General features: G+C 41.8%; 3 protein-coding genes across 5 annotated transcripts; 1 reads left to right on the top strand and 2 right to left on the bottom strand.

The window, feature by feature from the left end:
- Nucleotides 1-38,079: 38,079 nt before the first annotated feature.
- On the bottom strand, nt 38,080-57,256 carry ZCRB1 (zinc finger CCHC-type and RNA binding motif containing 1). Of its 2 annotated transcripts, none has more exons than XM_060244936.1 (8): nt 57,049-57,256; nt 52,771-52,861; nt 52,413-52,441; nt 50,501-50,612; nt 50,310-50,417; nt 44,019-44,131; nt 43,834-43,909; nt 38,080-38,484 (listed from the first exon to the last, which is right to left on the bottom strand). In XM_060244936.1, the coding sequence occupies exons 2-8, from the start codon at nt 52,852-52,854 to the stop codon at nt 38,356-38,358; spliced, it is 651 nt and encodes a 216-aa protein (XP_060100919.1). In that variant the 5' UTR covers nt 52,855-52,861; nt 57,049-57,256; the 3' UTR covers nt 38,080-38,355. The 2 variants fall into 2 exon arrangements, with proteins under 2 accessions (XP_060100919.1, XP_060100918.1); XM_060244935.1 differs by having other exon boundaries at nt 57,112-57,249.
- A 265-nt stretch (nt 57,257-57,521) lies between these two features.
- On the top strand, nt 57,522-126,500 carry PPHLN1 (periphilin 1). 2 transcript variants are annotated; one of them, XM_060244934.1, is made up of 11 exons: nt 57,522-57,720; nt 71,206-71,250; nt 74,658-74,743; nt 80,432-80,467; nt 83,901-84,074; nt 87,112-87,173; nt 95,511-95,758; nt 101,738-101,817; nt 103,752-103,871; nt 104,549-104,689; nt 125,522-126,500. In XM_060244934.1, coding segments are annotated over exons 2-11 (1,140 nt in total). In that variant the 5' UTR covers nt 57,522-57,720; nt 71,206-71,249; the 3' UTR covers nt 125,714-126,500. The 2 variants fall into 2 exon arrangements, with proteins under 2 accessions (XP_060100917.1, XP_060100916.1); XM_060244933.1 differs by lacking the exon at nt 80,432-80,467.
- Nucleotides 126,501-128,109: 1,609 nt separating this feature from the next.
- Nucleotides 128,110-217,087, bottom strand: PRICKLE1 (prickle planar cell polarity protein 1). The gene is made up of 8 exons (XM_060244932.1): nt 216,839-217,087; nt 137,884-138,069; nt 136,308-136,421; nt 135,031-135,168; nt 134,449-134,652; nt 134,072-134,258; nt 130,555-131,415; nt 128,110-129,942 (listed from the first exon to the last, which is right to left on the bottom strand). Exons 2-8 carry the CDS (start codon nt 138,001-138,003, stop codon nt 129,095-129,097), a joined length of 2,472 nt encoding a protein of 823 aa, XP_060100915.1. The 5' UTR covers nt 138,004-138,069; nt 216,839-217,087; the 3' UTR covers nt 128,110-129,094.
- Nucleotides 217,088-288,358: the final 71,271 nt, after the last annotated feature.

Here is a 288,358-nt window from a genome sequence, read left to right on the forward strand (position 1 = left end):
AAAGTTTGGGAAACCCTGTGTTATTGTTCCACCAATTTTCACCTCACCATCTACATCCAATCTGGCTTTCCTTATGATATGTTCTGCAGACGTGAGACAGTTAGCAACCAGAGGCAGTTTTTTTTTCCAGACAGGCACATCTATACTGGCTTCTAGTTTGTTTCTGGGCACCATTCAAGGTGCTGGTCTTGACCTCCAAAGCCCTATATGATTTAGGACCAACACACCTGAAGGACAGGCTACTCCTGTCCCTTATGAACCTGCCCAACCACGATGGTCATCTTTGGAGGCCCCACTTTGGGTGCCTCTGCCTTCTGAAATTAGGCTAGTGACAACCTGGAAGAGGGCCTTCTCAGTCATGGCACCAATGCTCTGGAACTTTCTCCTCGGGGAGATTTATCTGTCCCATTCTGCCAGTGGATAGACATTTTTGTTTTGTTTTGTTTGGCATTTCTTCACTGTTCTTGCCTTCCTAACCAATACTTTAATTGCTGCTTTTTATGTTTTTATGTTAACTGTGTTTTTAATTGTTTTTACAATGTGTGTGTTTTTGAGCAGTTGATTTTAATGGTTTTAAAATGTGTTCATGCCCATCCCTGGGCAGGATACACATCTTGTAAATGCATGCATACATGCATACATATATATTACATACATGGCTTTTTTGTAGAAAAAGCCCAGCAGGAAATCATTTGCATATTAGGCCACACACCTTGATATCGCCATTGTTTTGCACAGGTTATTTTGTAGAAAAAGCCCAGCAGGAACTCATTTGCAGATTAGGCTACATCCCCTGAAATCAAGCCAGTCAGAACTGCATTCTTGTGTATTCCCGCTCAAAAAAAGTCCTGCATACAATAAGAGGCGGCACTTTCCGCTTGAGGTTTATCTGGCACCTGTGTTGCTTTCCTTTAGCTGCCAGGCCAAAGAATTTGTGTTCATTCAGGCTTTTAATCAAGGGACATTATTTTAAACACTATTTTAACCTGAAAACTATTATTTTAATCTGTCAGTTGTCTGTTTTTATAATCTATGGATTTTTTGCTGAGCTGAGTTTTCACACTGGATTTTATTAATATATATTAATGTTTTGTTTTTATTATTCTTCTTCAGGGGCAACTGCATCCCCTGTGTCTCACCTCTGAAAGTGGGGCACAGAGGCTAGGGCTTGTGAGGCAGATCTTAACTGGCAGGCTGGACAATATTATGACCAGAAACAAATGGGCAGCTAGTGCCTATCTTTCAGCACTGGAGAGATGCAATATTTTTATTTTGTTTTCATTATTTTTATTTTATTATTTTTATTTTGCAAGCCACCTCAGGCAAGTTCCTGGAGAGGCTGCATAATTTTTTTTCTAAATGAACAAATGAAGAATATATTACAAATGTAATAAGTTTCTATTACTTTCTCCTCCTAGGCTTGCCAGCCCCAGGTCCCAGTAGGGGAACCCTCACTTTTGCAGGCTGCTCTCTGCTGCCAGCCAGCTGGCTGGCAGGGGGAAGACTTGCCCCAACAGCTACCATGTGCTTTTAAATCTTGGCAGGCTTAGAAGAAGCTTTCAAAGAACTGTTTGTGTTTGGGGAGGTGTGTATGCCTTTAAATCTCAGCAAGACAAAGCTGCAGAGGGGCAGGGTGAGCTGGCAGAGCCATGTGGCTCTTCCCAGTGAGTGCGTGAGAGAGGAAGGCAGCACATTCCCTTTTTTGTTTGGCATTCATTTTTGAAGTTGTTTGTATGGATAATAGGTAATCAGAACCTGATTATTTGTATGGATAATAAAAAGTTAACCAGAACCTAGACTGCTCTGTTCAGTACTTTCATTTTCCTATGTTAGTCTGAAGAAGCTTGTTGAAATACAGCAGACTGCTACATCCAGGAACTCCCATGAGTAAATTGCCCCAGTGAGATCACAAAATCGTGGGCTTGCAAACTGTTCATTTTGGCTGCTTTGTGAGTGTGTGTTTGTTTACTTTCATTTAGTGGAAGTGCAGCTGCTTCAAGAACCCTGTGAAGGCAGAAAAGAGGACGAAGAAATGAAGACTGTATTCAAGGGAACTGCACTGCTGAATTTTTTAAAACAATTTGAGAATGGGAAAGTCTTCAAGCTCCACCTCCAAAGTCCCCAGGTATTTCCTGAGTTGGACCTGGCAACCCTATCTCCTCCACTAGGAACTAATACAGGTAATGCAATCCTTGGAAATTCTTACTTCTTAAAAAAGTGGGGGAACCCATAACAATATCAAGAACAATCAGTGAGAAGCAGAGTCTTGTTGCCATTTAAAGGTCAAATGTTAGCCATTTAATGTTTATAATCACAGACATAAATCAGATTTCAGCCTGTGTGGGTCATTTTAAAAATGTCTGTTGATGTCAAGGTGGGAAAAGGATATTAACATCACTGTTTTTTAATTAATGTGATTAACTGGCTCAGTTTTTCACAGGAAAGATGAAAGGCATAGTCTCCGTAGACAACAAGGAATGAGAATATATTACCGCATTTGTCTTGTCACGCTTATTTCATGGCCTATTATTTCAAAAATGTCTCCAAATTTCTTCTTCTCAGATGCAACCTACAGGGTGAAGAAAGCTGTGAACAAATTAATTTTACAGAGAAGAGATCTGAGGGGAAAAGGGCTTTATCAAGATGCAACAGCCAATACTAGTAATGCACAATTCTTTATTTCCAGATTCTAGTTTGACTGGTGGTTATAATCTCTCTGAGTGATTGCAGTTTTATTGAGCACATCACTAATACTTTCTTCCTCTATAATTAAACAGATAAAGCAAGAATAAAGAAAGCAATAGCAGACAGTTGTATGCAGTTAATGTATTTCAAGGGCAGATAGATTAAAAGTGGAATAGACTATCTAAACCCCCTTGACAAATTCATGGATTATCTCCCTTTTATGAAATACAACTCCTTTGTTTTGTCCAGTCTTGTAGTTAAATATGAGCCAATGAAATCTTTAACATTTCTGACCTGCATCTTCTGCAGAGAAGACATCTGGAATCATACCAAGATGGTATCACCATCTTATTTATTTATTTAGCTTATTTATAGCCTATGTTTCTCATTTAGACTTGAGGTGGATTACAGAGTACACACACACACACACACAGATCATACAGTACAAGGTATATAAAAATAATGTCAATGAACAATGCAATAAGTCTAGGAATACAAAGTTAAATGACAGTGTGAAAATGACAGTGGGCTGGCATAGTTTGGACAATGCAGAATATGGAAGGACAGAGATATAGGCAAAGCTGTTCTATGTATACTACAACTTGATTCCATTACAAGAATCCTCCCCACCCCCCCAACATTTCTGTCTTGTACATTTGATGAAATGCTAGTACTATGGGAGCCTTCCTGAATGCCAGGCTGTTAACAAGGTAGAAGCTACTAGAGAATGTATGTGGGCTGGTCTTAACAATTTGCATGGAGGAACCTTTAAAAGGTTTAGTTCAGATGAGTGAAATTTCATGTCATACAATAAAAACTCCTTGAACAGCTGATCAGTGGCCCTCATGCCTTTGTTCACCCAGTTCCTAGTTTATGGTTCATGGCAGGTTGCTTTTAGACTTGACAGATCTTCATCTGAATCAGCAAAGAAATTGTTGCATCCTTATCTTATTGTTGTGGAACAGTGGAATAGACCATCTAATAGACTCTTTATACCTCTTATTTGATAATATCCTTTACTCCAATATTGTACTCAACAACTGTGAGAGATAACCTCGGGGGGGGGGGGATTCTCAAGGGATTAAAGCTGATAGCCACACCACAACCCCCCTGCAGGAAATGGCAGGTTTGGATGATGAACTCCAAAGGAATCATACTCCTGCTGACCTCCCTCATCACTCAAACTCTATCCTCCCCAAGAACCACCTACAAACCTCCAGAGATTTCCCAAACTGGAATTGGTGACCTTAGAGAAGGAGAACTATGAGAAGGTGGCTGCCAGCTTTTTAAATATGCAGGATGAGCTCTTGTCTCCCTCCTGTTGCAAGTTCTCAGTGCTTGGTAGGGTTGCCAGATCCCCCCCCCATCCCGGGAGGGATGGGGGGGCATTCCAGGGGTGAGCAGGGATGTTGTGTGACATTCCTGATGTGATGATCCAGAAGTGATGTCATTGCATTGGGGATGTCACATGAGGGACACTCTGGTATTTTGGCAAACTCTATGGTTAAATTGGGCTTAACCTATAGTGTACCCAAAAATCCGAGTGTCTCCCATGCAACATTTCCAACACAATGACATAATTCTGGGTTTTGTCATTGTGCCTGTTTAGAGGAGGGGTTTCTCCCACTGGCCAGCTGGTCCATGGCAGGGGGAAGCCCAAAAAACTGGTGGATCCCCTGCTCAGACATGGCAGCCCTGATGCTTGGCCCAGGGCCGGATCTGGGGGGGGGGGGCAGAGGGGGTGGCTTGCCCCCAGCGCTACTTGGGAGGGGGTGCCAAATTGGGTGCTCTCCAGGGGATAGGGGGGAGCAAGCCAGAAGCCCCGCAGATCGGCTGTTTTAGCCACCTTTCTCTCTTGGGGAGCGGCAGCAAAAACAGCCCTGCACTCCTTGATCCACCTCCCTCCCCTGGCCAGCAAGGGTCTTTAAATGGGCTGGGAGGGAGATCAGTTCTTTTCACCGCTTCTCTGCAAGGTAGAGAGGCAGTGAAAAGCAGCCCTGTGCCTGTGATATGCCTTCGCTTCCACGCTGCCACTGCTTCTCCTCCTCCCTGCAGATGCCTCCTCCTCCTCTCTCTTCCCACCCCTCTCCTCTATGTCCCTTCCACTTTGGTTGTCCACCTTGCTGCTCTCTCCCAGCTGCCACTGCCCTCTTCTTCTCGTTCCTCTCCTCCATGCCCGATGGTTCCTTCTCCTTTGGCTGCCTTGCTGCCACTTTCTCCCCACTGCTGGGGAGTGCAAGCCTGCCTCACAGAAGCTGTGGAGTTGTGCTGGGGCACGGCCGAGCACTGGGCTGACAAAATCTCTGCAAAGCTTCCTGGGCTGGGAGCTTGCTTCCCCGCCCCCTCCAGCTTGTAGGCTGTCTCTGTCAGTAGCAGAGGGCAGATTTTTTAAAAAGTTCCCTTTGCTCCTTGGGCTGCCTCTTTCTATCAATTGCAAATGAGAGAGGGGGGAAAAACCCAACTTTCCTTTGTTCCCTGGGCTGAAAGAGACAGCGGAAAGCCCAAGTTGTTTGGGAGTGCATTTAGAAGCCCAGCAAAGTTTCCCTCCAAGTTTTGTGTGCACTGCTTCTCTGGGATGGCTGCGCCAGAGCCTCCAGTCAGTTCAGCAAGAGTCTTGTTTGTTTCTGTGAGTAAGACTGGTTTGCAGGTTGTCTCTCTCTCTCTCAGTAGCAGAGGATTTTTTTAAAAAGTTCCCTCTGCTCCACCGGCTGTCCCCCGCCTTGGGTTCCATTAAGACCAACAGAGTTTTATTTCAGGCAGCTGAAAACTCCTTTGTAATAACATCAGTTGGCTTTGAGCTGCTGTTTGTGGCTGCTTTTCCCTGACATTACAATGCAGAATTAAGGTTTCTGGGCTGGTTGCTGTGGGAAGGGATTTCTCAGCTTTTGGCTGTTCTTTCTGGCATCTCATTGATGAAATACAAATAATATCCCAGCATTTTTCTTGTAGTCTTTATTGATCTGAACTCTTGTATTCTCATCCCTCCCCACCTGGCTAGCCCATTCTCGTCAGATCTCAGGAGCTAAGCAGATTAGGACCTGGATATAGTACATGGATGGGAGACCACTGAGGAAGGCCAGGGTTGCTACGCAGAGGCAGGCAAATCTCTGAATGTCTCTTGCCTTGAAAACCCTGCAGGGCTGCCATAAACTGGCTGTGACTTTATAGGAATAAAATAAAATAACATTTAAAAAAAAAAATTCTCATCACTCTAGAAAAAGTCCATAAGATATTGTCATGTGTTTACACTGTCTCAGCCTTTTCCTAAAGTGAGTGCTTTCAGCAGAAGTCCATTCTGCTCAGCTGTAGTTGTCCTTGTAGTTAACAAAGTGGTGGTTCTGTCTGGTCAGTCAATTCAGCCAGAAAGAGTCCTGTTTGTTTCTGTGAGTAAGACTTGTTTGCTGGACAGAGAGGTAGAAGTTGGTAGAACAGTTAATTGGAAGCAGAAATGGTTGGTGGCCTATTAAGGAATATGACAAGGCTTGCTTCCTTCCTGAGTGGTGGGAAACTTTTCTTAGGGGTAGGGAAGCCAGACTCTTCCCAATTTACATTCTTCCCAATGTAATTTACACTCCCCAATTTACACTCTTCCCAATTTACACTCCCCAAATTACACTTCCCAATTTACACTCTTCCCAATGTAAATTTGAACCAATTTACAATCTGTACACTGTTGTCTCTGAATTCTGGTTAAGACAGCTATACCAACAGTTCTGGATTTGTCTTCATAGTCTTCTTCAGCCTCCAGTAGAGCCTTTCTGGACTTCCTCAAGCCTTTCATGTCTCCAGTTGATCCCTTATTTAGGGATGTATGAGGATTCTGATCCAACTGGAAGTCAAACTAGAAATCCATCTTTTGACAGGGATACTTTTCAGATGGACTCAGGAGTGGCCACATTCTGGGCTAGAGGTGGGGAGATGATGATTTCAGATACCACAGGTCATGGAGGCATTGGAACATATCCAGAGAGAATAAAGCTGGGATTCATGGTGTGTGTTTGAACTGGACTGTAGAATCTGTTCTAGAAACTAAAATCCACTCCAGACTTGGACTAGAACAGGATGAATAACTTCTAACTCTGTCCAGATGCTTCCCCTGCTCACCACAATCTCTTTGTTTCTTTTAATTTTCATTACCCATGTCCCTAATTCCTTCCCTTTCCCCTTGTCTCCCAGCCTTATTCATTGTGCTGCATGGGGCTATCTCACGGGTCTCTCCGGTAATCCTGACTTTATTTTCCTGCTATTCCCTGTGCGGGGGTCTCCTTTACATCCCTGTACAGCTTTAGCCATTCCAGACAGTTCAGCAGAAGCAATATAGACTCCATCAAGGCCGGCCCCACCTGGCAGCCAACTATAATCAACGCTTCGCATAAACACAGACATGAAACTGCTTTATATAAATGAAGGGAAAATATAATTTTTACTTTTGCCCCCCCTCAAAAAATATGTAGATCCGGCCCTGCTTGAGCCCAGCCAGGCATAACCCAAAGGGTAAGAGGAAAGTGGCTCTTGGCGTAGCCTGTGGATTTGGGAAACCACTTTGGTGGATACCAGCCCAGCCCCTGACACATCCTGACACCCCCTTTTTTATTTGGCTAACACCAGGGTTATACCAGAGCAGTGCCAGGATGGCACTGGTAAAACTAGCGGCCAGATAGCCAGTATATTTTGTTGACAGAATGTCTCTGAATAAGCTGTGCCAGTATATCTTCAAGATCAGAATGTTCCAGTGTAGGGTAGGCCCATTTGCAGACTGGGTTTAGGACAGTTCTATAAATCCTGCTTTCCATGACACACCTCAGCACTGTCCTCTTGTGAATGTTGTACCTGTGGAGTTGCAGCAGTGGCAGTTTACCCCAGGGTAATCATCCAGATTTTAACGACATCTGATTTTATGTTGCATCTTGAAAAGAAGAAGAAGAAGAAGAAAAGAGGAGGAGGAGGAGATTGGATTTATACCCCACCCTTCACTAATCTCAGAGATGCTAACAATCTCCTTCCCTTCCTCTCCCCACAACAGACACCCTGTGAGGTAAGTGGGGCTGAGACAGCCCTTTGAGAACTGCTCTTGAGAGAGCAACTCTTTCAAGAACTGAGACCAACCCAAGGTCACGCAGCAGCTGCACATGAAGAAGTGGGGAATCAAACCCTGTTCTCTAGATCAGAGCCCACAACTCTGAACCACTACACCAAACTGGCTGTCACATAAGTGAAATACACACATACGTGACTTAGCTGGGCTCCCTTAGCACTCCAGCTACTGTAATTGGAGTATATGCATTCAAATATAGCAAGGATATCCTCAGGAATAAATGTGGTCTAATGCAACTGCTTTTAAAATGCTTATATAACATTCTATTTTCCCCCAATTTCTGCATTATACCCAATATGAGCTGATTTTATTCCAAGCAAGTAAAATGAGTCAGCAGTAAATACACTGTAATTACACTGTAATTACACTGTGTGTGTAATTACAATTTTTTGAAAAAAACATTATTTTTATTGCCAAAATTTCACTTGCATGGAATAAACATGAGCTGATACACCAGTGTAATGCAGATAATACACACGCACACATAAAATCACAGTATTGTTATGTTTAATAGAGAGCTAAAAAACAAAAAAGACTCAAAATCATAGAGAAGCTTTGACTCCATGCTTGGTCCCCTATGCATTGAGACAAAGTTATGATCCATATGTGGTTGGTATTAGGCTATTGTAATTATTCATCTCCTGGCCAAACCAGAAAAACTAGGAAGGGAACATTTATAACAGCACAATAACCAACAACATCTGGACCCAGTTGCCCTGACCTAGATAGCCCAGGCAAACCCTATCTCATCAGATCTAGGAAGCTAAGCAAAGCTGATCCTGGCAAATACTTGATGGGAGACCTCCAAGGAATACCAGGGCCAGGACACAAAGGCAGGCAGCAAGCCACTTCTCTGAATATCCTTGCCTCCCAACCCCACAGCTGGTGCCAGAAGTCAGCCATGACTTCCAGGCATGTACACACACATGCATATACACACTCGCACACACACAACAACAAAAAATTAAAAGTTCATGGAACCCATAACTGCTGTGGAATTGAAAAGAGAACCCTCATGATAGGGCAAACATGACACCATGATATTTTTAGGAGAAATCATAAGTGCATAGACAGGGCCATCACACTGTGAACCTCCATGCCCCGCCCAATGTTCTCGGCTGCCATGGATGAATTTATGAAGACTTGTAAGCTCATGGTCTTGAAATACATCCGGATATTGCAGGAGGAAAATTGGTTAGGCAGTATCCGGGGTGGGGGACACTTTTTATATGTGAACCAGTGCTTGCACATATAAGCAGCTGCTAAGAAACTTAAGATAACATAAGAACATAAGAGAAACCATGTTGGATCAGGCCAGTGGCTCATCCAGTCCAACACTGTCACACAGTGGCCAAAAAAAGAGATGCCATCAGGACATCCACTAGTGGGGCCAGGACACCAGAAGCCCTCCCACTGTTGCCCCCCTCAAGCACGAAGAATACAGAGCATATCTGCCCCAGACAGAGAGTTCCATCTATACCCTGTGGCTAATAGCCACTAATAGACCTGTGCTTCATATGTTTATCCAATCCCCTCTTGAAACCATCTATGCATGTAGCTGCCACCACCTACTGTGGCAGTGAATTCCATGTGTTTATCACCCTTGAGTGAAGTACTTACTTTTATCCAGGGCTTTTTTGGTAGAAAAAGCCAGCAGAAACTCATTTGCATATTAGGCCACACCCCCTGACATGACCATTGTTATACATAGGGCCTTCTGCAGGAAAAGCCCAGCAGGGACTCATTTGCATATTAGGCCACATCCCCTGACACCAAGCCAGATGGAACTGTGTTCCTGTTCATTCCTGCTCAAAAAAGTCCTGCTTTTATCCATTTTAGCCCGACTGCTCAGCAATTTCATTGAGTGCCCATGAGTTCTTGTATTGTGAGAAAAGTAGAAAAGTACTGCTTTCTCTACCTTCTCTATCCCATGCATAATCTTGTAAACCTCTATCATGTCACCCCTCAGTCATCATTTCTCCAAGATAAAGAGCCCTAAGTGCTTTAACCTTTCTTAATAGGGAAAGTGTTCCAACCCTTTAATCATTCTAGTTGCCCTTTTCTACACTTTTTCCAGTGCTATAATATCTTTTTTGAAGTGCGGTGACCAGAATTGTACACAGTACTCCAAATGAGGCCGGACCATCGATTTATACAGGGGCATTATGATACCGGCTGATTTGTTTTCAATTCTCTTCCTAATAATTCCCAGCATAGCATTGGCCTTTTTTATTGCAGTGACTTGACTGCAATACTGACTCGACATTTTCAGTGAGTTATCAATCATGACCTCAAGATCTCTCTCTTGGTCAGTTTCCACCAGTTCACACCCCATCAATTTGTATTTATAGTTAGGATTTTTGGTCTCAATGTGCATTACTTTGTACTAGGCAACAACTTCATTTGCCACATTGACGTCCACTCACCCAGCCTTGACAGTTCTCTTTGGAGGGCTTCACAATCCTCCCTGGTTCTCACCACCCTGAACAATTTAGTGTGATCTGCAAACTTAGCCACTTCGCTGCTTACTCTCAACTCTAAATCGTTAAGGAACAAGTTTAACAGCACTGGACCCAGTACTGAGCTCTGCGGTACCCCAACGCTTACCACCCTCCAATGTGAAAATTGTCCATTTATACTCATTCTCTGTTTTCTATTTATTAGCCAGTTTTTGATCCACAAGAGGACCTGTCCTTTTACCCCATGACTATTGAGCTTATTTAAAAGCCTTTGATGGGGAACTTTATCAAACGCTTTCTGGAAGTCAAGGTAAACAACATCTATTGGGTCCTCCTTGTCCACATGTTTGTTCACCCCTCAAAGAATTCTAAGGTTAATGAGACAAAATCTTGCCTTAAAGAACCCGTGCTGAGTCTTTTTCAATAACTTTTGTTCATCAATGTGCGTACTAATTCTCTCTTTAACAACAGTTTCCACCAACTTTCCCGGGATTGACTGGCCTGTAATTTCCTGGATCTACTCTGGAACAATTTTTAAAGATGGGAGTGATATTAGCTACCTTCCAGTCCTCAGGAATGTAGGTAGATTTAAATAAAAGATTACATTTATTTTTGTCACAAGATCCACAATTTCACCTTTGAGTTCTTTCAGAACTCTTGGATGTATGTCATCCAGGCCTGATGATTTATCAGTTTTAAAATTGACTATCAGTCGTAGGACCTCATCTCTTGTCACCTCAATCTGACTCAGGTCTTTCAGCACCCCTCCTGAAACCAGCAGTTCTGTAGTGGCAAATACTTCTCATCTTCCACAGTGAAGACGGAGGCAAAAAAAAATGTATTCAGCTTCTCAGCCATTTCCCTATCATCCTTATGGAATCCTTTTACCCCTTGGCCATCTAAGGGCCCCACAGCCTCCCTGGCTGGCTTCCTGCTTCTAATGTATTTGAAGAAATTCTTATTGTTGGTCTTTATGTTTTTTTGCAATATGCTTCTCATAGTCCTTTTTTGCCTGCCTGATCACAGACTTGAATTTCATTTGCCACAGCCTGTGTTTCCTTTTATTAACCTCACTGAGACTAGCTTTCTGCCACTTAAAGGAATCCTTCTTACCTTTTACAGCTTCTATTACTTTGCTTGTTAACCATGCAGACCTTTTCCTATACCTATTTGTGCCTTTCCTAACCTGTGGTATATATTTTATCTGAGCTTCTAGGATTGAAGTTTTAAATACCGTAGTCTCCAAGCTTCCCTAAGGGTTTTGACCCTATTTACCTTTCCTTTCAGTTTCCTCTTCACATACCTCCTCATCTCAGAGAAGTTACCCTTTTTAAAGTTAAAAGTGGTTGTTTTGGTCTTTTTGGATAACTCTCTATTTATACAAATGGTGAAACCAACAACATTATGGTCACTGCTCCCAAGCGGTGCAGTCACTTTTACATCTCTCACCAGGTCTTAGGCATTACTTAGGACCAAGTCCAGAATCATCTCTCCCCTGGTAGGTTCTGTGACCATCTGCTTCATTGCAGTCAATGAATGTGTCTAGAAACTCAATCTCTTTCTCCCGACTTGAACACATATTGACCCTATCAATGTGTGGGTTGTTAAAATCACCTATCATGACACAGTTTTTACATAAAGCTGCTATCTTTGCTTCTTTCATGATTTTATAACTATCCTCTATCTTTTGATCTGGTGTGCAATAACAAACTCCCAGAGCTAAAATTCTTTTTGGGCCCACTATTTGAACACAAAGCATTTCTAGAAGCAAATTCTCTGACCTTCTCAGTCTTACTGGATTGTATACCCTCTCCGACATACAGAGCCACCCCACCTCCAATCCTTTCCTCCCTAACCTTCCAATATAATTTATATCGAGGAATCACTGTGTCCCACTGATTCTCCTCATCCCACCAAGTTTCTGAAATAACAATGTCTATCCCAGAGCTCTTTTTCTAGCAGAAACTCTTCTGCATATTAGGCCAAACACCCCTGATGTAGCCAATCTTCCAAGAGCTTAGAGGGCTCTTAGTACAGGGCCTACTGTAAGCTCCAGGAGTATTGGCTACATCAGGGGGCATGGCCTAATATGCAAAGGATCTTGTGCTAGAAAAAGAGCCCTGGGCCTTTTCCCTAACACTAAGCCTTCCAACTCCCCAATTTTACCTCAGACAGTTCTAGCATTTGTAGATAAGCATCTATAATTTCCCAGACATGTTAGGCCTGCAACCTTTCTTCTGTTGCCTTGAGACCTTGCCAGGCAGTCCATATTGTTTGTCACTGTCTCAGTGGACAACTCTGATCCATTGCCCTGCAGAAAAGTAAAGCTAATCCTTCATCTCTTTGAGATGAGCCATCCCAAACCAGAGACATTTCATCTCCTGTCAGCTTTTCCCCAAGATTCAGTTTAAAAACTGCTCCGCCACCTTTTTAATTTTAAGCACCAGCAGCCTGGTTCCTTCTCTCTCTCTCTCTCTTTACAATAATAAAGTTTATTTATCCTTTACATAAAATAATTACAAAGTGTCAACAATTTAGCATACATCAAATCAGACATATGAAAATAACAGTAAACAAGGACAAAACAAAAATTAAATACAGATCAAAAATAGATCAGCTTTTTGGACTTCCGGGTTTGGGTCATGGAGGATTGAGCTGCTTCTCAGCAGAGGAGCAGACCAGAACCTCTGTTCTGGGCAGAGAAGGTGATCCTAACACTGGCTGCCTACTTCTCCCAGAGAGGGAGAAGGCCAAGACATGCATATGAAATTCTGAGGGGATTTACTTTGGCTGATGAGGAATCCCAGAGGGGTTCCTTTTTAGCTTTGAAGAGTCCCCGGAGAAGGATTGCATTCCAACGTCTACAGAGGACTTCTGGGGTCATTAAATTGACTTAAATTCACCAGGATTCAAAGCTTCTTTGGAACTGATTAACGTCTATTTTTTAAGAGAACGGTGTTCAAAAGGATAGCGACTTTAAAGGTAAAAGATCTTTATCTGTCACTCCGGGACTAAAATAAGACTAATTTGAAATAAAGACAAAGGTCTGGATCCAACTACGTTATTTTAAAGTAAAGAAGATAAAGGAGGGGGTAAATCTGGAACTAATGAAATTCAAGAAAACAAGGTTAAAAGAGGAAAAACAACTTTTGTTTTGAATACCTGTGGTCGGGTCAGACAACCCCCTCCGAAACAGAAGCTGACTTGGTGAAGACGTCACAGGAAATGGTGTCATAGAAATAACGCAAGATATCTCAACCATCAAAAACGAGACTTCGTGGCAAGAAAGGAATGAAGTAGCCATTAAGAGAAGGGAAAACTGCAAGCCTCCTAGCCCTCTCTAGGACCATAAATTATAGAAAAGTACCGGCAGCCATTAAAAAAAGGTCAAAATTTCAAAAAAAATAATAAAAGAAAACAGGACTTTAAAAAATAGTGGAGCCGGCAGATATCATAATTAAAAGGTGAAATCTATTGGATTATATGCTTTGAACTAATTTTGGAGCATTCCAGGAGAAAAAGGAAAAAAAATTTTTTTAAGGGACAGAAAAGCTGCAGACGCCATTTTGAAGATAATAAAACTTTAAAAATTAATATCTTGACTTAGGAGCCTCTGGGAACGGCGATTTTGGGCTCATCTAAAAGGGCATGTTTTAATCTATAAGACTGTGCAATTGGAAATCAATTTGGTGAGGTTAACGTCAGAGCCTATTTTAGTAATGGGCAGGCAGTGATGTCTGTGCATAAATTAGGAGCAAAGCAGATTCGTATGAGGGCTAGGTCACTTGAAGAAGCAAAAATGGCTAAATGGCAGGAGGCAATAGAAGCTATGGAGGCAAGATTGGCAAAAGTAATAATGGCATCAATAACAGAGAGTAAGAAGGAATTTTAAAAAGTCATTGAATCCAGTGCAGAGGCAGTTAAAAAAGAAATTAAAAAGAAATTGAAGATCTCAGGAAAGACTTCCCAGCAGCATGAAAGAAAGTGCAGGAGGTAGAAGAAAAGGTGAAATACCAAAAGAATTGATACAGTGGATTCCACTATAAAAAAAAAATAAAGGAGAAAGCAGTGCTACAAGACTGTAAACAAATGGAAAAATTTCCAAAACAAGATAGAACAATAATTTGGTACATGCTTTCAGCTGCAGGGACATTATATGCGCAGATGTGGAAGCAAGATACCAGAAAAGTGGGACTGGACTTTAAAAGTTATGCATTGGAGTGAAATGGACAAGCTTATAAGAATCTTAAAAGAATGTGATATAGAGAAGTTTAAAAATGAGTGGGGAACATTTCAGAAATATGTTGAAAAACAATGGAAGGTTAAAGGATATCTGGCGATTTTTGACAATGGTTGAACTTTAGAGGAATAATAAATAGACTACAGTCAAAAAGCAAGACTATGTGAATATATTTTATTCAACTTTTTTATAAGGACTAAAGGATTATAATGAAGATGGATTATAATTATAACATATGGTTTTTTCTTTCCTTTTTCCTTCTTGTTTTAAGAATTTTTTATGAAGATTCTTTAATTGATAAAATTACCTTTTATTTTTATCAATTTAATTAAAATACACCGTCGGGGGTCATGAAAAGGGGGGAGGGAGGAGAAAAATGTAATGTATTTGTATTAATTTTTATAAGTATTATTACAATATATTGCAGTATAATAAAATTGGTTTAAACCGAAAAATAGATCAGCTTTTTGTATAATGATTAGGTACAATGTCATATTCAGTTAAATACTTTACCAGAGGAAACCAGACAGCTACTACACGATGTTCATATTGCTCAATTGAAAAATCAAAAGAATTGCATGCAATTTTATTCAGAACAAACAATTCCCACAGCCTATGAAACCATTGATCTAATAAAGATGGAGAAGAGTTTACCCAGTTTGCAGCTATCGTCATTCTAGCTGCTGCAATCAAAATATTAATTAATTCAACAGTACCTTTGTTAAGCACTTGGTCTTTCAAATTGTGTAAAAGATATATATCTGGTTTTAGAAGGAGAAAGTAGCCTGTGATAAATTTGATCTGAAATTGGGTTTGTTTCCAAAATTTTGAAATATCCTTACACATCCACCATCCATGTATAACCGAAGCAACCTCACCACAATTTTTAATGCAACTAGGTGCAATAGAAGGCACAAATTTATGTAACCTAGCTGCAGACCAATACTACCTCATAAGGATTTTTACAAATTGGAATTTAATATTAAAATATTAGATCTGTTACCATATGAGGACCAAATTCTGTTCCACTGAAAGCTATCAATATGTTTATTAATGTCTTTGACCCAACTAGCCTGATAGTTTAGAGGTGTAGTTTCAGATGTATTAAGCAGAATTTTATAAAATTTGGATAACATACCTTTAGAATCACCCTTCAAGTCCTTGAGCAAAGCCTCAAAAGCTGTTAAGGGGTGAGTACACATTACCTGAATTTGAGTGCAGAAAAACATGTGCTTAATTTGCAGGTATTGAAACCAGTGAATTTCCAAACCTATCTTCTTCTGTAAAAATTGCTTGTCTAAAAACTCATTTTTGTGCAGCAAGTCGATAAGACAGTTACAACCTGTTGCTCTCCAATGTTTGATAAAAATATGGTCTTGGCCTAATGGGAACCAATCCTGGTTTAAGAACGAAGTATATACTGATATATTCTATCTTTATATCTTTGCCAGATAGTGAAAAAGGAATTCAGGAACAGATTTTCATTCCACTTAGTCTGTGCTTTAAGTTTTGCATTTCATAACAAATTTTAAATTAAGTATGAGGATTTTATTTGTTCTCAATCTAAGTTATCCCTATGAAGTAATATTGCAATAGCTTGAGTAAGGATTGTAGCAACATTGTAGTTTTGTAAGTCCGGAAAATCCATACCACCTCTAGCCGACTGTCGGATCAATGTTTTATGAGATATTCTAGTCTTTTTGTTGGACCATAAAAATTTGTTAAGAGTCTTTTGCCATTTCCTAATAGAAGAATTAGGAATAAGAATAGGAAGAGCTTAAACAGGAACAAAAAATTTGGGAGAATGAAGTTCTTAATTAAGAAATACGGTACCTATCAGGCCATGAAAAATTCTGTTTATCCCATCTTTTCAGTTGAGTGCTTATTGAATCAAGTAATTTATCAAAATCATAATGAATCAAGTTAGAAAGATCCAGAAGAATCTGGATTCCTAGGAGTCTCCAAGAAGTGGTCGTCCATTTATTATATCCCACTTAAGGACTTTTAAAGTATTTTGGTGAATTCGAATTGGGTATAATTCAGATTTATCTCTATTGAAAGAGATACCAGATATAGAGAAAAAGGTGGAAGACAAATTTTGCAAAGCAGAGATAGATTGTATTGAGTCAGCTAGAAAAACTGTTAAGTCAACAGCATAAATAGCAGTTTTGTATTGGGGAAGCCCAGGAGTTCTCTTTGCTGTCTCTCCGCCTGGTGGGGAGACAGCAAAGGTGGGTGATCTTCCTCCCCCCCCCATTTAAACACCCCGCCGTGGTGTTTAAATTGTGGGGGGAGCACGGCAACTCTCTTTGCTGTCTCTCCGCTTGGTGGGGAGACAGCAAAGGTGGGGGATCTTCCTCCCCCCCATTTAAACACCCCGCCGTGATGTTTAAATGGGGGGGCACGGCAACTCTCTTTGCTGCCTCTCCGCCTGGCGGGGAGATGGCAAAGGTGGGTCATTCTCCTCCCCTGGCAGAGAGACAGCAAAGGTGGGCTATCTGCCTCCCTCCTCCATTTAGGAAAGGTCCCCTGTGCAAGCACCAGTCGTTTTCGACTCTGGGGTGACTCTGCTTTCATAAGTTTTCATGGCAGACCTTTTATGGGGTGGTTTGCCATTGCCTGCCCCGGTCATTACACTTCCCCCCCCCCAGCAAGCTGGGTACATATTTTACCGACCTTGGAAGGTTGGAAGGCTGAGTCAACAATTGCTGGCGCAATGATATCATTTGGAATGGGCTCTCACAGGGAAGCGGGTGTGTGCTTGCGACGTGTCGGCTACAATGGAGCGTTGAAACATAGAAAGTACACGCGGGAGTCGTCGGAAGCATTCTTATTCCGGATTTAATGTACTATCAAAAAAGTCCACGTCTCAGTCGTGGCAGTTCGGGACATGAACGAGCCAACGACCATTGCCAGATGCTGATGTTTGGACAACCGCATAAAATCTGACATGCATCTGGCTTTCATCCATGCCCATCTCATCAGTTTATGTGCGTCTGACCTCGGCCTAGTTTTACTATGTAGACTGGCATCAGTCCTCAGCCAGACAGCATAACAACGTTCCAAGCTTGTTCTGGGAAGAGTGGCAAAAAAGGACAGCATACCCTGTGCCATATCCTCCCCTTCCTAGTGCTTCAGATCATGGGTAATTAAAGGATCCCAACCCTCAGGGGCATTCTGGACTGCCCAATATGAGTTGCTGTCCTATTACCTTGTTAGGGGATGACTGTGACAGCTGTCAAAGCTACAGTCAATGACCTAAATCCACATTGACCTAAGCAGCAATTGGGCTTATTGGGCTTATCCTGCAGGTGGGAGATTCAAGGCCTGTTTACCTTCTAGCCACATTGTTAAAGTGGCTCTCCCTTCTGTTAGTAACTTTGCCCATACAGATAGACCACAAAGCCTGATTTGGGGCCTTAGGGATCAAGAAAAGCTGAGGCTAAGAGGCTTTTTCTTGGCAGTAGATAAACTGGTTACTTAGAGTTACCCCTGGTTACAATTGATTTATACCACTTTTATAAGGATGCCAGACCCCCTAGTGCAAGGGGGGTTCTCCAGTTCTGGGCACTACTCTCCCCACCCCCCATTACCTGCCAGCGGGCAAGAAGCAGAAAATATATGTGACATGTCTATGTGACCCAGAAGTGACATAGGCATGTTGGTGACTTGGGGGGGAGGGGTGCTCTGGTTTTGTCCAAAACCCAGAGCATCCCCCCCCCCCCGACACCCTCAACTTGCCTATGTCATTTCCGGGTAACATAGTCATGTTCCGTTTATTTTCAGCGTTCCTCCCTGTTTCCCATAAATTCACTCCCCATTCTCTGCTGGCAAGTCCAAGGAACCTGACAACCCTACACTTTCACATGTCTCTATACATGCAGCAGAATGAAGTAGGAGAACCCTGCAGTGGAAGAATTGTCTGTGTCATTCCAGACAGCAGGTGCTGTGCTGGTTTTCCGTTTTACAGGAAATCTTTAATATGAATGAACTTTGACAAATACGTGCTGCATCTTCAGATTATGGTGGTACATTTCATGCTACCATCTCACACTATTCTCCCTCATTGCTATCTATATCTATTGCACATGTAGCCCAGGCCTAACTGTTGTATTTAAAAGCATTGTTACAGAACTTCTGATACTAAACATTCATAATCTAGACTTAGTTAAGTATGCACTGATCTCTGAAGGTTTAAGGGCCAAACTATACATTATATTTTACCAAAATTTCCAACAGGGACTGGCAGCCCTATTGCATCTGCAATAGGATTGCCAGGTCTGTGTTGGGAAATACCTGAAGGCTTTGGGGGTGGATCTGTGAGAGGGTGGGGTTTGGGGACAGGATGGGCCTCAGCATGGTACAATGCCATAAAGTCCACCTTTCAAAGCAGTCATAGTTTTTAAGTCATTTAGTAAAGCCATCTATGAAAGTAGCAACTAATGTATGATTCAGTCGAGACATTTCAGGTAAATGTTGGCTTATTTTCCCAACAGCAGGTCTTTTCTTGTAGCAGGAATTCCTTTGCATATTAGGCTACACACTCCTGATGTAGCCAATCCTCCAAGAGCTTGCAGGACTCTTAGTACAGGGCCTACTGTAAGCTCCAGGAGGACTGACTACATCAGTGGTGTATGGCCTAATATGCAAAGCAGTTCCTGCTACAAAAAAAGCTCTGCCCAACAGCATCTTTATATATTTTCAGAAAGCTGACAGACTCTATTCATGCCCAGATCAACTTTGGTTGTGGTCTAATGAAGTAAAACTATGCACAATGTGATTTTGTATGGAGGACTAACTGTGCCATCCTAAACAGAGTCACACCTTTCTAAGTCCATGGACTTCAGTGGGTTTAGAAAGGTGTAACTCTGCTTAGAACTGCACTGGAAAAATTCTTAAAGTTCTATGGCCAGGAGGCAAAAATCCATTCAGTATGCAATGTTCGATTTGTGTCTTGCTATCTGGCAATAATAGATTAATAGAGAATCTTTCAGTCATATTTGTAAAGATAACAATATTATTCCTAGTATTCCCCCTCCTCATTACAAATGAAGTTATTGTCATCTTTTCCTTTGAGAACAGTAATTATATTAATGAGATTCTCAGTGTATGCTCAAGCCATCCTGTACTATATACCCATGAGGGAGAGGGGAATCCAGCAAGCCTCTTTGAAGTTCCTCCCTGTCTTTGCAATTGTGTCAGCTTTGTTTCTATAAAATGACACAAAATGCCATTTCTCAAAGTTAGCCTCTGTGAAATTGTTCTGGTCAGCTTTGCCTCTCACAAAGTAGAGATGGGAAGAAAGGGTTCCATTCTGGCAGGAACCTGTGATTGTTCAAAAGGACAAAGAGCCGGAACAGTGAAGGGGGGGAGGGGGAATAGTGCTGTATCAGTGGGGTGGGGGGTATAGTGCTGTATCTGATCTACAAAAACAAGCAGTGGAAACTATGCGGTAGTATTTAGCATCAGTAAAATTTATTTTTTATCTATTATTTAGTTGAAATGATCTGTTTACCAGTTAAGTAGATCAGCAGGGAGACTTTGCCTTTGCATCTAGCACAGCTATTCATCCCCTGATGTAGCTTGGAGCGATAATGATCAATTATTCAGCAAGGCATTTTAAGCTGCATCTGTCCTTGTCTGCTGGATTGCAAGCTATGGCAAAAAAAAAAAAAATATTTCCTCAGTTTTTATGTGCTGCTCCAAAACGGAACGTGGTGATATCCAGTTGGTCAACATGTGGTCTTATGAATTAAAGAAACAGAAACTCCTTTTGTTTCTGTTGTATTTGCACATATTTTTGCCTTCACATAGCATACAAATATAACTAAAGGAATAGTGCTGAGATTAATCCATTTACTTAGTGGGAACAGAGGAGCACTAATCAGTTCACCTTCTAAAGTTACAGGCTTTGACTTTGTAGGAGAAACTGTGCTTGGAATCTTCAAGTTGACTGAGCTGCACTGATTATTTTTAAACTGATCCTCTGTCATCATTTCCATGTTGTCCTAGTCTTAGTTTGATTTGCATTTACATTAATAACAATAAAAACAATGCATGATTAAAATGATCTCAACATTAAAATGGAAATGCATAAGCACAAATACACCTATCCTTGTTCCTGCCTTTAAAAAAATGAAAAAGAAAAGAAATTGGTTGAAATCAGTGAACTCAGAAACCACAATTCTGTTTAGGTTTGCTGTGTGGATCTGCACATTGCTGGTTATTGCACTATATATTAATTACGAACCACTTAGATTTACCTGTCCACACTGGAAAATCCAAGAGGTGAATGATTGTGAAAGCACAATATCCAGCTATGTATGGATCCTAACATAATGCCTCTTTACTAGCCTGACCCATTTGCAAGACACATACATCATATGTTAATGAACTTCCATGTATATGAAGTTCTGCTGTGACTTTCAGGACTGTGAAATAATCATAGAATTGTCAAGGGGTCTTGCCATGAATATTGTTGGACTGATTCCGCACTTAGCACTTGCCTCCCTTCTGGGAGGGGCTTCTCAAGGTGGCTCTTTTCCCCAGATTCTGCATTGGCATCTCTGGAGCACGGCTGCGTGTTTCCTGCTTGCTCCCTGCCCCATGCAAACTCGAGAGCGAAGAACAAGACCAGGACAAAGGCTAATGCGGAATTAATTCTGTACTTGCTGTAACTGTATTGGGAATATTTGGGAGAGTTATGCTTTGCTGTGCCTTGCTTGCTTTGCTTTTGTCTGTAATGTACAAAGTAATCATTCTGCCCTGGTGGAGATGCTTATGTTTGAAATTCAAGGACATGCTATCTTCTCCTCAGAGACTGTCTTGGCACCTGCTAAAATGCAATGAGGGGATGGGTAAGAAACTGTTACCTTTGTTTTGTGTGGGCTTTTTGCTCTGAATTTTGGCAGGCTCATAATGGCCTGGGAGAGGGTATATAGATCTGGCCCCAGTGGTCAAAGGCAGATGCACAAAAGAGTCATACTGCTGTGATGTGTCTATCAATAAAAGTAAACCTTTCCTGAAAACAGAGAGGCTAATTATTGAAGATCATCCATGGACTGACAAGAATCAATTCTCGGTTTCTTATAAATCTAAGCAAATAATTTCTTAGAAGGTGATGTAAGAGCTCAGCTGCTGTAAATTGACATAATACATATTTTGAGTCTTGCACCTTATTTTTCTGTACTCATTACTAGTCTCTTTCATCCACTTTTCTTTCTTGAATTTATAAGACTGCTAGGATTTTGGTTGATAAATGCAAAGAGAATTATTTCCATTGGTTTTTATTAAACATAGTAACAGACCCCAGTGCACTTTAAGCATTTACCATTTACATACATACATATATATAAAATTCTGATTAAATGCTTAAAGCCAGAGAACAAGAGACTGTGCTCCAGCTCCTGCTGGAGCAACAAAAAATGCAGACAGTTTATATATATATATATATAAACTGTGCATTTTTCCTTGCTCCAACAGGAGCTGGAGCACAGTCTCTTGTTCTCTAGCTTGTGACATTTTGGTTGGTCCTTGTAAAGCATATCACCCTAGTTGTTGTTATTTTCTAATGGGCTGGGTGAACAATAATACAATTATTGCTGCTGCTTCTGTTTGTGAACAGGAATCCTGCTGCAGATGAGTAGATGGAAAAAATAAGGGGTAGAAAAATGTAGCCATCAAGATCCCAGCATATAGTGCTTGAGCTTACCGCCTTGCACCCAAAAGGGACAGGGATTAATAAGAGTCAAATGGCTAGAAAGTAGACTTGTTTGGGGCAGGAATCTCTAAATGACCTCCAGGTGTGATGGGCTCCCATGGATTCTTGGGATATGGGGAATAACTATAGAATTCAGTTCAACCCCATGGATTCTCGGGATATGAAGAAGACCATCCAGTTCAGCCCCTGCACCATGCAGGAGGACTTTTAAAAATAATAATAATAAAAAATATTTAAAAAGAGTATTACAAAGTTTAGAATCTTATACAATTACAAAAACCAAGAAAATCATACATAAAACAACAATTCTGAGGAACAACTAGGGGAACATGTAAAATTCAATGATACAAAAAAAGAGGAGAGAATCCACTCTAAAACAGAAAATCATAGAGATAAAATTTCTCTATAAATCATATTCTTAGTAAAGGAGTGAACATTTAGTGGTTCATTATCTATTTTCTCTAGTATCGGGAACCACTTGGTAACAAACCATTGACAAGATTCATAAAGTCAGAGTAACCTAAACCAGAGGATATCTTGTTCATGATAATCTGATTCCATATTCTAGAAAACCACAGTTAAAAGCTTAGTCTCTCCAACTTTGAGCTGTTAGTGCTTTAGCATTAAAGAGTACCATGATCACCATTTACATTTATATTTATGTTAAATTATATCATAGTGATACAGCACCAAAAATGTAATGGAATGTTTTAATGTTTAAGTGTTTTAAATAATTTTAAATTGTAGTTTTATTGGTTAAATTGTAAAAATGTATGTTGTTAGCCGCCCTGAGTCTGCTTGCGGAGAGGGCGGGATAGAAATTTAAAGTAATAATAAATAAATAAATAGCTGCAGTAAGAAGCAGGGTTATTAGAGATCTCTTATGAAGAAGTAATTTAACAGAGTGCCAAGAGTTAAGTAAAATTAGAACAATGTCATTAGGGAGTACAACAGCAGTGAGATCATCAATGAAATGTAAAATCTTGTGCCAAAAAGCTTTAACAATAACACAGTCCCACCAACGATGGAAATAAGTTGCAATAGAACAACAACCTCTCCAACACAGGGGAAAATAACAAGCATCAATATGAGAAAGTTTTACCGGGATATTTTGAACTAAACCCTCTCATGTAGTACCGTCTGTAGAAAAAGGGGTACTACTCTGTCAATAGCCTTCTCATAATCTAATGCAAGAATGCCAGAGCCATAGAGTTGGTACTGGCAGTACCGTATAATATTTAACGCTTTTCAAATATTGTCGTTATCTCCCTCTTGGGGATAAAACCAGTTTGATTGATATGAATGTAATTACTATTGAAAAGGTTCAATTTACTTGTAAGAATGGAAGTAAAAATTTTACAATAATTATTAAGTAGAGAAATTGGGTGGTATGGTGTAGTATTTAGGAGATCCTTTTCCTTTTTAGGTATAATTTTTGCTTGCTTCCATGAAGCAGGTAGTTTACCAGTGTCCATGATTAAATTACAAATTTTGGTAAGGTAAGGAACTACGGTTTTGATAATTTTTTTATAGAACTCAAAAGGTAGACTGTTCCTTCCAGGTTTATTAGACTTAGATAATTGTATAGCATCAAGGACTTCTTGGGGGGAAATGGGAGAGTCCAGCAAACGTTTATGATCTAAAGTGATCCTTTTAAGTAAATTGTGATTCTGGAGGTAAGTGTGGATTTCTGAAGGAGTTGGGTTATCAGAAGTATAGAGTTTTTCATAGTACTGTTAAAAGACAGCCAATATTTGTTTAGTCATAGATTGTGTCTTGCCTAAATGGTCTCTAATGAGATTAATTCACCTGTCACAATCTCTTTTCTCAGTTTCCATGAGAGAAGGTTTAACGATTTAGGGTGGCTACACCAATATTTCTGTTTTATGAAAAGTGTTTACGTATCTTCAAAGTCTCTAGCAAATCAAGTTTCTTTCTTTAAGTAGCAGTTTTTGATAAATTCTATTAGACCCAATTTGTTTATGCCTAGTTTCAAGAAATCAAATAGAGTTTAAAATTTTTTGCCTAAACTGTTGGATTCTCTTTTTAGAGGCTGCACTTAAGGAGATACATTTTTCAATTATCATTGCCTTCATGGCATCCCAAACATCAGCAACACCGCAATTAGAATTGTTATCAAAATAAAACTGAATTTTGGATTCTATGTTTTGACATACGTCTTCATTAAGAAGAACAAGAAGATGTTGGATTCATACCGTGCCCTTCACTCTGAATCTCAGAGTGGCTTACAACCTCCTTTACCTTCCTCCCCCACAACAGACACCCTATTAGGTAGTTGGGGCTGAGAGAACTGTCATGGAAGCTGCCCTTTCAAGGACAGCTCTACAAGAGCTATGGCTGACCCAAGGCCATTTCAGCAGCTGCAAGTGGAGGAGTGGGGAATCAAACCCGGTTCTCCCAGATAAGAGTCCACACACTTAACCACTACACCAAACTGGCTCTCTAAATAAAAGAGATTTCTTCAGCGACCAACTTCTTGTAGAAAAATATTGCAAAGTAAATTGTAATATACATTCAATCCACACATGATCAGATAACATTCGAAGGCCTATATCAGAGTGTAAAATATTAGGAATGACAAAGTTGATACCAAAAAATAGTCTATCCTTGTAAAAATATTATGTCTAGAAGAGTAACATGTGTAATCTTTGGTACTGTCATTCTGGAATCTCCAAACGTTACATAAGTTATAATGTTGCAACAAGTGCTGCATTTGGGATGAGGTAGATACAGGTTTATTAGCTTTGAGGTAAGATCTGTCCTATTATGGGTCTATAATCAGACTGAAGTCCCTCGAATGATGACCAGGCCAGACAGGAACAAAACTAATTTGGGCAGTGTATCATCTATGAACTGGAGCTAAGAATCGTTTGGGGCATAAAGGGATGCAAATGTATAGAGGTTATCCTTCAAAGTTCCTTTCAAAAAAATATATTGCCCCTGGGGATCTATTTCTGAAGCTTGGCAATGAAAGTGAATTTTCTTAGAAAATAAGTTAGCCACCCCTCTAGACTTTGAGGAACCAGGAGCTGAGAAATGCGAAGAGAACCACTTAGAGTGAAAGATAGGGGAATCACAATTTTTCAGATGAGTTTCCTATAGGAAAAGAAGGTCAGGACACAATTTAATCAGCGTTGAGGAAAGTTTTTTGGTCTTGATTTTGTTATTTAAACCCCTGCAATTGAGTGAGATTAATTTAAAGGCAGGATGCATTATGATAGAGGAAACTAGTAATAAACAGAGTAATATCCCCAAAAAGCAAATATGTAAAGAACCAGATATAAATGTTAATTACAGGAGTGTTAAGGCTTAAGCCCAGGATAGTATATGAGTGAAAAGATAAGGAGATTAGCAAGAAGAACAAAGCATAGAAGTTAAAACTGGAAAATGCAACAAGAAAGAGTAGCAAAATCTGCCAATATAATAATGGTCTATAGTTAGTGGAGTGAATAACCTTTGAATAACAATCAAGATCAATTTTATTCCAATAAGAAGCATGTGGAAACCTCTGAAAGTGCAAAGGAAATCAATAACAAAAGTGCTAGTAGTGCCTAAACTGGGAAAACACCTAGAGCCTAATTAAAAAAAACAGATACAGGAACATGAATTTATAGATAAATATAGAGTAAATAAACATTAAATGCAATAGCAATTGAATAGAAACCAACAATTTCATTAAAAATTGAACACTGATTACAAATAGTCCTTAGTGGCCACTGTGGGACTTGGATTTGGCTCATAAAAAATAAGATAAGAGAAGCCATGTTGGATCAGGCCAATGGCCCATCCAGTCCAACACTCTGTATCACACAGTGGCAAAAAACAACAACAACCAGGTGCCATCAGGAAGTCCTCACATTGTTGCCCCTCCCAAGCACCGAGAATACACAGCATCACTTGCCCCAGACTAATGGCTAATAGCCACTGATGGACCTCTGCTCCATATGTTTACCCAATCCCCTCTTGAAGCTGTCTATGCTTGTAGCCACCTCCTATGGCAGTGAATTCCACATGTTAATCACCCTTTGGGTGAAGAAGTACTTCCTTTTATCAGTTCTAACCCAACTGCTCAGCAATTTCATTGAATGCCCACGAGTTCTTGTATTGTGAGAAAGGGAGAAAAGTGCTTCTTTCTCTACTTTCTCCATCCCATGCATAATCTTGTAAACCTCTATTGTGTCACCCCACAGTCAACGTTTCTCAAAGCTAAAGAGCCCCAAGCGTTTTAACCTTTCTTCATAGGGAAAGTGTTCCAACCCTTTAATCATTCTAGTTGCCCTTTTCTGGACTTTTTCCAATGCTATAATATCCTTTTTGAGGTGTGGTGACCAGAATTGTACACAGTATTCCAAATAAGACCGCACCATTGATTTATACAGGAGCATTATGATACTGGCTGATTTGTTTTCAATTCCCTTCCCAATAATTCCCAGCATGGCATTGGCCTTTTTTATTGCAATCACACACTCTCTTGACATTTTCAGTGAGTTATCTACAACGACCCCAAGATCTCTCTCTTGGTCAGTCTCTGCCAGTTCACACCCCATCAACTTGTATTTGTAGCTGGGATTTTTGGCCGCAATGTGCATTACTTTGCACCTAGCCACATTGAACCTCATCTGCCACATTGACGCCCACTCACCCAGCCTCAACAGATCTCTTTGGAGTGCCTCACAATCCTCTCTGGTTCTTACCACCCTAAACAATTTAGTGTCATCTGCAAACTTAGCCACATCACTGCTTACTCCCAACTCCAAATCATTAATGAACACGTTAAAGAGCATAGGACTCAGTATTGAGCCCTGCGGCACCCCACTGCTTACTGTCTTCCACTGCGAAGATTGCTCATTTATACTCACTACATACTACACGAGACAGAGTCTTGGCTCACATAGAATTCATCAGATAAAGCACCATGTCATCAGTGTATAGGCTGACCTTATGCTTTTGCCCACTTAGGTGCAGTCGTTATATGTTGGAATTGCTATGTATTTCTTCTGCTAGTGGCTCAATCACAATTGCAAATAGCAAAGGTGAAAGTGGGCAACCTTGTCTGGTACCTCTTGCTAAATTAAAAGAAGTGGAGTTAAGACCATTTGATTTTCCTTGTGCTGGAGGGTTTTTATAGATCGTATGCAGAGCACATAGAAATTGATCTCCAAACCCCATTTTCATTAGCAGAGCAAAAAGAAAAGGCATTCTCTTTTTCTATCATATTCTTGCAGCTTAGGTCTGCAGAGTTCGAAGACCACTGCATCAGATGACTATCAAGTACAATTTTTTATATTTCCACTCAAATTTGCATGTTCTTTAAACACTTGCTCTGGAGTAGTTCACTTAATAGACTGTGAGTAGGAATGCCAGATTAGCATTTCAGTGGCACAGACCACTACACTATTATGACATTTGTGTTCTTATGCAATTATGGAATAAATCTGAGGGGATGTTTTCAGATTTAAAAATGACATTTATTTATTTATTGTATTTATTTTGTTTATCCTTTTTCTCCCCAATAATATCAAAGACATTTTAAAACAGCAAGGATAGTTACATCTATAAATGGAGAGACAGGTGGAATAAGCTTGTTCCCAAATTTCTTCCTGATAGATTTGGAGTCAGTTTACGTGTTAGTTGGTCCCTGAGCAGCTTAACAGAAAACTTTCCCATGTGAGCTATCCACATGGTAAAAAATGGCATTTACTATCATGGCCATTAATGTACACATCCGTCTAAATTCATGGAGCATTTCAGCAGCAGCATTCCATGTAACACTGGTTCATAAACGCTTATTTTAGCCCCATTTATCTCCTTGACTGCCTTCTATTCTCTCATCACAACTTTACCTCACTTTGTATCCACAGCATCCCTTTCTCCACAATCCTCTCCACAATCTGTTTTCCTGACTTCATCATCTCTTCTTGACCTGTTTCAAATAGTATGAAAAATATTTCTGATTAAACAACCTTAACATGCATTTCTAGACGAACATATCTAAATTAACCATTTTTTTGTACAAATATTTATCTGTTTTGTCAAATCACCTGCCTGTCACATATCTTCATGGCTTGACCTTTGCAGCCACAATTGCTATTGACTGAGCAACAGTCATATTTCTTTTCATTTGCTCTTATTAAACTGGTTTGGTTTGCTCAAATGTTTTCAGCCTATATCATTTTTACATCAACTGTTTCCATATCTTACAGTGCTAATCATTATGTATCTTATCAAAACTTTATGAGATCCTTTGTTCATTCCCAGTTTAAATTCCTACACCCTTTACTGGGCCATCAAGTGGGTATTTTAGGGCACAAGCAAGGCAGCAATATGTAAATACTGTATTTTCAACCAATCAAATTTACTGTACCTCCAGAAACCATGATCATCTCCATACACAGAGCCTGGGGTGGATCACAGAAGCTTAAAGAGGGATACTATTAGACCAGGGGTGGCCAACAGTAGCTCTCCAGATGTTTTTTGCCTACAACTCCCATCAGCCCCAGCCATTGGCCATTGCCTTTCTTTAGGATAATAAGAAACCAAGAATAAATATAAATGGACTGTGCACACCTGGTGGTTTAGATTTTCCTCTTTCTGAGAACTATTATTATGCCACCAATTTAATCAATATTATTAAAATGTCGCTCTCTACAGTACCAGAAGTTTGGATGAGCATGGAACAAGAAGCCGCTTATCCACTCTCGATTCTGGAGATGATCTGGACAAAACCTTCACTCAGACTTCCTCTGATCAATTTCTGTTGGTGACCTTAAAAATCTGGGATCTCCTGAAAAGAAAACTTGTGCCAGATACCTCACCAGTTGCACCTTTCACCAATCAAGACTGGGTTTTTCCTGGTAGGGAATAACTTGTCTTTCAAAAATTGTTAGAATGGGTCTTACTTGACCTATAGATGTATTCCAACAAGATCGTTTTTCAGATAAAGCACAATTGGAAAGAAAAGCAGGTTTCTCCATCCCATAGTTTCAGTATCTTCAAACAAGAAGCTGCTTTGAATGCTTACATTTCAGTGGACACGTTTGACCATCATTAACAGACTTTGAGAAGATCCTCGTGGAATATGATGACACTTCCAAAGGCATCCTCTCCAAAATCTACAAGATCTTGTCCCTTTCTTTAACCCCTAAATTACTGAGTGACCAAATTATGTGGCAAAATGATCTGGGCACTATCTTGATAGAAACACACTGGGAAAACATCTGAAGATTCATGGCAAGCACCTTTAAAGTTTTCAATATAATGCAATTTAAAAAATTTCCTTCTTAGTGGTATTGGACCATCCAGTGCGTCTGAACCATATAAATGCTCAATTAAGCACACAATGCTAGAAACACTGTGGGAATCCTGGTAACTAAATGCACTGCTGGTAGTTTAACTATATGCACTTGCCAGAAGATCACATCCAGGTCTTCTGGCAAGACGTCACAGCAGTTATAAGCAAAGTTGTTACTAAAAAAAAAATATGCAGAACACTGCAAACGATGCTTTTGGACTTATGGATGAAATTTAACCTGGAATACTCCCAATCAGAACTGATCCCATCTTATTGTCCTCAGTGTGTCTTAGAATTGAATCTAATTGGAAAGAATACAAACCTCCCTCTATAGTCCTCTGGTATGAGAAAGTCTGGGAACAATTTATTATGTGCAAACTTTCTAACTTGATACATCACATGGAAACAGCTACATTATACACCAATTTTGAGTTAACTTGGTTCCCCCCTCTTCAATATATGGCAAATAATGATAGTCTGCTGACTAACCTGCTTTACACTAAGTGGATACTGTTTTAACAAATATATATAAGAAAATGTTTGTGGCTCCCTGATGTTGATAGTATAAGCTGAAATTTTTGCTTCCCTTTTTCTGCTTTATATTTATTTCTTAGTTATACGTAATTGTGTTAACACTCAGGCCAGTAGCAAGGGAAGGCAGGCTACGAGGAGTGTCTCCAACATCGGGGACAGAGGGTGGTGCTTGGTGAGAGAGTATCCCCTCGATACACACTCGAATGTGGAGTGTCACAGGGGTGATCCTCTCACCAATATTAACATCCATATGCGCCCCCTCACCCAGTTAGTTTGGGGGTTTGGGCTGCGATGTCATCAATATGCAGATGACACCCAGCTCTTTCTGCTGTCGGATGGCTGCCCAGACTCCTCCCCAGAAAGGCCTGGGCATTGGAGGCCATGGCTGAATGGCTATAGCAGAGCCAGTTGAATCTTGATCCAATGAAGATGGTGGTCCTGTATCTAAGTCGGGAGGGGGGAGGGGAGTTGTATCGGGAATCAGTTGTTCACCTTGGATAGTGCATCACTTGTGCCAGCTGTCACACAGCAGGCAACCAGGAAGGGCCTTCTACAGGCTTCCACCACTCTGATAAGGGTCTATCTGGGAACATCCACCCAACCCCTGTGTCTTCCTTATTAATTGATACCTTTTAACCATGACCAAAGAGACATGAGGACCCAGGCAATTTAACTATAACAGTTTATTTATAGTGCTCAAACAATAGGTGGGTAATAAAAGACTTTTAGTGCAATAGTGAATAAAGAAACTGTAAAGACTGGTACAAATAAATAAACAGCCCTAACACATTTAACTAGATGTTCCCTGTTACTAATATCAAAACTCACCACCCCCTTTAGGTGAGGAATCCCTTCCTCCAGCTACAGCTTTCTCTCCAGACTGCAGCCCTTCCAAAGAGAACAAACTTCCTTTCCAGCCAGGCCTTTTATGCTTTCCTCCCAGGTCCCACTCCCCTCTTGGCTAGTTTTCCCTCCAAAACTCCGCCACCCAATCAGAAGGCCAAAAGGAGTCCTGGGAGATTGTAAGCAGCTCTGAGACTTTGATTCAGAGAGAAGGGTGGGGTATTAATCTACGATCTTCTTCTTATTATTATTACTACATTGTAATATATAATAAAATAATTATATAACTCATGGCCCGGTTGCTAACAGGCCATGGACTGGTACCGGTCCATGGACCGGGGGTTGAGGACCCATGACTTAAGGGACCCGAGAATGGGTCCTGAGTTAGTACTCTAATCTGGGAACCCACAGCCAAGGGGGACATTACAATTTGGGGATAAGTTCCATTGAATACAGTGGGATTTGGTTTTTGTCAAATAGGGAGCTTAGAAAGATTCACCAGATTTCTTACAAACTGGCATGAGCCTGTTATGAAGGACCTAAATGTTTACCTCTAGCTGCAACTACTCCAGCAGCCATCTTTTAACAATCACTCCCGGTCCTTTCTCTTAGATTCCATTAGTAGGTAAATGGCCTCTTCCTCAAATATTTTTTATTAATATAATCCTTTTACCCACACTTCTAAGTAAGCATGCATTGGACTGCAATGAGAACATCCACAGGGTTGCTAACTCTGACTTGGGAAATTCTTGGGGATGGTCCCTAGAGAAAGCAGACCACAGGGAAAGACCTCAGCAGGGATGTGATGCCTTACTGCCAAACTAGACCTTACCTCTGACAGTCAGTGCTTGTGCAGCTCCACAGCAGTTTTGGCTCTGAAAAACAGCATGAGAAGGAAGGTTGAAGCCCCCTGCGTTGCAGTTCCAAGCCAAATGAGGCCCTGGCGGGGTTGGGAATGTTAGTTCCCCAACATCACATTTATGTTGGGGAAAACTGGCACAACATGTATCAGAGATAACATCTAGCTTGACCCTGAGAGTCTACCCTCTAATGCCATGTCCTACAGAAAACACAGAAACATACACACATGACCAGATAAAGACTAAGGAGACAAGAAATGCTGAGAATCAATTAAAGGGAGGGGGATTTATTCTACTCAAATCCTGAAAGCTTTGAGAAGATTTGAGGGGGGAGGGATTTCCAAATTGTTTCTTTACCCGCAATTCCTCTGAGGCCCCCAGTTTTAAACTACACAATTTAAAAATTATATCAGCAGCTAGGTTCATTACACTAGGGGAGGGACGGTGGCTCAGTGGTAGAGCATCTGCTTGGGAAGCAGAAGGTCCCAGGTTCAATCCCTGGCATCTCCAAAAAAGGGACCAGGCAAATAGGTGTGAAAAACCTCAGCTTGAGACCCTGGAGAGCCGCTGCTTGTCTGAGAAGACAATACTGACTTTGATGGACCAAGGGTCTGATTCAGTATAAGGCAGCTTCATATGTTCATATGTTCATTCATTTACAGTACTAGGTAGACCTCTGTGTGGAGGCCAAGTGCAATCTTGTCTCATCACACAATTATGTTTGAGATCTGGAGAGTTACTTAAGGCACACTTGAGAATTTGGGTGTACCCAGAAGGATCTTAACCACTTCCCTTTGAACAGATTGCCACATGGCATATCACAGTTTCCTCACAGTTTCCATAAAGTAAACAACATAATATAGAAAGGTGCTGATGACTGAGCAACTTCCATGGGAATACAGAATTAGCTACAGCATTCTTCTCTGGAATCATGCCTATATTCTTTGTGTCTTCATTTCATAATGTCCATTATTCTTGACATCCTCAGTGGTGCAGGTACAGGACCTGATTTCCTTTACATTTGGTTATAGCCAGACAGACTTTCAAGCTTACCCTTAAAAAGCTCTGGCAAAAAAGCTGATTTCTCTTAAATAAGCAGCTATGCTCTGTTGGAGAAAGATCAGCTTGGCAGAAGAGGATTACTGGATCCAAGAGTATTTTTATTTAACCGCACCAGCAGTTTTGTTCACTTTAACTGAACTCCTCATTTATTCAGCCACAGATGGATCATTCCCAGATGTTCAGCAACTTATGTGCTTACCTGCTGCCTCATGAATGATATCAAGCTTGATAAACTGTGTGGCTGCCTGCAATATACCACTGCTATGACATCTAAACATGGATATCATCTAATTTCCTTAAACTGCATACTGATAAGAATGGGCTTCTGGGCAGAGGGGCTTTTACATTGGACCACATGATAGACTATGATTATGAGTTTTTGTCATTTTCTCAGGTGTAGTCTAGCTATTATTTGTCAACTTCTGTTGAATGACAATACTGACAAGTGCAACAACCCTGCAGCATTAAGCATCTCAGTCCCCTTTGCCCCTGGAAACTGTAATTGAATCAAGACAGAAAATGAAACCTACATTTGTCTATAAATATTTCATGTTGATTAATAAATATGATATACAGTGTCTCAGGAATGAATTGATTGCCCTACTTTGCCAAAGCAATGGGAATGGCCTTAAATTTTACACGTGCTCTTTCCATGGATTTTAAGTTGCAACTTATTCAGCAAAAAAAAAGTTTTGGATATACTGGTCACCACAGTGACTCTTTAACAAAAAACAGAGTAAAGTGGACACTTTACTATGTTTTTTGCTAAAACTGTGGTGTCCAGTATATCTGAAACACAATTGTGTGCATTGTAACTCACAGGCCACATCCCTTAAATATTTGTTTTGGCTGTGTCCAGGTATTTGGTTTTTCTAGGAAGAAATTATTGTATCAATTTCATATTAGAATGTTCATAATTTTTGAGGCTGCTTATGTACTTTAAAACTATCTGGAGGCTAATTGATGGTCATCAAACATGGACTATACATTCCCTCACTACAGCTAAAAGACTTGTATTACAACACTGGAAATGTCCTCTTTAGTAAATCAATGAATTAAGGACCTTAGAACTCTATAAATATTTGAATGCATGACATATACACAATTGTGTATGGACACTTTTAGATTTTTTGAAACCTTTTATAGAAATTTAGGTGTAGATCTGCCACTGCTGTTACGTTTTTGTCTGGGCTGTGTGTACACTTTTTCTTTTGCTTTCTTTTAAAAAAAAGATTTAATTGTTGGATTTGGAAGTTCTTCTCCTTGTTCTTCTTTTAAAGAAAAAATGAATTTATAGGGAGTGGTTCACTACAGAACAGGATTCTTTCCCTACCCTTGCCTTTGATGGGCTCATAACCTTGACGATGCATTTGATCTGCACCTCTCTTGAGGAACCCTCATAATAATCAGACAGGAAGATTCTTATATTGATGTCTCAGGAATTGCTTCAGGCTCATATGACCTCTATAATCTCACTGGGGACTAAGACTTTCATATACGCTTTTATCTCACCCTGGGGGCCTGACTGATATCTCTTTGCTTGCTGGATCACCAACTTCATCTATTACCAGAAAACGGGCAGTTTCTATGCAAAAACATGACTGCCAGGAGTACATAACACAGTGGTTATTGACAACAGACCTGCGCTCACTTTGGTTGCTTTCTTAACCCTCACTCCACATTTATATGTGGCACTGTGCTTTGTATATTGTTGGTACAGCAGCCTTTTAACAAAGGTCATTTCTTCCCCCTGTATTGAAAATAGGGCAGACTAAGAGTAATTTGTCTATAGTGTGCTCTCAATATTGTAAAGCTTGGACCCAGCCCTCTTAGATGCAACAGCGTAAGACTTTGGGTCCTACATCTTTAAGAAATGCATCTCCACCTCAACGCAAACTCTGTGAAATAACTTTACACTGACTAGGATTCAAAGAATACATAAACATGGCAAGCTCTTCTCTGGATGTGCATTAATGCTTCTCTTTTGTACATTCCCTACCCATAAGTCCTTACACTGTTAAATGCTACTTCCACACACCAACTTTGAAGCAGTTTTTCAGACATACAGGGAAAAGCTATCAGATGATAAGGTTTTTATGTGCATGTGGCACTTGCTTCAGGATGTTGTCGATTCATGCCACCACTACACTAAGAATAGAAAGGTAATTATACACAGTGGCTGCTCCATAATTAACAAGTTTCTTTCCCCTTATAGTTCTCAAAAGTTAAAGCATGACGAACTTTTAGAAATTACTTTGCATCCCAGGTGCCAATTAAAACATTACTGGGATTTTATTCATTTATTTAAAACATTTATGTGCTGCCTTTCTAGCCAACTTAGGGTCTCCAAGGCAGTGAACATTAAAAAATTTTACACGAGATAGGATTAGTTTAGATAAACAGGGTATCGAACTCATTTGTTATGAGGGCTGGATTTGATATAAATGAGACCTTGCCGGGCTGGGCCATGTGTGCATAAAATGTAATGCCAGTTTGCAGACATATAAACTTTACAAAGGGCACAAACATAATTAAAGATTTTTTAAAAACTTAAAACATGCTTTAAAACATTAGCACGCTTGCAATATTTTGTTTTACAGTCTCTGATAAATGTCACCTCTTGCTATGAATTATTGCATCAAAAACTGCAGACAATGTCTGTGCTGTATTAATCTTGAATATGCTGTTCAGGTGTGCACATTTGTAAGTTGCAAACCTACGTTTGATTTATTGACATTCGTTACAGAGATCTCATGGTCAATGCTTTGAGCCTAAGACCCAGAAGAAAACATGAAGCAGCTGGGCATTGTGAGCTTTTCTACAGAAGTTGCTTCATGTGTTAGTCAAGAACATGTGACGGCACCATTGCACAGAATAAGTGCTATGTGATTGTCTACAAAACTATAGTCTTCCATTCCCCAGAAAAATAACAACTCCTATGTGGCAGCACAAGAACAGAGACAGCCAAATTTGCTGAGCAAACCTCGGCTGGACACTCTCAGCCTAATCCTGGCTTGTTGTTACTGGCTCTTCTAAATAGTTCACCTACTTTCCTATTGAGAAAGACTGGAGGGCATGGATACAGTGAAAAAGAGCAGGGGAACCCAGTTGCAGCCATAACAAGCCCTACCAAATTCTCTGTGTGTGTGTGTCTCCCTGTAGCAAGTCAAAAAGCTCATACCATCTATGAAATGTTGCTAGCCTTAAAAGTGTTCTTTATATCTTTCCAATGGTGGAAACTGGGCAAAAGAAGCTGGAGCTCTTTCCTTTCTTCCCCAGGGGACGAGGAGAGGGAGGAGCCTCAACCACTAAGGAAGAGAGGCTCAGCTCAGTAACTCTGCAGTGTGTTTGATTGAGCCTGGCAAGCTTAATCAACACAGCAGAACTATAGAGCCAAGCTCCTTCATTGGCTGAAGTTCCTCCTTCCTTTGGGCAAAGGGAGGGGAAAGAGGGAAAGTGCAGGGAGAGGCTGCTTTGCAGGCTGGCTGATCGGGGGAGAAACACAAAATGGCAACCAAAGAAAGCAAGCAAGGGAGAATGAAGCAGACAACAGCCAGTTGCTAGAGGGCCTGCTTGAAGCCCTCTGGGGGGTGGATCCGGCCCGTGGGTTGTATGTTTGATACCCCTGGTTTAGGATATAAGCTTTTCTGTTTTATTTTAAAAACACAATTGCGCTATTTATATTAGAATGAGGGCTAGCCATCCCAAGTCCTTAGGATGAAGTAAGCCTATATATTACAGCCTTCCTAAGAGGATATATTCCAAGCAGGCAGAATAACAAAAAGGGGGGTTAGAAATAAGACCACAATTTTCATTTATTAAAGGTCAGAACTTTTTCAGGCAAATATGTTTTCAGAGCAAATATGAGCAATTGATGGTATGTATCCAAAAAGCCAGTGGAGCATCTGCAGCTAAGCAGAGCTCAGTTTACAGAAATACCATTGTGAAAACAGTAGTTCTAGACATAGCTTGAACCTTTTGAGCTATTACCATTTCCCTCTTTTAAATTACAGTCTTTAATCACATTATTAAATCAAAAAAATTAGACCAATGCTGAAGTGCTAGCACTACCCTATGCAAAGGGAAAGAGCTCTTTGGATATAACATAATTTTTTTGTGTAATGACATTCTGTAATTAGAAAAAAAAAACACTTCTGCTAATGTAATGCCTTTATGCTATTGGAAATGGATCTCAGGATAAATGCAAATATGTTTTGTCTTTGCAAACTCAAAAGACATATTTTTCACATTTCCTGTCATTCTGATCTCTAAATATGATTGTGAATGATTTATTCTGCTTCCAATTTTTTAGAAAATGAATTTTTTTAAAGGAAGAAGAAAGAGCAGATGGAAAAAAGGAATTATAAAAATGGGAATATTCAGATCTCACCAGAAGTAAAAGCCACATGCTAGAAGATGTCTCCTAGGAAAGAAACTCAATACTACATATTTATCTAAATTAAGGATATACAAATCATTTTCAGCACCCCCCCCAAAAAAATACTATTAAGTCAGAGGACATTATGAAGTCTACACAAAAAAACACTGCTACAATTTTAACTGTTCTAAAGCCATGTCTGGTTAACACGCTTTTTAACCTAAGCACATGGACACATAAAGCTGCTTCACACTGCATAAGACCATTGATCCATCAAGGTTAGAATTACCTACACCAACTGGCAGTGGTTCTCCAGGGTTTCAGAAGAGAAAACTTTCACATCACTTACTACCTAATCCTTTTATTAAAATGGAGATGCCAGGGATTGACTTGAGACCTTCTGGATGTCAAGCAGATGATCTACCACTGAGCCATGGCCCCCTAGTATGACAAACTATCTTTTGTCTAGTACAAGTTTTTCAGAATTTTAACCCTTTATTTTCTCTCCTTATAGTGTGGAGTCGCTTCTTCCTGTAATACAGAAAGACTATCTTTAGCCATTTCAGTTAATGTTCTTTGTTTAACTTGAGATGCCCAGTATCTTATGTGTAGTAGATTTAATGACAGCTTTATATACTATAGTCAACAAAAACATGTTGTTGTTTTTTTAGGAATAACGGAAATTTTTTGAAACAAAGTTATAGTTTAAAGACATCATTCTTACTCTTTCCTTTTTAAGTTGGTTAAGATATTTAAAAGAATATGGTTCTTCAGCACACCTGAGCATCAAAGCACATATAGGGAACAATCCACCATGATATATCATGATCGGATAACCAACAAAATAGACATGTTTGTATTTCGGTTGCAGGAAGAAAAACCCGAGTGATCTTTAAGAGACTGCAAACATTTATTTATTAAAATATATCTGAGGATCAACTGGGAAATGTTAATACTGATTTTAAAGATGGTTACAGTGACCATGAAAACACTGTACTTTTAACAAAGACACATTCATAATTACAGAAATATTTGATGTTCTCAATATATTATACTTTTTATTTACAACAGCAGGCAAGTTATAGCAGCTACTTGCTTTGGCTGAAACACAGTCTTCCTACAGGATACAAATCTACATTTTACAAATTTGCAAAATATATATAAAAATTAATCACTAAGTTCTTCTTCATCGCTGAAATAAGCACTTTTTTTGATGCGGGGACGCCTTGAGTCAGATGTTGAAGGCTCTCCTACAGTCTGCATTGATCTTTGCTGTTCCTCTTCAACTTTGGCTTGCTACAATAGTTATATAAAACAAAAATACTGAAGACAGCCAGAACATTACAAAACATTCTGTAACACACATTTTATGGCATAACAATGTTGATAAACTAATCACTTAGAATCATAGAATAATAGAGTTGGAAGGGACCTCCAGGATCAGCATTGCTGTCAGATGGCTATCTAGCCTCTGTTGAAAAACCTCCAAGGAAGGAGAGCCCAACACTTTCTGGGGAAACCTGTTCCACTGAGGAACCACTCTGTCAGGAAATTTTTCCTAATGTAGAGCTGGAAACTCTTCTGATTCAATTTCAATTGATTGGTTCTGATCCTACTTTCTGGGGCCACAGAAAACAATTCCACACCATCCTCGATATGATAGCCCTTCAAATACTTGAAGATGGTGATAATATCATCTCTCATCTGCTGCCTCTCCAGCCTAAACATGCCTAGCTTCTTCAACCTTTCTTCAAAGGACTCCAGACCTTCACCATCTTCGTCACCCACCTCTGGACCTGTTCCAGCTTGTCTATATCCTTCTTAAAATGTGGTGCTGAAAACTGAACTCAATCCTCCAGGTGAGGTCTTACCAGAGCAGGGTAAGGAGATGCCATCACTTCATGTGACCTGGACACTATACTTCTGTTAATACAGTCCAAAATTGCACTTACCCTATTAGCTACTGCATCACACTGTTGACTCATGTTCAGCGTATGGTCCACTAAGACCCCTAGATCCTTTTCATACATACTACTGCCAAGACAAATCTCCTCCATCCTATAACCATGCATTGGATTTTTCTTACCTAAATGCAGAACTTTACATTTATCCCTGTAAAATTCATTTTATTGGTTTTAGTTCAGTTTTCCAGCCTGTCAAGATCATCCTGTGTCCTTTCTGTCTTCTACAGTATTTGCAACCCCTTGTACTATTTAGTGGCACAATTTTAATGTGAGTGTGTACATCTTATATGCAATATTGTGCCCCACTTTTTGTATCCATTGTCTTCTTGGAAAGATTATAGGGAGTAAGGAACTGAAGTACTAAAAGATTGGAACTCAGTGCTCATTCACTAGCCCTCGTTTATCTAAAATATAGGCCTCTTCATCTAAAATAGAAAGACAATGCGTCATGGCCACTATCACCATATACACACACACCACAACATCCCATGCAACACATCTATAAATAGTGGCATTAACAGTGTGCAGGTTTGAAGTAATGAATAAAAATTAAAGCACTGTCAACTCTAAACTGGCTCAAATCCATAATGCAAACACATAATTAAACTGGGCTGAAGGAAATTTCTCCTCTGACAATGAAAATTCAGTCTTTAGTACAAGATGAATCAATGTTGTCAAATAGTTTAAGAGGATGAATTGCCCCATTTGTCCAATTTTCTTTACACTGGCTCATACATATGCCAGGCATAGCTAATACAGGGGTGTCAAACTCATTTTTTATGAGGGCCGGGCCTGACATAAATGAGACCTTGTCGGGCCGGGCCATGGGTGTCGTACAATGGAATCCCAGGTAGCAGAGATATAAAGTTTATAAAAGATACAAACACAAATGCATATATTATAGAATCACGGAATCATAGAGTTAGAAGGGGCCTCCAGGGTCATCTAGTCCAACTCCATGCACAATGCAGGAAATTCACAAATACCTCCCCCCACACCCATGACGCCTGCTTTTTTATTTTAAACACAAACTTGCTTAAAACATTTAACATTCATGCAGTATTTCGTTGCTGATGCCCTCATGCTGACTACACTGGGGAATCTACATAACTAAACTGGAGCGTTTGTCTACAAAACCAGGGTCTTTCTCAGAAAAATAACTAGAATCCCTATGAGGCAGTGCATTAATAGAGAGACAACAATTTATAGTGGTCAGACTATTATTTGGGAGGCTTAGGTTCAAAAGACCCAGTGTATAAAAGGAAATGTGCTGGGTGAACTTGGTTTGGACAGACACTCTCAGCCTATCCCACCTCTATGACTTGCTTCACACAGAGAGAGAGAGAGAGAGACACTCAGTAGCAAGGCTAGGGGGAGGAGGAGGCACTCAGAACTGCAGCATAACAAGCCCAAAAAAGACACAGAGAGGAACAAAACACAGCCCATACCTTAAAAGAAATGTTTTTGGGTGCCAGTGGACTCAAAACTTAGGTGCCAGTGTAATGGACTGAAAACACACACAGAGATGCCTGGGAAGGGAAGAGGCAGGTGGGGGGGGGGGAGAGAGAGAAGTAGGAACCAGAGCCAGCTCATACCTGCAAGTAAGCGTCATCTTTAGTGCTGGTGGACTCAAAACTTGGCTTCCTCTCTCTCTCTTTCACACATACACACAAACACAAGCCCGAAAGCGAAAGGGGGCGGGGCACAAGAGGCAGAAGCAGAACCGGCTCATATCCACAAGTAAGCGTCTGCTTTAGTGCTGGTGGACTAAAAAATTAGCTTCCCCCACTCTCTCTTTCACACATATACACACACACAAACACAAGCCCGGGAGGGAAAGGGGGTGGAGAACAAGAGGAGGAAGTGGAGCCAGCTCATATTTGTAAGCATCTGCTTTAGTGCCAGTGGACTCAAAAAAACTTAACTCCTCTCTTTTTCTCTCAGACACACACGCACACACACACAGATGCTGCGGAGGGAAAGAGGTGGGGGGGAGGGGAGGAAGTAGCAGAGCCTGCTCATATCTGCAAGTAAATGTCTTATTTAATGCTGGTGGACTCAAAGCTTCACATAAGAGGTATGGGGCAGGGAAGAGGCAGGTGGGGCAGGAAGGGGGCGAGGAGAGGAAGCAGGGCGAAAAGTTGTTCTCACGGCTGCCCAGAGAGTGAGACAAAACCGTGTCTGGGCAGTTGCTTTCTGGGCCTTGGGCCCCTCCAGTCTTCACTGCCCAGCACAGCAGGATTAGGCTCTGTGCTCTAGTCCCTCCTTTGGGGGTGGGGGGAATGATCTCTCTGAGGGCCGGATTGAGGGCCTCCATGGGGGTCGTTTTGGCCCACGGGCCAGACGTTTGACACCCCTGATCTAACTAAAATCATTGAGTAATTCCTTGATAATAATGGCTTGGGTCCAAAGATTCTGCTGTGCAGGTAGATAACTCTTCCACTTTGTGAAAGGAAGGGATGTGGCTAAGTGGCAGAACATCTAGTTTGCTTGCGTAAGGTCCTGGGAGTTCAATCTTTGTCACCAGTTAGAAGGGTCTTGTAGTAGGTGAAAGACCTCTACTTGAGACTCTGGTGAGCCACTGCTAGTTAGAGTAGGCAATACTAAACTTGATAGACTAATAAATAGCCTGACTCAGAGAGCCAATGTGGTGTAGTAACTAGAGCACAGCACTAGGATCTGGGAGACCCAGTTTCGAATCCCCATTCTCTCATGAAAGCTTGCTGGGTGACCATGGGCCTGTCACATACTCTGCTTAACCTACCTCACAGACTTGTTGTGAAGAAAAAAATGGAAGAAATTATGTAAGCCACTCTGGATCCCTACTGAGGAGAAATGTCAGGTATAAATTAAGTAAAGCACATGAGCCCCAGAGAGCACTATGATCCAGCTTACAAAACCTTTTAGTGATCCCAAAGGTTGTTCAGCGGTCCACCACCAGGGCAAGAGCCTTTTCGGTGGCAGCCCCTACCCTTTGGAATGCTCTCCCTGAAAACATCAGGGCCCTGTGGGACTTGCCACAATTCTGCAGGGTCTGCAAGTCAGAACTGCTTAAACAGGCTTTTAACACCTAATGGAGGCGTCCAGTATTTCACCACCCCACAGCATTAATATCTTAATCCGACCCAAATAGAAACAGAATGTGCCATCATAGTAAATAGCACTAATTAAGAAGTAATAACAACGCCGTCTAGGGATTAAAATTGTATATGTTTGAGATGTTTTAATAATTTATTGTGATTTTACTGTAATAATGTAATGTTATGTTGTCTTAATTGATGTTAAGAACATAAGAGAAGCCATGTTGGATCAGGCCAATGGCCCATTCAGTCCAACACTTTGTGTCACGCAGTGGCCAAAAAACCCTAAGTGCCATCAGGAGGTCCACCAGTGGGGCCAGGACACCAGAAGCGCCTCCTACTGTGCCCCCCCTCCAAGCACCAAGAATACAGAGCATCACTGCCTCAGACAGAGCGTTCCAACGATAAGCTGTGGCTAATAGCCACTGATGGACCTCTGCTCTATATGTTTATCCAATTCCCTCTTGAAGCTGTCTATGCTTGTAGCCGCCACCACTTCCTGTGGCAGTGAATTCCATGTGTTAATCACCCTTTGGGAGAAGAAGTACTTCCTTTTATCAGTTCTAACCCGACTGCTCAGCAATTTCATTGAATGTCCATGAGTTCTCATATTGTGAGAAAGGGAGAAAAGGACTTCTCTCCCTGACTTCTCTATCCCATGCATAATCTTGTAAACCTCTATCATGTCACCCCTCAGTCGATGTTTCTCCAAGCTAAAGAGCCCCAAGCATTTTAACCTTTCTTCATAGGGAAAGTGTTCCAACCTTTTAATCATTCTAGTTGCCCTTTTCTGCCCTTTTTCCAATGCTACAATATCTTTTTTGAGGTGCAGTACTGTATACAGTATTCCAAATGATTTATACAGGGGCATTATGATATTGGCTGGTTTGTTTTCAATTCCCTTCCTAATAATTCCCAGCATGGTGTTGGCCTTTTTTATCGCCGTTGCACACTGTCTCGACATTTTCAGTGAGCTATCTACCACGACCCCCAGATCTCTCTCTTGGTCAGTCTCCTCCAGTTCGCACCCCATCAACTTGTATTTATAGTTAGGATTTTTGGCCCCAATGTGCATTACTTTGCACTTTGCCACGTTGACACCCATTCACCCAGCTTCAACAGATCCCTTTGGAGTGCCTCACAATCCTCTCTGGTTCTCACCACCCTGAACAATTTAGTGTCATCTGCAAACTTGGCCACTTGAGCCCTGAACTTAGCTGCTCTGAGCTCATCAGGGGATGGCGGGAGATAAATATAATAAAATAAATAAAATAAAATAAAATAAAATAAATACAAGTATAATACAACCTCATAAATATGAAAAGATACATCTTGGATTGGGTACCAAGAAGCCCTGCCAGGTGAACTGTTATGTGCCTTCCCAGGCATCTTCATATTACATACACAGTACTTTTGTTGGATTGGGGCAAGAGTCTGGATTAGGGAATGGCAGCAATGATCACCCCAAACAGGAAGAGACAAAACAATTCTCTGTTGTAAATTCTGGATCTCTGCAGCTGCCTTTGTTTTAAAAACAAAATAATGGCAGCCATCATGCCATTGAATATGCAAAATGCAAAGTAGAATATGCATTTTGGTACCTGGAAAGCTATCGCTTGGCTGAGGCTATCGAGGGCAGGGTCTTCTCCTTCATCTTCACTTTCTTCCAGGTCCTCGCTAAGCAGCATAGAAAGGAGAACAAACAAACCAAGCCATATGTATCTTAACCTGCAGATATTTAGAAGAATGAGTAAAAAAGCTGCTTATGTGTTATCAATGCACTTACATTTCTTCCTCTACCTCAGTAGTTTTCTTCCTCTTCTTCTTTTCTTTCTTTTTGGGTGGCTCACGTTCTCCTAATGTGTTTTTAGGACAAGCATAACTTAAGTGTCCTGTTTCCTTAAAAGGGGGGGGGGGGGAGAATGAAGTTTGCCTTTCATGAGAAGATACATCACAAAAAAGCAAAATAGCTAATAGTATCAACATTCCAATAAACATCTCACGTTAATGATGATAAAGCAGAACAAAATTTAGATCTTTTCTAACTGTGGGTAAGAATACTGATCCATAAAAAAATCTGCACAGTCAAAAGTTAATCCTTTATGAGGACCAAGTAAAATCACAAAACAGTCTGCAAGCTTTTGAGTTCTCCAAAACTGTTCAATTGGGCCATGTGCGACTTTTGCGCTTAGAATTTTTCTGCAGATCAACGTGACCCCAGCTTTGTTTTGTTCTCAGCTGTATAAAGGACTTGTGTGGCTCCTTTAATGCTGGAACGAAAAGATATTTGACTAAATTAATGATTTCCGGTGCATCATCTGTTAATGTACCCTGCTTCTTTCCCACAGTATCTCTTCGCTAAAAGAAAAAGAAAAACCCACCCAATACTGTCTTTCTTCCATCTCACTGGAGCAGCAGCTGCTTCAAAAAAGCCCAGGAGGCATCACTTTTGCGTCTGCAGGGATATTTGGAAACTGCTGTCTCTGTTGTACAGGGTTGCCACTAAAATTTCATTTTCCACTTCTTTGATCACCATTCAAAAACAGTGCAAAATTTTTAAATACCTAGGCTATATCAAATTAAATAAAGGTTTTACTAAGTGTTTTAAAAGTAGGCAAGTACTGAAATGCAAAAACATTTGTCAAGGTAGGAGCTTCAATATGAACTTCTTTATATGCTGATTGTTAACTGAACACATCTGTTTTGAAACTGCACTAAAGTTGCATAAAGATGGAACAATACATGTAACTTCTAACCATTAACAAATGATACCATTTTACTCTTGATTCAAAACTACACTAAACATTAGTAAAAATTAATTTAAATGATTACTCTTAAAATGGCTTAACTGAAGCCACAATATGAAATTTAGTTCACAAACTCCAATTTAAAAAAGTTAGAAATTAGTATATATATATTTTTTTAAATGATCAAATAATGATATAAAGCTATCACTTCCACAACTTTGCAACTCCCCCTAGTCTCTGATCAATTGCTTCTTCTTCAATTTTAACTTCTCAGTCTTTTTTTTTTTTAGCATTGTTATTGTTTAATTTTTGTTGTTTAATTTTTTCTCTTCTTTTTTCGGTTTTAACCTCCAAGTATTCTGGGTATTGTGTATGAGCATGCCTGACTGACTACAACATACTCCTATCGATTTCAATAGGTTTCATTTTTAAGTCCTCCAGTAATTCTGCTTTGTACCAGAGATACTTTTCCTTGGAATTCCTCCCCTTAAAGTTAAGAGTTTAACTTTTAAATTATTTCCTCTTTTAAAACGCTTAAGCCATAGTTTTAAAGTTTTAATTTATATTTTTAAAGCTGAGTTACCACCCTTGTGGCTAGTTAAAAAGCTGATTAACAACCTCCTAGAGTGCTGTCTCAAGCAGGCTGGGAAACTTGAAAGCTGTGTGGGTCAGTGATGATACTGTGGAACTGACACCTGACCCTCAGGCTGCTACTGTGATAGCTATTTTATAACAATCCTATAGATACAAAAGCCATTTTGTCTTGGCAAAATGGAGCTCTCCCATTGGTTGGGGTTGTGCTGCATCAACCTTTGGCCCATCAAACCATCAATCAAGAATACTTGTGTGCCACTGGTTGAGTCTACTCCTCTCTTCCACCTGAGTGGCTATTGCTAGCTAGCCAAATTGATTCTGTCAGTAAAAGACAACCAATCTTAGTTCTGGCAGTTTCTGGCTTCCTACTCTCCCACTGGCTGAGCCAACTGTTGCACTGCTTCAAAGAGGAGTGAAAGAGACCCTTCCCTCAATTGGCCGAGGGAGGGAGGAGAAGGGAAATAGTCAGAGAAAGCCTTTCCCTCGATTGGCTGAGGGAGGAGGAGAGAAAGAGCCAGAGGGGGGGGGGCGATATGGCATCCCATAGCAGCAGACTAGATACAGAGAGAGAGATAGGAAGGGAAAGCTAGAGACAGACAGATATTGGAGTCCTGTGCTTAAGACCAACAACTTTATCAGAGAGAGGCTGTTGGTATGAAAGGTATTGCTAAAGGCCTCTGAGGGAAAACTCATTGAGGCCCATCATAGGGTTGCCAGTTCCAGGTGGGAAACTCCTGGATATTCTTTGGTGGAATATGAGGAGGGCACAGGAGTTAGGGTTTCAGAGTGGGATCTGCCAGACCCAGGTTCTTGCTTTGTAAGCTAACTGGGTAATTTTGGACCAGTTATATACTTTAAGCCTAACCTACCTCACAGGGTTGTTGTGCAGATCAAAGAGGGGAGAGGAGAATGATGTAAGCTGCTTTAGTCCACCCTGCTGTGGAGAAAGACTGTCCCTTTCCTACAGTAGATGCTGCAGGGAGGAGAGAGGCAATGGAAAGCTGAAGTCAGAGGGGCAGATAAAGGGAAGGAGATAGGGTTACCAATTTCAAGTTAGGAAATTCCTGGAGATTTAAGCAATGGAGCCTGGAGAGGGTGGGGTGTGAGGTGGGATGGGACTTCAGACAGTTACAATGCCATACACTCCACCCTCCAAACCAGTCATTTCTTCCTGAGGAACCACTGTTACCAATCTCCAAGTGAGGGCTGGAGATCACTCAGAATTCCAGCTGCTCTCCAGATAGCAGAGATCAGCTCCCCTTGAGGTAGGGGATGAAGTGAATGCCTTCACTTGGGTGGGTAAGAAGACAGCAAGGGTTGCAGGCACTTGCCCAGAGCATCCTTCTAGAGGCCATTGTATTTTCCTCACAATGGGCCTTATTCCTAGTTTTATAATAATTCTATTTTAACCTTTTTTAATATATAAGAGCAACTTAGTTAAATTTAGGTCCCTCCATTTTTTGTCCTTTCCTAGTACCACCATTATGTTTTTTGTTATTTTACTGCTTTATTATTTTACACTAATACTTATCTTATATTTAATCCCAGTTTATAGCTATACTTAACTCCAGCTAAACATTACACTTTCCTTTTAAGGCTAGGATGGGGATCAAATGTAAATCACCCTTTGAAGAAGGAATACAACATGTAACAAAACAGCAGACTAGAGAATTTCTTTGGGATAGAAACAAAAAATCATTTCAATGTTCTGGATACTTTTGAAAAGGAGTTACAGCAAGATAGTGAGCAAATGTTGGAGGAGAGCATTTGACCTAGGGAAGCAGCTAAGGGAAGAAATGAGCAACCATTACTGTGCTCTCTATTAGATGGTCTAGCTGCTGAAACAGGTGACCAGGAGTTGAAGAAGTGCATAGGATCTAGAGAAACAGCCAATAGAAGGAGTGAATTACATCCGGCTTGCCTTGGCCAGGGCTTTTTCAGCCCTGGCTCTGACCTGATGGAATCAGCTCCCCATGGAGATATGGGCCCTATCGGATTTACCACCATTCCGTAGGACCAGCAAGATGGAGCTATTCCGCCAGGCTTTTGGTTAAGGCAAGCGGGCATCCTCATTTCACTGCTTATACCATCTATTGCCCTCCCCTACAATGACCTGTTAAATTACCATCTGGACTATTTATAATTTATAATACCTATGCTTTTAATCTGTAAAATGTGCCCAAACCGCCTATGCTATATTTTACGTTGTTGAGCTTTGACTATGCTATAGTTTACCTTGTTGAGCTTTGACTGTTTTATTATTTTATTGTAGGTTTTAAATGTTTTATTGTGTCTGTAATCTGCCCTGAGCCTGTCATAGGAAAGGGTGGAATACAAATTCACTAAATAAATAAATAATTTATATGTCATCCCTGTATCTTCCTTTAAGCTATTTATAATATATTTTAATAAATAAATAATTTATTAATTATTAATTTTAATAACTAAATAATTTATGTCAACCCTGTATCTTCCTTTAAGCTATTTATAATATATTTTAGAGACAATATCCTTTCTGTTCTTATTGGTGAAATGTAGGATATATTCAAATTATGTTAGTGACTGGTTAACTATAAATAGGAGTTTAATCAAAAAACATAAATGATTAACTTGATTTTTTTTTTTAGCCAAGATACTGTTATAAACAACTTTGGTTCTAAAGTGATTTATCAATTTTATCTATTAATTTAACTTATAATTTATTAATAGATAAAAGTAATAAATTGGTTAATTTATTATCTTTTAGTTTGTTGTTGCCATCATTAATAGTCTGCTATATTTAACTCTGGAGGATACCATGTTTGTCCAAGGAAGGAAGAGAACCTAGATATTTTAAATAAGAATTTTTTCCTTAGGGAATCCCAAATATTCAAAGATGCAATAAGAAAACCATTCCATTGTATCCTGAAAGATCTATTTTGTTCTTTCGGCCGTATTACCTCCTTGACTGTATGAGGAGAAGTGGATTCATTTTGAGGTATATGGAGAAGTATACTCATTTTGAATGGTCTTCTCTTAGCATTGTTACAATTTTAGCTAAACAAATTGCTCTATAGTAATCCTGAAGATATGGAAATTACATTTCTTCTATTTTGATTTTTCTATATGAAAACTGAGATTTTATTCTATGCCTCTTTTGTACCCATAAACAATTTAATAGTGTATCATGCCACTTCTTGATTTGTGTTCTAGCAATTGATATTGGGATAGTCCTAAAAGAAAAATAAATTTTGGTGATACAAATGACTTTGTTAAATTATAGCTGTCGATCCATGTTAAAGAGAATTTGTCCTATTTCTGCAATTGTGTATTACGTTTTTAAATAAAATTCTACTATGATTATATTTTGAGATATCTTTTAAATTTGCTGGGATTTGTATTAAAATTGAAACAGATTTTTAATATGGTCTTGTTGAAGTTGGGATAAATTTATTGGCATTAATTCTGATTTGTTTGGTTTATTTTTAGATCTAAAATTTCACCAAAACCTTGAAAGACTTTCTGTAAAGACTGAAGAGATCTAATTGGTGCAGAATGAAATAACATGTAATTGGCAAACAAGGTGAGTTCATATTCTCCCCCCCCCCCCTCCATTGTAATTCCATTTGTTTTCCTAATCATTGAGGGTAAGGGCTAAAGGTTCTATTACTAATGCAAACAAAAGCCGTGAAAGGGGGCATTTCCTGCCTTGTACCTCTTTCTAGTATAAAATTAAAAGAATAGAAACAATTTATTTTCAAGAAGGCTTGAAGTTTTCCATATATATTGCTTTTATGGCTGATAAAAACATTTCCAAAACTGATATTAAGTAAAGCTTTCAAAAAGGGGATTTTTAAAGAATTATACCCAGCACTACCTAATCCAAATAAGTATGTAAGATGTCCTGTATTCTATTTTAAGATTACTTAAAAATATTGGGAAGGTTACAGAGATGGCATTTTTACCGTATCTTGAAATAACTTATTTTCTCCCATCCTGAAAAGTAACACCCCCAAAAGTAACATACAGAATACTGGAAAACTCAAACACTTGCAACCTCTGCCTATTGTGAACAGTGACACTGTACCTTTGTTAAGTTACCTGCTCAACAGAAGGCACAATATAGCATTTGTAAGAGTAGAAAGTACCAAAAAGAGAGCAGATTGAAAAGCAAGTTAATTTTTATAACCACGGCGGGGGGGAAAGAATGCTTTGGAGACCAACTAGGCTTTCCAACCTTCCCACCCTGGCGGGGGACCCCAGGATTTCCACCCTCTTCCCCCACTCCCCCAAAAAATGGAAGCGGGGGGAGGGGGGGAAACGGCGCCGGGGAGCATGGCGAGGTCTGGTGAGAACTGGCTTTCCTGGGTGATCCAGGCCAGGGTGTAAACGGGTCACCTGGAGGTCACTTGCCTGCCCGGCAGAGGTGTCCTCACAGCCCTCTTCTCAGTAAGTGACTCAGAAGTAGAAGGATATGCAAAGCCCCCTCCCCTCCCACCGCAGCTGCTCCTCCGAGATGAGCCCAGGCTGAGCCCATCTTGGAGCAGCAGCCATGGCGAGCGGAGAAGAGGCGGCAGCGGCACAGCGGCCTTGCCTGCTCCGAGACGGGGCGGCTCGCCACGCTCCCCGGCGCCGTTTCCGCCCCCCCTAGCTCCACCCCAGTGTCTCCTGGCTCCACCCCCAAAGTCCCCAGATATTTCTGGGGTTGGACTTGGGAACCCTAAGACCAACACTAGAGTCAGCATACAATTACTTACCCCACATTCATAACATTTTGATTTGTCATAGTAGTTTCGCCTGCGGATGAATTCTGCAGCTCTCCCATTGTCAATAGCAATACTTGCTTTGATTACTCTCCCAAAGAGCTGAATAAAGATAAGAGAAAGGATACAGTTGTAAGTTTCCAAACGTCCTGAAAGCATCTTTTGAATAAACTATGGACACTTACTTGCTTATTGTTAAGTGACCGAGAACAGTTCTGTGCAGATTCTTTATCCAAGAATAAAATAAATGCAACTCCTTTGCTTTTCCGTGTGTCTTTGTCCTTCATAATTGTAACTCTAAAAGTAACAGCAACCAAATGATTACTATGGGGATAATGTTACATTGTCTTTACTAGAGAACTGTTTATGTTCTGAGGTAGACCACCAATTCCTACTAACAAAAGAGAAAAATACAGTTCATGTATTATGAAACATCTTCATTACCCCATGGAGCAATAGCGAAGCTTCCAAAAGAAGTGAAACTCAAAAAAGCCTCTAGAAGTCAGAAAGACTGATAAGAAGGGGAAAATACTGAATAACTACTACTGAATACAGCTTACAGATTAGTTACTACTGAAATTAAGAAGCTTAATTTTTGAAGCAAGTTGGGCATTTCCACGCAAAACAGCTGACTCAACACTGGAATAGAAAGAACTGCCATCACATATACTGCTGTCTATTCACAATGCAAACTGAATATTTCCGCACTCTCACTCATAACGTTACAATAATTAAAAGACCCACTCCTGTTCAGAAACGTTGCTCTGTAATAAAATGTGGATGCTGAACTCACCTTCTTCTTAATGCTGCTTGACAGATGCCCTAGTCTATTTAATATTTGTTTGGGAGGGGTTTTTTTTGCATCTTTTGCCAAACTAAAACCCGGGTCCACTCCCCCCCCTCCTGACCTGCTAGCTGTCCAAGGAAACCTCTAATTTTCAACAGGAAATATCCAATGCATTATTATGATTTGATGGCACAATGCAACAGTATGATTCTTCACTCTGAGATCAAGAAGAAGTGATGAGATTTAATCTATAGAGCATACCCAGTAATGCATTCTTCCAGACTTCATACATTGAAAAATACTTGTGATTTGCCTGGCATTTCCTATGGATTGTGAAGTTTCCCAGTAATCTGTGCTTAAGACAAACAGCTGCTTGATACTCAGCCACTAGACAGAGAATGAGTCGTGGCAAAGAGTTGGATAAATAACAGAAAAGCTAAATATTTGATATACAGAATTCTTAATTACTAAAAAAATATTTTACAAGTCTTTTGTTATTGAAAGTTGCACCCTGACTCTACTCTCAAAACCAGGCTGGAATCTCATGTTCTTCCTGAGTTAACCATGCTAGAAACAATTCAGCTATTCTATCATATGATACGTGGGAACAATGTCAGTTTCTGGAGAACCCATCAGTATTGATATCTCCATCTGTGAATTATGTATTGGAATACTGACTGGAACTTTAGGAGAAGTTAGAACACACCACTGCCTCTTTTATATACAAATACCTCTGAAGGACAGGATATGTCCTTATACAAAAATTCACTCAACTTCTCCTGACTGTCCATCTGAAACAATTTTCACCACCTCCTGCAGTATCTTACAATTTGAGAAAGAGGAAAATTGCTCTAGGTTTTTGGCAAAAGTATTATTAAATAACAGTATGCCCATATGATGGAGGTAAGGTAAGTCCTGGAAGCAACAATATGAAGTTCGGAGAGCCCGCATGAAACCCAAGCAACATATGCTTCATGACAGAGTGGGTATTTCAACTTCAGTCTCACAGATTAACACTCTTATTGCTAGTCCAGAGACACTGGTCAGAACTAACATAATTGATTGTTCTCAGATGCGATAAGAAACCAGTGAAGATACTTGAGTACTAATATAATTTTTGATCTGCTCTGAGAAGTATGATGTGATATTCTGCATCAGTTACAGTTTTTCAAGAGTATATCACAGTAGCAGTAGAAACAAGAATCAGTTACTGTGATCTGTTTCACACATACACAATAGCCATGAGACAGGATATAAACTATTACACAGCATATTACAGTATGTAAAAATAATGTCATGTTTACACTTACTTAACCACTTTGCCATATTTGGAAAAAATCTGCAAGAAAAGAGAAGCTTTTCAGGTATCTAGCTATCTAGGTTGAGCAAAAATATATTTTCCAGGTAGGGTTGCCAAGTCCAACTCAGGAAATATCTGGGGACTTTGGGGGTGGTCACAATTTGGTCTCCTACTTCCCAATTTTTGCAAAACGGGGGCAAAGATCTAAAAATGAGAACCCCCGCCAACATCTGGAAACTGGCAGCCCTATTTCCAGGAATTTACACATGCATTACTGTGCATATCATAGTGTACATTACATAACTGAAACTGGATAATGTTTAATAATAATAAGCATTTAATAATGTAATTTTAAAGCATACACTTACTCTGTACAAATCATTATTTGTCAATGAGAAGGGAAGATTGGACACATAAACAGTGCTTTTGCTTGGTGCTAATCCTCCACTCATTTTGCTTCTAGATAAGGAGGGGAAAGAGAGAGATGAGATGTCTTTTATTTTTTAAAAAACTTAACTTTTACCTAATGAAACAACTATATACTGTCAAGAGTCCAAATGAGCCAAGCATCCATCTTGTCATGACACCTTACCATTAAGAATATCCTATCCAACATATCAATTGTCATGCTAGAAGCTACACAGCAAAGGAAAAAGACAACAATCAAGCACTCTAGAATCTTCTGTATCTGCATTCTCTTTACAGATAAAATCTGGATATTCTCACAATGAAGGAAAAGGTGAAACCGCCACACATTAGCACGCCAATGAAACTTTGTATGATACTCACCTTCAAAACAGCATAAACTGCAGACTAGTGTAGTATAATGGTGTCGGACAAGGAACTCAGAGATCAGGATTTGAACCCCCACTCTGCTATGGAAGCTTTGCCGGGTCACCTTGGGCCAGGCGCACACACTCTCAGCCTAACTACCTTCTCCTTCCTAACCAATGTTTTAATTGATGTTAATTATGTTTTGTGCATATTTTAACTCTGTTTTTAATTGTTCTAATGATGTGTATTGGGGGGAACTGATTTTAATGGTTTTAAATATGATTTTTATCTTGTATAGTTCAAATTGTTAGCAGCCTTTGATGGCTCTTGTAGAGGACCCACATTTTGTGAATAGAAATCATAAATGAATGCGTCACAAAATTTTTATGAAGATAAAATGGAGAATGTAATCCAGTTTGGGTCCCCACTGGGAAGAAACACAGGGGACAAAGAACCTATATATATATCCAGCCTTGATTTAATATTTTCTCTGAATGTTGGATGTAGTGGCGGTTGTGTATTGGGATTCAAGTTCTGGAGTTGGATTGTGCATTTATAGTAATGAGAGGAATTATTACTCAGAAAAGATCTTTCTTCACTTTTCAAAAGATAAATGGGAGTACATAACAGAAGATCATCACTAGAATTAACACCACTGCTCTCATTTCGAGTATGTTATCTTTATAGCATTCATGCAAGTCAGACAACATTGTGCAGGCCGTGGGCATAAACCTCCAAGTATAAAAAGCTTCCTAATTATATTTCTCCCTGGTTCAATAAATAGCTAGAAGTCAGGTCCTGGCATCAAGAGCTCTGGGATCATAACAGGAAAATAAGTTACAGCCCAATCCTATGCATTTTTCCTCCAAAGTAGTCACACTGATTTCAATAGGGTTTACTCCCAGGGAAGGGTGCATAGAACAGTCATCTCTGTACCACCCAAAGTTTTTATAGACTGCGTGTTTGCTCCATAGCAATATTTTAAAGTTCTAAAAATAAGAAGAAGCAAGAACCTACTTCTGGTAAAACAAAGACATTATACAGGAATCCAGAATCACTGGGGAGCAAATATAGCACTTCTGAAATCTCGTCTGTTTATTTGAAAGTAGACTTCTATGAACAAAACATCATCAAAAGATAAAGCGCTTCCTGGGCTGCATTATGTGAAGCTGCAGGCGAAAAGTTCCATTGCTTCCTGAGAAAACTTAAGTCTCTGTGGCGTTAAAACAGACAATGCCAGGAGAAACCCAGATTGAAATCCTATCCTAAACCAGGGCTTTTTTTGGTAGAAAAAGCCCAGCAGGAACTCATTTCCATATTAGGTCACACTCCGTGACACCAAGCCAGCCGGAACTGCATTCCTGTTCAAAAAAATGGCCTAAACTATGAATTTCACAGGCACCAGTCACGCACACCCATCTCTCTCAACCTAACCACCTGACAGGTTGCCATGAAGATGAAATGGAGGAAAAGGGAAGAATCTGAGATTTACCAAATTGTGTGTGATGAATGCTACTGTACTGCAAGCTGTGGCTCAGGAAAACTTCGTCCACAATAAACCTGTCAGCATCCACATCAAATGCTAGGATGACCAGTCTTAAGCAAAATGACCTGAAAAACCCTCTTTTCTCCTTCCCTCATGTTTTAAAAACAGCTGACCTGATAAAAAGTTCTGGTGAGCTAGAAAGCTTGCACACTGTTCAGTGTGACTGGGCTGATACTAATAAAAGCTATTAAATGGAATTGTGTTCTTGAATGTTACTTTTAAGCCAATATGACTAACCAACAGCCTTCAGCCTTTTAAGGTACTAGAAGACTCTCTAGACCAAGGGTGTCGAACTCATTTCTTATGAGGGCCAAAACTGACATAAATGAGACTGTCAAGCTGGGCCAAAAGTTTAATAAAATGTAATCCCAGGTAGCATAGACAAACTTTATAAAGGACACAGACAAACACAATAAAAAGATATTTTAAAACTTAAAATACAAACATGCTTAAAACAATAACACTCTTGCTATATTTTATTTAATAGTCTGATAACTGACACCTCCCAAACCTCCCCCCCACCCCCGTTAAAAGATGCCTGCCTAAAATGGAAAGGTAGACTGATCAAAGCCACCAAGTAATACACCGTCTTTCAGTTCGCAAAAATATATATTACAAGAATTGTGTACAACATAATAATACAATAATGATAAAGGTCACTGGTGCTAGGACCTTTTAAAATAACAGAAACCCCAAAGGGGCAAAAAAAAACCCCATGCCCAAATGAATATATATAAGTCCAAACTTGGAAATAGTCCAACTGGAATTCACAAAGTGGGTGCTCCTGAAGAATGTAGCTTCAGCGTAGCTTTCTTAAAAAGACGTCTCTCTAGATTTTGATGTTTCAATTCTTTCTTCAGTTTAACGGCTCAATTATTTAGGAACCCCCTTCTACATGCTCTAATTACATCATCAAGCTTCTCATTTCAGTGTGAACATCGGGCTCTTTGTTGTACACAATTCTTGTAATATAGATTTTTGCAAACTAAAAGACGGTGTATTACTTGGTAGCTTTGATCAGTCTACTAATTACACCAAGTGCCCTTCAAACAGCAGACTAAAATGGAAAGGTGGCGAAATAGTAGGATTTGCAATGGAACTTTTAAAACAAAACATCAAGAAAATGCACAAGCACCACAGCAGAAACTAAAAATGTAGAATGCTCTGAGCTTAGGGAAATATGAAATGGCTGGGCATCGCAAGCTTCCCCTGCACATGTACCCAGGTCTACTCAGAGTGGCTGAAGTGCTCCAAGGTTTTGGGTTTTTTACAGGTTGGGTTGTCCTCTTCAGCACTTGTTCTGCATTACAGCCCCATATCAGGAGGGTGTGTGTGTTAAAACTACTATTCCTTTGCAAAACTGGAATTTTTTGAGTTTGAAGAACTTGATATTTTAACTGTGGTTGGTCCCAAACCACACAGCCCCACACACCTTTAAAAGATGCCTGCCTAAAATGAAGTGGTGGAATAGTGGGATTTGGCAATGCAATTAAAAAAAATAAAACATGAAGAAAAAGCTCAAAGATAAATATATTTATTATTCCCCCTTCCTTCTTTTTTCTGTACCTTTAGTCTTAAATAAATAAAATTATAATAAAAATTTTATTGGGGAGGAATAAAAAGCACAAAGATCACAGCAGAAACTTATAAACTAGAATTATAAAATGCTCTGAGCCTAGGAAGATATGAAATGGTTGTGCATTGTAAGCTCCTTTACCCCCCCCCCCCGCACCCCCCCCCCATGTAATGTTCTAGTCTGGCTTTGGGTTCCCAGGTTAAAGTGCTCACTCAGGCACCCATCCTCATGTACATTCGGCAGAGACAAACTGGCTAAAAACATCAGCCATTTGCAAGAAGACAGCAGAAGCTGCTGGTTTTTAGAGTTAACATATAAAACTGGAAACTGCAACAAATGCTCCACCCAACAAGACCAAACTAAGTCGTACAGATATTTGGAGGGAGCAGACTGTTCCATTACATACAAAAAGTTGCAAAGAAAATGCAGATTTTCCATTAAGGTCTCTGGGCACAGACAGACTACTCTAAGAATGGAAAATCCACTCTGCATTTTCTTTGCAACTTCTTTTATGTTTCAATGGAGCCCAGAGGAGAAGCCAGTGACCACGAAGGCAGCCCTGTCCTCCGCTTCCTGCAGTTGTCTTGAAAGGGTGAGGACATCAGGAGAGAAACTGAGGGGAAGAGAGCCGCGGGCCAGTTCTGGGCCTCAAGACTATGAATTTGACACCTCTGCTTTAGACAGCAGCCGACGCATACCCCGCGGAGCTTTCCTTTTCCTTTCCAGGTTAGACTGCAGGTAGGGAGATACCTTAAGTGATGCAAGGAAAACGTAACAAAGCAGAAATCGAGGCGCGGCGAGAGTTTCACTGACCACGTAAAGGGAAGGCTGCTGAAGCAAGTCCAGCCCACACCACCTTCCCCGCTTCCTTAAAGGCTTTTCCCCTTCTCTTCTAAGGAACTGATCAACACAAGGACCGGGCTGAATCTCCTGGAGAGCGACGCCTTCCTGATGACGCGTTCGCTGCGTCTCTTTGCAGGCCCAATTAGCACTGGAGTAGAAAAGAAGAGCCGACAGAGCGCCTGTATAGCTGCTACCCCGTAGAGTTAGAAAAGGGCAAATTAAATCAGTACGTGACTTGAATGGCACCATATGCGGGATAGTAGCCGTAAACACCCCAGGGAGTTCGTTTGCTTCTGAAGCCCCTACGGCGATCTGTTTTGTCCATTACCCAGCATGACCGGGAACCTGAAGAACTACTCCCCGCGGTTCTCCTTGGCGCAGAATGTCGCGTCGGATGCTTAGTGCGTGGGAAATTCAAGTTCAATTTTGGACCGGAAGTGTCGCGACATACTGCGACCATGTATGAGACTTTTAGTCCTTTTTCTTTAGGCATCAGCGGCGCGTTTCCGGTGACGTTTGAGTAAGCGACGAAAGTGCTGGAGCAGGAGGCCGGGCGGCTGTGGCTTTGACTCAGGGCGGGTGAGTGCGTTGGTTATTGTCCCGGGCGATGCGTGGCAGGGGGCGTCTCGTTCTGTGGGCCACGGTCCCTCCCCCTCCGGTACGCGCGAGAACGGCCATTCTTCCTGTCCCGTTAGCCTCCTCAACGTCCCCCCCCCCGACGCCCTGCAGTTTAGGGGGCGCGTGTGCTGCCCGTGGGCAGGTCGGCCGGCTGAGGCGGTGGGCCGGGCGAGCGGCTGTTTGAAGGGAGGGGGGAGGCGCCCTTCAGACGCCCCGGGTCAAGCTTGATGTTTCCTTTTCTGGGCTTACTGCGTGAGAACAGGGGAAGCCCCACGAACAGCGCGGCTGAACTTCCGCAAGTGGGAACGGGTCCTTAACGCGCAGGCAGCTTCAAGAACTATACGTGGCTTAGGAAGCTGCCTATTCAGATCTTCAGCCCCACCGCTTATTTTATGGATGTCCCTTTTGAAGACCCCGGTCAAAAAACTAGATACGAATCGGGTAAATATTGGGCACGGTGCTGTCCCAAGCTGCATTTGGTGGACTAAATACCTGTAATTTTTTTTTTTTCATTTTGGGCTATTGTTGCTGCTATTCCGTGTCCCTTGTCTTGTTTTTTTTTTGTTTTGCTTTAAGTTCAACGTAATATTTTTTAAATTTATGTTTTAAAATCAGTGTTACGGCTAAAAGTGTTGGAGTAGGACTCAGAACATTTGAGTTCAGATTCCCCACTTTGACATGAAATCTGTCACTCTTTCTTGATCTAACCTACTTCACAAGCAGTTGTCTGAATATGAAAGGGAGAGACAACTTTTGGTGCTTTGCCTTTATTGGAGCAAAAGCAGGATAAAAATGAGATTTTTTTTTTTTAACAGTGTAAAATTGAGAAGTAGGGCAGAGAGGGGGATTTTCTTCTCCTTAATTTGTGTTCCGTCTTCACTATTTTCATACCTCTTTGCCTATTGAAACCTATTGGGGCATGTGGACTAAATATCTGCATGCTGCACTGTTTTGATCAAGTGAGGCTTAATTAATGCTCAACAAATCTCATATAAACTTTCTTTGCTTGTAAGGCAGGGCAGTTTTACTTCATCTGGTAGCAGAAGACAGGAAGTGACCGCCAAGGAATGCTGAGAGATCATGACTTTTTTGAAAAATAACAAAAGGCTCTGATTTTTTTAAATTAGCAACAGAAATAGCAACTGGGGTCAGCCGCTCGGTTTGTGGTTTATATGCTGTTCTAAATTTTAGTAACCATCCCTTCAGCCTGGTTGCTTGGGATCTAGTAATGAGGGGAAATATGGGTACATTCTGCAAATCCAGTTTGATCCCCACTGATATTTAAACTTCAAGAAGTGGCATTCCTGATCCAGTTGAAAGATTTTCTGAGTGGGGATACAACTTCTTTGGAAGTACAGCCTCTACTTAATTGCTGGGTCCACTGCCTGAAGTATGGTATAGTGTCCTTCTGTTCAGGAACAATGTGCTGAAACAGTGTGAAGGTAGTGTAAACGAAGATGCTTAAGCCCACAGCATGTAGTTTTAAAGGGAGATGGGAATCTTCCAAAAGTGTGAGGCTAATATGCATGTAACTGCAAGAGGAATTACCCCTCTCAATTTCCAAGGATGAGAAGAAAAGCTGGCTTCACCTTTCATCTTAGCCTGACTAGCTCAGTCCGTAGAGCATGAGACCTTTCATTTTATTTATGTTACTTGTAGTCTGTCTTTCTTACAGGGACACAAGGCGGCTTACACATAGTGCGCCAATGAAATGGAATATTCAATAAGCAATGCATTATGATTGTTGAAGTCTAGAACTAACCAGAAAGAACTGAAACATAGCATAAGTATTAGCATGACACTATTAAGTTGTGCGAAATTTACATAATAGAATTCTACTTAGAGTAAATTATACACAGCACTATAAACCACAGTCTCTGATCATTTGTCCAAGTAAGTCTATAAACCATTTTATGCAGTGCAACCATATTACCTGTGCAAAAAGCCTAATTGAACAGTTCTTTTTTGCATAGTTTGTGGAAAGCCAGGAACGATTTTCTGATTCCCTTGAGCAGGCCATTTCATAAAGTGAAAAACACAACAGAGAAAATGTGTATGAGCAGTTGTTGATTTCACTCACTCATTTGTTTATTTTGTTGTTTTCTATTCTGCCCTATGTGGGTGACAGACTCAGGGCAGATTACAACAGATTTGAACAGGAGCAGTAAAACAGTAATGTTGGCACCCACAGACCATCATTTACAAGTTGGCATCTGCAGAAGCTCCTGTTGATGTGAGCAAGCTGTCATGCCAGATCATGGGGGAGAGGTGGTCCTGCAGATAAGAGGGATGAAAGCCATGAAGGGCTTTGTATGTAATAGTGAATATCCTGGTAAACAAACTGGTAACTAGTGGAGTGTCTGCAGAATGGGAGTGATATTCATGCTTGCTCCATCTGGCTCCCAATAGTAGCCAAGCTGTGGTATTCTGCACCTGCTGGCACTTCTGAGTTGATTTTGAGGGGAGTCCTATGTATAGTGCATTACAGTAGTCTAGTCTTGATGTTAATGTGGCATGAATCTAGGTGACCAGATCAGTTATATCAAGGTAAGGAGCCATCTTACAGCTAGGCTGAGTTGGTAGAAATCAGTTTTTGCAGAATAATTTTTTGTAGTAGTTTTTAATGTTATTAACTTGCTTCTCCAGTAATAAAGTTGGGTTCAGTATAATCTCAAGCTTTTAATTCAGTCAGCAAGCGCCAGTTGAATTCCATCAAAAGGAGTGTGTGTGAGGGGGGGATAATGTCCTTCACAAACCCCGTCTTTCAATAAATTTATCATTTTTTTTTAAGTCTTTCTGGCCAGCATTAGCTTTGTCTTTTCAGGGTTTAGTTTCAGTTTGTTCACTCTTAACCAGTTAAACATAGCAGCCAGGCAGCCACTTTAGAATGTCTACCAGAGGAGATGTGGATAGGGATATGCAGAGCTGGGTATCATCAGTACATTGATGTTGACCAACTCCCAAAACTGCAAGTGATTTAATGTAAGAACATTACATAGAAATTGAAAAACATGGGGGATGATAGAACTGTGCCCTGTGGAACACCACAAGATAAATTCCACACTGATGACAACTAGTTTCCAGCAGCAGCCCTTTGAGTCCGATCTGTGAGGAATGATTTGAACCAGTTTAACACATGTCCTGAATCCTGATACCTACTTCTGCCTCCAAGCATCTCAACAAAGGCTGCAGATAAATCTAGTAAGAACAAAAGAGAGGCATGGCCTTTGTCTACACTCAGATGAAGGTCATCAACTAAAGCTAGCGGAGCAGTCTCTGTCCCTTAGTCTGGCCAAAAGCTAGGCTGAAAAGGTTCTCAAACAGATAAGTTATCCAAGAAGACATGGGGTTGGTCTGCTACTGCTCTCTCAACCATTTTGCCCAGAAAAGATAGCTTGGAGCAGGGGTATTGAACTCATTTGTTATGAGGGACTGATCTGACATAAAGAGACTTTGTTGGGCTGGGCCATGTGTGAACATATTTAAGATTCGGTAGCAGAGATATAAACTTTATAAAAGACATGGACAAACACAATTAAAGATTTTTTAAAAACCCTTAAAACATTAGCACTCGTTGGTCTTGAAGGTGCTTTCTTTATATTTCTCCCATGAGATCCAGGGAACTGGGCAAAGGAAGCTCTGGCTCTTTCCTTCCTTCCCTAGGGGACCACAAACGGGAGGCGCTTCAGCCAAATAGAAGGAAGAGAGGCTTGGCTCAATAGCTCTGCTGTGCGATTGACAGAGCCTGGCAAAGCAAGCTCTGCCTCCCCCCCTTCCTCCCAAAGGGAGGAGCTTCAGCCAATGGAGAAAATAGAGGCTTTACTCTGTAGCTCCCGTGTGATTGAGCAAGCCTGGCAAAGCAAGCTGTGGTGCAGAAGGAAGCAAGAGAGAGGGAGAAGGAAGCAGATGACAGTGAGTTGCTCGGGGGCCTGATTGGAGCCCTCCGGGGACCTGATTTGGCCCTCGGGCTGCATTTTTGACACCCCTGGGGGATAATTGGCTACATCATTTTTCTGTAGAAATGTTAGTTTTTTTAAGTAGCAGATGGATAACTGTTTTTTTGTGTGGCTTGGGGAAGGTGCGCTGAGTTAGTGACTGATTTATAAAAGATGCTAAGAGTTTGTGGTCCTTACATGATTTTAGCAGCCAAGATTGGCAAGGGTCCAAGTGGCTTTCACAGATCCCAGGTTGTTGTCAACATTTATCACAGAAACTGGGTTAAAATGGTCCCTAAATAGACTAGGCCAGGATGTTTGAGAGCCTCAAAATGTGAATGTCAGATGTCTGAGAGCTGCAAGGAAGGGAGGAGAATAGATGGTGGGAGGGAGGAAGAGGTAGAAAAAAGCAAATTTAACTTTAAATGCCTTCTCCAAGCCATGGACTAGCTTGGCTTTGGAGAAGTGATTTATAGAGAAATGTCTTCTCCAAGCTGGCCAGTGTGGTGGTGGGGAGTTCGAGAGCCACATGTGGCTTCTGAGCCTCAGTTTGACTAGACCATGTTTTAGGCTTTTCTTCTGGTATTTCTTCTGGTGTATCTGTGTTAAAGCTAATGTCCAGATCAGAGCATATTCTTAAAAATTTTATCAGGAAAAAACTTTGCATAGGTATCACAGCTGATTGGTTGTGCCTGGACAATAAAGGCTCAGGTTTAGGCATCAGCATATCTTGAACAACTGGGATGGTAATGAATTAGCTGATTTCTATAACTGTCGAACCTTTATTTGTTTCCATCACTGGCACTTCATAGGTCTTACAATGAGCTCTGTAACATGATCTCTTAGATCTCTCTGTCTTGCTTTTCTAGCTGTCTCCGATCCCTTTTCTGATCACTTAGCTCTGTGGTAAACCAGGAGGCTGGTTTTTTTGTTCCAAGGGTGGGAGAAGTTGGCAAGAGCCAGCTTTGTTGATAGCTTCAAGAAGCGTCACATTCCATGCTTTCACTGCAGCCTCAACAGAACACTTGTTTGGAATTCTAACATCCCCTAGAGTGTTATAGAAACCAGTAGGATTCATTAGCCTTCGTGGATGAACCATTTTAATTGACCCCCCTCTTGTGGGAAGTTGGAGCCTATTCACCTTGCCCCAGTCTATCCCTGACTCAGGCAATAGCTTTGGAGGGTGAAGGGCAAAACAAGCTCCCCCACTGGCCTTCAATCCCAGTGCTGTCATAGATGGCTGCATGCTTTGAGACTGGAAGGAAGCAAACTCTCTCACACCTGCTTAAAGTTATCTTTGGGGGTGTATAGTCTGCGCTGCAACCTCTGCTCTCAATGGAAACATGAATGTAGCTGCAGTAAACACTGGCTAGCCTTCCACTGAGAAGAGTTCAAGGAGAGATGCTGCAACGGCTGTTCTCATGGACACCTGGTGTTGCAATCTATGTAAAAGATTAAAAGATGCACATGGCAGCATCTTTCATGTATTACTCACTGGTCTAAGGAGCAGGATATATATGCAATCAAACATATATCAAGTAAGGTTTCAATTGATGCACAGTTTTCAGTGGATTGTGTATGCAGCTTTGTATCCTGAGGTTTATTTGAATGTAATCTTGTTGAAAGTAATGTACTATTTATAGAGCACATCTAAATCGATTTCGAATCATATTGTGATCTGATTTTGAGATTGATATGCTTGTCCCGGCTGAAGATCTTCACTGTGGAAAGACTGGGATGTGCAATTCTGTCTGATTCTCTAGGGAGGACTCAGGGTTTAACAATAGGGTTTCTGCTTTGCATCCATAAAGCGCTGGGTTCAGTCTTCAGCATTTTCAGTTAAAAGGCTACGGTAGTGTGTAATGTGAAGAACTTGTACCTAAAACCCTGACAATCAGAGTAGACAGTACTCATATTGATAAGCCAGTGGTCTGGCAGGTAGCGTCATGTATCGTTAATCTCAGGTATAGCCTCCTCTGTGAACTGTTGCCCAAAATGAGTACTGGGGGCACTGCAGTTCCTGTCTAACTGACCAGTTGTATAAAAAGGCAGAGATGAGAGCTGCTCTGAGACAAAGTATTTGAGAGTTTCATCTCATTACCTCTCAATCCTGTTTAATATTTGTATGAAATTTTTGGAAGAGATCATCCAAAGATTTAAAGCACCATGAGCACACAATTCTGTATCTCCTTTTTGGCTGGGTCTAGAGGCTCTGGACGTAGTTAATAGGGATTGGACACAAATCAGGAAAATAGAGATTCATTTTGGTTTGTAGAGCTGCATGAACCTTCATTAGCCTCTTTGGTTACTGAGCCGATTCATTTTATGGGGCTTGTGACCCAATGAACTTACCGCTTGGATTTCTCTCGCGAGCGGCGCTCCTTGCAAAAGCCATTATCTTTAAATGGCTTTTGCAAGGCGCGCTGCACACGAGTGAAGTCTGAGTGGCAAGTTCACTCACTTACAGGTGAGCTCGCCGCTTGGACTTCACTTGCGTGGCACCTTGCAAAAGCCATTGAAAGGGAAGGGAAGGTCCATTTAAATGGTTTTTGCAAGGCATGCTACCACAGCCTTGGCTGGGGCTCTGCTGGCAGCCTGATTCAACAGAACCTGCAAAGGAACTGATCCTGTGGTGAGAACTCTCTCCATAGGCTGGGCTGGTCCCTGCTGGGCAGCCTGGTTGAAACCAGACTGCCCAACAGAGCCTGCAAAAGAGCCAGTCCTGTCAGGAGAACTGTCCCCAGAACATCAGACTGTCCAACCAGCCTGCAATGGAGCTGAGTCTGCAGGGAGAACTCTCTCCACAGGGTGGACTAGGGCTCTGCTGGGCAGCCTGGTTCAAATTGGACTGCCCAACAGAGCCTGCAAGCCGTTTCAGTGATTCCTTGGAAGCGGGGGCGGGGAAGCAAAAGGGATTGAAATGGCTGAAATGTGCTTCAGACTAACAGCTAATGTGCACACCAGCCACACTGTTAGGCAGAAATGGATGCCAGACATTTCAACAATCCCTCTCACTCCACCTCCCCCCCCCCCCCCCACTTTCCACCACGAGCTCCACGAACCTCTGAAGAACCACATGGAGGGTCATGCATAGGAATGAGCATGAACCTTGATTTGCAAATCATGACCTGGCAATTTTTGTCACAAATTTAGGGTTGTGGGGAGCTTTGCGACCATCCCTAACTCTTAATGATGCTCTGGAGATGGCAATAGTTTAGTGTGGATGAGGGAAGTAAACTGAAGCTTACTCCGCATAAAACAGATGTTTTTAATGGAGCTAGTTGGGCATTTTAGATTCAAATTGTTCTTGCTAGAATGGCACTTCTTTAAAGCGCAAGTTTGTAACTTGTGCTTTGGTTGTCTTTGATACACCAGCATGGCACTTACTTATCCGGGATTGAGATTAGATCTTTGCTCACAGATGGGCAGGCTCTCTATGGTGCTTAGTGCCTTTGATTATCTTTGGTTGATAGGCCAGCATGGCACTTTTTGTTAAGTATAGAGTTGAAAAATTTCTGGGAATTTTGAAATCACAGGGAAAAAATGCTCCCCTTCCCTTTTTGCCCCCAGGGAAAAACAGAAAAATTGAAATATGTGCAGTACTTACCTATCAAACCTAAACTTCTTTTACTGGGTGAGCAACATAAATGCATCATTTGTAACTTAGCATATAAAATTGTATTATTTGCCATATTTATGAAATTAATATGAAAGTATAAATATCTTTGTTTTCTATACAAAAATTGCGAGCATGCCTGGTACTTGAGAAAGAATTGCAAACTGCCACTCCCTATTCTGCCTATTGCATGTATCTGTAATTCTGCGGTCTGAAAGGGAGGAAAAAAGTTGAAGACAGAAAACAAATTCTGTCGGGAAAAAGTATACTATTCAGCAGAAACTCTTATAGATTCACAATAGGCCCACCACTGTTTAAACTAAATTTTGTTGCACTGAAAAGAACAAGAGTCCAGTAGCACCTTAAAGATTAACAACAATTTGTGGCAGGGCATGAACCTTTGTGAGTCACTGCTCACTTCTGAGCAGTATGCATAATGACTCATGAAAGCTCATACCCTGCCACAAACTTTGTTAAATCTTGAAGGTGCTACTCGCAGGGGTGTCAAACTCATTTGTTAGGAGGGCCGGATCTGACATAAATGGGACTTTGTGGGGCCAAACCATGCATGTCCTTAAATGTAATGCCAGATAGCAGAGATATAGACTATATAGAGGACACAGGCCAACACAAATAAATATATCAATTTTTAACTTACAATACAAACATGCTTAAAACTCTTGCAATATTTTGTTTAAAATGGAAAGGGGGTAGTGGGATTTTGCAATGCAATTTTAAAAATAAAACATCAAGAAAAAGCACAGATCACAGCAGAAACTTTAAAAAAATAAAATGCTCTCAGCCTAGGAAAAATTGAAATGGCAAGGCATTGCAAGCTTCACTTCCTTCCCCCCCCCCCCCAGGTTTACTTAGGTTAGCAATGGCTCTCCAGTGTCATATCCCCCTTTGGCTGTGGGTTCCCAAGTTAGAATACTTACTAGGCACTAGTTCTCCCTTTGAGTCGGAGGACATCTTGAGTGTTTCCCACCATTTACCCTGGGAGGCAGGACTAAAATTTCTTCTTCCTCTTTCTCTGGTGGGAACGCCCATCTCCTCAGTTTCTTTCCTGCCTCAAAAGGGAGAGGAGCTATCTGGTTTAGTTCTAAACCCTTTTTCCTCCTAAAGTGTATTTCTCTTCTATTCCTTCCTCTTCCAGCCTTACTCACTTTCTTTCTACTTCATTTAAATTTCTATAGTGCCTTTAGTTCTTAGTAGACTATCACCTCAAACTTCTTTCCCCTCTCCCCCCCCCTTTCAATCGGTGAGGGATCAGAGTTAGCGCGGCTCACCTTTTTTACCGCGTAGTTGCATAGGCGCAAATGGAAGGCTTCCGAGACAATTTTTTTGGAAGACGCACCAGTCCCTGATGCTTCCGATGGAGCTATGGGGGAGGAATCCGGTGCCGGCATGTCCTCTTGGCTTGTTTCGGCTCCCGGCAATGCTGCTTGTATAGGTGATGTGCTTCAGCACAGTCAAAAGTGTCCAGGCTCCTTGCTATCGGTGGCTGACATCCCAAGCAACACAATCCTGCAGAGGGCAACTGGCTTACTAAGGCAGCCAGGAAGCAGGGCCAGGATTATAAAAATCTAGAGGACAAATTTGATTCTGAGTCACAGACTAGGGATGGGGAGGACTTTATCCCTGATGAAGAAGTGGAGGACATTAGTGTCCCTGAACAGTCAGTCTATTTCTTTAAGCCAGATGACTATCAATTCTTGTTATCTAGAGTCATGGCGGCCCTAGCTCTTCAGGATTCCTCCTTTGAGGAGGATGCTTCGGCTTCTTCGGCTTCTAAAGCCACTGGAGATAGGAAGTACTTTCCTAGCTCACATACGTCAGCAAAGGTTTTTCCTTTCCCACAATTCTTTGAAAGGCAACTCAAGACTGAGTGTGCGAAACCTCAAATAGAAAATTCCCCAGTTTCATTAAAAAACTGTATGATCTGCCTGCTTTTGCAAATGAAATGCTACAAGACCTGGTGGTGGACGCACCTGTAGCAGCACTCTTCTTCGGGGCTTGTTTAAGTAGATGGCCATGGTTCTCTCAGGGATAACTGGGACAGAAAAATAGATCTGGCACTTGAGATCTTATGAAGCTGTTCCCATGGCAATCAAAGCTTGTGCTGCATCTTCCATTGTATCCAGAGCTGCTATAGCTTGGACTAGGAGGTTAACTCAACTAATACCTGAAAATGATAAAAGGTTACTCGATGGTACCAACAGATTACTCAAAGCTGCAGATTTCTCTGCTGATGCTTCTCTTAATGCTCTCACATTCTGTTCCGGAGGTCTTTCTTCAGGAGCCGTGGCCAGAAGAGGGGTTTGGCTCAGAGTGTGGCAAGCGGACAATCACTCTAAACATATAGTGGTCTCCTATCCCTTCCAAAGTGAAAAGCTTTTCGGCAATGCATTAGAGAAGATCCTAGTTGAAAAAAAAGACAAAAAGAAGGCCATGCCAAAAAATCTATGCTTCTCTGACAAGAGAGGTTTTGCTTCTCAACCCTTTCGGTCCTCCCATACACTGGCAAGACCCAGAAAGGACAACAGGAAATCTTCCTGGAACCAACCTTGTCAGTCTTTTCGGAAAGGTTTTCCCAACTCCAGATTCTCCAGACAGAACTCTGATCGCTCAGACAAGCAGGATTGAGAATCCAAATCCCGGTGGTGGGTCGGCTACTACACTTTCAACAAGCATGGACAGATTCCAGGACAGACTACTGGGCTTTAGAAATCATATCACACAGTTATGCAGTAGAATTCAAAAGACCCCCACGAGAACGCTTTGTGCCATCACCTCTTCGTCGAGACGTCTCCAAAAGATCTATCACAAACAAAGCTCTGAACAACGTTCTGGAAATTCAAGACATAGAGGTCAGGGAGTGTATTCAATATTCTTTACTGTTCCCAAAAGAATGGCGATTGGAGGGCGATCCTTGACCTAAAATTTTTGAATAAGTTCATACAACTTCGTCACTTTCGCATGGAGAATCTCAAAACAATCACGGAAGCCTTACAACTGGAGGACTTTCTAACTTGTCTGGACCTCACAGAAGTGTACCTACACATTCCAATCTTGCCTTCTCCCCGGCGCTTCCTTAGTTTCTGTGTGGGTCATGCCTGTTATCAATTCAGAGCTCTTCCCTTTGGTCTGGCTACAGCCCCACGTGTTTTTACGAAGATCCTGGTGAGTGTGGTGGCTCAACTCAGACAACAAGGAGTCGACATTCATCTGTTCTTAGACGATCTGTTGATACGGTCCCCATCCAGAGAGAAAGCCTGTTTGGATGTTCAGTCGACCATCCTCTGTCTCCAGAAGCACGACTTCCTCATCAATCTGGCCAAGAGTTCGGTAGTCCCAACACAGAGGCTAGAACATCTGGGCATGATAATAGACACCAAGAAAAACTCCCTCTTCCTCATCGAAGAAAAGATCCAGAAGACCAAATGTTAGTCATCCAGAGCAGAGTCACTCCCTTATTGACTTGGGCCAAACTGTTGGGGGTACTCATTTCAAACATCAAAGCTATTCAATGGGACAGACTGCACATCAGGCCTTTGCAAACCTTGCTTCACCCCTTCCAAGTACAAATAACGCAGAAGAGGAATACTTCAATCAAGGTTCTTCTAACAGTCAAAGAAAGCCTAAAATGGTGGACCAAGGAGGTCATTCTGTGCAAGGGAAAGATTTATTTTCTTCCCAAGGAGATGCAGTTGTTTACAGACACCAGCCTGTCAGGTTGGGGGGCCACCCTGGACAATGTACCGACTCAGGGCCAATGGTCACAATTAGAAGCACTGCTTCCTATCAACGTACTGGAGCTGAGAGCTATCCATCTAACTTTAAGTCATTTCAGTACTCAGGTGAGAGATCAACATGTTCTAGTGAGAATGGACAATGTAGTAGCCAAAACTTACCTGAATCATCAGTGGGGCTTCCGGTCTTCTGCTCTTGCCAAAGAAGCAAGGACGCTGTTCAATTGGGCGGAACATCACTTACTATCTATCAGAGCAAAGAACATCAAGGGCACGAGCAATGTGCAAGCAAATTGGCTCAGTCGGACAATTATTCAGCCAGGGGAATGGAAGCTGAAAACGTCTCTGTTCTCTCAGATAGTCAGTCATTTCGGTCAGCCAATCCTGGATCTATTTGCATCTCCAGTCAACTTCCAGATACCCAGATTTTGCACGAGATTCTTTCACTCAAGACTCTTAAGATTCTCTGGTGTGAACTTGTATCTCCTTTTTCCTGTATTTTGTATTACAAGATTGCCTTTATTGGAAATGTCAATTTTAATAGATATTTTAACAAAAAGATTTATAATATAAAATATCAAAATGTTGATGATGCATAGTTTAGAGACAACAATATGTGACAATTTATGTATTTTAAGAAAGTATTGAAGATGTAGACTTGTATTCTTTGAAAGTATTTTTATGCAGATTAAGACTGATTTGTAATCTTTATTTCGTATCCCTTCCTACTCCCTATTCCTAATTCCTGAAACTAATAAAACTTTTAAAATTTAAGAAACACATGGACAAAGTTACATAGAAAATGTGGAGTGGATTTCCTGTTCACCTCTGCTCTGTCCAGAAGCCAGAGTGAGAAATCCATTCCACATTTTCTTTGCAGCTTTGCTTACAGCTTTAGCCTCTGCAAAGAGAAGGCAGAAGGAGCTGGGAACATTGTTGCAGCCTTTGGAGCTTCACAGAGTGAGGATGGGAAGGGGGAGAAGACAACCCTGCGGGCCTGATTGAAGCCCTCCAGGGGCTGGTTTGGCCCGCAGGCCACATGTTTGACACTCTTGTGCTAGACGTCTCTTGCTCTTTTCTACTGCTACAGACAGACAGTTATCCATCTTGATTTGTAACACTGAAAACACTGAACATTTTAATAAGGACATTATTGCTAAACATATGAAAAGTTAATTGTCAAAATTATTTGCATTTAAATAAAAATGCTTGAAAATATAACTTATGTTAACAATATGAGAATTACTTGGCAGCTTGCTTCACCAGTTTTGAAACACGCTGGCTACCAGTTTGTTTTCAGGTAAAGATCAAAATGCTAGTTGTTAGCAGCCTGGGAGCCTGATATTTAAGTGACTGCTGCCTCCATGTGAGGCTTTCTGTCTCTCAAAATCAGCTGCAGAGTTCCTGCTCTGTGTACCTCTAACAGATTCAGCAGCACCAGAGACAGCACTTGGGGCAGGCAGAAACTGTACTGTTGTCCCCAGCTTTGGTTCACAATATTGTCTTCTAATCTCTTTCTGCTCCCACCTTGGTCGAAAAGTTATGATGGGGTTCTCTGTGGTTGTGGCTTTTACTGCTGTTTTAAAATTTTGTGTGGGGCAGGCCACTCTGAATATTAATTTTCAGATGGATATTGTTTTTGTAACTGCTTGATTGCGGGGTTGCTTTTTGTGTGTGTGTATGCCTGGAAGTCATGGCAACTTCTACTGGGGCGTGGAGGACATTCAGAGAAGTGGCTTCATAGCCTGCCTTTGCCCCCGACTCCTGGTATTCTCTGGAGGTCTCCCTTCAAATACTTGTCAGGGTCAGCCATACGTAGCTTGCGAGATTTGACGAGATTGGGCTTGCCTGAGATTGGGCTTGCCTGGTCAGAGTGTAACTGCTTGCTTTTAAAATTGTTTTTAATACAGCTGGGAACATCTTTTTAGGATCAAAAGGGGATGTCTGATTAGTTTCATTGTTTGATGAAGTCAATAGGAAAACTTTTCAAGAAATAAAATACCTTTATATATAGTGAAAATAAAATGAGTTATTTGCATTGAGTAAAGTGAAATCTGCTTCTTAATGTGTTTGATCTGATCTTCCACGTCTTTACTTCAGAGATTTCCTCTGCCCCTTATATATTTGTTTTTAAAATATGCAGGAACTCATTGACTGGGACTCAACTACAGTTGAAACAAGCACAAAAGTAAGTAGTGTTTGGACATTTCTTCCTTGGGTCTGAAGAATAGTGATGGCTAGAGATAATTGTAATAAACAAGACTCTTTATTTTACAGAATGGATAAAATAGATGTTCTTTAAAAAAAAAATCAGACATTTTTTGCTTTATATCAGGTTTGTATATGCTCATATAGTAACTATTTTTAATACTTCAAAATTTATACCAATAAGTATGTATGCCATTTTCAGGAACACCTAGCCTACCTAGCCTTGGATCCAATGGAGCTTTTCCATGGATGGAAGGCTTTCTATCTGCAGACTGCAATTTTCTCTCTTCCCTCTCTCACTGCAGCCTGAAATGCTGCTCCTGAGAATTGAGCTACAAATACACCATTACAAATAAAACAGTAAATACAAATGGTCATTACATTTTTATATCCCCATAAAAAAGAAACAACTTTGAAACAAAAATTTTACAATTGTGCAAGTAGTGATCTGATTTGATGGAGTGTTTCCACTAACAGAAGGATCTCTGTCTGCTGAGCGTGACTTTTTTGCCTCCCTCTTCCTGCTGAAGCTATGAATACCCTGCCCCCCCCCCATTCTGTTTCAGGGGATCATGTGGGCGAACCCCCTTTTGGTTATATTTGTTGTCTGTAAATTAAAAGTTGCCTGATACGCCACAAGAACATATTAGTCAGTCACAGTCTGGATCAACATGATGTAGGACTTAGAGAGCTGGATTCAGATTTGGCAGACTTAGTATGAATATGCACTCAGCCAGGGAATCTTTGTTGGGTGACCTTGGGCCTCTCGCACACTGTACATTAACCAATATCACAAGGTTGCTGTGAGAATAAAGTAGAAACGGACAGAATGATGGAAGCTGCTTTGAGCTCCCAAGAAGGGGGGAAAGTGGGGTATAAATCTCATGATAATAGTAATAAGAAGAAAGGCAGTAGAGTTCCAGTGAGCTGTCTCAAACCATTTTTTGAGCAAAATTTTCTTACCAGCTTAATCTGGCAACAGCCAGATAAGTATCCTGCTCAGTGGCAGTTGTTATGGAAGTCCTGCTAGTTACATGTTTTTATTTCACTTTGGGTATACAATTTCCTGGAAATTTAAATAACTAAGTTTCTCTGGAAGCGTCACAACTAACATTTCTGTCTCTTGGTTCCAAGTACGCAAGTTACTTTAAATATTTTCCATTTTAGCAGCCTAAAATCCCAAAACAAAATTCTGCCTCCAAAAGCATCTTATATCAAAAATTGAGATTCTTTTCGTATATTCTCTCTAAGTGAGTGTAAGAAAAAGCAAGGGTAAGAAAAGTGAGCTTGTACACTGTAGTGGCTAGAATACTGGACTATGTTGCTAGAGATCTGGGTTCAGATCTCATTGGATGACTTTGGACCAGACACTCTTTCAGCCTAACTTACCTCCCAGGATGGTGTTTAGAACAAAATATGCTACCCTGAAATCATTAGAGGAACAGCGAGCTACAAATGGAAGAGAAAGTGTGTTATTCACCAACTAGAGTCATATTTCCTGCTCCCTCTCTCTTTTTTTAAAGTAAGTTTTTATGTTTTGTGGTTGCCTCAACAGCTAGTATAGAACCGGCTGCACTTAGAAGTGAGTGCATATACAGTATGTCACAGAAGTGAGTACATCCCCTCACATTTGGTAAATATTTAAGTATATCTTTTCATGTGACAACACTGAAGAAATGACACTTGGCTACAATGTAAAGTAGTGAGTCTGCAGCTTGTATAACAGTGTAAATGTGCTGTCCCCTCAAAATTACGCAACACACAGCCATTAATGTCTAAACTGCTGGCAACAAAAGTGAGTACACCCCTAAGTTGCAATGTCCAAATGGGGCCCAAAGTGTCAATATTTTGTGTGGCCACCATTATTTTCCAGCACTGCCTTAACCCTCTTGGGCACAGAGTTCACCAGAGCTTCACAGGTTGCCACTGGAGTCCTCTTCTACTCCTCCATGATGACATCACGTAGCCGGTGGATGTTAGAGACCTTGCGCACCTCCACCTTCCGTTTCATGATGCCCCACAGATGCTCAATAGGGTTTAGGTCTGGAGATATGCTTGGCCAGTCCATCACCTTTACCCTCAGCTTCTTTAGCAAGGCAGTGGTCATTTTGGAGGTGTGTTTGGGGTCGTTATCATGTTGGAATACTGCCCTGCAGCCCAGTCTCCGAAGGGAGGGGATCATGCTCTGCTTCAGCATGTCAAAGTACATGCTGGCATTCATGGTTCCCTCAGTGAACTTTAGCTCCCCAGTGCCGGCAGCACTCATGCAGCCCCAGACCATGACATTGCTACAGAGGTTGAAGGGGTGGGTGTCAGCCTGTCAGTGCTCAGACCATATGCCGCAAGCTACATCAAATTGGTCTGCAGGGCTGTGGTCCCAGAAGGAAGCCTCTTCTAAAGATGATGCACAAGAACGCCCGCAAACGGTTTGCTGAAGACAAGCAGACTAAGGACATGGATTTCTGGAACCATGTCCTGTGGTCCAATGAGACCAAGATAAACTTATTTGGTTCAGATGGTGTCAAGCATGTGTGGCGGCAACCAGGTGAGGAGTACAAAGACAAGTTGTGTCTTGCCTACAGTCAAGCATGGTGATGGGAATGTCATGGTCTGAGGCTGCACGAGTGCTGCCGGCACTGGGGAGCTACAGTTCATTGAGGGAACCATGAATGCCAACATGTACTGTGACATACTGAAGCAGAACATGAATTGAAATGTTGTGTCCAAGTAACTAATGGCATATTTTCTGGTTAGTGCAATGAGGGAGGTTAGCTGACAGCAGACAGTAGTGGCTCTACAAGTCCTTGTCCTTCAAAAGAGGGTGAAGCTGTCCTTTCCCCCATGGTAGAGAATCCCTACCACCATCCTAGAAAACTGAAAATGATCTGTGTTCATGTTGTAATGCAGGGGTGGCCAAACTGTGGCTCAAGAGCCACATGTTGCTTTTTCACACATATTGTATGGCTCTCAAAGCCCCCACTGCCCTGTTGGCCGGCTTGGAGAAGGCATTTGTCTCTTTAAATCACTTCACGAAGCCAAGCCAGCAAGCGGCTTGGAGAATGCATTTAAAGTTGCTTTCTTTCTGCCTCTCCTCTTTCCCTCCATCTGTCTCCCTCCCTCCCAGCTCTCAAGCATTTGACAGTCATGTCTTGTGGCTTTCAAACATATGTAGTTTGTTCTATGTGGCTCTTACATTAAGTAAATTTGGCCACCCCTGTTGTAATGGATGCAGGAAGGGCTCACTCACTGTCCTAGATCCCAGTTTAAGAAGCACTGATATTTAGAATTGTGGTATTAGTACTTATAAGAATCTGTAGTGGTATTAGTACTTATGAGAATGCATTTTGACTGCTAAAATACACATATTGATAAAGACTTTATCTTTAGTGGCATACAGAAGAGATGAAATGTGGTCTGATGAGCGCTACGAGTATGAAAGACTTCCTCGAGAGCGGCTTCCTCCACGTCCTGATGTAAGCTATTGTTTTAAATGTATTTTTTTTTACATTTAGTATTACTTTGTATGTGTTTCCTAACTATTATGCTCTCTTAGATTTTATTTTGCTGATATGTATTTAAGGCATCAAACTTGCAGGCAGGTGGGAAGGACAAGCCCAAGATGAATTGTATAGAATGTGCCCATTAAAATCACGCTGGGAATCTTGATAGAGCTTCAGTGGGGATTCTATGTTTTATATTTTTGTTAATTTGTTGTATATGTGGCTGCCTTAGTAGTCTGAAATTGAAAATATTATGTTTTTTTTCTCCAGTAACTAATCTGAAATAACATGTCTACTGTGCTTCTCTTTACCTTCTGTAGAAACTATGAGAGATCAGATACATGATCCATTTAAATGTCACAAATTTTCATTGTGGAGAAATCCATCATTTTTTCACAGATATTTATGTTGGCCTTTGTTAGGTTTTTAGCTGTGTATCCATTATAACTTTCAACACTATGAGCTGTTTCTCTCAATTACTTATTTTATGCTTTGTTTTTGTTTTTCCTTATATATTCCCATTACATCCCATAGGAAAAGAAGTGTGAATTTGCAGTTTGTTTAGTGAGAGGAGCATAATTTTTACAGAATTCAGGCATAATGCACTTTTAATTTTCTTTGTAATCGTGTTTCTCATACTGTGATGGAGAGTTCATATTCCTGCTGCTTAAACAGTGCCTTAAAAATCAGCTTTGCAGCTCAAATGTGTGCCTTTATTCAGAAATAAACTCCCCACTGAGTTCTCTAATTTCAAGTAACTGTGCAAAAGACTGCAGCTTGTAGGATAATCTTTTTAAAAATCTTTTTTTTATTTTTGGAAAACAAAAGAATAATAAAAATACAGAAAAGGAAAAAATGATCACATATAATTGTATATATCAAAAGGTGATGATATTTTGTTATATATAGAAAATATTTCTCCCCATCACCACCTTCGTTACATTGAAAGGTTTTTGGGATCACTGTTTACAGAATGCTATAAGACTTTCTTCTGTTGGGATACATTTTATGTTCAATATTTTACGTTTCAAATTTCATAACTAATCTGTTTTTTATCTGAATTGTTTCATTCACTGTTGCTGCATACTCAGTATTGCATATTTTTGCCATTTCTTCATATTTACTGTTACTTTTGGCAAAGAGATAATATAACAAAAATACAGAAAGGTGGACTATTATGCATCTTAAAGCAGAAAATAAAAAAATGTTTCTCTTCAAAATCCACTTCTTACACACATTTATATTTAACATACTATATTTAGAACTGATTTTCATTCTGCTTCATTGCAATACAATTGTATACAGTGTTTTAGACTACTTCTCATTTTAAATTTGACTACTATTTGCATAGGACACACTCAGTTTCTCCGCAGATTTCGTAACTGATTTTTTTCTCAAGTTCTAAATTTTGCCATTGCTGCATATTTCTGTATAGATAATTCTAGCTGATGTCACCATGTATTTGTATATCTCTTCCAAATTTTTTGGCAGATAGTTGGGCAATATACCTAGTAACATTTACTTAGCTTCCATGGGGAATTTAAATTTTAATATATTCTGCGTTTCTCCATGTGTTTCCTTCCAATTTTTTTGTTTTTTACATGTACATCACATAAGGAAGAAAGTTCCATCTGTATCTTGACATTTTCAGCATTTTTCTTTGTAGTTTTTATTTGCTTTCCTGATATTCTTTAGAGTTATATACCATCTAAAAACATTTTGTACCAGTTTTCTCTTAACGCCTTACTGGCTATAAACTTAATATTTTTCCAATAGCTGTTCCTAATGATGCATGGATATCTGTTCTTTAAGTTTTTTCATCCACTTAATCATACATTTTTTCACTTGTTCTTCTGTTTCTAGCTGGAGTAGTAACTTTATATATCCATTGTAGTAAATGCTCTTTTTGTTTATAATCAGCTGTTTGAATTCTGTCACATATCTTAAGGCTCCATGTTCAGTGTTAATGATCTTCTTTAGTTTGAAGATGACTGATGATAGAACAACCACTAAATGTTTATTACTTCATATCTAATATCTTGCCATGACTTGATTCCCCCCTGAGAATTTATCATGATACCATACATTAGAAAATTATTTTTATTCCTCGTGTTCTTATCATAGAGGGCTTCTATTGTGGACATGAGCGGACACTCTGGAGATCTCAATAAATTCTGGCATGCAAACCATGTTTGCAACAATTCATCTCAAATTAAATGACTTTCATCTTGTGTTATGATAGTTTTAGTTGATTTCTTGATCCATAAATAGTTATGTAGGCCTTCATCTAGGTCTGCTGATTCAAGTTTTGCTATTCTTTCTATTGGGTCTTTAATCCAGTCAGCAATCCAAACCAGGCCTGCTGCTTGGTAGTATAATTTTATAGCTTGAGTTGCTAATCCTCCTCTGTTTTTCTCATCTTGTAATATTTTAAAACTTAACTCTTGGTTTCATGCCATTCCAAGTAAATTTATCTATCTATCTCTGCCATTCTTTCAATGTTCTTCTATATGTATGTGTCTATAGCTGCACGCCTCGCGATCTCACTGGATCGCTTCTATATGCGGCTTATGGCTACCCCAGCCCCTCTTCCACCTCAGTTCTTCCTTTTGAATTTTACCTCACGACATTGAAACTCAAGGGGTGGGTGTAATATGGATTTCTCACTACTAGTCTCTTTGGGGTTTTTGTTTTGCTTTCAGATGGATATAACTCAGTTTGTAGGTAGGGGACCACAGCAGCTTTGATAGTTTTCCCAATATACTGGCACCAGAAAACTTTAAAGTAAACCACAGAAATTTATTAACATACACACACCGTCTTCAACTGGGGAATGGGAAATATATACATGGGCTATATTGTATCTTAAGCAGTTACCAGTTTCTTTGTAGTTCAGGCTTTATAATATCTAGTTTACTTAGGTCTCTCAGGTTTCACAGATCATACAGATTTCACTCTCCAACACTATTCTAGGTTGGCCTCTTGGGTATAATGTGCCAAGTCGATTGGTGTCTCTTCTCCCAGCCCTTCAGACTTCTAGACCCACATCTTTCCCTCAACCACCTCTTTAGCTCTTAAGAGAAGTGTCTCTGTGTCTGTGACCTCTCAGGTCTTTTACTGTGACTCTCCTTTAGTCACACACAGCCCCTCGGCTGTCTTTATAGAGTGAACAGTGAGCTTTGCTTCTCTCGAAGACTCTCCTCAGCTCCTGTCTCAGCTCCTTCTCAGCCGTCTCCCTCAGACTCTGTCACTAACTGCCCTCAGCCGTTAGCTGTCAATCACCTCTGAGAGTTTCGAGCACTCTGGCCCCCACCCTCAGATCACTTGACACAGGCTCTATGCGTCCTTAGTTTTCTTGTTAACCCGTTCATTACCGTCACAGTGTCACAAGTAGGGGATCCAGGAATGCTTTTTACTGGTTGCCACCACTCTGGTAAGAGTCTGTCTGGGAGGTCCCAGGGTATCTACCCATCCACCCACCTCTGTCTTCCTTCGTAACAAAACACAACAGGTGTATTATAAGTGCTCAAGAAGAAACAAGTAGGTTGCAAAAGCTTTTAGTGCAGCAGTGAATATGAAAACAGTTAAAAGTGGTATAAAGCAAAAATAAAAGCCCTAATGTGACTAGCTATATGTTCCATTCATCTTATGCCAACAGACTCACTACTCGTAGGATGAGGTTACCCTTCTGCTGCAGTCTCAACCAGAGAGAACACTTGTGTCTCTAGCCTGGCCTTTTATTTCCCTTCTTCCAGGTCCCACCACTCTGGGCAAGTTTTCCCTCCAGAACTGCTTCCCACCCAGGTATAGGTAACTGCTTCCCACCCAGGTATAGGTAATATTGAACTGTCATTAATACTCATGACAGTATAGGTAATATTTGAAACAGAAAATTTAATTCATTTTAATTGCAGAGATTCTTCCAAGCCGCAGGATTTTTAATTTTTTCCAGCTGGATGGATCTGCTTGTATCAATTCTCAAATCCCTTGGTAGTTATTTTTGAAAAGATTACTTTTTTGCCCAGTCACATTTATTGCCAAATATTTAATGGGGTCTTGGCTACTGTACTCTGTATAATTTCTTCTTGTTGTTAAAAATTTCATTATTATTTTTGTCTTCTTTGTGTTGATTTTATAGCCTGACAAGGATCCAGATTCTTCATTATATTCCATTACATACTTTAACGATGGTTGGGGATTTGAGACTGTCAGTACAACATTATCTGTATAGCTTTTCATTTTGAATTCCATGTCATCCACTTTTACTCTTTTAATCCTGGCATCTCGTCTGATGTTTGTAGCTAGAATCTCAATTACTAGGATAAACAGTCGAAGTGATAAAGACATCCCTGGCATGTGCCTTTTTCTATTGAAATTGCTTCTGTTAGTTTGCCATTTATTAAAATCTTTGCTGGTTGATTTGTATAAATGCCATGCATCCAGTTCCTAAATTCAGGGCCGCAGCCCATATTCTGAAGTATATTAAGTAAGAAAGGCCATGTGAAATTGTCAAAAGCTTTCTCTTCATCCAGAAATTTTTAAAAGTTGCTTTCTGTCTCTTCTTATTCACAAATTTGATTGAATGTATTATGAATTGTATATTATCTTTCATATACCTCTTTGGTACAGAGTTCAGTCAGTGTGTGTTTGGTATACATTTTCTTAGTCTTTCTGCCATTACTGTAAAAAGATTTTATAATCTACATTGAGCAGACAAATAGATCTATATGACTCTGTAGCATTGTATCACTGCTATCTTTATGTATTAATGTTATATACGTCTCTTGGCATTATGAAAGTATTAGAGCTTGCGGAGTAATCTTAATGAAGCAAGGCATTAAGCTGTGTTCCACTCCAGACCATCTTTCTCAGCTTCAGTGTCTAGTGTAGATATTTATTTATATATCTATCAGATTTATATCCCACCCTCCCCTGACAGGTTCAGGGTGGCTAACAACAGTTTAAACACATTAGCAATTTACAAACATATTAAAATTAAATACATAAAAACATTTCCATACATATTAAAAATCCAAGATGGCAAGCTTCTGATTTCCATTATATTAGTTCAGTGAGATTGTCGGTGCTGAAGGTAAAAGATATGAAACATGTATTTGCATAAACAGAAATTATGTTCTGAAATTATCATTGTACTCTGTCCAGTTTTACATAGGCATTCTGTGGTGCCTTAACTTGAAATGACCTATGTAATTTAAGAGAATTTAACATTCAAACAAGAACAGCAGGTATTTGAATACTTAACATCAGAATGATCAGATGGCAGGCTAATGTAACTTATGGATTTGCTTCATGAGTTTTGCCAGCTGTGCATGTAAGGCATTCTGAAAGAAACATTGTGAAATCAGAAAGGTACCTACCTTGGGCATTACAAAGTTTTATGCTTCTCTGTTTGTATCTTAATGTTATTAGAAACAAATGTCAGAATTGGCACTTATAGGGGAATGATTATAGCTACCTGGGAAACAGCATATTTTATTCCTGGTTGGGATGACATTTATTTTTCCTATTCAAAACTGCTGATTCTCTTCTATTAAAAATTATAACCTGAAATATACATTGGTGAGGCAGATCTTTTCCTTTAACTTTAGCTCTTGTGATGATAGAATTTCAAGAACCCTTTCCAAATTATTTTATTTACAGGGTATGCCGTTTACATTTGGCAACATAAAGTACCAGGTATTAGCATTTGTTATCTAGCTTTTATTATTGTTTTCCACTTTTAGGTTGGCTTTGGGTAAACCATAATGGTTATGTTTCCTTTTTCAAATTTTCCATGCTGTGCATTAATTGTAATGGTGACCAAATGTTGGCATCACCCATGGACTTTTACACACTGTAGGCAACTGCTGAATTATTTGCATTCCTACTACTTGGCCTGGGATGAGTAGCACTGAATGAACTGCTTTAGTTCAGTGTCTTCCTTTTCCATCTAACAGAAGGAAACCATGCCTGTACAGAAAAATCTCTTGGTGAGACTATCCCCTCTGTGGTCCCAAAGAGCACCAAAGTTGCCACATCAGTTTTAGAGTGGGAAATATTTTGTAATTTGCACATGCACATACTGTCTTAAATGTTGAAAAATAAATTGAAAGGAATGTTAATCAAGATACGTAGTCAGGGTATGTGCTTACTTCAGAGTCATGTCTTGGCTGCTTTGTGATGTTTCTCAATTTTTTTCACAGGAGCCAGAAAGCTCTCTGCATTTTCCAGCTGCTGGATATTGGATGGGAATGAACAGGGTATATAGTCAGCCAGTCAGCTGGTCTTTCAGCACTTAATGAGCCATAGGATACAGAGAAAGGCAAAACAACTGTTTGATTAACAACTTGCTAAACCATTTGTTATTATAAATTGTTGGATAAGTTCACTCTATTTTGCTGTACCTTGAAGAATTTGTAGCTTGACCCACTAAAGTTTATACCTTAATAGTTTATACCTTATATTTGAATAGTTTATACCTTAATTACAAGATATTCACAATTATTATCTGGTTAAGCTTTCTGGTGACAGTAGGTCCCAATCCCAAAGTAAATTGCAAAAACTTACATGTTTTTATTGGGATAATTTATAGATGACCTATATGATGATTTATAGATGTCATGGTTGCTTCAAGGTGATTTACATCAAAACATACAATAACAGTTGCAAGGAATTATAATCTAGTTAGCCAAAAAACAATCAATAGAAAAGCTTTTAAAAACACTACAAGATTTGCTATTTATATGCAGCATAAAGTTGTAACAGGACTAATAGACCATATAATCCATCTCAGGGGTCTCCAGCTATAGACTGTCCTACCAGTAGCTCAGAAGCCCGCTGGCTGTTGAAGAGTAGCTTCTGCTAGAGGACACAGGAAAAAGGTCATGAAAAAGATCTGCCCTAGGTTATTTTTCAAAGCTTTTATTCCATAGGATTTTTCTTTTATTTCATAGCATTTTGCTTAGCTGGTAGTTTTATTTCTGGTGCTGTTTGTAGTCCATGGTCTGTTTCTAGGACAGAAAAGAACTTGGTAGCAAACTGAATAGGGGGAAAGCAACTTTGGGATGTTTTTCATTACTCAGAAATAGTTCTTGATAAAGAAAAGGTTGTTGACACTTTCTCCCTCTTGACACGTTCTCCCTCTCCACTTAAAAGCTGACTTAATTAGAACTACTCTAAATAAAAGATTTTGTTTAGAGTATTCGCCTAACTGAAGGAGGGAAATATGTTTCCTAATCTTGATTGGCAAGGCTTTACAAGAAAAAAGAACCACCACAGAAAAAACCCTTATATGAGCATCCTCAGACTGAGGAAGAAGAGAGGAGAAAACACTCAGCAGCTGCTGCTGACTTGACATCAATTGCATTTTGATTTAAACAGATAATAGAAGATGGAGTTGCAAACACAATGTTATGTTATTTGCTTTATGGGCAAAGATTGAAAACTACTGTGAGGAAATCCAAGGGCTTGAAAATAGGGGGGGCGGGTTGACATTTAGTAGCAGGTGCGCAAATTGCTTCGGGGGATACCTTCAGTATCAAGTGACTTGCCATGTAGTGGGGGCATGAAAAACTGCCCTCTAGGATTTATAAAACTAACACATAATCTTTTGGCTTCTTGCAAAATTGAATATTTTTTACAGACTTGGATAATATTATGTATCTATTTCAGTCAAGTTGAATTAGATCTGTTATAACTTTTAGGTCCATCTCTTCCTTTGATTCAGAATAGGCAATGTCAATTTTAAAATGAGAAATCATAAAAACATGCTTATAATACAAATATGACACACTCAAAATGTTACAGGGAACAAAATGATTATTTTAGAAATGATGATATATGAAGAATGTATTATACAAATAATATGTTTCATCTTTAGAATTAATCGAGAAATTTTTTGAAACAGCTGAAATGGATGTGCTTTCATACTTATTGAGAGAAGAGAACAAAAAAAATTTGATGGAACTATGGTCTCCATTCTATCTATGGGTGGAAAGCTACAAGAAAAATACTAGGAAATAAATAACAGAGTATATATTCATGATAGTTGATTTCAGGATTTATTAATCATAAGCTGAAGAACGATTACTGTATAGAAATAGTATTACGAGAAATTGTGCTGTGATATAACAATGTTTTTATGGGGGTTTTGTGTGTTTCCCCTCCCCTTCCCGCCCCATTTACCATTGTATGTAATACCAATAAATTGTTAAAACCGCAAATAATATGTTTCATCTTGTAAGATTATACACAATTTTTTCTTGAATTTTAGAAGGAATTGACATGTTCTATTTAAAAGTTACTCAAAAGGAAATATAATGAGTAAAGCCAGTCCTATGTCTAATGGTTTTATTCTGTGTTTTAAAAATTGCGCTGTATACCTTGTGTGACATCTAAGTATCCTGTGCTATGTATTTCTGGGCAGACATGTATGTCTGTATTTCTGCGCAGACATCTGCAAACTTGCTGAAATACCCAATGGTAAAGTGGTGAGGCAAAGAATATTTGTGATGTTTAAAGTACTGATTAAACTTAATTTAATTTGTAGTCTGTCAAAACTTAATTTATAGTTTGTCATTAGATATAATGTTCATTGGTTAGTGAATGTATCACTTTAGAGTAGCTACTCATAATCGTTCAAAATTACAAATATGTATGTTCCATTTAATAGCAACCAAAGAAATGGCAGGACACCAAAATCAGGAAAAAAAATCCTGAGTGCAAAGGCAGTAAAGTGCAACTGCAGTTTAATTACAAAAATCCATGATGCATTTTGCAGAATTAGTTCAGGGGAATGTGTTTAATAGTTAACTGGACATATACAGAATCTCTCCCATATTAGATGCAGAAAAGTGTGTGGCCATACATGGAGATGCATCTTCTCTAGACATGTGCATGTAACTCCTAAACAATTTCCTCATAAAGTCTGTTGACTTTAAATTTCTTGTTGAGTGTAGGCCATTTGGTTTAGCATTTCCCTTGTTTAACAGAGTCACAAGCTAAACTAAGCATGTATCATGGTTTCCTTTGTTTTTGGTCTAGTTACCATAAAATGCAATGTCTCATTTTTTATGGCTTTAAAATGCACTTTTAGTAAGAATTGTGTTTTGCTTATATTTTCAATTTTTAGGATGAGTATCCTCGAGTCGTCAGCTTTGGGCCCAAGAAACCACAATTTCTGGAGAGACCTGGGGAAGGAAGTTACAGTAGATATGAATATAGTCATGCTCATGTTGGCTACCGAGAGTATGAAGGTGGTCGTGGTTTTGCCCATGAAAGAAGAAGTGGCCCGCCACATAGAAGTGTAAATAGTTTAATTTTGTTTTCTTCATGGATGCACTGTTGAAAAATGTATGCTTCCAGTTAATAGCTTCGTTATTACAATTGCTGTGTTAAATTGTTAAGCTTGGAACACTAAGAAAAGAATTCAGATATTTTGATTCTTAGGCTATATTAGCCCTAAAACTGTCTAAAAAGTCAGTTGTGATGTTTTAACATCAGCTCTTGAAAACACATGTGATTGCATGTTATAATGATGCCTGAATAGTCTTTAGTCTTGTGAACTCCTCTATAGTAATTTTTGTGGTGAATTTGCATACTGTTAGAGAGTAACCCTAAGCAGGTTTACTCAGAAGTTTACTTCTTTTCAACAAGGAAAGTGTTCCTGGGATTGTACTGCTAGTATGCTGTTTTTGGCAACTGCCTGTTGATAAAGTAGTATTTTCTAGCTAATATGCAGCCTTATCTATCAGTTGATATACTATCTTATTTTCTGGTACAAATTCAACTAATACGTTGTTAGTCTGGATTTAGTGTTTGATCAGCATATTTTCTCTTCCTTGTCTCTTATTTTAAAAGTGCATATTTTGGGGATGTAGGCAAAGTAATTTGAACACGTGTGCAAGATACTGTCTTGCTGTATACCACTGATATGAGGAATGCTACAAAAGTTAGCAACATGAGTAATGAAATAATGAAGTCTTAGTACTAGCAATTCTTACAATGTAGAAAAACTACCAAATTGTTTTGTTCTCATTCAGCAATACACTATGTAACAAAACAGAACAAATTACTGTGTGCAAACTAACAATAAATTCAAATATTTATTCAAATAAATCCAAATAAATGTTCTATTAAATATGTGTATATTTAATAAAGTGCTGAAATCTCTTAGTGTTTCAATTACAAAAATATAAATATTATTATTATTAATAATAATAATAATAATAGAAGTAAAACTATCTCAAATATATATATAAATAAGAAGTTCCCTGTTAATCATATTGGTATCCAGAGGAGGACATGAAACAATGTCTTGCTGTATACTCCTTATATGAGGAATGCTAAAAAAACCTTTCAGTATGATTAATGAAATGATGATGTCTTAGTACAGACAATTCTTACAATTAGGGTTTGTAGAATCTTTCGGGATTAAGTGCCGTGTTCTACTGGAGAAAGTTTTCCTTCCAGATGTTTCGTCCTCAGCTGCGGAGAACATCCTCAGTGGCATTGCAGCCAGAGCAGGAGGATGAGGATGTTCTCCGCAGCTGAGGACGAAATGTCTGGAAGGAAAACTTTCTCCAGTAGAACACGGCACTTGATCCCGAAAGATTCTACAAACCCTAATGATGTTACCAGCCGTGAAAACCTAAAATCTTTGATAATTCTTACAATGTAGAAAAGCAATCAAATTGTTTTTTCATCCTCCTCCTTTGGAAGTTTTTAAACAGAGGGTAGATGGCCATTTGACAGCAATGCTGATTCTGTGAACTTAAAAGGTAAAGGTAGCCCCCCGTGCAATCACCAAGTCGTTACCGACCCATGGGGTGATGTTACATCATGATGTTTTCTTGGCAGACTTTTTACAGGGTGGTTTGCCATCACCTTCGCCAGTCATCTATACTTTTCATCCAGCAAGCTGTGAACTTGGGAGGGGGGAGGATTTGTGAATTTCCTGCATTGTGCAGGGGGTTGAACTAGATGACACTGGAGGTGTCTTCCAACTCTATGATTTTAGGATTCTAATGTTATGTAATCTATAGTATTCCAAACTGATTCACAGAGTCCTTCTTAAATTAATGAAGTCAATGTGGGGGGACGTCTGTTGATCTTCAAACTTTCAAAACATCAAGAAGACCAAGTCCAATGGACCTTCAATAGCATTCGTTTTGAGTCACCTCTTCAAAATTTAAAGGGCCCTGCAGCTGATCAGTGGGAGCATGTGGCCTGCCATTCAGCTGGAGGGCCATTAAATCTCACAGGAGTAGGGGGAGAGGGGTGGCCACTGATCCCAGGAAGTGGGTGCCAGGTGCTTGAACTCCATAGCATTGAGTTCGCTGCTTAGACTTCAAGCGTGGGCAGCCCCTCTTTTCAAAACATTTAAAACAGGGGTGTCAAACATGCAGCCCGAGGGCTGGATCAGGCCTCTGGAGGGCTCCTTTCAGGCTCACGAGCAACTCACTGTCATCTGCTGCCTTCTCTCTCTCTTGCTTCCTTCTGCATCACGGCTTGCTTTGCCAGCCTTGCTCAGTCACAGGAGCTACAGAGTAAAGCCTCTATTTTCTCCATTGGCTGATCAGTGCATGAAGCATGTTATGTACAAAATGCCGAGCCATTTCATGTTTTCCTCTGAGTCTTATGCTCAAAGCATTGACCATGAGATTTCTATAATGAATGTCAATAAATCAAAAGTAGGTTTGCAACTTAAATGCAAACACCTGAACAGCATACTCAAGTTTGCTGCAGCACAGACATTGTCTCCAGATTTTAATGCAATAGGTGTCAGTTACCAGAAACTGTTAAATAAACAAGATATTGCAGGAGTGCTAATCTTTTAAGCATATTTTAAGGTTTTTGTTTTTTTAAAAAATCTTTGTTTGTATGTGTCCTTTATCAAGTTTATCTCCACTACCTGGCATTACATTTTATGACATATGTGACCCAGCCCCACAACGTCTAATGTCAGATTGGGCCCTCATAACAAATGAGTTTGACACCCCTGATTTAAAGATTTTAATGGTTTTTTGCAAGCGGGAGGCATGTGGCATTTGCTTGCAAAAAAAACATTTAATGGTACCTTTCCTTTTTTAAAGTTGGTGGGGGGGGCACCTGCACCTGAACTCCAAGTGGCAGATTTACTGCCTGGAGTTCAGGTGTACGCAGTGTCAGCTTTCCAGACGTGATTATGTCACTTCCATGTGATGTTATCGCATCAGGAAGTCCCTCACCACCTCCCAGAATGCCCCTGAAATCCCCCTACCAGGGAGACAATTCGACCTGGCAACCCTAATTCTATACCATATTGACATATAACCTTTTGGTATCGTTTCATTAATTCATAGGATGATCCAGAGTATAGATGGCCAAGAGATGAACATCCTGCTAGTCGCCAGCCTGATTACAGGTACTATCTTTTTTAAAAATCAACTTCTGTTTCTGAATTGCGTTCTTATCTGTGCTGATAAATTGTGCATAGCTTTAAGTTTTGTTTTAGTTGATGATGCATGCATGTACTTTGAATTGGCTCCCTGAAGCAGTCCAGCCACAGTTGAAAGGTAGGTTGATCTAAAAGTCCTTATAGACTGTGCCTTGGGTTCCTTCCTTTCTTCTGTCCCATTAAAAAATCAGATAATGAGTTGGATCTGGTAATCACATCTTCCCTGGTTTTCTCTCTCGTCTCAAGTTATTTGCCAATAAGGTTGGTGAGATCTTCAGTTTCTCTCTTTCTGAATACTGATTTGTTTGAGCTGCCAAATACCAGGTTGAGTAAACCATGAAGTCATGAGGTTTTTATTTGCAAATTCTCTCTAGAATCTAGTGTTGAAAGATTTTTGCTTGGCTGGCTTCTTTTGTGTGCATTTTCTTTTGATATGAAGTATTTGTTTCCTTAGAGTTGTGTAATTACTGATGGAGTAAGAATTACTAGATTTACATATGTGTCCCCCTTTTTACAATGGAATAAATATGTGATGATTTACATAATTAAAGATAATCTTTAGTCAGATTTGTTTTTGAAAGACTTGCCAGAAATAGTGTGACCTATGTGTAGATCATAGTAGTGTTGTTAGTCGTGGCTATGTTGTCATAAGGCTAAAAACAATTCCACCACAACACAGCTTGGGACAATGCCCGTTCTACCTAAACCAGTGCAAGCAGATGATCCCCGCAATCACAGAGTATACATAGAGTACTCTTTCCTAGAGGTGTTATTGTTCTTTGGATCTGTACTTCAGATACCTTCTTGAGGAGGGTGTTTCTTTGTTTCAGTAGGTACATTTTGCTGACACTGTCAAAGGTTTTTGTGACATAGAATTGAACACTTGAATGTTAATGATTCATTCACACTTCAGATCTTTGTTTTTCTACTTTAAAATCTTCTGCATAAGAAACTGAGGAAACAGTAGGCAATTTGTTTTTGAAGAGCAATAGTGGCCTCCAGTGGCCGCAGAGGTTTGCTTTTATGGATTTGAATAATGAGCTTTCCTTGATACAGCACCAAGTTATGTGTGTGTGTGTTTTGTATTTGCAAAAACAACACTATTCTTGCATGGTAGGGTATAAGAACACAGATATAATTTTTTTACAAGCCAGCTGGCAAAATCCAGATTCTCAAATGGCTACTACAAGGAGCCTGTGAGAGTCTTATTCATGCAGAGAGTAATTGCTATATCAGTGTAAGATTTTTTTTTAAAAATTAAATAATGTATATATAGACTCTTAGCAGTTAGAAAAGATCAATATAAATTAGAACATTTTGGTTAGCAGCCTAAACTCTGAAATTAGCATCAAAAAGTTCCAAATCGAGAGTAAACAAAGAGGAAGGAGTGTTCTCCCCCTACTCCAGTAAAAGAATGCATTTCTGAAGATCATGAAAGTTTTGAGGAAAATGTTTTCTCCTTTTAAAAAATGAGGTTTTGGGTGCAATTTATAATGGAAGCAAAACTCTCTGATACTAGAGAGTTGGTGGGACTGCTGTAAGCATCTGGGTATGTTCCTCCAAGGTATAATCAGCCCATGGAAGGTGGAGTTTTATTCTCCTCCAGTTCTTAATTTTTAAGGTCTCCAAGGACTGAGCTATAGTATATTATTTGTAGAATAACTTAGCTCAAACTTGATTTGAAACATATAATGTAAAGTTAATATAACGAGCTAAGATTAACTAGTGAATCTTATAAATCTTATTATTTAATCTTTGAGAGAAGAACGAAGGAAGGTGAAGAAAACATGAAGATATAATGTTTAAGTGATATTAAGTTTGTATAGCGTAAAAGATTTTGTTGGAGTTGTTAATTTTTAAATTCTTCCTTTAATAAAGAAAGAAAATGCAAAAAAAAAAAAGTTCCACAGAATCATTACATGGCCATCTGTTAATTGTTTTTGTAAATAAAGTGTGAAGCTGTCACTAGTAATACGGTTGTGCAATTAAATATTTTATTATAGTTTAAAATATTTTTGTTAGCTGCTTTGAAAAGGTGTAATATAAAACCTCTAAGCAGATAAATCCAAGGACCAACCTGAATCTGCTGTTGTGCTGGATTCCCCTCAGTCTTGGTCTTCTTTTCTGTGCTGGATCAGCTGTTGGGTTTCAACTTGGACGTGCTTTAATTTCCTACACATATAGTACTATACCTTTTTATTAAACTCTTATTTCACTCCAGGAAGCCACTCTTGTGAATAGGTACACTGGATGTTGTCCATTGCAGATTCTCAGTAGATCAGCAAATCTTTATTAAGCTGAGGTGTGTCAAGTGGAGGGTTCCCATGCAGGAGAAGCACTGTATGTATCCATGCATAGGGGTGGTTTTAAGAAAAACAATAGTAGCCGAGTGACTGAAGGTAGATTGCTTTTCCATAGTATGTTAGTACTATTGTAGAAATAATGACAGGAAGTCTTTCCCGTTTGATTACATTGGAAAGCATTCCCAGTGATCTTGTGGGAAACTGACTAGACACATACATACTTGAGGCCCTGTGTTGGAGACACAATTATTGTTGCTGTGTTTGGCAGATTACTCAAAATAATCAATACATTGTTAGAATGATATATAAATTAAACTTCTGATTATTAAAAAAAAAAGAAGTAAAACACTTCTCCAAAATTCAAGTGAATTCACAATCCCCTAGAACGGAGATCATAATTCTTTTGTCTAGAGAGAGTTTGTGTTTTCTGGCTCTTTAGCTATAGAGTGAATCACCTTCATGGAATATGAAGTGTGAAATAAATTAAAAGAGCTAATTCATTTAACAACATTTAACAATTTAACAGCGACAATTGCATGAGAGTAAACTGCAGCTAGGATGTTGACTAGTTTGGATTGCAGGGATCATATTGCTATGTTCTTGGTCCGTCTTCATGGGCTCCCAATCTTGTTTCGGGTGCAATTAAAGATACTGGTATTGACCTTTAAGCCACTGTGTAGCTTGGAACCAGCATACCTGAAGAATTGTCTACCACGTTAAGAACCTACCTGACTTCTGCGGTTAATATTTTTCAAAAGGTGTACAGCCTGTAATGACAAAATTCCCCCCACAGATGGGCACAACAATTGTCTTTTCTGCCTTGAGGGAAACCATTGCACCGACTCCTGCACTCACTATGCAGAGTTTACTCGATGAGTGAAGAAGAACAGGGTCACTCATCTACGGACTTCCCTCATAGAATAGGCCCTTCAGCTTACCATGGCTCAATCTTCCTCAGTTCAAACACTGCCTCCTCCACCATTACTGTGGGGAGATTTGGCCGCTCAACATTTGGTTACTTCTTCCAAAAAAATGAAGCATGACAAGCTTCTGAAGAGGTCTTTGGACTCAGTTCCAACCAGTGTTCCCTATAAGCTGAGTTAGTGTGAGCTAACTTATAATTTTTTAGCCTCCAGCTCACAAATTTTTGTCTCAGCTCAGGAAAAATGGCCCCAGAGCAAACGAATTTATGTAGTAGCTCACGAATTATAATGCCAGTAGCTCACTGTAATGCCATTAGCTCACAGAGTAGAATTTTTGCTCACAAGACTCCACAGCTTAGAGGGAACAATGGTTCCAACCTCTTCAAAATCGAAGATTTCGAAATTGACAACAGCCTCTAAATTTGCCATGGTCTTGAAGCCTCCTGACATGCAACCAATGGTGGAACTGATAGTTCTGATGGGCTTTATGAATCACACTCCATCTGTGTGAACTTTTACAGCCCTGCTGTTGTCAGCACTGATTGAAACTGTCAGATCCTCCATCCACTCTGCTGCAATCACATAGGATGATAACCTTACCATCCTTTCAAGGAGTACCTCCACTAGCTCTGCTGACTAAGAATGACCATCTCTCTGAGCATTCCTTACTGCATCAGCAACCATGTGCTTCCCTGGAATTGAGACTCCAGAACCTTCCTCTAGACCAATCCCCATTTGTCTGTGCCAGTGATTGCTCCATGGTTTACTATAGAGAGCTAAAGCCATGGGGTAGCCACTTTTCTACATCAGATCCCTCTCGTTACCATCCTAGCTTTGACCACAAACAAGTATACTACATTAGATCTCAGTTACACTCTCCAGACCAGAACTGATACTGGAGGGAGTCCCGTTTTCGGTCTCATCACAACCATCATTCAAGATGGTCTAAATCTCTGAGTTGCCATTCTGTGAGACACAGATTGCCTATGGACATACCTTGTACTTGGGCTCACCATTCAGGAAGACACAGAAGCTATCAGTACACTTCCCTGAAGCATGACTACTCTACCCACTCATCAGCAGCCTTGGTCCCTAAGCCAGGCCTGACCCATCCTGATGCTGCTCGGGATGTCAAATTTGATTCTATGACAGACCCAACAGGCGAACACGTTGACTCCCTGAGCCTGTCAGTAAATGACTCTGAAAATCTTGGATCCCAAGGAGGGAGATGAAGATGCTGAGGGAGTCAAGACTGAACCTGACCTCCAGGGTATCTGAGGGTACCTGAGGTTTTGTGGAAGTCTTGCAGTGCACAGCAGAGGCACTGAGCATTCAGCTCATCTCAAAATCCCCACTGGTCTCGGACATTTTCCGTTATATTCTCCAATCTGACATCCCTGCCTCATTGGTTCCTCTACTGCTGCTAGTGCATTTGGCTGCCATCCAAGAAGCTTGGGTTAAGCCTGCCGTGACACGCACCCCCATCCCTAAGCGCTATGAGGCAGTGTATTGAGTACATTGCAGTGATGCTAAATTTCTGCAAAACCATTCCTTACCTAACTCAGTTGGTTCTTCTTCAAAGGCCACACTAACATGTCAGATGGCGCCCCCAGATCAGAAGGCGAGGAAGACTGAGACTGTGTCTATGCCTTGACATCTCTGGCCTTGAAGTTGCAGACCTACATTTTCTTATCTCTCTGCTTAGAATTTTAACATCTCCACTAAGCCCAGAAGCCTTACAGTCAAACCTCTCTCCTGAATTCCTGTCTGATGCTAAATCTCTCTTTAAAGAGTTGGCATGGGTTACCAAACAACAGATAACTGCAGCTTGCTATACTGTCTCCTGCTTCTCTTGGATCATGGCAACAGCAGTTGCACTCTAACGCCATTCCTGGCTATGCATGATGTCTCTCCAACTTGATGTCAAGCTGAAGATTGAAGACCTTGTATTTGATGGCAGTGACCTCTTTCATGCCACGACTGATGACACTCTCAAGTCGGTGGATGTGGGTAATAAACAAGCTTGGAATCTTGGAGTTTTTACTCCTCACTCTCAGCGCTCTGCCAGACAAAAGAGCAGGAAGCCAACCTACCAATGCTCAGCACAGGCTGAGACTTGAAGATGTCATCAGCCCACAACTAAACAGTCTTACCATTCTGAGTCAAAACAGGCTTCTTCTAAAAAGGCTCCACAACAGCCCAAACAGTCTTTTTGACTTCCCCCTGGGGAAGACTTCTTTTGGATTTACCGCATGGGTTGGGTGGGTTTGATGATCCTGTTACACAGGTCTGTTGCATGGGTTGCTGCACCATGGCTTTGCAGACAGATTCACAAGGGGAGGGGGTGTGCTTTTAAGATTGGTGGCCCAAATTGGGGTCTTGCAGTAGCTAGCTTTGGTTTGAGGCTTTTTGCAGAGTTGTGCTCTGCTAGGAGAGAAAAATGAAAATAAATTCTTTGGAAATGTAATTGTTAACATACACCACCTACACAAAACTGGAAAAACACTACAAAACTCCCTGTGAATTCAAATATTTATACCTGTCTTGAGTACATTTTGTGTCTCATAGCTTCCTATAGGCTTTGAAGAGTTCCCTTTCCTCCTTTAGATTTGTGGCCCTGGGGCTTGGGAGTATCTAGATTATTACCACCATTTTGGGTGCTGCTACCTTGACCTGAATAGGAAGACAGCCATCAGCAAAAACTTTTTTCATTCCCTAAATAGGCAGTTAGTTTAAAAATAAAAGACTCACTATCCTTAAACAAAGTGAAATCACAATCTGTTTTTAAAATAATGACAGAATTGGCTAACACTGAGTTCAGAAAAAAAAAATCCCCCACAAAAATTTGATTTGTAGCAAATTCACCGTAATGGAAGCATGGCCTGAAAAGAGGAAAAACGTTATTTTAAAAAATTGGCCCTGGGACTATATTGTTTTCTTTTAAAAAGTACCCTTATCCACCATACTAAACCTCAGACATATGATCATATGCATCATTGGCTAAGAAATTATTGCAGCAAAGACATATTAAGTAAACCATGTGGAGCACATGGTGTTAACACATTACTCAGAATACCTGGCTGCTTTGAAGACCTTTCTCCAGACATATTGTTTTGCATAACTCTTACTAGAGCTGTAAATTTAATTTTAGTAAGTTTTAACCATTTTATTGGGTAATCATTTTCCTTGTGTGATTATTGTGATATTTATATATGCTTATGCTGGCCGTTGACTGTTAATAAATCTAAATCGGAATCTGTTTTTTAGTTTTTCCCCTATTGTAAAAATGAGAAACAGATTTTGAAAAAACATGCTTTAACTAAATTAAAACCATGTTACTTCTAAATTCTTCCCAGAACCTAATTTTTGTCCCTCAGCAAGAGGAAAATATGTGAACTTACCTCTGTAAAAAGTCTTGCTTTCTTCAGGACCTGGATAATAAAAGGCTAGGCCATACCTTTTATATCTTTGGTCCCATTGTGCAACTAAAAGATAATCCCCTCTGAACTGCAGAGACTGGTCTGATCCAGCAGGGTTCTTCTTATGTTAATTATGTTGCCCAGCCCCCTCAGCTGCTGCCACTGCCACTGACTCCTTCTCCAGTGATCCTGGTAGTGGGTCAGTCTTTCTTAAATAGAAGTAGTTAAGCCTTCATAGATCTATGAAGCTAAGCTTTTGCGTAGCAAACGTAAACCGCTAAAACCCTGTAACTCCGGTGCAGATGGTGGGAAATCCGACCGGATGCTGCGGAGGGAACAGGATTCGGGTCTGGTAATTGTCTGAATGGAAAGTCTCATTGGAATCCTTCGTAACCCATTTCAGATTTTATTAAGGAAGAAAAGCAGGGCATAAATACAATAAATATTGTTGTGCTATATTAATCAAAGGTAGGATTATTCATTGATGAACTAGCTTAGGTCTACTTGTGTATTATGTTAGCTCCACACTTGCAAAAAGTTTTCAAGGCGGCTTTCATAATAAAAGGCCCCTTACAAAATGTACACTAGAGGTCCCTTTTTCTCTATTTACCTTTACTTCAGCATCTGTGTCTGGGTGTGTGGCTTTGTGTAGGTGAGGCACTTAAGGTATATCCTTAAAAAGAGAAATAAAGCAATAAAACAACCTGTGTTTTGGTTTACTTTAAATATTGTCCTTTATTGCATGGCAATATAATGGTCATAAAATTCTGGCAAGGAGGTGAAAACTTTTTGGTTCTCTATACTTATTTCCAGGCTGCTATGGACTTTCCTAGCCCAAATCAAGTTGGTGTTTGTTTCTACACTTGATAGGAGATTCTTCACAAAAGGTTAAAATCCTCATATCTTTTGTGCAGCTTTTTGTGTTTTGAATTATTGGCCAGGTAGTGCCTTCATTTTGGCTATTAGATCTGTGTGATTGGATGTTTGGATTCATTATCTTGATAAAAGTTTTAAGGTCAAATGAGAACTTGTTTCTTCCAAAGAAACCTAGATTCTAGAAGGGATAAACTGTAATTCCCTGCTTGTGGCTAACAAAACAGCTCCTAATAAAGATTTACTTCTGAGTACAGCCATTTAGCCAATAAGTTGCTATTATAAAATTACACTTTGATTATACAATGTAAAAATATACATGAGTAGGAGAGAAAAAAATTGCAGCCTAGAAAAATATAGTCTGTTTGTCCTTAAGTAGTGGCTTTAAAACTGCAGGGCTTTGTAGGTGAACTTGGAGCAAAGAACCTAAAGCCTTCAAGTGTGATCCACTAGATACGCAGTGCTAATATAGGAGACTGTCCTTTATCTATTATAAGTTTTTTTACCTGAACTGCAGCCCTTATTTTTAAAAACTTATAAACTGTCAGTTCGCTAAATATTAATTGGCAGAAGAATGAAAAATAGAACAGACCATAAAAGTGAGTTGGAACAGTGAACACATTTGCTTTGGTGCTATTTGTAGTTTCTTGAACTATGCTAATTTTCATTTTCTCTGAATAAATAGTTCAGTAGAAGATCCTCTGCTTTATGGTATTTAATTGGGTACTTCTTGATTCTCATGTCTAAGAAGGAAAAGATGTGTGATTTATTTTATTGCTGTAACAGGGATATCCGAGATGGCATACGACGAAAAAACATATATCCTCACTATGGAAGAGATCGATCTCCACATAAGAGGGATTCTCCTTACTTCAGGGAATCACCAGTCAGCCGAAGGGATTCTCCTCACAGCAGATCTGGCTCCAGTGTCAGTAGCAGAAGTTATTCTCCAGACAGAAGCAAAGCTTATGCATTCCACCAGTCCCAACATGGTAGAAGTGTATCATCTTTACATAAAAGAAATATTTCACAAGGTAATACTGGATTAATAAAAGAAAATCTGTGCTAGTCAGTTAAAATTGACTTCTTTTATCTACTAGGACCGTGAAGCGTACATTCTTGTGGGAATTTAGTTTCCTACTCTATGTTTTTGTATTATCTTATTGGCAAGAGGTCTTTCCCCAGATCGCTTTATTCTGTTCTGACCCATCAATCATGAAGAAGATGATATTGGATTTATATCCCACCCTATATTCTGAATCTCAGAATATAGATTGTGCTGTCTGTCTCAGAATGGTCCCAATCTTCTTTACCTCCCCCCCCACAACAGACACTCTGTGAGGTAGGTAGGGCTGAGAGAACTCTTACAGCAGCTGCCCATTCCAGGACAGCTCCTACGAGAGCTATGGCTGACCCAAGACCGTTTTAGCAGCTGCAAATGGAGGAGTGGGGAATCAAACCTGGTTCTCCCAGATAAGAGACCGCACACTTAACCACTACACCAAACTGAAGTTAAATCAAGATTCAGTAAGTAAAAGAATGATGATGTGCTGCAGCACATTAAATGACAATGTTCCTTTCTTTTTTATTAGAGACATCCCTGTTTAATTTCTCTTTTCTCCACAGAAATATAAATGAAAATGGTGAATGAGAATGGTATTCTCTTGTTTTCCTTGTTGATCATATAAGCATAGTTTGTGAGTTTTAATTGCTGTGAGCTGAAAGTACCTTACTTCTCCCTCTGAGGCAGAGGCCATCTCTTTGGGTGATTCCCATCTATCCTTCAATCCTTCCTGTTGGTGCCTTTGGAATGACCCTTCCTTCAGTTCTTTTCTTGCCTCTACAGGGAGAGCAGCTTCGATCAGGCCTTGCCTTTGACTTTTAAATTTTAGATTTTTCTTACATATTTCCCCGCTTAACTACCTTTATATACTTTCTTTAATTCTTTCACGATTCTTCCTTATATTCTAACTCATTTTGGTGAAGACTAACATAAAATTTTCTGCATTCTTCCTCAGAGGAGAATGTACTTCCATGTTCTGTGTTTCCTTTCTATATCTTACCACTTTTCTCCTTTGCATCTCTCCACCTCTCTCTCCAGAGGCCTACAGAGGATCGATACTTTTTTGCACTTTTGACGTGCCCCTGTATAATATTTTTTCTCTTACCAAATGGTGGAGGCAGAACACTCAGAGGTTTTTCTGACTGACGAGGAGTCAGAGGCATCAGCAGCTGTGATAGCTGCATACTTTTTAGGCGAAGCCAACATGCCTTCGCAGCTTGTTCGTGCTGTCCCATCTCAACAAAGCCCAGGAGTCAGCAACAGTGGCAGTCAAATGACAGGCCATGAGGTGCCATCTACTTTTCAAATGGGGCCAACATGCCTTTGTGCTGTCTGTCTCGACAGAGCCCAGCAGTCTGTGACAGCGGCAGCCAAATGACAGGGCTGTCAGTAGTTTCTTTATTCCTCTTGGAGGGATACGAACCTTCTGCAGAGACATGCAAGAGTGGATGGTTTCTTTCTGCCCTCAGATGGCACTTATTCACAGGGCTCTGGTCAACCTCAAACTTCTCAGCCCCTCCCGTCCTAGACCACTAAGGCACTCAGGTAGGCTGTTACCTATACAAAGAGATGCAGAAGCCCTGGAACAGACCCTAGGTTCTCTGACTCTGTGCCTGACAATTGGGATGAGGGGGTATCCCTTTCAAAGAGGAGGAGGAGGAAGAAACCCAGGTGCCATTCTTAACAAAGGCTGTAGTCGTCCTCGAGTTTCATTCTTACCTTCCACATGCATAGGAGCTTAAGACTTCTTATGGCCATGAGTACTAATGAGTTTTCCCTTTCATACTGTGGCTGAATATTTGAACAACCCTAGGTTTTTTTTGTTTTTTTCACTCAGTATTCCTGATTGATGCCTACCTACACATCCCCATTAATCCCGCTCACAGAATATTTCTCAGGTTTGCCGTGAATGACCAATGTTTCCACTTCCTTTTGGATTTTCCAAGGCCCCCAGGAACACGTTTTCATGGTCAACCAGTCAAAGAGTTCCCTTCATCTGTCTCAACTGGGAACCATCATTGACACATCCTGCAGTTCCTTTTTCCTCCCACTGGAAAAAGGCACAAGATCTGGGCTGCTGTAATCCTGGTTATCCAGGACAACTTCTCATCCATATTGTTTCTGGACAAACTCATGTGTCTGCTGATCTCCTGCTTAGACACAGTCCAGTGGGCTAGGCTTCACTCCAGACCACTGCAGCATTCCCTTTGTCCCTATCAGTTGTCCATCATGGGAAAGAAGATTTTTCATCTCTGGGTTCCTATATCCATCAGATCCAGTCTTCTCTGGCTGGTGGAGGTTAGCAAGGTATTCTACACCCAGGTCTTTAGGGAATTCTTCACAGCTGTGAGCCCTCAACGTTGGGGAGCTATCCTGAACAAGGTTCTGGTATAGGCTCAGTGGACTCTTGAAGAACAGAGTCTTCCCATCAACTTCTAGAACCCAGGATCATCCGACTGGATCTGAATTACTTCAGGTTAAATCTGGCTCATCAGCATGTCTTAGTCCAGATGGACAACATCTCTGCCAAGGCATATCTGAACTATCAATGGGCTCTTGGTCATCTCAGCTCCACAGTGTGGCATTGAGAATCCTGGTCTGGAAAGACAAACCTCATCTCCATCAGAGTGGAGCACATCTGAGTGGGGGTGGACAGCACGTGGTTGGATTGGCAGAACAAGCAGACCATCTGCGAAGGGAAATGGTCCTTCCATTGCAAGATCTTCAACTTCATTTGCCAATGCCTAGAACGTCCTCTCCTAAACCGGTTTGCATCAAGGCCAAATCATCAGCTTCCTCACTTCTTTCACAAGGTATTACTGCATGAAAGGGGAGGCGATGGATGCTCCCTGCTCAAGATTCCTCTTCACTTCCCTCTGCTTCTACTTATTCCCAAGACCATTTGCAGGATTTGGGAGCAGGAGGCTGAGGTCATACTGGTGGACCCTCATTGGGCTCATTTTCCTTGGCTCTTGGTGATTGCAGAGATTTGTCCTCCTCTGTCTATTCCACTGTCTCTGGACATGCTTAATCAGAGCCTGATCTGGCACCTTCAACCAGATTGGCTTTGTTTTCCCACTGGAGCAAAACATTCTTGGATCTAAGTTATTCTTCTGGGGTAACAGAAACTATCCTTTCCTCCAGGAATCAATCACATTTACAGCACTATCTGGACAGCTTTTGTGAGATGATACAAAAACCCAGATTTTGAACTGTTGCACCCTTCACTGTTTTTCTGTGTTAGTCTTTCTCAGGATGGTCTGATATTAGGTGTAAAGTCCTCCACTATTCCCAGACAAATTGCTGCCCTTACAACTGTGCTTCCTGTTTATGGAGCATACAAGCTGACCAATCCTCATGTCCTATGATTTGTGCAAAATGCTATGCTTTGGCTCCTTCTCCAGTATATTGCTGTCCTATTTGGAGGTTATGGTATTGTCTGCCCTTGCAAAGTCTCACTTTGAGCCTTTCAGGGAAGTTGGCCTGTAGTGGGTACACATGACGACTCTCTTTTTAATTATTATAACCTCAGCTCACAGAGTCTCAGAGATTAGTGCCTTATCTGTAAAATCAAACCTTTGCATCCTTTATACAGATAAACTAGTGCTCAGGGCTGACCCAACATTTTTGCCTAAAGTTTCTTTGAATTTTCACAGATCACAAGGGATCTGTCTTTCCACATTTTGCCCATAGTCCAAGCATCCCAAGGAATTTGTGTGGCATACCCTGGATGTCTGCAGAGCGCTGATTATCTACATTTCAAGGACAGAGTCCATCAGGAAAACAGACAGCTGCTTCAGCCACATATCACCCTCCAGAACTGGAGGTCAAATGTCTAAGACTTCTATTAGCTTAGTTCTCAAGGCTTATAATATTGCAACCTACAAGGCTTTTGGCCTGGAGACACCTACCAGAATTATGGCCCATTCCTTGTGTAGTTTATCCACCAACACAGCCCTACTTGATAGATCATTGGCAGAAGAAGCTTGTTTTTGAACTGTTTTTGTTTGTTTGTCATTACAAGATGAATTATTTGGCTTCAGCTGATGCTGCAATTGGGAGAAGAGTTTTGCAGCACCCCACTATAACAGTAGATAGTGATGACCCTCCCATCTTAGGGACACTGCTCTGGGAGGTGTCTCCAGGCCAAAAGCCTTGTAGGTTGCTTTGAATTACCATTTTTCTTTGAAGGCCAATCTAATCTTTTCCCATCTAAATAGACTCCTTCCTGTATATCTGCTGACTCAGCCTTTTCCTTTCCATCTCATCCCTTTGGAAGAAAACAAGCCTGCAATATTTGTACTAAATTATGCTACTAAATTAGTGAAGTTTGTGGCTCATTGCATAGCACTCTTTGACTGATTATACCAAGAAAGCCTGTCATTAGGCTATACTTGGAATACACCTTTTTATTGTGACATTTAGAACTTTGGATTTTCTGGCAATTACTTTAGTAAGAATTGCTTGTAAAAGTTACATTCTAATTACGATAAAAATAATTAGGTCCCCAATTTGTCTTTTTCTAGAATTGCTCCATACATATTTTCCTACCCTAAAGCAAAATGTTTGGTGTGTATAGCAGAGCCATACCAAACAAAGGAGGAAAGATAAATACAGAATGGCTAAATACCAGCAACAAACTTTGCTGGCTTCTAAAACTTTCCACATGTAAAATGATATGATGTTATTGGTCAGTAATCTTAGTTAATTAGCTCACTTTGTTAATTAGCTCACGTTGTGAAAACAGTATTATATATATATTTAAAGAGCTTTTTAGTTTCTTGTAGCAGTTTATTTTAAACATATAATATTATTTTTAAAAATTATTTTTTGCATACCAGAAACTTATTAAGGAGCAATACTAAACACCTCTTCTTGACAGTATTAACTCAATCTGCAGCCTACTGAGGCACTGTTTTAGTTCCTGTCTGTAAATCGCATTTGCCATTAATCCTACATTCGACTGTTAAAATTTTGGTTAATATTCTCATTGGCTCCTGTAACCTGATCACGATACTGTACTATGTATGGTTTTGCATTTTTTCAATGAACTTGTAAAAAAAAATTTTTTTTTTTTTTAAAAGCAATAATTACAGATTTAAAAATCTTAAGGAGTTAAATGTAGCATGCTTTTGACTGGATCTAGTGAAAGAGTTTGTAGAAGGAGTTGATGGGAACAGATATTTCTCTGCCTTTTCTAGGTAGCCTATTTATCTTTGAGGATTGGAAGAACCTTGCATGCACAATGCGCCACAGGCAGAGACATTGCTCCCTTTCCCTTATCCGCTGAACCAAGCAGCAGATGCTTTTGAGGCACATTAGTGGCACATTTTGCTTATGAGGTTCTGTTGATCAGAGAAGCGTTTTCAGATTAACAGTCAGTTGCCAGTGAAAAGCAGAGAAATTTCCGCTCCACCAACTCATTCCTTGAAGTATTCCATGGAATCTCACACTGTAGTTTTCTTATTTGGACTCGCATTGACAAGGGAGGTACATATGCAGAACTATATAGGTGCAATCCCAATACCCACATTCCCCTCTTGGTCGGTTTCCCTTTCTTGCCCAGGTTTTAAAAATACAAATAAGAAAAATTATAAATGTTCTTATGCATTAAAATAAACTACTGGCTGTTGCACAGTATTCTATCTGCTTTAGTTTGGAAGCTGAGCAAAACTTTTCTGTTGTGACTCTTTTCCTCCCACACTTGCTTTTAGATTCTGTTATCTGTTTCTCAGAGAAGCCCATGTAAGGCCAGCACAGAGAGACTGAAATTTGCTGGTTTATTTCTGTAGTGTTGGTGGTCCAATTTAATGTCATGTGTAAAGTATCTCATTCACATACAGAAATCAAATGCAGCTAAATAGTCGTGGAATACAGATTCCTTTCAAAACATTATTACAGCCATAGTACCTAAAAAACAAAGAAATGTACATGCTGTTTGTCTACGTAGGTAAAGAAAGAACTTCTCAGCCTCTGAAAACGTCAAGAGATGTATCCCCCTCAGGAACCACAGCAGCAGCAACTTCTAAGGTGAGTCTGGTAGAAGACAGCAACTTGATGATGGTAGAAGATAGCATGATGGTACATGATGGTAGAAGATAGCAACTTGCAGTGTAAATCATCTGAGTTACCTCTTAGCTTCTTGGATTTCATTCTGAGCAAATGTACGTAGATATCAACGTTGGGCTAACACTGATAAAGAAATTTTATTATCTTTCCCCATGTATATTTTTGTTAGTCTATAAATGAGTAGACTTGTCTGAAACAACTAGTCACACTTTAACATAGGTCTTGAGAAGACATGGTATTTCCTAGCTTTCCTTTCCATTGTACCATTAGAAGCTCATTGATTCACAAATCTTGAAGAGCAGATACCACTTATTTCTTATTTTTTAGATGCCATTGTAAAAAGGACTGAGGCAAATTTTACAGTTGCCTGAGTCCTTGTCACTGAACAAAAGAGCCAGGGTTTCTAGAATATAGGAGGACAGTTGGTTGAATAGAGGCTTAAAATAGTAATCCCTAATAATCTCAAAAAATCTGCATTCCGGCAGGGTGTGAAAGGATGTATCAATCCAATTAATAAGGCCCCAAGATCAAATTCTGTCAGTGTATGGCGTATTCAAAAATCTCCCCTACAAAACCATTGTAGGTAAAATGTTCAGCCTTGCAAACAAAAAAGTTCTGCAGTAATGTGGGATGGTAAAATAGTGCATATAGGGGAGTAAGAATCTGGAGTAAGAAAGATCAAAAAATATGAGTGAGCATACTCTGTGCCCCTATTGGACCGGGGTGAACTAACAAACCCTCATTGAAAAAACATCAAAACCCCACAGAAACCTAAATGGCGTCAAATTGACTCCACCGTTTTTGAAAGCATAAGACACTGTTGGGAATCTGTAAAACTGTTTATTTTAAAGCAAATGATAATTTGAACTGTTACAATACAAAAACTTAATGTAATAACAGTGCAATGTGGAAAACCAGGCACCAAAAAAGTGGCTTGAGTTGCATTGGGGTTTAGAATGACCCTATTTCCAAAATTGCAATACAGTTCAATTTGAGCTTTGATTTAGCACAACAAAGGGCAATAATCAGATGGCTAGAGATGGTCATCTAAAGTTCCAGGCTGAATGGCTCCTTCAAGTCTGACAAATGTGAGTATCAAAGGATGCCTGCAGACATATCCAAGCTTGTCTTACAGCGGGGTATAGAATTACCCCATTTCCAATATTGCAATGCAGTTTGATTTGAGTTTTTCCATATGGCAAAAAACATAAGGGAAGCTTTGACAGAGCACAAGTCACAGGGTTTTTACTTGCCCCTGCTGTATACTCAACAATTCAGGTTGCAAACACTGGTTTTCCTTGGGGTCGTTTCAACCCCCAGTTCCTAAAGTGGTATAAAACCTCAAAGCCAACAAATCTGTAGATATAAATTATGAGAGAAATTTTAGTTTTCATTGTTTGCTCCACCTTTTTATAAAAAGGAGATGATAGGTGTTAGTCCATCTATTTAAACATGGGAACTGTGCTAAAATCATTTCCCCTCAGTATTTGTTGGGGTCACTAGAACCCCAATCATGATTATGCATAGTACTTTTACTTTCAATCTAAGTCCATTAGAGTAAGGAATGACCCCATTTACGCTTTTGTTAAAACTCAGACTTAAAAAGAAAGGCAGTGGGAAGGGAATAGAGGGACTTCAGGGCATTGCAGTTCATTGGGGAGAAGGCATTGCAGGAGTTTGGTGCCTGTAGAAAGCTTTCAGTGGGTAAATCAGTTTTTTTTCCTATGACCCGGGGTCAAATGTCCCCCCAGTTTCTTGGAAAAGTTAGGGAAGTATTCTTGATTCTTAATAATGACTCCTTTCAGCTATACATGTAATTTTTCTTCAGTTCTGTATTTTAAACTACCCAGTTTTATTCACATGGGTTTTTTATGTGTGTGTGCTTTTTTAATCAGGCCTTGGACAAAAGCAGCAGGTTATCAGAAAAGGAACTTGTAGAGGCTGCAAGTAGGTGGGCCGCTGAAAAAGCAGAGAAAACAGACACAAGCAATTTGCCTGAAATTTCAGAGTATGATGTAAGCTGAGTAAAATACTAATAAATGTTGATCCATAATTTCCACAACTATTTGTCTGGTTGCCACAAGATAGTTAGCAGGTAAAACTCAGAATTCTCTAATAGCAGTAAAATGTGGAACTGGCATTTCAGCATAGTGTGCTAGTAAATGCAGTTCTGCAGATGCGGAACTCTTCAAGCAGGCTTCAGTGTCTGTGCTGAGTTTCTGCAGCATTGGCTTTCTTATGTACCACTACATCAGTGTGCGGTAGCAATGAAAATGTAAATGCACTGTTAAAGTCCTGCTTGCTTAATTTTAGCTTTGCTTTTATTAGAATGGACCCATTGGCTTTTGTTTTTCATATTTCTTGATACCTCTTAAAATCTGAATGTTAGTTTACCAAGATTCCCAAACCGTTATCCTTGGCCACTTTTACAGTTTATGAGATGTTATAAATACACAAGTAAAAGATTCATAAGACATTTATAAACCTGATTGAATTTATTTTTTAGAGGTTTCTTGCTGTTACTGTATGGTAAATGGGACAAATTTTATATAATGCACCTTACATTGTGTCACTTGAAAAGGTATAAAAAAGGTAGAGAATATCTTTCTCTGAGTTAAAATATAGTTACTTTAATTTCTTTATGTAACTTTTGCTTTAACCATAAAAAACTGCTGCTATAAATTTCTTACAGGCTGGATCCTCAGAACCGTTATATGTTGAACAACATGAAGAAAATAGTGCCAATATAACTGACAATAATGAATTATTTGAAGATAGCCAGCACATTAGTCGTTCAAAGGCAATTGCTGCAAAGACAAAAGAGATTGAACAAGTAAGTGTCATTTTTGTAGTTAATGTTGTCTGTATATTCCTCTGTAAATATTATGTGTTTTTCTTTTCATAGTTGTGTTTACTGCACAGGACTTAGAAATGTGAAGGCCCAAAGAATGTAAGGGGCTTTTTTATGAGGACTTGTTCCCCAACTTTTCCAATTGGAAATTTTACACAGCACTGAAAAGACTTCTATGAAATAGTGTATATTATATAAGAAAAATGCTTTTAAAGTCAAGAGTTTACTTAGTAAGAATAAGTAAAATACAGTAAATAATAAGTAAAATAAAGAATAATGCTATGAAATTTTTATGTAAGACAATCACCAGCAGTGGTTTCAAACCTGTTTGTTAGGAGGTCGGGATCTGACACAAATGGGACTTTCTGGGGCTGAGCCCTGTGTGTCATAAAATGTAATGTGAGGTGGCGGAGGTATAAATTTATTAAAGGACACAGATAAAATATAAATTAATATTATTTTTAACAATATACAAACATGCTTAAAACTAGTAATATTTTGTTTAAAATAGAAAAGTGGGAGAATAGTGGGATTTGGCAATACAGTTTTAAAAATAAAGCATCAAGAAAAAGCACAAAGATCACAGCAGAAGCTAAAAATATAAAATGCTCTGAGCTTGGGAAAACAATGAAATGGCTTGCAAACTTCTCCCCCCTCCCCCGGGGTCTACTCAGATTGACAATGGCTCTCCAGTGTAATATCTCCATTTGGCTGTGAGTTCCCAGGTTAGAGTACTCACTAGGTCAGATCCATTCAGCAGAGACAAGTTGGCTCAAAGCATCAACCCTTTATTTGTAAGGACACAACTCCAGAAAGTATAGGCTTCAGCTGGCTATAGGAATGCTGAAAGTGAAACTGATCTCCACTCCACTGAAACACATTGCAGCACAGACAGAGTTACAAGGAAAACATGGAATGGATTTCCCATTGAGGTCTCTGGGTCCTATCTATCTGGGCACAGAGACCTTAATAAAATCCATTCCACATTTTCCTTGCAGCTTTGCTTCCTGCTGCAGCTAGCAAAGACAAGGCAGAAATATCAGGGAACTTTCTGCTCTCAGCAGCCTTGGAGGACAGGGAGGGGGAGGAGAAAGGAGCCCCATGGACTTGATTAAAGCCCTGGGTGTGCTAGGTGAGGCCAGCAGATCAGACATTTGACACCTTGATCTACAGCATTAGACAGTGGTAATTAAGTGTATACAACTTATTTTCAAGGATATGCTTGTTTGCATATGAGTGGGCAGCAATTAATATGCTATATTACAAGATTTTAAACTTATTTGTTATGAGGGCCATATCTGACATAAACGAGATCTTGTTGGGCCGGGCCATGTCAGGTTAGGCTGGGCCATGTCAGGTCGGGCCAGGCCATGTGTGTACCTATTTAAGATTAGGTAGCAGAGATATAAACTTTATAAAGGACACAGATAAACACAAATATTTTTTTAAAAAAACTTATAACATGTTTAAAACATTAGCACTTGTTGGTCTTAAAGGTGCTTTCTTTGTATTACTCCCATGGGATCCAGGGAACGGTGCAAAGGAAGCTTTGGCTCTTTCCTTGCTTTCCCCAGGCACTTGGGGGGGGGAGCCTCAGCCAATAGAAGGAAGAGAGACTTGGCTCAGTAGCTCTGCTGTTCAATTGCGAGAGCTTGGCAAAGCAAGTTCTCCTCTCTCCTTCCTCCCCAAGGGAGGAACCTCAGTCAATGGAGAAAATAGAGGTTTTGCTCTATAGTTCCTGTGCAATTGAGCAATCCTTGGAAAGCACGCTGTTATGCAGAAGTGAGCAAGAGACAGGGAAAAGGAAGCCGATGACAGCCAGTTGCTCAGGGGCCTGATAGCAGCCCTCTGGGTGTCTGATTTGGCCCCCAGGCCACATTTTTAACACCCCCTGTGCTATAAGATGTTTGACAATAATACAGCATTTAAGAGTTTATTGTGTTCAGTGTTATAAAGTTTAACTTGATGTGCAGATACGCTGCCACTCTTGTCTCCAAATGAGACACTTTTTTTTTTAACTTATTTTTCCTACCCTCTCAGATGAGGGGGGAAAAAGGATTGTATTAAGAGAGCAAAAGGTACAGTAGTTTGGAGAGCTAGTTTGGTGTAGTGGTTAAGTGTGCGGACTCTTATCTGGGAGAACTGGGTTTGATTCCCCACTCCTCCACTTGCACCTGCTGGAATTACGTTGGGTCAGCCATAGCTCTGACAGAAGTTGTCCTTGAAAGGGCAGCTGCTGTGATAGCCCTCTCAGCCCCACCCACCTCACAGGGTGTCTGTTGTGGGGGAGGAAGATAAAGGAGATTGTGAGCCGCAGGGTGGAGGACAGAATATAAATCCAATGTCGTCGTCGTGTTCTTCCTCTTCTTCTTCTTCTTCGTATTGGGTATCTTTGCAAAGTTGCTTGTATAAACTAGGGCAACTATATAAATTCCATAAATATTTTGAATAGTGTAGATTTTATATACTAAGGTATAAATGAAATCAGTGCAGGAGTAGTTGGGCCAGTGAAATGCTGAGAGCTTTAATAATAATAATAATAAATTTTTATTTATATTCCACCCTCCCCGCCAAGGCAGGCTCAGGGCGGCTTTCTACCTCAGCTTTGCACTGCCTTCTTCTGCAGTGTGGTTTAAGCCAGGTCGCAGGAAAAACAAAAGAGGGGAACTGTGTATCATAGACCAAAAGGGAAGCACAAGGCTCACGGAAAAACAGGCTGCAGGAGTTCCATTTCAAGAGATTGATTTTTTTGTATGAACTGTATATGCTTTCCAATCAAGTCTGCAGTGTTTTGGATTTTGTATAAAGGTGGGATTGTTCCCTTATAGAATTTGAGAAACTTTCTTGTTATTTTTGTTTATTATTTACTGTGCAGCCTGTTTTTCCATGAGCCTTGTGCTTCCCTTTAGGTTGCAGGAAAAGTCAGCCCAGGAGCAGCTGGGCCAGTGGGGAGATGAGCACTCCTTGCTGGCTCAGCTTTGTACTAGCTTCTCCTGAAGCACAGTTTAAACAATGAGCAGAAGCCAGCCCAGCCAGGATTGGCTGGGCCAGCATGCAGCTAAGAGTGTCCCACGGGCTCAACTTTGCACTGGCTTCTCCTGCAAGCGTGGTGCAGCAGAAAGCAGCCCAGCCAGGACCAGCTGCGCCACAGGGAGAAGATTGCTCCCCACTGGCTCAACTTTACAGTTTTTTTAACTAATATTTTTCTTCTTGGGTCTATTGGATCTGAAAAAATTTGGGATTTCCAAAAAACCCAGATCCAAATACTGTACTAGTATTGGGATCCAGGATTCTTCAGGAATTCCAAAATCGTCTTCATACAGTCCCACACTTGGATTCTGTGCTCATGCAGAAGCTCACCTCAGAGTTCCCAAAGCTCCAATCTTAGAATGTTGATGCTCTCATTCTGTCCTGGAGAGCAGGCAGCAGTGTGCATGCCTGAGGCTGAGGGAGAGCACCTACCCTCTCAGTTTCATTTTTTCTGCCACGTGATTAGCATACCTTGTTGATTGTTCTCTTCCGAAGCTCCTTTATTTGCATTTTTTTTCTGCTTCTAAATCTAAGTTACCACTTTACAGTCAGTCTGAAAGACAAAGAAATAGGCGGGGGAGGAAAAGGGAAAGAGAAACAATTTAATAACTTTTCATCAGATGCCTGTCTCAACCCCACCCCCCACCCCCGCCAACCGCCTCTAATGTATGGGAAAGCCAGTATATTTCAAACGCTGCTCTGGCTGCTGTGCGAAGATTCCCTCAACAGATGACCATAACCTCTGCCTACTGTGTCTTAGGGAGGGACACCACCTTGACACCTGTACGATTTGCTCTAAGTTTACAAGACAAGCCAGGAAAAATCGGGCAATCCGCCTCCGTCATATACTCATGGAGGCTTCCTTTGCAGCCACAAGTGTCATCGTCAGCATCCCAAAGGGAGCCGCCACCTCCCCACCAGTGAGGGGAGATTCAGCAACGGGTGATCACGACTGTGCTCCTGCCAAGCCAAAGAAAGCAAAAGATAAGTCTCACAAGTGATCAGCCTCTAAAGTGGCCGACAGCTTGAAAAAGAAAAAGCCTCGCACCTCAGAGTCACAACTCAATCCCAGAGTTTCTCCAATGGTGATCTCTGGCATATCATCACAGTTTCCAGCTGTATGTAGTGCAGTATCATTAGCCTCAGCACCGACACAGGCTATAGATCTTCTTTGTGGTCTCTGTGCTTCACACCCATGGGATGAAGCTTCAGCACTGATCCCCGATTGGTAATACCCAAGACCGGGATTTTAACGCGCCAACGCCCCATGAGCATGCGCAAAGCCCCCACTGCGCATGTTCCCGGGACAGCGCAGAGATCCTGCCAGTTCCTTTTTGACCGCTGCGTCGAACAGTCATGTCTCGGCTTCTCCGGTCAGTATTTACCCTTTTTTTGCCCTTACCGGGCACTTTTTGTAGTTAGTTGTTCTATAGTTAATAGTTTTTTAAAAAATTGTTATTAGTAGTAGTTGGGGTTTTCTGACCCTTTGGGGTCTCCACCCTTTTTTCTTCCCGCCGTTTCCTATTGCTTCTATGGAAAAGTGCTGGGGTTTTTTGAAATGTTGTTGCCAGTGCGGGAGTAAGATTCCGCTTCCGGACAGACATTCTTTACGTTTGCTGTGCTTGGGGGAAGGTCATTGAGTTGAATCCTGTCACCACTGCTCCAAGTTTTCGAGGCAAACCAGAAAAAACAGAACAGCCAGACTTTCGGCAGCCTTATTAAAATCCACCTTGACGCCGCAAATGGCAGCTTTGACATCGACAGTGACCCCTGCTTCAGCTTCGACACCGAAGACTCAATTCTTCCACACCAACTGCCCCCCCCCAAGTGTGCAGGCTTGGTGTCAGCTTCCGATCCCTCCGCTCCAGCCAAGAAGGCTAAGGGAGGAAAGGAGCGCTCCTCGTAGGAGCCGAAGAAGCGGAAGAAGAAGAGACGCAATGTCAATCGACATACTCCTTCCCCACCACCGAAGAGGCACTTGGACCCGACAATCACGCAACCAACACCACCAGAACGAATTTTGGCTTCCTCATCATGATTGAAAAGCCCCTCGGGACCGAATGACCCGCAGCCGACATCCTGCTCCAGCTCCGAACCCGGAATCGATTTAACCCAGTGATTGATTTTACCGAAGACTATGTTACATGATAGCACAGACTCCACTTCACCATTAGAGATCAACGCCCCTTGAACGAGGATTACATTGATGCCAGTGGCCAAACCCGATGAGTGGGAGCAGCCCGATTTCTTTCGGCACCTGACTCCGCTACCGAACTGGGACTCGCGTCCATGGTCATACCCCTTTGGTGGATTCCCATACCAGACATCTTACCCTTGGTACCCTCCGTAGAACCCTGACTGGGATCAGCGTTCGGAAGCCTCCCATCGCTCCAGGGTGTTATATCGCTTGGCTCTGGTCAAACCTTTGACCTCGATGCCAGAATCATGTCCAAGGACCAGCGTTTCTTGGTCTTGTCCACCAGAACACACTCCAGAAGTGCCGCATTTGTCGGAATGTGTGGAGCATATTGATTCCTCCTCTGCATCGGTACCAGAGTCGGATGAGGAGCATCATTCTGAACAATCTCCGGAGCAGAGGACTGTGGAGGATCTTCCCATCTCCCCCTCTGAGGATCTGAAGTCCTATGGGGAGCTCATTAAGAGACTGGCTCAAACTCTGTCATTGCCCATGGTGCAGCCTCAGCCTATAATCGATGACACGGTGTTTGACATCATCCAATGAGACACTTCCACACCTATAGCGCTGCCCGTGGCTAAGGTCATACAGCAGGCCATTAAGGAACCATGAGCAAAGCCGGCGTCAGCATCCATTTCTTCCAGGAGGTTGGACCACATGTACAGGGTTCAAGAGCAAGGGGCTGAGTATTGATTTTGTCACCCTTGCCCAATTCGATCCTGGTAGCATCCTTATCTAAGGCCAAGAAGACCAATTCTACGCCTCCTGATAAGGAGGGTAAGAGGCTGGACAATTTTGGCAGACGCTTCTACACTGCAGGTGCCTTAGGCATTAAGATATCCAATTATTCAGCATGCATGGCCAGGTACCATTACTCCCTGTGGGAGCAGATTGCACCGCTCTTAACATCCCTGTCAGATGAAAAACAAGCCTCTGCAAGGAAGCTGTTGAAGGAGGGATTGCTCTTTTCGAAGCAACAACTGAGAGCTTCCAAGCAAATGGTTGACACTGCAGCCAAAACTTTGACGTCAGCAGTAACCTTACGACATCACTCCTGGCTTCGTTCTACAGCACTACATCTAGATACGAGGTTGTGGGTTGAGGACTAAATGTTCTCTTTGATTCTCTGCTGTTACTCCAGCTGTGGGGACAAGACCGCTTCCTTTTAACCAACAATGGGAAGAAATTTCTACAGACTCAGGGGTACTGACTATAATCTGGGAGGGGTACACAGTAGAGTTTACCACCCTTCACCAAATACCTCACTTTGTGTACACTCCACCGTCCACTTTTCTCAAAACCAAGGTAGAAACTCTGATCTCCAGAGGAGCAATAGAACCTGTACCAACTTCGGCTTATAATTAGGGCTTCTACTCAAGGTCTTTTGTAGTTCCAAAAAAGAGATGGGGGAAAAAGACCAATTATGGACTTAAGGGATCTCAACAGACATGTGGTCAAGACCCAATTTCAAATGGTCATGTTGCAGACCATCCTCCCTCTGATACCGGAACAAGCTTGGTTGGCATCCATCAACCTACATGATACATATTTCCACATAACAATCAGGCCACGGCACCACAAGTACCTGCGTTTCACAGTAGGTCACCGTCACTACCAGTACAGGGTGCTTCCCTTTGGCATTGCAACCCTGCATATTTACCAAGTGCATGGCGGTTGTTGCTGCTTCCCTCAGATGCCAAAACATATTGATTTTTCCATACATCAACGATTGCCTTCTTGTTGCAAATTCTGCAAGCCAACTTCAGCGCGACGGATAGACTACCATGGATATGTTAATAATAATAATAATAAACTTTATTTTTATATCCCGCCCTCCCCCGCCAAGGCGGGCTCAGGGCGGCTAACAGACATGGGGATCCCATGATTCGTCTAAAACAATATAAACAATTTTAAATATATCAATTACATAGTGAATTATTTAAAATAGATAAAATACATAAAATAGGTGCTAAAATACTGTAATCATAATATCCACAAGATGGCTAGATGTCCACACGTCGGATTAATCAGGTTCTATCTCAAAAGCCAGCTGGAAAAGAAATGTTTTGCAAGCCCTGCGGAATTGGTTCAGGTCCCGCAGGGCTCGCACCATCTCTGGAAGGTCGTTCCACCAACGAGGGGCTATCACTGAGAAGGCCTGCTCCCTAGTAGCCTTCAACCTAGCTTCTCTTGGCCCAGGGATTGTTAGTAAGTTCTGAGAGCTGGATCTCAGTGCTCTCTGGGGCACATATGGGGAGAGGCGGTCCTTTAGGTAGGCAGGTTTGGGCCTCTGCGTAAATGTACAAAAGTCATTCCTCCAGCCAATGCAGTGCTTCAAATTTATCAGTGCACACCTGGACACAGTATCTCAGCGTGCTTTCCTACCTCAGGAAAGAGGCCAAGTATTGCAATCTGTAGTGCAAACCTTCATCAATGGCCCAACCTAGTCGGCATGTTCAGTAATGCAAATTCTAGGTCGGATGGCATCTACGACGTTTGTACTCCCTTATTCCAGACTTTGAATGCGCCCGATGCAACTATGGTTCCTCAAACATTTCAAAGTCCATTGGGACCTTCTACCCAGGACATTAATGGTCCTGCAAGAGGTGCTTCAATCACAGAGCTTATGGACTCTGGACTCAAACTTGTCCGAAATCCGAGCCCTCAGATAACAGTCTCTACGGATGCCTCACTTTGGGGTTGGGGAGCTCATTCTGAGGATCTCTACGGATGCCTCACAGTCTCTACGGATGCCTCACTTTGGGGTTGGGGAGCTCATTCGGAGGATTCAAGGCCGCTGGACAACTCAGGAAGCAAGGTTCCACATCAACTGTTTAGAGCTCACAGCAGTGTGGAGGGTACTTCAATCCTTTCTCCCATCCCTGAGGTACTAGGTGGTGCAGATCTTAACAGACAATACAGCAACAGTTTATTACATGAAAAGGCAGGGAGGTACTCCCTGGAAAAGGCTGTGCAAACTAGCCCTGAACCTGTGGGAATGATGTATCCAACACGGGATATTCCTTACTGTGATGCATGTTCCAGGCATAGACAACGTAGAGGCCGATCTCTTGAGCAGGACAGAGATCAACAATCACAAATGGGCATTTAACCCAGCCTATTTGATGGAAGCATTAGATCGCTTTGGTCACCCAAAAGTAGACACGTTTGCAGTTTTTTTCAGTCGAGGGGCTCCAAGAAACGGCTCCCTAGGAGATGTCTTTTTACACAAGTGGAAGAGAGGTCTTAATTACATGTTTCTCCCTTTTCCACTTATACCTCGTGTGATTCAGAAAATCATTGAGGATCGGTCAAACTACATATTGATTGCATCATGATGGCCCAGACAACCATAGTTTCCAGTCCTCCTGAGACTGTCTCGCCACTCTTTTCACAGATTCCCAGCAGTTGCAGATCTCCTGACACAACAAGGGGGCAGAATCATCCATCACAACCCAGGGTTTTTCTGCCTCATGGCATGGCACATTTAACTCTACCATTCTCGCCACAGGTGCAGTATGTTTTAGACAATTCTTGAAAGCAAAGTACAAAACGTCACGTACCTCTCTGGCAAAATGGAAAAAGTTCTCTGAATTTGCGAGTAACAAAGGACTTATTCCTGAATCTACTCCCTTACAGTTTGTGTTTTCTTATTTAATATCGTTAGAGAGTTCAGGTCTTGGTTTTTCTTTGTTAAAAGTGCATCTGGCAGCAATTTCAGCTTTCCATAACCAAGCAGATGGAAGCTCTCTGTTTTCCCATAGACTGTCAAAACAGTTTCTAATAGTCCTCCTTCATCTTCATCCTCCAGTTAAACCACCCTGGAATCTCTCACTAGTCCTGTCCCTGTTGATGGAGAAACCATTTGAACCTTTGACTACAACACCACTCCATCTCATATCATGGAAGACAACCTTCCTTGTGGCCGTAATATCGGCAAAACACTCAAGTGATGTTCTTGCATTTCGCTCTGAGTCGCCGTACACAGTATTCTGCATGAATAAAGTTGTTATGCGTCCAGATCCATCGTTTCTTCAGAAAGTTGTTTCTGTTTTTCATCTTTCACAACCTACAGTTCTTCCAATGTTCTTCCCAAACACAGTTGATTAAGCCCAGCGTTTGTTGCGTACCCTAGATGTATGTAGAGCCCTTTTATTCTATCTTGATTGTACTAAAGCTTTCAGAAAAGACACAGCTTTGTTACTTATGGTGAACTCCGCAAAGGATACAAGGTTTGGCCAAATGGATTGTATCAACCATCTCAGTCTGCTACAAGTTGGCCAAGCAGCCTTTGCCTACTCACCTGCATCCTCACTCTACCAGGGTTTTGTCTACGTTGACTGCTCTCCTGGGTTGCTCATCTGTTGAAGACGTCTGTAAAGCTGCCACCTGGTCATCTAAGACTACCTTTATATCACACTATGCTCTAGACATAAGAACTTGCCGTGATGCATCATTTGGGCAATCAGTTCTACATTCGATTTTTGTTTAACTTGGTTACTGATAACCTGTTAAATAAAACAGTTAATTGGTGGTTACTACAGTTGTGAGAACTCATTTGTCTTACAATAAAGACACATATATTTCACTAAACATTATTTTTTTTCAGTATATTTGCCAGCACCTACCATCCAGACTCCCTGAACTTGCTAGTCACCCAAGTGTGGGACTGCACAGAGATCACGAAGAAGATAAACAGGTTGCTTACCTGTAACTGATAATCTTCGAGTGGTCATCTGTGCAGTCACACATGCCCACCCAGCCGTCCCCACTACTGACATCTCTTGTCTACTTACCTTGTTGATGTGACTTACTGGCGGTGGCGGCGGTTGAAACTGAGTGGGTAGGCGCTCTCCCTCAGCCTCAGGCATACACACTGCTGCCTGCTTTCCAGGGCAGAATGAGAGCGTCAACATTCTAAGATTGGAGCTTGGAGACTCCAAGGTGAGGTTCTGCATGAGCACAGAACTCAAGTGTGTGACTGCACATATGACCACTCGAAGATCATCAGTTACAGGTAAGCAACCTGGGGGGGGGGGGTTCAGTCCAATGGACCCAAACAAAAAAATACTGGTTTAAAAAAAATGCACACTTCTAGTAAATTTAATAATATTCTGAACTTTAATATGTAACAGATTTTGCAAGGAATGATTAGTGAAATTTTAGACTTTCAAAATGAGTTGTAAAGCTGCTCTTCAGATTGCAGAAAATGAGGTTTGATTTCTATGTAAGGGGTACTTCTGCTTGTGCCTTTCCCTTGAGCTGCATTTTGGGAACCAGAGAAGACTGCACTGGGAAGGTGGGTTTTTTAAGGATCATTTCAGCAGACCAGTACAGCTATGCTCATGGTACTTAGGATTTAACCCACAATTATCTCCTGTTGAAATGCTATCTAATGTTTACCTCCTCCAAATAGCATGCCCAATTCATTGTTAGCAATACAAGGGCAGCTCATGCTTTACCAAGATACATGGTGGTAGTGCTGCCAGGCAGGGCTTGGCAACTGGCTGGGGGTAGCAGGGACCATTGCCTTCAGTGTAGCTGCCAGTGACACACTGACATCATTGGCTGTTTATCTCATTACATACACTAAACCCATCTTCCACTATATTTTAATGTATTCTTTTTTTTCTAATGGTAAACTGAAATGATGTTTATAATGTATGTTACATGTTAAAAAGTAAATTAGGTGGACAGGAACACCTCTGAGAAAGACATGTCCTCAGTTTAACCCATACTTGCAAACAATAGAGCAATTAACAGACAACATTTATTTCCTCATTCTCCCATTCTGACATGTTACTGTTTTATTGGTTTCCCACGTGAATGCTATCCAGACCAAATGTTCTTTCAATTTGTTGATTCAACAATTTTGCCATTGGATTCTAAAAGTGTACCACTTTGCATTCTTAACCACTGCCCACCAGCTATAAGAAGCTCTGCGCACTGTACCCCATTCCATTGTCTGATGGAGTATGCATGCATATGAAAGCTTACATTCTGAATAAAACTTTGTTGGTCTTAAAGGTGCTACTGCATTCCTACTTTGATCTAGAAATGATATTAGTGCATCAAATGTGCACTAATGATATTAGTGCATCACACCCAGGGATGTGCTGATGTCACTTATGGGCACATGGGAAGTGATGTCAGCACATTGGAATGTGGCCAATGCCACCTCCCCACCCCCCAAGTTTCCCACTGTATTTCCCCCCTGCCAAGCCAACAGAGCAGTGGTGAGGGAAGCACTTGCTGGTGGAGGTGGATACTTTGCCCCTAATGGGGAATGGCATCTCTACATGGGAGCCACTTCTCTGTGGCCTTTGCCCATACTGCCCCAGCAATGTTTCTCTCTGGCAACTGGTGGAGAGCACTTCATACTGTAAAGCACTGCCTATATGTATAGAGAATATCAAGAACTTGGTACATCAACTGAAGGTTTGCTCTCTCTTAATAGGTTCACTTTGGGAATATAGGTGATAATATGTAATGCTATAGTATGGGAACAAAGTTGCAGTTCAGTTTCTTACACTTATGTTTCACTTAAAAAAAAATTATTTGTCTTTGGTGTTTGTGTAACAGATGATACAGTTTTGTGTGCCCCAACTTGATATACCCCAAAATATCTGCTATCTGAATAGCAACTATTGTGGTACATTTCTGTGGTAGAACCTGGGTAGCAATACCTACGGTAGATTTGTTTATTCTGTCTCTTCAAATGTAGAATTTTGTAGACCATCTCTAAATCGGCATGCATTGTACCTGCTTTCAACACCTGTTCCCTGGATGTAGGACCAGGGAATGCCTCTTACAGCAGAGTAAGCAAATGATAGTTAAAAAAATAGTGTAGATTTCATGCAGCTGCTCCTGCAGTCCCTGCAGAATGAACCACTGTAGGTTTGGAGCAGAGAATATAGTTCTTACTATGAAGTTGTAGTTACAGCTATTTGGAAGCCATAGCTATTTTTAAGCTGCTGAGAACTATTTTCTGAAATCTTTGAATTCATTTACACAAATTATTGATAGAGTCTTGAAGGCTTCTGAATATACTGAAAAATGTAAATAGTTTCATTGGACCCTCATGGTGAGAAAATGGTCCTAAAATCTTTGTTTCCACTGCTGCTAAATTTAAATTAATGACAAAATCAGTGGAATCAGAAATCCTTTCTGATGTTGCTGTTCTTTCTTAAAGAACATGTGTTTCTGCAGAAAGTTATCCTTTATTTTTGAATATTAAACTTCACATGCACGCACCCTAATCATTAGTTATAAATAAAAGCCCAACCATGATGGTAATTCTGAGGATTTTCATTCGTTGGATGTGACCAGCACAGGATTAGCTCACGCTGTCTCTGGCGTGCCATTGGTCGATTCTGCTCTTCCCTGCCCACCGCTGGCTCTGTCAGGCAGGAACCCCACCAGAAGGCCACTGACCTTCAAGGGAGACAATTCTCTGCTGACAGGAGGCTTACTGATCACTACTGCCTCTCCTCAGGGCATGTTGTACGAAGTCCAGGATAGTCCATCTGAAAGTGGGCAAGGCAGCAGGAGAGTGGGCAGGACGGTGCGAGAGCAGGAAGGGTGGTGTGAGAGTCGGAAGGGTGGCACCATGTTGCGATACCAAGCAGGGTGATGCCATGGCACAAGAGTGATCAGGGCAGCAAGAGAGTGGGCAAGGTGGCACTGTGGTGCAAGAGCGGGGAAGGCGGAGCAAGAGCAGAAAAGGAAGTGCTGTTGCTTGAGAGCGGGCAAGGTGGCACGAGAGTGTGCAGGGCGGCACAGGAGCTAAGGGCCTGTGTTCATGAGACAAAACAGTAGGGCTCCTTCTCTTCAACTGATGCAAAAGAAATGTTCATTCACAGCAGAGAGAGGCCAGTTTTAGCAGCAGATAAACAGGTTTCCCCCTTTCCATCTGCAAATTCTCTTCACTCTTTCTATTCATATTAGGCTATAGTGGGCTCATGTGATATAATGGACTCTGAGGGAGAGACCTTTCCTTCTGGGGAACCACTGTGAGGGCTGGAGATCACTCAAAATTACAGCTTCTCTCCAGAGATCAGCTCCCCTTGAGGAGGGGGGGGGAGTGAATGCCTTCACTTTGGTTGGTGGGAAAGACAGCAAGACTGGGGGGGGGCACTCACCCACAGGCTTTTATCTTTCCAGGTTGGTGGGAAATTCCTGAGGCCTTTCCTCCCGGGAGCCACTGTTGCCAATCTCCAAGTGAGGGCTGTAGAAGCTGACTGGGTGATTTCAAACTAGCCTAATCTACCTCATGGGGTTCTTGTTGTTCCGATCAAAGGGAGAGAGGAGAGGAGAATGAGCAAACTGATGTAATGGCTAAAGACTCCTCCCTATTAAACAGTCTGTCAGAGATAGACTGTTGGTCTGAAAGGTGTCACTAAAGGCACAACTCATTGGGGCCACTGCTGGCTATGACTGCCAGGTCCAGGTTGGTGGGAAATTCCTGGAGATTCTGTGGTGGAGTTTGAGGAGGGCATAGGAGTTAGGGCTTCAGATTGGGGTCTGCGAGGCCCAGGTCCTTGCTGTGGAAGCTGACTGATTTCAAACCAGTCACAGACTTCCAGCCTAACTTGCCTGAAAGGTTGTTGTTCATATCACTTGGGAGAGGAGAATGATATAAACTGCTTTGACTCCCCCCCCCCCCGCACTGAAGAAAGACCGTAATTTTCCTATGTAGAGGCTGCAGGGAGGGGCAAGGCAATGGAAAGTTGAAATCAGAGGGGCAAATAAAGGGAAGGAGATAGGGTTTCCAACTCCCAGTTAGGAAATTCCTGGATATTTAAGGGATGGGACCTGGAGAGGGTGGGTTTGAAGACAGGTGGAATCTCAGACAGGTAAAATGCCATTTCCTCCTAGGAAACCACTGGAGATCACTCAGATTTACAACTGCTCTCTAGATAGCAGACATCAGCTCCCCTAGAGGTGAAGGGAAGTTAATGTCTTCACTTGGGTGGGTGGAAAGACAGCAAGGGTGACAGGCACATGCCCAGAGCCTCCTTCTAGAGCCCATTGTATTTTTCTTCACAACGGGCCTTACTCCTAGTAGATATAATAAAAGCCCAACATGGTAGCACAGCCCTCAATTTTTATTGGAAATTGTCTGTCTGTCACCACTCCCCCTTGTCATTGGGTAGCCCCTCTATGACCCACCTACTGCTGGTCCTGTCAGGCCAGAACTCCACCAGTCAGCCTCTGACATCTGAGAGAGCCAACAGTTCTCTGCTAAGAGGTTACTGATCACTACTGCCTCTCCTCAGTCCATCTTCCCCCCTCCAAACAATGCTGCCACTATTTTGCCGCTTTCAGCTAACACTCCCTGCCAAAGTTGCACTCACCCAGTACACACACACACCGCCTCTACTGTTCAGGAGGTGAGGTGTATGTATGTTTGTGTGTGTGTATACACACACACACACACACATATATATTCTATTTATAAATATGCCAGAAACTCCTCCTTACGGGGCAATATTCCACCTCTTCATTTACAGCACAGTCTGTGGTTGAATCCATTGTGAACTAATATCATGTGGCACACATACTGTATTTTTCAGTCCATAAGGCGCTCCGGACCATAGGATGCACTTTCCTCCTGGGGGGCGATCTGCTGCCTCCGCCTCCGATCCCAGCGCTTCCCCCGCGCCTGCCTGGCTCCAGCTCTGCTTCCAGCAAGCGCTGGGATCGCTCCACGCTGCCCCCACCGCAAACCCAGCACATTGCGAGCGCCCGCTGCGGAGGGGGCAGCGTGCTTCCTCCGTGCCTGTCTGCCTGGCTCCAGCTGTGATGCTTAAAGCAAGCGCCAGGATCGCTCCCTCCGCCCTCCGATCCCGGCGCCTGCTTTAAGCATCAGAGCTGGAGCCAGGCAGACAGGCATGGAGAAAGCACACTGCCCCCTCCGCAGCCGGCGCTCGCGAAGCGCTGGGTTTGCGGTGGGGGCAGCGTGGAGCGATCCCAGCGCTTGCTGGAAGCAGAGCTGGAGCCAGGCAAGCAGGCGCGGGGGAAGCACCGGGATCAGAGGCGGCGGCAGCGGATCCCCCCCCCCCCCGGAGGAAGGTACGTCCTATCGTCCCTTCGCTCCATAAAACGCACACACTTCCCCCCCACTTTTTTTGGGGGGGGGGAGTGCGTCTAGCAGTTTTCTATAGTCTGAATTATTTACCTAATGAAAAACTCCCTAAGGGTTACTAGATTTTGTGCTCTGTGATGACTGTCTTTCATAGAAATTGTCTACCAAGCAAGAAAACTGGGGAGAGCATGTATTTTGATTATCACCCTTGAAAAGGCTTTGTTAGTGTGTGAAAGCCAAATGGACAAAGAAAAAGGGGAACCAATGAAAGGCAATGTGCAAATTGAACTGAACATCATATACATGTCCATTTTTTGTAACATCATGTATCACACACGTGTTTGTTTGCATTTATCCAATAAGTTCTTTTTTTCCTGTTGTTCAAGTCTGCCACTGCTTGGCATTTTCCAGAGATGTAAAAGAAACAAAGTCCAGCCTGAAAGTTTACAATGTAAAGTTTTTAAAACTGTTTTGACACCAGTGAGATGAATAGCTTTTCTTATCGTTATGAAAATACGTTGTCAGGGAGCCTTGGTGATAACCTGACAGTAGCCAACTATTTGATTCCAGATTTATACATCTCTTCTGGTGTAGTTGAAATCGCCTGAGCATCAAATGCTGCTTCTAAATTCCTCAGCACCTCAGGATTAAATAACTAAAACAGATAAAACTTTTAGGTGTTGCCAAACACTAATTTTCAGAAATGTTACATTGCTGCATTTCTTCTAATATTTATACATTTAGTGTCCTGTTTTGTTTTCCAGGCCAAAGTTAAGGCAGTTTCTAAACAACAGGGAAAATACAGGATTTTTTTAAAAAAGCCAATACGGATCAATTTAATTTGGTGTGATATGTATGTAGAACCAGAACTTTATTACATTGCCATGTTGCAATGGTTATCTGTTTTGAACTGCATATTATATTCCTCCATCCTTGCTAAAAATGAGTCACTTTGTTTCCAAGCCAGTCTAGCAAACTCCACCCATGTTTAACCCATGCCCTCTTCAGATTATGTCTACTTGAAAACTCCTTCCTGTGTGGGCATATAAATATAAAATCAGATTAATGCATTCTAACTAAAAATACTAAGCAAGCAATTTTTGTAGATAAACTGCACCTTTCCTGTTTTTGACAGGGCATCAAATTTACTATGGAATGGGTTTAGGAAACAGATATGGGTTGGTTCAGCACTTTATAAATGCACCTTATTTCGTTCTATTGTTCTGTTGCCTTTGGTTTGCTAATTTTATTGTGTTGTTTTTAAATTGTAGGTTTTTATTGTTCAGTTCATGTTGTGATCCACCCTGAGCCCATTATGGGAAAGGGTGGAATATAAGCCTACTAAATAAATAAGTAAACTTATTGAAGGGTGTACCCTTCCTCTAATTAGAAGTAGATTACTCCCTAGTTAGTATTAAAGTATTTGGAAATGCTTTGGGTAAAGCTGTTTGTACTTTTTAGTTTTTTGGAATTAAGTAAAAGCAGGTACATTTTTGCCAAGAAAACAATTCACAACAGAATTATTCTTGAAGCAGTACAGGAAAACTGAGTCTGTGGCACAATTGTTTTCTAAGACCATGCATTGATATTTTTGAGTTTGCTTTTCTGCCTTGAGACTGTGTGCTTTCACTTCTCATTTGTTTTTAGAGTTGCACTATTTTTAGTGCATTTTGGATGTGGCTGAATTCACCCAACTATTTTTACCGTACTAGCAAAAAAGCTGTTATCATTTTAAATTGTTTTAAGTACAGAAAAACAATAATGGAATCTTGAAACAGAAAATAATCAAAGAACAGCATCTTTGCTTCTAGCTGCTTGCCTGGAAAATAGCTGCTTACTGCTGATTTGTTGTTATACAAGATCAGCATTTCAGTCTCAGGTAGTTGGATTTGTGGAATTGATCCTCCAGTGATGGAGGTGAGGAGGGTATAGTTTATTGATTCCCCCTTAATCAGGCTCGGACTTACCCCTCCTGAGCTGAAGTGATGTAGAGGAGCCAGTAGTGATGCCAGAGACAGCCACAGCTAGCCGGGACCACCCAACATCTGCCTGGAACAGGACAATGCATGCTGCACCTACATGACCCCACCACCCACCTGAGGATAGCAGATCACATATTGGGGCCCCACACTGCTGGCCCCAAGGCTGGCTGGTGGAGACCAAGAGGAGAGGGCTGGAGAAGCAGGCAGCAGGCATCCGAGTGAACCAGGCCCCAACCCAGGGAAGCTGCTGTGAGGCAGGGAAGCAGTCTGGGTGGTCCATTAATGCTGGCTGGAGGCTCGGTGGGGAGGGAGAAGCAGCAAACAGCTGCCCCAATGAGTGAGTGTGATCTAGTTACTTAAAGGGCCAACATCATGGGGAAGGTGGAGGGAAAGACAGACAGGGGCATGAACCACACAGGGAGGGAGAGGGGAGCACAGCTGTATAACAGGGGTGACAGACACTGAGGCTGGGGAGGAAGAATGGTCTGGAGACTCTTGGTGCATTCCAAAGAGAGAGAGAGAGAGAGACACGGCTCCAGCCACAAGTGTTGGCGGAGGTGAAGTAATCCCACAGCCTGTATTCTGAGGTCTCAGCCACTGCTCATGGCCTCATCCCACATGGTAGACAGGGAGCCTATCCAATGAGGACAACATCCTTTTCATAGAAAGATCCCCTCCTTTTGTCTCCAGTACTATCCCTGAGGGTCCTAAACCCCAGGAGTAGATTTTGACAGGGTTCAGTAAACCTCAGAAGGAAGGGGGAGGCAGGAAAGTCCTGCTCTACCAGCTTCACTTTATTGGCAGTGCTTTGGATCCAGCCCAGATTATTTAACATTATAGCAGCTCTTTCATAGGGGCTCAAATGTGTTCCATGATGGCTACTGGGTATTGTTTGAATATATTATTACTCTGTTGCTTTATTGTCTTTTATGGAAAATAGAGTATTAGTTTTGAATACAAGTATTCTCTACAACTCTTCCAGACAAGTGAGAGTTTTAGGGCTATGTTTCTATATATCTGTATAGATATATACCAACACCCCTCTTTCCAGAATTGTGAATTGAATCAACTGGAATGCTGAAGGCAGAGTTATTTTGTAAAGGCATTCTAATTCTAGTTTTCCCTTCATTGAAGATTTGTCACATTTAGTAATTCCAAGGGCTGTTTACTATTTGAACTCAGTATAGCTTCTCAAGTAGCATTCTGTCCTTGTACAAAACTGCCTTTATGATTTATGAATTATATGTGATGTATATGCTGCTGCTTCTGTAAACGATATGGAAATTGTGGCTGACACTCTGCTTCTTTTGGATCATTGGGGGACTTTTTCTAAAAGTTTTTAAAATGAATAATTGACATACTTATATTGATATGCCAGTTACTGATTTAAAAAAAGAAAACATTTTAAAAGTGTGGGGGGGGAGGGAAGAATGGCCACAGTAGGGACTGAGGGGGTGGGAAATGGCTGCCATGTGGGTGGGATCAGAAAAATCCAGACTTCCTCACCCACTTGACAGCCAGAGTTAGCCTGTTATACCTGTTTTTCCTGTATGAACAAAGATGTCAGTGTGTGTAATGGGAAGATTATACACATTGAAATCTTTGCCCATACAGAGAAGATGCCCTGACCGGGATACCCCAGACGAGTCCAATCTCATCAGATATCGGCATCTGAACAGATGTAGCCATGGTTAGCACTTGGATGGGAAGCCACCAAGAAAATCTAGAGTTGCTATTTCAGAGGTAGGCAACCTCTTGCCTTGAAAACCCAGTGGGGGGTCGTCATAAGTTAGCTGCAACTTGATGACAAAAAAAAATCTATTTGTTGAATTAGTAGGACAGCATTTGATATTATCTCTTGGTTATAATATGTGTTTGGTTTTGGTTGAATTGTAACATTTAGCAAGATGTGTTTAATGATAATGGTGGTGTGGTTGTAAGTTATGATATATGAACTAATGTTTGGAATGTATTCTCATCGTTGTTTCTCTTGGAACTAAGTCTTACAATCTTAAATATTTAGCATCTGTTTCAAATACTTTCTTGTGCTGTGCTGTATATTTGTTTTTAACATGTACCTTTTCCTATTAACTACTGTGGTTGAACAGTCACTAGTTACAAATGATTGTTTTTCTAAAAGGGCTTGTATTATCAATTAGCCATTTTTCTTAACTTTCAAAAACCATTTGTGTTCTTCATTTCAGTACTACAGAGTTCATAGAAGAGGAAATGGTAAAAAGAATGGTTGTTAGATGAAGTTAGTGACAGAAATTTCCCCATGTTTACTTGTAGTGATTTGCAGTTGAGCAGTACAGTCCTATGCATGCTTACAAGGGAATGAACATTATTAAATAAAGTGAAATATACTACTTATTAAACAGCTAGCACAAGTTCTATACAAGTCTAGGCTATCTCCATCAACAGATGTGTGCTGCTAAGTATGTCCCTGAGCGTTCTTGCCTTGGAATATTTATTTATTTGTTTGTTTATACCTGACTTTTCTTCTCAGTGAGGAGTCAGAGCGGCTCATATTTTCACCTCCTGTTTTTCCTTTGTAGCAGCCCTGCTGAGTGTGTGTGGCCAGGGCACAGTGGAATTTGAACTGGTGTCTCCCATACCCTGTTCCAACGATCTAATTGCTATGCAAAGTGGCTCTTGCAGCTGTAATGCACTTAAATAGCTATGTTGCATTTTCAGATCACAGGAAGGGTTCTTGCTTGTTCTCTTAATATCTTCAGTACCTAAATTAAAACAGATGTTAGAGTTCTCATACTACCTTCTGAAATACCAAAGCACATTAGTTTTAAAGTCTTTGTTTATACTTGGATGAAGTGGTTTTAATGGGATGTGGCTTGTTGAGAGGCATTTAAGCATTTTATATTGTCTTTTTTTATTGTGAGTTGGACTTGAAACACTGTTATAACTTATGCTTGATCTTAGGATACATTCTATTCAATTTGCATTAGTAATTTATGTATTTATGAAATAAAAATCACATTTGCCTCTATTCTAGTTAAAATATAAATGTGTTAGATGGCAGGGAGAAGACCTGAAAGGGGACAAGAAAGTATGCTGTCCCCGCAGAACAACTCTAGTCGTATTCTCCCAACTGTAGGAACATGAGTGAGGACTGACAGCTACAAATCCTAGCCTCTCTATTTTTAAGAAGTTGTGTGTGTGAGTCAGTTTGGTGTAGTGGTTAAGTGTGTGGACTTTAATATGGGAGAACCGGATTTGATTCCCCACTTCTCCACATACTGCTCTCTCAGGAGCAGTTCTCAAAAGGGCTCTCTCACCCCCACCTATCTCACAGGGTGTCTGTTGAAGGGAGGGAGATTGTAAACTGCTCTGAGACTCTGAGTGAAGGGCAGGGTATAAATCCAATATCTTCCTAAAAGCCCACAGGTTGGTTAGATATGTTACAGTAGCCTTTAAATCTGTTACAATTCAATCTGGAATAGTTATTAAGCATACAAAATAAAATAGTATTTCATGAACTTTTAAATGTGTTTTTCTAGGTCTACAGACAAGATTGTGAAACATTTGGCGTTGTAGTGAAGATGCTGATTGATAAAGACCCTTCTTTAGAAAAACCCATCCAGTTTTCCTTGAGGCAAAACTTGCATGAGATCGGTGAGAGGTGTATTGATGAACTTAAACACTTCATTGCAGATTATGATTCTGCCAGTCAAGAATTTGAAGAACAGTAAAATCAAGTCTGGATTGTTAATATTATGTAAATACTACTTGTTTAAAAGTAACAAATGTTCATGACTTCACATCAACATCTGTACATCCTACAGCAGAATTTTCCCTTTGGTCAATGTTAATAAATCCTGAACATATTTATGTAATAATCCCTTTGCCAACGTGCAACCAATTCATTATTCACTTGTATCTCAGTTCCGAGTAAAAACCTTATTTCTGAATTTGAAATAAATAGGGGTGAGTGGGTGCTATAAGTTGATTTTTGCACATGGAACAAGATTTCCTTCTGTAGCTCCTGCCCCTTTCCCCCAGCTAAAGGACCTTCAGGAATGCAGTAGGATGTATTATAGAAGGGCTACATGTAAGTGGAATCTGTGAAAAATAGGATCCTCTGTTGGAAGCAAATGTGCCTTTTTTGACCAAGAAGCCCTTTGGTTCCATCCCATCATATTTAAGCAGTATTGAATCTGTAACTTTGATATGGCATTCCTTTTGAACATGCTTTAAGTGTCATTCCCCAATTACTGAAACAGTGTAATGACTAAATAGTCCTGGTGAGAGAGAATGACAGTTCAGTAACTTTTACTACTACTGTCTGCAGGAAGTAATTGTGCAAGTTTATTATATGTATATTTTACTTGTAGATGTCTTAAGTAGAATAGTTTTTCAAGTTGTGTTGTAACTTTGAGTAAACAATTGTTGGAAGATTCTCAATATAGCTTTATTTTAGAGTTACTGCTTTTTGTAATTGAAATAGCCTATAATTAAAAAAAAAAACTCCCAAAACAATCTTAACAGTACTTGTATTTCCTTGATCCAGATCTTGTAGAGGTAATTAACTACATTTGGATCTAAAGTTTAGAAAATGAAATGTAATTTATAGAACTGATCACTGCCACTTTTGGCTGGGGTGGGGGGGGTTGGGTTGTAGGAAGGAAGCTCATTAAGATCTGTTTCATAATTTGCATTTTGCTACAAGAGACAATTTCTTGGATCCAACGCAGCACTGTTAACCTGCCTTGATGTAAAGCAGTGGAAGACAATGCATACGGTGTCCATTGGCTTCTCATGCAAGTATTTGTATAAACAAATATTTTAAAAATAGTTATGGTTTAAAAAAACTAAGAAATTTTTTTAACTCTAGTGTGTTTGTAAGTACCAGTTAGGGAAGTTACCACAGACCAATCATAGATACAGTTTCACTGTACGTACATGCAGTTTTCCTGAAGTGATCATGTGTGGGCAGCAGATCAGCTACTACAGCATACTGAGTAAGACTGTGCTTTGGTCATCTCTGCTGTAAGACATGAGTATAACACTGACCTGAAAGGTCGCTGTAAGGATTATAGCAACATAATGTGTGGTGAAGTACTTTGATTAGTCTATAGTGCTGAAACAGAACATTTCTCTTTGGTGTCTTAACATGTTAGAGCAGGAGTCCTCAGAGTTGTGCCTATCAGTGCTCACCAAGTTTTTATAGAAAGTGGGTGGGGAGCCTTTGCCCTGCAAGGATTCTGTTTGGTTGTGCACATTTTTTAAAAAACATTGCTGTGGCAGCAGTTTTGTGACTGCGCCCACTTGGGTCACCTGCACCCACACTGTGTCAGAATTTCAAATGTGACCACAGGCTAAAAACAGTTAAGGCTCCAGTGTGTAACTAGACCTACTCCTATACATATGGAAGAACTGCAGTGGCTTGTAGGTACATGAACTATGGAGACTCCTTAAACTTGCACGCTTTAGCCCTGTGATAATTAAACATTTATCACCATAGTGAACCATAACTTCCTTTCATGCAAGCTGGCAGTAAGGAAAGGTGTACAATTCAGACATAAACAGGGTGGTTTGACATAAAAAACAACTAATGTATAAATGTAAGGGGGTGATTTTTGCCATATTGGTCCTTTGGTCAATGTTTCTACATGCCATATTTAATAACTTGAGTCTAAGGAGATAAGGCAGGATAGAAGTGTTTAAAATAAATACATATGCAAGAGCACACAGGATTCTAAATAGAAAAAACTTCAACAGATTGCATGAAATGTTTAAGCTGCCTCTAAAGCCTGCAAACAACTAACTGGTTTCCAATCACTGTGAAGCGAGGCAGAACTGGAATTTTAAAAAATACCAGCTTCACCTATATACCAAGTGAGGCCTTAAAGAACCTTCTCCATGATGGTGTGCTGAACAAGTCTCCGGCATTTTAGGAAAAGGACTGAAATGAAATTTTGAGTACAGTATTGCATTTTATATAACGCTATGACACAGTTATTGCAGTACTCAAATATTCTTTATGTATTGCCTACTATAGAGAAACAGTGACCTTAGATTGTGTCTGGTTTTAGTGGATTTATATATTCCATATTGGTGTAAGGTTTTTTACATTTTTACAATATAGTTTTCTTGATCCATAAATAATGCCTTTAATGTTTAAAAAGACCACAGCTTAAACAATATTTACATAGCTCTAACATGCATACAGAGCTTTAGTGTCAGAAAAATTAAACATTTTGCTAATATAAACTTATGGACATTTAACAAACCCTGACTGACAAGCCAATGTTAAACTCTTCAAATAAAACTAATTTTGAATTTTAACAAGTGTCTTGCAATTCAGGGATATAAAAATAGTCTGTTAAAATTTAACTTTACAATATGTACATTATTTGCACTGTTAAGTTATGAATACAGATTCAGTTATGAAACGCTTTATAAATATCAATTGCTGTTCCTACTATATTGGAAACCTGCAATGTTTCAGATATACAGGAATCTCAGACCTGATTTCACAATAAGCCAGCTGATTTTCTGTATAAGCCAGCTCACTGACTTAATGCAATTAAGTTACACATTACATTTTATATAAAAAGTTGTCAGAATGAGGATAATTCTATCCTCAGAAAATGAAATTGGCATCCGTTATTGATTTGTATTGAAACACAATTCTTGTATAGCATCAGAACTGGGCTAGATCAAGACAGTTGGTGAGTCACTGAGTGGAGGGGTGGTGGTAATAATACTGGTCAGACATCCTTTTTGTTGTTTGACTTAAACGTGCAACTGAAAAAACAGATGAGGTCTTAACAACATTGCATTTCCCCTGGGTTTTAGCATAATCCAGCCCCAAAAAGCTACTTAGAACACAATTTCTGTGTTTATTGGTATAGCCTCAAAAGAGTGTATATCTAAGCAGTATTATAACCTGTTTCAATTTGCTCTTATATTATTGCAGCCCTCCTGTTGTTATTCAGCACCTTGACTGAAGATATGGGGGGGAGGGGTGGACTGTGTGCCTCTGTAGTTTCACGAAAAGTAATTTAAGCTATTTATCTACATAACATTTAAAACAGTGTAGGCACATAGATCATAGTTACTGGTAAAATTTAAGAAATTATGCAGTTTTTGCCTTTATGTGGTTTTCGCTTTTTGAGTTTTGTTGCTCTTTGTCCAAATGGAGAACTGGGAAGTTCAGCAGTTGGACTTGAAAGGTCATCTGTATAATAGGGATACCTCCCTGATCGGGGCTGGGGAATGGGCTGTCCTAAAAAGTAACCTTCCTCTTCTGAATCAGATGATGATGATGATGTTGAACACCAAGAGCCTTCCTCATCACCAAAGAATCCAAAAAACTGGTCTTGATGGTTCCCCACTGCATAGTCTGAAGAAATATGGCTGTACTGGCTATATGGGTTTGGAGTGTATGCTCTAATAGCATAAGGACTTTTATTATGAATGAATTTATCATAATCCTGAGGGGAATGAAAATTAAGTCTTTCCTTTGGCAAGGGTTTTCTTTCTGCAGCCAAGTGAAGTGCATTATCAGACCTAGACTTTCTGCTCTTCCTGCGCCGATGTTGTTGTCTAGTTTCAAGGTCTTCAAACTGATAAACTCGCCGTCGAGTCCTTTCACTCATGGGAGGCTGACGAATTTCATAGTTCTCATAGTTTCCATTATCAATAACATCATCTGAAAACTTAACCTGCTGCGGTCTAGTCTGTGATTTGGACCTTCTGAGAACTGGCATATGTATTGGCTTTTCATCTGGCAGTGCCTTGCCTTGACATAATTCGGAACTTATACTTTTTAGAGACTCTGTACTCCTGTGAAGCATTGAGGAATTCAGGGTTCCCATGTTACTCATTTTCTCACAGTCGTCTACCTCCAGCTCTTGATATGTTTGCAAAGAATACAAAGATGGTCTTGCTATGACTTCTCCATCTACAGAAGCACCTAAGGGGAAAATGTTAGGAAATAAAATTAATGTGGTTTTTTCTCCCATCCTTCACGTTTGAAGTGCTAACAGTCAAGTGCTGAAGAAATAGACAATATTCTTTTTAAAATTGTAGCTGAAGTAGAAATTCAAGTTCCAATTACAGAGAAGAGTGAAGTATAGGACATTGACGGATCAATCAACTATTGCCAAGTAACGATCCCTTACAAGTACTGGAAAAAACTTCCACTCTGCTTTCACATTTCTATAATTAGGTCCACAGTATCAATAACCAGTCCCTTTACCACCATGTATTTGAGAGATTTGCTAAAACAAAAGACAACATTATGCACAGTAATGTGCTCCTACGAGTTTCCCGACTTGCTTGTATTCCCTGCTATTCTGCTCAAATGATCTACTTTAAAAATGCATTTCTGGCCACTGCTGATAGATACTTTGGTAATCCTCAAATATTCCCTTGCCCTTGAGTGGGAATATTCACCAGCACACTGAATGCAACAGGAATCAAGCATAATTTCATTCTCTTTAATAGTCTCCACAGAATAAACTCAATAGCTTATCTATTAGCATTAAAACTAGGTGTAGTTCCAAATGAATCCTTGTCATCATACCTGTAATATTGGAGAGAGCCAGTGAATCCATTGAATCTCTAACACACTGCTCCTGTTTCAGGTCTGATAAACGTTCTAGTGAATTGTCATACCATTGCTGTTCACCACATTTATACACAGCTGCACTGCGTTCTATGTTCAGCTCTTGGATTTTCCTGCTGTTGGCAGGGCCTGGATGGCTCCCATAAGCAGAGTCCCCTAAGCCATCTTGGGACTGAGCCCAGTACATATCTGACTGGTATTTCTTACTTGCTAGGCTTTGGCTATTTTTCTTCAACTCAGATCTTCCTTTAACCATGCTTTCAGGAACCCACTGTTCATTTACTCTAACACTGACTTCCGCTGGCTGCTGTAAGAGACCTTTATCACCAAACTTTAGGAGCAGCTGAGTCATATAGTCTTCATGTTCAGCCCATTCTTCAGGATCATCTGGAATTTCTTGCTCCCCCCTTCCTTTCCAGAGGTCTTCATCAGCAAAGCCCATTCCTTGCCTTGGAAGGCTTAAGTCGTCCATTTTCCTTGAAAGGGTATCATCTGCTGTGCTTGATAGGCCAGGGAATTTGTAATTCAGAGCTGGGGACAGGAGAAGGGACTGTCTGCACTGATCTGCTGACCGACTGCTTTTCCCCATGCGAACACTCCTCCTGGAGTCCTTGGAGCGGGCAGACTGGAAAGCAGAGTCAGAAGAGTCAGAGGCATGAACATCTTCTCCCAGACTGCATGACTTGGAACAATAAATCTGTCCTTGCTTGGGAAGGAAAGGAGAGCCAAGTAGGGAAACTTTGCAGTGAGCACATGAAAAGCAAGTTTCTGTGGCATGCCAGTGCTGTCCATCATAAGTCATCTGAGCATGATCAACCCCTGTTAAGAAGAGAGCGACAATTACTTCTTGTGTAAGTTTGATTGGTACACATTCCCCTGGATTTCTTTAAGCATTATTATGCTGATGCCAGAAGTACAGAACCTGGACTTATTTATTTCACTTAAAACATTTATATGCTGCCTCTTCAGAGACCTGCTTGAGGCAGCTCACAAAATAAAAAGGGAAAATCATAATAACATAATCATTTAAATTAAGAACCACATATAAAAGGAAAAGCACATGAAAACCCAGATATATAAAGCATTTTGCAGTTGAAGTAATCCTTTTAACAGTCCACAGGTGGACTGTAAAAAAAAAAAAAAAATTAAACCCAAGCCCAGCCTAGAAGACAGTAGAGGAGGTACCAGGTCATTCCACAGGTGAGGTGCCACAACCAAAAAAGCTCAGTCTCTGGTACAGATTTGCCTCATATCTGAAGAGCAGATGCACAAAGAGCAGGTCTTGTGAGGAGGATTTCAACTGGCAGGATGAATGGTACAAGAGGAGATAGTTCTTCAAGCACCCTAACCTCAAACTTCTTAGGACCTTACTGGTAATAACCAAAACTTTGAATTTACCAAGAAACTGATCTTTCAGCACTTGGGTGATATGATCTCTGTATCCAGCCCAACAGTAGCCCCCAACTTATACACAAGCAACCTGCAAACTCGCATGGTTGCTGTATATGCACCTGAAGTGAGGATAGCGATAGGTGCTTCTGACAAGGGGACTCTAGTCAACAAAATACTTTTATTGATACAAAAAGGTAAAGGTAGTCCCCTGTGCAAGCACCAAGTTATTACTGACCCATGGGGTGACATCACATCAGGACATTTTCTTGGCAGACTTTTACAGGGTGGTTTGCCATTGCCTTCTCCAGTCTTCCACACTTTACCAACCTTGGAAGGATGGAAGACTGAGTCAACCTTGAGCCGGCTACCTGAACCCAGCTTCTGCCAGGATGAAAGTCAGGTCATGAGCAAAGCTTGGACTGCATACTGCAGCTCACCACTGCACCCCGGGGCTCCTTTTATTAACATAGGTCAGGGGTGGCCAACGGTAGCTCTCCAGATGTTTTTTGCCTACAACTCCCTAGCCATTGGCCGTGCTGGCTGGGGCTGATGGGAATTGTAGGCAAAAAACATCTGGAGAGCTACCGTTGGCCACCCCTGACATAGGTTTTACTTAAAATGATGGTTATAAAAGCATTTTATCCAAATTCATCTATTTGCAGTTCTACCACTTTAGAAAACTATTTTTCTGAAATCTGGCCCTGTTATCAATAGGAGGAAGCACAAGAAAGGGAAAACTAACAAATCTGTCCTCCATACACCTGCACAGGCTCTTATTCCATTCTTTCTCAAAGATTCCCCAGGCGTGGGAAGAGGCATGGTGTAGGAGGCTGAAAGCAAAAGAGTAGCAATCCATTAAGTGAACTCATTCCATTCAGAGTTCACGGGATTCAGCCTCTTATATGCTGTATGCATATAGCACAGGCTATACTGTGTGCAATTCTAGACTAGGGGTGTGCAAGCGGAAAAATGTAGGTATTTTTTGGCTTTGGGTATATCAGACCCCAAAAAAGGTGGTATATATGAATTTCCCCAGTTTAAATAACAGTAAAGTATTTAGATTAGGGAAATATTTGATATTGATGAATATATTTGGATCTATTATACTTGCTGAGGGAAGGGAGGCATATTAAAATGCCTCCCCTCCCTCCCCAAGCCCTTCGGTTTCCACTGGTCAGTTTCACTCCTTGCCAACCAGCTGTTATGTCTTATGCCATTTACACCTAACAGCTGATACTCCAGCTGCGCTGCTGCAGCTGGAGAAAGCAAAGAGCAGAGCCCAGGCATATTTAAATTCCTTTCTTTCCCTACATGCCTCCCCACTCTGTTCCTTCTGATGCCGAGTCTCCCTGCAGCAGCTGAGGGAAGAGGGAATGAAGACCACTGATAATGTTTCCAGGGAGGCATTTAAACCCTACAGCTGACTGACTGGCAGCTCTGCCTGTCAGCTGTTACGTTTAAATGGCTGGTAGTGTTCAGTATGGCTGGATGAACCCAAATAAAAGCCAGATAAGATCGGCTTTTGGGGGGCTCAGCTATACTGGTAACAGAATACAGATTGATTTGACTCAGTTATTGCCAAATGCAATATTTTAGACGTCTTATTGAATCCAAACCATTCTTAAGCTTGACCAATTTGTTCTGTAAACCTGCCTACCTGAAGTACCATCTCTCCCCACATGTTCCCCAGAGAGTACTGAGATCGGGAACCCAAAACCTTCTCGCTATCCCTGGGCCAAAGGAAGCCCGCTTAAAATCTACCAGGGACAGGGCCTTCTCTGTTATGGCCCCTTCCTGGTGGAACCAGCTGCCGGAAGAGGTGAGGGCCCTGCGGGACCTTGCTCAGTTCCGCAGGGCCTGTAAGACAACCCTCTTCCGGCTGGCCTATAACTAACCGGCACAAGAAACTAAGTGTGGTTCTATTAGACTTCTGTTACTCCTAATGTTTTAACTGTGTTAAATGCCTAACTTAATTTTTATGTTGGATTTTATGTTGTGAGCCACCCTGAGCCACTTGGTGGGAAGGGCTGGATATAAATCATAAAATAAATAAACATTTTTATGTTTTAAGGTGCAGAGTTACCTATGTGTTCCCCACAAGTCTCACAATACTCCGCATAAAGGGACTCAAAGCAGCCACAGCAGAATGGACGTCCATCCTTCATAATGTATCTCTGTCCTCCAAGGACGGTTTCACACTCAAGGCAACAAAAATGTTTCATATGCCAGTGGCGACCTTCTGCTTCTGTACATTCATCAGCAAAGATAATCTTTAAAAAAAGTTTAGACAATAGTTTGTTTAGAATTTTTTATTTTGTTTATTGTTAGAACATTTAATTTGCAAGAAACAAAGCCACATGAACCTTGGTTTTTAGACATCTTCAAAAACTAAGTTGCCTAACTGAGCAAGCAACATTTGTTTCTCTGGTTTAAGTAATGTTGAACTAAAGTATTCCTTACCTCATCACATGCTGAACAGCGTGGCTTGAGGAGTTCAGCATGGTGTCTACCACAATGAATTTTTCCATCATGGCAGAAATAGATTAAGTCAACAAGAAGTTCACTGCACGTTGAACACACAAAACAGGATGGATGCCAACACACTCCAGGTCCTGCTCTTGATGCAAACACTGCTACTTCACCTCCATTTATTTTTGTACCACACTGTAAGTAAGTGATAATTGAAAGATAGTTTCCATTTTACGAATATCTTCTACAGTAGAATCTTCATTATCCCCCTAACTTTTTTTAGATAACTTTCAAGCATCACTATCAGTATATTCCATCTTCATATCTTACCTTAACATTTTTCTAGGAGAGGGTTGCTTTCAGCAATATAGGTATGTATAGTCTGACCATTTTTCAGATCACTACTGAAGATCATACTTTTCAGCAGGCATGACTATTACAGCTTTACTCAAAACAGTAACAGGCCATTAATTTTTATTCTAAAGTAGTTCTAAGAATCCTGGATTATACAGCTGAGTATCTGAGCATTACACCATGCCAATATTGATTTCATTTGGGTGTTATAAATTTTACCTGTTCACAAAGTGTATGCATTACTGCTCTTGAGAGTAATTTGACTGTGCCTCGTCCCAGTGCTTCCTTCTTACGCTGTGAACTAAATATCTGAAGTTCCTTCTTTTCTTCTTCACTTAAAGAATGACAATATCTAACCTTCAGCAAAAGAAAGTGATACCAGTGTTAGACACTAGTGTCTGGTGGATTTCACTTTTTTAAAAAAAAACTCAATGCAGCCAACACATGCATGCAGTTTTATCTGGTATTTTCAACTGCGTTGAAGGCATAACTTTGGCAGTGAAAACTGCTTGAAGCAAATTACTGGCAGGGGACACAACGTGTTAAAGGATTCAGACCTTTGTGCATTCCCTTTTGCAATTACAGATCAAGATGAACACAACCTAACAAGCACAGAACTCCATCCAGGTTGTTAAAAATAAATGTGCATAAGTATGTATTCGTGAGGTACTGGGAACCTGTAGGAGTCCGAAAGAGTAATTATTTTCCCACATACTCTAAGCCTGCCTGGATACATTGTAATATGGTGAATTAATGTTTTCTCAGACTGCCCTTTCTTATCTTAATGTAATTTACTTAATTACTATACCTTTCTCCTTGATTTGGACCTATCATTACATCATTCTCCTTTTGTCTATTTTATTCTCAGTACAACACTATGAGGTAAATTTACCCAGAAATCCTTCATAGCAAAGTGGGGATTCTAGTCTGAGTCTCCCAGACCATAGTCTAACACTGCAACCACTACACAACAGGCTGGTTTAAGAATATATAAGGGTAAAGAACTACGTGCCTCTGAGAGAACATCCACTGTGTTTCTTTATGAGCTACTGAACTCCTTCTCCAAGAACAGATATTTGTTCTCCATGTCTGTACAGGAGTGTCTAGATTGTTCAATCACACCCAATGCATTTTTGAAGTTCTGAATAAAACTAAGTTGGTCTTAAAGGTGCAATTGACTCCTATTTTGTTCTACTACTTCAGACCAACACGGCTGCCTATCTGGATCTACCCAATGCAGAGGTGCAGCAAAATTATATTTCCCCTGATGAGGCGGATTGGGAGACCAGATTAGGAAATCATGCATCTGTTCAGCAGGCAGATTATGCTCATAGGCTACTTTGGGGTCATACATTTTTTTTAAAAATCTAAGTCTGATGCACTGGACATTATGCAAACAGCTTGGGAATTACTGTCATAATCTGAAAAAAACAACAACTGCCTGTTCATACAGAAATTTATTTAGCAGGGCAAAATGTGTATGAGCAAATTCTTACTTCATTATCATGGGGTGGTAGCTGATAAAGAAGCTGTTTAATTCTGTGTTTCTCTCCAGGACTATTAACATAAGGAACCTTCTCTTCTGACAAACAGGCAAAGTATAGCTGTACCTGAAATGGAGAACAGGAATAAAGTCAGGCCATCCATTGTAAGAATTATTCATCAGTTACCTTATTTCCAGCCTAATAAAGAGTGAGCTTGCTCACTGTTCTGCAGTATTTTGATCGATCTTAACAGAAGCCATTACACAGATTTTTGGCCTTAAATTCGATTTTATTTAAAAAGAGAACTAAGGTTTGGGGGGGGGGGGTTATTATTTTTTTTTTTTTTACTTCAAATCTTCAGCAGTTTGCATTTCTCTAGCTACAAAATAAGCAGAGGAGCCAGCTCAGCAGAACAGGATTGCCTGAGATAGCTAGCACCCAGCTGCTGAATTGCTTGTTCTGGAATGCATCCACAATTAGGGGTACCATAAATTATGCACATCAAATTTACACCCCGTTCTGGGACAATCAATGAGTCTGTTAAAATTCCACATTTCTTTCTGCATTTTATCACACAATGTGTGAAGCTCTTCAGAAAACAACTGCTATATTGACAAGCTTGATTTGCTCTATGAATTTTACAGGTTGATGAGGCAAATGCAGTTTTATAACCTGATCAGGTTCATTATTTCCATGCAAACTTTTCAAGAACTTTTTGCATTGATGTTTTGGGGAAAGATGAATACATCTGCATTTCTACTAAATGCAATTTATTCAGATTTGTCTTTTTTTCAATTTTAATCCTGTAGTTCAAAATTATGAAGCAGCTACCCAGACAATCCATTTGCTTACTTTGTAATTACAATAGCAGAATTATTTGTAAAGAAGCCAGTACAAAACAATTGCCCTTTAAACTCAGTAAAGAGATGTACTGATTTGCTCATGTTTACAACATGCTTCAAAGCTTAAAAATAAGCATTTTGCAAAATAGTTCCTTTTTACTGGATTCTGGTTATGGGATATATGGGATTGATAAAAATACTGATGGGGAAGCTGGGGGTGCAAGACAGCTCCATGTAGAAAATGATTTGCAAAAATAAGATTACATTTACAGCTAACTCCAAATGAAAGAACACAGAAAGAAGTATGTGTATGTGTAACAATTTTACAAAAAACAAAAAATCCAATGGAAGTGCCATGAAATTTTTCCCTTTGAACAAATATACCTAAAAATGAATATTTCCTGGTGTGTTGTACTTAACCATTAATATTTCATGTTTATTAATATACAATAGTGCCATCATTAGTTAAGCATTTAAGAGTTTGAAGTCTAGCAGTGATTTTTTTAAAAAGTAACTGAAAATGGGTAACACAGACACTAGATACTTTTATTTGTCTAAATACAGAAAAGAGAATTTGTAACATCTTTAGTACATTATCTCAGTAGGACAAAAATAAACCATCGGGACAAAAACAGAAGCAATCTCGACTACATTTTCCTTTAACAAGTCATCAGTCAGAGGTGAACACAGGCACATAATTACTGGTCTCTGATAAGCTTCAAAGAGATGGCAGCATATGGTTGTACCTGCTCAGGTCTAAGACCTGGAGGCACCCAGGCATATTCTTCCAAGGCACAGCCAGAGTCATCATCAGATGTTGAGCTTCTCTGGAAACCAAATGTCAGGTTGCAAACTTTCGGCTCCATTTCAGAAGGCACACTGTTGGTGGGAAAGCGTGAAGATATTCAGTTGCAGTGCATCAATTAAGTGTTCTGGGGGGGAGGGAATGAAATGTTAAAAGGCATAATTATTATTTTTTTTTAAATCAGATGTTAACGCATGGTCTTTGGTACAAGTATATATTACATGTTAATAGTCCGGATAGGTTAAGAAAACAAACTTGTTTTTCAAACAGTTTTGTTTTTAATCACTTCTTTGCTCTAAACATTTAAAGTCCAACACCCAGAACCCAGAGCATGAAAAAAGTCTACTACTAAGTAGCAGTACAATGGGGAAAATAGACATATATACTATCTAGCATAAACATACAACAATAGGAAAGGATCTGACAGTATTAAGCAGCAAAACTTTCCATTTAGGTTTATTTATTTAGCTATTTATACCCTGCTTTTCTGCCCAGAGGGGACCCAGTTTATAACATCAATTCTCCCCTCCTTCCAAAATACTTATATTTCATATATGAACTCTTAATCTACTCAAAACACTGTTTTCTGAATCAACGTGTTCTCTAAATAGCAATGGTAGCTAATGTTCATATTATGAATTCTTCATGAGATCAGCATATATATTCATAATTATGGTTCACTTCCAGTTTACAGTTCAATCCTAGACAAAATAACACCCTCCTAAACCCACTGACTTCCATGGATTCAGATGTGTAATATCATATAGGATTACATCTGTAGTATCTTAACAATGAAAGCTATTCTCAATCCACAAACTCTGTATTTTAGTACCAAATGACAGCCAATGCCTTAGCAGAGTCACATGCCCACACTTAAGCAGAGATCATCAGGCATGTGTTGAATTCCAACACATACCTGAGTGTTTTTTGAAGTCTCATTAGCAAGATCTTATGCTGAAATCAAGTTTTCCATGAAAAAGTTGCTTTGGAATTCAGTGAAGGTGGAGGAGAGCTCACTGACACAGATGTTACCAGAATAACCACTATCCATTAAGAACCATGATTGCACATAATCTTAAACATCTCAGTATCTGCATACTAATGATAATTATGTATATTTCCAAGATCCATTTCTACTATCACCACTGCAACTAAAAATGGCTGACAACATAGAAAAAGTCACTAATATTCCTCTACACCAAGACATCTTCTGCAAAGTATATAGAGGGACATCTCTAAGAATTATTTTGAAGTACTCTGAATTTTATTTAATTCCATTAAACCAACCCTGAGTACTTCCTCCTAGCCAATGAACAGTAAATCTGGACAGTACGTACTGGTCAAAACTAATAACAGTAATAATAGGTTTTGCCAAAGCTAAATTTGGCCCATATGAACTACAAATATCCGAAGTTATAATCTCCCATCCCCCCTTTACTTTTGTTTTCTTGCTTGAACTTCTTGAACCTTTCTATGCAATCTGATAGAGCTGTTTACTGTAAAGGAGAGATTCTACATTTAACCTGTTAGCCAAAAAGATTGGGTAAATTTTACATATCTGTTAAGTGAATACACAAAAATCTATAGTTTAAGTGATAAACTTGGAACATTCAAATCAGTTTCTTCTCTCTGGAATGAAAAAAATGCTGAAGAGGAAGAAATCACTCTGTGTGCAACTAATGGTTGGAATAAGAAGAAGTCTTAATCAGCATGTTGCTGGAAGCAAAAAAAAAATCTTAGTAACAATATTCAGCAATGGAATTGGCTGCCTAGGGAAGTGGTGAGCTCCCTCCCACTCACTAGCAATCTTCAAGCAGCAGCTGAAGAATACTTGTCAGGAATGCTTTAGGTAGGATGATCCTGCATTGAGCAGGAGGTTGGACTAGATGGCCTGTGTGGCTCCTTCCAACTCTATATTCTACTTCATAAAAGTTAGAATCATAATGTCCGAACATATATATTTAATATTAAATCTTCCTAGAAACATTAACGATAGTAAGACCAATCCAGTTTGTTAATGGTACATTAAATGTAAATATAAAATTGGATTAAAGAGTAATCTGATTTGAAAGTTTAGATATACATAACAGTGCAAATGGCATCTATTGTCACTTAATATAAGTGTTGTTCAACAGACAGAAATTATGCACAAAAGTTGCTGGACACATGCATTCTAAAAGACTCCTTGTTCTACAGGAAACAGTTGCAGCCAAGTATGACACCAGCCCTTTTATTAGGATTTCCAGATTGTTGTGTTCGCTTGGTGGTCACCTCTGACCAGATTGAAGAGGTCACAATTCATAAGGCCAGTTAGCAAACATTCTTGCCCATCTCCTGCTGCTTAAGTTCATCCTGCAGGGCAAATTGTTTAACAACTTTTTTGTTGTTAAATTGCCTGTTAACAAGACTATGGGGAATCCATGATGCATATCACATACATCCATTTGCAGGGCACTGCAGCTATCACTGAAGGGTCATGACTTGAGGTTAAAAAGCAGGTGTCTGAGTTGACATACACAGTAGAGTATATAACAATCTTAAAAAGGAAAAGCAGTGACACCACATAAATTCAGTAAATCTAAACATTGGTAGTACTTATCTTTTTAGAAAAATTCAAAGGCATGAATGAAGGTGGACAGGACTGATAGGGAAAAAAGTTCTCTTAATTCTCCATTGAGGGGTGTGTGTTTTTTTAACTATAGCAACCAAAATAGGAAAATTTCCCATTTCTAACACTGTGGCTGTAAAGAACTTTGATAACACGCTTCAGAATATTTTCAAATATTGCAACGAATTAGGATCATGGCATTTAATTTTTGCTGCCTTTGGGGCACAACAGGATATAAACAAAGGACCTGAGGCAGCTCAGTGGAAATAAAGCTTAACAAAAACCATGTCAATAGCTTAGGTTAGGAAGCAATATCTCAAAGTCATTTTCCCTAATAGTTTGCCAGATGAAGAAACCAGGCAAATTTAACTTTTTTAAAGACTCCCTATTGATACATGCTTTACATTTCTATTTTAAACAGCAACCATAGGAAACAGCAGCCAGACTTTTACTCCAGTGTAAACATATACTCAAGTTTCACCCTGTCACCTGTTGGCTCCTGAACAACTCTTCTTTGTTGAAACTTACAGCACTCAGCTTAGGAAAACGTTTAGAAAGAAAACATTTCAGGGAAGTGATAAAGCAGTCACTAGTTCGGAGTGAAAAAATATAGTCCAAATTACATTTACATTTTAATTCTTGTTTCCTTTAAAGCAAATTATTATGGGAGGCAGAATGCTGGATTCTATTACAGAAAGGGTTAATCATCATACAAAGCCGATAAGTCCATCCACACTCTGGCAAAAACGCACAACCCAATAACTTTCCAAAACAAAAATTCAACCTTGCACATCTGCCTCCAGAAAGATATGTTCGAATTACCCTGAGATTTCAATGACATTTCTCATTTTTTTTAAAAAAAATCAGTCGTTTATTCCACCTATGCCGGCTTTTAAGACTGCTGCTTTTTAACAACACATCTGCCTGCAGGCAATCTCAAACAACCCACTCAAATCCACATGCCATTTACAACATCTACTGCATTTCCTCCAAAGTAACCATGTTTGAGATTAAGCAGCTGCAACACACCCGCATGCACCCTGAAGAAAAGTCTTGGCGGCGGACATCCTAGAGGTCTTGGGCTGAAGTCCCCAAATCATTTCATTCCGAACTGGCTTCCAACAGCTCCATAAACCTCCCCCCGCCCCCCATCCCGTCTGTTCGAGTCGAAGCTCTTCTTGGTGCAGCCGGGGCGAGGCTCTGCTCTTGCAAAAAGCTGACTACTCACCAGCGGGCAAAGTTGTGAAGGGCCTTCACCCACCCAGCCGCCCTCTGGCATGTCTCTAAGGAAGAGCCCTCGAGCAGCAGCTGAAGGCTGCCGAAGCAAAAAGACACGCGCTGCTAAATGGCCGGGAAGAACACAAATCCAGACCACCTCCTGAAGACCCTCGGCCCAACCGGAGCGCGTGGATGGGAATGCAAGGCTCAGGCCAGGAAACCCCGCCTGTCAAGGGCGACCCACCCTAGCTACGCCCCCCCCCCCCCGCGCCCGAAGAACTCCGCTTCCACGATCCAGACGGGAAGACGCCCCCCCTCCCCCGCGCCGCCTCTGCAAACGCAAAGGTCTTCTGCAAACAACAGCTGACAACTAAGAGCTGGGCCGGAGGAGCGCCGCAGACTCCCTACCTGGCCTTCTTCACCAGTAGCCTCTCCGAAGGCTTGTCTGGGCGACGCTTCCGAAAGCCCCTCTGCCGCCCAACAGCAACGGCTTTGCGCAACCCGGGCCAGAGCCCCTGAGCCACCGCCTCTCGTCGTCCGCCTGCCACCTCGCGTACCCCTGCCTGCCAACTCTTCTCCCCATCTCTTTCCCCCCCGCCACAATGCCGCCCCGAACTCAGAACACGGCAGCACAGCAACAGCTCGTTCACCAACTGCAGCCTTTTCTTTTTAAAAGGAAAAACAAGAAAGCGCTAGCCTTTTTTTCAGTCCAAAGAGCTTGAGACGAAATCTATCAACGGCTGTGTGCTGAATACCTACAAGGGGTCTCTTCACCACGTCAAGGACTGCTGCTCCCGCACGGAAAAAAAAAAAAAATCTCTCCCCTACTATTCTTCGTCAGCCTGGCCCTCGGAAAACGCCGCCCCCCTCCCAAATTTAACCTCAAGGTACAACTGGAGCGCCTGTCTTCTCTCTCCTCGGTGCCCTCACAACCTCCCCCCCCCAACTTTCTTTGCACTTCCCCTCGCGACCCTGCCAAATTCTACAAAAAGAGAATAAATCTTTCTCAGGAGTTTACTCTTAGCAACACAATTTCTCTTCACTGGAGAGGGGCGAAAATAAACAAAGTCCTCCATAATGCCAAGTTAGCCAATGTAAAGGATCCTATCTAAATTTTCTGCTACCAGAGGTTTCAATTTGAAAATAAAACTGCCCCCCCCCCACATACACCCAGAGATTGATGCACTACATCTGCTAAAGGACAGGACTGGAATGCCTCATCTCACTGCAAGAGGCTGATTAAAAGGCTAATAATATTTTCAGAACCTGTAGGCATTTTGGGTTGTGAACTGCGCTGTATTTATGGATCCTATTTTTACTTGACAGTTGCCCCAACTCCACCCTCCATTGTGTCTAAAAAACCCTTCTGGCTAAGTTTCAGAGAGCTCTAAGGAGCTGACCCCAGTGCAGTTTTTGATTCCTGTGACACTAGTCACACTGCCTATCAATCATTGGTGACCTAGTATAAACTACAAACCGTAAGTGGCATCCACTGGGAAAGAAACTCTAGGACTGGACATGGATGCATAAAGCAGGGGGAGGGGGGGAATCAATTTTGCTTTTATCCTCTAAGCATTTTCTGAGTCATCTCAAAACAAGGAAATTGGTGAGAAGATGCCACCGGGTCAGACATTAACAAACACTTTTGACAATTCTGTACAGAGAGCATTTCCATATGAATCACCAAAGCAACCATCAACAATATAAGCCAAGTAAAGATTAGGCATTTCTGTGGAAAGTGGCATCACTCCACTAGACAAGCAAAAACAATAATGGCTTAGAACTTCATTTCATGTCTCTCTGCATACCACATACACTGCAATGACTAGCCCACAGACACAAATTAGGTTTCGAGCATATTTTTTTTACAGAATGCGGACAGAAAGGGCCTGTAAGACAGAGATGTTCCACTAGGCCTATGGGCGAGGACAGCAACAGTTTCCATCTAGCCTGGTTCCCTCTTGCCTCCCCCATCCCCCATGGGATAAGGACACAAACTGTGTGCCTTTATGCACCATCTGTAAACTGGAAATCATTATTTAATTATCTATGGTGTTTTAACTGTTTTAACTTGATTGTAAAATGTTGTCTAACTGGAAATGTTGTACCCCACTCTGAGCATTGCTGCATAAGGCAGGTTAAAAGTAGAATAAATAAATAATCTGGGATTCAAGATACATTCCTTCTTCCCTCTCTCTCAGTCTCAATAAATGATTGTGTTAATCTTCAAAATCCAAGAATTACAATTATACTCTGGAATGGATGGGTTGGAAGAATGGGAGTGGGATCTCATTTCTCCCTTACACTGTAGTCAAAACAGTTAAGAATTCTCATTTTAAGTATCTGCCTTCATGTCCTATTTTGAAAGGTCATAGTATCCTAATACTCTGTTGATTTGTGTGCAGGTGGCATAATGATTTTACTTCATGACTTTGTTAATACAGTTTTTATGATTTAGTCCCATTTTGTTCCACTGACTTCAATAAGTCAAACACAGCTGACATTAACGTTACCTGGCTTAGCTGGATGTAGGCTGAACACTTGCCTGCTTGGGTAAAGTGTGATTAGCAAAGGCACTTTATATCCATTTAGATATTATTTACCAAAATAAAATAGAGATTAAATTTTGACAATGCACAAATGAATGTAAACAAATATACAGCAAAGGCACAAAGAGTTTACATTTCACGGGCACAGATACAACCTGTTGTAGCAAAATGTCACAAACTGCAATTATGTGTATAGTTTGGCTGCTTAAGTTCCAACAACTTCAGTGGAATTCAGTTTCACTGCATAGTGCAGGACTATGGCTAGAAAGACCACTTCCAGCCCTAGCAGTTGTGTGTGTATGCAAATGTCCTTTCCAAAGCTTTCTGCCTCATATTTGAAAATCAATGGTAATGTGGCCTTTTAGGCAAGAGTGAAAATAACTATATTGTTCTTTAAAAATACCCTAGAATGTCATAAATTAATATATGTAAGATAAAGTAATTATTTTGTTCACTGGATAAGCCACCCAGTATGTTGTATCTAGTTTCCTGTGAGATGAAAGCGCTGATAGCTGTGGATCTTCCCTACTCTCCCCATCCACATTGTCACTTTCAATCCAGGGTAAGATTGCCAGTATCTCAGGACTCTGTGGAGACAGCAATGAAAAAGGGGAGAAATCACTTTCTGCCTCTTCCGTCAGTGGAGCTATAATAATAATTTTTTAAAAAATTATTTGTTTATTCTAGAACTTGGGTACAAAAAGTGTTTAATAATTACATTCAGCAGGACAATAGATCCTATTATAGCAGACATTTGGCTGGGAATAAGTTTAAATTGTTAAATTTAATAGCTCAGTAGAAACTCTGAACCAACTCAGCACCAAGAAATGAGGACAGAGTGAAAGAATGTTTTAGTACATAGACAGTTGAATTGAAGCGGAGTTTGTAAATACAACAGCTAGTGACATTCGATTGGTGGAGTTAGACACTAGTATCTGTAAGGCAGACATGATTGGCCAGCAGTCAGTATTTAATCAACCCAACAAACTTTGAACATGGGAGAAACCACTGACATTGCTTCCATTTCCTCTACATTTTTAAAAAATAAAGTGGAGCATTTCTGCTAACTCTGGTTTTGCATATAATCGATTGAAGCACCATTGCCAATGTTTGCCTTCTACATGTGGATCCCTGTGTTGAAGCTCAAACTGAACTTAGCTAAGGTTAAGTTTATTTTCATGAACTTGTGGGGTCAAGGGCTCAAACACTTTATTTTCAATTACTCTGTATTGCTTCTGAAGAAAATACCTAACATATACAAACGCTTGTGTACCTGGCATATACATATATTTCTGTACTAGGGTTGCCAATCCCCAGGTGGGGATCCCCCGGTTTGGAGGCCGTCCCCCCGCTTCAGGGTCATCAGAAAGTGGGGTGAGGGGAGGGAAATGTCTGCTGGGAACTCTATTATTCCATATGGAGATTTATTCCTATAGAAAATCATGGATAATTGATCTGCGGGTATCTGGGGCTCTGGGGGGGGGCTGTTTTTTGGGGTAGAGGCACCAAATTTTCAGTATAGCATCTAGTGCCTCTCCCCAAAATACCCCCCCCCCCAAGTTTCAAAAGGATTGGACCAGGGGGTTCAATTCTATGAGCCCCAAAAGAAGGTGCCCCTATCCTTCATTATTTCCTATAGAACGAAGGAATTGAAAAGGTGTGCCGTCCCTTAACTCCCTTGGGCGTTCAATTATGCTTGTCACAGCCTTGATCTTGGCTCCACCCCTAATGTCTCCTGGCTCCACCCCCAAAGTCCCCAAATATTTCTTGACTTGGACTTGGCAACCCTATTCTGTACAGCCAACAGAGCTTACTTGATAAAGCATAAAGGAAATGGTTTCTGGTAAAATAACAGATAGCCAATCTTGCAAGCTACTTTTTTGTATTGTATTTTGTGAGTGTGCGTGTGTTTGTGCCTGCACCTCTAAGTCATGTCAAACTCTGGTGACTGACCCTTACTGGGGCCTGGGGGATATTCAGAGAGGTGGCTGAATAAAGCCTGTCCTTGTTCTCCTGAGTGGGTATTTCAGTTTCCCATTCAAATACTAACCAGAGTTGACCCTGCTTAGCTTCCGAGATCTAATGAGATTGGGCTTGTCTGGGCTATCCAGGTCAGAGTATTGCAAGCTATTTTTTGAGATGATTAATCATTTCTGATACATATGTGATGCACCTCTGCATAGCAACCCTGGTATTCCTTGGTGCTTTCCCATCCAATTTAATTTAATCTTTGGTGCACAGTGTTAGAAGGATATTTTTATAACTAAAATGCACAACTTTGCTGACTTCAGTACACAATGGGCTTGATCCAATGGTTCTCTTGCTGCTAAATGAGGAACTTTCCAATGAGTTCTAGACCAAAGTAAGAGGCAATGGAGGTGGAGATGATACAATTGTTTGCATTAAGAAAGTGCCATAATTCTGGATGGGCAAAAGTTTGGGTACTGTCTAATCCATGATGGTACTTCAACTTTACAGTCTATTTTTGGGAAGTGAAGAAGTGGCCTGCATAAAGTGAATGCTTCCTACAAGAATTAAATTGGAATGTGACAGAGTTTAATTCACAGGGTCATGTCTCAAAGGCATTGATATTGCCAAGGGCAAATCCACTCTAGAAAGGAAAAGGTCATGAGTCACAACTCTTGGCCTTCTTTCAGTGTGAATAAAGATTAGTTGTCCTCAAGAAACTAATTGACAGCTAAACAGAAAACATTTTATTTCATCTCACTCCACCCCTTCCTCCCCCAGCCTTTCAACCTGCCTTATAAATTAATCAATGAAAGCATCACCAAGCCAGTGTGTATAGATGATATCTGTGAGATAAAGGAATTTAAAAGCACACTGGATATCATATAGCTAAATTTTGCCAAGTCTGATTTAGCAAGTGCAAGCAAAAACTTGAAGCTAATTACTCCTTATGCTATAATGTTAAATATCAGATTTGGCAAAATGCAGAGTCCATTCTGGAAAGAACCAAAGATGACTTTCCCCCTTCACATTTTGATTCACACCTGCTAATATAGTAGAACGAACCAGAATGTCAGTTTGACCACACTTGTTTCATTATTCTGGGTATGTACCTCCACTTCCCCTCCCTCCATCATAATGATCCTCTGAATTATTACTGTAGAGAGTTCAGAGGATCAGAAGTTGCTAGAAGTCTTTATAGAACTTCAGCTATTCACCCGCATTAGGGTGGTGGTTAGAATATCCCACATTCGTGTGGCAGAAAACTCCATCTACGACCTAATCCTATTGCCAAGAGTAGCAAGCAAAAATTAGAGAAAACTTGGTGAGATCCAAGTGGGAAAGACGACAACATCCAGCATCTTTTTTTTTGTCTCACAAGTCTTACTCTTCTGATTAGCATATTGAGTAGTGGGCTTTAAGAAAGGGGCAGCGTGGCAGGATTTCTTCCCTGCATTAGGTATCCCTACTGTTGTTGCAAACACAGCAGCAAAAGGGACATCAGGCTAACTTTACTTATACACACCAGGTAAGAAGAATGCAAATTTACTGAATCATGAAAAGAAACTACTTGAATTCAGTTACATGTTAAGAAATTGTATTGCAGTGCTTAAATATTTTAATGCGATTATAACAGAGTAGGACAAGGACAAAAGCAGAATAAGGTGGATCCACATACCATTGACCACTGTCCCCTGAGCCCCATTAGACCCAATGAGCATTAACTACAGCTGCTATCAGCTAGTATTTACACTGCCCCATATAATCCTCTGAAAGACAAATTTGATAGCAACTTCTAGTGATTTACATTTTGTAGAACATTTGCTACTGAATTACACTATGCTATTAGCTGCAGTTCAACCTTTCTTCCAACTTTGTCTAGACAAATATGGTCAAGCAACATGGAAGCACCAAAGTTATTAAATAATTTTTATGTCAGTTTCCATAGTCAATATCATTAGATGAAAGAAGCAGATTAACAAGGTAGTAGGAGTATCTCCCTTACACATACAAAGTGAACCAAGCTAGCAGAGTGAAGAGGAAAGGCTAACCAAAATATACCATAAACATTCTGTTCAAGTGCAGTTTTTGGACCATCAAAACATAAATAACAAGGAGTTATTCAAAGGGAGACAGGCCAATTTCCCAGTGGGCTGCTGCTCTAGGGACCAGCAACTCTGCTTGTGCCTTAGGGGCCACTTGGCTCAACCCTTTAGCAACAATGAGTGAACCCATTGCTGATGCTGTTGATGAGCCCAGGACTGAACTGAGTGGCTATGCAGTGCTGGCTTATAGCACCACAACGTCTACTCAGTTTGGCTTACTTCAGGGTCATTTCCTTTTAATAGTGCAGAGGTCCCCAACCCCCGGTTCCGTGGCCTGGTACTGGTCCGTGGCTTGTTAGCAACCGAGCCCTGAGTTGTATAATTATTTCATTATATATTACAATGTAACTCAACATTAAAAAAACTAAGATCATGGCATCTGGCCCCATCACACCTTGGCAAATAGAAGGAGAAGACATGGAAGTAGTGACAGGCTTCACATTTCTGGGATGCAAGATCACTGCAGATGGTGACTGTAGCCATGAAATTAAAAGACGTTTGCTCCTTGGGAGGACAGTTATGGCGAACCTAGGCAGTATAATGAAAAGTAGAGATATCACCCTGCCAACAAAAGCCCATATAGCCAAAGCTATGGTATTCCCAGTAGTAATGTATGGCTGTGAGAGTTGGACCATAAGGAAGGCCGAGCGCAGAAGGTAGATGCTTTTGAGCTGTGGTGCTGGAGAAGAATCTCGAAAATCCTTGGACTGTAAGAAGATCAAATCAGTCAGTCCTAAGGGAAATCAACCCTGACTGTTCCCTGGAAGGTCAGATGCTGAAGCTGAAGCTCAAATACTTTGGCCACAAATGAGAAGGGAGCACTCAATGGAGAAGATCCTGATGCTGGGAATGACAGAAAGCAAAAGAAGAAGGGGACGGCAAAAGATGAGATGGCTGGACAACATTACTGATGTAACTAACACGAATTTGAGCAGACTTCGGAGGATGGTGGAAGACAGGAGGGCCTGGTGTGACTTTGTCCATGGGGTCGCAAAGAGTTGGACTTGACTGTGTGACTGAACAACAACAAAGAAAAAGAAGATGACATTGGATTTATATCCCGCCCTCCACTCCAAATCTCAGCATCTCAGAGTGGCTTACAATCTCCTTTATCTTCCTCCCCCACAACAGACACCCTGTGAGGTAGGTGGGGCTGAGAGCGCTCTCCCAGAAGCTGCCCTTTCAAGGACAACTCTGCAAGAGCTATGGCTGACCCAAGGTCATTCCAGCAGCTGCAAGTGGAGGAGTGGGGAATCAAACCCGGTTCTCCCTGATAAGAGTCCACACTTTTAACCACTACAGCAAACTAATAGAAATAAAGTGCACAATTGTGTTATCCTGAAACCATTGCACCCCCCCCCACCCTAGTCCATGGAAAAACTGACTTCCACAAAACCGGTCCCTGGCGCCAAAAAAGGTTGGGGACCACTGTCCTAGTGCACCCATTGTCACAAATGCAACTTAAAGCCTGGGTTTATTTTTAAAGCAAATTTATCCACTATCCTTATATTTAACCACTTGAAATCCAGTTATGTAGCCTCCACTTTTAAAAAGGTAAAGGTAGTCCCCTGTGCAAGCACCAGTCGTTTCCGACTCTGGGGTGCTGCCATTTAAACTAAGCAACTCAAACAGTAGCAGCTCAAGAGAAGAAAAGTCTTCCATGTCCCATAATTAAAAGCCTATGTACAGATTCTGCTGCTTTCAGCAGAGATAAGCACTTGGAAACAAACCCAAAATAAATATTATAAATACTACAAGTAGGGACTTCCAAGAAACTTCCACGAGTGGATATCCCATCCCCCCATCTTTGTTTCCTCCCCTCTCACACTCTTCTTTCTTTCTGCCACCCTTTTCTTATGCTCTCTCTCCCCTCCATGCCTGTCATTTTCTGTCTCTTTCTCCCCACTCCATCACTCCCTCTTTCTTTTTCTTCCTCCTCACCTCATAACCCCACCCTGCCTTCTGTGCCATCAGTTTCCCAGCCTAGCAGTGGTGGTGGCAGCACTCCCAGCCATGTGCTTGCTTCCTCCTCCACACAGCAGCAGTGGGGGCAGCTCGAATCACAGTGGATCTCCCAATTACAGAAATTAGCTCCGCTTAGGGTTGTCATCTCCAGGTTGGGAAATTCCTGGAGATCTGGGGGTAAACCCTTGAGAATGTGAGGGAATGTTAAATATATCAGATTTGGCATACTCAGCAGGGTATAATGCCACGGACTCCATCCTCCATAGCAGCCAATTTCTCCAGGGGAACTAATCTCTGTCATCTGGAGATCAGCTGTACTTCCAGGTGATCTCCTGCCCTCATCACCTGGAGATTTAAAATGCTAGTTCCCCAGGAGGAAACAGCTTATTTTGAGGGTGAAGTCCATGGCGTTATACCTGTCTGAGATTGTTCCTCTCCTCAAACCACATCCTTCTCAGGCTCTACCCCTCAAATATCCAGGAATTTTCCAAACTGGAGTTGGCAAACTTATTTCCTTCTCATCCTAACTTCAACCTGCCTTTATCTGCCCCTCACTCTTCAGTTTTCTATCTCCTCCCCCCGCAGCCTCTATTTAGGAAAACTATGTTCTTTCTCCACTGTAGGGTCAAAAGTAGCTCCCATTAGTCTCCTCTCCTCAGTGTTATTTATCACAACAACTCTGTGAGGTAGGCTAGGTTCAAAGTATGTGACTGGTCTATAATCACCCAGTGAGCTTCCGCAGCAAGAAGGGGGTTTAAACCTGGGTCTCCCAGACTGTATCTGAAGCTCTAACCACTACACCACACTGGCTTTCATTGGATAGCTATTGTTGAACAATAGGAAGAAGCCAGGCCTGGTTGAGTCATGCAAATTGGGTGGCATCAAGTCACACAGAAATTGCTGCCAGGCCCAAGGTTGCCAACCTCCAGGTGGAACCTGGAGGTCTCCCAGATTTACAAATGAACTCCAGATGATAGATCTGCCCCCCCCCACCACCCTGGAGAAAATGGCTGGTTTAGAAGGTGGACTCTGTGGGAGCTCTCCCTTCCCCAAACCCAGTCTCCTCAGAATCCACCACAAAATTTTCAGGAATTTCCCAGACTGGAACTGGCAACCCTGGCTGCAATGAGTCCTCTCTCAAAGGCCAAAATACGCCTGTAAAGGGCCCTGCTTCCCACCCCTTGCTTTTTTCTTGACAGAACCCAGCCTGGGCTACTGTGGTTGCTTAGCAACATCCACTGAGGGAATCTGTTGCTTGTATCATTTTAAAAAAATTTAAAGCAGCACTGTATTTTTTTTTAAAGGTTTCACATTTTTTATGTAAGCCTAGGGCCCTTTTTCAGGTTTGTAGAAAGATCTGTCTTGTCCATTCATAGCTCCAGTCACCTGTAAGTCAAAATGCCGTCAAAACGAGGCATTTAATCAGGATCTTTTTACCTATGTATACAGGATTCCTCATCCAGAAATTAATGCTTAAATTTATCAAGGACACTAATTAAGTAAAACAATTAAAATTTATTCCAGAAAAATATAGAACTCACATACAAGGCAATGTGCTCATGAAACATACATAACAGTCCTAAGAAAAATAGAGATATAGAGACAACACATTGATAGACAAACAGGGTGATAATTACCAATCGTAGTCTTCAAGAAAGGCTCCAATGGCGACGAAAGAGGACGGGGGAAATGGGACCCTCAACTGTGGCCAGAATCGGGGATGGATCTAGACAGCAGAACTGGGGTACTGCTAGATGCACACATGTGGGGAGCTGTGTTACAGGTTATATAGACTACATTGAGCCCTTAGGGGATGGGAGGTACAGGGGTTGATGACAGGTGGTCCGCTGGTACATGACCTCAGAAAAGGGGAGACTCTGCAGTGACCATAAGGGCTGGACTAGTGCAGTAGCCAATAGCCAGTTAATTGGCAACCCCTGATTGGATGCTCATAGCTAGCCAATGAGTGGACTTGGCCTTAGTTACCTGATTGGCTGTCCAGGTAGCAATGGGCCAAGGGGGAGGCTCCAGGATGACTGTTAGAGAAAAGAATGGGGGAAATTACTGGGTGGAGATGTGCTTAAGACTATTAAACTTATCTAAAAAGGTGACAATAGATGGCCAAATTGCTACCTAAGGTAACACCCAGTTTACACAAAGGAACTTGGCTCTGGCTGAAGATGGTCTTCCTCTTCTTCAGTCTTCTTCTTGGCACCAGTCTTTGTCTTGAGTTCCATTAGACAAAGGCTTAGGCGGTCCGGCAGGATCCACGCCTAAGATAAGCTTGATTGCCTTATGCAGAAGTTGAAGCAGCTGCTGGATAAGTGAGTCTCTTGCTTTGCTGTAATGGAGTCAGGAAAACAAGATGGATTCCGATGGTGTTAACCTTTGGTTCATGGAAACAGGCTGGAAACTGTTTGCCTGTACAGTTCATGGCGGCATGGCTTCTTCCACTGCAGCGGCCAAGACTGGGCATGCAAGGAGCAGCTGGAAGCTCGTCTGTAGTTCTGGCTAACACCCATCCAGAGATGTAGAATGCTGCTGCAAAGCTGAGGCTTATAATATTCACATAAGCCTTAGAAACCGTGGGCAAAGTCCACTTCTTAGAGCAGATGTGTGCAAGTCAAAACTCCAGGCACCCTGGCAACCATACTGGTGATCATGATGTCCATGTGTATGAAAAGTAGGGGGCTTTTTCTTACACACCGGATTTAAGTATCCAATGATATCTTGCCTTCAGTATTAGAATATATGGTTAATCCAAACAGATATTTCTTGACATTTGGAAGCATCTGGCAACCTTCTAATCCTATTATTCCGGCACCTATCTATTTCCATTTTCCTTGGAGGCAAGAAGGCAATGGGGGGAAAAAATTCAGTAGTTCTGTACCCAAAAGTAATACCATCCAACCAGATCAGTAAATCCATTTCCTCACTAAAATTCTCATACTTCTCATACAATTCTCCCAATGGCATTAGTGTGCTTACGTTCCCACTTTCTACTAATAACTGCACTATCTTTGAGAACGTTTTCTGATTCTGTAAAGGACAGGTCTCCTTCACATAAATTATTTCATTCTTTGGAGTAATTCCTCCTATGTGTGTATTAAGTGCTGCCAAATTGCTTCCAACTTATGGCGACCCAATGAATTAATAGAACAAAGAAGTCCAATGGCACCTTTAAGACAAACAAAGTTTTATTCAGGGTGTGAGCTTTCAAGTGCATTCACAGTTCCCTCAGACATAACTAAGCTTATTATTCTTTTAATCTGTTAAACACGTCATCATTATTCTGTATGCCAATTTACTGCCCACCTTCTCTATATAAGATTGTAATTTGTTTCCATTTCATTCTGTCTGAGGAAGTGTGCACGCACATGAAAGCTCACATCCTGAATAAAACTTTGTTCGTCTTAAAGTTGCCATTGGACTCTGTTCTATTGCTTCAGACCAACATGGCTACTCAGCTGGATCTATTAATGAACGTTCTCCAAAACATAGTATCATTAATAACCTTGCTCAGGTCTTCCAAACCAAGGGCCATGGCTTCCTTGACTGAGTCAATCTATCTCATGTTGGGTCTTCCTCTTTTTCTGCTGCCTTCAACTTCTTGTAGTATTGTTGGTTTTCCCGGTAACTCTTGACTTCTTAGGGTTGTCAGGTCTGTGTTGGAAAATACTTGGAGATTTTTGGGGTCAAACTAGGAGAGGACAGGGTATGGGGAGGGGAGAGGAGAGGAGAGGACTCAGCATGGTACAATGCCATAGAGCCCACCCCTCAAAGCAGCCATTTTCTCCAGGGAAGATGATCTCTGCCAGCTGAAGATCAGTTGTAAAAGCAGATCTCCAAGTCCCACTTGGAAACTGGCAACCCTACTTCTCACAATGTGACTAAAGTGCAACAGCTTCAGTTAAGTCATCTTAGCATCTAGGGAGAGTTCAGGCTTGTTTTGATGTAGAACTCACTTACTAGTAGGGCTACCAAGCTCCCAGGCGGGGCAGGGGGATCCCCTCCCGATGTCGTGATGTTACTCACAAATGATGTCACCGCACCAGCGACATCACGCACCGGCCGCTCTAGGAGCTCCCGGGAAAACTATGGTTTTCCTGGACGCTCTAGCAATTTTGGAGGAAACCTCTATGGTACCGTGGAGGCCACGGGGGACTTGGCAACCCTACTCATTGGTGACCCATGATATCTGTAAAACAGTTATTCCAAGTCTTTGTTATTTTCTGGCAGTAACATGGGGTCATCTGAATATCTCAAATGGTTAATGTTCCTTCCACCAATTTTCACTCCACCTTCATTTAGATCTAATACTTTTGATATGTTCTGCTTATTGACTGAAGAAACAGGGAGATAAAATACATCCTTACCTGACAAATTGGAAACCATTCTGCTTCTACATATTCTGCCCTAACAGTAGCCTCTTGTCCAGAGCATAGTTGCAAATCAAAATGATAATGTTAAGACACACCCATTTTTAAAAGCCAGCCATAAGTTTTCATGTGTCACACTAGAGATGGGCACAAACCTAAGTTCATGGTGAACATTGCCTGGTTCATGAGTCAGGGATCATGTGATCATATCCTTAATGAACCACCAATGAATTGCCACATTTTCCACAGAGGTTTGTGCAGTTCATGTTGGTAGTTCATGCACAGGTGAAGTCCAAGCAGTCAGCTCACTGTCTCCCCACTCCTTCCATTCTGCTGGCCTCAGGGGGCCACCCCCAGCAGCAAGGAGGGAGGGATATCTCAGATTCTATCCCCTCCATTCTGCTGACCTCAGGGAGCTACCCCTAGATCTCCCGCCCCCCACAAACACACTGCATCATGAACATAACAAAACAAACTGGTTTTGTCAACAGGGAGGCTTGTGAAGGTTCATTGTTCATGTGACCCCACAAACCACGGATTGGGATAAACCTCCATTTTCCCAGTTCATACCCATCCCTAATCCACACAGTAAAAGGTTTACTGTAATCTATGAACACAAGCTGGTCCGCCCCCCCCCCCCTGAAATTCTTTCATATGCTCTAGTAAGCACCTTACATTTGAAATATAATCTCTAGTGTCTCTTTCCTTTTCTGAAACCATATTGAACATCTGGCATTTCTTGTTTCATGTATGGTACAGTCTTTGTTTCAAGATTTACTTGCATTAGAAATTAATGTGATGGTCTTATAGTTACTACAGTCTTTGACATGTCCTTTTATTGGAATTGGAATGTAGATGGAACATTTCCAGTTTGTGGGCCATTGTTTTGTTTTCCATATTTGTTGGCGTAGTCTTCTTAAGAATCTGATGGCCTCTCTTTCTGTGGCTTGAAATAACTGATATCCCATTTATTCCTCATTATTTGTTTCTCCTAATTGCTTTGAAGTGCAGCTTTCACTTCACTTTCTAAAACTACAGATTATTATATACTTAGTTTATACTTACAGTTATTATATACTTATAGTATTATATACTTATATAATTACATTAATGCAGCACTTTTATTTTGAGCCATTTCCAATTTTTTTAAAAAGCAGCACATTTTTCAATTCCCTCAAAGCTAGTCATTTGAAAGTCACCCATCCCCTAATTTGAAAGATATATATACACACACATGTTAAATTCACTAAATTATACTCTATCAAACCAACACCCTCCTGAGTTAGTTTAAACAAGATTCAAATTATTAGCTTAGGAAACATCTCCCAAGGCTACAATGGAATGTGTTAAGAAAAAATGGAGTTCTGCCATATATTGTGACAGCTATTTAAAAGCCAGGACACCTAAGGATTCATCTCCTCTTCTTAACTTAATCTTGAGAGGGTATCAGGAAAAGTTCTAAAGAAAATATCCTGAAGGATCAGAAGTAGAGATTCTCAGCAACACAGAGAAACACATTTCTTCAGTCCCAATAAGAGTGGAAATAAATGATAGTTAACTAAAAGCCTTCAGCCAAAGATTTGATTCCTAAATTCCAGTCAAAAGTGATAAACAGCCCCTTCCAACTTGCAACCCGCTTCTTGAGGCTCTCTGGTCCCAAATCCCTATCCTCACAAACATCTTTTGCGTACATACTATCGAACCCCTTTTGGCACTAGGCTGTGTATGAACCCCACTTGCATGCTTCATCCGCTTAGACCTCTGTTTCTGTGAAAACAAGTTTTTGTCCTGTTAAATGGAACTGAGAGAGGGAATCCAGATGGGCGTTGACAAGAGAATGCTGTTCTAAGAAACACTAAGGAGGGAGGCAGAAAATGCACCAAACATATAGCAGCTACTCTTCTACTGTCTTACCCCAGAGCTGGTACAGGTATCCAGCCTTGCTACCCTCCTTGCTCCTCTATTAATACATATATGTGACTCCAACTGCAGAGCGGATTTTTGTCCCACCGTGTCATGCTTTTGGAGGGTTATTATATTTGCCATCTTCTTGCTTTAAAGCAATTCACAATTAGGGATGGGCACAAAATGAACCATGAAGCAAAATTCATCACAAATTGTGCACTGTTCATGGTTCACTGACTTAAGTTTGTGACAGGTCTACCATCAGGAACTTCCATGAACTTTTTAAAGCACTCATGGATAGTCTCTTTAGACACCTTTCTGTTCCCTGCAAAAGCTGCAAAAACAGCTGAGCGGTGGGGAGACACTCCCAGCCACTCAACTGTTTTTCGGCCTTTCTACAAACCTGTTTAAAGGAACTGCATTCCCTTTCATAGGGATTTGTGGGGCCACAAACTGGTTCTGCTAAGTTTCTGAGGAAAATACAATCTTTGAACAACCTTCCAGAGAACACTATCTTAGCCACCATGGATGTGGTATCTTTATATACCAACATGGATTACAAACTGTAAGTAATATAATCTCTGATAAAAACACAGCTGACTTTGCCACCAAACTGTGCCATTTTGTTCTCATCCATAACTACTTCAGATTTGGCAATGAACTTTTCCTACAGATCGATGGTACAGCCATAGGCACCCGCATGGCCCCACGATATGCTAACATCTTCATGGCTGACTTGGAGCAACGCTTCCTAGACTCCCACCCACTCCTACCTACTTTATACCTGCATTACATTGATGATATTTTTATGGTCTGGACACATGGTAAAGAAGCCCTGGAAACCTTTCACCAGGCATTCCACCCCATCAACCTGACAATGAACCAGTCTACGCAAGAAATACATTTTCTGGACACCACTGTTAAAATACACAATGGATGCATAGACACTACCTTATACTGGAAACCTACTGACCGACAAACATACCTGCATGCCTCCAGCTACCATCCCAAACATACAAACAATCCATTGTATACAGCCAGGCTCTACGCTACAGCCGCATTTGCTCCAATCCTGCTGACAGAGATTCTTACCTGAGGGATTTACAACAAACCTTTTTGGAACTAAAGTACCCACCTGATGAAATCAGGAAACAGATTAGCAAAGCCAGAATAATACCCAGAGAAAACCTGTTACAAGTCAAACCCAAAAAAGACAATAACAGAACACCACTAGTGGTCACACACAACTCTCAACTGAAAGCAGTTCAACATATCATCTACAACTTACAATGTCTATTGGACAGTGACAGCTCTCTTTCAAAAGTACTGGGGGGTAAACCTTTTCTTGCACACAGACAGCCCCCTAATCTCAAACAACTCCTCACCCACAACAATACAACATCTCATCTGAGCATGGACACTGGTACCAGAGCTTGCAATAAACCCAAGTGCCAACTTTGCTGGCACATACACCCAGACAACACAATCACTGGACCTAGCAGCATTAACTACACCGTCTCAGGCTCATTCACTTGCTCATCTTCCAACATTATATATGCCATTAAATGCTAACAATGCCCTTCAGTTCTCTACATAGGGCAAATAGGACAAACCCTCCGCCAAAGGATAAATGGACACAAATCTGACATCAGGAATTACAGAACTGAGAAACTTGTGGGAGAACACTTTAACCTTCTAAAGCACTCAATGGGCGACCTCAAAGTAGCTGTTTTACTGCAAAGGAACGCCAAGAACAGATGGAGAGAGAAATTGCTGAATTACAAATTATTATGAAACTTGGAACAAACACCTCACCAGAACTGAACAGGGATATTGGGTTTTTTATCTCATTACAGATGCTAAACCCACTCTTAGAACTTCAAGAACAGAATGGAGAGGGGAATTGCTGAATTACAAACTATTATGAAACTTGGAACAAACACCTCCGCAGGACTGAACAGAGATGTTGCTTTGTTTTTTTATCTTATTACATATGCTAAACCCACTTTCACCAAGTAGGGCGATATATCCACAGTATTCCAATGCATTTCTCTTTTAGGATAGTGTATCAGAATAATGCTTTTGCACTGACATACTCAAACTAGGGATATTGGCTGTTTATCTCATTATATATATTAAACCCATCTTCTACTATATTTTAATGTATTTTTTCCTAATGGCAAACAAGAATGATGTATATATTTATGTTACATGTTAAAAGGGAAAGTAGTTGGACAGGAAAAACCTCTGGGAAAGAAATGCCTCCTTTTTGATCCAAGTTTATTAGCAATAGAATAATTAACAGGTATTCTCACATTCTGACATGTTACTGTTTTATGGTTTCCCACGCTAATTCAACCCAGATCAAAGGTTTTCTGAATTTATTAATTTTACTATTCTGTTATTGGTTTTTAACTTTGTACCACTTGGCATTCCAAACCCCACCAGCTATATGTGGCTCTGCTTACTGTACCTCATTCCTCGTCTGAAGAAGTGTGCATGCACACGAAAGCTTACATTCTGAATAAAACTAAGTTGGTCTTAAAGGAGCAATTGACTCCTATTTTGTTCTGAATTCTTCCAGTTCATGCCCATCCCTATTCGCAATGCCTTTGTGAGATAATCTATTAGCACACTCATTCATAGGCTTGAATTAATGTAGCCTTAAGGCTAAATTACTGTAACACACTCTACAGGGGTTGCCCTTGAAGATGATCCAGAAACTGCAGCTGGGGCAAACTGTGAAAACTCATTTGTTATTATTGTGAGCTAGTCCACAGAACCATGTCATGTTTATTCTGACTAGGTCCTGCCATTGGGTGCTTACTACTTTTCAGGTCCAGTTCAACCTCTTTGTGCTCATCTTTGAAGCCCTTCATGGCCTGGAGTCCACATACTTGAAGGACCACTTCTCTTTCCATCAGCCTGTGATACAGTTTGGTTTTTTTCCAGGAAGGTCTACTTTCAGTACCTCTGTTGTCCAAGGCATATTTGGCAATGATCCAAGCTCAGGATTTTTTAGGGTCTGCCCCATCCCTGTGAAACAACCTCCAGGAAGAGGACAGCAGAGGTTCTGCCCTACTGGCTTTCTAGTGTGGATATAATGCAGAGTTATTCCACAGATCTCCTAGGGTAAACTGAGCCTGGGAAAAGGTGGATATACCTTGCCACTGTGGCATGGGTTTATATATGTTGTTTTAATGTTTACTTATTAGAGGGTTTTTTAAAATATATTGTTACCCACCTTGGGAGAAAGGTGAGTATACATTCCAAATCTATCAATAAATGTATAATAATATCCAAACAGGATGGCAAATAAAGCAGTTCACGGCTAATGTACTCAGTATTTAACAGCTAATATAACTGGGATCCTCTGTGCTATCTGACTGAAATTTTGCAAGGAGGATCCCCTGTGCAAAGAGGCAATCTCTGAAAATTTAATTTAAACTGGATAGAAAGTAAAGAAGGTTGAGCTTAAAATAAATACTATAATATATATAGAACAGATTTCAATGAACAAAATGAAAAAAATTAATGGCAAACCCACCTACAGTCTTTTAAGAGAACAGTTTCTGCTGAAACCTAAGAAATGATCATTTTTGACTAAACAGTCCAAAATATTAAAAAGGTAAAGGTCCCCTGTGCAAGCACCAGTCATTTCTGACTCTGGAGTGACGTCACATCATGACGTTTTCATAGCAGACTTTTTACAGGGTGGTATTACTTGCCATTAATTACCTACAAACACAGTGACTGTTAATTTTCAAATGTTAGTACATGTAAAGTGTCCACATGTTTAAAATTACCCATAGCATCAAGGCGAGTCAAATCATTTTAATTCTTTAGCAAAAAAAAAAAAAAAAGTAGCCAGAAGAGTAAAATTTGTTTTATAGCAAGAACAGGATTGCTAAAACCATTATAAACTGAGGACCGTCTTAAACACAGAGAGCCCCGTGGCGCAGAGTGGTAAAATGCTGTACTGCAGTCCAAGCTCTGCTCATGACATGAATTTGATCCCAGCGGAAGCTGGGTTCAGGTAGCTGGCTCAAGGTTGACTCAGCCTTCCATCCTTCTGAGGTCAGTAAAATAAGTACCCATCTCAATGAAGGTAAAGTGTAGATGACTGGGGAAGGCAATGGCAAACCACCCTGTAAAAAGTCTGCTGTGAAAACATCGTGATGCGATGTCACCCTAAGAGTCCAAAACGACCGGTGCTTGCACAGGGGACTACCTTTACCCCAAACACAATGGCAACAAGTCTGTTTGTTTAAACTTTCAACTGCACCCATGTAGAAAGTGGAAGGAGCCATAAAAGTTAGGTAAATGAGGGGCATGGAACTCTTATCGCAGCCCCCCCCCCAGCTTAACTTCCTGCAGCCTCTCTTCTATTGGTTCTCTGATATGACTAATAGTTTTGGACAAGATAAATGTATCTTGTTTAAAGTGAGAATAAATTGTTTGTAGGTCACTTTAAAATCAGGCCTAAGGGGACAAGCCATTTTCCCATTCAATAATTTAAAAAATATCCCTTATTCTCATGTTACCTACACTGACCAACAAACAGATCACTGCACAAGATGTGATATCCTTTGTTAAGGTTACCTTGGCTGTACCTGGTTTTCTGGCTTATCTACAAAGGATTGCATGGGCTTTGAGAAATTACAATACATTGTAAAGCTTTAGTTAATTTTTTTCCCCTCCGGGTCATGCCTTTATGGCAGAGTACCAAGCAATCAAACATTTACACAGTATTACCAGACTGCTGCTGTTCCTAAACTGGCACAGTGCAATTATTGTGACTGGGCTACTGGACTGAGCCTGAAGTACCACTGTTGAAGATGACACACATTTGCACTTCTGTTGTACATCTGCGCAAATTTTAGTATTGTTTTAAAACCTTTTAAAAAGTTCATTCCAAGCTAAGTTCTTCCCCCTGTATCATTTAACCCTTTAGAATAATAAATGCAAACAGGTTCTATCCTCTTCTTCATAGAGCTGCTTTTATCTGAAGGATATGATCTCAACTCTACAGCACATCTGGAACACACATCTACAGCAATCAAGACTTTCTCAAACAAGGTGCCCCATTCATAGCTATATTTGCACTGGCCTTGCACAAACCAAACCATAATTTGGGTTACACCCCGCCCCCCCATTCCCCTATTCTCCAAGATCATCCTCAGTACATACCACTATGAAGCTGAGGAAGTGGGAGATTCTATAAAATGTGTACTCTGTTATCTACATCCCAACAGAGGTGAGAGAAAGACAGCTATTTGTTTAGCAAGAAGCTTGAACTTTAAATTGCCCATAAGACACAAAACAATAAAGTAAGGCATTTTTATCACATCATTGCTTGCTTATCTGAAGGGATTCTTCTTAGTTCAAAGGGTCAATTTCACACCAGGATACCAGTGTTTATCAGTGCTGGACCTCAACAATTGTAAAGGGAAGTGTTGCTTCCAACTGGTATGTCAATGGGCCAATCAAATAGGCACTTCAAAGAGACACCCAGATACATTGAATTGACCATAGTCCCCATGCTAAATTCCAAAGGTCTTTCTTCATGCAGGGGCTTGAACATACCCTCGAGGAATAAGAATGAAGAAAGTCAATGTCACAGAACTATGGCAAATGGCACACAAAATTTCTGTGTACATATCCAGCCAACAGAAAGGGAAGGCCCCTAGGGCTGAAGTAAACATCCTTACTTATTATTTATTGGTTTATTTCATTTTTATTCTACCTTTCTCCCCACTGTTGCACCAAAGAGGGTAACATTGTTTTCCTCTCCATTTTATCCTCCCAATAGCTCCAGCAGGTTAGGCTGCATGTATGCAACTGCCCCAAAGTCACACACATCACAGCATTTTAAAAAAATACAATATTTGCATACAGTTCTATTACCTTACTACTCACGAACACATCTGGCCATGGCAACGTCATTATATGGCACGACTGTGCTCAGCAGCACCTCATCATCCTCACAGGTAGTCAACAGGATGTGGTCACAGAAAATTAGCTCCTCTCCTCTTGTCTTACAAGCTTTTAAATACACTGTATCTTTGCATGTGAATTCCTCCATTCAAAGCGAACAGCATGCAGGTGAACTGCTTTCCGGTTCTCTAAAAGGATTTTGCTTCTGCTGTAAAGATCAAGACCAGGTATTTTGGAGGCCCTCTCCACATGCCTTGACAACCACCAAATCCTGACCCTATTGTAACTGACACAGTAAATGTCTCCTCTTGATCTCCCTAGAGGGGGATACTTAACAGAGATGCAAAGTGACTATAAAAACTAAGTGCCAGAGCCTGGCTGTTTCATTGCCTGTTTACTCGCTTTGTTTGAATTTCAGGCTCCTGTTTTGAGCTTTCAAGCAAACAGAGCTTGAAGAAGACTGTCTTTTCTTCCTGGCCTCCTGCCCAGGGCACCTTATTTTTCAATTTTAGTTTGACTACTAATAAACAAGCAGCGTTATAGATAAGACATGTATTTTCCCTATAGACATGATTCAGCAAAACTACAATAGGTAGGGGTGTAGTAATAAATGCTCTGTTTTAATTCCATGATCATTCTAATCCATGTTCATCCAATAATTTTTAAAAAGACAGAATCTGAATCACAGCCACTGTGGTGTAGTGGTAAGAGTGCTAGACAAGGATCTGGGAGGCTTAAGTTCAAAACTCTATTCTGCTATGGGAGATTGCTGGGTGACCTTCAGCCACTCTCAGTCTGACCTACTTTATAGGGCTGTTGTGAGAACAAAATGGAGGAGCGATAGGCAGGGTATAAACTGAAATGAAATTGAAATCAAAAATTAAATACATGCAGCTTTGGCTACTCACCAGGGAGAAAGGCAAGCTATTAATGAATTTTAAAAAAAAATGGAACGAATTTCTAGCACCTAGAGTTGCCAATCCCCGGTTGAGAGTAGGGGATCCCCTAGTTTGAAGACCCTCTCCCCACTTCAGGTTTATCAGAAAGTGGGGGGAGGGAATGAATGTCCAATGGGCAATATTTCATACCCTATGGAGACCAGTCCCCCATAGGGTGTAATGGAAAATCAATCCCTGGGTATCTAGGGCTCTGGGGGGGGGCTGTTTTTGAGGCAGAGGCACAAAATTTTCAGCATAGCATCTGGTGCCTCTCCTTAAACCCTCCCCCAAATTTCAAAAATATTGGACTAAGGGTTCCAATTCTATGAGCCCCAAAGGAATGTGCCCCCACCCTACATTACTTCCAACGAAGGGAAGGAAATTTAAAAGGAACAGTTTCTTTAAATGAGATGGCCAGAACTCCCTTTGGAGTTCAATCATGCTTGTTACAACCTTTCTCCTGGCTCCACCCCCAAAGTCCCCAGATATTTCCTGAGTCAGACTCGCAACCTTACTAGCATCTGTACTTAGCTTGGTCTTGTTCAGCTTTCTTGTACCAAAAAGGATAGAGAAATATTAATTCCTTTGAACAGGATAATAAAGTTCTTCATGTTGCTGAAATATTTAAATTTACCTTTTATCAGCTGGCTTTAATAACTGAAACAAAACTGTTTTGAGAGTGTACTTTTTGGCATTTGTCATGTTTAATATGCCTGTGTGGCGCACGTTTTCCCCCCAAATTGTTACTTGTTCCAAGTTTTTGCATAAGCAGCTTATTTGGAAAATATAGCACAGACCACCTATTACAGTACAAAATTTAAGAGTAATCTTTGCAGTTAATAACAGCCAAAATCAAAGTCTTAGTATAATGGAACATTCCAGCACTTTGTTGTACAGGACAGGAAGCGCAGGCATCGTCCCACCATGTTGGGGATATCTGATTTAGAGCCAATGGGCTATGCAGATCTTTCACTTGTACTTGAGTAGGGTTGCCAAGTCCAATTCAAGAAATATCTGGGGACTTTGGGGGTGGAGCCAGGAGACTTTGGGGGTGGAGCCAGGAGACATTGGGGCGGAGCCAGGAACAAGAGTGTGACAAGCATAATTGAACTCCAAGAGAGTTCTGGCCATCACATTTAAAGGGACAGCACACCTTTTTAAATGTCTTCCTTCCATAGGAAATAATGAAGGATAAGGGCACCTTTTTTGGGGCTCATAGAATTGGACCCCCTGGTCCAATCGTTTTGAAATTTGGGGGATACTTTGGGGAGGGGCACTAGATACTATATTGAAAATTTGGTGCCTCTACCTCAAAAAACAGCTCCCCCAGAGCCCCCAAAACCTCCAAATCAATTCCCCATTATACCCTATAAGAATCGATCTTCACATAGGGAATAATGAAGACGTTTCCCTCTTCACCCCCCTTCCCCCTCCGCCCCCCTCCATTTCTGGCAAATCTGATGCAGGGGACTGGCCTCTCTACTCACGAGTTGCTGCCAGCTTCTCACAGCAACACAGGCACACCAGCTGGGCACTTTATGGCATGGAATAGGAAGCCGGCAGAACTCACTCACCTCCGGAGGTGCAAAGGCACATGGTCCTTTGGAGGCGGGGCTGGGCTCCCCTCCCTTCACCGGCCAGCTGACTGAGTGTAGGAAGCAGCCTGAGAAAACAGAAGAGCTCTGGCTGCTGCGATCGGGGCTGGGTGGGAAGGGCTGCCATTCTCCCCCCCCCTCCTGCTTTCCCTTTTTTGCCGCGCGGGGGGAGGAGGCTCCAAATCGGGGGTCTCCAGGCCAAGCGGGGGATTTGGGAAGCCTATTCTTGAGGCTGAATTAAAATTAAGCAGGCAAGCAACATATTTTCTTTTCTTTTTTTAAAATTATTTTCAGAAAAAAGGTGGCATACAGAAGAGAAAAGGGGGAAGCGGAAAATAAATTTTCAAATGTTATGAGTAGTTACATATACCCGGTAAGGAAAATCAAATGTTTTAGTAAAATACATATTTCAAATGTGAGAGCAGATAGTAAAACATCATTACTGCCGTATTTTGAAGTGAATCCTCTCTTTAAAAGAATAAACAAGAACTTTCTTAATAGCGATGTTCTAGTAACAATAAAAAGATTACATAGACTTTAAAGAAGTAATCTTTTTATTGTTACTAGAACATCTCTATTAAGAAAGTTCTTGTTTATTCTTTTAAAGAGAGGATTCACCTCAAAATACTGTAGGAATTTCAATCATCCTGAAAACCTAAATATAGTCTTAATCATGTAACAGTTTCAAATGTGGGAACATATAATAGCACATCACTATTACAGTACATTTAGATGAATTCTATTAGAAAAATAAACAGCAAGTGATATATTTTCCATAAGTACACAATAGCAAGAAAAATGGCTGGTTCATAGATCAAACGTATTGTGTCACTTTAAATATGCACACTGGTTATTTTTTTTGTTCATTTACACCCTGCCTTCCTCTTCAATGGCGACAAAGTGGCTTACATTCTTCTCTCCTCCATTTTATCTTCACAACATCGTTGTGAGGTAGGGTAAGCTGAGTGTATGTGTGTGTGACCAGCCCAAGGTCACACGGCAAGATTCCATAGCAGAATGGGGTTTCATACATAGGTCTTCCAGATGACTGCTGGATCTCATGAAAATGTGACCATCTGCCCAACATGACAGAGAATGATGGCCACTGTTGGCCACATTCCACAGCATGTATAGCAGGGGTGGGGAACCTTTTTTCTACCAAGGGCCATTTGGATATTTATAACATCATTTGCAGGCCATACAAAATTATCAACTTAAAAAACAGTGCTCCACCAAGGGAGAATGATTCAGATACAAATAATTGTTTTTCTATTTAGTCATGTGGGGTGAGCCTAATTTGGTGCACCCCCCTCCCCCGGCCTGCTGCCCTAGGCAAATGCCTAGGTCCAGGGCTTTTTTTTGTAGAAAAAGCTCAGCAGGAACTCATTAGCATATTAGACCATATTCCCTAATATTAGCATATCAGGTCACACACTCATTAGCATATTAAGCCACACCATTTGGGATAATCAAGTGTATTCCTCCCTCCCTCCATGCAGAAACTGCAGCTGCTCCCAGACGACCTTTAAAGGCACCCACATTATGAAGGCAGACCTTCATAATGCCCACCACTCAGGATCCATTGAGAGAAAGAGGGAGAAAAAGAGAGATAGGAAGAAAGGAACAGCAATAAAGAAATGGGGGGGGGGCACGCAGCATGGCTGGCCCTGCAGTCCCTGCCAGCCAGGCAGGCCCGGGGAGGGGGGCTGCTGCACAGCGCGGCTGGACCCCATGATCCTCGCCAGCCAGCCAGGCCTTAGGGAGGCTGCCATGTGGTTTGGCATGGCCCAGCAATCCCCGAGGACCAGACCAAGTGATCTCAAGGGCTGCAAATGGCCCTCGGGCCTGACGTTCCCCACCCCTGATGTACAGTCACCCCTTTCCCTCTCAGTTCAAAGCTGCCAAGGCATGGAATACTAAAATAACAAATTCTAGATGCCTTGTTCACTTTAGGAATCCAGAAGAACTAGGCAAGTCATGTTATTTTCCTCATGTAAAGTTACAGTTGCCAACCTCTATGTGGGGCCTGGAGATCTCCCAGAATTACAACTCATCTCCAGACTACAGTGATCACTTCCCCTGGAAAAAAAATGGCAGCTTTGGAGGGTGAAATCAATGGTATTATATCCAAACGCTGCCATCACCAGGCTTCACCCCCAAATCTCCAATAATTTCCAAATCTAGAGTTGGCAACACTTGTTAAGATGGTTGACTAAGCTAGTTCATATAAGCTTTATTTGTCCAGGCTACATATTTTAGTAGCAAGCATTTTTAATATTTTAATTAGGTTTCCAGTTAATTCAAACCATTTAACAGTAAATTAACAGAGAATAAAGAACTGCAGCGTATAGGTAAGGAAGTTAATCACTGGAAAAGGGCCCATAATTCTATTAAATACAAGGGAAGAAGTTATTTCTGTTACACCAGTAGCTAGGGTGGTTTTTTGTGTTGTTGTATGAAGAGTAGTAACCTGCAGTACTGCAGTCCAAGCTCTGCTCATGACCTGAGTTCAATCCCAGCAGAATCTGGGTTCAAGTAGCTGGCTCAAGACTAACTCAGCCTTCCATCCTTCTGAGGTCAGTAAAATGAGTACCCAGATAGCTGGGGTTAAAGTGTGGATGACTGGGGAAGGCAATGGCAAACCACCCCATAAAAAGTCTGCCAAGAAAACATCCTGATGTGACGTCACCCCATGGGTCGGTAACAACCTGGTGCTTGCACAGGGGACTACTTTATGAAGAGAATCATCTAAAAATGGTTAAAAAAACACATTTAAATGATTAATCCTTAAATCCACCTCCTTCAAAGTTTTACAATGACTAAAAAATTGTTGAGATAACAGAAAGTTTATCAACACAGTTATAAAGGCTGTTTGCCCACTGCCAAACCTGCTATAGCGTTAAGCGTTTTTGTATTGATGTTTCAATATTTGGCACTTTGCTTGCATAGAGTTTTTTGTCCTTTGTAATCTCCATGTCATACTTTTAAAATACTCACCCACACACTGGAAATCAAGACAGCAACAAAGAATGTACCTGTCATGCACATGATGCTCTGAAGAGTTTATTGTACAATAATGTGCACTGAAACTTTTCAGATCTACCAATCTCCACTTGCAGGGTTGAATAGCTTTTGGATACCTTAATGGAACACTGACTACTCCAGCATCAGGAGATTACAGCGTATTGTATTTGTTTAAGAGAACATAAGAGAAGCCATGTTGGATCAGGCCAATGGCCCATCCAGTCCAACACTCTGTGTCACACAGTGGCAAACCCACCCACCCCAAAACCAAAAACCAAGTGCCATCAGGAGGTCCATCAGTGGGGTCAGAACACCAGAAGCCCTCCCACTGTTACCCCTCCCAAGCACCAAGAATACAGAGCATCACTGCCCCAGACAGAGAGTTCCAACAATACACTGTGGCTAATAGCCAATGATGGACTTCTGCTCCATATGTTTATCTAATCCCCTCTTGAAGCTGGCTATGCTTTGCAGTTAACAAGGGTCATATCTCACAAAAAAAATTTTCAGCTGAACTTATCTCTATGCAGGTGGGGGAAGTCACTACTTGGAAAATCCAGCATGGTTATTCTGCCTTTATATTAAACAGAAGTCCATGAGCTAAACCTAATTGTACTTGTCCAACAGTGTTGCTCATATTTTTGCCTTATGAGGAAATCAACTCCAACAGCCTTCTAATCCAGAACAATGTTGGTAGTAAGACCCACCAAGTTAAATGAAGCTTTCTAGTAAATATGTGTACGACTATAGCCTGTGATTCCAAAACATGTGAAGCAGCCCCAAGCTTTCATGGGGGCGGGGTAAATACAACTTAAATTGTCTTAATATCATTATTCAGTCAGATAGCCAGGAGGTAGCTAACCTGATCATTCCACTTCATATGCTGAATGGAAACAAGGACTAAACTGTTCTGCTTTAAATAATAATTTGCATAGTACCCCAAGGAAAGAAATCTGAAAAGACATGCAAAGAGTAAATTAAAAATTTCTACTCTTGGGTTCCAGATGAACACATTTACCAAGTTAGACTGAAAAACACAGTAGTAAAAGTTAATAAACCTGCTCCTTCAACATTAAAAGTTTAAAGCAGACCCTGCAGACCCACCCAGTGCCTGCCAGAGCAGAAAATACTGACCTTGAAAGATCAGTGGTCAGACTCAGTAGTTCTCTGCACATCCCTGTCTGTCACTCATAAGCACAAACTGCACTCCATACATGGGTAGAGTCAGCTGGACATCAGTATTCCTAATAATGAGAAGGGGTTCTGGGGGGCCTACATTTCCTATACATGAAGGGTCCCTCCCCATGACTAGGAATACTGATTTTCAGTCATGGGGAGGGAACTTACACATGTAGAGTCCATGCTCACAAACTAGTGATTGCAAACAGGTGGGATGGTGGGGCCAAGATGCTTGTGCCTTCTTCTCTACTATGCACACTGATATAGATTAATACAATGTCAAATGTGCCGTGTTAGCATACAGCTACACATCAAAATATTCTTTGGCTGGCTAGCTGTAATTATACAATTTCTCTTCTGCATCAGATGTGGTAACAAATCTGAACGGGGTACTGACAAAAGTGAAGGCATTAGCATCAGAAAAGTGCAAAAATCTAGGTAAAAGAGAAAGGAAACACAAAATCATTGCCAGGAAGAGGTTGCAAAACAGCTGGCCAGTAGTTTTCTTCTACGAAGTATCAATTCTGAGAACATTTTGTAGCCTTTTAAATTTTGCAGTCTGGGTTTGTCAGGTTGTCGTTACTCCAGCAGGGGGATTTGGGGGGGTGTTCCAGGGTGGGTGGAAATGTGCAATGTACTGGCATTACCCGGAAGTGACATCATAACATTGGTGACACTCTGGTTTTTGGACAAAACCCTATGGTAAATTTGCCCTCAAGCCGTAGAGTTTTGCCCAAAAACCAAAGCATCCTCACATCCCCAATGTGATAACGTAACTTCCAGGTGACGTCTTTACATTGAGAAATCCCTGTTTAAGGGCAGGGTTTCCTCTGCCAGCCAGCTGGTCCGTGGTACGGAGAAACCCCGAAAACCAGGAGATCTCCTGCTTGGATCTGGGGACTGGCAACCCTATGTAATGCAGCCACAGGACTCATATCCTGCCACCTAATGATAGGGTGAGAACTCATACTGCTTGGGACACCACTGCACTTCCACACCAGTTCAGCTGGAGTCTTTATTAACATAGATTTGGGCCAGTGGCACAGACTGGATGACAATTCTGAAAGCTGACTCCTCTTTTTAGTGAGAGAATGATACTCTTCTAGCAGAAGTAAATGGTTAATTGCAACCATTTATTTCGTTTTGAATTGACAGAAACCATCTGCTTAATGATAATGTAAGCTCTGTAATTACTTTAAGGGGGGGGAAGCAAAAACAGTGCAGGGAAGGAAACATGATAGATAAAAACTAGAACCAATAGCATTCATTAATCTTAAAGTGCTGTTTTCATCTCTTATCAGCTCTAAATCCCCTCTCCTTTTTATCAACAACATTCTTGGTAATGTATACCTATGAACCCTTCAATTGTATACTTACGTTAGCTTTAGAAACTATAATTGCAGACACAACAGTTGAATCTATTCAAAGAGTTCTTTTTCAGAGAAGGCTGCCATGCTACATAATTTCTTTTTTTTAATTTTAAATCAAATATCTATATTTAGTGTAAAGCTCCTTGTTTCTTTTCTTTTTTTTTAAGGAAGGAAGGAAGAAACCTCAGACATTCTATACTCCTCTTTGAACTAGGACTATCTCTAGACTTCTTGCAAACCAACAGTCAGGAGTCAGACTCTTAAGCAGATGTGAAGGGGAAGGGCAGAGGGGGGTAGAGACAAACAGTTTAATCAGGTTTTGTCCATTTGATCCTTTGCAATGAGAATGTCCATCCTCTTGATGAATATCAATACTGACCCACCTGTATACTTTAAAGATGCACCAATACACACAGAGACAAGAAGCAGGCTCCAGGCATACCTGCAGCTTTCATTTTATTATGCAGTACATATGAACATACGAAGCTGCCTTATACTGAATCAGACCCTTGGTCCATCAAAGTCAGTATTGTCTATTCAGACTGGCAGCGGCTCTCCAGGGTCTCAAGCTGAGGTTTTTCACACCTATTTGCCTGGATCCTTTTTTGGAGATGCCAGGGATTGAACCTGGCACCTTCTGCTTACCAAGCAGATGCTCTACCACTGAGCCACCGTCCCTCCCCCTATGAGAAAGGAATAGCTTTTGCCAGGAATCCAAAATCATCAGGAAGTAACTGCTTTATTATTTACTACACTTATATCCCATCCTTCTCCCCAATGGGGTCCCAAAACAGCTTACATTGTTCTCTCCTCCATTTTATCATCACAGCAACCCTATGTAGTAGAATAGGCTGAAAGTGAGTGAATTGCCCACGCTTCTGTGGCAGAGTGGAGATTCAAACCTTCATGTTCAAGATCCTAGTCCAACACTCTTAACTACTGCACCATACCAGGTCTACCAGCATAACCATCACTTGCTTCCTTTCATCTCTTTACTACAGGGTCGTTCCTACCAGCTCACCCCTGAATGTCTGCCAATGCTGCCTGTTATATGCCCAACATATAATGCATATAACCTGTTAAATCAGATGTCTTTTGATGCACTGCACCATTCCCTATACTGCGTTGGTGGTGTTTGCACTGATCAGGCTTCATGCCCATATTGCTGCCTCTTGCTGTGTGCCAGGACATTTTTGTTCCAGATTCTGAATCATAATTTAAAACTGTATTTCCAATCTTCCTGTGATAGCAAACCATTTAATTTAAGTTTTTAAAAACAGAAACCACCTGTCAGGCTTAAACTGGAAGGCTGGACTTCCTAAATCACAAGGTGTACATCAGTTTCATATTCTATGTCTCACCAGATCTGGGCAATGTTTACAATACTTCATTAACACTGCACATCTAAACAGAATTATACCATTCTAAAAATCATTGCCTTCAAGAAGGAAACGGTGCTTCTTAGGACTGCACTGCAATTCTATACCACTCTTGTGAAAAATGTCTCCCAGGATTGTTTTTCTCCTTCCCTGGATTCCAGCATCTGAATCAAAATTTCAGGTGGTGAAAAGGGTTAGGTGCCTCCCTTCTGCACCATAACCGTCCCCATAAATACTTCCAGGCCCCCAAATTAGCAGTGCAAGAGAAACTTGAAGCTGAGAGCCCTTAGTCTGTCCTGTCAATGGGTGAGATCACACAAGAGATTTGGCCCAACCTAGCCATACCTTCCCTCTGGAATTAATGTGCACGATCACATGTACACATCTGCTCCTCCAAGTCTTGCCCTTCTTTCCTCATCTTACGACAAGCTGGGACTGGATTAAATAGCTACTGGGAACTTCCTGGTAGCAAATTTCTAAAATGCATGCAGGGCTGGATGAATGGCCAGGGCACGCAATGCACTCACCCCACATGCACAACAGCAGTCTGAACGCTCCTCTTGTGCATGTGTGGCCCCTGCCTCTCCCGGCAGCAGGGCAGGGTCTGTGTGATTGCCATGGCATGCATCAAAGAGCACCTGCTTTTTCAAAGCAGGGATACTGCTGTGCCAAATTCCCAGTGTGATCACATCCAATGTCTAATCCAGGAGTGTCAAACATGCAGTTTGAGGCCCGAATCAGGCCCTCGGAGTGCTCCCATCAGGCTCCCAAGCAACCGGCTATCATCTGCTTCCTTCTCCCTCTCTCTTGCTTCCTTCTGCATAGCAACTTGCTTTGCAAGGCTTGCTCAATCACACAGGAGCTACAGAGTAAAACCTCTATTTTCTTCATTGGCTGTGGCTCCTTTATCGGGGAGGAAGGGGGGAGGAATAGCTTGCTTTGCCAGCCTCTCTTAATTGCACAGCAGAGCTACTGAGCCATGCCTCTCTTCCTTCTATTGGCTGAGGCTCCCCCCTGTCCTCTGGGGAAAGAAGGAAAGAGCCAGAGCTTCCTTCGCCTAGTTCCTTGGATCCCATGGGAGAAATACAAAGAAAGCATCTTTAAGACCAATGACTGCTAATGTTTTAAGTTTTTTTAAATATATACTTGTGTTTGTGTTTATAAAATTTATATCTCTTCTACATAATCTTAAATAGGTACACACACGGCCCAGCCAAACATGCCTTGGCCCTACCAGACATGGTCCAGCCCAACAAGGTCTCATTTATATCAGATCCGGCCCTCATAACAAATGAGTTCGACACCCCAGGTCTAGTCATTCCAACTGCAGCTGGATCAACTCCTCTCAGAGAAGCTACTGTCTATGGGAGAAGAGCCAGTGCCAGAAGATAACCATTCCCCAAGTGTCCTACAAATTAAATATGGACTAATTCAACAATATGGATTAAAACAACAAAAGAGGGAGAGAGGAGACTCAAAAGAACTTATAAAGAACGAGTTTTATTCTTAAATTTTAAAGGTCTGCCGTGAAAACAACTAATTTATAGTAATACTTTTATATTAGTTTGTTAGCAGAAATTGTCTTAAGACTTAGACTTTGGTCAGTCTTGTATTTTTTTCTTAACAGCTGCAGACATTGGCAGGTTTGAACAAAAAGATGAATGAGTCATTAACATCTCTTCAGGAGTTCTAGAAATCCCTTTGCGGTCTTGTAATACTCGCATTCAGAATTGGCCTTGGTCTACAGCTACCAAACATTTGTCATACTAATACTCCCTAGACCTGTCCTGCTGAGTCAGTGGAAACAGTATCATAGAAGTTAAGACCTGATCAACTTCATATTTATGTTTAACTTCAAAACACTCCCTCTCCATGGGGCCATGTTATAAGCCCCCTGTATAATCAAGGCCATTTTGTACAGACTATTTTCTTCTATATATAGACAATCCTTTTGCAGAAAAAGAAATCTGTACATAAAATTCAGGATAAGCATTTATTTTGCCAGAAGTTTATACGTAATAAATTGGTGTGGACTTCCCAATACATGATACTACCACTTTCATATGTTGTTACAAATCCAAGTCTCATCGGCTAGAAATTGATAGATATCCAAAGGTTTAAACTGGCTCCCAATCTTTTTTTGCACTACTGAAACAGAACAGCCATAAAATAAGCTAGTTAAGCTTTGAAACTCCTCAACACAACTAACTAAAATGCCTTCTTTTAGCCTTGAAAAGTTTTTAATACGTTTAATTAAGCCTGTACAACTACGCCCATTGAAGGAGGTTTCCAAAAATCAGTTAAAATTTTGCCGTTCCCAGGCTGCACCCCCATATCTCCAGGAACTTCCCAACGCAGAACTTCTCAACCCTACCTATAACTTACACATCAATCCAAAGTTCTGGAAGTTTCCAATGGTCATTCTTCCAGACAATATTCTATTAGATAAGTGGGACTTTCTGAATACATTAAAGGGGATCATCTAAAAATAAGACTTAAGGGTTGTATACTAAATCAAGCAGCATGCTTCACAGCCTTATAATTACTTCAATTTTTATCAAATTGAAATAGTGTTTTTTTTTTTAACTGAACCAGTTATTGGTGGTGGAAACTGCAATCAAGTCACAGCAGACCTATGGCAAGCCCAAACCAGTCAGGGTCACCTTGGAAGGGTGACCACTATAATTTGTTCCCCAGTCACATTCCCTCAGTCCCTCAGGCACACATTCAGAAATCCTGTCAGACTGCTAAAAAATAGACACCAGACTGTTTTAAAGTCAAAAACCAAAGAAATATTTATTGGATAACAAAAGGCAAGGAAGAAGGATAAAATAATATTGATTAGATCTGATCAATAACAACGACTCAGTTGGCAGGCAGATTGTTGGCAAAATAATCTATTATTAAACACAGAGATTTGTCAGACTGAGGTAAAATTAAGCATATACCCCTGGCAGAAGATTTTTTAAACTACCCAACAGGCAGGCTTTAGAATGCTACAGAACTCTATGACAGGCAGGCAGTGCCTACTGGGCACTAGGAATGCTTTGCAGTTCAGATGATATAGCCCTATGCTCTGGCTACTCAAATAATAAAAATAACAAACTGTCAGTCACTCTTTTCCACTCACACTGAGAACTCCTGATTGGTGCCAGATTAATTCTCCCTCACAGACATTCCACACTACCATCCAGAACTCACACCACTGAGAGACAATACCAGCCCCTCACTCCTGGTGTGTCTCAGCCCCAACTAGTTTTCTGGTCTGAATCTTGGGAAACCCTGCTGGACCACCAGAATCAAGTCCTCCCTTCTGAGTGTTTGTGTGATCTGTTTGTACAAGAAGTCTGCCTTGATGTGCTGGCAGATCTCCCACAGAGTGCCTGGTTTTGCCCCCTTCTGACTTCAAACTCTCTTGCTCAGACAGAAGCTCAGCCACAGCTCTGTCTCAGAACTCAGCACTACTGACTGTTCTCCGCTCCTTGTCCAGTTGCTTCCACAATGGACAAGCCTAAGTCTCCAGTCTTCACACTCCAGACTCCCTCTGAAGACTCCCAAACTAAAACTGAAGACCCTGAGGCATTCCCTGCAAGCCTCTTCATTTCGCTATATTTCAGTTACCATGGCTGCATCTCAGACAATCACTGCAAGCCTGTTCTCAGGCTAAGTTCCTGAGTCTGTCACACTCTGCCAAAGGGTTTTCAAGGCTAGAGGCAAACATGGCAGTGCATAGGAGTTGGTGAGGTAGGCAGCCACCTAGGGTGCCACCTGGCCTACAGGGGAACCGCTGGGTGCCCCCTCACCCCTCCCTGCTGCTCTTGGCTTCCCAGGTTGCAGACCCAGGAAGCTGAGAGTTGTAATATGGTGAGTCAGTGTGTGCTCTCCTCTGAGCCTTGCAAGGGAAGGTAGGCTTGGAGGAGAATGCAGCCCGCCTAAATGCTCTCGCATTCAAGACGAAAGCAGCTGGACAGGGCATCGGTTCAGATTCTCTGAGCTTGCCTTGGAAATGCCGTCACTGAGAGAAGCTGCCCCCTCTGCAGCACACATGGATCTCCTCCTCAGGCTCATGATGGTGTTAGAGTGCCCGGCTGGGCATGCAGCACCCCCGCCCCTCAGGTGGCAGGCAGCAGGACTGGTGCTCACCTCCCTTCGCCCCACCCCCTCCTCCAGAGTGGCAAGGGACCAGCAAGGGAAGGCCCACCAGCTGGTGGTTCTGCATGGTGTGCGGAACAGAGCCCTTTGCCCTGCTATCTGAGTGCCTGGCGTGCTGGAGTGAGCCACCAGCAGGCAGGGGTGAGCCTGTGGCAATTCCTAGGTAGGCTCTCTGCTGTCTGCTGCCAGATGAGGGGGCAGCCATCTCATAGCTGGAGCAAGTTGCCAGAGAGGCACAGCAGCAGCAGCAGCGGAATTGCCAGTGAAGAGGCAGGCTGAGCCTTTGGGCCAACAGCACGCAACGCCCATTGGCTGGCATGACTTTGGTACCTCCTTGGCATTGGCTACATGCTCCGCTCGCCTAGGGAGCCTCCCGCGCTGGATGAAGCCCCATGGCGAGGAGGGATGGGGGGCACCACTTGGTTCTTCTTTGCCTGCTCCGGGCTTGTGCTGTGGCGGCAGAGCCCTGAGATGAGGGGAGGGGGGCATCCAATTTGGTGACCCCCAAAGGCCCATGCCCTAGACACATGCTTGATTTGCCTAGTGGCAAGGCCAGCCAAGAGTGGGCTTAAAAAGTGAAGGTGACTGAAACTTCTTCAGTGATATGATCGTCTTGCAAACAAATTTCTTGTAAGTAGTACTGTATATCCATGCTACCAGCAAATGAGGAATTCAATTTTGTTTTAAAGCCACAGTCTCTCGAGAGCAGCTGAAATTACATACAGGATCAGTAAAAAAAAGAGGATAATTTCATATATTTTCTACTGATAGTCTTGGCCTTTGCCATTGAATTTAGAAATAGCATTAAGCTATTTTTTAGGCCCTGACTCATATGGCCAAGGCTTGCCCATTCTCATTAGATCTCAGAAGTTTAAGCAGAGTTAGCCATGGTTAGTATTTGGCTGGGAGACTACCAAGGAAACCCAGAGTTGCTACGCAAAGGAAGGCAATGGCAAACCACCTTTGTTCATCTCTTGTCTCAAAAACCCTATGAGATCACCATAAATCAGCTGCAATTTGATGGTGCTTTCCACTTCCAACATGGGATATTAGTGATTTTGCAGATACTACAAACAAGCTCATTCCTTTCCCCAGGTTTTCTGTGTGTGTGTGTGCGTATGAATTACTTACTACTTAAAGGAAAACCTTCCAAATGACGGTTGAGAAGTTATGCCTGTCTCCACATCTACCGACACAGTCATTTCTGTACTCATAGAACCGTTTGCCCTTTCAATTCCACCAGTTCTGAGGACAATCTCTCTTATCACTTCCTCTGTTAACCTTGAATAGTTTCATACTCTGGATAGGCAATCAAAGACTTAACTTGTTTCCCACCCAAGAAGTGCTTTTCCTAAAGTTCATGCTATGTGACAATGCATTTATGTGGCCTGAAAAATAAGAGGATTCTGAAGACTCAACCAAATACACTCGAAGCACTTTATGTTTTTTCACCTATTCAACCTACATCAATTTTAAAACTAGCTCCTCTTAGCCTCTAGAACCAGATTTTTTAATCAGATGTTACACACTAGAATTCTTTTCACGTGATATGTCATCAGCCAGCCAGCGAGGGATTGGAGGGATTTACCCTTAAGGAGAAAGAGAAAGGCCTAGGCCTCATTTCCAGCATTGCACAGGAAGTGACATCATCATACCAGTGACCTCTGGGTGACACCGTGGTACTAGGACAAAGAAAAAAGACTTCAATAGGTAATAGTAGCTTCTACCATAGAGTTTTTGCCAAAATACCAGTGTTGCTTGGATGTTGCTAGTATGATTATTTCACTTCCTGTGCGATGCCAGCAACAAGACCTAGGCCTTCACTTTTCTCCTGGTAAGTCTCCTCTTCCAGCCAGCTTATTGGCAGCTGGGGGTAGGGCCTGGCAGCAGGGAACCCCTGCCTCCACCAGAGGATTTTGCAGTCCTACCAGTTAGCTATGTTTGGGGACCACAATAAATATGATTGCTATATTGTGTTAAAAAGGTACAAAATTACCACAGAAGTATACACAACCTGGCAATGTCCTGATGAAAAGTCAGTCTAAAGTTATTCATCAAACTACACAGTATGCAAAGTCCAGAAAACACTTGAAGAAACTGGAAGATCAATGGAAGCAAGCTAGAACAGAAAAAAGGCAACTTACTCAGGAATATGCTTTGAATGGTTGCATGAATCCAGGCCCGTAGACGGGAGGGGGCGGGCGGCCCCTCCCCCCAACCCCCCTTCCTCTTGTATGGCCCCTCCTTTCCCCGCTGCTCATTCCCCATTTTTATGCCGCCGCTCTCCCCAGCCTCTTTCCACCCTGTTCCTGCCTCCCCCAATCTCCCTGCAGCCCCATTTTTGCAGCTGCTGCTCTCCCCGGGCTCTCTTCCCTGCCTCCCCCGCTTTTCGCAGCTGCCACTCTCCTCAGGTTTCCTTACCACCCCGTTCCTAACTTCCCTGGTCTCCCTGCAGCCCTGTTTTCACCGCCGCTGCTCTAGCCGGGCTCTTCCCTGCCTCCTCCACTCTCCCCACGGCCCTGTTTTCATCGCTGCTGCTCTCCCCAGGTTCTTCCCTGCCTCCCCTGCTCTTCCCATGGCCCCGTTTTCACAGCTGCTGCTCTCCCCAGGCTCTTCCCTGCCTCCCCCGATCTCCCCACGGCCCTGTTTTGCCGCAGCTGCTCTCCCCAGGCTCTTCCCTGCCTCCCCTGATCTCCCCATGGCCCCATTTTCGCCGCTGCTGCTCTCCCCGGGCTCTTCTCACCCCGTTCCTGCCTCCCCTGGTCTCCCCGCAGCCCTGTTTTCACCGCTGCTGCTCTCCCCGGGCTCTTCTCTGCCTCCCCCGCTCTCCCCATGGCCCCGTTTTAACCGCTGCTGCTCTCCCCGGGCTCTTCTCTGCCTCCCCCTCTCTCCCCACGGCCCCGTTTTCACCGCTGCTGCTTTCCCCCAGGCTCTTCCCTGCCTCCCCCATTCTCTCCATGGCCCCATTTCCACTGCTGCCGCTCTCCCCGGGCTCTTCCCTGCCTCTCCCGCTCTCCCCACGGCCCTGTTTTTGCCACTGCCAATCTCCCCGGGTTCTTCGCTGCCTCCCCCATTCTCTCTGCAGCCTCGTTTTTGCTACTGCCGCTCTACCCAGGCTCTTCCCACCCCCAAGAGCATGAGAGTGAGCGAGCTGGGGCCAGGCAACTGGCCACTGGAAAAAGCAGCCAAGCCTCCAAGGCCCCCCACCCAAAATTTTATGTCCTGGACCCCCCCACCCCAAAATTTCTGGCTACGGGGCTGCATGAATTATGGGGCTGCATGAATCTGCTTGTGAAACAAGTTCCACCTAAGTTTGCCAACTCATGTGGGAAATTCTTGGAGATTTGGCAATAATGGCTGGGGAGGGCAGAATTTGGGGGAAGAAGGGAGCTCAAAGTGGACGTGATATCATAGAGTCTGCCCCCCCCCTCTTAAAAGCTGCCATTTCCTCCAGAGGAATTGATCTCTGCAGGCCCGTAGCTATGAGGAGGCCTGTGGGGGCACAGCCCCCAACTCCTGGGTGGGGGCCCCCAATCAGCCTCTGCTGCCTTTCTTGCTTTCCGTTGCCTTTCTCATGCCGCCCTTCTTGCTCCTGCCACCCTGACTCAGGGGCCCCAACCAGCCCCCAGGACCTCTGCCACCTTTCTTGCCCCCCTGCTGCCTTTTTGGGGCTCCTACTGCCCTTCTCACTCTTCCACTGCCTTTCTTGCTCTCCTGCTGCTCTTCTCGCTCTCCCGTTGCCTTTCTTGTGCTCCTGTTGCACTTCTCGCTCTCCCGCACTATGTGAGTGATGGGGAAGGGAGGGCTGTGACCACAAGACCGGTAGGGAAGGCCATGCAGGGTGCCAGCCTGCTTGAGAGTGACTATGATTTAGGGCCGTTGAGTGCTCCCCCCCAAAAAAATTAAAGGCCCCCTGACCTTCCAAATCCTGGCTATGGGGCTAGATCTCTGTAGTCTGAAGATCTGTTCTAATTCTGGGGAAATGCCAGGCCTCACCTGAATGATGGTAACTTCCACCTGTTCCATCATCTGGTAACCATATTCCACCATTATTCTGGATTCATACTTAAAAGCAATGGCCAAGCTCCTGGGGGATAGGGCTCTGTTTTGTGAAATAAATGTCACAGTTTAATTTCCCTTTCTTAGGCCTGGATTTCACCACTTGCAGGCAGCTTTATAGCAAGAAGTAATCACAGTCAAACTACAGGGCAACTGCCCCTCAAGGTGATAACTTCCTTTCCCTATATAAACTTGGCCATTTCAGCAGACATTCTTGGCCTACAATCACAGCTTTAGATCTGAGGCTGCATGGAAGGTGTTGAACTGCCTAGGAGCACTAGAAGCCTAAGGTCACTGAGCAGACTTTAAGAAATGGCATTCAAAGAACAATCATTTTGTGGAAAGAGAACTTTCAATAAGGATATAATTAAGGTTTTTGGAGGGGAAGGGCTTGTTAAGAGCAAATGAATGAGCCTCCCAAGACTGGGGGGTGGGGAGAGAAATGGAAAAAACGGTGAGGGGAAAACATATAAAAACATGTTCGTGATTGAAATCTCTCTCTCTCCCACACAGACACACATTTTAATGTTATCCTGTTTGGGCAAAGGATGCATCAGTGAGCTTTCACATCTGGAAAAGTAATGATTCAAGTAATTTAATTATGTTCTCACAAATATAGGCTTTAAAAGATGACAGCGATTTAACTTTATAAATAGCGAATCTTATAACAGAAAAACTTTTAAAAGCATCACAAAGAAAGAACTCCCTTTGGGAGTGTAGCTGCAGCCCAGTTTATTACATAAGCTTGGTTTAGTTAAATTGATTCCACTGTTTCCATTGTCCAGTGGATGTTTAATCACCTCCTGTAACTTCTATGTTCAAAATGATATATTCCAATATTTGTTGATTTACAGTATGTTATTTATAATCTGCGTTTCTCAATGGGACACATATCAGTGGTAATTGCAACATAAATTTTAGCTAATCTGTTGATGAATGATATACAAAACCAATCCTTGTTCCAAAAAGATTGTGACCTGAACCCTCTAGCATTTTAGAGTTACCACAGACTTCAAAAAAAAAGTAAGCCTTTTATACAGAAACTTGTGATAAGTATTTTGGAATCGAGGGACTTGGAATACCAACTTCCCTTGTTGAGAAATCCATACTTCAACACATATTAAGTTTTACCAACCTCTAGGTAGGCATTGCTACAATAAGGGAGTGAGTCATGCAGGAACACACTATAACTATACTGACAGCATCATTAACCCCAGATAACAAATACAATAATGCAAATATCTACAAAAATATTGTTTATAATCTCAGTCCATTCACTATGGAAATACTTTCAATGTATTTCACTTCAGCTTAAACAAGTAATCAAAGTACTGCCTTGTCGTTTTGAAGATTTTCATGTTTGCGGCACATCTTGGCAGATTTTACTGGCGTTAGTGGCTTACTGAAATTTGACTTGCCCAGGAAATTGATTTGGATTCTTGCAGACATTATAAACACGAGTTTGCTATTTGAATGTATGTAAAATGTATGGGTCCAATTTGTGCCGTTTCTATCTCTTGTACCAAGATTTCCCAAACTTTTCCCCCAGTGGCCCAGTTTTTTTTACACTTCTCCTTCGTGGCCCACTAAAATTTGGGGATGGAGCCAGGAGACTTTGGGGGTAGAGACAGGAAATGATGTCATTTCCTGTGGTGTCACTTCCAGGTCTGGGGTCAAGTGATGTCACACTGAACCAAAACTCCACCTCTTCCTGTGATGCCACTTCCAGGACACTCTCCCAAACCTGCCTCTTTTTCTGAAGTAACTTCGTTTTCAGAAAAATCTCTCTGAAACTCATGCTGAGCCAAAATGGGAGTGGAAAGAGGGCAGTCTGCAACTTTTTCATACATTCACAGGGTCTTCTCTTTCCACCCCCACACCTGCACGGACCTATCAGTTTGCGTGTCCTTCTCCAGCTTGCAAGCACTCCTAATGCCCATGTTCAATTGCCTGCACACCCCTTCCTCAACAGCACTGCCCAGTGTATGCAGTTGGGAGTGCTGTTGCCATTGCCATCTGGAATGCCAGCACTGTGTACCACCCGCACTGGGCCCTGGCAGCTGCTCTACCTCTCAACATATGCTGACACATTTAGTAGGCCCTTCATTCATTGCTGCCATGTGGTTCACCTCATCATCGACTGCTTGCTCCTGGAAACACAGGCTCTGTCTCTGAGCTTGCTGAACCAGGTTCCTGCTTAGAAAGACAGTCCCTGAGGAATGGAAGTCAGCTTCTACACTGGTCAGGCTCTGGCTCCTGGCTCTGGCTGCTTTTCAGGCCGACACAAGGAAAATATTTAAATGTCTGGGGCATCGGTGGCACCACAGCACTCTGAGAGTTAATGTGCTTACTGGTCTGAAGACACATGATTGAGGCAAAGCTGGAAGCTGTCTAAGCAAAAAGATGGGGTAAAAATGAAAACCAATTAATCTGCACAGCTCCAACGTTAGTGTAATAGAGTGTCAGGACACAATGTGGACAGATCAAGGTGGGTGGCCATGTTAGTCTATCTGAAGCAGTAGAAAGGAGTGCCTTAAAGACTAACAAAATTTGTGGTAGGGTACGAGCTTTTCTGAGTCACTGGTATCTGAAGAAGTGAATAGTGACTCACAAAAGCTCATACCCTACCACAAATTTATTAGTCACACAGTGGTACTAGAATGCAATGTGCGAATTCAGATCCTCTCTCTGCCATGAAGTTTACTGGCTGACCATAGATCAGTCACTGTCCCATACCAACGTAATTGACAGTGCTGTTTTGAGGATAAAACGGAGGAGAGAAGAACCATGTAATCTACCTTGAAGGAAGGGTGGAATAAAAATGTACTAAATAAAAATGTGCTTAAACATTTATTAAAGAAGCTAATTTTCTCCCTCCTCCCCAATCCAACCCCAGTTACTTAGAATGGCAAAACTGATGTCTAATGGAGTTACTAATCTCCAAGAGGGGCCCGGAAATCTCTCTGGATTATATCTGCTATCTGATTGTCCAGGCACAGAGATCAGTCCCCCCCCCCCCCCCTGAAAACATGCTGCTTTGGAAGGTAGCCTGTATGGTATTATACTCCACTGAGCTCCCCCTCCGGGCTCCACTCACCCACCCCCAATTGTACAGGAATTTTCCACTGCAGACTGGACAACCCTACAACCTGATAGCAGCATCTTTTTTTGCAGAATTCAAATGACCAGCAATTGGATGCCAGTTTCATACAGTGAATTTTCTTGTACTTAAAGTCAAATTGTCCCCTCACACAAACCCCCCCCCCCCCCATATACAGAGTGGGGCAAAACCAATGCTGACAGCTGCAGTCCTCTCTTTCAAGATCTAATACCTTATTCCCCAACTTCCTCTTTCCCCCCACCCCCATTGCAAGGAAACCTTCCCTGGAGCCGGCTGTAAGGAGGCTTTCCCTTGCTGCTCTTAAGGGTCTCTTGGCAATTCAGAAAATTCTCTCTCCTCCCCCCTCTCCCACTCCCCAAGTGGAAGAGCCTTCCCTCCTAAGGCTTTTGTCCCTTTAACCCTTGCAGTCCTGGACACAGCTCCCAGACCCAGAGGGACCATCACTGGCTCACTGGCAGGACTTCCGTCAGGCCGCTGCCAACAATGCTTGGGGCTGCTTGGGAGTAACCCCGCTCCGGGTTGCACTCCCAGAACCACCCATGCTTCTCACAGTAATCTCAGAAAACAGTACGGTTTGCAAGGGGGGAGGGGAGAGATGAAAATTAAGGCAAACCAAAGAGAAAGGTCACCGGAAGCAATCAGAAACAGGTTTAACTTTAATCCTCCTATTCAATGTGTTTACTCCCAGGATGTAGGGCTGCCAACTTCCTGGTGGGGTCTAGGGGAGGGACGGTGGCTCAGTGGTAGAGCATCTGCTTGGGAAGCAGAAGGTCCCAGGTTCAATCCCTGGCATCTCCAAAAAAGGGTCCAGGCAAATAGGTGTGAAAAACCTCAGCTTGAGACCCTGGAGAGCCGCTGCCAGTCTGAGAAGACAATACTGACTTTGATGGACCAAAGGTCTGATTCAGTATAAGGCAGCTTCATGTGTTCATGTGTTCAATTACATCTGTTCTCCTCCACTCTAAAGAGATCCGTTCCCTGCAGAAAATGGCTCCTTTGGGAAACATAAAAAAAACTGGCACTGGCCCTCTCTCACCTCCCGCCCTGCAAAAGCACATTTGGGTGCCAAGGAATCCTCCTTCCTGCATGCAAGCACACACACACACCCCTCCGTCCAACACACAGGAAGGTCAGGCAAATTTTCCCTGTTGAAGCACAACTGCCATGGGGAAGGAAGGACTGTCCGATCAAGGAAAAGATGTGAATGCCAGCTGAGCAAGGGCAGTCTGATTGAAGGGGCAGAGGGACATCCTTGGCTGCAAACGGGGACCCCTGGGGAATAGCACTGGGAGGGTGGGGCGTGATTTGGCACTCCCCCTTCCTGATTCTCAGATGCTTGCTGGCCCACATCACCTGATCCCACCAGGACTTCCCTCCCGGTTCCTTTTGGCTCTTTCACACGGCCAGACTGTCCAAGGAGCACCAAGTGCCAGCCCTCTCCTCCTCCTCTCACCCATCATCCTGCAGCCCAGAGTGCAGCCACACACACACCCAAGACCTCCCAGGCTTTCCAGGTGGGTGTTTTCAATGCTTCCCAGCCATGTGGAAAAGAGGGGCAGCTGACTGTGCCACAGTCCAGCCAGCTCAGGGTGCCTGAGGCTCCATCTGCTTCCCGCCATGGAAGAGGGTGGCAGAGAGGGAGGCGAGGGCGAGTGCAGAGAGGGGTAGTGCCGCCAGTCCTGTTTTTTAACCCCCTGGGTTTTTGCAAGACAACAGACTGGCTGATCTCCCTGGGCTTTCTGGGAGAGGGTGTTTTGCAGCGCCATTTTATGTGTGCTGCTTCAGAACTCTCTCTAGCTAATCCACCTGGAGTCCAACTGCAAAAGGTGGACTAAGAATAACCAGCAAGCAAAATCCAACCTTAGGCTCAGGGGCCGTGGGGAAGAAGGGCACTTTTGCTGATCCACCTGTGCCTTGGAACTGTTGCTGATGAGCCTGCCCGCTGCCTCCATGACCCACTTTCTTTCTACCCCGGCTGCGCTCACCTTGCCTCACTACTGCTGAGCCTTCCTCCGTCGAACTGGACCTCTAAGAAGAGCCCAGTCCATTACACTAGCTAGGCCCAAAACTCTCCCTTTCCTGCCACTCCTGGGCTGCAGCTCACTCAAAGCCTGGGCCCTGGGCTGATTCCTGGACTTGTGGCAGTGCTTGCTTACCAGTCTGGTGGTGAGGCATCAAGGGTCAGGGGAGGAGGTACCCTACAGGCTCAGAGTCGGTCCAGGAGGTCTGGTAGGAGAAGGAAGTGGTGATCTGATCACCGCCGGCAGATGGGCAGAGGTGAGAGCAGCAGCAGCATATGCTCTCATTCTGCTTGTATACGTGCGCAGAGGATGTCCTCCTTGCCCATGCATAGGGCAGTACCAGCCAGCAGTTTCTCAACCCTCACTTGGAGTTGACTGGCCCTGGCCCAGTCAGAGACTCAGAGTTGGAAAGGGGAGAAGAACTGGGTGGAGGCTCTGCAGGCTCTGTGGATCCATCTCTCACTTTTGCAAAGGCAGAAGGCAAATGTGTGTCATGTTGTTTGACACTGCTGCTGCCCTCCCTTTCGTGGTGCCTGGGTGACTGCCCCCTCTGTTCCCCCTAGATCCAGCCCTGGCTGGGGGCGGGGCTAACCAGGGCTTTCCTTGCGGCCTGGAAGAGGGTGGAGTATATGATATCACATCCCTGCTGAGTTCCATCCCCTTCCCAAATTCCACCTTGCCCAAGCTCCACCTCCAATCTCCTGGAATTTCCCAATGAGCCAGAGTTGGCAACTCTAAGACTCTCATAGAATTTGCTATTCCCCACGCCGGGGAATAAAAGAAATCTGCATATCCAGAGACCAGAGTAACTTAATTATTCCTTAATATTAGTTTAGGAACCATGCCAAATTTACAAGCAATTTAGCCTGCAACTAGAGATGAGTACATTTGAAGACCTAGAAGCATAATATGAGGCATAGTTACAAGAATTTCCATTTTTTTTGCTTAAGAGAATAATCTGGGATGGATTTTATGTGGGAGAGAATCAAGGCCTGGATAAGACGGGAAGAGGAAGATGATATTATAAATTCTGCCCATAGCCAAATAGTAATAACTTCAGATGCCTGAAATGAAGGCACCATTAAAACCAAATTAAGAAGATCAAGCCAATTTCCCTCATACTTGGGCTTGGAAACACCCTTGGGCAGGAGCAGATGAAATCATAGGCAGCAATTTCCACTTGTATTTCATATTACCAAGACATGCTTTTCTTCCATTCATTTTGCTGTAAACAGAACATTAGGAAAGCAAACAGGCACTGAAACTATTATCCTTTTTATTATCTTCTTACGTTATTTTACTTGGAAAAACAGAAACAAAATTTGGAGAAAGAGGGTAGCAAGAATGTATACAAAGCCACTATAAAGAAAATTACGATTTCATAAGGCAGCCAACCACAGGATGGGTGGAACTCTATTTCATGCCAAAATGGCATTCACTTGTGCTTTACAGACTTGTGCTTTACAGGCAATGCAGTTTTCATAAAAGTGTGTGCCATTTTATCTTGCCAGAAGCTAAACACAACCATATCAACATCTGGAATATTTCTGAATATCAACACAGAGAAAATATTAGCTCAGGAGATGTATGATACAAATCTAGGGATGCCAGATTTCCAGTGGGGGCAGAAAATCTCCTGTCCCCAGCTTCTGTGTCTTCCTGTCGCTCCAACAGTCAGCAAGCGGGGGAGGATTTAAATTGCCTTTGGCCTAATGGTATTCATCTCTAATTGGGAAAACCGGCTAGTGATGTCAGTCCATTCTAGAAATTGCTGAAAACTCTTATGGTTTACCTAAAGCAGTTGCTAGAACATACTGACATCACTTCTGGGTTTCTCCTAGAAGTGACATAACAGTGCTGCATTGAAGCCCCATTCTAGACTCCCATCAAGGCTGGCAGCCCAGTCCTGACCTGGAAGCCCAGGCAAGCCTGATCTTGGGTGACCCTGGCAAGTACTTAGATGGGAGACCTCCAGAGAATACCAGGGTCAGGAATAGGATTGTCAGGTTCCCTCGCTGGAAGTTACATCATTGCATTGGGGGCGTTGCTGCTGAGTGTGGGGTTTCCTTCCTAGGACAAAATGTGCAAAGCTAACTGAAAAAAGCAAGGAGAATTAAAGCGGCCAGGGTCAAGTCAAGCAATCCTATGGTGTTTCAGATAGCATGTTAAAATCTCCTAGGAATGCCCACCTTGTTAAAGGCATCTGACAATGCTCTTCTATTATTTTGCAGAATGGACTGTTTTTGTTTTGTTTTTTAAATCAACTTTGTAGGTTCCTTCATGTATGGAAGCCCAGAATAAATTAATGGACTCTCTGTCTAGACAAACCACAAACTTCATGTTAACTCATCAGGGTAATCCAACAAAGAAACATTGTTATTACCCGAGGTGATTTATTTATTTAGAAAATGTCTATGCCGCCTCCCCAGTGAACCTGCTTGAGGCTGTTTAGACTGTTAAACATAAAATGGTTAAAAATTAATGAACTAAACCCAAGTTAAATCCTGACAACACATATAATGCTGAGGTAAGAGCCAAAATGCTCTGTCATATGGTGAACCTAGGCAGAATAATAAAAAGTAGAGGCATCACCCTGTCAGCTAAAGTCCATACAGCCAAAGCTATGGTATTCCCAGTAGTAATGTATGGCTGTGAGAGTGACCATAAGGAAGGCCGAGCGCAGAAGAATAGATGCTTTTGAGCTGTGGTGATGGAGAAGACTCTTGAGAGTCCCTTGGACTCCAAGATCAAATCAGTCAGTCCTAAGGGAAATCAATCCTGACTGTTTCCTGGAAGGTCAGATGCTGAAGCTGAAGCTCAAATACTTTGGCCACAAATGAGAAGGGAGCACTCAATGGAGAAGATCCTGATGCTGGGAAAGACAGAAGGCAAAAGAAGAAGGGGACAGCAAAAGATGAGATGGCTGGACAGCATTACTAATGTAACTAACACGAATTTGAGCAGACTTTGGAGGATGGTGGAAGACAGGGGACCTGGTGTGACTTGGTCCACGGGGTTGCAAAGAGTTGGACTCCACTGTGTGACTGAACAACAACAAAGAAAAAGAAGACAACATTGAATGTATATCCCGCCCTCCACTCCAATCACAGCGTCTCAGAGTGGCTTACAATCTCCTTTATCTTCCTCCCCCACAACAGACACTCTGTGAGGTAGGTGGGGCTGAGAGAGCTCTCCCAGAAGCTGCTCTTTCAAGGACAACTCTGTGAGAGCTATGGCTGACCCAAGGTCATTCCAGCAGCTGCAAGTGGAGGAGTGGGGAATCAAATTCGGTTCTCTCTGATAAGAGTCCACACTTTTAACCACTACAGCTAACTAATAGAAATAAAGTGCACAACTGTGTCATCCCAAAACCACTGCATGACCTCCTCTCCCCCAGTCCATGGAAAAATTGACCTCCACAAAACCGGTCCCTGGTGCCAAAAAGGTTGAGGACTACTGTTCTTAGGAAACTGTCTGAAATTATTTTAATTTTTCATATGTTCAAATCCAATCTACTTGGAATAAATTAACTCAGTTTCAGACAGACACCTGCATTTATGTATCACAGGAAGCCAGAGCTGGTTTCAAACCATGAGTTTTTAACTGCATGCCATGTGAAAAGAAAGGGGGAGGCAGAAGGCAGGCATGTGACCACAGCAATAAGCAGTACTCAAACACAAATCTCAGACTAGTTGGTGCTTGTTGTGATGCCTGAATGCACCCCACATCATCTTGTCTTGCTTTTATGGAAACCTATTACTTCTCATCCTATGCTCTGTTGGCCAACTGGTTATTCAAACATCTTTCTTAAATGTTTTGAGAAGTTAGACTGCACTGGAATTAAGCATCTCGGGATTTTTTAGTTAGTTACTATCCTGTTCCTGATCAAATGAAGATGGCAGCTGGAGCACCATCGGGAAATTTTGTTACAAATGCTGGTTTAAGGTAGCTTAGAAATACCTACTAGCCATGGCTTTTTTTGTATATTAGGCTGCACCCTGCTTATCCAGCCAATCCTCCAAGAGCTTACAGGGCTCCTAGTACATGACCTATTGTAAGCTCCAGGAGAATTGGCTACATCAGGGGGTGCGACCTAATATACAAAGGAGTTCCTGCTGCAAAAAAAGTCCTGCTGCTAGCCTGGACGGACCAGCCAGATAAACTTGCTGGTAGACTGCAGCCCTGGAGTGGCAGACTGATGGAATGGTGGACATGGAGGTCAAGAGAAGACCAAGGAGTCCTGACATCTTGGAGCAGCCCAGGTATCTCAGCCATTTAAAGTGGCATCAGTGAGCTGAGTGCCGCCATTGGTGCTCCTTGGAGACCGAGTGCGTTGCAGACTCCTTGCACTGGAGAGACAGTGGCTGGTTGGGCTTTGGGGTTTTTAATGCCCCAGCTCCTAGAAACAGCCTGAACTGGACCCCTACAACACTGGGGTATAGGCATTGAGACCTCGCTCAAATCTCTGGCTTCTGTGTACTGGCTCTGGCTTCTGAAGCTGAAACTGCCATTACATTAAAAGCTGCTGCAATTAGAACTACACTCTGAGGCTAACATTGCACTGTTCTACTTCTAGCCCACCTCCAATTCCTTGTGGTGTTCAGAAGGACTTGAGATCATCATAGATTCATGTTAGAATTTATAGGGAGAGCCTACAGCTCACAGGACTGGCAAAAATTGGATTGACTTATATCATTTCCAGCCAGCTAGCAGCGCAATGACAAAGTTGCTCAGTTTGGTTATTCTCTGGCTGTTGGACTTGTGGCTGGGCACCACTGGGGAGAGCTTAGACCCAACCAGCAACCTCAAGGCAAACATGTCTTTCCAGTCAATCACTCCAGTGACTATCAGACTTGGAGGGGGCCTTGGTGGTCTTGGCCAAGAGGAAGGGGGAGGGGTGAAGACCCTTGAAGAATCCATCATATTTGCTGAGCTACTTGGCTTCTACTCCTCATTGCCAAGTATGAACTGGCGAGGCTGTGAACCCTTTTCAAAGCTGCCTTATGTGTTTTTAGTGTTAGCTTAATTAGGTAAATTGGTGGTGAAGTGGGGAGTTTTCCATCATATTTAAAGTTAAATGCTACTGGGAGGGAGGGCTAATCAGTGGAGAGGTTTGGGTGGGCTATTGTGTGTTTTATATTGTCTAAATTATTAAGTATTGTAATTTACTAGTGATTGTAATTTGTATATACATTGTGGGCTAATTTGATCATACTCTGGGCGCTGGTGGTAGGTGGTAGGTGAGAAAGGGGGGGGGATAGATTCTGAGACCATCTTGGGCGCCAACTCTGGGCTGGGGATACTGGTTATCCAGAGAAACAGAAGATATGGCAGAGGGAGAAGGTCTTAACATGGAAGAGGGTAGAGATATGGGTATGCTCGGTTTTTTTCCAACCTTTGTCCCACCACAAGAAGCGTTGGTGTGAAGGCACAGAATGTGAACTCCCCTTTGACACTGCTGTTGTGTGATGCTAGATCCATCAATAATAAGACCAAGACACTGCAAGATTATCTTGCAGCTCATAATATGGATCTTGCTTGTGTGACTGAAACCTGAGCTCGGGAAAGTGAGACAGTCATCCTGAAAGAACTTGCCCCACCAGGTTTTTCAGTCCTCCATCACTCTCAATCAGGCAGGGGGTGGAGTGAGTTTGCTCATTTGAGATGCTTACTCCTTCAAGCCACACCCCATCCCAAAGCTTATGAGAATTGAGTATGTCAGCCTGGTGTGGGAGACTGAGGAGAGTATGGCTGTTTGCTTGGTGTACTAACCGACTAGTGCACCAGCAGACGGCCTTCTAGGCCTGATGGAGGTAGTTGCCAGTTGGGCCTTGGGTCCTTGGGGACTTCATGTGGATGAACCGACTGCCTCTGATCAGGCTGCAGACCTGGTGTCTTCCATGGGAGCACTGGGACTCTACCAAATTGTTTCAGGTCCCATGCATCAGGCCAGTCACACTCTGAATTTGATCTTCGACTTGGGAATGAATGTGGATTTGATCTCAAAGGAAGAGGTGCCATGGTAAGACCACTTGGTTTTGAAGGCCAGGTTGGACTTTCCCGCTCTCCCCCCACCCCCATCTAGGTGGTGACCTGATTTATGTTTGCCCACGGAGACTCATGGATCCAATTGGATTCGCAGAATGCCTGCAGGATCTGCAGCCTTCCAGCATCTCATTGAAGGGGCTGATAGGGGACTGGAATGCCCATCTCTCTGAAGCCATTGATGAAGTAGCTCCCTGATGCCCTCGATGCTCCCATGGTAAATAATCCTCCTGGTATACAGAACACCTCAAGGGAATGAAGTAGGAGCTTAGATGACTAGAGCAAGTTTGGCAATATTCCCAGACCGAGGCAGCAAGAGTATCTCAGAAGGCGTTTATGAAATCCTATGGGGTGACAGTGAAGGCTGCAAAAAAAAAAAAAAAGAAAGAAAAAAAGACTTCTACTCAGCCTCAGTCACATCCACTAACTCATGCCAAGCACAATTATTTAGGGTGATTGACGTCCCTCACAACAAAGGTAGAGTAATTTGGCTATTACATCTGAGGCATTTCTGAGGTTTTTTGTGGATAAAGTCCTGTCGCTCCACTGGGATTTATCTGTCAATTTTGATACAGTAAGTGAACTGGAGGCCCCTTGGCCATCTTTGAATTCAGCTTTTGATTCTTTCAACTTACTCTCCTCTTCTGATGATGGCAGGGCCCTGACTGCTGTTAGGCCGACCATGTGCTTGCTTGACCCATGTCCCTCTTGGCTGATTAAGGCCAATGATGAGAATACTGTGAAGGAGATTATCAACCTGCCCTTGGAAATTATCAACCTGTCCTTGGTGACAGGAGAATTTCCAGAGGGCCTCAAGAAAGCAGCAGTCATACCACTCTTGAAAAAGCCATCATTGGATCCATCAGACCAGTGAATTACCACCCAGTTTCGAACTTACCATTCCTGGGTAAGGTAATTGAAAGAGAGGCAGCGGAACAACTTCAGAGCTTTCTGGAGGACACATCAGTGCTGAATCTGTTCCCGTTAAGCTTCTGCCCTGGCCATGGGATGGAGACTGTGCTGGTCACCCTGACAGATGATCTACTTAGGCAGCTGGATTGAGGTGGGTTGGCACTGATGTTACTGTTAGATTTTACAACAGCATTCAACACAGTCGACTATGATGTGTTGGCTCACTGCCTTGCCAACATGGGAATACAGGGGATAGCCCTTTAATGGCTCTCCTTTTTTCTCCACTGGTAGGGACAGAGGGTGGCGCAGGAGAAGGATGTGTCCACCAGGTGCTCCCTAGTGTTTGGGGTTCCACAGGGGGCACTTCTCTCTCCACTGCTGTTTAATATTTACAGGCGCCCCCTTGCCTAGCTGGCATGGAATTCCAGACTTGGGTGTCACCGATATGCAGATGCTACCCAGCTATATCTGTTATTAGGTGGTCAGTCAGCTGCAGTCCTGGAAATATAACTGAGGGATTAGAGACCGTGGTGGGCTGGCTAAGAAAGAGCAGGTTGAAGCTGAACCAATCAAAGATGGAGGTCCTGTGGCTGGGGGGACCGGGACAAGAGTTGGAGCACAGATTAGTGATACTTGATGGGACACCATTGTCATCGGTGTCATCAATCAAGAATCTGGGTGTGATACTGGATGCCACCCTCTCAATTAAGGCCCAGGTCATACAGATTGACAAACTGGCTTTTTTCCATCTTTGTCAGGCCTGGAAACTGGCTCTCCTCCTGTTCCGTTCAGACCTAGCCACAGTGATCCATGTGATGGTCACCTCCAGATTAGACTACTGTAACTCGCTCTACACTGGCCTACCCTTGAGACTGACTTGGAAACTCCAACAGGTCCAGAATGCGGCGGCATGAGTCCTGTCAGGAACACCATGGACAGTACATACAACTTGTGCTGTGCCAATTACACTGGCTTCTGGTTGAGTACTGAGTCAGGTTCAGCGTTTGGTGTTGACCTTTAAGGTCTTGAGTGGCCTGAGACCAACTTATCTAAGGGACCATCTTCTCCACTATGTAGCTGGTTGAGCCGGTAACAACTTGCTGGTAATCCCCAGTCCCAAAGAAGCTTAACTGTCCTCAACTAGGGCAAGGGCTTTTTCAGCCCTGGCACCTACCTGGTGGAATTCTCTGCTGGAGGATGTACAGGCCCTGCAGGATATCTTACAATTCCACAGGGCCTGTAAGACAGAGATGTTCCACCAGGCTTTTGATAGATTTTCTTGACTGAGGCAGTGATAGTTTGTGCCTATCCTTTTGTCTACCCACTCCAGAAGTATTTCCTTCCCCCTCCCCCTGATATGCTCCAACAGTCTGATGAAAATGAACATAATTAGCAAAGCACCATTGGGGGTTGAAATCCTTATTGTCATTGTTTTATTGTACTAAATTAAGTATTATTTTCTTTTATGTATTTTTATATGATGTAAATCGTCCAGAGCCCAGCCTTGGCGATGATGATTATGATGACAATTATAACATCATGAGGTAAACAGTATAGCCTTGGGGGAGTTGCCCTCAATCTCCAAAATTTAAGAGCATCAACACTAGCCTAGACTGATGTTTGCTCATGATCTTCTTATGAGTTTCACAGATATAGAATCACAAAGCTTGATGGGACCTCCAGGGTCATCTAGTTCAAACCCCTGCACAATGCAGAAAATTCACAAATACCTCTCCCCCACACATACATCCCCAGTGACCCCTGTTCCATGCTCAGAAGATGGCAAATACCTCCAGGATCCCTTGCCAAACTGACCTGGAGAAAAATTGCTGACTGACCCCAACTGTCAATCAGCATTTCCCTGGGTGTGTCTAAAATCACAGAACCAGCATTGCTGTCAGATGGCCATCTAGTCTCTGCTTAAAAACCTCCACAGAAGGAGAGCCCACCAGCTCCCAAGGAAGCCTGTTCCACTGAGGAACCGCTCTGTCAGGAAATTCTTCCTAATGTTTAGCCAGAAACTCTTTTGATTTAATTTCAACCTATTGGTTCTGGTCTGACCTTCTGGAACAACAGAAATAAATAAAAAGTCCCTTAGTGGTGCCCAAGTCATAGCACTGGTTCTCAGTGAGAATGCAAGACCATGGAATTCTAATTTTATAGTGCTCCATAAACATTTCCCCTGCTAAGCAGAGAACACTGTTTGCCTAAATGAGCTAATTAATCTGCTATACTCCATTGCCAAACCCAAGAATAGTTCTTGAGCCTGCTCTAAGGTACATCATTACCTGGTATGTCTGAAGGGGTGGGGGGAGGGGAGGAACAAACAGGCAGAGGTTATCAAAGCTTTTCTTAGTGTCTTCCTTACTGGGGGGAAAAAGCACCAAGGAAAAGTCATTGTTGATTCCAAGTTTAAGAGTGCCATCTAGTGCCTTCTGACTGGATTCCAACATCTCTTACTGGATACAAGTATGCTTTATTTCATCCATTTATTGACACAGGGTTTTCAAATTCTTTTAAAGGTAAACATCTCTTTTCAAACAGATCTTACACTAGCTTTACCAAAAGCAGCAGCAGTTAAGATATAATCGACTGGACTGTTATACAACTTTGGAGAGGGAAAAATGTGGAGATACATGTAACTATTAAAATGCATAAAGCCTGAGTTAGTTCTTCTTTGCAATTAAGCAAAGCCCTCAAAGGCAGCCTCACAGTCAACTATACAATGACCTCATCTCAAGTATTAAAAGGGGGAAATAATTTGATAATGCACGATTAACAGAATTTCAGAATGGAAATTAGAGTCCTATTACCACAGACCCAAATGAACAACAGCTAGTTCTGTGTCGAATCATAAATTCCTGAAGTGCCAAGGTGAACAAGCATTATGCCCTGGCATTAAGGCAGATATATTCTTTTGGGGACTATCTAGCCATACATTTGCAAGATCTTTCCTAAGTAATGTACCTCTGAATAGTTGTTCCCAACATCTTGGAAGACACTGTTAGCATAATAAAAATGAAATAAAATAATGGAGGAAGAACAGCGCCCTGCAACTGGATCCATCTGAAAACTCCTATTTTCTATGTATCATTAGGGAGACCTCCCAGCTTTTCTCTTCCTTGCCAAGCACCAGTCAGTGAGGAAGGAAGGGAATATGCTGGAAAGCCAGCATCATACAAATGTTGTGATGTCCCTTCTAGATAACACTTGGAAGTGACATTAGTATCTGCACCACTGGCATGATGCCAGCTTTCAGCAATTTTGCTCTTACTGCCTTGCCTTCCTCCTGATGTTTAGCCAGTACTTTGCAAGCTTAAGTATCATGGATTTGAGAAAAGCCGGGATAATAAGTTTCATAAGCCCTGTGCACTGGTGTAGCTAGTAGGTATCCTATGCTATTCCAACAGAAGGAAAACATTACAAAAAAAAAGACCCTACTTGCAGAGCAGAGGGTCCAGTTTAGTGTCAGTATTCAGAAGCGGGAAGGTCTGAGCAGAGTAGTGTTAACAAACATTCTACAATATTTGTTCTCACCACTGGATATTTGCACCTTGGTTTCCCCATTTTTGTCCAAAGTTTTCTTCCCCTAGAGTTCTTATAACTGTAGCACATAGCCCCATCCATGCACCCTATAATCTGAGATATTGGTACTTGGTTAGGATTTATAGAGAGCCAGTTTGGTGTAGTGGTTAAGTGCATGGATGCTTATCTGGGAGAACCGGGTTTGATCCCCCACTCCGCCACTTGCATCTGCTGGAATGGCCTTGGGTTAGCCATAGCTCTGGCAGAGGTTGTACTTGAAAGGGCAGCTGCTGTGAGAGCCCTCTCAGCCCCAGCCACCTCAACAGGGCATCTGTTGTGGGGGGAGAAGATAAAGGAGATTGTAAGCCGCTCAGAGTCTCTGATTCAAAGAGAAGGGCAGGGAATAAATCTGTAATTCTTTTTCTTACAGAGTTTAACAGAGCTATGATTGGCTTAGGGCTTAGCTGATAACCTAATGATGTGTCATGACTTCTAGACTGACTGGGACAGGTGTTTTTCTACCACCTGTGACTTCTTTTGGCCTTTTTGTAATTACATTGCAGTTGTTGTCAAAATCATATTAGGGGAGCAAAAACTGTGGGTACAGCAAGCTGGAAATACTTAGAATACAAAGAATCACAAACACTTCCATTAGCCCAGTTATTTTCCATTCTGATTTTCCTTTTATTATAGCTTCAATAGGCAATGAAAAATACAGGGGAAGAGAGTCAATTTCATATTTGCCTATTTTTAACTGGATTCTAATATACTCCTGAACTATCTATGCCTAATAAAAAGCAGCTGTAGGTGTCAGCCACTTCCCACTACAATGAGATTTGTTTTTGTAATTTCAGTGCTTCCTGCTTTGTAATTTTTGTAATTTCAATGCTTTGGATGGATCTGGCTTTTTTCCTCTTTATAGCCCTTGGAAGATTTGGCATATTGCAGCTTAAATGCAGTTTTAATATACCAAAATAGCTTCCTAAAGCACAGGGAATTTTATTATATGCTTCCTTCTGTTCTAATTAGCATCCTTTGCGCCAGTTCTCTTCTCGAACAACCCCTCCCCATTTGTGTTCTAGTTGGGAATAGAATTAATTCATCTTTAGGGTGTCTTTGCTTTTCCTCCCCACAGAGTATTTAGATATCAGTTCATTAATTAATTCATTAAATTCTGCTTCCTCACAAAGACCACCAGTTTTGTGTCAGGTAAAACGAACTTAGAAAAGAAATCATGCAACCAAAGATCAGCACAGACCACACCATGAACCAAATTTTTCCACAGACCAGGGCACGGCTCATGGTGCATGAGCCTGGTCCATGCACGCACTGACATGGACCTCCATGAACCGTCCCAGGAGGCCTGTGGGACTTACAAAAGCTGTGCAGTGTGTGAGTGAAGGCTGAGCAGTGACTTCACCCGCTTCCCAGACAAAATATAGAAAATTCAGTTTAAAAGGATGCATACAGAAGTGTGTGCATTGATATTTCCTGTCACCTAAACTTAAAGGCTAAGCAGGGTCAGCCCTGATTGGTACTTGGATAGGAGACCACCACGGACGTCCATGGTCATTACACAGATGTGATGTCACTTCTGGATAACCTCTGAACACCTATTGCCTTGAAAACCCTGCACAGTAACCATAGGTTGGCTGCAACCTGATGGCACTTTACACATGCATAAACTCAAAAGGAGTACGAAGAATGAGCATTCACCTAGTTGTAGCTTAGAGATGCCAAGAGCCTGCTCTGGGCATTCTCCCACCAGTGGGTCTCTCCACTAGCTCTCTCCTCTGGGGCTGGCAGGAAAAACAGCAGGAGGCTGAAGCAATGTCATACTGTGTGCCAAACATCACATCTGACCAAAAACCTGCACACAACATATGACATGTGCCAATGCTCTAGAAATTCTACAGTAATAACCACAGTTTCTAGAGCACTGGCTACATCCCACCTGCCCCTTGCCCTGCCACCAAAGCTGGCCTGGCATCCCTACTGCAGCTCCTATTACCCTTATGTGAGTAGGCAAATAGGTACTTGGCATTCTGGAATATACATTCTGGAGAGGCGGCACAAAAAGTTTCATTATTTAAAAATTACAGGGGTAGGGTCCACATCTTTATATTTACCTGAGAAGTCTGGTTTAGCAATAGAGGGAATCTTTTGCTGGCAGAAGACTCTCAGTGACCTACCTAGACTGATAGAGAACAATTTGTTGTTTAGATGCATTTGCATTTCTAACCAAGAGATCAAGCAGAACAACAGCTCAGATCATTGCTTCAGCCTCCTGCTGTTTTTCCTGCCAGCCCCAGAGGAGATCCGAGAATCTGGTCTCAGAATGATCATGAACACTTCAACGAGACATGAAAAGGCAGTTGAGACCATCAGAAAACACCAAGAAATTTAGCATCTGGTATGGTATAAAATTCAATATTCTTCATTATGGACACAAAGTTTTCCCCACATCGTTTTTGTTTCAAATTCATATTGGCCACACTGAGCAGAACTATGTGAAAAGTTTCAGTTGGGACTCCTGTGTTGTGTTTTAAACTGAACCAACCAGTGTGGAAGTTTGTGTCTGATGAATAAGGCAACTGTTTGTGGGTGGGAAAACAAACTCAAGAGCTAGCGTGGATATTTTTTACAACACTCCTGTATAATCACAGTCAGTTATTTGAGGTCTGATGCCAATTAAGGACCCCCATATATTGCCAAAAAGTACACACATACTAGTATCCAACAAGACTCCCAGCAATACTGAGGTTTTTATGTAGCTGTTCAGCAGACACTTCCCTAGGATTAACTATTCTGAAAAAAATCAAAACAAGTTTTCCATTTACAGAAAAACTGATGTGGCTAGATAGGGCACCCAAACGACGGTATGGAGACAGCAAACTGAGACAATTTTCTTTTGGAAAATTAATTCTTTGTCACCACAGGCTGAATCTGTTTAAAGGTGGAAATCAATGAGCTGACAGAATTACAAAATGTTGCTAACAAGCTATTAAGTAGAGTTTCAAGACTGGGAACTGAGGATGCAAATAAAATCCATGGAATCTACATTCCCAGAATTTTCTGGTACCCCTTTGCATTTCCAGTTCTAAATGAAGACCTGTCATATATCATTTAAAAATTCATATCATATATATGGCACATTATAGGAAGGACTAGACTGCATGTTGTGTGTAATATCGCAATTCTTTTTACAACAACAGAAGCTGAGGCTGCCATGGGAAATCGAAGAGTGGCACATAGAGAGAGAAGGGCTTCAGGACACTTATTTCTTGTGCATCCCCACATGTGCACACTAAAAAAAACCCACCCTCCTTAAGGTAGTGTCATTCTTACTGGGGAAGAAAATTAAAGATACTTCTATCTTTTCCCCAGTGAGGGTAAAAGCAGCTGCAGATATAATTTCTTTCTCCTCACCCCCTGTGCTCACAACAACAAAAAGAGGCAGGCATAATGAATGCAAAGTATTTTGTGTGGCTTTATGTCTAATATAAGCAACAATGCATGAACTGAGGTTGTGGATCAGTGGTAGAGCAGTTATCAGCTTTGTAGGTAGCATCTCCAGTTTCCAGTATGTAGCATCTCCTGGCATCTCCAGTTTAAACCTAAGGCAGTAAGTAATGTGAAAGACTTCTGGCCTGAGACTCAGGTAAGCTGTTGCCAGTCAGAATAGACAACACTGACTTTGATAGATCAAACATTTGATTCCATAGAAAGCAGCTTCTTGCATTCATACTTACTTGCATGTATGTAAAAATATCATCTCCTTCGGTGGTATTAGATTTCAAAGAGTGCTTCTACTCCTCCCTTTGCTATCTTGCTTGAGAATCATTTCCAGCACTTTAACTGCTGTGTTCTAAGTGTTACCATTCAGTTTTCTTAGCTTTGACATCAGCTATAAATGCATTGATCCAAAATCCAATTTGGAGTAAGTCAACAACGAAACTTTTACAAGTTGGAGAGCATCTATTTTTCCCAATTATATAGGGCAGTAGGAGGAACTTACAGATGGGGAAAGGACAGAAAGATGGAACTCTTTCATCAGAGGGACTGGGTCCCATCAACGAAGCACAAAACTGTGAACAAAATACATGGACATAGGACTTCACTCACTGGTCCCATTCTGTAACATCCACATGTTTAGTCAGTTATCTGCTGTGAGCCTTATGACTTGCTACTTTTTTAGACAAGGATAACCAGGGCTTTTTTTGTAGAAAAAGCCCAGCAGGAACTCATTTGCATATCAGGCCACACCTCCTGACACCAAGCCAGCCGGAACTGCATTCCAGTGCATTCCTGCTCAAAAAAAGTCCCAAGGACAACAAGTATTATTATTGCAGCCTGCATCTTTCAAGGGGTAGGATTTTGAAAAGATGAATCTCATCCTAATTGCTCCCAGTTATATTTATATTAGCCAAGCAATATGCACCAAATAATCATATAGACTGATGGCACTAGACAGACAGTGAACTCCTAGGCAGAGTTATTGCCACCTAAGCCTATTGGTTTTAATTAGGAAGGTGCACTAGCAACAGAATCCATATTTGGAATCAGGATTGTCTGGATCTAATAATTGGAATTTAAAATACTCTGAATTTCTGTATTTCTGTATTTATTTATTTTTGTTAATTTCTAGTCCACCCTATCCCAGTAGCAGGCTCAGGGCAGACTGCAACAGACTTAAATAATAATAACAGGCAATAAAATTAGAAGTAAATAAACAATTAAAACATTTATATCACTATTACTATTCTTAATGGAATATTCAAAATTCCATTAGGAATTATCTGTTTTTAAAATGACATAAAAAGACAAACCACTTTGTAAAGGTTTCCTTGGCCCTCTCCTAGTCCATGAACCCTGAATAGTGAAAATGCCATTGAGACAGCATTAGGTACATTACAGTGGAGCAGAGGACAGCTGGTGCTGGGGAAAAGGCAGACACTTTGGGCAGCACTGGTAGGCAGACTGAAGTAGCAGACAGACAGACAGAAGTAGGTGAATGGGAATTGCCCCAACAACACTGAACATGGCACAGTTGAGTGGATGAATACAGTCCTGGAGTAGCAGCTGGAAGAAGGAAAGCGGCAGCAGCAGAGAGGCATTAGACTGAAGCATGACATCCCCTGTACAGCCAAAGAGACAGAAGCTCTGAAGGGAGGGAGAAAGGTGTCATGTATGGCCTGAACTGCTGATGAGGCTAACAGAGAAGTTAGAAGAGACATCAGTCTATTGCAACGATTTATTTATTTACTTAATTTATATGCAACTTTCCTACCCAGTGTGGACCCAAAGCAGCTCACATCATTCTCTCCTCCATTTTAGCATCATAACAGCCCTATGTGGTAGGACAGGCTGAATAGGCTAAAAGTCATCCAACAAGCTTCCATGGCAAAGTGCTAATTCAGACTAGGGCCTCCCAGACATTAGAACACCTGAACTACCACACTATGAAGTCACTAAGTGGCAATTGAACATGACAGAAGCCAATGCATAACCTTAAAAGAAACTTGGAGATTGTTTGGGATACCTGATATCCCAAAGTCTGCCCTCATTGGGGGGTGGGGGGCAGCTGGGAGACATGGTTCCACTTGTCAATAATATGATCCCAGGGGTTTTGGCAGATCTTTTCATTTTGTGACCCTCTGGATTGTTGTTGTTTTTGTAAATCCTTTTCCACAGCCTACTGTGAAGCATAAGAGCAATGTGTTGCTCTGAATTGACTGAACTTATTTTTGGATCTTACATGTCATTGTAACCTATAAGAGTGTACCAAAGTATACTGTATTTATTCATTTGTGGACTGGAAATGCCAATTGTACTAAAAAAGATGTTAAATTAATTCTTACTGTATATGTAAAAATTAGCTTGGCGCTTTAACATAGCATACAGGTGCTGATGATTAAGACCTTTAAAAGTATACATGGGGAAGTGCGGGCTGCTGAGAGCCTTTCTGAGTGGATGCCAGACTGAAAATATTATGGAGACCCTTTGTCCCATGGGAATTTTGTAAATCTTTTGTCTTCATTGATTCATGAAATGTGAGTGTAACTGGAAATGGTTTTATGTGTGTAAATTTTGGGTGTGATTTGTTAATAGGTATTTTTGTTCACAGTTTTGTTAATCCTACACCTGACAAAACAACTGAAACAGGAAGTAAAAGTTAACGATCCTGTCGCAACTATCTTGTAATTAAAAGAGAATGGACTGTGCACTGTGAATGGATTATCTGTTATGGATTTTTGAGAATGGACTTTGAATTATTTTTTCAGAATTATTTCTGTATATGAATTCTTTGGACTAATTATAATTTCATTCATAGCAATTCTGGGTCACAGTACCTTTGTAAGGTTTGGTTTGGTCTCATCTGTGGGGGGGGGGCATGGTTCCACTCATCAGTAATAAGATCCCAGGGTTTTTGGCAGATCTTTTCATTTTGTGACTCTCTGGACTGTTTTTTTAAAATCCTTTTCCATAGCCTACTATGAAGCATACAAGCAATGTATTATCAGTCAATGACAACATCACATGATCACCAGTTTCTCCCTCCTTTTTGAAGCACCGTGGACACCTATTGTGATGTGATCTCCTTTGTTGTTGGGGCTTCTAGAAGAGCAGAGTAGCTTCTAGTTTAGTTTCTTTTGTAAATAAAGTGGGGGAAGACATATTTCTAGTGTAGCAGATCAGTTGTCTTATTCTTTCAAGCCTGCTGGGCACTCATCAAGGATGTTTTATTGGCTTATGGCCCACCATGCTGTCTAGACTTCTATCATGAGCACAAAGGAATTTACATGATTATTTCATATTATTCTTTTCTTCATGTACCAAAGACAAAGATTCAAATTGCTTCAGAGCAAGCATAAATGAAAGCTATATTTATCACTTCAGAACCTTTCTTTGTGTCTTTTACAAGTCAGAAAGATTTCACAATGAAGTTATCCATATGATAATCATGACACACAAAGTAGTACAGAATTCTGAGGTTGCACGATACACACTTTTAGGAAACCTGTAATAATGCTAATAGAATTTCAAGTCAAATGTTCTGTTTAGAATTGTACTATAGGCATATGCTTCTATGACATATCATAAAAGAAAGACATGGGTTGATTTTAGTTGTGTGTGGGATTCCTATGTTTTTAAACAAAATCTATTTTATCCACTTATGTGAACAACAATCACCAGACCCCAACTTGTGATTCTTTTAAGCTGCTAAAAAACATTTCCATGATTTTGCATACTAATTCACTGCCCACTTTCTCTATATTTAGGACTGCTTGCCATTCCATCCTATGGTCTGATGAAGTGTGCTTCTAGCACACGAAAGCTTACATTCTGAATAAAACTTTGCCGGTCTTAAAGGTACATTCTGAATAAAACTTTGCCAGTCTTAAAGTGCCACTTGACTCCTGCTTTGTTCTACTGCTTCAGACTAACATGGCTGCTCCCCTGGATCTATCTACAAGTCCAGGACTGTGTGCAAGAATCCCAGCAACTGCAATGTGGTCTGCTAGAATATGGTCAGTGGTCCATCAATGCTCACTACTGATATAAGCAGCACAGTGAATATCCAAAAATATAGGAATCTAGTGTGCAATACTGAACACATTTGGGTGACAGAAAGGGGAGTGGAACAAATGATACCACTGTCTCCCCAGAACTCCCTCACCTCAGGGCAAGAAGGAAATAAGAACTAACAACACATCTTTACTCTGCATAGATTAGAATCACCTTCATCTGCCTACTCTTTCATTCCCTTAGAAGCTTGTGGATTCATAAATCTTATTCCTTATTTTTTTGATGCAAGGGCTAAATGGACTGAGGCATATTTTGTGATTCCTAAGGTAAATTCAGGATCCTTATCGCTAAGCAAAAGAGCCAGGGTTTTTAAAGTATAACGGGGCGGTTGGTTAATTAAAGGCTTAATATAATTATCCCTTATATCAAGGGTGTCAAACTCATTTGTTATGAGGGCTGGATCGGATATAAATGAAACCTTGTTGGGTTAGGCCATGTGTGTACCTATTCAAGATTAGGTAGCAGAGATATAAACTTTACAAAGGCCACAAATAAATACAATTAAGGATTTTTTTTTAACTAAAATAAAACATGCTTAAAACATTAGCACTTGTTGGTCATAAAGGTGCTTTCTTTGTATTTCTCCCAATGGATCCAAGAGAACTGGGCAAAGGAAGCTCTGTTTTTTTCCTTCCTTCCCCAGGGGATTAGGAGAAGGAGGAGCCTCAATCAACAGAAGGAAGACAGGCTTGGCTCAGTAGCTCTGCTGTGCAACTGAGATAGTCTGGCAAAGCAAGCTCTCCCTTCCCCCCTTCCTTCCCAAGGGAGTCACCTCAGCCAATGGAAAAAGTAGAGGCTTTGCTATATAGTTCCTGTGCGATTGAGCAAGTCTAGCAAAGCAAGCTGTGATGCAGAAGGAAACGAGAGAGGGAGAAGGAAGAAGATGACAGCCAGTTGTTCAGGGGCCTGATCTGGCCCCCAGACTGCATGTTTGACACCCCTGCCTTATATATTTTTTAAAAAACTTACATTCAAGCAGGGCATGAAAGTATGCATCAATCCTATTAAGGCCAAAAAGGCACCTTCACCTGCAAATCATGAATGCAGCAAACAGACTGAATATCCCATCCAGAAGATGCTCTCAACCAATTATGTCTCAGCAGACCAATCTTTCTTTCATGTGATATGCTACACATGTGTCAGATCCTGACTAATAAGGCCCGTTGGAATGAAAGCCAGAACAGCAGCGAGGCTCAAACCCAGATAGGAACAGGGCCGCAATATTTCAGCCCTCTTCACTAGAATAGTGTTGAATTCAGACCCCGAAGTAGTGGCTGGAGATAAAGAGCTAGATTCCAGTTCAGCAGCACCTTAGAGACATCCAGGGCTCCCAAAACTCCCTTTGTCAGATACAAAGTCACTCTCAAAATTATATTGGTCTCTAAAGTGCTACAGCGTACCAATGCAGTTGCTCTCTGATACTATCTTCATGAAGGTAAGGAGGAGGAATGAGCACAGAATGTGAAAATGGTGGTTCATTTCATTTTGTGGTTTGTTGGGTTCCCCAAATGGGTGGTTCAGTTTGTTTTATGTTTTTTTTAATTTCCCAAATAATTAGTGGTTTTTATTTGTTTGGTTTGGGAAGGTGTAGAACGCCCCTGAGTGGGCTAGTGATGCCAAACTTGCGAAAACTCTTCAGCAGACTCTCCTATACCACTTTGCCAAGTCTGGTGCAAATTGGATTTGGGAGGGCTGAGCTACAGCCCCCCAAAGCAGGTGCTCTTCTAGGAGCTGGGGAAACAAAAGGGAAGCTGCCCTGCAGCTCCTGGTTGGTTTCACCCCCAGGGAGCTTGGAAACTGACTAGAAACTGCAGCTCCACTCTCCCAGCTCCTGTGGTTCTGTTCAGTTTCCTGTTAAATTGACCAAAAGCGCAGGCTGCCAGAGAGAGTGGAGCTGCAGCTTCTAGTCAGTTTCACTACAAACTGACCAGAAGTGTACATGCCAGTGCCAGGCTGTCTAGAAAAACAAAGCAAACATGAACCAAACCACATGCCAAGGGAAAAAAGCTGGTTTGTTTTGCGTTTTTATTTTATTTGGTTTATATCCTGCCCTCCCCGCCGAAGCAGGTGTTTGGTGGGATCAGACAACCCAGTTTAGAATGAACCCCAAATTGGCCATTTTTTAGCACAAATCATGATTTGTGGTTCAGTTCATGCCCATCCCTAGAAAGGAGCATCCTAGATGTCTTTCCTCTACATGTGGCAAAATGTATACCTGTATAGACTCTTAGATATTGGCATCCAGCTGTACAACAAGAAACAAAACGCAATATTTCAAACTACAACAAAGACAACATTTTCCAGTATCTCTGTGAGGTTATTCTCCTATTCAGTGATCAACCTGGTTTTCTTTTGGATGTGTTGCATCTCTTCTTCTCTTCCTGTAATTCCAGCTTTTCTCCTCCTGCAGCCGCATGAACTAACACATTTCCAAATCATTACCCAAACTAAGTCAACCCCTTAAATGCCACATAATTATTACTCCCACCTACTGCTGTTGGTGTCTATGAGGAGCATCCCTGCATACCTTTCTTCTACTGTGAGAAAAAAAGGAAACTTCAGGTATCTAGGGGCTATACATTGTGTATTATTCACATATAAAGCAAAATGACCTGTGCAAGCACATAAATGCCACTGCCTAGTTGAAAAACTGTTAAACTCTCAGTTCCTACATCCATTTTGGGGGGTTCTATGTGTTTGTTTTTCAGTGGTCTGAATTGTCATTCTGGCAGCTATGAACATATAAATTAATAGTTGTTTGTGCTTACAAGGATATTCACCAGTTTAGTTTTTCCTGACTAAAAAGCAGCAATTTTGAAGGAGTGTCCATGTGATAACCAGAGATTGTTCCTATGCCAGTTAATATCTTTCCTCAAATTTCTTAGGTTACTGGACGGGGTGGCCAAACTTGCCTAATGTAAGAGCCACATGAAATAAATGTCAGATGTTTGAGAGCTGCAAGACATGAACATCAGATGTGGGAGGGAGGGAGGGAGGGAAAAGAAGACATGGGATTTATATTCCACCCTCCACTCAAGAGTCTCAGAACGGCTCACAATCTCCTTTATCTTCCTCCCCCACAACAGACATCCTGTGAGGTGGGTGGGGCTGAGAGGACTCTGCCCTTTCAAGGACAACCTCTGCCAGAGCTATGGCTGACCCAAGCCCATTCCAAGCAGGTGCAAGTGGAGGAGTGGGGAATCAAACCCAGTTCTCCCAGATAAGAGTCCACACTCTTAAACACTACATCAAACTGGAAAATAGATGCGAGAGGGAGGTGGAAAGAAAGCAACTTGAACTTTAAATGCATTCTCCAAGCTGCTGGTTGGCTTAGCTTAGAGAAGTGATTTAAAGAGACAAACGCTTTCTCCAAGCCAGCCAATGGGGTGGGGGTGGCAGGCTTCAAGAGCCACACAATATGTGTGAAAGAGTCACATGTGGCTCCTGAGTCACAATTCAGCCACATGGACATTGCAGCCACATATTTCAAGTTACTCACAATCCCTTCAGCAGAGATAAAATTCATCATGGTATGTATATGCATGTGTAGGCATACACCTATACACACACAGAGAGACAGAGAGACAGAATCAAATACGACTACAATTTCAGTTCATATAACAAACATTTATTCAAACTGATACTTTACAAATTCCATTCCTCAGACCATTCTTCTACTAGGGTCATCCCCATGGTACTTCCCAGCATGTCACAGGTGTTTTCTATTTTGCTGTTATACATTCCACAATCTGTATTCAAGTGGTGTTAAATCTCTAGACTTTTTTTGCAACAGTCATGGTTCCCTTTGAATACAACCATAGGTCTGGATGCACTGAAGGAGAAGGAGCAGCCTACTCATTTTGAGATTCAATAGACCATGATACATCTTACGGCCCTCCAGAAAACAAACTCTAAGCCTCTTATTTCTCTTCAGATTTCCCAAGATATCCATAGGGTAGGGATTATGACTTGGATTGTGTGCAAGCATTTAACAGGAAGCTATTTTTTTTATCTCCTCTCAGTGATCTTTGATTTGTAGCATGATATTTAGAGCATGTTAGATCTCCTGCTTTTCTTGGACCAAGTGAGCACAAAAGCCTCAGCATCTTTCTGGCAATCTCTGGCATGAATTTTAACAGGGAGAAATGTAAAATTCTGCATTTAGGAAGGAAAAATCCAATGCATGGTTATAGGATGGGGGAGACTTGTCTTAGCAGTAGTATGTGCGAAAAGGATTTAGGGATCTTAGTGGACCATACGTTGAATATGAGTCAACAGTGTAATGTGGTGGCTAAAAAAGGCAAATGCAATTTTGGGCTGTATCAACAGAAATATAGTGTCCAGATCATGTGATGTGATGGTATTGCTTTACTTTGCTCTGGTAAGTCCTCACCTCGAGTATTGTGTTCAGTTTTGGGCACCACATTTTAAGAAGGATATAGACAAGCTGGAACAGGTCCAGAGGAGGGTGACAAAGATGGTGAGGGGTCTGGAGACCATGTCCTATGAGGAAAGGTTGAAGGAGCTGAGGATGTTTAGCCTGGAGAGGAGGCAGCTGAGAGGTGATATGATCACCATCTTCTTGAAGGGCTGTCATATAAAGGATGGTGCAGAATTGTTTGCTGTGGCCGCAGAAGGTAGGGCCAGAACCAATGGGTTGAAATTAAATCAGAAGAGTTTGTGACTCAACATCAGAAAGAACTTCCTGACCATTAGAGCGGTTCCTCAGTGGAACAGGCTTCCTCGGGAGGTGGTGGGCTCTCCTTCCTTGGGGGTTTTTAAACAGAGGCTGGATGGCCATCTGACAGCAGTGAAGATCCTGTGAATTTGGGGGAAGGTGTTTGTGGGTTTCCTGCATTGTGCAGGGGGTTGGACTGGATGGCACTGGAGGTTCCTTCCAACTCTATGATTCTATGATTGTTTCTCTACTGAAACTTTCCTCCAATGGAACATGTGTATTATTCGCATAATAATACAAGGTATGGCACTCCTCCTTGATGTGACTCACAAATTGTTTTCTATGCTAATTTCTGGACCAAAGAAAGTCTGCAATATGATTTTGGTGCCTGTCTAGTTGATAGAGTGGTAAACATAAGGAAAGTGAATAAGACACCTAGAAAGGTTAGTCATTTTACTGTGGCCACATGACCAAACTATGTTAAATTTTACACATTACCAAATATCACCCTTTCAGAATTCCACACTAAACCATAATTCAGTGGCCTTTAACTATTGGACAGCATGAAGTTTGAATTCACTGACTATGAATGTGATGCTACAATTATACGTTAAGTTGTATCAGTAAGTATTTATTTCCTGTCACAGTAAATCATGGGGCAATTCAGTCTTTATAATCTCTCATCCCCTTTTTAAGCAAACACCAGGAATTACTGGTAATGAAAAGAAGTTTAGAATGCTTACAATGTAAAAAGTATTACACATATATACTCACACATCATTAACTGAAACTCTTTACTGACTTTCAGACTATTTGTCCATTTTATGTTCTCCAGTCATCCCCTACCTTAATCCCCAATAGGGACCCCAAAGTGGCTTACATCATTCTCCTTTCCTACCCATTACCTTCTCAACAACTGTATGAACAGGCTAGATTGAGTCTGTATTAGTGGCCCAAGGTCACCCACTGGGTGACACCCAGGAATCTTCCATGGCAAAGTAGGTATTTGCGTCTGAGTCTCCCAGACTGTAGTCCAGGGGTGGCCACATAGAATAAATGTCGGAGCCAAATAGAATAAATGTCAGATGTTTGAGATCCACAAGACATGGACATCAGATGTTTGAGAGCTGCAGGACAGAAAGGAAGGGATGAAGTTAAATACATGGGGGAAAGGGAGGGAGAGGTGGAAAGAAAGCAACTTTAACTTTAAATGCCTTCTCCAAGCTGCCAGCTTGGCAAAGTGATTTAAAGAGAGAAATGACTTCTCCAAGCCAGCTGACAGGGCAGTGGGGGCTTCAAGAGCCACACAGTATGTGTGAAAGAGCCACGTGTGGCTCACAAACCACAGTTTGGCCACCTTTGCTGTAGTCCAACACTATAACTATACCACAATGGTTCTTAGAGGCTCATACAAAGAGCATGAGAAAAATCAAAATGGGACACTGTTACAAAGGTTTATATGGCAGCAAGGGCTTAAGACACATACTGATGTTAGGCAATAAATACTCACTTTTGCAGGATTTTCTGTCCCTCAATGCTGTGATACATATGATAAGTGTATCCTTTATTATCAGTAAGACCATAGAAGTGTCTTGCTGGACCAGACTGGTAGTCCATCTAGTCCATCATAGTGTTTCACACAGTGATCAACCAGTTGTCCTGCAGAGCGTAGAGGCCAAGATCACTTCCTGAGGCTGCTTCATAACACAGGTATTGAGAGGGTTACTGCCTCTGAATGGGGATGCTCCCTTCAGTCATCAGGCCTAGCAGCTATTGATAGACTTTCCCTCCATTAATCTCACTCATCCCGTTTTAAAGCCAACTATGTTTGTGGCTATCACTGCGTCAACCAGCAGTAAGCCACTGAAAAATGTCAACAGTGGCATGGAAACTTAGCAACTTAAAATTCCCCATGCAGAGCTGCTTCCTCAATGGAAGCAGATGGGGAAGCAATGACCTAGACCTTGCCATATTATGTTAAAAGGAACTAGGTTGCCATGGCTGGAAAACACCTCTGCACGAGACCCAGGAGAACTGCTGATGCCATTCAGAGAAGTACTGAGCTAGGTACATGGGGTTCTCAGTGGTCTCCTATCCAGGTATTGATCAGACCCACATCCACCAAGGAGAGAGCTACATATGACAGTAACATCATACAGGTGTAATGTGCAGATGCAAGAACTGAACACCTTTCCATATTCCCTTCCCTCCAGCACTTCTTTCTGATCCTGAAAAAGCTTATACCCAGGGTTGCAGTAGTTTGGAAGTGGGGAAAACCCAGGGTTGCTGCAGTGGGGAAAAAGAAGGGAACAAATCAACTTTTCTGCCTCTCATCAGCCCAACACTGCTGATGGGAAAAGGAGGAGAGGGTGATTTCATCTCCTTCTCACTGCAGGCTCCTAACCCACATTAGACAGACTGAGTCTTGACGCTTGGGGAAAGAGAAAATGGGAAAGATTTGTGGCCATCAGAAACTGCTGCTGAGAATTCACAAGATCCAACCCTGGCAACTTGATCTACAGGTCTTTGCCAACTCCAATGAAAAGGGGCTGTGTACAGGAGTACACTCTGAGCAGAAAGCTGGTGGGCAGACTTTGTCCTCATGCCATTTCCTCCTACTCAAACACTCCAGTTCCCCAGCTTCTTTTCTTCTAGGTCAGCTTTAACTTCAGAAATAAGTCCAGGCAGAACAAAGTTCACTGGGAGGAGTGCTGCAGTGGGGGGAGATCAGCAACAAATAGAGGATTACGTATCTTCTCCTGGTACCACTTTGCTGCTTGAATTCTACCAGCCATACCTACTCTACAGGCATTTAGTAGTGATGCACATTTGAGGATATGGATCTCTATCATGTTTACATCCAATCTGTAGCTTCAATAATGCTGATCACAATAGAATGTTCCTGGATCATCCACTGTGTAAGTTACCACACACACACACACTGAAACTAAAGGGAAAGGAGCTTACAAAAAGAAGATGAATTGTCCACAGGACACCTAGTATCCTTATATAAATTTAAAAAAAAAAACAATCACCATTCCATTCTTCAAAGGAAATACTTGAAAATACTTTTTAATGCCGAACTATTTTGCGCAGCAACGTTGTACATAACTGGCATCATTTCAAAGAAAACTGTTACTGGCTGCAGTCGTAAAAATGTGGAATCTGTAGCTCATATTAACAAAGCATACATGAGCTCATGAATGGAATGTTCTTTCAGTCCTTTTAGAAGTAATGAAACACAGCATCCTGATGAACATAGAAAGATAGCAAACTGAAGCCCAGGGGTTTGGAAAGCAGATGAGCAATCCATTGACAGGAGAGCCAGTTTGGTGTAGTGGTTAAGTGTGCGGACTCTTATCTGGGAGAGCTGGGTTTGATTCCCCACTCCTCCACTTGCACCTGCTGGAATGGCCTTGGGTCAGCCATAGCTCTGGCAGAGGTTGTCCTTGAAAGGGCAGCTGCTGTGAGAGCCCTCTCCAGCCCCACCCACCTCACAGGGTGTTTGTTGTGGGGGAGGAAGGTAAAGGAGATTGTGAGCCGCTCTGAGACTCTTCTGAGTGGAGGGCGGGATATAAATCCATCATCATCATCTTCTTCTTCTCTTCTGGCCTCTAGATGCTAAGCATGCTCACAGTTTTCTAACCAAGAAGCATCTTCATGAGCTATATCCAGCCTCAGTCCTCCCTGCAGTATGCTGAAAATATTCGCCACTTCTAACCCATCAGAAGCCCCATCCCCATCGAAAAAGTCACCACAGGGGTCTCTGGCTCATCTTTCTGTTATAGGTTGGAAGTGCTGCTGTTTCTATAACAATTCCCAAGCAGTACCACTTCCCAAGCAAGTTTCAAGATGTGCCTCTTTGATTTGGGAGAAGAGGGCCTTGAAAGTATCTGTTGCTTTCAGAGGTTTTTGTCTGTACAAGCAGCTTACAAGGACTGCAGTCATTGAAGAGAAGGGGGCTCTAGCCTCAAGGCTATAGAAGTGTGTCAGCTGCCCCAGAGCGGGAATTCAAATCCATTGACAGGCAACAAGAATTATCCTGGAAGTATCTGCCCCAGGTTTATGTACAGCTTTGGGCATGAAGATCCACCACAGAATTATGTGCATTTTAGACAACTGATTAAAGTTGGGATTTTCTGGTTAAATGGGGTGTCTTCCAAGGGAGAGAACAAATATTTTAGGCACCTTTCCAGGAAGAGGCAAATATCTGCATGTTTGTAGCAGAGTCTTCAAAAGTATTAAAGTATTTGTGTTGGCTCATACATCTTTCCCATGACATCTTAATTATTGTGCATACTGGGAAAATTCTCTGCAGAGAAACAATCATGAAAAGGGGGTCTAACAAATATACCTCATGCTGCCATTAAAAGTTCCTAGAGAAAACCTAACAAGAAGTGAGATTAATTCATTTCGAACAAAGTCTAAACATGAACACAATATAAAGACAAAGAAAGACTCATTACAGAATCCCTTGAGTAATTTCTCTCAAGAACTGGAAATACCCTTTGACAATGGACCAGCAATGAAGGAAATTACATCTGGAAAGACTGTCATTTTGGCAAGGAGGAGAGTGATCTGATTAGACTATCTGAGTATTGCTGCCAGAAATGTCATGACATCAGTGCGCTATAACTTGTAAAACATGTTGCTTCCCACCATTCTTGAGCTCAAAGGGGGAAGGAAAGGAGGCTGACATTTCTTTTTTCCAGACCCCATTGCTGCAAACACATATGCAGGCAATAAATACTCACCTGTATAGCTACGAGAGAGCTGAAGACTGAACAATGGATAACCCCAGGTAACCTCAAAACATCAAGCAGCTCAGAGAGGCCAGTGCTGACTAGGTACCCAACCTTTTTTTTAAATTTTAAAGTCTTCAGGATCCATAGACACAGGATACAAAAAGCCATGTTGGTTCAAAGCAACAGGCACGTAACAGCACTTATCAGGACCAACCAAAGACATTGTTAAACTATGTGTATCAAGAACAGCCTTTGAAGTTCTCTAGAACGCTTCACCAGGTGGGATATTCAATACAAAAGAGGCATGGATAAGAAAACAAATTGTTTCAAGACATGGTCAAAAACACTAAAGCCCCACAGCTGTCATCTTAAAATAGAAAGCTAGAATCATAGTGTTACATGATATGCTTCTGTTCATGGCACATGCTGTCTCCAGTATTGAAATTTGAAATAACTAGTCACACATTTGACTACAAATTTCTAGTCTGGTGAAGATTTTTTAAGAGTACACTGACAAGGAAGTGATGTGTCTCTTTGAGATGATCCGTCATGCAGTCAACAGGACACTTTTGAAGTTACTGCTTAGTGATTAAAGGATTATGGTGGCTTTGGTCAAACAAGAATTAGGGCTCATGCCACCTGTCTGTCAATAAATAATTTTATATGTCTGTCAATAAACTCATAGCTGTGCTGGAAAGAAATAAACATATCTGGAGATAAAGTGGATTCCTGGGGGCGTGCAGGTGGCCCTGCCTTCTTTCAGGGGGCTGTCTGTAATGGACTTTGGATCCCTTCCAATTCAGAGACTCAACTTTTTTGCTCAAAGTTAAGGCACAGCTTGCCCTTTTGGATTTTTTTTATGTGAAACTGCTGATACAGATCAACATGTGTTTGCTACATATTCTAAATCTTCCTCAAAAGAGGCCATCACCAGTGATTCCATTAGAGATATGTCAGTGCAACATTCCATTAAAAGGCCTCTGTTTCTCCTAAAGCAGTACTATTTTGACTCCAGCATGCTGAACAAACACCAAACTTAAGTAATTTAAGAACCAGGAGGAGACGGATTGAACACAGAGAAATGCAGAGAAACTAATATGGAACCAAAGGCTCACTGTGGAACAGTGGCAGCTTACTGAGCAAGGCCAAAAACCAGGTAGCCTCACCACAACCCAGCATTTTGAACATGTCTCTGGATCAGACCTTTTATTCATTTCTCCCCTTTATTTAACAATTCTGGACAGCTTTTCATAAGAGTCTTTAGTGATACAGCTATAATTGTAGAGATGACTGGTTCTACTCATCTAGAAAGTCTTCCCCAAATGCTACCCTTTATTTAAACAGACTTACTTTTATAGCAGCAGCTCTCTGTGAAACTCCTTTGTGATTTTTAAATCTAGGCTGAGTTCTTCTAGCCACAATTCACTATTATATGCCAAACTATTTTTGTTCCACTGAGGTAGGCTACACCTTTTTTTAAAGTCCTAAATAGAGAGAGTGTTTTAAAAATTTAATTACCTCTGCAGTTATATTACAGGATATTAGGGAAATCCAGACTCTGCTGTTGCTTTCAGCAACATCTGACTCCAATCTTAATGGCTCAGCTATTAACCCTGTAAGGTTCCCCCCCCCCCCACTTGATGTTAAAGTTTGTCCAGGTAACTAAAGCTGACTTGCTACAATAATCTTTAAAACAAAAGAGGAACATCAGCTGCACAAATCCCAAATTCTGAAATGAGAGCTGTGGTGAAATTCTATGTATACTTAATGTTGAAGTAACTCTTACTTAGTTTTATGGGGCTTACTCCCAAATAAGGGTGTATAGGATTACAGAGTAAGGTCCCCAATATCTCAGCAGGACTTGCTGTCTGGATAAACACTCATAGGCTCAAATTCCAGGATTTTTAAGTTTCTACCTGGTTTTGCTTGCCAAACAGATAAATATCTGTTGATTTTATTCCTGTGATTCACTTTAACATGGGCATCTACAAACTCTGAACTGCTCCTTCAGCGACATGTTAGACACAAGCCACTAGAGAGGAGATATACAATAGATGTAGCCATTGCTTCCTGAGCAAAATTTCACCAAAGTCAAAGAAAAGGAAGATTGTTTTGAATGGTGGTGGGGAGACATCATTAAAGGCTCCATATTGCTGCAGAGAGAGAGAGATTGGGGGTGGGGGTGGGTGGGATAGACAGTTACCTAAAGGTCAACCTCTCCACTGAATGTCAAACAATGAAAAATACATTGAGGAGTAATGACACCTATTATTTTTTACACCTTTTTCTTTTAATAAGGAGAAAATATCCACTGTTAACCTTTAAATCTTCTGCATAAACATTGGCTTGGGGTGCTTGTAAAAATCTTCCCTACTGTGTTCCAGGCTCTCCAGCTGATAGCATTTAGAAGCACTAAAGCTAGCAATTTATTTATTTTTTTTAAAAACCCTTTATTTTGTTTTCCTGAGCCCCCAGCTGTGGAACAGTGACAGATCTCTGACCAAGGCCAAACCCTAGCATCCATCCTATGATGAGCCCATGCTGAAGAGACACAGAATGGAACCTGAGAAGACAGCCAAGATAAATGGTTGCAGTTTAATTTGTATGTCCCCATAGAGGACAAGAGTGTTGTTTGAAAGGGAAGGGGAACTGAGCAAATACCATCTCATTTTTCTCACTCTCAGCAGAAGACAAATCTACTTCTTTAAAAGTTGGAATTTAAGCCATGTTTTAAATATATCTTTGTAAAGATGTGCAACCTCCCCCCCCTCCAAGAATCTAGACACAGACATATTGTTAGGACAGCCAAACAAAACAGCTCACTCCCATGGGACTGCAGTACATGCCAAATAATAGAAGGGGAGCTGAAACACTAACACTTAGCTGAGGATAATGGAGAAAGCCAAGCCTTCCTGGGGGTAAGGGGGAGGCCAGTTGTCACCCCACTGACAGACAACAGCTGAGCTCACACATCTGGAGCCTGATTCAAGCAGACACAGTGAAACTCACACCCATCTATAGTCATAGCCTGTTCGAATGACAGATGGGGCTTCCCTGGCCAGGAGAGTAAAAATAAATAAATAGCTATTCTCCAGCAACTGCCTCCCTTTAAAAAAAGAACAAAAAATGTATGGCATCCTTTGATTACAAAGGAACCCTTTACCTGCAACAAGAGATAAATGTAGCTTATCCTCCTGTGCGTGCAAAGAGTTTTTAATTATACATAGGTCCTGAGCTTGCTATAATAAATAGCTTCCTATGTCCCTAATACTAAATTTCACTTCTGTGGTTTGGGTGTATCGCCCCGTTGTGTGCAGTGTGTGGCGCAGAGAAGGCAGCAAGTTAACATTCCCTCTGAAGCGAATCCTCAGCATGGAACCGGATCTGACCATTTCTGTGCTCCTGGTCCGGCTGTTCAACGCAAGCCTTTCTTCGGAGTTTTCTCGACCACACTTCCCTTCCCGAATAACATCGCATCGGGCATTTAAGAAGAGAAACGATGCTGGTCTGTCCCTTCCCGTTCTTTTGGAGTGGCGCTTTGGAGCTTTCTGCCCTGAACTCTTAACCACGGCCAAGGTCAGCTATGAAGATCCTTCTCCTGAGGACCGCCTATAAGACCACACGTTCCTGGTACTCGGCACTTCATTTAATCCAAAAGAAACCACCATCCTTCTACTGCGTTCAGTTTCAACAACAGGGACGAGAACTCACCGGGAGCCCCACAAAGGGATGCTCCAAAGACTCGCACCGGTTGCCCTCTGCACAAGTCTGGCGGCTCGATTTGGCCACCCTGCCCCGTGACAGGGGACGCTGCCGCCGGGGGCGGCTGACATCTTGTGCCTCTTCCCCTCCAAAAGGCCCGATTTCGCCTCGCACCAAAGCCCAGGACCGCCCCCCTCTCCCCACGCACAGACCCTCTTGTGACTTACCCACCGAGAGCAGGACTCCAGAAACGCAGCAGCCAAGTATCCCTACGAGAGACGACAGGGCGACATTGAGGGGCAACGAGAAACCCGCGGCTCTCCTCGGGCTGAAGAAGTCAGTGCAAGTCGGAGCCACGCATGTTCCACGCAAGACCACAGGAGGGAGGTGGGAGCCTTTCAGTGCAACGCGCCCGGCCGCTGAAAACCACCGCGCAACTCCACGCTCTTTACCTAATGAAACGCAGCCGCTCGATGCCACTACAAGGAGCCAAGCGTTCCCCGCCGCCCATTGGCTGTGGTCGGCTCCACAAGCCAATCGCCGAAGGGCCTTATCTCTCCGGCAGCTTGCAAAACCCGGGAGCTGGGTCGCTAAAGGAGACGGCTGCTTAACGCTTGACAACATTCCTTGGGAGTGAGTGGGAATGGTTTGGAAGAGCAGCTTGCAGGGTAAGGAAAAGCAAGACGGAAAAGGGAAGGAGGCGAGGAGAAGGGGTTAGTTAAAAGTGTGCTTTTTAGGGAATCGTCTAGGGTGTCGTTAGATTGGATGGAGGATTAGCTGAGCAAAGGCATCTCTAGCTATTTTAAAGTTCTCCAGGCACAGCAGAGTTTGAGACGCTGAGCAGATTAGGTCGAGGAAAGATTTACATTCTGAATTTCCCTCTATGAAATTGACAATTACTTTATCTGTGGCCTGGGCTTTCTTGCATGGAGATAGATTCAGCCCTGTTGGTCTGAAGCAGCAAAACAAAGTTCAAGTCCAGTGGCACCTTAAGACCAACAATGTTTTATTCTGGGTTTTTTAGTAGAAAAAACACAGCAGGAACTCATTTGCATATTAGGCCACACCCCCTGACACCGAGCATGCAGGAACCACGGTTCCTGTGCATTCCTACTCAAAAAAAAGCCCTGGTTTTATTCAAGGTATAAGCTTTTGTGTGCATGCATACTTCTTCAGCTACATTGAAATGGAAGCTACTCGTACATACACATAGTCAGAAACTGAGCAGTAAATTAGCATAGCATAAAGAAGATATTTAATAGATTCAAGGAGCAAACAGGAATAACACATTTAGTTCATATGGTTACCATTTGTCTGGGTTTAATCCTGAGGAAAATGTAAATATACCAAAAACTGAAGATTGATGAGCAGATATATCCTTAATTGTGGAATGCTGAGAGTAATTAACTGAGGCCCTGCTATTATGCTCCATCCATCTCCTCTCAAGCACAGAGGTGGCCTTACAGCATCCTCTTCTTTGAAGTGGGGTGATTGGCACTGTAGTTATCTCCCCTATCCCCAGACCAGAGAAATACATTCCAACCTACCATTCCAAACTATTTTATATTCTACTATTCATTACATTACAACCCATACTTGTTTATGTGTGTGCAGATGTGTCTTACGTAAATAAAATTCAAGTTGTATACGATGCCATGCAAATAAATAAGTGCATGTAATCCATGGAAATTCATTCCATTGGCACTATTTCCTTAAATAGTCCTCTGAAAAGACAGTAAATATTTGTTAACAAAGTGCTGTTCGTATTTTCTAAATACCACTCTGTTTTCAAGAGTTTCTAAACTGGTTCCTAAAGACTGGTTTTTAAACTAACATTTTCAAATGAACTATCCCACACTAAATGTGATGTGCTTTTCACTTACCTGAGAAAAAAGTTAAGATGTGATTTAAGAAAGAATCATGGATCTTCTTTCACCATTATGGCTGCTTTAAAGAATTTTTTTGTATTATCACCCAGAATGTTGGTGTACTCTAAAGCAGTGTTTCCCATTTGGAGGGTCGTGACCCGGTACCGGGCCACAGAAGCCTCACTACCGGGTCACAAGAAAAGCCAAACCTAGCCCTGCCCCATCTCTGTGTTGTGCAGAGAGGAGCTGGGCTGCCTCTCCTTCCATCTCCCCTGCTCCCAGCATTTGAGAGAAAAGCTGGCATGCACTGACACTTTAGACCCATGAAGTCTTCTTCAGGGTATGAGCTTTCATGTGCCTTGCAGTATGTTCTTTTGGGGAGATTTCCCTAGGAGGCCTGGGCAGCAAAGAAGGGGAATTATTTTCATCCAGGAGGGGCGGGGAGTGGGCATTCCATTAGCTATTTTTTAATAATAATAATAAATTTTATTTGTACCCCGCCCTCCCCCGCCGAAGCAGGCTCAGGGCGGCTAACAATACGGTGACCAATGGTGCACCAACAATAAAACAGTTACACTAGAAACATTAAATTAACATTAAACTAACCTTAAAAGCCTGAATTAAAACAATTAACTAAAACATTTTATGACGCTATCCTTGACACTCTTCTAGTTGATGCTGATGGCGGATTTTCAGTTATTCATAAGCTAATTTAAAAAGGGTGGTCTTGCAGGCCCTGCGGAACTGATCAAGGTTCCGCAGGGCCCGCACCTCCTCTGGGAGTTGGTTCCAGAGATGTGGGGCTGCGGCCGAAAAGGCCCGAGAGCGAGTATTCTGTAGTTTAATTTGTCTTGGCCCAGGGGTAGTCAGTCTGTTCTTTCCTACTGACCTCAGTGCTCTCTGGGGTTCATTTTTAACGAAATGACCCCTGGGCAGAACTGTTGCTGGCTGGGGTCATCTGATGATGAGGAAGGCTTTTTTTCCCTTTGCCCCCCCTTACATAAGAACATAAGAGAAGCCATGTTGGATTAGGCCAACGGCCCATCCAGTCCAACATTCTGTATCACACAGTGGCCAATAATTTATATATATATATATACACACACACACACACACACATATACATATATACACACACACTGTGGCTAATAGCCACTGATGGACCTCTGCTCCATATTTTTATCTAACCCCCTCTTGAAGCTGGCTATGCCTGTAGCTGCCACCACCTCCTGTGGCAGTGAATTCCACATGTTAATCACCCTTTGGGTGAAGAAGTACCTCCTTTTATCCGTTCTAACCCGACTGCTCAGCAATTTCATTGAATGCCCACGAGTTCTTGTATTGTGAGAAAGGGAGAAAAGTACTTCTTTCTCTACCTTCTCCATCCCATGCATAATCTTGTAAACCTCTATCATGTCACCCCGCAGTTGACGTTTCTCCGAACTAAAGAGCCCCAAGCGTTTTAACCTTTCTTCATAGGGGAAGTGTTCCAACCCTTTAATCATTCTAGTTGCCCTTTTCTGCACTTTTTCCAATGCTATAATATCCTTTTTGAGGTGCAGTGACCAGAATTGCATACAGTATTCCAAATGAGACCGCACCATCGATTTATACAGGGGCATTATGATACTGGCTGATTTGTTTTCAATTCCCTTCCTAATAATACCCAGCATGGCGTTGGCCTTTTTTATTGCAATCGCACACTGTCTTGACATTTTCAGTGAGTTATCTACCACGACCCCAAGATCTCTCTCTTGGTCCGTCTCTGCCAGTTCACACCCGATCAACTTGTATTTGTAGCTGGGATTCTTGGCCCCAATGTGCATTACTTTGCACTTGGCCACACTGAACCTCATTTGCCACGTTGACGCCCACTCACCCAGCCTCAACAGATCCCTTTGGAGTTCCTCACAATCCTCTCTGGTTCTTACCACTCTGAACAATTTAGTGTCATCCGCAAACTTGGCCACTTCACTGCTTACTCTCAACTCCAAATCATTTATGAACAAGTTAAAGAGCATGGGACCCAGTACTGAGCCCTGCGGCACCCCACTGCTTACTGTCCTCCACTGCGACGACTGCCCATTTATACTCACTCTCTGCTTCCTATTAATTAGCCAGTTTTTGATCCACAAGAGGACCTGTCCTTTTATTCCATGACTCTCGAGCTTACTAAGGAGCCTTGGATGAGGAACTTTATCAAAAGCTTTCTAGAAGTTAAGGTAAACAATATCTATCGGGTCTCCTTTGTCCACATGTTTGTTCACGCCCTCAAAAAAATGTAACAGGTTAGTGAGGCAAGATCTTGCCTTACAGAACCCATGCTGAGTCTTCCTCAATAACTCGTGTTCATCAATGTGCCTACTCATTCTTTCTTTCTTTCCCTGCAAGTGATGTTCTGTCTGTATTCTTGGTGCTGGGAAGGGGGGAAGCAACAGTGGGAGGGCTTCTAGTGCCCTGGCTCCACTGGTGGACATTCTAGTGTTTTTTGGGCATTGTATGAGGGAATTTTGGACTGGATAGTCCACTGGCCTGATCCAACATGGCTCCTCTTATGTTTATGTTTTTCCTTTCCTTTCCTTTCTCTTTCCTTTCTCTTTCTTTCTTTCCTTCCATTTTTACTGGATGAAACTTTTCTGTTCATCATAATGTTGTTGCAGACATAGGAGCTCTGCCAATGAAAAGTTGGCACCCCCAGTTGCAGCCAGCTGGCCTTCTATGAGATTTCTGTGTGAGTGAGTGAGAGTAAGAGGTGTGGGGCAGAAAGAGATTATTGGAGATTACTGCTGTATATCTCAACAGCACTGGAAGTGATGGTACTATGAACTTGGCACCATTTTACTGGTCCTACTTTTGACAGCTGTCTGACACCAAAATTAAACTTCTCCTGTAGATATTAAAAAGGATGAAAGAAGTTCACTGGCTAAATATCTGCACAACAGGTTGCTTTTAAAGGCATGGGAAACACAGCCAGTAAAAAGCTGCAAGCCCCTCATAAATATCCTTTTTGGGATAACTGCAGAAAAGCTTGTATGAACTTCATATAACTTGAAATTAATTAATTAATTGCAGTACAATTGCTACCTTTCACAGCAATTCCCCATGTTTCAACCAAAGAAAAATATAAAAAATAGCTGTCGAAAGATTTTCTTAAAACCAAGCAAGCTTGGTTGTAGCTTGAAGCAGGGTTCCAGTAGTAGCAGCTGAAGGAAGGGCCTACTAAATGTGTAAGCATATTTTGAGGTAGAGCAGCTGCCAGGGCCCAGTGGGGGTGGTACACAGTGCTGGCATTCCTGATGGCAATGGCAACAGCATTCCCAACTGCATACACTGGCCAGTGCTGTTGAGGAAGGGATGTGTAGGTGGTGCAGGCAATTGAACATGGGTATTAGGAGTGCTTGAAAGCTGGAGAAGAACACACAAACAGATAGGTGCATGCAGGTGTGGGGGTGGAAAGAGAGGATCACCCACTTTCTACCCCCATTTTGGCTCAGCATGAGTTTCAGAGAGATTTTTCTGAAAATGAATTTACTTCAGAAGAAGAGGCAGGTTTGGGGGAATACCCTGGAAGTGACATCACAGAAAAAGGTGGAGTTTTGGTTCAGTGTGCCCTGGAAGTGACATCACTTGGCCCTTGACAACACAGGAAATGACATGATTCCTGTCTCCCGGCTCCACCCCCAAAGTCTCCTGGCTCCACCCCCAAATTTAGTGGGCCACGAAGGAGAAGTGTAAAAATAACCGGGCGACGGGAAAGAAAAGTTTGGGAAACCCTGCTGTAAAGAAACCAAAAGCAATGAATGCACAAACACAGTTTTTTTCAATAGGAAATTGTGCCTTGTTGCTTGGTGTTTTAATACAGGATCTGGGTCCCCACAATAGACTTCTTTTAATCCCTCTTGGTATAAACCTTGGCGGGTCACACTTCAGTTTTCTAATGAGAAGGAGCTGAGTTGTATACTTGTCTGAAATTCACTGGGGCCAATAACAATATTTATTACAGATTCAGGTAGGTAGCCCTGTTGGTCTGAAGCAGCAGAACACAGCTGAAGTCCTGTGGAACCTTTAAGACCAACAATGTTTTATTCAACCTGGAATAAAACTTCGTTGGTCTTAATGGTGTCACCAGACTGAGACTCAATGTTTAGTACAGCGATTTCAGAGTGGTCTTTAAAAAAAAGTTTTTTGTGTTACACAACTTAGTCTATATCCCTGAAATCTTTTTTGTGCTGGAATAGTTCCAGGATTCCCTAGTGAGATGAGGTGAAGGGTGAAAGGCTATCACAATGGTTCTGTTATGTTTGCTTCTAATTTATGCCATGTAACTTGTGCTGTATTGTCAGATCAAACATAACATAACTGAAATTCTTTTGGATGTAATATCTAGACACCTTCAGATGTGTACTGCCACATTACATTATCAGTCTACATTGATCCTGGGTCATATTGAAAATTGGATGCTTAATATTACAGAAGAAGGACTTTGTCACTTTTATGTCCTAACAAATCAATCTCTGACATAAACTGTTCAGCTATCTTGATCTTGAAAAACCTTTTCCCCTTGTTTCTGTGCATTCTTGCAAGTTCTATGACTCTTCATCTGACACTAGACACGTGCCATTCAATATGTGGAAAACTCTCACCTTTCATTTATTTCCATATTATGTGCTTTAAGATGATGTGGGCATCACAGTGTGATCAAAAACACAGTCAGTCCTAAACTGAAACAGAATACATATAAAACAAAAGACCATGGTATACATATAAAACAAAAGTTTATGGTAGTCTGTTTTCTCAAGACTGAGAAGACTTCCAAACTCAGATGTGTGTGAACAGAGGTTTTAATTTGGAGGGAATGAACATAAGAACATAAGAGAAGCCATGTTGGATCAGGCCAACGGCCCATCCAGTCCAACACTCTGTGTCACACAGTGGCAAAAATTTTTATATATACACACACATTGTGGCTAATAGCCACTGATGGACCTGTGCTCCATATTTTTATCTAAACCCCTCTTGAACGTGGCTATACTTGTGGCTGCCACCACCGCCTGTGGCAGTGAATTCCACATGTTAATCACCCTTTGGGTGAAGAAGTACTTCCTTTTATCCGTTTTAACCTGTCTGCTCAGCAATTTCATCGAATGCCCACGAGTTCCTGTATTGTGAGAAAGGGAGAAAAGTACTTCTTTCTCTACTTTCTCCATCCCATGCATTATCTTGTAAACCTCTATCATGTCACCCTGCAGTCGACGTTTCTCCAAGCTAAAGAGTCCCAAGCGTTTCAACCTTTCTTCATAGGGAAAGTGCTCCAGCTCTTTAATCATTCTAGTTGACCTTTTCTGGACTTTCTCCAATGCTATAATATCCTTTTTGAGGTGCGGCAACCAGAACTGAAGAGTTGGATTAGTTGGATTATTGATTTCTCATAGGCTTCACAATGAACAATTGTGAACAGTGAAATGTACCAACAAGTAGATGTTTAATATGTAGTTTAAAAACCAGATATGGGCCACCTTCTTCACCACCCGCATCAAAGCTATCATCTATTAAAAACTCCTGAGTATTTGATTTCTGATTGTTTTGATAGCTTCAGCATCTGTTAAATCTCTCCAGAACAGCTATGATGAACTCAATGAAAAAGTCATTTTGTAAGAACAGTACATAGCTCTCTAGGTTATGCAGTGTTTTTCAGCTTTCTGCATGCATGTGAATCTTCCATATTACTGGAAGTAATGTGGAAGAAGTCTTTAGAGAAGTCATGTGGATGTGTGACAAACACATTAAGCTAAATGGGTTTAATTCTATCATGACATTTCTAGAGATTGGAGCATTTCGAGATAATACCATCTTTCTGTGTTGTATTGTATCCTCACTATGTAACCTGATAATACCATTACTTTTTAAAATACAAAATCACCTTAACTGATCCTCCTCATCAGGAGTCAAAGCCACTATGTTCAAGCTCCTTGGAGAAGCCTTACTAAATGAGGTGGTAGAATGTAGAAGTAGTAGAAAAGATTGCCTTGCGTCAGACCATTAGTGGTAGATTTCAGTTTTGAATGCTCCATAAGTTTTAAAAGCTTTCTGCTTTTTCAGCCCTGGTGCCAACCTGATGGAACTCTGCTGAGCGAAGTCCACACCGTATGAGACTTAAGGTAGTTCAGTTTCGCCTTTCTTTTCCTTCCCTTTGGGATAAGGATATACAAATTAATTTGTTATGCACCTCTTGAAATCTTGATCTGAATTATTGTAATCTGATTTTGTTTTTAATTAATTGGGATGTATTTATTTAAAATGTTGTCCACTGTCCTGAGCCCATTCGCAGGAAGGGCAGTCTAAAAATCGAAATAAATAAATAAGTTCTTAAGAAGAGAAGAGATTGGAGTTATACTCTGCCCTTCACTACCTGAAGGAGTCTCAGGGTGGCTTACAATCTCCTTCCCCTCCCCACAACAGACACCCTGTAAAGTACTCTCTTGAGTAAAGCAGCTTGGAGAGAACTTCTGGCTGACCCAGATGCAGCGATCATTTTGTAGAAAAATAGGTGGTGGAGCTCATCCAGGGATTGTTATGCATCTGCACATACTATTCAATGGACAAAGAGGTGGAACTCTCAGAAAGGTTCAGAAGCTACGCTCCTGTGAGCTCCCACTGAATCTGAGGCCTAAGCAGATGTATGTGGAGGAGTGGGGAATCAAACCCAGTTCTCCAAGATAAGGGTTTGTGCACTTAAGCACTACACAAAACTGGCTCTCATTAAGCATTTGAGCAGACCAGTTTCCTTACCTGTTCAGTTCTTTTTATATCCTTTTTGCTGAAACCGGGGGTCATTTTGTAGAAAAGTAGGTGGTGGAGCTCAACCAGGGATTGTTATGCAGCTGCACATACTATTCAGTGGACGAGGAGTTGGAACTCTCAGAAGGAGGAGATGGAACTCTTAGAAAGGTTCAGGAGCTGTGCTCCTGTGAGCTCCCACTGAATCTGAGGCCTGGCTGAAACTGAACTGATCTTTGAATTCTATACTTCCAAGACCATGCTCAGTCTTCATCAAGCCATTTCCCAGTATTTTTCCTCCTTTTACTTATTGTACACATTAGTTCCTCAAGTACATAGAAACCTCTGCCTTGTATATGGGTGACCTACTTTCACTGACAAGGATTTGACCATCTTCTGTTAGGAGTGATGGTTTGGAGTCACAACAACTATCCTTTGACACAGGTCTTAACAATGGCTGTCTCTCTAGCAAGAGAAAACTTGTATGGCCCTTTCTTATTACCAAGTACCATATTCCACATGTGTAAACAAGGGTAAGCCCAATTTAAACAGATGTATTATTAATCAACATAATTCTAAAATTCCCCATCTCTCCTCTATAAAAAAGGTAGTCCCCTGTGCAAGCACCAGTCGTTTCCAACTCTGGGGTGATGTCATATCATGTTTTAAATTATTTAATTGATTAGAGCTTTCTGGTTCCATGGCTATAAAACAAACATCTCCAAAGCACTGTTAACTGGGCAAAGTAAAGATCACCTTCCTTTGAAGAACCGGTAGGAATCACATCAAATCTCTCTCAACAGGGAAGTCATTTTTCACACACCTTGTACACAATACTGGGTGTGTGTGTTAAATGCTGTCAAATCATCTCTGATTTATGGCAATCCTATGAATGAATGTCCTCTAAAATATCCTATCATTAACAGCCATTCTCAGGTCTTGCAAACCAGGGGCTGTGGCTTCCTTGATGGACTCAATCCATCTAATGTTTGGTTTCCTTTTCTTCTGCTTCCTTCAACATTTAACATTATTGTCTTTTCCAGTGCCTCTCCTTATAATGTTACCAAAGTACAATAGTCTTGATTTAGTTATTTTAGCTTCTAGGGAGAGTTAAGGCTTAATTTGGTCTGGAACCCACTTATGTGTCTTTTTGGCAGTCCACGGTATCCATAAAATTCTCCACCAATACCACATTTCAAAGGAGTCTAAGTCCTTCCTGTCAGCTTTCTTCATTGTCCAACTTTCACACCCGTACATAGTAATGAGGAATACCATGGCTTGGATTAACTTGACCTTGGTTACCAGCAATACATCCTTACAATTTACAATCTTTTCTAGCTTCTTCATGGCTGCCCTTCCCAGTTTGAATCTCTTTTCTGATTTCTTGGGTGCAATCTCCCTTTTTGGTTGATGATTGAGCCAAGGAATAGAAATACTTGAGCAATTTCAATGTCTTCATTGTCAACCATAAAGTTGTGCAATTCCTCAGCAATCAGTACTTTAGTCTTCTTAATGTTCAACTGTAATCCTGCTTTGGCACTTTCTGCTTTAACCTCCATCGAGAATTGTTTCACGTTTTCTCTGTTTTCTGCCAGTAATTTGGTGTCATCTGCATATCTCAAATTGTTAATGTTCCTTCCACTAATTTTCACTCCACCCTCATCTAAATCTAATCCAGTCTTCCTTATGATGTGTTCTGCACATAGATTGAAGAGAAAGGGAGATAAAATGTATTCTTGTCTGACACTTTTGCCAGTTGGAAATCATTCTCTTTATTTATGTTCTGTCTTAACAGTGGCCCCTTGTCCTGAGTATAGGTTGTGCATCAAAACACATGATGTTGTGGCACATCCATTTTTTTTAAAGCCAACCATAGCTTTACATGATCCCAACAGTCAAAAGCATTGCTGTAATCTATGAAACAGAAACTGGGTTTTTTTTTAAATTCTCTCGTATGCTTCAGTAACCAATGTAAATTTGCAATATGATCTCTAGTGCCTCGTCCTTCTCTGAATCCAAACTGATCACCTGGCATTCATGTTCCATGTATGGTAACAGTCTTTGCTGTAGGATTTTGAGCATAACTTTACTTGAGTGAGAAATGAATGTGATGCATCTTTGACATCTTTTTTCGGAATTGGGATGTAGATTGAGCTGCTTCCATGACTCATGTGGGTCATTATTTTGTTTTCCATATTTGTTGGCACAATCTTGTTAAGATTTCAGTGGACTGCATTTATGTGGCTTGGACAATATTGGTATCTGTACATTAAAATGAATGACATGACATTTTAAATTATAATTGTAATTATACTCTACAAAAAATCCTCTCTTTTACTACAAAATTAGGTTTACTTGAACCTAATGTTATGGGACCACAGTCTTCAGATTTTATCATACTAAATCATATGATCTGTTTTTGCTGGATGACTTTAAAAAGAAGTGGCTGAAGGATAATAACACGTTACAATCCCTTGTGTAGAAGTTTGGCATCAAACATCTTCAAGCAGCTTGTAAGCCATAACATTGATTGACTTGATTAGTTTTTGTTGGTTTACGCTGCAATCTTGAATGTTACTGAAAAAGCAGACTTTCATTTCACCATGTTGGATATCATAATCCTTTTTTGTTAAATGCAAATTATAAAGCAGCATTGCTAAACAAATTGAATGAATGTAATTGATTATTCATCTGATTTAAGCATGCCAGATTGTGTAATTCTTTATTCATCATTCTCAAAGAAGGAGAATATATGGTAAGAAGAAGAAAATGAGCTGCAATTAAGACAAACTATAACTTGCTTCTATGATGACTTACTTTCATACCACAGTCCTTACAATTATATCAAATAGAAATTAAACTTGAACATCTTGATGAGGGCATGGAGTAAAGACTGTACAGTCAGTGCAATCTGATGGGGCTCTTCATATATGGTGATATGGATAACTTATTTGATGTTTCAAATGTTCTCTATTTTTTCTTTCATACCAACTGACCATCTTCTAACACAACCCAATCAGCATTAAGCACTTTCAGTATTACTGATTTCTATGGGAGAGTTAAGTATGTACTAAACACTCCCTTTCAAATTAATAGGCCTTAAAAGTGTTTACCTTGGTTGGATGGATTTTGGCTGCTTTTAGAAACATAACTCTCAACATACTTATATTACCATGGACCCATTCCCAGAAACAAGAATTTCAGTGCTAAATTCTACTGAAACATTTTGTTTCTGTAGATAGATCCAAATAGACAGCTGTGTTGGTCTGAAGTAGTAGAACAAAATAGGAGTCAATTGCACCTTTAAGACCAACTTAGTTTTTATTCAGAACATAAGCTTTCATGTGCATGCACACTTCTTCAGACGAGGAATGAGGTACAGTAAGCAGAGCCATATATAGCTGGTGGGGTTTGGAATGCCAAGTGGTACAAAGTTAAAAACCAATAGCAGAATAGTAAAATTAACGAATTCAGAAAACCTTTGATCTGGGTTGAATTAGCGTGGGAAACCATAAAACAGTAACATGTCAGAATGTGAGAATACCTGTTAATTATTCTATTGCTAATAAACCTAGGTCAAAAAGGAGACATTTCTTTCTCAGAAGTTTTTCCTGTCCAACGAATTTCCCTTTTAACATGTAACATAAATATATACATCATTCTAGTTTGCCATTAGGAAAAAATACATTAAAATATAGTAGAAGATGGGTTTAATATATATAATGAGATAAACAGCCAATATCCCTAGTTTGAGTATGTCAATACAAATCCATTATTCTGATACACTATCCTAAAAGAGAAATACATTGGAATACTGTGGATATATCGCCCTACTTGGTGAAAGTGGGTTTAGCATATGTAATGAGATAAAAAAACAAAGCAACATCTCTGTTCAGTCCTGCGGAGGTGTTTGTTCCAAGTTTCATAATAGTTTGTAATTCAGCAATTCCCCTCTCCATTCTGTCTTAAAAGTTCTGAGAGTAGGTTTAGCATCTGTAATGAGATAAAAAACCAATATCCCTGTTCAGTCCTGGGGAGGTGTTTGTTCCAAGTTTCATAATAATTTGTAATTCAGCAGTTTCTCTCTCCATTCTGTTCTTGAAGTTCCTTTGTGGTAAAACAGCTACTTTGAGGTCACCCATTGAATGCTTTGAAAGGTTAAAGTGTTCCCCCACAGGTTTCTCAGTTCTGTAATTCCTGATGTCAGATTTGTGTCCATTTATCTTTTGGCAGAGGGTTTGTCCTATTTGCCCTATGTAGAGAACTGAAAGGCATTGTTAGCATTTAATGGCATATGTAATGTTGGAAGATGAGCAAGTGAATGAGCCTGAGACGGTGTAGTTAATGCTGTTAGTACTTTTGAAAGAGAGCTGTCACTATTCAATAGAGGTTGTAAGTTGTTGATGTTACGTTGAACTGTTTTCAGTTGAGAGTTGTGTGTGACCACTAGTGGTGATCTATTATTGTCTTTTTTGGGTTTGACTTGTAACAGGTTTTCTCTGGGTATCATTCTGGCTTTGTTAATCTGTTTCCCTCTTCACTTTCTGGAAGAGGAAGTTGTCAGCAAGACAAGTCAGGAATCTATTTGACTTTTCATTTTTAGCAGAGTTGGACTTCCAACAGATGCCCGGGTAATTGAAATCTCCCATGATCACTGTATCCCTTCTCTTGGAGAACCTGGCAATCTGCTGTAGAAGTATCTCATCCAAGTCTTCTGCCTGACTTGGTGGTCTATAGGAGACCCCCACAATAATATCACTGTTATTTTTTACTCCTTTTATTTTTACCCAGAGACTCTCAACTGAGCTGCCATGCTTAGATTAACATATTTCCGCACAAGTATATACCTCCTTCACATATACTGCTATGCCTCTGCCCTTTCTCATTTGCCTGTCCCTTTTAAATAAGTTGTACCCCTGAATCCTAATATTCCAGTTGTGAGTGTCATCTCACCAAGTTTCAGTAAGGCCTATTATGTCATAGTCTCCTTCCTTTATTAGGACTTCCAGTTCTTCCTGTTTGTTTCCCATACTCTGTGCATTAGTAAAGAGACATCGGAATCCACGTTTTATGCATCCTGAGGGTTTAGCTTCTGTACAAGCCTGCAAGTTCACATTACCTAGCATAGGCACCACTCTTTGCAAATCTTTATTGTTCTTATCTCCAGTTTCTGGCATCATACGAGGCTTTGAATTATTGTCTCGCTTCCCCATACAATTTAGTTTAAAGCCATCCTTATTAGGTTAGCAAGGCTGTTACCAAACACCCTTTTCCTTACCGTCGTAAGGTGCAAACCATCTCCCGATAGAAGACCACCATCTCGAAAGCATAAGCCATGGTCCAGAAATCCGAATCTTTCCTGACAACACCATCGACATAGCCAGTTGTTTATTTGAAGTATTCTTCTTTCTCATCCTAAGCCACGGCCTTCAACAGGAAGCACTGACGAGAACACAACCGGTGCGCCCAGCTCCTTCACCTTCTGACCAAGAGCCATATAGTCTTTTCTAATACGTTCAGGGCTATGACAGGCAGTATCGTTCATTCCCACGTGGATCAGCACGGAAGGATAGTAATCTGTAAACCTGATAAATCTCCCAATCCTTTCTGTCACGTGCTGGATGCATGCACCTGGCAGAAAGCAGACCTCTCGGGATGACAAGTCCGGTCGGCACACTTTGGGCTCCACCCCTCTGAGCAAGGAGTCTCCAATCACCACCACCTTCCTCTTCCTATATTGGGGAGCAGAAGCTCCAGGCTTCTTATCCACAGGATCCTGAGAAACTTTCTTCAAGCTTCGTGGAGGCTGGGGAAGTAGCCCTTGTTCCAATGGCTCAGAATCAGTTACTGTGGGGAGATCCTGGAACCTATTGCTGAGCAGCAGGGGCTCAGAAAATCTCCTGATTTTCTTTCTCCTTCGGGTTACATTTTTCCAGGAACCCTCCTCCTGTGTTGGGTTCTCTTCTAATTGCTGAGATACTGTTTCCTCTCCCTCCTCTTGTCCTTTCAAGAGCGCCTCATACGTTTTGTCAAGAAAATCCTCATCTTCCTTTATACACTGCAGCATGGACAATCGTGCCTCCAGTCCCTGTATCTTTTCCTCCAGCAGGGCCACTAACTTACACTTGCTGCAAGTGTAATTCATGCTACTCTCAGGTAGAAATACAAACATCCCACAGTCTTTACACATCACTGCCTCTGCTTCCTCACCAGCCATACTGCTGCAATCCATTTCAAAATTTTCTTTATCTTCACTTCTCTTTAAATCTCACTACCAACTGCCACTTGAAACTACTTTTGAATTAGCTACCCACCTTTCTACAGAACCCCTAGGCTAGACCCCCAGGCTAAGAGCCACAGGTCAAGAGCCTTTGGCAAGGATGAGTGTTGCAAATTAAAGGCTCAGGCCCCCACCCACCTCTGACTCAACAGTCAGAGCAACAGCAGAGGGTGTGGCCAGCAATTACCCCCAGGCAAACAAGCTCTCCTCACTCAGCAACAGCTGCACAAAAACAATCAGAAACCCCTCTCCAGCAGGCACCAAGCACTCAACAATTACCTCCCACAGCAACCCTAGGTAATGCTCCCCAACAGTTTTAGAAAAGCAAATCAGGGGTGCGTTCACACTCACCATTAAATCCATCTGCAACGCGCCTCTATTATAATCCGCACAACCAATTTTCCGATCAGACAACAGCCAGACTCCCATTCTATCCCATGTGGGTCCCGTCGCTGGTCGATCAGAGTGCTCTACCAGACCTCATTTCATGAGACGTCAATCTGCATTAGCGCAGGCGCAGTGATGCCCGCTATCTGCAGCGCGTCGCTTTTAAATGGGTCGGATCACTAACAGTTTTGCTAGTCCGTTGGCACTACTTTTCCAGCACGAGCACTATGCATGCAGAAAAAAACTCAGGAATTCAAATCAATTCACATCTAGTTCACATCTACTTTCAAAAGTGAGTATTGTTTCTATCTGTAACTGAAATATGACAGTGTCCTAGAGGAGTACTACATACCCTCTGAGTTTCATCTAGTTCAGATGGAAAAACCTGAAGGTACAGACCTGAGAAAGGGTGGGTGTGTGTCTTTCATTGAAACCAGTGGGAAATGAGAACAAAATAGAATTATGAAAACAAAACATCAATAACAAAAGAAACAATAGTGAAACAAAACCATATGGAACAATCCCTTTTGGAATTAATATAAAATGAAAGAGACAAAACAAACTCCAACATACAAGTCTACTAATTGTTTGAGGAAATCAATCTAAAAGTCATATCTGTTGGCTTCTATGGGAAACTTGGAGTTTTTGGTGTAATTTGCTCCAGCTGGTATGAAATTCGCGGAAGTTCTTAGTCAAGGGATCCTCTTTGCCAAATTTCAGGTCGATAGGAGTAGGCTTGCCAGTTCTCAGGTCTGGGTGGGGGATCCCCAGTTTTTCAGGCTCCTCCCCCTCACCAGCCAGCTGACCAGTGGGGGGAAGCCCCACCCCAAAAGCCACCTTCAAACCTCAACAAGGTTAGAAGATATTTACAACTGTTCTGTTTCTGAATGTGTGTGCCTTTAAATCTCAACAGGAAAGCAATGGAGGGGAGGGGGGAGCAGACAGTTCCTCTGTTGGTTTGGAGGAAAACTCCACCCCCTAGGCTGTTCTCTCATTTTCCTATTAGTCTGAAGAAGTTGGTTGAAATACAGCAGGTGGCTATATTCAGCAATGTGAATAAATTGCCTCAGTGAGATCACAAAAGTGTGTGCTTGCTAACCGTTTTTGTTTTGGCTGCTTTGTGATAGAGTGTGTGTGTTCACTTCATTTAGGGGAAGTTTTGCTTCTGGGGGATGAGCAAATGAACACTATATTCAGGGGAACTGCACTGCTGAATTTTTATTTATTTTGGGAATGGGAAAGTCTCTTGGTTCCAACCCCAAAGTCCCAAGATATTTTTTGAGTTGGACTTGGCAACCCTAAATAAGAGGAATAACATCAGTGCAATTAAAATTTGCACTTGCAAAGTGAGCGCAGGAAGACAATTAGTGTGTGACTGAAGTTTCATGTCATTTCCTAAAATACTCAAGGGTTTGAAGGGTCTACAAAAATGAAGTGCATAGATGAGAGGAACAAAACCATGCTCTTCTCACATCCTACCTCACTGTGTTCCAGTGCTTTCAGTTCCATCATTGCCAGAGTTCAACCAGACTGAGGGCGGAGGGGGAGAGAATGGAAGTGCCCAAGTAAAGCACAGGATATGGCACTATTTAGCTCTCTGTCACATTTGTTTCCTAGTTAAAAATAGTTCCTCCATTTTTGATTTATTGGCACATTAGTGCCTGCCTTTCCCTCCTACTCAGGCAGAGACAAGGAACTCTTGTTCATTAATCACAGAAAGGGTAAGGGGTGGATGGGAAAAGGGACATGTAAGGCTGGCCGATGGTAAGGAGAGGAGAGCCTCATCTGGTGGAGAGCGGGCTGAAGCAAGGAAGATCTCATCTTGCCTGGAGGTGGCCCTGATGATGAATGGGAATGAGTGTCATTTTGTGCCATACTGCCTCCAGCAAGGCAGTCCCCGGCCATCAACCCACCAGAGAAGGTAGCATCTCCCAATTTGTCTACATGATTTAGTTTTCTTACTCCTATGATGTATTCCTATCCCACAAAGGGTATCCAATTTAAAATTAATTGAGAACCAGTGAAAACATAAAAATCAATAAAAATTAGTATTCTATCATAACATCCCCAAACTCCACCTTCCCCAGGCTCGGCCCCCAAATCTCCAGAAGGAGCTGACAACCCTCTCTCTATACCATGTGTATGGAATATTGTACCACTGGTTGAAGGAAAAAAAAAAAAGAAGTAGTAACACATTTTATGTTCTGAGAGCGATTTTAGGTATTGAAATTTTACCTTTCTTTAGACATCATAGTCTCCTTTTATAAAAGCAATGAATTACGGTATTCCTCTAAATTTACACACATCTCACACCAGCTTGTATAATATATAAATAGTAGTTAAAGTCAACATCAAACACTACCTAACTAATTGCTAACTAAAACAAACAGGATAACTCCCTGATTAACCAAAGCCTTTGGGTTCACCCACCTTTGGAAAAGCCTAGATAAACAGATACACTCTGCTGCTTGACCTGAAGGTCACATATTAATAGATGGCAAAGGCCAAAAGGGAACATAATGGTCAGCAAACTTTATTTCCTGCACTGTTCAAGTCACAGGATGCTGATCAGAATTTGTTTTTCTCCCTTTTAAGTACAGTGTAATTAGTTATAACTATAGTGCCAAATTTAATGCTTCTGAGGTTTCCGATTTGATCTAAATTTCATGCTCTTTCTATTGGTTTTTGACCTGAGTGCTGTAATACTAAAAGCCAAATATGGCCTTGCTACTCTCCAACCATTGAGTAAACACAATTAAGGAGGGACATGGCAGAAGTTTGTAAAATTACATATGGAATAGAGACAGAACGTTCTCTTCCTTTTCCATAACACTCGCAAGCTGCAATCTGAAGAACACATTCCTGAGCGAAAGCACAATTAAATAAAATGAAACTTGCATCCATGTAGGCCTATTTAGGATTGTCATGCTGCAGTAGAGTATATCTCAGTAAATACTGCCTGGTCCCTTTAAATGTAAGAAGTTAAAATGTAAAAAGTACATGTTGAAAATAACATGTGAAAAAGGACTGACTTTTATACACATTTTGTTGCTTTATATTTCCTAACTCCTGGATCCTGCACACTCGTGACACTTTCCTGGACCATTTTTTTCTTGGTCCGTATTGCTGCCTTTCTTATAGTAATATAATAAAAACTCACAGGCAGTAACTGCTGGATGTTGTCAAGTGAGTAGAAAGTTTCTGACACACAAGAGATGATTATCATAATGCAGTTTTGGAAGCAGCCACCCACAGAACAACATCCACTCTCAGGACTACAGGAGGGGGGGGGTGCGTGTGTGTGAGAGTGTGTGTGTGAGAGAGAAAGCTGTTAAACATGCCACTAAGTTCAGAGCAAGAGAGAGAACTGAAGGAAAACAAGCTAGACTTTCAGGAGACATTCAAATAGCAGACAGACGGAAACAACATAAATGACAAACTCTGTTCTGTTCTAACTTTTGAACTAGGCCTGGGGAGAATTCAAACATGGCTGGTCATTGCTCCAGGGTACGCACAGGCTCATGTAGCCATGCACCATTTATTTATGCAAGACATTTATATCCAACACTCTCAATTGTTGGATCTAAAGTGGCTATCAAAATTGTCTATAAAAACCAGTTAAAATACAATGAATAAAATAATTTAAGGCACACAGGTAAAAAAAAAACATAAAATATAATTAAGACCAGTAATAATATACCAGGCATAAAACATTCATGTAATTGGGAATGTAGAGTGATGGCAAATATATACTAAAAATAGTAGCAGCATGATGAGAACTATTAACAAATGATTTGGAAGCATATGTAGGAAAGCAAGTGTGAGTGAAAAGCCAGGGAAAACAAGTTTTCACAGAGGCTAAAGTGCGACAAGTTTAGAGGTGGGTAAATGACTGTGGGGAGGAAGTTCTACAAGTGAAGCCCCACAACCCTAAAAATCCTGCCTCTAGAGTGCCCCTAGTTTTCATTTGTTGTATAGGCACATAAAAGAGGACCTCAGAAGCCATTGTGCAAACTAACAGTTATATCCTTTGAAGCCCATTGACTTCAGTGGATGTAGGATTGCACTCTACAGTGCCTTTCCCACTTGTCTTTCAGTGTATTGCACCCAGTTTGCAGCAGAGAAGCAGCAACCAAAGTTGGAAAACAGATGGTGAGAATGGATATTCCCACCCTGAGCAGGAATATCAGATCAAGTCCTACCTATGCGAAATTTTTGTCCAGAGATGGCTAATGGTTATATTGTCCAACATTTGCTTGTCTTTCCTTCAGCCTTTTGCTGAGTGACACATGGCTTTTGGGGCTCGTAATAGATCATGGTATTACATCTATGAGATCAGTCTCTACAGAATACCAATTTCCTTTGTTAAAGCCTGAGGCATTTTAGAATTAATGTTATAGAATTAAGTAATTTCAAAATGAACTTGATTATAGGAGATTTATAACCCAATAGCTCACAACCAACTCCCAAATATGTTTCATGTTTTAATAGTGCAGTTTTTCCTGGGAGGGTTTCAGTTGGCTGAAGTTTTATTCCTTGGATAACATACTAAGATTCCTAACTTTGCCAGTACAATATACTTTCCTAAATGACCAAATCCAAAATCATGATCTATAATCTTGCAACAACAGAAAGTACGTTTTTAAAAAAAATATATATATAAGCTGTAGTTCTTTTGGAGTTAAGAGTTATATGGGATAGATGAAGTTAAATTAAATGATATTGCATTAAAACATGCTGGCTAAAGAGACATTTTTCTAAAAAAGTAACTGGAGATGGTATGGTCAAATATAGTAGAAAGTCTGTTTAATAAATTGGATAAGTGGAGTTTTCAATGGTTCCTTTGTTACCATTACAGACAATTGGCTTAAATGTCAACCTTCCTCTAAACCCTAATTTTTTGGGGGGGAAACATTAAAATCAGGTCCGGAGATCAATCTTTTCAATTAATCATCCGTTTGGATCTTATTTATGGATTGTGCTCCTTTTCTTTAGAGAAGTCTTCCATGCTTGGCAAAACATTTCAGTGGATTACACAAATAAGTGATTATGTTCCTTCACTGCATCATCTCCCACTCAGTCTTGCTTTACTTACTAACATGTTTTGTACACTATAACAAACCTGACTTTTTTTTTTTACCAAACAAATGACTCATTTCAATTATTTTTGGATCCTGAATTCACAGAAGTCCTCTCCTCTTCCCTGAAGAGGGAAGTGTTCTTTATACAAGGACCATATGTTTATTATGCTTTGCACAGGATAATGCCTTAGGCCTGACTGGCCTTACCCTGATTTAATTTCAAGTCAGCTCACTGAAGTAAGCAAATTGCAACAGTCTTAAAGTGAAACGGATGGTCTTCCACTTTACTGGATGGTCCCACACCTTCCTCCAGCCTAAAGAAACCATCTCCAACTTCAGTGGTGCTTCCATTGAAGGAAGAGCCAGTTAAACTGGAGGAAGGCTTCAGAAATGGTAGGATACAGTGAAGTGGTAGGATACAGGCTGCCTAGGTTTGCCAGGCCTCCTCTGGCCACTGGTGAGAGATGGGGGGTAGGGTTGCCAGATCCAGGTTGGGAAACTTGAAGATTTGGGGGATAGAGCCTGGGGAGGACAATGCAATATAGGCCACCATCCAAACCATCCATTCTCTCCAGGGGAACTGATTTCTTTAGTTTGAAGATGAGCTATAGTTCGGGGGGATCCCCAGGTCCCACCTGGAGGCTGGCATTCCTGAGTCTGGCCATCAAATTGTTTCCAGTGCTGTTTTTGTGTAGACCTAGTTATCAATCCATTGTAATTGTATCAAAGACAAAAGCATCGTTTTGTGCCACCTTTGAATCTCATAGGTTTGAGCTCACTTTGACAGATGCATGAGATTCCATGTAAGAAGATGTAATGCACGAAGTAGTCCAGGAGTACTCAGTAAGGAAGTTAACTTGTGAATTCTATTTCTTTGGTCATAGGCTGCAAAGCTACGGTATATTGTATAGTAAAAGCTATATTTTACTTGTAATTTGGCATTAAAACTTCAATATATCAGGGATGTCAAACTCATTTGCTATGAGGGCCAGATTTTGACCTTGTCAGGCTGGGCCATGTGTGTCATAAAATGTAATGCCAGGTCAGGGAGATATAAATTTTATAAAGGACACAGACAAACACACACACTCAGCCTAATCCACCTTACTGGCTTGCTGAGCCTCAGTCAATAGCAGGAAGAGAGGCTTGGCTCAATAGCTCTGCTGTGCATTTGAGAGAGCCTGGCAAAGCTAGCTCTCCTTCCCCCACTTCCTCCCCAAGGGAGGAGTTTTGCTCTGTAGCTCCTGTGCGATTGAGCAAGCCTGGCAAAGCAAGTTGCGATGCAGAAGGAAGCAAGAGAGGGAGAAGGACGCAGACAACACTGAGTTGCTTGTGGGCCTGATAGGAGCCCTCTGGGGGCGTGATTCGGCCCCTGAGCCACATGTTTGACATCCCTGATCTAGATGCTGCTCAAATATGATAAAAAGAAATTATATGTCAGCACCAATTAGAAGGAAAACCTGGATTAAGAACAAGTATGTTTCTCTTCACATAGTCATCCCTTAAAGAATGAAGACTGCATTACCAACTGAATTAATTACATGTTTTCCATGTGCATGTACATACATGCATGACTTCACCTTTGCTCTGTATGAAAGTCCCTTCTTCCCCTAAAACCCTATAAATGTGGCAAAAATTACATCCACCTCTTCTCATGACTTCTTATGTTATTCTTGCTATTTAAATATAATGTTTATTTAATAAATAGCTTTTCAAAGCTAAACAGTAGTGCAGTGTCTGCTTCTGTTATGAAAGGCAAGAGCTCCTTTACGCTCTCCTGGAAAGCAGTTCTGCTCTAATGAAGAGAGATACTATGTGGCTACAGTAGGGGCCCAGAGAAGTCTGCTCAACATATTTATGCCTTGGAAGATTCTCTTTCTTTCTTTCTTTCTTTCTTTCTTTCTTTCTTTCTTTCTTTCTTTCTTTCTTTCTTTCTTTCTTTCTTTCTTTCTTTCTTTCTTTCTTTCTTTCTTTCTTTCTTTCTTTCTTTCTTTCTTTCTTTCTTTCTTTCTTTCTTTCTTTCTTTCTTTCTTTCTTTCTCCAAAGCCAAATAGTTATTTGTAGCCAAAATATTATGTAGTCAAATATGTAGCCTGATACTCCTTTCAAGGCAGCATAAGTAGGCATGTAGTGGAAAATGAGGAATGGCAATAGGCAACTGGAAGAAGTTTCAGCTGCTTGGGTGTCATAATACTGCTGAATGAAAGTGAACAAGTGAGCCAAGGATAAAAATACAGAATAAAGAACAGCATAAAAATACAGAAAGAGGAGTAGAAGGTAACACACATCTTGGCAGTGTGGGCATATTACACTTTCTAATCTAGTGGAATATGGAGTGATGAGGATTAGTATTTTCTGCTAATTTATGACCCACCTTGGATCACTTGAGGTAGGGTGGAAAGGCAGGTTTTAAATAGTCAAGTAAAGTAAATTGGGAGGGAAGGTGACATGGTATATCCTGATCTCATCAGATCTTGGAAGGGAGACCACCAAGGAAAACTGCCAGGGAAGGCAATGGCAAACCATTTTTGCTTCTCACGTACCTTAAAAGCTCTTTACTGTGGTTGCTTTAAGTTCATTGTGACTTAATGGTACTTATGGCACTTACATATGTACATAATAAAATTAATTAAATGAATTATTATGTAATTTTAAGAGGTCAGCTGTGTGCTTCAGGCCATTTTCAGAAGCATCACTTCTGAAAATGATCTGAAACATACTGCTCAATAGCCCTTCTTCTCCTCAGTTCTCCCTTATAATACCCCCCACACACCATAAAATGTAAATTGTTTCTTCATGAGTCAGTCTCAGGAAGCAGAACTGAGCCTATGGAAGGGGAAATGACTTGCAGGAGTACAATCAGTAGAAAGAATCCTACCCACATTCCTGTTTTATTAAAAACTATTATGCTAGGATCATGCATTTGCTAATTCAGTCATTAGTGTAGAAATGATATGAGTTCAAGTTATTTTGATTAGACTTTGTTCTGGTCCATAGATGCAGCAAAATGAGAAGATATGCTTCTTCTGGGTAAAACTAGTCTGCTAATAAGATATTAGTGCATCAGGGAGAAAGTCTCTAAATGCTTCCTTCTCATGCTGTATTAGTTTCTCATGTTCAGGGAATTATTAATCTAGGAGAATTTTGAACAATGTACAAATAAACCCAGAAAATCCTTTAGGCAACCATGTCAGTTATATATTACAATACAAATGGATGAAAACATTGGCTGAGAAAAAGAATATCTGGCTAGGCTTATGCAAAAAAAAAAAAAGCTTGTGCTTGGTCAGTTTTTTCCTAAAAGAAAACTCCTAAACCCTTCTCTGCCTTCTTATGCCATATGAAAGAACTAGTGTGGTATAATGGTGATAGCATTGGACTAAGATATAGCAGTGCTATCCTAAACAGATTTATACCCCTAAATCTGTTTAAAGCAATGGGCTTAGAAGGATGTAACCATGTTTAGACTTAGGTTCATACCCCCACTCTGCTATGGAAACGTGTTGGATGACCTTGGGCCACTCACTCACTGTCAATCTAACCTACCTCATAGGGTTGTTGTTGTGAGGATAAAATGAAGGAGAGGAGAGATGTTCTAAGCCTCTTTGGGTCCTCAGCAGGGAGAAAACAGATAAATAAACAGATAGATAAATAAATAATAAACATATAAACTGATCTTAAATTTCCCTCTATTTTTAAACCAGTTTCCCATTTAACAGCAAACACTGTAAATGGAGAAAAGCAAATCTATGTCATAGTTGGCCTCAGAACAATTTTTAAGGCTCTTTGGATCCAGGCCATTTGGATGAGGGATCACATGAAAACGTACTCTTATTCTATGGGGAAATTGATTTGCTATGAAGCATTGTATTGCAATCAAGAAAGACACTGAGATGCAACCACTCTTCTCTTGTATACCCCTGTAGGGTATCAGTTCAAAAAATAAGGCCAGAGTCTCTTCTGTGGTTGTAGTTCTGAAATAAGTCAACTTCCTGGTGTTGGGCAATCTTTCTGCAGTGATATAATCTGGGTGGATACTCAGCAGCTAGGCTCTTTGCTCTTTGAGGCTCTGCCATTTGGTTTTTACTTTGATAATCAAGGGACTACTCTCCTGTCATTTGAAAGACAGCTGGCATCAACCTCAAAATGTCTGGTGTTTTGGGCCCTGAACCAGCAAAGCACTTAGTTACATGTGTTCCTTTAAGCACCTGAGTCATTCCCATTGATGTCAAAGGAGCTATTCATGTTTCTAAAAATGATGTACGTTCTTACCTACTTTGCTGTGGTTGGAGCCTTATCTGAGGTATCTGAAATGTTTAGCTTTGCAATGTTGGACAAGGGCAGCCCCCATGCTTTAGACTTTTGCTTCTAGTCCTTGCAGTCAGGTGGCAGGAATTGTGTGGGAGTCTGGCATTTCAAGCCTTCATTGGGATAAGAAGGATTTCAGAATTAATAATACGTAACCAGATAAACATTTTGAAGTTATCAAGATCTGGAGAGTGAATCTTCTTTTCAACAGGCTGACAACAGTGCAGTGTGGAATGTATCCAACCGTTTACTGCAGTTCCAAAACAGCATTTCTCTGATTAACATTGTTGCACCATGGTTGCTGTAAGTCCCTAACATGCCTACATGTGCTTATATGCTCAGTCTGTGGATCCACATTGTCCATGTAGGCTTAGTTTTATCTCTGGGGTGCTATAATTGCCAGAGCAAAGTTTAAGATATTAGGATACACTTCAAAAAGGACAAGGAAATGTTCTGAAACTTGAAGCTATGTGCTGAAAGGAAACACAACTGTGGAATTTTTAACTGGAGAAATGGCATAAGGGTGTGGTTAAAAATGGCAGCTGTAAACCCAGAAGTCCTCAGTTAAACTCTCAGCTGAACCATGAATCTATAATATAAATCATTTGGTGTTTGCAGGCAAACTATTGTTTGAAGTCACAGCTCCACATAAGCAATATAAGTAGGGCTGCCATAGAGTCCATCTTCCAAAGCAGTCGTTTTCTTCAGGGTAACATATATCTGTAGATCAGTTGTAATTCCAGGAGGTCTCCAGATAGGGTTGCCAAGTCCAATTCAAGAAATATCTGGGGACTTTGGGGGTGGAGCCAGGAGACATTGGGGGCAAAGCCAGGAGCACGGGTGAGACAAGCAGAATTGAACTCCAAGGGAGTTCTGGCCATCACATTTAAAGGGACAGCACACCTTTTAAAATGCCTTCCTTCCATAGAAAATAATGAAGGATAGGGGCACCTTCTTTTGGGGCTCGTAGAATTGGACCCCCTGGTCCAATACTTTTGAAACTTAGGGGGCATTTTGGGAAGAAGCACTAGATGCTATACTGAAAATTTGGCACCTCTACCTCAAAAAACAGCCCCCCCAGAGCCCCCGATACCCCCGGATCAATACCCCATCATTCCTTATGGGAATTGTTCATGGAGGTGCATAATGGCTGTGGGGGTGGGGCTTCCCCCGCCGGCCAGCTGGCTGGGGGAGGGGGGAAGCCTGTAAAACCGGGGGATCCCCCGCTGGGACCTGGGGATTGGGAAGCCTATCTCCAGACCTCATCTAGAACTGGCAGCAATAAAACCAAACCCTGCAGACATCTCTCTCTGTGTGGCTAGCTGCTTGTTTGAAACAGGGTCAAGACTATGCATTCTGACTTTATCATAGCAGGAGAAAAAAGTGTGGTCCACTTCACCAGAGACTAGCTAAAGGAAGAGGTAAATCCAGGTGGGCAGCCGTGTTGGTCTGAAGCAACAGAACAAAGTTGGAGTCCAGTAGCACCTTTAAGACCATGCACATGAAAGCTTACATTCTGAATAAAACTTTGTTCGTCTAAAGGTGCGACTGGACTCTTTGTTCTATAGGAAGAGGTGTTCATGTATTTGAAATATATCCTGATAAAATATAGAACAGGCCACCAACAGTAGCTTTAAGGAGGCCAGTAATTTTTTTGTCATGGTAACAGGTGAGACAGACTCCGACTGAACTGAAAACTGTTGCTTCCAATATCTTGATCAAGTATTAAATAATTTTTAATATTAGCAGTAGATCTTAATACTAAGAGCTGCTTGAGTTCCTGATCACGTCAGGTGACTTGGTCTTGTGGTGAATTTCCACCTCAGTGCTTCATGGTGCCTGTGACCATTATTTATTTATTTATTATTTATTTATTACTTTACATTTATATCCCGCCCTCTCCGCAAGCGGACTCAGGGCGGCTCACAATATCATAAAAACAATCAATTCCATAAAACATATAAAACCATAATACACTTATCAGTTTAAAACTATTTGCGCATTAGTGTTAGTTCCCCTGAGTCAGCTGTGCCTCAGTATGGCAAATGCTGGTGCCATATGTGGCTGGGAAAATGGCATGGACTGTGTGAAAGCTGAAGCTCCTCCTCCCCCCATGCTTCTGTCCTGATCCAAATTGAGCCCCTGTGATACTTGGGAGTTTCCAGCAGTTGCTATTTAATTGTAAGATTGATTGTGGAAATTAGATGGGGGAACCGAAACCAGTTTTGAGGGGAAAGTCAATCTAGTTTGGCCTAAGATATAAAGTCTTTGGTGTGATCAGTATTACCAAATACTTTTATTCATTATAGAGGCATTATGGACAATACTATTCTCATTCTCCTTTGTATATTGGAAAAATTGGTAGCTTAGACATCTATCTTCTCTGCCCTCATCAAACTTTGTAAGAAAAATGCTTAAATTAGCAGAGCCAAATGGTGGCAAAACTAATACTGAGGGACCTCTATTGATTTTTACATCCTACTTTGCCTCAGTCTTTCTCAGTCACTCTTTATTACTAATTTTAAATTGCTATTAAAAATCTGGCCCATGCAGATCTGCCTGAGAACATCCAGAAAGTGCACAGCAAAGTGTTGAACCCAAATCACGGTGACTGGAATCCTTTCTTCCTACTGTCAAATACTATCTAATGAATTTGAATGTTTAAGGCTATATGGGACACTTAATGAAACTGAGAATCTTAGTCAGGGAAAAAACATGGAGATTCATTCTTAACCATATTGCAGGATGCCTCACTGGGTCAGTTAGGGTTTCCAAACGCCAGTTGGGGGCAGGAGATCCCCTGGTTTGGAGGCCCTCTCCCCACTTCAGGGTTATCAGAAAGCGGGGAGGGAGGAGGGAAATGTCTGCTGGGCACTCCATTATTCCCTATGGAGACTGATTTCCATAGGATATAGTGGAGAATTGATCCATGAGTATCTGGGGCTCTGGGAGGGCTGTTTTTGAGGTAGAGGCACCAAATTTTCAGCATAGCATCCACTGTCTCTCTTCAAAAACCCTGCCAATTTTCAAAAAGGTTGGACCAGAGGGTTCAATTTTATGAGCCCCCAAAGAAGGTGCCCTTATTCTTCATTATTTCCAAATGTAGAGGATGCATTTAAAAGGTGTGTCCCTTTAAATGTGATTGCCAGAACTCTCTTCAGAGCTCAATCATGCTTGTTACACCCTTGCTCCTGGCTCTGCCTCGAAAGTCTCCTGGCTCCGCCCCCAAAATCCCCAGATATTTCTGAGTTGGACCTGGCAACACTAGGGTCAGTGTACTTGCACATATAGACCTGGAATATATAGCACAGAACAGGACTGCATTATAATTATTTGTGCAATCATCTCCCCTTCTTTTGTAGATATTTATAATTTGGGGTAATGAAAGAAGCCTGATTACTAATGGAATAGAGTTCAAGAGGACACTCTAGGCTCTCTTCTATGAGAGAAGCTATGCTGTTATAAAACTGGTGAACAATAAATGCAGCATTTTCTACTCACTTTAGCAAAGTTCCAGTTATTATCCACTGCTAGTGTCTCATAGGTCATGTCTCCCTCAATATCTGAAGCCCGTGTCTTTTCCACAGACATTGTTTGATGAAGATTCTTCCCTGTGATCTCCTTTGGTCAGCAGCACTGTATCTTTTCAGCAGCCACACTGCAAGAAGTGCACTGGAAACGAGCCATAAAATCATCCAACATGTGCTTTTTTGCAATTTTGCAGGCCTCTGATTCAAAATTCCAAACCTTTCAAAAAAGCTTGAATTATTCAGAACAATTATTAGATTTCGTGGACTTTGCTTGATACATGTGAACTGCTTCTATGTGTTTGGTGATATACATGAACTGCTTCTACCCTTGATATCTACAGTGCATAGAACAAGTGCTTCTCAGTTGTTTAATTGTAGGAAGGATTCAAAACCATTCTGTTTTGGCTGAGCCCTTCAAACCTATCTCTAGATTGATTTCTCTCCAGTATGTGTGTGTGTGCACTTCTGACATACGTTGTTCATTTTTAAGCTTATTTTTAAATTGTTCTTATATTAATTTTAATGACTTTTTTTGTTTATGGCAATATGTTTCCAAATAAATATTTGGAAAGTGCTGTGCCAACACTGAAAAGTAATAAAGTAATTATCTCTCCTGACTTTTCCTGACAGCAATTGTGTAACCTGGTCTATACATAAGGCGGAATGAAGAGTTAGAATCCTAAGACGCATGTCACTTCAGGTGAGTTTTGACTTTTCTCCTACATTATTAAAGCAGAGATGGGGGGGGGGGAGGAGGAGATTGGATTTATATGCTACCCTTCACTTAGAGTCTCAGAGCGACTTACAATCTCCTTTCCCTTACCGCCCCCCCAACAACAGACACCCTATGAGGTAGATGGACCTGAGAGAGCTCTTGAGAGAACTGCTCTTGAGAGAACAGCTCTGAAAGAACTTGTGACTGAGTCAAGGTCACACCAGCAGGTGGAGGGGTGGGGAATCAAATCCAGTTCTCCCAGATTAGAGTCCATGCGCTCAACCACTACACCAAACTGGGTCTCCACTACAACAAATTGGCGGAGAGAGAGAGAGATTGTGTTAACCAGCACAGGAGATAAATGACTAAGCTAGAACATTTCTCCCTGACTGATGGTTTTTACTTGTTTACACAGGGGAACATTCAAAATGGCATCTCCCACTTGGAGTCAAAGTGGAATCCATTCTACTTCCTCATTTTGTTGCATGTAAAGATTCAGCCACATGAATAAAAGGTAATGGGTAAACTGACCTTGCATGGATTTATTCTGTATTTTCTAGGATTGCACTCATTGTGGAGAAAGGAAGAAACAGATTCTACAGAATTTTAAACAATCCATTCTTTTGGTTAACCCCCCCCCCACACACACACACACCAATATCCACTTACTTTTCAGAGCCTGTAGGCCAATATAACTTAAACGCATTATCTAATAGACATGCAAAGTGCAAACACATCTAACAATTTCAATACAATTTGACTTTTCCCCTCCCTTATCTCATGTTACACAGCTCAGTTCAGGTTGTGCGTCTGGCTCCTATAGTAGGATTAAGTGATATACTCATTTTCCAGTTGTGTAATGTTTATGTTGAGGCATACTACAGCAACACCAGCTACATGTTGAAAATGTTACCTATCAAATATCAGTTAAGTCTCTTCGTTTTAAGACTGTTAGGGTAATCAGAGTACTTCAAGCTGAAATATATAGGGATGGGGATGAGGTGGGGTTCCATTTGGCAAAGATGATGGTCACTGGTTTGGAACAATTCCAGTTTCTTTCTCCCCATAAAACATTTATTTGGAGAAAACCTAGCGAGTAGTGTTGACATTGTAATAGAAATGTTATTTTTAAGTACCTTCTGCTAAAGGATGGAAGTGTTGTAAATATTAAGTGTCACATTCTCAAGGAAATTGGGGGAAATTAATGAAAAGAGAGCCCAAGGCCTGCACAAATTACTTTGAAAAAAATAACTATTGTGTTTTGAGTGCTATCATCAACATCAGGAACAATTATGCATTTTCAGCATATCTTATGGATAAAAAATTGCAGCTTGCTGTGTCTTGAAACTCCTTCAAAAAGTAGATTGAACCAGGATTCCTTCCTTCCTTCCTTCCTTCCTTCCTTCCTTCCTTCCTTCCTTCCTTCCTTCCTTCCTTCCTTCCTTCCTTCCATCCATCCATCCATTCATCTTGCAGCTCTCAAACATTTGATGTTCATGTCTTGCGGCGCTCATGCCTGTGACATTTATTCTATGTGGCTCTTACATTAAGCATGTTTGGCCACCCCTGAGCTAGTGCATCACTTAGAATGACATAGTAGTGTTATCTAGAATATCCAATTACCCCTCCATACACACATACTATTGTATAGTGGGTTGTACGTATGGAGGAGTCTCGGACTAGGTGATAAAAAGCTCTTTAATAGGAGTAACATAGTATAAGGCTACATTACAAGACTGGGGACGGGGCCAAACTTATATACTCCCCTGGGTTCCCATGCAAGTACGTTATTGGGTCATTCAAACCAGTAGGGGCTTGTGATTGGTCTAGGGCTGCAGAGATTTGGATCCTGCAGCCCTTTGTTCCCAAGTCCCCAAGCTCAGTCTGTATGGCTCCAATGAGCCCGGCAGGAACATCCAAAGTCTTCCCTTGAATCCACATACATAATACATACCATGTGTCTTTTTGCAAGTAATGTTATATATCCTCTTACAGAACTGTGTTTCCAGTTGTGGAAGAGTGGTGTTTTACCAATTTCTTCCTCTCACTGCAAACCCACTCTGTGGTTCATGGGTGTCTGCTGACCCACAGGAACAAAGTTTAAGGGGTTCAATATAGTAAAGCAGGAGAAAGTGGTAAAATTCTAACTCATGAAGTTTATGGATGGTTGTTAACCTTGTTTCTTATCACTCTATTCACTGGCAAGCACTTTTATCGGAAACTTGCTAAGGCAAGGGCTAGGATTGCCAGTCTCCCAGGAGGAGTGGAGGATCCCTCATCCCCAGCAGGGCCGTCTGAACAGCATTATGGGCCCTGGGCAAAGCAGTGTACTGGGCCCCTACGACAGCTACTCACAGGAATAAAAATGTAAATGGTTATTAGTACTGCATCATACACAGATTAGTATGGGGCCCATATGCTCGTGGGGCCCACGGGCAAGTGCCCATCAGGCCCATGCATTAAGAAGGCCCTGACCCCCAGTTCTTCTTTCCTGCTGCTGCTTGAAACTGTGCTGAGGGGAAAAGTAAATGTCCATTGGGCCAAATATATGACATCACTTCCAGCAAAATTCCAGTAGTGATGTAATGCCTCTCTAGGAATAGCTAGAAACTCTATGGTAAAAACAGAGTTTTCAGTAATTGCTACAGAGAACTGAGTCCTACAGAGGACTGTGATTCTAGAGAGGTTTTCCCTGCAAGTGACATGAAATCATTGAAATAGCAGCTGAACATATACAAGAAGCCAGAAAAAAGTGCAACTGGCTCTCAGACAGATCCATAAAAATAGCAGAGTGAAGACAAGCAGCCAAAGCAGCAGGGAAATGGGAAGAAGCAAGAAGACTGAATGCAGATTTCCAGAGGCAGCAAGGAAATACAGTGAAGTGCACTGAGACGAGCATTGCAAACAGCTAGAAGAGGACTGCATGAAAGGCCACACCAAGCATGCATTTATGCAAGTCAAAGAGATTTGAACACCATTTACTGCTGTCCTTTTGATGTTTATTTTTAAAATTACTTTCTCCTATGTGGCCACAGTGGCATGATGAAGATTTCCATCTGTCTGCTTTATATGTTTTGGTTATTTTCCCATTTTTTTGTGGGGAAAAATATTAGAAAGTTTGTCAAATCTTAAAGAGTTCCAGAAAACACCAAATATCTCCCTTGTGTAATGAAAACAATGTACTAAATATCTCCAACACATAAATAACAATGTTCTAAATATCGCCAAAGAGCCCTGTGACACCAAGTGGTAAAGCTGCAGTACTGCAGTCGGAGCCCTCTGCTCATGACCTGAGTTCGATCCCAGTGGAAGCTGGTTCAGGTAGCCGGCTCCAGGTCAACTCAGCCTTCCATCCTTCCGAGGTTGGTAAAATGAGTACCCAGCTTGCTGGGGGGAAAGTGTAGATGACTGGGGAAGGCAATGGCAAACTACCCCGTAAAAAGTCTGCCGTGAAAATGTTGTGAAAGCAACGCCACAGTAGAGTTGAAAATGACTGGTGCTTGCACAGGTGACTACTTTTACCTTTTTAAATATCTCCAACACATAAATAATACACAAAACACTAGTATTACATGAGAAAAATACAAAATTCACACACTGTTGCCAATAAATACAATTCAGAATAACATAAACTAAACCACCAAGTTACATTATAGTTCCAGGCTTCCAAGGAATATGTAAAGACTTATACAACACTTAAAGGTGATAAAAATATATTCTCCAACTGTGCATAAAGTATGTTCTCGATGGAATTTCGATCGTTATGTTTCCCATTTCGATTAATATCTTTGTCAAGAGATGCACATATGAATAACTAAAAGCCTTTACTCTGAGGTTCTCTAAACCATATGTCAGCTTCCAAAATATTTATTTTACTATTACATTTATCTGGAGCTTTACAGCCTCTGTAATATTCACGATTCAGTGGTACACACTTTATGTTGTCCTTTTATTGTTTATTTTTAAAATTACTTTCTCCTATGTGGTCACAGTGGCATGATGAAGAGCTACTGGCCCTCATAACAAATGAGTTCAACCCCCCTGCTCTACAATATCCAAGGGTCTGCTTCCTGACCCCAGCACCCCTCACTGCTGCTGTGAGCAAACCATATTCCTTTCTGCTGGGGTGCTGGAGACCCTATTCTTTCACTGCTTACATTTCCTGGCCTTCCACTACCACCTGCAAGGGTCTGGCACAACCCCCACAACCACCATCAAATCCCCCTTCTCCTTGTTGACAGCAGCTTTCTGGGGTTCTGGAGTCCAGACTGAGTATCATAAAGATGCCTTCTGAGCTCACTGGAGAGTTACATCACCATAGCTGCGTGGCCCACCATTGGCTTGGGCACCAGCATGTCTGGCCCACAAGCCCAAACCACAAAAAAACAGGCTGGTTCGTGGGCGGTTCATGAACAAGTGATTGCCCAAATTGTGGTCTGCAATCCAACAAGCCAACGTGGTTTGTCACAAAATTTGGTTTGTAATTTGGTTTGTGCCCATCCCTAGTTCTGATTACAAGGTCATGAAAAAGGATTTTCTCTATCCTGGAGTATTTAAGCATTTAAAAACTTGACCTTGCAATAATGTCAGACTGGAGATGAAATTCTCCAAGACTTATCTGGATTGGTGAAGGAGCTGGATGCTGTCTGCACAAGCATGCGTTCCCCAGTCCAGGCTTGCTGAGAGAATTAGAAAGTGCTGCTTCCACATTCTCAGCAAATCTGTTTCTTGCAGGCCAGAATCCTTGGGGAGCAAGAACAGTGTGCTTATCCCATGCCTGCCCATTTTTCCAAGCAAAAGTTTCTCCAGCAGTTTTTGCATTGCAGTGAAATAAATATGGTAATACTTTAGGCCAAATAGGCAGCAACATTGGACTAATATTATGTCAATACGCCATTATGATGGGGCACGGTTGGTGCTCTCCCTGTTTATCCATGGGTAAGTCACCAGGGTCCACCGCTCCATCCTATCCTTTCAAGGTCTGAATACAGAAAGGACACAGCTAGGCCAGGGTTCTTGGCACACTGTGTTTGGCCTTTGTGCCGCCTCTAAAATTCAGGTGGAATCAGAGATCCATAAGGTCAAGCTAGTGACACAGCTTACCTGCTCTATTCAGCACACCCACTGTCTCCTCCAAGGCCTATAACCTCCTCTCCAGATCTGTGGCCTCAGCCTGTGTGCCAGCTCTGCACTCTGCTCCTTCTGTGAGTTCAAGAGAGCAAAATGTAAGTGTTTCTTTATGATTACATGGCAACCCATGTTTAAGGCAACATTCTTACCTGTGGAGGGTTGAGGGAGGGATGACCCAGCCTCAGCAGGTGATCCTGGAACATCTAGTGGTGTCTCTGTGGGGAACAATAACTGCTGGAGAGTCAACATGGTTGATCAATGTTGCCATCCCACTATGTGTACCTCTGCACTACGCCATCCATGCAGATGTGGTGGCCTCCCCAATCTTGGATTTCTTGAGTGACATAATGGGATCCGACATGGATTTATCAGGATTCTGTATCATGTCTTCCTGCTCCCCCTGTGATTCCTCATCCGTGTGTTCCATTGCTGCCTGGCACACTCTCCTTCTCCATGGGGGTCAACTGGAAGCTGAGCAACCGCACACACACACACAAAAAAAACCCAAGAGAGATCACATGCTTATTGCTGTCAGAAATCCCTTGCATTTGAGGAGTCAATTCCTGGGCATGTCATTTCACTATTGGACTGAATGGATGTAAAGGGGAGGGTGGCTAGTCCCAAAGGAGAGGCCTGGGTTTGCAAAGGGGCTGGACCTGCACAAGGTGTCATGCTATACAGTTTACTCACCAGGAAAGCCAGTTTGGTGTAGTGGTTAAGTGCGTGGACTTTTATCTGGGAGAACTGGGATTGATTCCCCACTCCTCCACTTGCAGCTGCTAGAATTGCCTTGGGTCAGCCATAGCTCTGGTAGGAGTTGTCCTTGAAAGGGCAGCTGCTGTAAAAGCTCTCTCCGCCCCACCAGGGTGTCTGTTGTGGTGGGGGGAAGGTAAAGGGAATTGTGACCGCTCTGAGACTCTGAGATTCAGAGTATAGGACAGGATATAAATCCAATATCATCTTCTTCGACTGTGTGGGCTGGAAATTGTTGTTCACTGTTGGAATTCTCCATACAAAGTTTGGCCAGTTGGGAACCCTGCCTAGGCAACAGCACCAAAATCATAACTAGTTTCAGCACCTTAGGTGGGTATAAACAATGCAAGGTTCTTAACTGGTCATGCTGCTCCCAAAGTGTGTAAAAGAAAACTTCATTGGGCTCTAAGAGTGTGTGTACATTGGGCAGGGACTGGAATGGACCCAATCATTCTGCTCTGTGGTGTTCTGATTTTGCCCCTGGGAATAGGTTGACAACCCTGGGTTGGTTAATTCCTGGAAATTTCTGCTTGGTGAAGGAATGGATGCTGGCAGGGTATAATGGCCTGGAGTCCACCCTCCAAAGTGGTCATCTTCTAAAGGGCAAATGATCATTGTGGGCTGCAGATCCATTATAATTCCAGGAGAATTTCCCAACTTACCTAGTGTGGCTTTTCATATATTCTTCTGCAAAAGACCAAATATGCCTCTCAAGACCCACCCTTGGCAAGAAAATATAGTATTGAAGGCTGAAATTATGACTCTGTTTGTGGGGGCTGCAGAGACTCTGTTTATGCTCAGAAACACTGTCAGACACTAGAAACCAGGACTGAAATCTAATTGAAAACTATCCCAGTGTGCTACAATTTTCCAGCCAGGTATGTACTTATTTCCTGGATGGTGTTGTCTCCATCCTGAATTCCTGTCCTTTCTCAGAAGCAAAGCAGCAAATTGAACCGTGGGGGTCTGCTGCTCTTGGGAGGGAAATGTCATCCCATTCCTCAAGGCATTCAAAGAAGGATGTCTTTCCCCATTTGAATTTTGTGCAGCACTGGTCTACTGACGGATGGAACTCTAACTCCTCTAGACCAGTGGTCCCCAACCTTTTTGGTATCAGGGACTGCTTTTGTGGAAGTCAGTTTTTCCACAGACTGGGGGTGGACTATGGTTTCAGGATGACACAATTGTGCACTTTATTTCTGTTTGCTGTAGTGGTTAAGTGTGTGGACTCTTATCAGTGGACTCTTATCACAATTGTGCACTTTAAATCTATTAGTTTGCTGTAGTGGTTAAGTGTGTGGACTCTTATCAGTGGACTCTTATCACAATTGTGCACTTTAAATCTATTAGTTTGCTGTAGTGGTTAAGTGTGTGGACTCTTATCAGGGAGAACCGGGTTTGACCACTGCTGTTTGCAGCTGTTGGAGTGACCGTGGGTCAGTCATAAGTCTCACAGAGTTGTCCTTGAAAGGGCAGCTTCTGGGAGAGCTCTCTCAGACCCACCTACCTCACAGGGTGTCTGTTGTGGGGGAGGAATATAAAGGAGATAGTAAACCACTCTGAGATGCTGAGATTTGGAGTGGAGGGCGGGATATAAAACCAACGTCGTCTTCTTTTTCTTTGTTGTTCAGTTGCACGGCTGAGTCCAACTCTTTGCGACCCCATGGACCAAGTCACTCCAGGCCCTCTTGTCTTCTACCATCCTCTGAAGTCTGTTCAAATTTGTGCTAGTTATATCAGTAATGCTGTCCAGCTATCTCATCTTTTGCCGTCCCCCTCTTCTTTTGCTTTCTGTCTTTCCCGGCATCAGGATCTTCTCCAGTAAATATTCCCTTCTCATTTGGTGGCCATAGTATTTGAGCTTCAGCTTCAGTATCTGACCTTCCAGGGAACAGTCAGGGTTGATTTCCCTTGGACTGACTGATTTGATCTTGCAGTCCAAGGGACTCTCAAGATTCTTCTCCAGCACCACAGCTCAAAAGCATCTATTCTTCTGCACTCAGCTTTCCTTATGGTCCAACTCTCACAGCCATATATTACTACTGGGAATACCATAGCTTTGACTTATATGGACTTTAGTTGGCAGGGTGATATTTCTACTTTTTATTATACTGCCTAGGTTCACCATAGCTATCCTCCCAAAGAGCAAACATCTTTTAATGGCTACAGTCACCATCTGCAGTGATCTTGGATCCCAAGAATGTGAAGTCTGCCACTACTTCCATGTCTTCTCCTATTTGCCAAGGGGTGATAAGGCTGGATGCCATGATCTTCGTTTTTTTGATGTTGAGTTACATTGTAATATATAATGACATAATTACAACTCACGGCCCAGTTGCTAACAGGCCACGGACCAGTACCAGTCCACGGACTGGGGGTTGGGGACCTCTCCTCTGGACTGTCTGTGACAGCCTAGAAGGCACTCAAGGTCTCCATATGGGTACTTGGCATCACTCTAGGCCTGGCATTCTGCGATATTAGGAAGCTGAGCTTTTTCTCAACCTCTGAATCCTGCCAACACACACCTTTCTGTGGCAAGGCCACCTTTTGGGATGTACTCCCACTTAAAATGAACTGCACATGTGCGGTTATGTGCCTATCCTATTTGTAGCCAAAAAAACCTGAACAAACACCTTGAGAAACTTTGGCACTATGCCTAATTTGCAATCATAGTGTGGGGGCATGTACAGGTCTAATTTGAATGGGAAAACTTTCTGCTTGTATTGAGATGCAAAACAGGTTTTTGTAAAGAACCTTTGAAGGGGGTCTTCTCCAGCCAAGACCTTAGTGTTAGGGTGTACACACGGATGGAGCAGCACTCTGTCACGTTAAATGATTTAGGGTTCTACCAAGAAGCCACATTCCCTCCCCAATAAGGATGAATATATAAAGCTTTCTTATATCCACTTAGACCATCAATCTATCAGTGAGAGTTATCTGCATTCTAATTGGCAAACGGCACTTGAGGGTCTCAGGCAGAGGTCTTTTCCATCACCCACTACTTGATGCATTTAAATAGAGATGCCAGGGATTGAACCTGGGACCTTCTGCACACAAAGTGGAGGTTCTACCGCTAAACCACCACCTCCCCCAAGACCTAATCTGATATTGTTAGTGTATATTAGCTGACAAACAGGACAGCATTTGCACACCATTGATTTATTCTTATGCTTGCCTAGGGTTGCCAACCATCAGGTGAGGTCTGGAGATCTCCTGGAATTACAACTGTGCTCACCAGGAGAAAGCAACTGGTTTTTTAGGATTTAGGCTTTGGAGATTTAGGTCTGATGTCCTGAAAACTTTCACCTGGAGATCAGTTATAATGGTGGGTGATCACCACACACCAACTGTAGGTTTTGTAATTTTTGGATAGGCAAAGGTGTGATGCTTTGATGGTGATCATATCAAAAAGACTGGGCTAATTTTGGATAGGTGGGAAGGTAATCTACTCGAGTATTTGTTCACCTGCAAAATCTAGCTGGTCCTCACAACACATGCACACTTCCATTTCAGTGATGAGTAGGTTTGTGGAAATACCTTCCTCCTCATGTCTGTAAGTGGACTATTCTTCCTACAACCAAAATCATAGGAAGGCTGGATTTAGATGTCCATTTTGGGCTTAAGCCCCAGCAAGAGGTTTTCAAGTCCTGTGAGAAGTGAAGATGTTTTGCATTTGATGCCATCTGCAGCACCCTCCTATGTGGTCTCCCATCCAAATACTGACCCTGCCTAGTTTCAAGTCACTTGCAACCCACAATAACAGCACACAGAGTGTATTAAGACTGTCAAGAGAGGATTCACAGAGACAGATACAACAAAAAAGTGGCTTGACAAGAGAAAGTATTTATTTGAGTACTGTTTTCTTGAATTAGAAATAGAGAATGTCAGAGCAAAGCAAAAATTCTCAGATAGTATTAACAATGTCACTCAGTTATGTACCTTACTGATTTAAACTTCACATAACATCTTATAGAGTTATAACTCCACTGAGGAGCACTCCTCTTAGCATACAACACAGCACCAAACTAAACATCAACAGTACAACCATATTACATTCAGTGTAGTCATTAATCCACAAAAAGCATGAACAGGTCTTCAAAAATACAGCAAACAAACCAATAACTTTATATCAATGAAGTTGAAATGATGTCTAAGGTGGCTTCATCACCTGCAGCACCTATATAACATGCTGAACAGCCCTCCAGCTGCTGCCTCTCATTCAGCTCTCCTGGATCTTCCATCAGCTTTGGGATAGGTGCCCAGTTTCTGTCACCAGCAAGGCACTCCATCAGGTGGCCACACTCCTCACAGATGTTGTATAATATGATACAAGATGAGATGACCATGTTCATGTTCTTAATTGTCATCGGCAGTTTTGAACCAAGGCACTGGCAATATGCTTTCAGGCAGCCAAAAACATGCTCCACAACTGTTCTGGCCCTGTTGTGGACCCTGTTGAAGTGTACCTGTTGGGGATCTGGAGCTCCAGTGTAGGGTGTTATGAGCCATCTGCAGGTAGGGTAGGCAATGTCTGCCACTGAATGGTGCTATTTGCACACCCTCTGTTGTTGGAGTCCCTGGAACATAGACCCCTGCATCCATGCCCTTGAAGACGTTAGACCCACAAAGGCATGGGCATCATGATTGGAGCCCATGTTTCCTACTGCAACATCCATGAAGATGCTGCAGTGGTCAACAGTCACTTGGAGAAGCAGAGTAGTGCTTACAGTGCTTGGACCTCTGCTGCTTTGGCTGGTGTTCTGAATGTAATGTGGCAATCATCCATGGCCCCCATACACTGTGGGAAACCCAAAGATGCAAAGCCTGTCATTACCTGCATAAAGCGAAAGGAAGAGAGGATGAGAGCAAGGTGCATCAAACTACAGGAGATTCTGACTTTCCCAAAGTAGGACTCTTTATTTACTCTCAGTTCCCTGCTAAAACTTTAACTTCTAAGTTGAGTACTGTTTGTTTCAATATTCCCCAAGGCATCAGACATCTGCTGGCATTGTGGCCATTTGCAGATAAAGCTTAACAGTACTGTTAAGCAGATGTTTGGAGCGCATCAGCAAGGGGCATTGATGCTGTGGCCAGAATATATTCCTTATTCAGGATGTTATATGTCTCAGTGCATGGTGGGCCTTTCTAAATGTGTGACACTTCTGATGCAATGTATTCAAATCAGGAAAGTGACCAGCAAGCTGTACCCACCTAATTGGAACATAGTTCCCTGAGGCCACACACCAAATTGAACATTATGGCCAAACCTAAACCTAATTCCTATCTGTAGATGTTATGCTAGTGGACCACAATGGATCCTAGAGGACTAACTCCAGGATGAACAGTTTTGCTAAGCAACTCTACCTTCATTGCAAGGCACACCTCCACAATGATCCCTGCAAAAGTGGACTTCACAGTGCCAAACTGCTGACTGATGAGCCTGTAGCTGAGGGTGTTGGCCAGCCACCAGATTGCGATAACCACCCTTTCATCTGCTGGGATGGGATTGCTCATATTAGTTGGTTGCCTCTGGAGTCTAGGTTGCAGGGAGTCCACCAGGGAGAAGAACGTTGATCTGAACATATAGAAATGCTCCAGACATTGCTCATCCTCCCATGTCCTCAAAACATAATTCCTCTGCCATTGAGAGGGCCAAGCATACACCCACCAATGATGTGGGGCATCCTTTTGGGCTAACCTGACAAGGTGACTGAGCTAACGTGAACAGTTTGCATTGGGTTCTTTGGATAGCCTGGTGGCAGATCAAAATCCTAGCCCTTTTAGCTTTGAACATGACAAGTCTCCATTGATGATGCTGCAGGAGCATCATGCACAGCTGCAGGGTGAAGGCTGGCACATTGAGGCAACTCACAAAAAGTCTCTCACCATCTCCATCTCTTTCCTTTTATACCCTTAGAAGGTATAAAGAAGATTCAGAAATCTTGAGCAGCAGAAGATACTTATTTCTTATTTTTTCATCTCCATCTCTATCCTCAGTCACCACAACAGTTTAGAACAGGCGGGAAATGCTTAAAATTCTGGTGGGTAAAGGTTTTAGCTGAAGGACCAATGGGCTCACTGTATTTTGTGGAGGGATCACTGAGCAGTCAAAATGAAGGAGTAATCTCAGTGGGTGTTTATGCAGGTGCATGGGGGGGGGAAGCCTGGTGATTCATGTGCATTGGTTATGTGCATGCACAAAAGACAGGGGGAACCACCAGCTGATGGTGCACTCTGTGTTTGGCATGCATCAGACATCTAGACATTCCTCAGTGGGTTGGAAGCACAATAAAGAGGGCTGTGGGAGATGTCTGGATGTTTGTCCACCGAATGTGACAAGGACAGATCAAATTGGAGTTGTGATCACATTGCAGTGAGCTGGTCATCTGATTGCAGCCTTTGATCAGTTACGTTTTTGAGCACGTTTCCCTGATACCATGCTTATGATTGAACTCTTTCTGATTAAGCACATTTTCAAGAATTATCCAACATTGTAAATATATGATTTAATTGTTGATTTCAGGATCAGAAAACGGGGAAATCCTTGGCATTGCCTAAACGCTATGTGTATTGGCATAATGAAAAACTTCCCTTTGTGGTTCTTACTTGGGCTCTACCTATAAAAGAGACCCATTGACTTTTTCATGGTGTTGATCAAATAGGGGAAATATCCTGAGGGAACAGATTCCTGTAGTCAGTGACTGTTGTGCTTTGATGGATGGAACCAGATGAAGAGATTCTGTGGGAAGCAGTGTGCCGAAGGACCAGGAAGCCTCTTGCTGGAAGAGTGGCCTAGCCATTTAAGCCAGAACATTCCCCCTTGCTTTGAAGTTTGAATTGTCTTCATGTACAACAGCACCTGTTCTGAATCTGAATTAGCCAAATCCAAGTGGACCCCCAGCAGCCGTTTGTAAGAAGTCAAAATAGCATTTCAGTTAAATATTGTAATTAAGAAATCATAATAGAATTTAGCTTATGCTGTGGTGCTTCTTTTGTTTTGCTTTTCAAGGAACTGGCAAAGACAGAAGCTTCTTAAATAGCTGTATAGAAATGGTTAATGAAAGTTACTCCAATAATTATGGTAAATGTATGACATACTGGGCCAATTTGTTAATTGGAACCTCTTGTGCAGGAGGCTTAAGGTTGTCCCATAAAAGAAGATGTTAATGACTGGTTGCTGGGCCCACAGAGATACATTTTAGCTGCAGAAACCATTGGGGAAGGGGGCAATGGTAGTCCAGGCTGTGACCAACCTTTCCTCTTATGTTGTTTCTCCAACTGGAAGTGCTCTCTTGATATTTTTTCAGGACTTCGGGTTTGTTTGTATGTCTAAGCCCAGGGAGGACAAAAAGAGGTACAATACAGCCTCCTGACTTTTTCCCCTTCCCACGGCTTAAAGTTGCCTGAGGGAAGGCAGTTCTAACTAGGGAATGGTATTAGGGGAAGAATTAACCCTCTTCTCTACAGTTCTGTGATCCTTATCATTCTCCCCATAGCTGGTTTCCCCTCCTAAAATATACATCCAGGAAGCTTATCCCAGATCCTTACATTATGTAACGCATGATTCCTGAATGCTGCTTATGTGGGACAGAAAGTGCAAGAGATATTTTGGACCTGATCTACCCAGGAGATTTCTCAGAGTTATTTTATGCTGGCAAATGTGTGTTGTGCATGCACTTCCTCTCCCTGATTCAGATACAATCTGCTAAGAGCTCTTGTTAAAAGCAGCCCATCAACTACTGGGCACAGGAAACAGGATTTAATTATCTCCCATTCCTCCTGATAGGAGCTGTTGCTTTTTGAAGAGGGACCAGGGCCCTTACCATTGTAATGTGCTGCAGTGAATTTCCACAGTGGTTTCTCTTTTTAAAAGTATTTAATTTGCAGACACAGAATATGCAAAAATCCAACTGAAGTCTGACTCATGAAAACAGCCAAAATAAAGACCCCCAAAGTGCTTTGCAGCAGCCTGGGCCTGAATTGATAATATTCTACTTGGAGCCTGTTTGACTTTCTCATTTATTCACATCGAGTCCCTGAATCTGGTTTGAGATCGAACATCTGAAAACCATGTGCACATGGTTTTCTAAATAGGAAACAGCTGTCTGAACATACAAGTTTCAGGGAGCAAGGAAATAGTTCAGGAACCTGTTGTTGTTCCTTAATGTTGGAAACGGAGTGGACAGGAAGGATAAACCTGGGATGAGGGTCAAGGTTGAGTGAAGGACTTTGCCAGATATTCCTCTGCCCACTCCTTGGCAGCAGCTCCTTAAGTCCACAGTCTGAAATGCTGCAAGGAGCTGTCTGGGGGAGAGAAACATCTTTATATTAGATTTGGAACAGAAGGGCCCTGAGGGTGGGTTGGAGAGAAGCCCAAGAATGAGAGCAGCAGGCTGCAGTCACTGGTTCCAGTCAGGGCCCCTCTTCCTCTGCTTTCATGAAACTGTATCTGTTGCCATTAGAAGTTATAAAGATTTTTTTGTCTGTGTTGTTTACAGAAAAAGTGCCAAGCCTGTTTTTTAGGAGGGAAAAAAAGAACCTTTATAGGAACCACAGCATGCCTTTAGTGAATCCATGTTACAAATTATCTTTAAAAAAAAGAATAAAATCAGATAAACCCTTTGCACTTTGAGACCCAATAAATCATAAAACACAGATGATATGGTGACTCATTGAAGGAGAACTTGACATGTGAGGAAACAGGGATGTAAGCATTTAATGCAGTCGTATGGGTAACAGAACAGAAAAACTTGCTGAGCAGACCATTTTCTACAGAGTTTTATTTGAAAATTTCATGGCCCACACTTTTCTGTCTTCTCTTTCCAAATTATTATTTGTTTTTCTCCTCATCAGGGTATTCTGGAGTATTGTACCTTTATTAACAGAAATAATGTACGTGCGTAATTATAAAAGGGATTTTAAAAAATCATGTCCATATTTTGCTGTGATATCATAACATCTCTAAATATATGAACAAATAATAGGTCTTAATTTAATGGGGTATTTACTCCTCTTAATATAAATGTGTTACTTACATTTATTCCCTTTTCTTTAAACCTTAGTCAACTAAACTGGAATAAAATGATGAGTCTCTCTGCCCTACACATACCCATAACTTTCAAAGAAGCCTTTGAAAGTTGTTCTAATCTGTACTAGTAAAAGTAAAATGCCTTCAGAGGAAAACATTTCAAAGAAAATACATGTTTTAAGACAGCACATTTATAAATATGCGCAGAAGGAACCAAGAAAGAAGGGCCATTAGATAACTATGGTATGAAAAGACTAATTGGGGAGGATAGCGATACTTCCCAGGGATGGGCACGAACCGGGAAAATGGTGGTTTGTGTTGATTAATTTGATTTGTGATTTGTTTGATTTCCTGAACCAGTTCATGGTTTGTTTTGTTCATTTGGTTCGGAATGTGGTAGAACACCCCCTTGTGAGTTAGGGACGCCAAACTCACAGGAAGTCTCTTTACCAGTCCTCCAAATTTGGTGAAGATTGGATGTGGGATGTCTGAGTTATAGCCCCCAAACAGGCACCCCCAGGAAGCTCAGCTCTAGCTTCAAGTTTGGTCCCTGAAACAATAGCAAGGAACACCTTCCCAGCTGGGAGAGGTATTAAAAAAATTGCTCCACTGTGTGAAGAAAAAAGGAGTCCCTCAAAGCCTCCCCTAAATCAGTCACACAGCAAACAACAACTGAACTAACTCTTCTATCTTTGTTCTGCAAAGTGAAAGCAGCTGAGTCAGGGTGTGGTATTATACTGGTATATAATCTATTCTCGTAGAGCAGAATGGAAGCCTTGTGGTTGGCTCCCAGAGCTGCCAGTCAAGCTATGGACAACTGCTTTGGGTGTTTCTAGGCTCTCCACAAGTCCACCCCCAATATTGCCTAGGAAATGATTGAATTGGCACCAGGTTGTCTAGAGAATGAACCACAAAAATGAACCCAACAAACCAACATGGAAAAAATGTGGTTTGTTTTCTTGGTTCAAGAATGATGCAACCAAACAAACCTGTTTGAAATGAACCATAAACTGTGGTTCTTTTCTTGGTTCATGCCCATCCCTAATACCTACAGTCCAGTCCACGTCAGTATTTCACTGACATTGCTGTGGTACAGACATTGCTAGCTGGTCTCCTATCTCTGCTCTGCAGAGAGACAATGTTTAACAGAAGTATTCCTCAACAAGGTGCTGGGAGCATAGCAGTTACATTGCAACCCCTCCATACAAACCACTAATCATGTAGCAGTATGCCACCACTGCAGTAACCAGTACATGCTGACACAGCCACAGTTCCTCAATGGCAGGCTGTGTATATACAGGCCCAGGGCTACGGGTGCTTGCGCCCCTAGGCCACCCCCCCTGTTTTTTTTTCCATGCGCGCATAGCATGTGCCCCAATGATATCATAATGACATCACTCCCTCCCCTCTCCTCCCCTCCCTGCAGCTGCCCACCTGCCAGTCGGTCGCCCGCCAACCAGCCACCAACATTTACTTATCCTCGCCCGCTGCTGTCTGCTGCCCACTGCCATCCCCACCCCCCCACCCCGCACTGACTGCCAGCTCGGCAAAGTCTGGGGAAGGCGCATGGCAGTGACATAATTATTAAGTCACTGCCACCCTCCCCCCCAGACTTTGCCAAGCTGGCCGCCGGCTCAGGGGGATGGGCGGGGATGACGACGGCAGGCAGCAGACGGCAGTGGGCGATGGGAAGTAAACAGCGGTGGCCAGTGGGGCGGGCGGCTGCAGGGAGGGGAGGGCGGCGGGCGGCTCCAGGGAGGGGGCAGTGGTGGGTGAGGGAGAGTAAATGGTGGTGTGTGGCGGGCAGGTGAGTGGCCACAGGGAAGGGAGGGTGGCGGCCAGGGAGATGAATGGCGGAAGGTGGCCGCAGGGAGAGGGGGCGCCTCATGGTGCCCCTAGGCCAAATGGCACCCAAGGTTGCTGCTTACTTGGCCTGCTCCCATGTGCCGGCCCTGTTTATATATGTAGAAAAACACCAAGGAAGGAACAAAGGGAACACAGCACCCTCCACTGGAATCAATACCGTGATGTGACTGGGAGAAGCCTGGAGTAAAGAACTATGCATATATGGATTCAAGTCCACTTTTGCAACCAAGTTCCCTTTTGCTGAGTGCACACTAAGGGAAAGACATATGGTCATGCCTGCTACAGCACTCAGTTTTCCACAGTTCACTCAGTAAAGGCAATGTTGACAGAACACTCAAGACCTCTTCCATACTGGCAGGGTTCAGTAGCAACAAGGAAACACACAATGGCACCTTATCAAAAGGCATGATACAAGGACTTCCTTCTTAGGTATAAGCTATTTGTCTTACTACTCGATCTTGGCTAAATTTGCCTTGGCAGGTATTTTAGGAGTTACCAATGCTTTTGTTTGGAGAAGGTGAGGTCGAGCTCTCCTCAGGCTATGCTAAGGAGAGGCCAATAATTTGAGTGGAAAACTGATTCACTGATGGGGCACCTACACGTCTACCCACTGCCATGGTGGCTTGCAGTCACCCACCTTGACCTATCAATGTCATTTTACTAGCAAAAGCAACTTATCTGAGTACAAAATCTAATGACTATCAAGCATCCAGGTGAGCTTGATTACTTTTTACTGACCTTGCCTGAATGTCTTCCACCAACCTGCTTCAGGCACAAGTAAAGCCTCCACCATGCCAGCTCTTCTATCCGCCCTGCCTTGATGCAATCAGTTTTGTTACCTTTTTGGGAAGGCCACCCAACCAACTCAATCAGAATCATAAACCCACAGATTCTCATCTTGGGCCCACTCTGAATTTCTGGAGTTTGATTATTTCTTTGATATTCTTTTGTGCTGACTCCTGTAACTACTGCTATTCTGCCAGCTAGAATTGTGCAGTCTAATCTCCACCACAGGCTCACAGGCTGCCAACTCTGCTTTTCTCTCTAAGTCTTTAGAACCTTTCTTTACCATACAGGAGTGCCCCTCTACTAGAGACGTCAGCCTCCAGGTGGGACCTGGGGATCCCCCAGAAGTATTGCTCATCTCCAGACTACAGAAATCACTTCTGCTGGGGGAAATGGAAGCTTTGGGGGAGGGGGGACTCTATGGCATTTTACCCCACTGAGTTCCCTATCACCCCCAAATCTTCAGGAATTTCCTAACCAGGATTTGGCAACCCTACTCCTTACCCCCTGCCGGGGGGGGGGGGACATGACAACCCTACCCTACCCCCCCACCCCCCACTCCCTTACCTTCTCATTATTTCCTTGGAACCTTTGGAAGCTCTGCCTAAAGTTCCCTTATACTGAATCTCTGGATCATCTGAGCAGAAAACATATTCTACCAAACTCACCAGACTAAGGACTGGTAAACTTGTCTCTGTTCATTCTTTTCCTCTTGTAGGGTTTGTCCTGTTTGCCTGTTGTAGAGAACTGAAGGGCACTGTTGGCATTTAATGGCATGCCAACAATGCCCTTCAGTTCTCTACATAGGGCAAACAGGACAAACCCTATGCCAAAGGATAAATGGACACAAATCTAACATCAATAATTACAGAACTGAGAAACCTGTCGGAGACCACTTTAACCTTTCTGAGCATTCAGTGGGTAACCTCAAAGTAGCTGTTTTACTGCAACGGAACTTCAAGAACAGAATGGAGAGAGAAATTGCTGAATTACAAATTATTATGAAACTTGGAACAAACTCCTCCCCAGGACTGAACAGGAATATTGGTTTTTTATCTCATTACGTATGCTAAACCAACTCACTGAGTATAGCTATACATTCACAGTATTTCTCTTTTAGAACAGTGCATCAGAATAATGTTGTGGTTTCTTTGTATTAACATACTCAAATAAGGGATATGGGCTGTTTATCTCATTACATATACTAACCCATCTTCCACTATATCTTAATATACCCTTTTTTTCTAATGGCAAACTAGAATGTATTTCTCTTTTAGAACAGTGTATCAGAATATTGGGATTTTTTTTGTATTGACATACTCAAATAAGGGATATTGGCTGTTTATCTTATTACATATACTAACCAATCTTCCACTATATTTTAATGTATTCTCTTTTTTCTAACAGCAAACAAGAATGATGTTATAACCTCTTGAGAAACTAATGCCCTCTATTTAATCCCAGAACTAACAAAGCCAGAGTGATACCCAGATTTATGGCACTTTACACCTATGACAGCAATCTGCTTTTTATCACCCTCTACTGTTGTTTCAGCCCAGTTAACAACAATAACTAACAAACAGACCCCAATTTGTGATTCTTTTAATCTGCTAAAAACATTTCCATGACTCTACATACCAACTCTCTGCCCACTTTCTCTATATTTAGGACTGCTTGCCATTTTTGTCTGATGAAGTCTGCTTAGAGCATACGAAAGCTTACATTCTGAATAAAACTTAGTTGGTCTTAAAGGTGAAACTTGTCTATTGCTTTGTTCTACTGCTTCAGACCAACAAAGCTGCCCACTTGGATCTAGACCCTTAGCAGGTTGTCACTTCTCCAGCACTGCTCTCTCAGTCTGTCAGTCAGTTTGTTTATATGGCACCAAGTCAACAAGAAGCCTAATAATTAAACAAATTTAAACATTGAATGGCAAAATTAACAGTGGTTAAAACAATAGTAAAATTAATAGAAGTATCAAAATCAAGATATATATGCCTTTCTAATACAGAGACAAGCATTACAAAAATTAGCTACCTGTTTTGTGATATTCTGATTGGCATCTGAGAGGAGATAGATTACCTGAGCAGATTCTGTTAGCCCTGGCTTAGCCTTAACCCAAGGGAGAATATATTTAGCATGGACTAAACTATTCCAAGGACATTTTAGAAACACATGTTCAACTGTTTCTATTTCTTGCAACTCGCACTGGCAAAGTCTCTGAGCAAATGGAATTTTCTTATACTTTTCTTCAAGAACAGCAGAAGGAAGGGTTGAACATCTTGCCAGGGAGAAAGCTTTCCTCATCTTGTGATCCTCTACGTTAGTAAGATAGAAGAGAGGATCAAGATGATACCTAGTTGAATCAGACACAATAAAATCCAGGCATCTTGAGAGATCAAGATGTCTTCCCGCGTCCTTTATCCTTTGTTGTAAAGTTTTTTTGGCCTGATCTCTGCTAATTGACAGAATGAACTGGGTGGAGAAACCAAGTAAATGTAGTTTATTGGTAATCATTTTTAACCAGCTAGATTGAAATTTATCTAATAGCAGCAAATATGTTAGATTTTGAGATTGAGAATTTGACATTGAGCCACTTATTGAGGACAAGGTTACCTTGGCTGCAATGGACATCAGGCCTGTCTCCAGTCTGAACTTAGCATTTGAGACTCATCTTGGTAACCGAAGTGCTGCCCTTAGGAATTTTGATTGAATACGTTCCAGTGGACAGAAGCAATGGGATGGAGGTCCCAAAAAAGTACCATAAAGCAGCAGGGGAATCACTTTTGCTTGAAACAACTCTAATGCAGCAGGTATAAAGTGAGCCCCTCTAGTGCACAAAAATTTTAGGATAGCATTTGCTGATCTTTCACCTTGAGTTGCTGCATAGTTACTATGGTCAATCCTTGCTCCTGAAGCTTGGATCACCATACCTAGGTATCTAAATGTGTGCACTTGCTCATTAGGGTATCCATTAATGGCCCAGTGTCTTTTCTTTTGTCTTTTTCCCAAAAGCCATGATTTTAGTTTTAGAGTAATTTACTTCCAATTCATTTTCCTTACAAAAAAATCTGCAAATTTAGCGAGTGCATGTCTCAGACCTATTGGAGTCCTAGCCAAAATCACCACATCATCGGCATATAGCAGAATTAAAATATGGCACTGATGTAGTTTAGGAAGATGCAGATCAGGGGAGTTAAGGGAACTGACAACATCATTTATATAATAATTAAATAAAAGGGGGGCAAGTAAGCATCCCTGTCTAACCCCCTTGTTGACATTTATAGAGTCATGAGAGACATCCATTGGTGCTATATCTGACTTTTAATTGAGTATTTTCGTGGAGTGTTCTAATGAGCAATAGGAGTCTTTTATCTATAGATGATGATTCTAGCCTAGCCCAGAGCCGAGATCTTGATATAGAATCAAAAATGGTCTTTAGATCAATAAAAGTGGCAAATAATGAGACTGGGCCACTTGCAGCATATTTCTCAAAGAGGTGCTGTAAAACAATACAATGATCTAAAGTCGATCTCTGCTCTCTGAAGCCTGCTTGCTCTGTGGTGATCCTATCTCCCTGAGTTAGCCAAGAAATAAATTTCTCTAACAAATGTCTGTAATATAACTTACTGCATATATTTAGCAGACTGATAGGTTGATAGCTTGCTGGGTCATCTCTCATCCCTTTATTTTTAAAAACAGGCACCACTGTAGTAATTCTCCATTCTGAAGGAATTTGGGCTGAAGAATCTATATATGTGAAGAGAGATGCTAAAAAGGTGCCCACCACTCAATATTTTCTTTAAAAAACTTGGGAGGGATGTCATCTTTACCCTTTTTTAGAAGAGCTGTTCCTGAGGTGGGACAGGAGGCCACTCAGGGAGTTCAGCAAAGTCAAAAGTAGTAGCCAAAACTGAAGAAAAATCATTATATAATTGATAAATGAAGGACTCCCAGGGCTCAGGTGTGATTAATGAATCAACAAGAAAATGAGGGAATTGTCTCTTATTTGTAATTAACCTCCAAAATTCCCTCTGATTTTTCTGCTTAACTGCAGTAATCAGTCCAGAGAAGCTTAGTGTAACTTTTTTTTCTTCTCAGTAATTTACAGTTTGTAAGCTTTCTTATGAACCGCTATCTCTTGTTTAGCGATCACATTGGAATTATCATTTGATCCTTTAAATGCATGGTAGGTAGACATAAGTACTTTTTTAGCAACCAGATGTAGCCTCAGCACACAGCACACAGTTCCAGGTGGTGTTTTAAGAAAGTTTATTAGTTTGTGTTGGTGCCGCATTCAAAGCCATCCTGGGCCGCATGTGGCCCTTGGGCCACAGGCTAGACAAACTTGTTGTACAGTGAGATACTGAATTACCTCCCCCTTGCAGCCCTACTGAGCAACAGTGGGGATAGGGACTCAGGCTGGTAAGTCTCCAGCTATAGGGGAGATCTAATTCTCCTAGGAAGAAGCCAGACTAGAACTCAAAACTATCACATCTTCTATACCTGGGAATCATCTTCTAACCCCACATCCAAAGGGGCACATAGCAGCATGTCATCACATAGGGATGCCCCTTGCTGTCCTGACAGTAGTATCAACCATATATACCAGGACAAGAAGGACAACAGAGAAAGATATAGTGCAGAGTGAGGCAAAGGCATAGCATACTCAAAGTATCTGGTTCCAGCCTCATATGTGGTTAGGAAGCCCAGAAAGAAGTTCCACAAACACTTCAATTTTTCAAAGATTTCAGGTTTTCACGGCTGGTAACATCATTAGGGTTTGTAGAATCTTTCGGGATCAAGTGCCGTGTTCTACTGGAGAAAGACTGTTCTACTGGATCCCGAAAGATTCTACAAACCCTAATACTTCAATTTTTGCTCCTATAATTTTTGCTATCTATAATTAGGTAGAATGGGCCACCCATGCTGATTGGCTGCCCCTACATAAAGCCTATTGGTAAAGGCTCCTGAGTAAATGTGGCAGTCATGGGACTTTTAAGAATTGGTCTGTGTCAGGGGTGGCCAAACTTGCTTAATATAACAGCCACATAGAATAAACATAAGATGTTTGGGAGCCTCAAGGGAAGGAAGGAAGGAAGGAAGGAAGGAAGGAAGGAAGGAAGGAAGGAAGGAAGGAAGGAAGGAAGGAAGGAAGGAAGGAAGGAAGGAAGGAAGGAAGGAAGGAAAAAAACAGAAGGGGAAGGGTGAAGGAGGGGGAGGGGGAAGAAAGCAACTTTAACTTTAAATGCATTCTCTAAACTGCCAGGTGGCTTGGGTTGGAGAAGTGACTTAAAGAGACAAATGCCTTCTCCAAGCCAGCTGACATGGCAGTGGGGGCTTTGAGAGCCACATGATACGTGTGAAAGAGCCACATGTGGCTTCCGAGCCCCAGTTTGGCCACTCCTGGTCTGTGTTAAAAAATAGGACGCAGAGGAGTAAAATATATATCTCAAGCAAGTGTTTTCTATCATGGTTCTATATTAGGGCTAGTGCTTTTAGCTTGTTCATAAATAGTATGGAGGGGGGAAAGCAGTAAGAAAGCTAAGCATGCGGAAAAATCTCAATTATTCAGGATAATCAAGACTGTGGAGAAAAATTATTGTTAGCAGATACGTTAAGCCTCATAACTTACCATATGAAATTGCATTTAGAAGAAAATTGGGTCACACAAGTGAGGCATCAGAATGCAGTAATCTTCCCATTTCAACAGTAAAAATGTAAGTTGAACAATCATTCTTTCAGCTAGCTGGATGCAACATATACCCACAACCTATATAATTTTTATATATTTAACAGGTATCTCTTCCCAAAGGAATCACGGGAACTGTAGTTTGGGGAGAATCCTTTATTAGACATTCAGCAAAGGCCCTGGCAAGTTGCAGAACTGCAGCTTAGAGTTCCCTGGAGAGACAGTATGATAGTTAAAACAGTTTTTCAGGGGTGTTGGACTTATTTGTTACATGGGCTGGATCTGATATAAGCGGGACTTTATGGGGCTGGGCCATGCATGTCATAGAATGTAATGCCAGGTAGCAGAGATATAAACTTTATAAAGGACAGAGACAAATACAATTAAAGATATTATTTTTAACTTGGGAGTCGTCTTCTAACCCCATGCTTAAAACTCTTGCAATATTTGGTTTAAAATGGAAAGTTGGGGGAATAGTGGGATTTGACAGTGCAGTTTTTAAAATGAAACATCAAGAAAAAGCTCAAGAATCACAGCAGAAACTAAAAATATAAAATGCTGTAAGCCTAGGAAAACATGAAATGGTTGGACATTGCAAGCTTCTCTCCTTCCCCACCCCTCCCCCTCAGCCAATTCAGATTGGCAATAGCTCTCCAGTGTAATATCCCCCTTTGGCTATGGGTTCCCAGGTTAGAGTACTCACTAGGCAAAAGTTCTCAGGTCCATTCAGCAGAGACAAGCTGGCTCCAAGCATCCTATTTTTTGCAAGGACACAACTCCAGGAACCAACAGCTTCAGCTTGTCATAGAAATGCTGGAAAGTGAAACTGAGCTCCAATCCACTGAAACACATTACTGCACAGACAAAGTTGCAAGGAAAATGTGGATTGGATTTTTCATTAAGATCTCTGCACCCAGACTATTCAACATTTTCTTTGCAGCTTTGCAAACCCAGAAGAGCTTCCTGTTGCAGCTGGCAAAAGCAAGGCAGAAGAGCTGGGAATTTTGGCAGCCTAGGAGCTTCAAAGGGTGAGGAGAGGAGGGAAGGAGGGGAGAGAAAAGAGCCGCAGGCCTGATCAAAGCCCTGGGTGGGCCAGTTCTGACCCATGGGTCGGACATTTGATACCCCTTGTTTAAATCTTTGGTATTCAGAAACTGTGGATTATTTAAGGGGACATGCTATGAATCTTCCCAACTTTTCGTTGAATGAATACCAAATTCACGGAGAATTTATGCCCAGCATCTTCTTTCAGTTAAGAAATTCTTTACATACCTTATTATGGATTGGATTAGGTCCATCACAATGTATTGCATGTAGTTCAATTGATTCAAAGTACTTTTTACTAAAAAGATTTTAAAAATCTCAGTCCCTGTGAAAATACTGAGCATTAAAATCTAGTGCTACAAACTTGCTTAAGAATATACTTTTTAAAATAGTCAGAACTTGGTAGTATCTGTGGAAATTATTATTTGAAGACTTTTTATATTGCTGAGGCCAGCACAGGAAGGAATGTAAGCAGACTTTTATTTCTTTTCCTGAGAAAAAAAATCCTGTAAAATATTAATGGTACATTTGAAGGGATATGAGAGTCACGGGGCTACTCTTTTCTTATTTGCTAAAGGAATAAAAAAAAAAGAGGATATCGAATTATGAAGAATATGAATTGGCCTTTGTGCAAACTGACACAGATTTCTAAGCAGCAGAATGAACTGTATGCTGCTTATTTAAAGTGTAGAGCCCACATTGTGTGTGAGAGAGACTTTTTAAAAATTCAGGCTGGAACATCATCATCAAAAATCAGTAAACTAGTGTTCTCAATGGGGTGAAATTAATTTACATTTCTTACCAATATTGTCTGTCTCCAGTGGCTCAAAACAGAAGATGGGAGGTGCCATTTCAGCCACACTCTGGTTCTCTATACCAGCCATTCCAGCCCCTGTTTCTCAAGCACTTCTCATGAACAGGCTTTGCATATTTTCCTGATCATAGAAAAAGTTCCTATCACTCATGCAGTACTAACATCTATAATGAAGATCTTTTGTTTCTCCCAACCACTCAATGACCAATGTGGTTCATAATATTTATTTATTTATTATTTATTTATTACATTTGATTTATATCCGCCCTCTCCGCAAGCGGACTCAGGGCGGCTCACAGTATCTACACAATTAAACAAATAAAATATATAAAACCATAATTTACATTTTCAGTTTAAAAACGTGTTACAATTCGAGATTATTAAAACCATTATATAGTGCTGAATACATTATAGCGGCATTAGAATTCCAAGCCGTGAACACCGGCGTTCTGTGTGATGTCCGGTGGCAGCCATCTTCGTCAAGCCTCGAAGGCCTGCTTGAACAACTCGGTCTTACAGGCCCTGCGGAATGCAGACAGATCCCGCAGGGCCCGTATGGCTTCTGGAAGAACATTCCAAAGCTCTGGTGCTGCCACCGAGCTTAATATATTAAGCAGTCAAGTGTGCTCTTTCAAATGCAAAACAGTCATTAAAAACAATAACTTATAATATTTGTATATATTTGGTTAACATAATTCCTTTATCAGCCAGGTTTTAGTTTAAATGGCATTTCTAAAAATGGCCACTATGGTGACAGAGCTATCCAGTATTGCCATTTTAGATAACTCTGGGAAGCTGAAGCTCAAATACTTTGGCCACAAATGAGAAAGGAGCATTCACTGGAGAAGACCCTGATGCTTGGAAAGATTGAAGGTAAAAGAAGAAGGGGACAGCAAAGGATGAGATGAGATGAAGACGCCGCCCTGGACCATTTAACCAGGGTGCTAGAAGCTGCGGCTGGATGGTTGCAGTTAAGCCGGCTGAAGCTTAATCCAACTAAGATGGAGGTCCTGTACCTGAGCCGAGGGGGGCTAAGATCAGACATCCATCTCCCAACCCTGGATGGTGCTCCTCTTGTGCCATCCAAGAAGGTGAGGAGCTTGGGCGTGACACTGGATGTCTCCCTCTCTCTGGAGGCCCAGGTCACAGCAGTTGCGCAATTTGCATTTCATCATCTTCGGCAGGTCAAACAGCTAGTGCCCTATCTGACCCCCCCATGACTTAGCTACAGTGACCCATGCAACAGCCACTTCTAGGTTGGACTACTATAACTCGCTTTACACAGGCTTGCCTTTGGGGCTGATCCGGAAGCTCCAACAGGTGCAAAATGCAGCAGCACAGCTGGTAGCTGTGTTGCCTCTACGGGCAAGCAGTCGGCCGATGCTGTGCAGATTGCACTGGTTACCAATTGAGTACCAAATCTGCTTCAAGGTTTTAGTACTGACATTTAAAGCCTTACGGGGCCTGGGACCAACATACCTGTGGAACTGCCTCTCCCCAAAGGAGCCCTGAAGATTGCTGCAATCGGCCAACCAACACCTACCGACCATCCCTGGCCCAAGCGACGTCTGGCTTGCCTCGACTAGGGCCAGGGCTTTTTCAGCCCTGGCCCCGGTCTGGTGGAATCAGCTCCCTGTGGAGATCTGGGCCTTACTGGATTTGCTTCTGTTTTGTAGGGCCTGCAGAATGGGGCTGTTTCGCCAGGCCTTCAGTTGAGGCAAGTGGACATCCTCTCATTCCACTGTCTATACCATCTATTGCCCTCCCCCAAAATGGGCTAGAAAACTATAACGAGCTGAAATATTATATTTTTTCACCTGAAATATGTGCCTGCCCGCTTGTGTATATTTTTGAGTTATGTTTTCATTTGTATATTATCAAGTTATTGTTGTATTTTAACTGTTTTATTATGACTGTGATCCGCCCTGAGCCCGAATGGGAAAGGGTGGAATATAAATTAACCAAATAAATAAATTAGTTTTATCAATGCAATGAACATGAATTTGAACTTAGAAGAATGGTGGAAGATAGAAGGGCCTGGTGTGATGTGGTCCATGGGGTCGTGAAGATTTGGACTTGTTTGTGCAACTGGACAATGATTGATGGGAAGAGAAATTTCCAAGACCCAGCATTTCAATAGAAGGAAGTACTTCTTCACCCAAAGGGTGATTAACATGTGGAATTCACTGCCACAGGAGGTGGTGGCAGCCACAAGTATAGCCGCCTTCAAGAGGGGTTTAGATAAAAATATGGAGCAGAGGTCCATCAGTGGCTATTAGCCATAGTGTGTGTGTGTGTGTATATTTTTTGCCACTGTGTGACACAGAGTGTTAGACTGGATGGGCCATTGGCCTGATCTAACATGGCTTCTCTTATGTTCTTATGTTCTCTCACAAAGACCCCTGAAGTGGGGGGCAGTCTGCTGAATCACGGTTTGTGCCTGGATAAAAGATCAGCCCAGACAGAAAACAGACAGTTGGATGGATGCCCAAGGATCATGTGAATTTGAAGACAGTTAGTTTAAATCGTAATAAATTAATCTTAACTGGGCTGTGGATCAGGGAATAAATGCGGGGTGAGTGGGAAGGTCTTCAAAAAGAAATATGGGTAAGAACATGAGTGCTTTGTAAACTAACTGCCTAGACTAACTGCCTGTAAACTAACTGCCTATCTAGTTCATTTTCAAAACTGATCATATGATGTCTTCTAAACAGATTCTGTAAGGTTTTGGGTTTGTTTGTTTTCTAAAGTTTTTCTGTAATTTTTTCTGATTCCTATCTGGTTGATTTTTTAAAAAAAAATTGAGAGTGGGTTCCGCTATTCCATGTGGCTGATGCTGTACTTTGTCATAGTATTCAGATATGATTCCACCATTAATCTTTGTGGAAAACAGAACAGAGATTTTCCATCACAAAGATGGTGAATTTAGTTACTTGCTTATATTCCCAGTCCTAAACATATACATTTGAGAAACTCTGACTAATTTTAGTGGAATTCATTGGAAGTATGATGAAGATTGTAGCTCTCCTCTAACCTATGGCATGATCCAGCCACCTAGCACTTTTAAGCATGCATAATTTCAAGAGCTGAGACTAACAGTTCAACTCTAAGCCCTGGATGCTGGCACACAGTCAGTGCTAGTTTAGTGCGGGAGTAGTTAGTAGGCACCCCATGTTATCCAAGGCAATGGGAAGGCAGATGCTTAGAATCATAGATATAATAAAAACTCAACGTGTTGGCCTAACCTTCAATTTTTATTGGAAGTTATGGCAACCACAGGAGTGGCCTTGTACTTTGTCTGTCACCACTCCTCCCTGTCATTGGGCAGCCTCATTGTGACCAGCCTACTGCTGGCCCTGTCAGCCCAGAACCCCATCAGAAGGCCACTGACCTTTGAGCAAGACAGTTCTCTGCTGAGTGTCAGGCGGGGGTTCATTGAAGCTCACAAATAAGCAGACTTGGTATTTGAAACAAAGTTGCATTTATTGGATACTTCAGAGTTACTCCAGCTTGGAAGGCACTGGAACTGATGGAGATCAGTTCAAATCTTTGGCTTTTAACATTCTACATCAAAGCAATTGTTTCTAACCCCATTCCCAAAACAAAAGGCTGTTTTGCATGTGAGAGTTTTCCCAACGTTCCCCCCTTATCTTTACAGTTGGTGGTTACATTTTCCCAGAGGCAATGTCCTTGCTGCCTCTAGGGAGGAGGTGAGAATCCGGCACATACCTCCTACTTCAAAGAGGACTTGGCAACCTTTGATATTCCTCGGAAGCTATGCTCTACTTTTCCCCCCTCCCCTCTCTATTACTCTTGCCCCTGGGTTAGTGAGCACATCTAAGCATTAATTGATATGGTTAGTAATCAGCATTTGGCAATAGTATTAATGAACAGAGCCTGACACTGAGAGGTTCTCCTGGAGCCTTACTGATTACTCTCCTCAGGGCCTGTTGTAAGAAGTCTGTGACAGTCCATCTCCCCCCCTCCCACACACACACACACAGAAACAACGTTGCTGCAAAGCAAACAGTGAAGCAAACAGTAAACTGTGAGAGACATGTTCCTCTGCCCCGCCTACTCAGGCCCAGGAATGTTAACAGTCTTACCTCAGAGACAGCCAACTCTTCTCCATGTTCTCTCTGTCTACTAGTCACAGAAAGGGCTGCAGAGCTACTGTGGCCTGCCGAAAGGCCTCCCAGCACACGCAGCCTCCAAAGGCCACAAAAATAGCCAGGGAGGCAAGGCCCCGCTTATTTTTCCCCTGGGAAGTGCTAGCCAGAGGCTGTTGTTAGGCAAACCAGGCTGCTTTTCTCAGTAAAGGAAGAGGCCTCAGGTGAATAGAATAGCACACAGTCCACCCTCCAAAGCAGTTATTTTCTCCAGGATGGAGAAAATTGAATGGAAATGGAATTCAGTTCTGATCCCAGGAGATCTTCAGGCTCCACCTGAAGGTTGGCTACCCTAGGCCTGGCAGCACCCTCTGCGTGACTTGATGCCATCCAGCTGGCATGACTTAACTAGGCCCAGCTGCTTGCTCCTGTTCAGCAGTAGTCCCTCTATGACAGCCAATGTGAATTAGCAGTTGCCAACTCCAGGTTTGGAAATTCCTGGAGATTTGCAGGTGGGATTTGAGGAGGGATGAGAACTCAGACAGGTACAATGCCATTTCCTCTTGGGGAACCATGGTTGCCAATCTCCAGGTGAAGGCTGGAGATCATTCAGAATTACAACTACTCTCCAGATGACAGACATCAGCTCCCCTACAGGTGTGGGGGGGAGTGCATGCCTTCACTTGGGTGGGTGAAAGACAGCAGGTTGGGGGAGCACTCACCCAGAGCCTCTTTCTAGAGCCCATTGTATTTTTCTTTAAAACAGGCCTTATTACTAGTAAAACACATAATTGCATATTCTCAGAAAGCACTCTGGTCATCTTTTGAATGGTTCCTTGGGGAAGAAAAAGCTATAAGAAGAACAAGAGGCACTGGTTTGATTGCCTCACCCAAGGTAGGACAGTGGTATGAAGGCAATGCTTATTTTTTGTAAGAAACATGGGAAATACAGGACTAAGAACCCCACACTTCACACACATGGCAGCAGTCCTCCAACCACATTCAAATTAGCACACAAGAAGACACAGAACGGGGTATTAGGAAGCCTCCATTCACCATAGTATTGATACCAGCTACATATACCAGGGCAGTGAGGCTTGCAGAGAGAAGCACAACATAATGGGATACAATCTCAAAAATGACAGAATGATCTCGGTCCATATCCAAGGCAAACCATTCAATATCACAGTAATCCAAGTCTATGCCCCAGCCACTGATGCAGAAGAGGCTGAAGTGGACCAGTTCTATAAAGATCTACAACACCTTCTAGAATTAACACCAAAAAAAGATGTCCTCCTCATCATAGGGAACTGGAATGCCAAAGTAGGAAGTCAAAAGGTAACCGAAACAACTGAGAAGTTTGGCCTTGGAGAACAAAATGAAACTGGGCAAAGGTTAATAGAGTTTTGTCAAAAGAATAAACTGGTCATAGAGAACACCCTCTTACAACAACCTAAAAGGCAACTCCACACATCCACATCACCTGATGGGCAACACAGAAATCAGATTGATTATATACTCTGCAGTCAAAGATGGAGAAGCTCCTTACAGTCAGCAAAAACAAGACCTGGAGCTAACTGCAGCTCAGATCATGAGCTACTCATTGCAAAATTCAGGCTTAAACTGAAGAAATCTGGGGAAGCCATTAGGCCATTCAGGTTTGACATTGATCACATCCCTTATGAATATACAGTGAAGGTGAAGAATAGGTTTAGGGAACTAGAGTTGATAGAGTGCCTGAAGAACTATGGACGGAGGTTTGTGACATTGTACAAAAGGCAGCAATCATCCCAAAGAAAAAGAAATGCAAGAAAGCAAAGTGGCTGTCTGGTGAGGCTTTACAAATACCTGAAGAAAGAAGGAAAGCGAAAGGCAAATGTGAAAAGGAAAGATTCACCCAACTGAATGCAGATTTTCAGAGAACAGCAAGGAGAGATAAGGAGGCCTTCCTGAAGGAACAATGCAAAGCAATAGAGGAAAATAATAGAATGGGAAGGACAAGAGATCTCTTCAAGAAAATTGGAGAAATAAAGGGAACGTTTCGTGCAAAGATGGCAATGATAAAGGACAAAAATGGTAGGGACCTAACAGAAGCAGAAGAGATCAGGAAGAGGTGGCAAGAATACACAGAAGAATTATACAAGAAGGATCTAATGTCCTTGAAAACCATGACAGTGAAATCGCTGACCTTGAGCTAGACATCCTGGAGTGTGAAGTCAAATGGGCCTTAGAAAGCATTACTAACAATACAGCGAACAGAAATGACGGTATCCCAGTTGAGCTATTCAAAGTTCCAAAAGGTGATGCTGTTAAAGTGATGCACACATTATGTCAACAAATTTGGAAAATGCAACAGTGGCCACAGGATTGGAAAAGGTCAGTTTATATTCCAATCCCAAAGAAGGGTAATGCCAAGTAATGTTCAAACTATTGCACCATTGCATTCATTTCACATGCCAGCAAGGTCATGTTAAAGATCCTACAAGCTAGGCTTCAGCAGTATGTAGATCGGGAACTAACAGAAGTTCAAGCTGGGTTTCAGAGAGGTAGAGGAACTAGAAATCAAATTGCCAACATTCCCTGAATTATGGAGAAAGCAGGGAAGTATCGGAAAAACATCTATTTCTGCTTCATTAACTATGCTAAAGCCTTTGATTGTGTGGATCACAACAAACTGTGGCAAGTCCTTAAAGAGATGGGAGTACCAGACCACCTCACATGTCTCCTGAGAAACCTGTATAAGGGTCAAGAAGCAACTGTCAGAATGGGATATGGAACAACTGATTGGTTTAGAATAGGAAAAGGAGTTCGACAAGGATGTATATTGTCACCCTGCTTATTTAATTTATATGCACAGTACATCATGCGGAATGCTGGCCTGGATGAAGCACAACCCGGAATTAAGATTGCTGGGAAAAACATCAACAGCCTCAGATATGCAGATGATACCACTCTAATGGCAGAAAGTGAGGAGAACCTAAAGAACCTCTTGTTGATTGTGAAAGAGGAGAGCACAAAAATAGGCATGAAACTCAACATCAAAAAACTAAGATCATGGCATCCGGCCCCATCACACCTTAGCAAATAGAAGGGGAAGACATGGAAGTAATGACAGACTTCACATTTCTGGGATCCAAGATCACTGCAGATGGTGACTGTAGCCATGAGATTAAAAGATGTTTGCTCCTTGGGAGGACAGCTATGTTGAACCTGGACAGTATAATAAAAAGCAGAGACATCACCCTGCCAACAAAAGTCCGTATAGTCAAATTGATGGTATTCCCAGTAGTAATGTATGGCTTGAGAGCTGGACCATAAGGAAGACTGAGTGCAGAAGAATAGATGCTTTTGAGCTGTGGTGCTGGAAGGTCAGATGCTGAAGCTGAAGCTCAAATATTTTGGCCACCAAATGAGAAGGGAGCACTCACTGGAGAAGATCCTGATGCTGGGAAAAACAGAAGGCAAAAGAAGGTTACAGCAAAAGATGAGATGGCTTGACAGCATTACTGATGTAAGAAACACAAATTTGAGCAGACTTCGGAGGATGGTGGAAGACAGGAGGGCCTGGCGTGACTTTGTCCATGGGGTCACAAAGAGTTGGACTCAACTGTGCAACTGAACAACAACAACAACAAATGCTGCGCTGTAGTTTCAAGCCATTGTGAGAGGTAGTGGACCACTGGGAAGGGGCTATGTATCAGTGGTAGAGGCTTTTGATAAAGTGTCTCACCAAAGATTCCTGAAAAAAACTTAGCAATCATGGGATAAGAGGACAGGTTCTCTTCTGGATTTAAAGTTGGTTAAATGACAGGAAGCAAGAGTAGGAATAAATGGACAGTTCTCACAACAGAGCGAACATAAGAACATAAGAGAAGCCATGTTAGATCAGGCCAATGGCCCATGCAGTCCAACACTCTGTCTCACAGTGGCCAAAAAAAATTATATATATATATATATATATATATATATATATATATATATATATATATATATATATATATATATATATATATATATATATATATATATATATATATATATATATATATATATATATATATATATATATACATACACACACACACACACTGTGGCTAATAGCCACTGATGGACCTCTGCTCCATATTTTTATCTAAACCCCTCTTGAAGGTGGCTATGCTTGTGGCTGCCACCACCTCCTGTGGCAGTGAATTCCACATGTTAATCACCCTTTGGGTGAAGAAGTACTTCCTTTTATCCGTTTTAACCTGTCTGCTCAGCAATTTCATCGAATGCCCACGAGTTCTTGTATTGTATTGTGAGAAAGGGAAAAAAGAACTAAGTACTGGGGTCCCACAAGGATCGGTCTTGGGGACAGTGCTATTTAATTAATTTGTTCATAAATGAGCAGTGTAGTGCCCAAGTTTGCAAATGAACAAAATTTATTTAGGATGATGAAACCCAAGATTGGCTTCAAAGAGCTCCAGGAGGGTCTCCACAAACTGGGTGAATGGGCAACCATGTTGCAAATGAAGCTCAGTGTTGGCAAGTGTAAAGTGTTGTACAGTGGAACAAATGCCAGCTCCAAGTATACACTAATGGGGTCTGAACTTGCTGAGACACAGAGATAAAAGACCTTGGGATCATAGTAAATAGCTCAATTACCGTGTCAATGTATATGTTGCAGATGTGAAAAAAAGGCAAACTCTGTGCTGGGATTAGGCATGGGCACGAACCAAGCAACGAATCACAATTTGTGCTCAAAATGATGGATTCATGGTTTGTTCTGAACTGGTTCATTTCACCCCATCACACCCAAACAGGTAAGTGAACCAGCTTTTTTTCTTGGCATGTTGTTTGGTTCATATTTGGTTTATTTTTCCAGATAGCCTGGCATGATTCTCTAGTCCCATGTCATCTTGGGTTAGTTTCACAGAAGTGGAAGGGGGCTGGGGAAAGCTGTGCAGCCACTATTGGTCAGTTGCACTCCTAGGAAGCCTGGAGAGGAGTGTAGCTGACTAGAAGCAGCAGCTCAGCTTTCCCCAGCCCCCTACTGCTTCTGGTCACTTTCCAATGAAACTGACTAGAAGCAGCAGTGCAGCTTTCCCAGCCCCCTTCCTTTTGGCTTCCTGGGAGTGAAAGGGACCAGAAGCTGCTGAGTGGCTTCCTGTTCTTTCCCCAGCTCTTTCCTAGGAGAGCAGTTTACTGGGGCACCTGTTTTTTTTGGGGGGGGGCATAGCTCAGCCCACTGAAATCCAATTCTCACTAAACTTGGAGAGTAAGTAGAGGCAAGTCGGCTGAAGAGTTTGCTGGAAGTTTGACATCTCTAGCTCACTTGGAGGCTGTTCTACCCCTTCTTGAACCAAACAAACTAACCAGAAATCATTCAGGAAATTAAAAAAAAACACCCTGAAATGAAATGAACCACTGAATTGGGGGACTAAATGAACCATGAAATGAAATTAACCACAATTTTCTTGGTCTGTGCCCATCCCTTCTGGGAATTATTAAGAAAAGAATTGAAAGTAAAAGAGCCTATATTATGATGCCCCTGTAGATATGTCTATGGTGTGACTTTTATTGGAATACTGTATGCAGTTCTAGCTGCCATTTCTCAAAAAGGACACTGCAAAGCTGACAAAAGCACAGAAGAGGGCAACCAAGATAAGTAAGGGATTAGAGCACCTTTCTTAGGAGGAAAGGTTGACGTCTCTGGGACTTTTCATTTTAGAAAAGATAGAGATCTATAACATTGTGCACAGGGTGAAGAGAGATGACAGATAAAACTTTTTCTTCCCTCTCCCATAATTCTGGAACCTGAGGGCATCCAGTGAAGCTGATGGGCAGTAGATCCAGGATGGACAAAGGGCAATACTGCTTTATATAAGTGATTAAGATGTGGAATTCACTACCAGAGGATGTAGTGATGGCCATAGGATAGATGGCTTTAAAAGGGGATTAGACATTGAGGATATGTCTATCAGTGGTTGCTAGCCATGATTAAAGGGAATCTCCATATTCAGAGGCAGTGTCAGGAGGCAAAATCAGGAACGACTTCGACCTCTGTGCTCTGTTCTTGGACCTCCAGAGGAACTGGATGGACACTGTGTGAGTCAGGATGCTGGACTAGATAGACCATTGCTCTGATCCAGCAGGACTCTTATATTCTTATTTGCTTTGTGTGCAGAGGTTCCCAAATTCAGTTCCTGGCATCTCCAGTTAAAAGGATCGGTAGGAGATGATGTGAAAGACATCTGCCCAAGACCCTGGAAAGCTGCTGCTCAGTCAGAATAGACAATACTGACCTTAATGGACCAATGGTCTCAGTATAAGGCAATATCTTGTGTTCATATGTGGGCAGGGTACAATTGTTCCCTCTCCATGAATTTTATAAGAATATACCTATACATATGATAAGGATATGAAACAATCTGATATCATTCTCCTAATGTAAATGATATAGTTAGGTGCAGAGAAAGAGAGAGTTGCTATGGCAAATATAATCGTATTTTAATCATCTTTTATTACAAAAAAGAATTAAACAGTTCTTTGAGGGTATGCTTTATAATAAAAGATGCATTGACTAGCTAAAATATTTTGAATGAAACGATCATTTAGTGTGTCACAAACTGGTCATTCATGTTATGAATTGAAACTGATGGCTGTATGAAGACTTGTGTGAAATGTATAAATGCTCTGAACAGGACTAATGAGGAAATTGTGGGAGGAAAAGGGTGTGGAAAAGCTCAGACTGATGCTAGCTGCCTTGTCTGATCAACTTGCATGTAGATAAATACAAGCATTCACTTCCCCCGGAGCCAGCTTGGCACCTTTGCTGACAATATAATTAGCATGGGCTTGTTTTGTTTAGGCTACTTTATTGAGTCATTTTTAGCCCTAGATAAATCTGTCACACCTGAGACATAGTTTATGCTGATTTTGCATGTACATGAATTATGGCATATATAATCTTAAAAAGATTATCAGATTGGCCTATAAGTAATTATCTTTACATACCAGCAACAGTTTAAAAACTCAATAATGTGTAGTGCATTATACATTTCATGTTCTTCCGTGTATAACTTAAGTGATATATATAATGCTACATTTTATCCCTAGCAGAGTTGAAGGCAATTTGAAAGTGGTGACTTTCTGCTCAAGATGTCATAAAAGGAGTTGGATTAAGCAGCCGCTCTTCAAATCTCAGCCCTAGCATCTAAATTTGGGGGGGGGGGGGGGAGAAAACCCACAAAATCCTACAAATAATAACATGGAGGGATGACATACCAGCAAAGCATGGGCATAACTCTGTTTTTGGATTCCAAAGGGACCACAGTCTATTTAAATGCCTGCGCGTCCAGTCCAACAGCATTTAAATGGACCGAGAGCTTTTTAAATGCCCTGAAACTGCAGCTATCTGGTGGGTCCAAAAATCAGGTGGCGGCCATTTTTGGATAGTCGATCACCAGCTCCCTTGATGACTGGCTGAGAAAATACCTGCTAAATATTGATAAGGTATTTATTGGATATTTTCCCAGCTCGGTTTATACCAAGCTCACACCCTTACTCTATACCTTTTAGGTGAGAATGGATACAGATCCTTTTCTCAGAGGCAGCCTTATATCATTCCAAGCTTTTCTCATGCTTTTCTTGCACCACATTCCAACCACCACCACCCCGCCCCCTCTAGACAACATCATGATGTAAAAATCTTCTCTATATTTAATTAGAGCAAAATATCTTTCTTGGTGAACCATAAGATCAGCAATTTTAAACACTTGCCATGACTAATTTGGCTACTCTGGGATGACTTCACCATGCTTCAGTCTTGATATATCATTGAGACATTTTTATACTTTTAGCTGTCTGAGGGACAGTTCATGCAGCCAAACTGGTATGTTGACAATCTGAGTTAAATTAGTCAGCTTCTGGTGAATTGGTCATGCAATTGCTTCATGGCTCATTCAGCATTACACTCAATTCACATTTACTACGGCACCGCAAAGCCATTGAAGAAATGAGGGTCAAATGACACCTTATTTTTTTTTTCTGAAGTCATTTTTTAAAAGTTCTTTTCCAAAGAGGATTTCGCCATCTGTTTTTAGGTTGTAAATAACTGTTGTTTTAAATTGTTTACTTATGCTTGATGTCTTCATTTTTTCATTGTACATCACCCCCCAGGCATGGATGGGTGATTCATAAATCTATGCCATCACTAGAGATGTAGTTTTTAAAGAGGAAGAAAGTACAGGAAAGGAATGTATAGTTTATGATGTCACAGAGAGTTTGTGATGTTATGGAGAGCTCCCCAAAATGATGCTCCTGTGGGCCAAGGAACCTTCACGATGTTCATGGTGAAAAGTGTATCAGAGTGTCTGCAGTGGTCAAAAAGAACTGATTAAAATCATTCCCTATCCAATGGTGGAAAATGGCCTCTAGAGTTAGTCCACTGTGTACTTGTATAATACAAAACATTAATTTTAGCGGTTTTCTTTTAAAACTCAGGCTAAACACACATAAATTTTGTTAATTTTCTCCAAGGATCATTTTAAAATACTCTCCCTATTTCTCAAATATAGGCAGAGATGGAACTTTGAGCCTGCCTGCCTGCAAAGCAAATGCTCTACCTCTAAGTCACAGCCCCTCCTTAACAGTTTGTGCTGTCATAGATTAGTCATTGACCCAACGGGTAACTGCTCTGGGGTAATGGAGAATCCATTATAAAGTCCTTGGACAAAATCTAACCATCAGAAGTTACATATTTTCACTGGGGCCTTTGAAAGACTCTGCTGCATTGGAGGTGAGTAGACCTAGAACATTTCCAAAAGGCAGAGACAGCTGCTCTGGAAAGATCATTACCTGCCCATCCCATGGCCACCCACTGTGTAAGCTTGGGTAGGAGAGGAACCCAACTTGAAGTCCAAGTCCAACATTTGGGGATTGTCTATTGGACCACACATTCTCTTTTGGAACAATGCTTTGCAGAAGTCATTCATTTTTAAGAGGCTTCTAGAGATAAATCTACAGTTGCATGAAAATCAAGAAATGCAGCTTTCCCAGAGATACAAAATATTTAATAGTATTAGGAATCTTTGAAAACTAATGAGTTTTCTGAAGAAATCAGAAGAAGGCTCAGAGGTGAGTACTTGGAATTGGAAGATGGGATGTCTCCAATTAATTTTTAATGTCTATATATTTTGTGACTAGGGAATTGCTGCTGTGGGGCAAATCCATGTTTTAACATTAAGCAATACTGGATATGTCTGGAGGAGATTTTAATAAATGTATAGCTTAGCCTATTTAGAGCCAAATTTTGACCTACTTTGAAAATGCTATCATCTGCACAAATATTTTCTGGATATGAAATAAGGAAATGTAACATGCATATTCTTCACTAATAGATTTTGTAATTAAAAAATAATAATTGTAATGTATGTTTATCAGTTCACCTGAAAGTCCCAAGAACTCCCTTTTCATGGAGTGAGTTTGTTTGTGCAAAGAGAGTACTTAAGATTTTTAGCCTTCCTCTGTCCATCACAGAATTCAAGGCAACTTGCATAGGGTTCCCAAGAACTCTGCCATCTAGGCTGTGACCAGTCCCAGGTCTGCTTAACTTCAGTGAGGCTGCAGAATCATGTTGCGCTCTCCTTCCAGCCATAGCCTGGGACCCCAAGTTGCTTATTTACAAATGCGCAATTCTACCATGGGGAAGAGGTGAGCAGGCAGCCACCACTCATCTATAAAATTGCATACTTCGCTTGAAGGCAAACAGTCTAAACCAGGGGTGTCAAACTCATTTGCTAGGAGGGCTGGGACTTTGTGGGGCCGAGCCATGCGTGTCCTAAAATGTAAGTGCCAGATAACAGAGATACAGACTTTATAGAGGCTACAGGCCAAACAATTAAAAATACCATTTTAACTTAAAATACAAACATGCTTAATACTCTTGTGATATTTTGTTTAAAAAAAGAAGACTGCAGATTTATACCCTGTCTTCTCTCTGAATCAGAGTCAGAGCAGCTGACAATCTCCTTTATCCTGGGAAAACATGAAATGGCAAGGCATTGCAAATTCCACCCCTCCTCCCCCATCTACTCAGATTAGCAATGGCTCTCCAGTGTAATATCCTCCTTTGGCTGTGGGTTTCCAAGTTAGAGTACTCACTAAGCACTAGTTCTCACTCCACTGTAGAGTTGCCAAGTCCAATTCAAGAAATATCTGGGGACTTTGGGGGTGGAGCCAGGAGACATCAGGGTGGAGCCAAGAACAAGGGTGTGACAAGCATAACTGAACTCCAAGGGAGTTCTGGCCATCACATTTAAAAGGACCGCACACCTTTTTAAATGTCTTCCTTCCATAGGAAATAATGAAGGATAGGGGCACCTTCTTTTGGGGGCTCATAGAATTGGACCCCATGGTCCAAACATTTTGAAACTTGGAGGATACTTTGGGGAGAGTCACTAGATACAATACTGAAAATTTGGTGCCTCTACCTCAAAAAACAGCACCCCCAGAGCCCCCGAAACCTCCAGATCAATTCCCCATTATACCCTATGAGAATCTATCTCCACATAGAGAATAATGCAGTACTCAGCAGACCCCCCCCCCCATTTCTGGCAACACTGAAGGGGGATTGGCCTCTCTACTCACGCGTTGCTGCCAACTTCTTCAAAGTAACACAGACACCCCACCCCAAGAGGAAGCCTTTCAATCAGCGACTGAAGCCTCCGGAGGTAGAAACGCACATGGTCCTCTGGGGGTGGAGCTCCCCCCCCCCGCCAGCCAGACTCCCCGAGGAGATGCCTGTGGCAGCCGGAGAGGATGCAAGGACTATGAGTCCCAGCATGCACCTCGCAAAGGGAGGCCGGACTGGAGTGAATAGCAGGCCGGTGGTGGGCGGGTCTTTGTGACCTGGAGGAAGGGAGAAGCCTAAAGCCTGCGAAGGAGGGAGGCAGGCAGGGAAAGAGACACGGTGCCATTTCCCCCCCACCCTCCCCCCGCTTCCAGATTTTTGGAGAGCAGGGGAGGAGGTTGCTAATCCAGGGGTCCCCCGGCAGGGCGGGGGGGGGGGATTGGGAAGCCTACTCCACTGAGAAGAGACAAAGCTGGCTCAAAGCATCAACACTTGGTTTGCAACAACACAACTCCAGGAAGCTTCAGCTGGCCATAGGAATGCTGGGAAGTTCCTCTCCAATGAAACACATAGACAAAGATGCAAGGAAAACATGGATTGGACTTTCTGTTCATATCTGCTCTGCTCAGAAGCCTGAAAGAAAATCCATTCCACATTTTCTTTGCAGTTTTGCTTTCAGCTTTAGCCTCTGCAAAGAGAAGGCAGAAGGAGCTGGGAAGGCAGTGGTTGGCAGCCTCAGAGCTTCCCAGGGTGATGACAGGAGTGGGGAGGGGGCAGAAGAGAGCCCTGTGGGTCTGATTGAAGCCCTGGGCAGGCCGTTTTGGCCTACAGGCCGCACATTTGACAACCCTGGTCTAAACAGTGTGCCATTGAAGGCACTCTCTTTAACACCTATGACAACTGTGTCCTGGCCATGATCTAAATGCCAGTTTGTTTCTTCCTGCCATTGCCTGAGCATGTGGAATCTCTGGAAGCTATTAGCTACCATCCATTATGGACCATCACTGGGGATGTAATCATCTCACTATCACTATTATTGGAGAAACATTTGTCATTGTTAGGTGATCAAAAGCACAGGGAAAACATTCCTTTCACTTGTTGATGATCTTAGCATAACAGAATTATAGACTGGTATTCTGATTCTTTGAAATCAGTGGTTGTGGACATGCATCCATGGGTATATTGCACAATCTTTTAGAGTGCAAACATTCCTCACCTCTGAGTGGGCCAAGTACATACTGGCATGCCAGCTGGTGGTAGAAAGAGCCATCGATTTACAGCTGATTTATGGCAAACCTGCAGGATTTTCTAGGCAAGAAATGAACAGAGGTAGTTTGCTATTGCCTGCCTCTACGTATCAATCATAGACTTCCTTGGAGGTTTCCCATCCATATAGCGATGGGCACAAACCTAAAAATGTGGTTTGGGGTTCATGGCTGAACTACCAACTGAACCATGAATGAAACTGCCAGATGGCTCATTCACAAACTGGAATGGTTTTGTGGGGTTCATGTCCCTGAACATTCCATTGAAAGGGACCACAGAATCTATGATTCTACAGTCCCTTTAAAAAGAGTTTGCAGAAAGCCCAAAAAACAACAGGCCCACTCAGCTGTTTTGAGTGCCTTTAAACTTTAAAGAGACTGCAGAACATAGCCTGAAAAACAGCTGGACGGTGGTGAGGCGCTTCCCACCATGCAGCTGTTTCAGGATGTCATCTGCAGTCCCAAAAGAGCTGCCTGGGGGGAAGTGTCTTCACCAGGGCCGGCGTGTGGGAGTAGGCCAAGTAGGCGGCTGCCTCAGGCCCTCTCCCTACAGCCACCCGCCGCTGTTTGCCTCCCCACCGTCGTTTGCCTCCCCACTCCCCAGTGTTTCCCACCCCGCCTGCCACCATTTGCCTCCATGTCCGCCACACCCTCTGGTGTTAGCCTCCTCCCCAGCCACCGCCATTTGCCACCGCTGCCATTTGCCTCCCCAGCCACCGCTGTTTCTCGCCCTGGCCACCGCTGTTTGCCTCCACCACAATTTGCCACCCCGGCCGCCGCCCTCCCCTCCCTGCAGCCACCCGCCTGCCTGCTGCCATTTACTTCCCCTCGCTCGCCACTGCAGTTTACTTCCCCTCACCCTCCGCTGCCTCCTGCTTGCTGCCACCGCCATCCCCGCCCACCCCCTGCGCTGGCTGCCGGCTCCCGACTTGGCAAAGTCCAAGGGGGTGCATGGCAGTGACTTAATAATTTTGGGCTGTCTTATGAAGTTTAAAGGAACTGCAGAAGACAGCCTAATAAACAGCTGAGAGGTGGGAAGGCACTCCCCCCCCAGGCAACTCTTTTGGACTGTTTTCTGCAGTTCCTCTAAACTTTAAAGGGACTGCAGAAGATAGTCTAAAAGAGCTGCAGGGCAGGGAGCACGTCCCCACCACACAGCTTTCGGGGGGGCTGTCTTCTGCAGTCCTTTTAAAGTTTAAAGGGACTACACAAGGCAGCCCGAAACAGTTGACTGGTGGGGAGTGCCTCCCTAATCAGCTGTTTTGCAGCTTCTAGGGAAAGCAGAAAGCAGAGGTTTAAAGAGACACTGCTTCCTGCTCCATCAATGAACTAATCGGCCCCTTCCCAGCTGGGCTGGCAATGCCGGTGATAGGCTGGGGGCCGCTGTTGCCTATCCCGGAAGGAGGGAAGGTTGACCCCCGTCATCCCAGCATCCAGGGATCTGCATTGGGCATGGTGTCGGGGCTATAAAGGCTCCGGCCCCGCCCAAGAGCACACAGTTCTTTTGTGTGCAAGATTGTAGCTCTGGGGAGGGCCTTCTTGAGACGGCTATGTGACGCCATGGGGCCCCTGTGGCTCCCTCATCATAGGGTTTGAATAACCGCAGGTATGCGGAGGGACCTGGAGGTGTGGGAGGAATTTCTGGAATCCTTCAACAGAATTTCGTTTTGGTGGGGTGATTTAAGATAGAAGCTGAGCTCCA

Source organism: Heteronotia binoei, chromosome 8 (genome assembly GCF_032191835.1).
Source record: "Heteronotia binoei isolate CCM8104 ecotype False Entrance Well chromosome 8, APGP_CSIRO_Hbin_v1, whole genome shotgun sequence".
NCBI classification, from domain to species: Eukaryota; Metazoa; Chordata; class Lepidosauria; order Squamata; family Gekkonidae; genus Heteronotia; species Heteronotia binoei.

Excerpts from the sequence above, each read along its gene's own strand:
- ZCRB1 (XM_060244936.1), bottom strand. The coding sequence starts at position 52,854 with ATGAGTGGAGGATTAGCACCAAGCAAAAGCACTGTTTATGTGTCCAAT. Across the intron at positions 50,418-50,500 it reads GGTCACTTAACAATAAGCAA|CTCTTTGGGAGAGTAATCAA; the intron begins GTAAGTGTCCAT and ends ATCTTTATTCAG. Across the intron at positions 38,485-43,833 it reads GCCAAGCGATAGCTTTCCAG|CAAGCCAAAGTTGAAGAGGA; the intron begins GTACCAAAATGC and ends TAACTATTGTAG.
- PPHLN1 (XM_060244934.1), top strand. Across the intron at positions 74,744-80,431 it reads GGCTTCCTCCACGTCCTGAT|GGTATGCCGTTTACATTTGG; the intron begins GTAAGCTATTGT and ends TTTTATTTACAG. Across the intron at positions 103,872-104,548 it reads CTGAAATTTCAGAGTATGAT|GCTGGATCCTCAGAACCGTT; the intron begins GTAAGCTGAGTA and ends AATTTCTTACAG.
- PRICKLE1 (XM_060244932.1), bottom strand. The coding sequence starts at position 138,003 with ATGGAGCCGAAAGTTTGCAACCTGACATTTGGTTTCCAGAGAAGCTCA. Across the intron at positions 135,169-136,307 it reads TACCACCCCATGATAATGAA|GTTAGATATTGTCATTCTTT; the intron begins GTAAGAATTTGC and ends CTTTTGCTGAAG. Across the intron at positions 129,943-130,554 it reads GGCTCTCTCCAATATTACAG|GTGCTTCTGTAGATGGAGAA; the intron begins GTATGATGACAA and ends TTTTCCCCTTAG.